The 259011-nt window shown below is 54.6% G+C and overlaps 6 protein-coding genes and 1 long non-coding RNA gene across 18 annotated transcripts in view; 3 read left to right on the top strand and 4 right to left on the bottom strand.

The window, feature by feature from the left end:
- The first annotated feature begins 18279 nt into the window (after window positions 1-18279).
- GJB3 (gap junction protein beta 3) lies at window positions 18280-30376 on the top strand. The gene is made up of 2 exons (XM_073317802.2): window positions 18280-18472; window positions 25859-30376. Exon 2 carries the CDS (start codon window positions 25890-25892, stop codon window positions 26694-26696), a length of 807 nt encoding a protein of 268 aa, XP_073173903.1. The 5' UTR covers window positions 18280-18472; window positions 25859-25889; the 3' UTR covers window positions 26697-30376.
- Window positions 30377-37259: 6883 nt separating this feature from the next.
- Window positions 37260-43616, top strand: GJA4 (gap junction protein alpha 4). Of its 2 annotated transcripts, none has more exons than XM_073317547.2 (2): window positions 37260-37435; window positions 40312-43616. In XM_073317547.2, the coding sequence occupies exon 2, from the start codon at window positions 40330-40332 to the stop codon at window positions 41332-41334; it is 1005 nt and encodes a 334-aa protein (XP_073173648.1). In that variant the 5' UTR covers window positions 37260-37435; window positions 40312-40329; the 3' UTR covers window positions 41335-43616. The 2 variants fall into 2 exon arrangements, with proteins under 2 accessions (XP_073173648.1, XP_073173649.1); XM_073317548.1 differs by lacking the exon at window positions 37260-37435 and adding an exon at window positions 37462-38062.
- A 3968-nt stretch (window positions 43617-47584) lies between these two features.
- LOC140900367 (uncharacterized) lies at window positions 47585-48872 on the top strand. The gene is made up of 2 exons (XR_012155612.2): window positions 47585-48017; window positions 48432-48872. It is a non-coding gene; the product is annotated as an uncharacterized LOC140900367 (long non-coding RNA).
- Window positions 48873-62752: 13880 nt separating this feature from the next.
- SMIM12 (small integral membrane protein 12) lies at window positions 62753-66224 on the bottom strand. 6 transcript variants are annotated; one of them, XM_073317306.2, is made up of 3 exons: window positions 66142-66214; window positions 64313-64478; window positions 62753-63986 (listed from the first exon to the last, which is right to left on the bottom strand). In XM_073317306.2, exons 2-3 carry the CDS (start codon window positions 64339-64341, stop codon window positions 63677-63679), a joined length of 339 nt encoding a protein of 112 aa, XP_073173407.1. In that variant the 5' UTR covers window positions 64342-64478; window positions 66142-66214; the 3' UTR covers window positions 62753-63676. The 6 variants fall into 6 exon arrangements, with proteins under 6 accessions (XP_073173407.1, XP_073173408.1, XP_073173410.1 ...); XM_073317307.2 differs by lacking the exon at window positions 66142-66214 and adding an exon at window positions 65894-66108; XM_073317309.1 differs by lacking the exon at window positions 64313-64478 and having other exon boundaries at window positions 66142-66224.
- A 1363-nt stretch (window positions 66225-67587) lies between these two features.
- On the bottom strand, window positions 67588-217127 carry DLGAP3 (DLG associated protein 3). 6 transcript variants are annotated; one of them, XR_012155604.2, is made up of 12 exons: window positions 208814-208906; window positions 99307-100369; window positions 85823-86028; window positions 83752-83866; window positions 81535-81769; window positions 79981-80321; window positions 79308-79393; window positions 76862-77289; window positions 76493-76584; window positions 75806-75949; window positions 71099-72922; window positions 67588-68012 (listed from the first exon to the last, which is right to left on the bottom strand). XR_012155604.2 is itself a non-coding variant. In XM_073317303.2 (11 exons), exons 2-11 carry the CDS (start codon window positions 100309-100311, stop codon window positions 72704-72706), a joined length of 2871 nt encoding a protein of 956 aa, XP_073173404.1. In that variant the 5' UTR covers window positions 100312-100369; window positions 217038-217127; the 3' UTR covers window positions 68175-72703. The 6 variants fall into 6 exon arrangements, 3 of the variants coding, with proteins under 3 accessions (XP_073173404.1, XP_073173403.1, XP_073173405.1); XR_012155606.2 differs by having other exon boundaries at window positions 71726-72922; XR_012155605.2 differs by lacking the exon at window positions 67588-68012 and having other exon boundaries at window positions 68175-71178; window positions 71726-72922.
- Window positions 217128-233782: 16655 nt separating this feature from the next.
- Window positions 233783-238386, bottom strand: LOC140900578 (platelet-activating factor receptor). The gene is made up of 2 exons (XM_073318084.2): window positions 238274-238386; window positions 233783-234803 (listed from the first exon to the last, which is right to left on the bottom strand). Exons 1-2 carry the CDS (start codon window positions 238384-238386, stop codon window positions 233783-233785), a joined length of 1134 nt encoding a protein of 377 aa, XP_073174185.1.
- Window positions 238387-251994: 13608 nt separating this feature from the next.
- TMEM35B (transmembrane protein 35B) overlaps window positions 251995-259011 on the bottom strand; it is a 7019-nt gene continuing 2 nt past the window's right edge. Inside the window, exons 1-3 of the mRNA XM_073317683.2 lie at window positions 258674-259011; window positions 255298-255478; window positions 251995-252743 (exon numbers count right to left, since the gene is read on the bottom strand). The exon at window positions 258674-259011 is cut by the window's right edge and continues 2 nt beyond it. Of these exons, the coding sequence (XP_073173784.1) occupies window positions 252613-252743; window positions 255298-255478; window positions 258674-258781 (420 nt within the window). The 5' untranslated portion in view covers window positions 258782-259011 and the 3' untranslated portion in view covers window positions 251995-252612. The remainder of the gene's footprint in view (window positions 252744-255297; window positions 255479-258673) is intronic.

Below are 259011 nucleotides of genomic sequence, written 5' to 3'. Positions count from 1 at the left end.
GTTAAACCTTGATGATACTATATTCACATAGAAGCACCTTAAACAAAAGGCTGGCTCCTACCCAGGAAAACTGGGCTATCCAGGGAGAGGTCACCTGGTTACAAAGTCATCTGGTAGGGGTCTGTGCTCACCTGTTGAGGCTGATCAGGAGGTCACCTGACAGAGGTTATAAAAGGGCAGAAACTGCGCTAGTCTGACTCTTCAGCCATTTCCAACAGCTGAAAATGAGGGGAGTGGCTGCCAGAACTTGATGAAGTAGTGGAGAGCCCTGCCCACCTGAACGCAGATGGACCCCCAAGGGAAGGGTGAGCCGGAGTGAGGAGCATTGCATTCAGGAGGGGGGTTGTTTTCTCAATGATATGTGCTCTCTTGTGCTTTTGCTCTTTACTTAAGAGGCACTGAGTTACAAACCTTTTGCTACACCTGTGTCCATTTGCTTCTGCTGTCATGCAACCCTGCAGGGGGCTCTGGGAACATGCAAGAGCTGCTGGGGAGGCATGGTGTAGATGGCATTAGTCTCAGGGCCCAGGCACTTGGACTGCAGGGGCCTCAGTGCTCAAAGGGGTGTCAGGTATGAGATCAGCACCTGGAGTGTGGGCCTAAAGATCCAAAGCCAGGAACGGTGTGTAACCTCTGCCATCCCCAGCAAGCTAAGGGCATATGGGATTCAGCATTTGGATCCCCCTCACAGCAGTCTGGGGAGTGTGCAGCGAAGGGAGCTCAACCAGGTCTGTGACACTGTCTTCAATGGGGCACTGGGTTGGGCCCAGAGACCTAATCTGTTTTATGCACCTTTCAACACAACACCTGCCAGATGGTTGTAATAGATCAGAGCCTGCTAATCAATCTCTGTGCATCTGCCACTCATAGATTGTGTGAGATTCTCTGTATGCCGTGGCCGAGCCATGGGATTGGAAGTTACTTCGTGCACTGACAATGTGCAAAGATGCGGAGGGAGAGGGGAACAGGGAGAGCTGGTAGGTGGAGATAGGACCTAGTGGAACAAGGGTAGGACGTTAATTGCATGAAGACCATGAGACTGATACCCCAGCAACACGGCATGAAGGTGATTGGATGGCAAGATCAGTTTTAAGTGGGTCAGGTCGCCTTGCTCAGCTCGTCCCCTGGGTGGAGGGTGTGATCAGTTTTCCAGGGAGCCATATTCACGTTTCTGAGTCTGAAATTTGCTTTCTCCAAGTAGCCAAACCCTCAGCTGGTGATAATCAGCATAGCTCCATTGGCTTCAAGGGACAATTGAAACCAGTCAAGAATCTGGCCCATAAGCACTAATACATTCTTTCCATGGCCGTTCCTGCTAGTACAGCTCGTTTGCTAGAGCAGTCGTGGAAGGGGAATTAGCAGAGTGGGATTTGCTACCTCAGGTACTTATCTGGCTCTTAGCATCTCAGCTTCTCACAATCTTTTTAGTGTACTTATCCTCAGAATACTCCTGGGAGGCAGGGTGGTTCTGTTATCCCCATTGTACAGATGGGCAACTGAGACTAAGACCCTTTGAGGATCTGGCCCTAAGGGACTTGCCCAAGGTCCCACAGCGAAAGCTGTAGCAGAGAAGAGACTTGAATCCTGGTTTGTCAGGTTCTAGGCTACTTCGCTAACCATTGGACCATCCTTCCTCTCGTGGAAACTGGGTCTCCAAATCCCTTAGGCAGCTTTTAAAATCTCAAGTGTTCCTATTCAAGCGAATATCATGGAAACATTGCTAATGTGCTAGCCCATGTCTAATAGATGCTCAGTATATACAGTCCAGCTGAGCATCATCTGGAAATGTGATCTCCTTAAAGGCAACTCCTTTAAATATCAGCTGACACAAGTCACTCTCTAAATCAGCTTTATTGTAACTACAGCTACAGCTCACTTCACCGGATGCAGGGAAGTAGTTCACAAAGGATGGATGATATTAAAATGCACAAAATCTACAAGGCCAGAAATAACAAACCCATGAATTATCACACCAGTGCTGAATTATTCTGAGCTCTGTAATACTATACAGTGCATTTCCTTCTCTCTCCTGTTTCCAAATCACAATTGTGGAGATGCTGGGAAGAGGAAGCATGTTAATATAATGTGCCTGCATCCATATAGAGCCAAATCTTAGAGTTGCAACTCATCCCTGTATAAAGAGGCAACCATTGCACTGCCTATGGAAAGCCCATACAGTATTTTAAAGATGATGATGATGCAAACCAGGTGTGACTCTTTTTCCCTGAGGGTTAAAGTGGTGCAGACCCTCTGCGCATGGTGAATTACTTGACTCCTGAGTCATTACTTTCCCATGGAAGTTAACAGTAGTTGTGTTTAGTGATTTGCCCATGGTTCCCATGGGGGTGGGAATAGAAACTAGGATCCCTGACACCACTTTTGCTCTTATAACCACTAGACAACTCTCCCTGTTTCTTCGTACCAGGCAATAAGGAGAAGTTCAGGCGGAAGCTGAGAGCAAACTAAAGAATACAGATCTGCCAATGTCTCCTTGGAAAAAGTCCGGTTTGGCTTCATGCTGTTTATGCAGCATTTCTTTCCTGTGTTTCTTACCCCCTTGTTCCCAGTGGAAAAGGCCAATTAGCATCAACATTAGATCAGGAATCCCTCTGCTGCCATCGCTTATTGGTCTGCTAATCAGCAGGCAGGACCAGCGTGTTTCTGCTGTGGGAGGGCATGGTAGCACAGCAGTGTATCTTTTAGTTTAGAGCAAGGTTGGGCATCTTTCTAAAAGGCTCTAAGGGGTAGAGAATTTAGCACATCCCTTGGTAAGCCGTTCGGATGGTTAGTTACTTTGGCTTGAGCTACTTCCGGCCAAGAGCAAATTCCAAAGTTAATCTGGAACATGCTACCACGTTCCCATGTGGGCTCCATTTCAAGTGCTTTGTTGATCTCCACTGAAGTATGGGAAGACAGGCTGTTGCATTGTTTGCACTGTAGCAAGGCTTCCAGATGGAATGTTTGGGGTTGTTGTTTTTCAGAGCGTCCCCATGAAACATTCGCTCTCTCCTTCTTGGCTAACATCCAGCTTTGTAGCAGTTTAATATCTGATACTGGTACATCTTCTGTCTGGGGATTTGTGAGGGGATGATTCCGTGATCTAACGGGGCTTTTCCACTGTGGGCTATAGGATCCCGTCGGCCAAAAAAGCTGGGGGTGGGGGGGTTGGAGTGCACTGGCTAGCTCTCAACCAGCAGAGACTCCTAGAACGTAGAGGTGGAAAAGTCTCATTAGGACCCTCAGACCAGCTCCCTACCAATGCAGGATTGTTCCCTACAGCTCATTGAATGGGGTCTGCTTTGGGCTCGTCCTGGTTTCACCACTGCAGCTCTGCAAGAAACTAAGGGCAACGTCCTCTTAGCTCGCCCACCCTGTCCCCCAGAGACACAGCTCTGTCGTGGGGCCGGCACGGGTGCTTAGAACGTCCACTGAAATCAGTAGACGTTTTGCTGGTGGAACAAGAATCCCGTGTCCCTTGCAGAGGAGGCCGTGCTCAGCTAAAGGGGGCACCATGCAGATCAGAGAGGAGAATCCTGCGTTCTGACTATAGAACATTCTGTCCTCTTTCACATGCCTTTTCCCCACGGGTATTGTTTTTAGTTTGCTCCCAGGTGTCATGGCTTGTTATTTGTCTCCCTTTTGTTTGTCTTCTCCGGTAGTCGTTTTGTAATTCTTTGTTTGCTGGCTTCGGACCAGTGCTCATACCGTTCTCCTTCACTTCTTAAATCTTGCCAAGAATGTCCCCTTCGAAAGCGTGCTGATCTCCCGGGCTCAACTTGGCTACCCCACGTAAAGCTTCATAAACCAGTGCTCCAGTTCCTTTGTCCCTCCTGGGTGGAAATCAACCAATATTAAGAGACCTAGTACTTGATTACAGCATGCTGATGTGGCTAAGAACTCATTGTTGTTATAACTATAGTTGAGTCAGTGAGGGAGGGTTGGTTACAAGATACTTGGCCTTCAGCCCAGTTCCAAGACCATGCGGACTTAGTTGCAAATTAAAAGTGATCATGGCATTTTTCCAGTTTACTGTCACAGCTGCATTAATACCCATGAGTCTATTGTAATCAATGTTATTCCAGCGCTAGGAATGAACGCCTATCTGCTGCATAGTTTAAATTGAAGTTCTGCACCATTATGTTCAGATAAAGCATCTGTGCTGGGCACACCTCAGAAGAGGGAAAGCTTGGCTGCATCCTTAATGGGACACAATGTGCCTGTAATTTAATCTCTTCTGGTTTCAGCTGGCGGGGGGGGGGGAAGCTAAGGCCATGCGGTGGGTAATGGGACTCCAGCAATTTGGTAAAAGAAAAGGAGGGGGATGGGAGGAACAGTTGTGGAGCCCATCAGCAGTCCACTGAAATCCAGAGATGAATAGGAACATTGGAAGTGCCTTACCTGAGAGGCAGTGCTGCCTGGTGGATAAGCTAGGGGCTTGTCTACCCTGGCACTTTACAGTGTGAATACAGTGCCCCAGCACTGGGAGCTGCGCCCCAACTTTAAGGTTGCCAGTGAAGACGTGCCCTAGGAGTCAGGAATAGAAGCTACGTTTCTGAGCTGTGTCGGCAACCTGCTGTGTGATCATGGACAATCCTCTTCCCCTCTCTGTGCCTCTGTTTCCCCTCTCATGCTTTGTCTGTCTGGTCTATTTAGATTGGAAGCTCTTTGGGGCAGGGACTGTCTCTCACTTTGAGTATATACAGTGCCCAGCATGACGGGACCCTGGTCTCCGCTGCAGCATCTAGGCGCTATCGTAATACAAATGATAATAATAGATCAGGTCAGTCTAGGCCAGTATCCTGTCTCTGAGAGCGGTCAGCACCAGCTGCTCCAGAGGAAAGTGCAAGAATCCCTGGAGTCCATAGTTATGGGATAACTTGCCCCCCAAAGACTTTTTTTCTCTAAATCTCAGTAGATCACTCATCCCCAAATTGTGGGGTGCGTCCCCTCAGGGGCGCATAGAGGAACATTTGGGGTTGCAGTGGGCCCAGGCCAGCCCCCACGGTGGGCAGGAAGGGAGCAACACCCAGCTGCAGCCCCGGCCCTGTTCTGACCCAGCTACGGCCCCAACTCCCAGCCCTTGCCCAGCCTTGGCCCCTGGCTGTGGCTCCGTTCCTGGCCCCAGACCAGACCTGCCGCCGCTGTGGCCCCAGTCTCGGCCCCCTTACTCCTGTCCACATCTCCCCCTGAGCTGCAGCCCCACTCCCGGGGCGGGGCTGAAGGTGGGGTAAGGAGGGGCAGGGCATGATCCTGACAAGCTTGGGCAGCACTGCAGTAGATAGAGGTTGGCCTATGCTTTGAAGCAGCACAGTTTAGACCCAGTCTAAAACTCTCAGTATCTTTGAACCCTCATTGTTAGAACTCTGGATCTTGTTATCCACAGACATGCTTCAATCCCTTTTTGAATGCTCCCAAGCTCTTGGCCTCAGTGATATCTTGTGACAAGGAGTTCCACTGGGCTAACTAGGACAAAGTTTTTTCTGTTCACAGTGATTCACTCAGGTTGCCCAGGGAGGGAGACCAAAAGGGTTTTCAAGAATGGAGGAAGCTCATAATATATTCTCATGTTATTTATGTATATTATATCCTAGCAACAAGCTGAAACAAGTCACAGCTCTTGCATGCAAGCACTGCACCCTTGTTCTTTCATGTCCAGTTAGCAGTTCTTTCATGTCCAGTTAGCACCTCTTCCCTTGGGCAGAGAGATTTGTAAATTTCACGAAGGGATGAGAGAGAGCCAGTGGGACAGAGCCAAAAGTCATGGAGATGCAGGCCCCAGTTGGTATTTATTATTCCCAGGGCATTAATACGGGCATTGCATGGAATCACAGCCCTCGCGATGTGTTAAATTTATTTTTAATGTCATTAAAAGAAATGTTCTTGCCATGTCCCAGGAGCTGTTTGGACGTTAGACGGGGGCAGTACAGGGCCCCTCTGCTGTCTCCAGCACTCATGTTTTATGCATTAAAGAGAGCAAGTGAATTTCTCTGAGTGCGACATTTAGGGTGAATAATGAGCCACGGGGGGATGTTAGTTTCACAATCGCTGGCGCAGCAGCTGGGACAGAGGGATGGGACTGCTGAAGTGTAAAGGGAATGTGCAGTACTGGCTCATGCAAGGAGCCCTTCCTTTATCTACTTCTCTGGCTCTTGCTGCTTAGTGGACAGAGCGGTGGGCTGGCTCTTAGGAGACCTGGGTGCTTTTTCTGACTCTGCCACTGGCCTGTTGGTTGACCTTGAGCAAGGCTCTGTGCCTCAGTTTCCCCATCTCTAAAATGGGGATAACTATAGAGACCGTCTTTGTAAAGCACTTGTAGATCTACTGCTGAAAAGCGCTAAATGGGACCTAGATTTTCTTACGTTATCTGAGCATCTCCCAATTGCCGAAGGAGTTGAGCTTCACAGAATCCCTGCATCGTGCTATCCTTGTTTTACAGCTGGGGAACTGATGCACAGGGCAGATCAAGTGGCTTGCCCAAGGATATGTAGGGAGTCTGTGGCAGACATGATAACTGAACCCATATCTCCTGCATTTTGGTTCCACACTCTACCCCTTGCCTGAGCTTTCTACCTGCAAACAGTCCCCCTGTCTTCCAGGAGATGGCCCACCCAGGGCCTGAGCCAAGTCCATTTGTGCTCAGTGGGAACCAGGTTTTCCAAAGGGATTAGCGAGGAAGGATGGCCTAGTGGGTTTGCCCCTCTGTAACAGCAGCACTGCCCTGCCTCAGAAGTGCACTGAGGATGAATGCATTAAAGACTCTGAGGTGCTTAGATCCTACAGTGATGAGGGAGCCCAATCTGAGACGCCTTAAAGGGACATGGCTTCCTAAAAGCAACTGAGCCCCCCCATGTCTGAAGACCAGGCCCCTGTAAGGCATTGTAAGATGAGCTCCCCGCGCCCACTCACCCACCCCCCCCGGCACCCCCATGAAAACTGAGGGTTCACTTGCAAACCGTGAGTCATTCCACTGGCTGTAATGAGAGCTGGGTCTGGCTCATAAGCACCAGGCGAGTCCAAAGCAGTGGCAGGACTTGGGCCCTTTCCTGTGAGATCTGGGGAGGAGGGTTACTGCATAGTCCCCCAAACTAAAAAGCAGTAAATTCAACACAGAAAAAAAGGAAACATCCCTTGGAATTCATTGCCACAAGATAGCAGGGGCACTAAGTGCTTAGCAGGCTTCAGAAAAGAGACTGGACACTTGTATGGATTATGAGAACATGCAGAGTTAGAACGGTGAGGATGAATCAAACAGCCAAGAGGTTTGGACCAGATCTAAACCCTCTTACTTCATAAACTAGCCTCTAACGCACGAGGAGTCAAGCAGAAACTTCCCCTGAGGGCAGGTTATCCCGTAACTGGAGGGTTTCTTGCACCTTTCTCTGAAGCAGCTGGGGCTGGTCACTGTCTTAGAAAGGAGACTGGATAAGATGGACCCTGGTCTGGTTCTTTATGTCAGTTCTTGTGTTCCTATTAGCACCCTTCCTTCCTGGAAATCTCCACTCTCCTTGAACTTTCTGTGGATGAATTTAAGATGACGTGCGGAGGTTAGATGGATGTGGTATCATGCAGTTACGTGAACGTGGTATAAACCATTGCACTGAATGTGTGTTTTTTAAAAATGTCCTTTCATCACTTGAGTGTATTTAACTCCTGTTCAGAAACATTGATTTGTTCCAGCCTGTTGACGTTGTACAAAGAGCTAACGCTCTGCTCAACTGCCCTGGCCTAACCTGTTTGGGGGATTAAATGCAGAGTTTCACCAGCTCCTACCTTCAAGAGGGTGCAGAAAGTCGGATAGGGCTTGGTCGAGCCATTTAAAAAGCTGATTAAATTAGGGAATCTGCCTGCTCTCATTCCCTCAGACACACAAACATGCCCAGCCATTCACCTTTTGGGGGTGGAGGGGAAGAACCCAACCCCAGTCAACCATGGGCTAATGGGGATTATCTGTAACGAACCAACATTAACAGCTGGGGTGGTGCACATATACCAGTGACCCAGGCACTGCCAATGCCGGGAAACTTTTGCAGAGTGCCCCACTGGATTTACAAGGGGAAGGCAGCATGGGTTGAGTGGTTAGAGCATGGGAGGGGTGGGCTGGGAGTCAGGATGCCTGGGTTCTATTCCTGGCTCTGCCACCAATTCACTGTGTGAATTTAGGCCCATGCTTCCTCTCCACAGGTTCCAGTTCCCTAATAAAGTAATTCCATACGTTCTTTTACCAGATTTCTTTCTTTATGCCCAAAGACATGGACAGTAAAAGCTAGTGATGGGCAAACCTCAGAGGCTGAGTGGGGATATAAACAGCTGAAGCCTGAGTGGGTGTCTGAACCCTTGGCAGGGAGTCAGTGAGGGAATCCACGTTCTCCCGAAGCGGGGTAGTGATTGGGAGGCCTAGGAGTCTATAGTGGAGGGGACTCTGCCTAGGGGGTAGGGGAGGAAGAACGAGGAGGGACGCTTCCAGGAAGGAGGAGGGATAGCTCAGTGGTTTGAGCATTGCCCCTGCTAAACCCAGGGTTGTAAGTCCAATCCTTGAGGGGACCATTTAGGAATCTGGGGCAAAAATTGGGGACTGGTCCTGCTTTGAGCAGGGGGTTGGACGAGATGACCTCCTGAGGTCCCTTCCAACCCTGATATTCTATGATTCTATGAAGGGTCTGTATGGGATGCCTGAGGTTTTTGGTGCTGTCATTAGCGAGGGGCCTGAGCAGGAACCCCAGACCCAAATTGAACCCGCCATCTTTGGGAATGTTCCGGGCCAAATTTCACAGCTTAGACCCATCCCCAGTTCACGTGGGAAACAGGAACAATAAGCTGGGCCAGATCCTCAGCTGCTGTCAATCGGCACAGATCCACTGAACATGAGTGTAGCTACACTGCGGTACCCCAGTGGAGAACCTGGCCTGCTCTTGTTGGCCGGCTTGGCTGTGGGGGAATGTGTTCAAGAATGAAATCCTAGGTCTTTCCCTTTCGCTGCTCGTTTCCAGAAGGCGCATAGGGGCTGGAACGAGGGGTGCGGAGGTGCTGTCGTACCCCTTGGCTTGAAGTGGTTTCCATTATATACAGGGTTTACAGTTTGATTCAATGACTCTCAGCACCCCCACTATACAAATTGTCCCAGCACCCCTGAGACGAGGGCAGGGATCCGATGAGGTAACAACTTGACTCAGCACTGAAAGACGTGGAGTGACACTGCCAGAGATTCTGGTTCCCCAAAGGCACCATCTTTCTCCCAGGAGCAATGATTTCTGACAGGAGCAATGCTGAGTTCATTGAGAACTCTCTGCTGGTAAGGAACAGGGAAGCGCTGTGGTCTCTTTCCCTTTCCTGTCGTTCTGAATCTGCAGCTGGGTCTTTGCAAGTGCTGAGCTGTCACAGGAGTGACCATTGCCACCCGCTCTGCTGACTGGCTTTACCCGCTCCTCATGTTCTCTCTCCAGGTAGCTTGGATCAAAGCAGAATGAGACTCGAGAGTTTTATTACTGGAGGGGGAAAACGATGGAGGTAATTACTGCTCCAATAAGGAATAAAACCTGTTATTTCAGCTGGGTATTTCGCAGTCCAGCACCACACATCTGTCTTTCACATCTAAGGTCACAGCCCTAGTTTAAACTCATCTCAGCACTTAGCTCTTGCTCTTGTGTAAAAAGGTTGTCCTGCCTCTCTCAAAAATCACTGAAATTCCTGGTTTCTCTGCTATAGTCAGAAGGAATGTACAAAAACAACTCCTCCACACCCGGGGGAAGATTGCTCTCCAACTATAAATACTATGTGCCAGACAGACAGACAGACAGACACACACGCACACACACCCCTTGCCAGGTAAAACGTTGACCATTGCAAGAGACTGTTTCTGGTGAGATACAATCCAGATTCTGTTGTGACAGTGAAAAGAGCACAGGTAATTTCTATCAAGCCATCTCATTCATTCTCACAAACCAGCAGATGGGTCGGGGCAGTAGGGAGAACATGTGTCCCCAGAGGGGATGTGTGAGATTTACAGAGATTTCTGTTTCAGTGGAAATCTGCAAAGTTGCCTCTCAGCTTCCACCAGTGGAAATGAGATCAGAATCTGGTCTGTGTAGTTTTATATCATTCTCCACCAGTACAAAATGTGTGTCCATCCAGATGAAAGCGAACTCTGACAAGTGGTTATATCTGTTCCTGTATCTGGCCACCAGTTAGACTCAATAAGATGCAATATTTTCCCCTTGTTTTCTCAAGAAGTGGGATTAGAAGGTGAGGGAGCAACTTCTGTGATTTCCGATGTTACCGTTGTCGTCTTCCTCCAAGCAGAGTCCTCTGGCTCCGAGAGTTCTGTTGCCTGTTTCAAACACAGATCTGAACATCCAAAACAAGTAATGATCGGATACATGAACAATGAATAAATATCTGGGGCCAGATCCTCAGCTGGTGTAAATGAGTGTAACTCTGAGTTCAGTTTACACCAGCTGAGGCTCTAGCCCCTGAATTTGCAGGAGTTCATTAAACTGGTCACATGGTTGTCTGTTACAGGAACGATGTATTTAAATACACATGAAACCATTTTTAAAGTCAAACTTTAATTACACCAGTGTAAATCTGGAGCAGCTCTGGAGACGCTAACTGCGTTACTCTGGAGTCACACTGGATAGAAACTGGCCCAGAGGCCTTTCCCTGTGGGATGCAACAGTTGGCTATGGAGCCCAGTCTACAGGAGTCAGTATGGTCAGAAATAATTACCCTGGTCAGAGCATTGCTTTACTGGGGAAATGGCACTCAGCTTTTCCTTCCCTCTTGCACATCTTCACGCCAGCGTCCATGCAGACTTCACTTCATTATTGACACGGTAGCATGTAGAGCTCCCACCAGAGATTGTGCTTCTGCTGGGCACTGTGTATTCACAGGGTGAGGGACAGCGCCTGCCCCAAAAAGCTGACAATCTAACTGGGACTGGAGTTGCCCAGTATTGCACCGCAGGTTAGCAGCAGAACTGAGGACCAAGCCTAGGTCTCCGAAGTTGAGGTGTAGCCACTGCACTGTACTACCTCTCCGGTAGCATTGTAGCATTGGACAGAGCCGTCATCGCTTCAGGTGAGGGGAGAGGGAGGAGGAGGGGCACCGAATTTCCTTTTTCTGACAGCTTTCTCAGGATCGCAGCTCTCAAGCTGGAAGCGGAAACGTGGGCTTTTATACCTCGGTGACAGGCCCAGGTCCAATCAGCGCCCCCAGTTCACGGGGGGAGGGGGAGGGGAGGAGATGCAGCGTTTGGACTGGGCCCCAGCTTTGCTCTGGATAACAGATTTTAGAAATCCACTTTCCTTTCAAGCATTCTCTTTTGCCAGCGCAGCTCTGTTAATTCTTGATCACTCACCGTGAGTCACCTGGCGCGCCCAAACTGCCAGACCACCTTACAGGCAATTGGTTGCAGTGTGAAGGGTACAGTTAGGATCCCCCACACCAAGGTATTGACAATTTCCTGCCGATACACGTTTGCTGCTCTGGCTTCTTTACTGTGTGGTTGGGTTAGTGACAAGGGAATTTAAAAATATTCCGGGCTGAATCGGGTTGTAGTTCCTTTGACTAATCCAGGAACCAGATGGTGCTGTGGCATGTAGTTTACCAGCACTTTTCCTGAGCATCTGAACACTGGTCAGTCTTGGAGAACATGCTGTATTGTTGTTAGATTTGATGGGATGTTCCTTTTGAGGGGAGCTGTTGCAACGAGTGAGGGAGTTTACTTTCTGCCTTTAATCACTCTAACTGGAGTCAATTCTTGGGGCAGAATTGCTCCCTGGGAACCAGTCATAGGTGTTGGGCAAAGGTTTCTGAAAGAGGAGACTTTCTGCATGCTGGTTATGACCACCATGTTCCAGGACTGGTGCAATACACTATAGATAAAAAAAGGTGTGCTAAGAATATATTCAGACGCCACATTACTGAGTTTTCCTACAATGGGAAAACAACCTGCAGGACCCAGAGGTACCAGCCCCAGAGGTAAGGCGTACATCTGATCTGCCTCATATGGACACACACCAGCTCCTTTGCTGGTGCCATCTTGCGCCTCACGTGAGTCCTGCAATATTTCCATTTCTCTCATTTCATCACATTTCTTCTGGCAATGAAGCTCTTCTCCATCTCTGCACTCTTCCCCTCCTTCGCCCACTCCTTGGGCTGCTTGCTCAGTGCTACTCCTCACTCCCTCCTCGCCCTGCCCTGCCCTGCCCTGCCCTGCCACCGGTACTTTAAAGTTTAATGGTTTACAGCTTGAGTGTGTACAAAGCTGTGATTGAAAGGACAGGAATGCACTGTGCCTCAGACCTCAGCATAGTTCCTCCTGGTTCACACCACTGTTAACTGAGAGCAGAATCAGGACTCTTGTATTGAAACTCTTGGGGCCAGGTCTTCAGTGCAGCAACCTCAGTTTGCATCAGCTGAAGGCAACAGATGATCTACCCCAGCAGAGGGTCAGGCCCTTAGACCTCAAAAACACTTCTCCTGCTCTACATGGGAAATGAAGTTCTCCCCCACTGGCTAGCCCCACTCCAAAGCCAGGAGAGCTGAGGCTCAGCTGGTTAGGAGAGTAAGCTCTGCTGTGTGTGCCCCTGCCCTGTGCCTGCACCAGTGACCTTCTCCTCCCCAGACACACCAGCACTGAGGCTGTTGTTCCCCCTTTGCATGCTGATTGGCTCCAAGAGCTTTTCTTCCATGGCTCCAAATGTTTTTGTGAGCTGCAAAGCGAGGGTGAGATCCAAGCATATAACCAAAGGGGGGAGAAGCCCATGTTCCACCGAGGAAAGGAAGGTGCATCAGTAGCGATGGTTAGTGAGATTCCCTTGGGAGCTGGCATCACTCACGTCATTGAAGGTGTTTCAGGGGTCTGCGAGATCTCGGTTTCCACACCACTGGGAGACCAAAAGCATTGAGCCCACACTGGGTAGATCATAAAGCCAAATTCTTCCTTCTGACCAGGCCGGGGCACTGTGGGGTTTACAGCAGGGATAAAATCTAGCTCCTGACCAGTTGTGGACATCAAAGATCCCATGCTGGTTTTGTTAAGACCAATGGTGGTCATGCCAGGGTCCTGCCCCAATTTTAACCTAGGCAGGCATGTTTGGCTGACCTGTTTCCCCATGCATTTTCAAGTGGACACAGTTTTCTTCGTCACTTTCTTTCCTAGTGTAGGGCTGATGGCTCAGAATGATGGCGGTGCCCCACCCCAGTGCTGGCTGCATGTTAGAGGTGGCAAAGGAATGATCCCTCTATGTACTTGCAAAGTGCTTTGAGGCCCTGCATGAAAGGTACCATAGAAGGTATCATAGGGCCAGATGTTTCTGTCTGAGGCATTGGGAGAATAGGGCCCCGTATGTTTTCTTGCAATTTGGGGGCATTGGATGAGACCTGGGTGTCATGTTTGTGTCTGAACATGGCCAGATGCTAAGTTCGGGGTTGGGTCCCTTTGCCCGTCTCTATTCAATGATTCTACTTCTTGGCTCTCAGGAATCTGCTATTGTGTCTCCCTTCTTCTCTCTTTTCTGCACGTTCCCCTTTACCTGACCCTTAAGCACGAGTCCCCACAGAACTCTTTATAATGCTTGGCACCCATTCAGGTAGCTCCTTTCCTACACTCCCCCACTGTGAATTCCTGCCACAAAAAACTCTCTGAAGAACCTGTCACGCATGTGTGGGAGGGGGCAAATTCTGTGCCTGCCCCAGGCTTGCAGTTTGGGGGGCAATGCCCCTCCTGCCGCCCCCCCAAACTACGCCCATGGCATGCACACACAAAATATCCCTAGTTTGGTCAATTTCTGCAGCAGGACAAAAAAAGCCAAGCTGAACTGAGAAGACTGGCCATCGAAGTGCAGCAAGAGGTGGCCTGCGTCCAGGGAAAACAAGTTGCAGTGGGGGAGGTTTAGATTGGATATTAGGAAAAACTTTTTCACTAATAGGGTGGTGAAACACTGGAATGCGTTACCTAGGGAGGTGGTAGAATCTCCTTCCTTAGAGGTTTTTAAGGTCAGGCTTGACAAAGCCCTGGCTGGGATGATTTAACTGGGAATTGGTCCTGCTTCGAGCAGGGGGTTGGACTAGATGACCTTCTGGGGTCCCTTCCAACCCTGATATTCTATGATTCTATGAAAACACCCTGCGTTTCTAAGGAGAGGCTCACCCCCATTGCATGTTAGAACAAGGAATCCTGGGCACGTGTGGGAGGCCCCGCTCCTGCTTCTTTGAGGGGTGTTTCTGAGTGTCAAGGTAAACATGCAGGTAAACTGTGAGGGATCCCCACCCCCAACCTGTGTCTGTTCAGATATGCACGTTGCTCGCTGCTCCAGTGCAAAGCACGCTTGAGAAGCTCCAGGCTGAGAGCCGCCCCACTCAGAAATGAATCAGCCCCATGCGGGGGAAGTTGTTTCTTCCTGGAGAGGAACTCAAGATTCTTCATGAGAGCTGTTTTTTTTAAAGGGGTGGCAGGATGGAGACATCGTCTGTCTGTGAATAAAAATTCTTCCCGCAAAGAAATGGCGGGTGGGGTATTGGACAACAGCCCGGCACGTACAACACGCACACAACCGCACCGTGCACACCCTTGCCACCACACACACAGGCACTCACAACTGTCCGTCCCATGGGCACGCAAAGCCATGCTGTCCACACGCACAAAGCAAGCTGCTGAGAAACATGCCCTCGGATGCAATGTCATAATGTGATGGAGGGTATCTAGGCCCCGGCATAACAGACGCTCGTTAGAACCAGGTCACTTTCTTAAGGCTCATCTGGGACCAGGTCCAACTCCCATTGAAACAAAGGGGAGCCTTTTCATTGACTTCACTGAGAACTGGACCGGACCTCTGCTCATCTAGCTGCAAACAGCAAGGACGGAAGTTGCTATTGAAAGTCCTGCAGTTCCAGGACGACCCTCATCCATTGTCTCTGCTGCATCCTGGTCTGAATCCAGATTTCTAAAACACGGGTGTGCCGTTTGCTTCCCTGTGCACTGCTGACCAGTGCCATTGGGTGTGCATGACCCCAGGCTGTCTACGTGGCGGTCCAAGGAGGTGGAGGAAGGAATTGGTTCTGCTCAGAAATGGACCCTGTTTAAGTGACTTCCACTTGATCATATTTTTAGCCACCCCTCTACACCCTCCAGTGGCCATTTTCCAGCATTCATGGAAAGGTGTCTGAAATGAAATGGCAAAGATTTGGTGGAGGGAACAGTGTTTCCCCCATCTCGCACACATGTACTCAGCCTGTTGTGGGTTTGGGGGAGGAGGTTGTTTTGTTTAATTTGAGGAAAAGGAGACACTGCATTGTGATTGGGCGTGGGAACGTCATTTCAGGACAAAGTTACCAGTGATGGCTAGAGCAGGCTGAATGTATCTGGTGCTGGTGCTGCTGCGGCTGCACCCCTTTCGCCCAGGCGTTGGTGCATTCATCGGGGATGTGGGAGACCCACGTTTGAATCCCCGCCCTAGAGCAGACCCAGACCGGACTCTTTCAATTCACTGAAAATTCTGGAAAGCTTCAGCTGAGTTTCGACCCTCATGGAATTTTTGTTTCAGTTTTTTTCTGAACCAAAAAATCAGCTCCGCGCCCAGCTCTAGTGAGGAGACCAGTGAAGGCATCAGATTCCCTGCAGGAAAATCTCTTTCTGAATCAGGCTGGAGTGGGCAGCAGCTTCACAGCCAACCCACCCCCTGCAGTGGCAAAGAGTTCTTCACTGCTTTGCCCCCCAGGGCATTCTGAACAGCGCAAGTCCAAGGCGAATGACGAAACCAGTCAGTAGTGAGTCATCACCATTGTTTCCTAGAGCACCTGCGTTCACCATCCCAGCCGAACGTGTCAGAACTGATATGGTGATATGGCTGCAGAGACACATGGGTTGCCTGAGGGCTTTGGAGGGTTTCCTAGCTGACAATGTTTCAATGTTAGGGTTTCCTAAACAGCAGCCACACTACCGACAATAATTGTGCAGTGCTGGATGGGGTGTGCAAAAACAAAAGCAGGGCATTCCCATTCATTGTTGTGGTTAAGACCTCAGATCTCCGTAGGAAAAAAGTCATTAACAAGAGGCCCAACCCTTCATAGTACGGAGTATCATCGACTCCTGTTGAAACTAATGGTACCAACATCTTCCTTTAGCTGTTACTTTTGTTTCCTCAAGACCCTTCTCCCAGGATGCGTTTAGAAGCTCATGGATGTGGAGAGAGATGCTGATTAGCTACAATTGTCCACTAACATGGGCCATTCCATTCCCTTCCAGACATTTCCGCAAGGCTGCTCACTGACTCTTGTTAAATAAAAGAGGCCTTATAAAATGAGTTCCCCTGCCAGAATAACTAGTTATCATTAGAGATGGGATCTGGATCCAGCTTTAAACCTCCCCAGTCAACAGGCTTATTTGAATCTGGGTCAGGAGCCAATGTGCAGGCATGTTTAGGGCCAGAGTGTTGGTTCTGGACCATCTCTACTTATAAGATATTAATGCATGGAATTTGTGGCTCCCAAGTTGAGGCTGTTCACAGAGAGACTCTTACTCCTGGGACTGAGTATCCTCAGAAATCCAGCCTCCCCAGGAGGGATACCCAGGCATCACTGGGATCAGAATCTGCCCCAGCCAATCCAGCTACAAGAGTTCTACCCACCTTTATTCTTCAGCATTTAAAACACACCCACCGCAAGATCTGGGCATACAAACAAGACACCGCCCGTAATGAAACCGATGTGCTAAGTAGACTCACCCAGTAAATAAGAGCATAAGCAAACCGCCGCTCCACGCCTATAGCAAAAGCCTGACCACAGAGAGGACACGATACCTACGGGGCAACAAACCCAGGCCCAAGGAAGAAGAGATTTCCAGAGCCAAGGGCTCTCCACTGAACAGGCCTCCTGATGCTGAACACTAGGGGCAGTTGGCTGTAATGCATCGGCTAATGGGGAGAGGTCTTGCTCCGGTAGCATGGACTGGAACCATATGGGGCAGTAGAGATTTAATACTGGTGGGGCATGGCCAAGCCCGCTGTGCAATCAAGCTGCCTCCTTGTGCACCAGCTGCTTTCAGGTGCTCCGCAGGGTGACGCTGAGTGGCAGAGACATGCCCGGTTGCTTTGGGCATGATCGCTCTGGGGCCTTGACAAGCTGCATGCGATAACTCTACCAGGAGTGGCAGCTTCCTTCCCAGCTGAGGCCTCCACTGGATTTGCAATGAACTGTAGCTGCACACAGGATACAGCCATGCTACAAGCTCGGGGTGTGATTCCCCTGCTCACGCACACGTGCGTACGCTCGCCCTCAGCACGCTCACGCTAGTGTAACTAGCAGGGAGCCGCAGCAGAGATACGGCTGAGCGGGGCCGAGTACACACCCGTGGGTTTGCACTCCGCATGGCCCAGTCGCGGCTCTGTTGCTGCGACCACAGCTCTTTATACTCTGGCTGGCTCAAATCTGGGCCAGGGCAATTAGTAGTGTAGACAGAGCCACGGGCAGGTGTTGCAATCGTCAGTGGGGATCAAATCTCCTGTGTTGAAAACAGGACGCCTGCCAATTGCACGCCGCGGAATTCCCTTGGCTGGCAGTAAGAGGCAGGCTCTGTAGCTGCCGGGGCCTGATGCTAAGGGGAGATATGACCCAGGGCAGCGTGTTACCTTCGCCTCCCATGCAGGCTTTGTCCCTGGCCCGTCTGTGGGCCGCACGCAGCCCAGCGCATAGAATAGTTGGGCGCTAGTGCAACTGAAGTGAATTGCTGGGCTCAGCCCCCCGCCGCGCTGAGCAGCGGCAAGTCCCCAGCTTCTTGGCCCATCCCCTGCTTCCCCCCTCTCCAGCGCACAGGGGGCAGAGGGGTGGGTCCAAGGAGACATAGGTTGAAGGGCAATCCTCATCTGGCAGTTGAGGGGGCTCAGCTCTGGGCTCCCTTCCTAGGGCCCTCTGCTCTGGAGCCGGAGCAACCTGGCTGCCTCGGTGCCAGATCAAGCCCTCCATCCTACTTGTCCCGCTGGATGTTGTGTGGCTAGGCACAGCAATCCGGGCCTGCACTGGGCAGAATCCGGGACACAGGACCAAGAACACGCTGCCGATTTGGCACATTGGCATCAGTGAGGGTGCTGTCCCCTGGTCCGGAGGTGTTACAGCCTTTTGCTTGATGGAAGCTAGCTCCCTGCTCCTAGCTGCACAGCCGTCCTGGCTCCTGGTGAAGCTCCGGGAAAGTTAGGCCCTGCCCTTGCTCCCCCTGGCTTCTTATACTGGTTCACCAGCCTAAGAAGAATTCTTTTCTCTTTGCACACTTCCTGCAGGCCCACACCTTCCGTGCTGGGCAGAAAATAAGGGAGGTTGTTGCGTGGAGATGAGCTGGAGACCTCATGCTGCCTTTCTCTCCCTGTCTTCCTTCTGCAGGGAAGGTCGTTCAACGGCATAGCCTTTAAACAGGGCTGCTTTGGGGGAGCTGACTGCTTTTTCATTAAGCAGGAAATATCGGGACAGACAGAGAGCTGTGCAGGTGAGTGCAATTTACCTTCAGTTTCTCTGGAGTATTGAATACAGGACTCTAAGCTGGGTGCCAAAGAATAGCACTAGGAAATGGTTCTGACCTGAGTAGACAATTTCCCCCTCCCTTTCAAAGTAGAGTTATACACATCTGTGAAGGAACTCTGTATTTATTTCACATTTTCCTTTAAGTCATTTTGATCAGCCAGGCTGCTGGGTTTTAGATTTGGAGAACAGAAGAGAATGTAAGGGTCTGGGGGAACTGGAAGGGGAAATGAGGCTGGATTTTTTCACATTGTTTCATGCAAGATTTATATTGTGTGGGCTATAAAAAAATAAATAACCTGTCCCGGATCACTAGAAGGTCCGACATAAAGTGTCTGAAAGGTTCCTATCTCCAGAGTGAAGTGGTGAACTGTCCAATAATCAGAGAGAAAGAAGGGCACATGAGAAAGTCTCTCAGAAATGTTGCTAGGATATAGAAAGAAAACTGCACTTAGGGCCCAATCCAAAGTCAGTTGGCTTCCGATCAGGCTGTTATTTTCTGAAAGCCTATGTGTCTCAATGTTAGAAGGCGTGGGGGGCATTGTCCTCCATCTGGTGGGGTTCATGCCCCTCTTTGGATGCTGCTAAATTATCCAAGCCCAGGAACTGATGGTTCCTACCCCTGGCTCATAAAGATTCTCCTGGAAACCAAAATGTCTTTGCCACTGGAGGGTACCAACTTGCTCTGAACTGCCTCTAATTCCCTATAATGCCCCAGCATCCCCCCATTGGGCTATGTTCTCTACCCAGCCCCGTCTCTCTTTGCATACAGGCCTGTCCTCGCCTCTCACTCCACCTGTAACCGTCATCTGAACACTGCACAGAAGCAAACAACCCTCGGGCCTCCGTTTGCATGGGCAATTTCTCTACCAGAGGGATGGGTGGGTCTCCTTGCTATCAGTAGAAAGCAGAAGAGCCTTCAGCCTCATGGTATCAATCTACTGAGGGAGACTACATCCATGTGTGCATTACAGTGATGTGAGTCAGGGGATCCAGGCAAAGCACTCTTGTCCCCCAACACGCTTACAGCAAGACCGCACTGTGCCATGGAGATGGGGCTTCAATCATGTCCCTGAAATGTTCTAAATCCTGGAGGACATGGATAAGGTCCCATGCCCAGGAGCCATGTCCCATTGAATAGCTTGGGGGCCTTCTAGCGGGACTTTCTGTCTTCTGTTGCAGAAGCCACCAGAATCTAACATATCTGTGAATCAGTCCTTCTACCATTCAGCCAGCTCTCACATTCACTAACTTCCTTTACAGTGGCTTAAACTTAATGTTCTTTCTTGGCTCTGATCCAAAGCCCATTGAAGTCAATGGGAGTCATTCCAATGGGCTTTCAGTCAAGGCCTTTGTGTCTTCTATAAAATACACCTGATATCGTCCAGAACCAGCTCGTCCAGTCCAGGGAAACTTTATTCCTTCCCACGATTCATTTCATGACCATGGGCACATTCTTTCCGCATGAATAGTGCAAACACGCAGTGATCCAACGTCTAAAGAGCAATCAGGGCTTTTGGTTACGGAACTTGCTGCTACCTCAGGAAAGGGATTGAAGCGCAGAAGCTGTTGTTTGTCTCTGTTCTGGTTAGCAGCCTCTGAAAAAGATGGAGCATTTGCCCATGAATTTTGGGCAATAGTGGCTTTGAAGTTTTATTCCAGCACATTCCACAGCCGGGCAACATCATCATTTTTGTAAAAAGGCCAATTTTGCTGGGAAAGATTTTGAGCATTTGCCCTTTTGCAGGTTTCAATATTAAAAAAATAATTATCCAAATGAAAATTTGCAAAATATAGAGGTGTGTGCTCAAAATCTGTACAATTTTTCAAGACAAGTGGAAGCATGTTGACTCAAAAACAGTCCTGCAATTTGAACCAAGCGAGGCAAACGTCACAAAACCCTCCTCGGAAATTCAGAATGAAATGCAGAAGATCTCTGCTGAGGGTTTCCAGTGTCATGCTGTATTGCATGCACGGCCCTCTCTGTGATTTTTTGCCCGCTGCTATTTTCAAAGGGTGAAATTCACCCCCGTCAAGAGCGCCAGTAAAAGGCCTCTGTGCCACTTAACTCCCTCGCTAGCCTGCTTCAGTGATGCATGGGCTTTTTGCTGACCAACTGCACAGTGACTGCATAAAAATTACGGGGGGGGCTACCCTCTCGGTGCTTTCTCAAAGAATCCCATCTCCAAAGAGACACATTTACACCTGTAAAGGTCATTTTGCTTACTTCCCATTACGTAAAGTCAAGGGAGGGTTTTGAAAATGCAATTGTATCCTTTCTACCTCTAACAGCTCTGCCACCAGAAATAGGCTCTGTGATGAAAATCTAGCTGACAATTGTCTTGATGAAATAAGAAGCACAATAGACTCCAGCTCACGCTCCCTATAGGTGCATTTCTCCCCACCCCCACCTCCCGGGCTATAATCACAGCAGAAAACCACTTGCCTTTTGTCAGTACAGTGAACAGCTCTGATTCAGTGACATGGGCCTGCATGCTCAAAAGTCGGGACTGCTTTTGCGTGCTCAACTTGAGACGTGTTAAAGGGTTGTGATATTCAGAAAGTGCTCAGCACACCGCTGGGTGGGAAACGGTTTTTGTGTCTGATGAACGTTTTCACAACATTGAAACATTTTCCTGTCGCAAATTAGGATGGAAAATCAAAATTGCAAAAATGATCACAAACCGGGAGGAAAAAATCTCAGATCGGGTCAACGGAAACATTTCACTTGGAGAATTTCTACAGGTGTCATTTCGATTTTGACCTGTTTTTACTAATTTCTTTACGATAAGTAGCTTAAATTTTGAAATGAAAAGTCGATTTGAACTACACCAGAATTTTTCATTTTGAAAACATGGAAATGAAGTGTTTTGACAGTTTCAAAGCTTCCCCCCCCCGCCCCAAATCTTTCAAGTAAAGAAAAGTTGTCAGAACTGCCCCTTGCCTGTAGAAAGTGTGCGTTTTGCTGACTTAGCATTTTCCAGGACGAAAATGGTTCCTTCACCATTTCCTAACCAGCTCTACTGAGCACCCACTGCCTGACAATCAGCCCCTTTAGGGTGTCTTGTGTTGAGCACCCGATCAGTGAGGCACCCCAAATTACTAGTCCATTGTGAAAACGTAGGGAACAGCTATTGGGCACTACGAAAGGGACACTCTGTAGTCACTTTTGCTATAGCTACCCCTTAAGGATCAAATTCTGCTCTCAGTTATACTAGTGTAACTTAGGGTGCTACCGAAATTGGCTGAGCTGTCTAGATAGCCAGGTGGTGTAGCTGAGAATATAACAACACCTAGCTCTGGTATAGCAGTTTCATCAGCGGATCTCAAAGCACTTCACAACGGAGGTCAGTGTCATTATCCACATTTTACAGATGGGGAAACTGGGGCACAGAGAGGGGAAGTAACTTGCCCGAGCTCACCCAGCCAACCAAAGGCAGAGCCAGGAATTGAACCCAGCTCTCCTGAGTTCCAGTCCAGTGCCCTAGCCACAATCTGGCCCTTATACCTGAAAACTTCTCTATAGGCACCTAGATCAAGTGTGTCTTTTCTTTGATATTATAGAGAGAGAACAATACTAAAAACTCGACTGGAATTAAACCACCCACAAAATGATCTTTCCTAGACCTCTGACTTGAGCCTACAGCAGGCAGGGCGTGCAGGGTTAAGGCTGCAAGGGAACCCACCCTGTCTGTTTTGTGTGGCCCAGATGACAGGGAGATTCATTGTTGTAGTTAGGAAGGCATTTAGCTCCCGTGCTGGCCAGCTTTCTGAAACTAACTAGACTGGTTAATAAAGCATCCTGAGGCGGCGTGCAGGTCAAACCCGAGCTGGACTGTCAGGGAGCAGGTTGTTCCAAAGTTGGGGTGGGGGGAGGCGGCACAGAGGAGGCCTAGTTCTGGGAGTTCATGCTACACAGTGCGAGCTATGCAGTCAACTGGGCATGGCCCGGAAGTCCCAGGAGTGAGCCCCAGCAGAACTGCAAATGAATCCACTGAGGACTCTACCGGTGCTGTCTCCTGGGGGTCTCAGTTCACTCCCTGCCTGGGCAGTGTATTGTCTTCTGGGAAGAGTATCCCTCCTTCGTCCCACAGAATCACAAACTGCATCCAGCTGCCGCTGGAGTAGAGGGCAGCAGACAGAGCACATAACACTGGGAGAAGGGGCTGCTGCAGCAAAGAGTCCTGGGGAAAACCCCTTCCACAGCCCCACTTGTAAGAACATTGCCATGAGGTCTTTTATGGCCAGGCAGAGCAGTCAGGGCTTTGGAATTTTGGGAGGGGCTTTAAAGGCAAGGTGGTGGGATATGGGCAGGAGCTGACTGTAAAGGGAGAGATGTCAAATAGTGTGGCGCTTTCTGAGTCAGAGATTTGCAGACTGATTGTAGCAGGCAATCCCAGGAGGAGCAGCCAAAGAGTTCTTCGTAAGGCTGGTCATAAATTTTCCATCTAAATTATTTTTTGATGGAAAATTGGGGGTTTGATTAAACCAGTTTTTGATGAAAAATGTCTGCTTTCTGCAGATTTTTTTTTTTTTTTTTTTTGGTATACTCCAAACACTGAATGGCCAGAAAACTACAATATTTCAATTTTGAAAGACTGCTGCAATGCCTCTTGGGAGTTGTAGTTCCAGTGCCTCCTGCTCCCATTCTCCTCTACAGGCCGGGCTCCCCAGCTGGACTTCATCTCCCATGGTGCACTGCAGCCAATCAATTGCCATGCGACACGGCCCCCTAGCATTATGGCAGATGTAGTCCAACCAGGGAGCCTGGTTTATAGAGGTGAACATGGACATGAGGCAGCTAAACTACAATTCCCATGAGGCACCACAGAAGCATTTCAGAATTGAAATATCTCAGGATTTGGCCAAAATATTTTGGGTTTCAATTTTTTATTTTTTGCTGAAAATGACACCTTGAGGGGGGGAAACCCATACGCTGAATAGCTCTAGTTATTAAATTAAGAAAATCACATTGGATTAGAATTTGGACCTACTAACTTTTCCACCGGATGTTTCAGAGACCTTCTCCTCAGCATTGTCCATGGGCCTCCCACCCCGATCACGGCAGTAATGGGGATCGACCTAGCACAATTACTCACCCGCTTCGCTTGGGCCAGGAGTCAGCGTGTTGCTGTGCTTTATGCATCATCCTACAAAGTGTGGGCTGCAGCAGATACAATTAGTGATGATTATTATGTATCTAGGGGTGCTTTGCATGCTACGTCCCTGTGCAGAGGGCTAACCCAGGCCATTAGGAGATATGAGGCAATCATTTAGGAATGGGAAAGTGCAGAGTGGAAGTTTTTCCACCAGCTCTGCTTCCAGGTTGGGTAGTATTTTGATTCTCACACCTGCTCTGTAGTGATCAATCACCTTTATGAGCATTGTTACTATCATTACGATTTATGTGTGTTATCATAGCACCTAGTCAAGGACCAAGACTTCATTGTGCTGGGGGCTGTACAAACAGAACCAAAAGACCTTGGATCTGGCTCTTCTGGGAATGGTCACACATTAGCACATGTTGCAAGATCCACACCCCAATATCAGCAAAGGGTTAATACATTTCTGACCCTCTAGACTATGATCCCCTCCTCTTGTTTCCAGTTGTTAATCGAGAGGAGTAAAATCCTATTATATAAATTAGTTGTTTTATATCCAACCTGCAAAATATTCCACCAAGTTTTTGGTTTCCGGCAATCAGTTTCATGTGGCTCCTGTTTTGTTCTCTTACTGGGGTAAGGTGAAGGCTGACCCTGCATAGCTTGTATATTGGGGAATTGCCCCAAACGCCCCTGAAAGCTTGCCTTTGGGACTTTGCATTTCTTTTGCTGAAATCTACCTCCACAGTGTTCAGTGCATTGAAACACAGGAGTCCTACCCTATGTCTGAATCTCAGGGCCTGATCTTCCACTCACTTTTACCAGCTGACTTCAGTAAAGTCATCCCTGATTTACGCCAGTGTAAATGAGCGAAGAATCAGGCAGCTAATTGTCCAGTGCTTTGGTTTGCAGGTAGGTACCTTGCCCAATTCGTCATCTCTTACTAATAAGCCTTTGTCAAGGCGATGAGCAATACAGATGAGTCACTCCGCAATTCAGCTGTGACCCAGCAGGCTAAATGAAAACATTCAGCACTGCATGGGTTAATGACGCCAGCTGACCTAGATGTAGCCCGGATTCAGGTGGGACGGCTCCCCTTGGCTCTGACATGGGCTGTGTTAGCCTCATCCCCAGGCTGACTTTGGTGCTGAGTGGCCTAAGGAATTAGACGCCCAAATCCCATTGAATTGCAGTGAGAGTTGGAGGCCTAAATCCCTTTGGAAATCCCAGCCTTGGTCACTAGGGAACGGGGTCTGGATTGGACTGATGATCTGTCTGTACCAAGAGGGAGGGAGGGAGGAAGAATGTATCGGGTGCCAGATCTAGGATCTACTTCACCTCTCGCCTGGTAAAACCCATAAGCCAACACGAGCTGCTCCCTCCTGAGCCCAGGTGCAAGGCCCTAATGGCACTTAGCAAAGCCTCAGCCTCATTCCTGCTCCCAGCTGTGGAAGAGAGCATGCCAACTGGTTTCCAGATTCCCCAAAGAGATGCTCTGTAGGCAGTTCTGGAGCTGGGCAGCCACACGGGGCCATTCTGGAGCTCCTGGACTCCAAGCCACCGGTTTTCCCGTCACCAGAGCCCCTGCAGCCACATCGGTCATGGGGGAGAGACTACACTCACAGTGGCTGCAATTCACCCCGTGCAGAGGGCTATCACAACGACTCTGCCGGCTAAATCCCACTCCCAGCCAGAGCTCTGCCCCGAGGGCTTCGGGGTACGTCTACACACTGCAATAAAAAACCAGCCAAACCCATGACAGCAAGTCGCAGAGCCTGGGTCGATGGTCATGGTGGGGGACTCGGGCTATGGGACTAAAAATAGCAATGCAGACGTTCCCGCTCGGGCTGGAGCCTGGGCTCCGAATCCCAGGGGAGGGGCCTTCTGCAGATGGATGAATTTCCCCAGCCAGAGCTCTGCTCCCCATAGTCTTTGCCCTCTTGCTGGGAACTTTTCCGCTTCAAGCGGTTGAAGTTACAGATCCCTTCTTAAAGGGGTGCCCCCTGGTGTGTTTGCTCCAAGGACAGGGGCAGCCTGGTGTGAGGATCAAGGTATTGAAATGTGAGTTCTTTCAAAACCAAGAGAATCACTGAGCAAAACTGCTTGGACCAGCTCCCAGCTGGGGTGCATCAGTGAAGCTCTGCTTACTTCAGCTGAGCTGCGTTGATTTATACCAGCTGGGGATCTGGCCATTTGATATTTCCCATTGAGTTCCCTTCATCTGTTATTTCTCTTGCTTTTCTCTGACTTAGGTGAGTCTGGCTTCCCCCGAGGCCCGTCACCATGGATTGGAAGATGCTGCAGGGCCTGCTGAGCGGGGTGAACAAGTACTCCACGGCCTTTGGGCGCATCTGGCTCTCCGTGGTCTTCGTCTTCCGGGTGCTGGTCTACGTGGTGGCGGCGGAGCGCGTGTGGGGGGACGAGCAGAAGGACTTTGACTGCAACACCAAGCAGCCCGGCTGCACCAACGTCTGCTACGACCACTACTTCCCCATCTCCCACATCCGCCTCTGGGCCCTGCAGCTCATCTTCGTCACCTGCCCCTCCCTGCTGGTGATCATGCACGTGGCCTACCGGGAGGACCGGGAGAAGAAAAACCGGGAGAAGAATGGTGAGGACTGCCCCAAGCTCTATCGCAACCCGGGCAAGAAACACGGCGGGCTGTGGTGGACCTACCTGCTGACCCTCTTCTTCAAGCTGACCATCGAGATCAGCTTCCTCTACCTCCTCCACAAGATGTGGGATAGCTTTGACCTGCCGCGCCTGGTCAAGTGCGCCAACCTGGACCCCTGCCCCAACATCGTGGACTGCTACATTGCCCGGCCCACTGAGAAAAAGGTCTTCACCTACTTCATGGTGGGGGCCTCCGCCCTCTGCATTGTCCTCACCGTCTGCGAGATCTTCTACCTCATCTTCAAGCGGGCTGTCCGGAGCCTACACAAGTGGAAGAAGAACTCCAAGCACTTGGTCAACTACAACCAGGCTTCCACCTGCCAGTGCCACCTTAAGCTGGAGCAGCAGGATGGCAAGGCCAAGAACAAGCCTTTGGATGCCCTCCAGGCCTCCTCTCCCAACTTGACTGTGATCTGACAGGGCGTGTCGGGGGAGGGAAAAGCCCTGATGTTGGCCAGGGACAACTGGCTTCCAAGATGGCTGCCTGCCATGCCTCAAGTATTACTGGAATATTTCAATGAGACCTCAGTGGCTATGACATATCAAGGGAGAGGAGGCGCATCGCCAAGGCAGGATCTCTCCCCGTTCGGCGTGGCTGACTGAGTTGTGCATTTTGTCGGGGCCGGGCGGAAAGGACAAGGCCCTGGCAGTAGGTTTATATGCTGCAGCTGCTCTTAACATGCAGGGCACAGGTGGGTGGTTTGCCTAGCCAAGGAGGATGTGTGAATCCAAAAGTCTATGCTTTTCATTATTTACATGGTATCAAGCCGCTCCATGCAATCCTGCAGGTTGGAGCTTCCCTCCTACGTGCTCAGACAGGCCACAAGGGAAGGGAGGAGACGGCTGGCTTTTAAATCTTCGGAGAAATGACTAATGTAAAGTTGCCAAGGACAATATTTGTCTGCTGTTCTCTCCCCCCTCTGCTAGACTCGCAGCTGCCAGGCCCCAAGCGCCAGCTCCCTTCGCAGACTCCATCACGTTGCATAGAGAGGTGCTTGGGCTCAGTACCTCAGCGGATGGTTCATTAACTAGGACGTTGATGGAAGGGGCTTTATTCTGATACAGAAGCAGTGAGCAAATCCTGGCCTTTCCCGTGAACCGTGACCTTACCAAAGAACCAAGTCCATGGGGTCTAGCAATTCTGTGGGAATAAAGTCATAGGCACAGAGTGGGATTGTGGGTGTCTCTCTTGGGAGAGTCTCTGTAGTTTGCATCTATCTCAGAAACTTCAACCTCTCTCCAAAAGCACTCAGATCAGAGAGCAAAGAAGCCCCCGCACTGTGCCTTCGGGTGCCTAGGGAGGGCATTAAACTTTGCCTGGAAGAGTTTAGTCAGTAAAACATCCTAGATCAAAACCTTGAGTTAATGCACTAGCTATAACAGTGATTCCACAGCCCAGCTTCTCCGTTCTGAACTGAGTGGCAGGAGTAACAGTGACTCTGCGGGGGAAAGAGTTTTGTATATTTTCAAGAAGCAGCGGAACAGCCCAGTGGAGTTTGGGGGTTTGTGACCTGTTCTGGGCCACATCTCAGGTGACATAAACGGAGCGAGGCCAGTTTCCACCAGCCGAGACTCTGGCCTTACAATTTTTGGTTTAAGTTGTTTTCTGTTGTAATGTTCAACATTTTCCCTAACTCTGTAAACCCCCATTACCAAGTAGCTTCTGGCTGAAACCCAATGAGTTCTCCCATTCCTGGTTGAAAATGGGATCGGGATGCAAAATTCAAATTAAACGTGTCAAATTCATCCCTGGGGTAACACCAGTCAAATCCAGTTGAGGTATCAGTCCAAATACACCAGACATGACTCTGTCCCAGTGAGTTTATTATTAACCATGGTTGGAAATCCATACCCATGCACCCCAGTAACTGATGTTGCATGGCTGGCTAGGACAGGACATAAGTCCATAAGATCTGAGGAATCTGAATGTATATGTATTTGCAGGAAGTTCTTGTTCTTTGGATTTTTTTTAGTACTTCACCAAGATGTTTCTGACTAAAATAGAGTCCTGGGTAGCTGATGGTGCACATGCTTGTGTATATTGGGAAACGTTGGCCCATCCCACAAGAATTTTTGAGACTTCAAAAAAAATTCCCATCCTGAATCAGGACAAAAAGTCAAAACCATGAAAATTTTCATGAACCGAGAATCCAAAAGGAATTTCCGATCTGGTCAAATGAGAGACTTCCTTTTGGTAATTTCCAAACCTTTTGTTTTGATGTTGAACTTTTTTATACTTAAATTATTTTTACATAATTTAACTTAAATTTTGAAACAAAAAGTCATTTTGACCCCAAAACCAGCACTTTTTTGTTTAGGAACAGGTAAGTAACAAGTGTCTCGGATTTTGCTGGCACGAATTCAGGCTGTCCTAAAGGCAAACATTGGCTTCTGTTGGGACCTTAAGCTCTGTCGATTGCCAGGCTGATATTTATTTATTGGTCAATATCAGGCCATAGGGACCAATGTCATCCTTGAAGGATCTGCATGGAGAAGGTCAGTCTGTTTGCTCATACTATTGTGCCCTAATGGCCACACAGCTCCTTTAGAAATCCCAGGAAAACATTTCCCTGCAGCGAGAGGACGAGATTAAAAGAGATTCAGAGGTGCACCCTGTTTAGAAGTGCTGTTTTATTTCTCATTAGCTCAGCAGCTGACCCGCCTGGACTGCAAAACAAAAGTCCCAGATCCTCATTCACACACACCGCTCCACCTGTCTCCCTTTATACGCCCAGAGCAGTGTAAAATGGCCTGCATGTAAATGAGAAGCAGGCCCACTCTGATGCGCCGTGTTTTGGTTAACAACCAGCCAGGCCTCTAAACCCAGCTTCTGCTGCCCTGCATGTTGGGCCCAATTCTCTGTTGCCCTTGTAACATTCTGTACCCACTTGGCACCAGTGTGAATGCAGGAGAACACAGCCTTTTGGGCCAGCTGTTTACAGCTGTGTAAAAAGGGCAGCTACTTCTGATCTGCCAGCACTTTGCACTCACTGTGCAGCAGACTGCAGCAAGCGCATGGTAATGGCGAATCAAGCCCCTGATATTAATAACTCCCCCATCCTCCTCCCCTGAAAATGAATGCCAGGTCGCCACTCACGGGCTATATCTACACTCCAGAACCTGCGTAGCTATGCCAGTATTGCCCTCTAGTGTAGACACAGCGTACTCCAACAGAAGGAGTTTTTCTGCCTGTGTAAAAGCACCACCTCCCTATGCCGACAGAGGTCTTCTTCTGTCAGCACAGCTGCATCTGCACTGGGGGGCTTGTCAGCATGACTTTGTCTCTAGCGTCTGGGCTCCACTCAGATTGCCCTAGCTGTGTTGCTCAGGGCTGTGAAACCACGGCCTAACCCCCGGTGAAGGCGTGGCAAAGTCGACAGACGAATTCTTCCATCCACAAAGCTACCACCGCCCAGAGGGTGGATTAACGACATAGACAGAAAAACCCCTTCTGTCTCTGTAGCACCATAGCTGGGCAGCTGTTGTGTGGACATACCCTATGAGTGAGGGCTTTTTTCACACCCCTGCCCGACATCGCTAGACCTGTATAAGTTTTAAGCGCAGAGCAGGCCAGCCCTCGCTCCATTTTGCCGAGTGGCTGCAGCCTCCAGGGAGTTCTCTCTCAGGCAATGCACAGCTCAGAAAACGTTATAGACAAGAAACATTTAGCAGCTACTTGTCAAACATGTTTGCTGGGTCGAAGTCATGTTGGGACGAGCTCCTAAGCTGGTAAGAACCGGCAAAGCCTGTTTCCACCAGCTGAGGATCTATCCCGTTGGGTTTTGATTTGTCAATCCCAGTCAACTTCATTCGTTTTCTTTTTTGTAAATGTGCCCCTCCCACACTCCTCCTGTCTGGGACGCTCCAAAAAACGCTTCACAGCAACGCAACTAGTATTTTGTATTTTACAGCTTTCCTGCTGGACTGGGGGACGCATGTCCCACCCCCGGAGGCCAAACAAACATTTGATTTGTGTAATCAACCAGGTAATGGAATGGCCAAATAAATGCTACATTGTTTATCTACAGCTACATGCCTGCTTTCTCTGAGGGATGTATACGATGGGGCATGGCCTCTGCTGGGGACCATTTGCCTATTTCAGCACGGGACCACTGTATCTCATTTAGGAATGTTGCTCCCATTATTAGGGACTTATTGTGGTAGGTGCTGTATGTACATACTTGTCCCATAGAGCTTACAGTCTAAATGAACAGGGTGAAATGGGAAACTGAGGTACGGAGCGGGGAAGCGACTTGCCCAAGATCACCCAACAGGTCAGTGGCAGAGTCAGGAATAGAACCCAGGTCTCCTGAGGTCCTGACCACTGGACCACGCTGTCCCTGCTCGAGATTGCCCACAGACATTGAGCTGGATTTAAGTTTGCTAAACACAAAGTGCCCCAGGATTGAAATGGAGACCAAAGGGAGTCAGCAGCTCAGTATCGCTTTACCCCCTTGCAGCTTGAAGAGGATCAGTGCAACTGTGATCAGGTGTGGTTAGAAGCATTTCCACGGACAATTGCTGCCAAATCTGGAGAAAAGAGGGGATTGTCTCTGATATGTTGAAAGGAAAACTCTTTTCTGCCTCTGGTTAGTGAAGCAGTGGATGGCTGAGATACGGTAGGGATGGGACAGAGAGAGGAGGGGAGAAGGGTAAGTGCAGAGATAGAAAGAGGCGCAGCTGAGGATGGATGGATGCATGAACCCAAGCCAACAAGTTCACCTGTTTGGCTTCAAGGGTTAGGGTTAGGGTTAGCAGAGTTAGGCCCTAACCAGGAAGGGGGGCTGTAGGCGTGGCCTTGCTCCTGGCCCACTGGTGCTCAGCCCTGGTATTCCATCAGCCCAGGCCTGTCGCCGGGACGTGCGTTGCCCACTTTGCAGCCTGCCACTTCGCCGCATGTCATTAAACTTTAATTCAATATAAGCAGGCTCCATCCCCCCAGGAAATCAAGAAGGGATCAGCCCCAATTATTCACTAACCCTTGATAAATATTACAGTAAATAGGGATGATTTCCATTTAATCTATTCTTAAACAGCCCCGGCTCTATGCAAAGGGCCTGTCAACACTCACTCCAGCTGGGGCTTCAAACACCGACTCGCCTTGCTGGGCCCCACCTCCCATTAGGCTTTCCTATTAACCCTTTCGTGGCACCATTCCAGGCCCTAGCGCTCCGCGGAGGTCAGTGGGATGTGGCTCCCAAATGTACCGGCGGTTCAGAAATTCCTTTCTACCGGGCTGCACCTGTAGCATCTACCCCTGCTGATCCATCGCCCACTGAAATCAATGGGAAAACTCCCCTGGACTTTGGCTCAGGTTCTAAGACAAGGAGGGAGAGAAATCCCAGACTCCTTGGACTTTAGCTGCATACAAATTCCCTGCTTCGAGCAGCACTGGTCTCTGTCATTCTTTCCCCCTGGCCTCTGGGAGACTCCAGCACGCCTAGAAAACCCAGCATTGACCTTGCCAGCACTGTCATGGCTCAGGCATTCTGGCAGATGTACTGGAGAGGCCATCCAGAGACCTCCAGCCCTGGGGGAAAGGTAGACAGTGACCTCGTCACCAACGAGTATCAGAATCCTCTTTGCTTTGGTGATTTTGTCCCGTGCTTTCACTGCTGACACGTGATGACGCTTCTGGGGCGCATCTGCAAAGATGAAGCATTTCCTAGATCCCCATGCCAATGAGTCCCAGGAAACAGCCAGGCCTGTGCAGAGAAGAGCATGTGTCCACGTTCCCTGCACCCGCTCAAAGCACAGAGTGAAATATAGCGAAGGGAACGTCAGTCGCTGGAAAAACAGAAACTCGCAGAAAGACCAAACATCCGGGGAAGAAAACAGGCCAGAGACGAGCTTCAATGCAGCTGGAACGGAGGAATTTTATATTCTCAATCAGAAAACTTTGCTAGGAGCAGCTAAGGCTGCAAAGAGTGGCAGTGGGCCTGATTCTGCGCTTACACCAGCGCAAATCAGGAGTAACTGCTTTGAAGTCAGTGGTCCCGATCATCAGCTCTGATGTAAGGCAGCCAAGCACCACTTCTCCAGTGACAGCAGTAACCACTTTAAACCCAATGAAACTGCATTGTTGTACACCCCAATGGTGTAGGACTGATGTAAAAAAGGAGAGGAGGATCTGGCCCAGAGGCTACTAATCAGAGTTGTTTGAATATGGGGTAAACTATGCTAGGGCATGACAATACATCAGATAAAGGAACCACACCATCCCTTGCTTTGTGTTTGTACAGGGCCCAGCACATCAGGGGTGCTACCAGAAACAGTATTATTTATTATTGAGGCCTATTATTATTAGCAGCAATGCTGAGGTTCCTGCCCCACCCTTCACGCTGCCCCTCCACCCTAGTTAATGTGCCTCTTCCCAGGGGCGAATCCCACTAGTTGCTATTTGAAACTAACCTGTTCCCTTTGGTTGACATGACTTGCCCTAGGATTGTCTGTGTTTGCATGGCCACAGATCCTGACCCCTATTGGCCCAGCCCAGGCAGAGGGCATTGGGAATCTGTGGCCCATATGCACCCGGCCGATAGGGATGTGCCGTGGCTGAGGATAAAGAGATTAGTGTGTGGGTTATCCGGCCCTTGGTGTCTATTTTATGACACAGCAGGGCCTCCTGAAAGAGACCCCCTGCTAAAGAGCCTGAGCTGAGTGCAACAAGATTATTTGTAACCCAATGAGCAGCTCCCTGCCCTGCAGCTCAACCCCCTGCACATTAAACACGTCAGCTGCAGTATGGATGGGTCTGTCACAAGCGCTCAGCACCGGCCTAACTCGGCTCCCCTGGAAGCCAATGGGACTTAAGCATGTGAAAAGAATTAAGCACATGCTTCACTGCTTTGCTTAATCAGGGCCTATATTCTAAGGGCCACATTCTGATCCCCTGGCTCACGCTGAGTTACATCCCATGCCATGCCTAATCTCCATCAACGCCATTCAAAAGGATTTAGGAAGGTGAAATTGAACCCCACCTGATCAGATCCTTGGAACCAAACTCTGTCTGTTGCCCTACTCATGAGAAGCTCCTCTCTGAGAGCTTGTTGCCTTCTTCAGAACATCTAGAATCATGCCTTTCTAAAGACACAGGGCCATATACCCCATGGGCATTTCAGCAGAAATCCCTGGTTATTCCAGTGCAGGAGTTCTGCTTAAAATCTGATGGCATGTTATGGCCCCTGATTGTTTAATTAAGCTCATCCCATTAGATCAGCGTGTGCCTTTAACCAAGGGAAAGGTTTATTTATGAGAGAGACGATGCTGTTTTTAAGAACAGTAGAACCGCAGAGTTCCGAACGCCTCGGGAATGGAGGTGGTTTGTAACTCTGAAACGTTCAGGACTCTGAACAAAACATCATGGTTGTTCTTTCAAACATTTACAGCTGAACACTGACTTAATACAGCTTTGAAACTTCATGATGCAGAAGGAAAAATGCTGCTTTTATGCAGCGTAATTTAAATGAAACAAGCACGGAAACAGTTTCCTGATCTCATCAAATCTTTTTTTTTCAACTTTCCCTTTTTGTTGGTCGTTCACGTTTATCACAGCACTGTGCTGTATTTGCTTTTGTTTGTCTCTGCTGCCACCTGATTGCCTCCTTCTGGTCCCAAATGAGGTGTGTGGGTGACTGGTCAGTTCGTAACTTGGGTGTTTGTAACTCTGAGGTTCCTCTTTTGAACCAGTGGTTTTGTGGGAATCCTCCGTCGGTCCAGTGCCACCCAAGGATCAATCTGGTGAAGAATCCCCCACTGGGGAAAACACAACCCCTGTCCAAGGGCTCTGATTCTGCACCATCTCAGCACCCTCCCCGCCCACTGAGTGCCGTGTGCCAGGCGGAGCAGGAAAGGCTGGTGGCTGAGTCTGCCTGCTGCTAAAAGCACGGTCCTGTAAGCAATTCCTTGGCGGACTCCGTTGCACCCAGTGGGTGCTGGCCGTTCCACAGCAAACGTCAGCTCCTTGCACTGCCATCAGACACGCCGGCTCCCCCTGCAGGTTTGGGTGGGGACATCAGTCCTGCCGATTTTACTGCCACGAGACTGGCCACGCCCCTCATCCCCAGAATGGCGGATACTCCGCTGCTACCAGGCAAGATCACGCTCAGGGGGATGCCATTTTGAGGTGCACACCACCCTGCCCCGCTGGCATAATCTTGCACGCTCTTCAAAATGGTGCCCCCTCCCTCCCCGTCCGATACGGGACAAAACCACGTCTGGGTTTTTCTCAGTACCAGACAGGGGAGAAACTTTAGAAAAGCAGGATCGTCTGGCCTAAAACCAGACCAATAGCCTACCGAATTGCCACATCTGTCTAACGTAGCTATGTGGCCCCCGTGGCCATGGTATCTGAGCACCTCCTAATCTTTGAAGGTATTTATTCTCCCAAACCACCGCAGTGAGGCAGGCCAGGGCTGTCACGTCCATTGTACAGATGGGAACTGAGGCCCAGAGAGATCCTGGGGGACATTTTCAAAAGTGTCCAAGGAGCCTAAGACACACGCGCTATTGGAAATGGAAATAAACCTAGATCTTGGGGGGGCGGGGGAGGATGGCCCAGTCATTAGGGTGTTGGCCTGGGTGCATTTCCCTTCACTGCCACAGACCCCCTGCATGATCTTGGGTCACTTTATGCCTCAGTTTCCCCATCTATACAATGGGGATAACAGCACTTCCTTACCTCACAGGGCGTTGTGAGGATAAACACATTACAGACCGTGAGGTGCTCAGAGACTACGGTGAGTGGGGCTGGATAAGTACCTTATATGGAGAGAGGCTTTGAACCTGATCTGCTGGAAATCACCCACATTTCAGACAGGCCTGAGAATTCAGTGTCTTTCCTCTCAGAATCCAACCAATTTGCCCAACAGGGAGTTCAAGAAGCAGTGCAGGAAAATGGAGGCACCTGGCTAGTGAAAAATTGCTGAGAGTAGCCACATAGCCTGAAGGAGTCACCAGCACCACTGCTGAGCCAGGGACCTGTGGCCTCTCGGTACCTCTGGGAATAAAGCCACTTTCATCTAGTAGCCTAAATATGGATTTAGGAGCTGAACTTTAGGGACCCAGGTTGGAAAACAGCAGCCCAAAAGTATCACCTCTGTTTGGGAGAGGGCAGAGAGCGAGGAGAGGGGGAGGGATGGTGGCTTATTTGGGTGGATGAGAATAAACTGGAGGGGGGGAAAGTCTTTTCATTCTTTTAAAACCCTGTATGATCCGAATTCCTCTTGCTCGTGCCTTTCTCGTTCTGTCCAAAGGGTGGTGCTACTCGCTAACAACCAAGTACCTGGGCAGTTAGGAATGCAACAGACCAGAGGGGACGGGGAATATACTGGCAGAAGCACCTTTATACTGGTACAGCTGCCCCCAGAATTAGGGCTTGTGCCAATACAATTGTATGGGGGGGGGGAAATCACCCCCCTAAACCAACACGTTGCTCTGGTACAAAATGTGTGTGCAGGGCAGGTTATAGCCAGAGAGCGAGATTATGGGTTTGGCTGTGCCTCGCCTCACAGCGCGTGCAGGGTGCTGTCATGTACCCTTGTGCAAAGAGAGTGTAACGTGGGTGTGGAATGCTGCCCTACGAGGGGTGCATGTGTGTGTGTGTACACGTGTGTGCGTGAGAGAGATTCGGAGTGCGGCAGAGAGAACAGCCCTGTCTAGATTAGGGAAATCCTACGGCTCATTCTAAAAGGAGTTACCAACCCAGATTTAATTAACCTGTTTTTAAACCCCAGGGCTCCTAGGGTGGTCAGGGCTTTACCACCTGTGGTCATGGTCAGCCTCTAACCCTGGGAGTCAGAACCCTCTAACCCTGGTCCTCAGCCTTTACTAGCCACCTCTGGGCCAGTTCCCCTGCAATAATCAACCTCGTGCCCCCTTGCCATGGAACCTGCAAGTGCCCCCCTCCCTTTTGGCTGCAGCCACCCCTCCATCCCCTCTGCCTGCAGCTCTCAACTCGCTCAGCCCTTCCCTGGGAGCCAGTCACCTCCTCCCTCACCTCCCTGAGCGTGTGATTGAGTCTGCACCCCTCACTGCCGTCACACAGCCCTCAGCCAGGTGACTAGTCCCTGCCGAAACCCATGGGGCTTCCCAGGTAAGTGCTGCTCAGTGCGAGCGAGGGTGGAAGGATCAGGCCCTTTATGGTGGATCAGGCCCAGCTGGGAGCAGTCTGACCTGCTTCTGAACTCAGAGCGTCCCAAACCCTTGCGTATGTCACCAGCCCCAGCAGCAGCCCAGAGAGAGCTGTTCAATTTCACCCCCCTGCTAGCTGCAAGCTCAACCCCCCAAGCAGAGTCCCATGTGAGCTCTGGGCCAGGGCCTTACCCCTTAGGACAAGGGGGAGCTAGACGAGGGGGGACGGACCCTTGGCAAAGCATCTGAGCGGGGCACTTCCTAGGCTCCCGGCTCCCATAGCCCCCAGCCTAAGTCACTTGTGCACCGGCGCATTGGTTCAAATGCCAGAGGTCTTCCCTGGCTTCAGGGGAAGACGGCCCCGAAAACAGAGCTGAATCAGGGGCGATGCCCCCACAGAGGCCTGGTTGTCACCAGACTCTCATAGCTCAGGTCCCTGGCCCGGGATCTTCCCAGCAGCCCTTCACCGTGTTAGTTTTGGCTCCACGGGAGAGGCCCTGCCCTGGCCTGATAGGAGTATTATTTCAGCCCTGTCTGGCTTGTTTTCCTCCATTTCCTATTTCCAGGCTGCCCTGGCCCCGTCTGCGACTCCCTGTGAAAGAGGGAGCCCAGCAGGGCCACTCTCCCCCGGTCCCCGCAGCCGCTTCCCCCCGCCCGCCGTTCTGCTCTTCCCCCAGTATTGCGCTGATTTCACATTGAATCCGCGGCCAGGAAAAGAATAAAGTCCCCCCGCACACCTGCCAAAGCAGCTGCCCCTTTAAAGGAGGGCTCTGCAGCCAAACTATTAACTTTACCAACCCCCAGTTTCCTGCAGCTCCTCCCCCCGCCCCCCTGTGTAACTCTATCCAGGGTCAGTTTCCTCCTTCTCTCTAACAGTCTCAGGGATTTGGTGGGAGCAACAGCCTCCTGCATAAAGAGCCACAGGTTGTAACCCCCTTGCCCCACCTGGGGCAGAGCATTTGATTCCCAGCCTGTGGGCCAGCAGGGAGCCTGGGCCTGAAGTCACCCAGTTGTGCCTGGCTTCGGTGAGTAAACACCAGACTCCAGCTGGCTGCTGGGTCCCTCTGCCAAGCAGCCCCTCTGCTCTGGGGCATGGCTGGGCTGGCCAAGGTGCTGGGACTGGGGACAGGGGCTCAGCCCAGATGCTGCAAACCAGAGGGTTGCTGCAGGGAAGGGGATGGGGGAATGCAAAGGGGGTCTGTGTCCTAGCCCCCTGCATGCACCTTTGAGCTCAGGTGATGCATGCCTTAGCCCTTAGCTTCGCACCAGGCTGCCTCAGTTTAACCCTTTCATGACTGCATCTGGCCCCATCAACCCATCTCCATTGTGAGTCCTTGCTTTAAAGAGCCAACAGACCCCTTAATTGGTTAATTGATAGGTGTTCCTTACAAATGAGCTTTCTAGGCTAGGGGCATGGTGCTGCAGGAGCCCCTGTCCCGTGCGGGTGGCTACTGTGCTTAGCTCTGAAGTGCCCTTGGAAAGTGAGTGAGACCCTGGGAAGGAATTGAGTGAGTGAATCTCCCCTTCGGGCAGTTAATTGGGGCTGAAATGCCTTGTCTCTCTATTGCTGCCTTGACTTTCCTGGGTGATTAACATCAGAGTCTGTTTCTGCTGAGTTGAGCTCTGAGTAACTAAACTCTGCACCCCAAAGGGTAAGAAAGCGGTAAAGTGTGTGTGTGTGGGGGGGTCTCTGCTTTGTCTGCTGCTGTGACCCTGGGGAGAAGGATAGCGCACCTGGAGCTTTCAAATCGTGCTCTTCTTCTCCCCCCCCCCACTTTCTCGCCCAGACAGGGGTGCTGCCTGGAAGGCTGGGCTCCTGTCCAAGAGGGCTGCTTAAGCCCCAGTGCTTTTGTGTCTCTAACGAGCTCCTCAGTAAGGCTGTCAGAAGGGGGGCACACAGCTGTCTATGCCCAGCCTCCAGCTCGTCTGCAGGGGAGGCTTCTAAAGAGAAGGGGGACTGGTCCATCTCTAACCTCTTACACCCAGATGTGGGCTGCTGCCCTATGCCCTTGCTCAGGGACAGATGACCCACTGGGCACCTGGATGCCTTGGCACAAACCTGCCCTGTGGCACCAACCCAGCTCTTACAAGAAGCCAAGGGACCGCTAAAGTCTATGTCCTGCCTCAGTGGCTTCTCGGCTGGACACCCTTTGGCTGGAGCTGTTGCCAAGGGCTGGTGGGAGAAAGGCTGTGCTAAGCCCCTAAATTCCAGGGGCACCCATGCTTCGCAGTGCTAAGAGGGCAGTGCTGGTGGCTGGCCAGGAAGGTGAGGGCTGCCCTTAACTGGCCCTGCACCTTTAACTAAAAACAGCCTGCTCCCAGCTGTAAGGTGCTGCTTTCTGATGGACCCTTGTTACAGCTGCACTTATCTATTCATCTAATCAGGCTTATCAGCACCCTGCAATCACCAGGTGAGAGGGGGTGTCCCATTCCCCCCCCCCCTTGCTTCAGTGGCTAATGCTATCTAGCTAGTGTAGCTTTCTCTGCCGGATATTTGTGGTCTCCCAGTGTGGGGGCTTGAGTCTCTGGAAGGCTGACACAGTTCAATCTCTGAGGGGGGGAAAAAAAATTGGGAATTGTGCCTGCTTTGAGCAGGGGGTTGGACCAGATGATCTCCTGAGGTCCCTTCCAACTCTGATATTCTATGATTCTATGATCTTGCTGCAGCCCTAGTATTTTGGCAGAGATGGTAGCCGCTTACATCCCCAGTGATCAGCTTTAAGGTCCCATAACTAGCCCAGGGCTCCCAGGAGGGAGTAGCCCTCCCTATGCTCTGATGGCATGGCTAAGCCAGCATAGCAAACTCCTGCCCGGGCTTCAGCTGGGAACAAAATGTCTTGTGCTCCACTGAGGCCTGACTAGGGTTGCCAGGCGTCCGGTTTGTGACCGGAATGCCTGGTCGAAAAGGGACCCTGGTGGCTCTGGTGGGCAGGGCTAAGGCAGGCTCCCTGCCTGCCCCAGCTCCGTGCGGTGCCCGGAAGCGGCCACCAGCACCTCGTGGCCCCGGGACGCATGGGCGGCCAGGGAGGCTCCACGCGCTGCCCCCACCCCGAGTGCTGGCTCCGCAGCTCCCTTTGGCCAGGAACCCCAACCAGTGGGAGCTGCGGTTTGAGGGCAGTGCATGGAGCTTCCCTGGCTGCCCATGCGCCTAGGGGCTGCCACGACGTGGCTTCTGGGAGCTGCAGTAAGCACAGCTGGGACCCTGACCCCCCTCCTGCACCCCTGCCCCACCCAGAGTCCTCTCCCGCATCCAAACTCCCTCCCAGAGCCTGCATGCCCCAATCCCAGCCCAGAGCCCCCTCTTGCACCCCAAACCCTTCATCCCCAGCCCCACCCTAGAGCCTGCACCCCCAGCTGGAGCCCACACCCGCCTCCTGCACCCCAACTCCCTGCCCCAGCCTGGTGAATGGAGGGAGGGGGGATAGAGCAGGGAGGGGGGATAGAGCAAGGAGGGGTAGGGCCTCGGGGAAGGGGTGTTTGGTTTCGTGCGATTAGAAAGCTGGCAACCCTAAGCCCAACCTCACCAGCCAGTTAGCACCTAACACGAGGTGCCCATCTGAGTCCTTCCTCTCCTGCAGAGCTACCTGGTCCTCAAAGCGATAGCACACGCAGCGTTAAACGTAGCTCCGTAGAACCCAAGAACTGCATGCGGAGCTGGCTAAAACCCAGCGTCCCAGCTCAGGCTGGGGGTGGGCAGGCTGTGGTGTCCCTCTGGCCCTTGTCTGGGTTCCTAGTCGAACGGCGCACTAGCCATGGAGCAGAGTGGTGGGGAGTGCTGCCAGGCCATGTGGCAATCTGGGAAGCCCTGTGTGTCTCCTACCTCTGGCTTTCACGGAAACAAGGGCTGAAAGGTCAAACTGTCAGGTTGACTTAACTCTTGTTCTCTCTCTGCCATCAATAGCACAAGACCCCCTAGAAGATGGGGGACTGGGGCTTCCTGGAGAAGCTGCTGGACCAGGTCCAGGAGCACTCAACAGTGATTGGGAAGATCTGGCTGACCGTGCTGTTCATCTTCAGGATCCTTATCCTGGGCCTGGCTGGGGAATCAGTATGGGGGGACGAGCAGTCGGATTTCCTGTGCAACACCAAGCAGCCGGGCTGTGTCAACGTGTGCTACGACAAGGCCTTCCCCATCTCCCACATCCGCTACTGGGTGCTGCAGTTCCTCTTCGTCAGCACCCCCACCCTGGTCTACCTGGGCCACGTCATCTACCTCTCAGGGCGGGAGGAGAAGCTGAAGCAGCGGGAGAGCGAGCTCCGGGCGGCGCAGATCAAAGACTTGAAGGTGGAGCAGGCTCTGGTGGTGGTGCAGAAGAAGATGTCCAAGATCTGCGTGGCGGAGGACGGCCACATCAAGATCCGTGGCTCCCTGATGTGGACCTATGTCATCAGCGTGATCTGCAAGAGCATCTTCGAGGCCGGCTTCCTCTTAGGCCAGTGGTACCTGTATGGTTTCTTCATGCCACCCATCTTCGTGTGTGAGAGGGCCCCCTGCCCCCACAAGGTGGACTGCTTTGTCTCCCGCCCCACTGAGAAGACTATCTTCATCATCTTCATGATGGTGGTGGGCATGATCTCCCTGGGCCTCAACCTCCTGGAACTCTTCCACCTCTGCTGCAAGAACCTGCTCAGCAGTGTGAGGAAGGCCTCCTCCTCTCCCAGCCCAGCTGTGGACATAGACTCCTTCCCAGACAGCAAGCAATGCCATTACCTCCCCCTGAGCGAGAGCCACTCCCCTCCCTACCTGGCCTACAACAAGCTGTCGAGCGAGCAGAACTGGGCCAACTTCAACACCGAGGAGAACCTGGCTCTGCGCAGTGGCAACAAGCCCTCCCCTGAGTCCTACGCCCCAGGAGCCCAGCCCCTGCAGGAGAGGCAGGCCAGCCGGCCTGGCAGCTCTGCTTCCAAGAAACAGTACGTCTAGGAGAGCACTGAAACCAAGCTGCTGTGTCTCGGGGGTATCCTTTGGCCATTGAACGAGGGGACACTCTGGTTCTTGGGCATCTTGGCCATAGGACCTGTTTGCTATAGAGGCTTTAAAAACAAAACCAAACCCAAAAGCTCCTGTTGGCGACCCACTTTGGTTAACTAGCAGGCACCTCCTGCTCTCCACTGTTCATTGTGTGTCTGTGTATTTAAAGTGTGGGTGCCGTAGATGTGCTTTCAGGTATGTGCACCTCTCTGCAGACTGGTCTTGCCATAGGACGTGCACGTGGCTCAATTGCATGTTGCATTGTAGCCAGCTGGCTGAAGTTTACAGGGTGTGAGGACCCTTCCTACCATTCTGCTGGCAAAACGTACCTCAGGCTCCCTTGGGGAGGGTTATTCTCTGGTGCCTTTGTCTGTACAAAAGACCCTAAGTAACCGATGTCATGTGATACCAATACATTCGCCTTTCTCCAGCTGCAGTCCCGGGAGAGCTGTTGCTTTCTTTTTTTAAACTGTGTAGACATGGAAACCAAACAAAATCCCTTCTTCAGCTACAGAAGCATCTTCAGTGGAAAGCTGCCTGGGATATTATGCAGCTTGCGTTCAAATCCAAGGTGCTTTGCCTTGGGGTGGACCAGCGACTGCGTCTTTGGGGCAATATGTGGGGAAATATCCTTACTATAACTAGGGGAGATTTCCCTTTCCTGCTCAATGGTTTCCATCAGCTCTGATCAGAGCTGTGCTTTGTAACCTAAACTCTAAATCTCTCTAGCCAAGACCTTTAATTCCGAACCGGTGGAGTTAATCTGGCTCAGCCTAGGTCAACAATTTGTCCTTCTAAAGGAGGCAGTGGGGGAAGCCTATTTGCCTCTGAGATCTTAGCAGCTGCAAGCATTTGGCACCAGCCTAGAAATTCCATTGGGCAGCTTGCTGTAAGAATTAATGTGGGGTTGGGGGCACTGGAGTGCCAATCAAAGCAGCTGGTCCTGCTCATAAACCAAACATCTCTTCTTCTGGGTCACCTGACAAAATAATCCCGACATCTAGATCTTGCCACACCAAGTTGAATGACTCAGTAGCTTATCCGTCCAAGCTGAGGTGCCTGCCCAGGGTGAGGAAACTCTGATGCACTAAGGAAAGGACGTATCACAGGACTTAACGCCTACTCCCCTGAGTTCTGTTGCCCCAGAGCAAAGTTATAAGCACTGTTCCCCATGTATGTTCAGAGTAACTTGCTGTCCATGTATTTATAGGTGTAAGGGATCCCCATGGGTAGCTCCAGTAACAGCCCTGGTCCTCTGCCCCAGGTGGCCTCATTTCTGAGGCACAGATTTCCATTGGTTAATTTTTATTTTTATTTTTAACCTGCTGGTCTGACTTTAAAACGACTGCAGCTTCAAAGCCCAGTATTTGCCACTGGCTCTGTTAAGCTGTCAGTTGGCTCGTGCTAAGTGCGAGTGTTCGCTTCCCAGCTGCTTTACAGGGATCCCACTGTGTGCTCAATTCTCCTGGGAATGAGGGCCTTCACGTGTGGAGTGTGAGCACAGGGCCTCTGCCGGAATGGGGCTGCCCACAGATTCAGCCAGGGTGGAGGGGAACCTGGTTGTTGTAAGTGAATTGCCCCATTCAGAGACCTAGAACCACTGACGGGGGGCAGGGGTTTAAGGCTGATCACGCTCTTCCTAGGTTCCCTTGCCTCGGGCTCCCCGATAGGGACTGATTGCACCAGTCAACAGAACGGGCAACTCCTGGCCGGCAGAGATCTGATGCTGGAGTAGCTGTGGGGGTGGCGGGGGTTGAGGTATGGAGCTGCCTGGCAGAGTATTCATGCGCACTGTTTAGGCTGTTGATTATTTCACTTTAATGAGCACCCAAGTCACCCCCAAAACATCTTAATTTTAAAAAGGGGTAAGAAAAAAAATCCAGTAACTTTGTTTGTTTGCACCAATGTCCTCTCCTGCTGGGGTGTGACATGCTGGGAGGGTGGTGGGCGAAGGGAAACCTGCTGTCCCTCCTCAAGAGAGCAGGCTCCAGTGAATTGTGCCTGAATAATCCCAAAGCTGTGAAACCAAAAGGGTCTAGCCTTATGTCCTTCTGACTGTTTGTTCCATTTTTAATGTAAGCCAAACCACCACAGATGCCTGCTCAGTCTGTATTCTTATCTCACCAAAGTGCACACGCTCCAGGCTGAGAGAGGAGCAGATGGAAGTTGGTCTTCAGCTCTTTCTGGCAGACTTAATGTTACATTTTTGTCAAATAAAACTTTGACATAAACTACCTCCTGCCGTGTCTGTTTGGTGCTTTCTCACAGATCTAGTGTAACGCGTCTAGTCCGGTGGTTCTCAGTCTAATGCTCCCAGCTTTTTACTGTGAAATGCTGGGTTACTTGGCTTGCCTTCTTTGTCACTATCAGCGGCGCACTTCAAATGAAGTTTTTGCCTGACGCTATAAATTAACCTGGGGTCTAGTAAATGTGGTGATCTCATCATGCACGACTTGGGCTGAAATGGTCTTGTTTGAACTTCAACTCCAGGTGCTGACCAGACATATGAAGAATGGGAATGACCTCAATTCCCTCCATACGGGTGTACCCCAGCTATAGCTCCCTGCCTTAACCCCCCGTATCATGGCTCAGCAGCCTTTCTTCAGCCCTTCCTCACAAGCAGCCTCCCTATGTAGCCCTTAGTCACAGTGAAATCAATCTGCCAGTGATAAAGTTAAGGGGGGCGGGGTTTCACATGCCGTAAAAACTGAGGGCGTGGTAACTAATGAAGAGGACAGATCACTGATTCAGTGCTAGCTGGATGGCTTGGTAAACTGAGCCCTGTGTGTTAATAGGGCTAAATGTATACATCTAAGAACAAAGGAGGCCCTACTCCTAGTGTGGGGATCTCTAGCCTGGGAAGCAGGGAACTGAAAAAGATTTGGGGGGGTTGTGGTGGCCGATCAGCTGAACATGAGCTCCCAGTGTGACTCTGTGGCCTAAGGCAATCCTGGGACCTATAAGCAGAGGTATCTCAAGGAGCAGTAGAGAGGTTATTTCCTCTCTATTTTTGGCAGTGATGTGGCCCCTGCTGGAGTGCTGTGTGGAGAACTGGTCCCCACCATTCAAGAAGGATGTTGATGGATTGGAGAGGGTTCAGAGAAGTGCCATGGGAATGATTGAAGGATTCGAAACCCTGCCTTAGTGACTGAGTTCTTTGAGTCTGTTTCGCTTAACCAAGAGAAGGTTAAGGGGTGACTTGGTTACAGTACCTACATGGGGAGAAAAAAATTGGATCATGGTATGCTTTTCTCTGCTAGATTGAAGAACCCATTCTCCAATGTGTGAAACGAGAGCTAGACACATTCAGACTGGCAAGGTGTACATTTTTAACACTGAGAGTAATTAACCACAGGCCCAACTCACCCAGGGTGGGGGGGGATTCCCTGTCCCTGACCGTTTTAAAATCGAGGCTGGATGTTTTTCTAAGAGGTCTGCTCTGGGAGTTATTGGGGGGGGTGTTCTCAGGCATCTGCGATACAGGGCGTCAGACGAGATGATCACAATAGTCCCTTCTGGCTTTGGGGTCTATGAATCTTAGAGTGACTATATTCCTGGCTTCACACAGCCTGTGCCGGGGAGGAACTCTGACTAATAGTTCAGACTCTTGAGTGGAGACTGTCCTAGGGCTGTTTCGCAGGGGACTGGCCTGGGGGGTAGGCCAGCCTTACCATCCTTGCCTCTCTTGTATTGTTCGTGTGCTCTCCAAGGTACAGTGGTGAAGTGGAATTCAGGCCGTGGACTCACCCGTTCTCACATAATAGGTGGAAATGGGCTCTAGATAAGCTAAAACTCCTATATTGTTTTCTGCTTCTATAACCACAGGGCTTAAAATACACCAGATCAGGCCATTCTCTCTGGCAAACTGCTGTGTAAAAAGGGTTTCAAAAATAACTCTGAACCACGCACTTTCCTCCCCCCCCCCCCTCCAGCTGTGAGCTGAATTCATGTGCTGGATGAGCAAATGGGAACAGTAGCACTGCAGTCAGCTGTGGAAGGAAATAGAGTGAGGCCATAGATGCCCTATGCCTGTAAAAATGGCACTGAGCTCCTGTGTTTATCCGCTTGGTTTCACATTGAATGTGCTCAGGGTACAGGCAGAAGGGTCTCTTTTCTCTCAAACTGCCTGCCAGCCCTGCCTGCTCCACTGGGGCACCTGAGAGTCGAGCTCTGGGTCCTTTCTTGTGCATTATTGCAACTAACACAGATGCTGATGCCCTCAGTGGCACTGATGCAGCCTTGTTGCTTACTTGGAAACTGTAGTAAACAACTCTCTTGATAGGTTTCAGAGTAACAGCCGTGTTAGTCTGTATTCGCAAAAAGAAAAGGAGTACTTGTGGCACCTTAGAGACTAACCAATTTATTTGAGCATGAGCTTTCGTGAGCTACAGTTCACTTCATCGGATGCATGCCGTGGAAACTGCAGCAGACTTTATTTATACACAGAGAATATGAAAAAAATTTTCATATTCTCTGTGTATAAATAAAGTCTGCTGCAGTTTCCACGGCATGCATCCGATGAAGTGAGCTGTAGCTCACGAAAGCTCATGCTCAAATAAATTGGTTAGTCTCTAAGGTGCCACAAGTACTCCAACTCTCTTGATGTGGGGGGAGCGAATAGACTGCTAGATTGAAGAACCCAGGCTTAGCAACAGGGAGCAGACCCCTTCCTCTACTAGGAAGGTTGCCTTTTTCATTCCCACCCTAGCTCTCTCCTGCTAGGATTCCTAGTTTGTTCAAGTGCCAGTGATGCTCTCTCCTCTATAAATCTCACAGCTGTGGCAAGTGACTCTAGTGATAGGGCTTGGGGCTGGGCTGCAGAAGACCTGGTTTGTCTGGGCCATCTTTCTAGTTCTGCCACAGATGCGCCACCTGACCTGGAACAAGTCTTCGTGCCTTGGTTTCCCCATCTGCTAGGTAAGGCTAACGCTTATCTACATTGTGTGCTTCAGGCGTGAGGCTACATACAGCCTGAGTACAAGATACTGGCTATTAGTAGGGATGGCAGAAGAGTGTGTGGGGAGGTGCTGGTGGCTTTGCCCTTCCAAAGAGAGGTGGGCTAGTCGTGAGTTTCAGGTGCTAGTCTGTGACTTGGGAGAGCTGGGTTCAATCCCCAGCTCTGCCACAAACTCCCTGTTTGATCTTGGCTGAGTAGCTTAGTCTCTCTGGGCCTCAGTTCCCTACCTGTAAAATGGATAATAGCCTACTACACTATCACTAAGCTCACTAGGAATCCCTAGAGTTACACGAGTGCGAGTGAGACACCAGTTAGGCCCTGCATCCTTCGCAGGGTGCTACTGTGAGGTACCATCATGCATGACACACACGGATATGCAGAAATGTCTGTCAGGGAGGAGAAGTAGATGCTTTTCCGGAGGGATTCCCCCTGGAGCCAGTCCTGGGTTGGGGGAGAATTTCTATCCTGTCAGTGAACTATTTTGTAAACATTTTGAAAACGTCCCCATGCTCTGCCTCAGTTTCCCCATGTATAATACTAGGTGCTATCGTAATACTGACGATAACCCCCTCCACACACACACACACACTTGGCTCTCCAAAGAGAGGAGCCCTGAGCGTGCGAAGGGAGAGGAAATGCCTGTGTGAAAGGTAACTGTACAGATGCCTCTGACACCCCTGGTCAACAACAGCCCGAGTGCTTAGTCTGCTGTTTATTTGTATTGCTCTCTGTTTTTGCTCCCTCTCCTGGCCTGGAGTGAATATTTTCATTGGCACAGCCGGGGCTTCAGGCTTTTCCCACTGCTCCAGCAAGGTGAAAAACAAGACAGCCGCGAGTCCCCTTGTCTGAAACCTGCAGCCACCCCTGCCCTAGCCTCTGAGCTCCCAGTGCCAGCTCTGGCTGTGAGGTGAGCTAGAATAATAATGCTGTCGGGCATGCTATTGTTTTGTGTTATGATGAGGCTGGCCCTGGCTGCCCTAGTGACCCGAAGTGCTGGCCAGGGGCTCGCACAGCTGTGGGAAGCTGCCTTCATTGCACTCCAAGAACAACAGAGAGGAGTTAATTTTCACAGCGAGCCATTTCCAGGGGCCAGCCAGGGCAGGCTTGGGAGCCGAGGAGACAACCAGGCCCTGCTTCTGTCCATGTGCCTGGAGTGACACCAACACGGCCTGTTTCCCTAGAAGGAGGGCAGTCAGCCCTTGTGCAAATAAAAGGTTGCAGCTGATAAGGGTGGTGAATGGAAATGAACCACTTGCTCTCCCCTCTGCACAGGCCTGGCGGGGAGATAATACACTTCAGCACCGAGGCCTCTGCTCCCTCTGTGCAGCAGCCAAGGGGAGAGCGGGGCCGCAGGGCAGTGAGCTGGCCCGTGGTACTGATGAACTGGGCCGTGAGCGGAGCTGGTTGGCACCGTGGCATCACTGGGTCTGGGTTGATGAGCTAGATGCCGCGTTGTGATTTAAACCCCAGAGGAGCATGGTGCTGTGCTCGGGGCCCCAGTATGCTTGGTGCTGAATGGACACATCCTAAGAAACAGTCCCTGCCCCACAGAGATTGCAATGGAAATTGGGAAACAGGAGGGAGGACGCTGAACATCACACGGCAGCTCGGTAACACCACCTGACCCCCAGCCCAGCCCCATACCGCCTCCTGTGGGGTGTAAGCATGCTGCTTGGTGGTAAGTGCTTTCAGGCTGAGACCCATAGGCAATGCAATGAGTGGAACATCCCTTTCACCCTGAGGGCTCTGCGTTGGCTGGAAAGCCACATTATTCCTCCACCTCTGCCGTGCCAGCATCCTGGCTGGGGGGACGACTGAACTCCGTTCCGGTGCACCTTTCATGGTTTCCACGGCCGTGTGGCACACACAACTGCACCAGGCTGGGCAGAAATGTCTGCCGGTGAGGGGCAGTAGATGCTTTTTCGGCGGGATTCCCGAAGGAGCCAGCTTGGCTCTGTGGGAGCCTTTCTTGCCTCTTCCAAATGGCCATAGAACAGTTCAACGACAGCCTGCCCCAAGCTGTGCCGCTGTTTCCCCATCTGTAAAACGGGGATAATGATACTTAACATGCTTAAGTGAATAATCTTTCTAGGATGGAGTCAAAGGGCAACTAAGCATCAGAGGGAGTGTCCTGTGCAGAAGAGGAGCGATGTGATTGGATCCCAGCACATCCATAATTCGGGGATGCACGGGGTGCTGATGGGAGAAGTCCAGCCCAGGACTGGCTGACACGCTCGTGTTGTCTCCTGGTAACAGATTCTGTTGCCAAGTTATGTTTTTGTCCTTGGAGTTTGCAAACTGGATGGTCCCACTTTTCCTGCCATACAAAGTTGACGGCAGGGCTGCGGCTGCCTTTGTGTGATAGCGTGGGGCGGGTCCGGCCAGTCGATCCCGCCCGTTCTTTTCAGAGCTCAGGAAACAGCTTCTTGATAACACCCACAGAGCAACACCAAACAAAGCACAGTCTGGACCTGGGGATGTGCAGACACGTCAGCTCAGATGCTGTAGCCTAAAAAAAAGCCCAGGCACTTAACCATGCTCCTGCCTAGCTAAGTGTTTACAATCGCGTGGCTGGGACTCAGGAGGGCTAGGATCTATTTCTAGCTCTGCACTAGCCTCTTGTGTGGCCTTGGGCAAGGAATATCGCTTCTCTGTGCCTCAGTTTCCCCATCTGTAAAGTCAGATGAATGATCCTGAGCTACCTACATCCCAAGGCCTGTAAAGCGCTGTAGGTAACAGTCTGTGCTGTCCCAAACTTGCAGCCCATGGGAAGTGGGGGGGGCTAAGGTGGCTTTACGCCATCCCCAGCCTCAGCTGCTCCGGAGCCTGGTGTGATCCCCGAGGTAACGCAGCCAGCCCTGGGGCCTGTCTAACTTACGGCAGCCTCCCTGGTTACAGAGCAGCCTGGAATCTCCACTAGTCTGCTGCTGAACACACCCTGTGCTAGTCATTGCAAGGGACTCCTGAGAGGGCACCTTATGGATGCCTGGCACAGGGCCAGTGCCAGGGCCCGCCTCACCAGGCTGGACCTGGGGTTTGAGGGCCCCTTTTACACCACGCCAGCCCTTTCACCTAGCATAAAAGGGCTGGAACAGGGGAGTTCTTTCTGCTGTAACCTCCTGTGGTCTCTCCTATTCGCGTGTAAGTTCTTTGGGCAGGGACTCTCTTTTTGTCCGGGTTGTACAGCACCTGGCACAATGCGTCTGTGGCCACTAGGCACGACCGTAATACAGCTACTGAACAGTCACCGTGCAGGAGGGTTTTAGTGAGAGCGGGAAACAAGACCCCCCCACCCCCGGCCAGGGGCTGTCTCGAAACACCCTGCGTCTCATTGGTTCTCTCGATGGGCAGGGCTGCTGTCCCCACGGCCTCATACAGGCCACCTTGCACTCAGTGCTCCCATGCCAAACCCACATGCATCATGTATGTAAATACATGTGAACCCCCCCTCCACACACACACACATATGGGCATGCGGTTAAAGCACTGAACTGGGAATGCCCCGCTCTGCCACAGGCACCTCGCTTAGTCTGGCTGTTCCTCGGGGCCCCGGCTGCAAAAAGGAGCTAAGGATACAGTACTGCCCTTCTCCCAGCCCGTGTTGGTCTGGCCCAGACTGTTAGCATTTCGGGGCAGGCCTGGCTCTTACTGATACTCAGCGCCTCTTGCCAGAGCCACGTCATAATCTCCTCCTCCTCCATGCCTTTATGGCAGAGTCCCATTGACCGATCATTTTCCTAGCGCGGTTGCAACCCAGCCTAGAGACAAGTGCACCAGGCTTTAGAAAGGGGCTCGCGCTCCGTTCGGGTCTAGCGGCATGTCTCTAGCACCCCCGATACATTTCTGTAAGACCCTCGGCTCCATCCCTAGGAAACTCTATCGGTGGTCTCCATAGGGAAACCTTCCATTCCTCAGCCACCAGCCCCCGGGCTCATGTCTAACTATAGGTACAGTGTGTAAAAGTGCGTCTCCACCCCTCCCGTCCTGCCAGGTCTCTTCCCCCGTCACCCCTCGTTGCTATAAAGGCTGGTGTGACCCGCTCGGGGGCGTTCGCGATTTCCTATGCCCACCCTATCGCTCCCAGCAGTGCTAGCGGGAGACTATTTTCTGATGCTACATAAACAGATAAGAAGGGCTATTTCAGCGGTCGCAGTTCCTGGAACGCACAGCGACTCCCAGGCCCCAGGACAAGTGGTCACCAGGGGATTCAAAAGGGCTGAGTCGCAGAAAGAAACTCTCCATGCAAATTTTGTACCTAGGGGGTGGGAGCCCTTACCCGAGGGGGGGAGAGAGAGAGAGAGAGAGAGAGACAGCCTCATGGGAACAGATGCAAGGGGCAGCAGAGGACCTAGTGGGGGGCCTAGCCCCAGCAAGCAGCTGGTAGTCCTAGCAAGTTAAAGGGAACCGGGGGCTAGCAAAGGCTGCTGGGAACGTGCAGGGCTCCATTGACAGGGAGGAGGGAGCAGCAGCCAAGGGGGAGTTGTCAGAAGGAATTTGAAAAATAACCTAAGTTGGGACGTGGTCAAGAGTTCTGCATCTGTGTGTGTGTGATTGGCTGTGTGTGTGTGTGTGTATATTTGTGTGTGGACTGTATGTCTCCTTCTGTGTGTGTGAGTGTGTGTGACTGTACATCTCCCTGTTGTGTGTGTGTATGTGTGACTGTAGGTCTCCTTCTGTGTGTGTGTGTGATTGTGTGTGACTGTACATCTCCCTCTGTATGTGTGTCTCTCCGTGTGTGTGATTGTCTGTGTGTATGTGTGTCTTTTTGTGAGACTGTACGTCTCCTTCTGTGTGTGTGATTGTGTCTCCATGTGTGTGTGGGTTTTCTCTCCCTCTCTGTGTGTGGGGGAGGATGGAGGGGAGTGAGAGAGTGTCCCTCCATCTGTATATGTGACTGTACCTCTCCCTTTGTGTGGGTGTGTGTGCATGTGATTGTGTGTGAGAGAGACTGTACCTTTTCCTCTGTATGTGTGTGATTGTCTCTCCAGCGGGGGGGAGGGGGTGTCTGAGAGAGAGCGACAGACCGACTGACTAACTGTACCTCCTCCTCTGTGTGTGTGTGAGATTCTCTCTGTCTGTAGGTGTGTGACTGTACCGCTCCGTGTGTGTGTGTGTGTGTGTGTGTGTGTGATTATACTTCTGTGTCTGTGTGTGTGTCACTCTGTGAGTCCCTCTTTCTCTCTGTTTCGCCCAGTCCAGTTCCTCCGTAGTCAGTTGAAGTCGATGAAGTTGCAGCAGGGAGGAATTTGTTGCTTGATTAATGACCTGTCTGAATAGGGAAAGGGGAGGTGGGAGGGCGCACTGTCATTTCAACTGTCACCACCCCCATCCCCCCGCGGGCCTTGCCGGATGGAGCCGATAGCAGACGCCGCACTTCCTCTGCAGCCCTAGGGACACCCCCAGCCTGCACCTTCTCAGAAGAAGGGCCGCGCAAATCCTCGTGCCTGGGCCTGCACCAGGCCACAGGGCACTGGTGTTGGGGGGCATGGGTTCCCTGAAGGATGCCCTGGGGGAGGGTGGGTGGGATGGCGCTGGGGCGGTCTCCTGGGCCTGCCCAGGCTGTATGTGCTCTGCAGGGAAGAGAGGCCACAGGGCCAATTCCCAACTGCCCCAGGGCACCCCACTGGGGCAAAGTGGCTATAAATGCCCCCTGCGGGGGTCCTTTGCAGGCCCCACTCCATTATCACCACCCCAGTCCCCCGCCCCCAGCAGAGCCTCGGAGCCTGGCCCCTCTAGGTCCCAGCAGGGGGGCCCGAGGGGAGGCCTGTGACCCAGGGAGTGAAGGGGGGCTTTGCGCCATGTCATCTGAGCGCATCGCCCGGAGCTCAGAAGCCAGAGCTGCAGGGGAGGGGAAGCCGAGGGCAAATGGACCACACCCAAGAGGGCGCCTCACGGCGCGGCAGGTGAGCGGCATCCCCACCCACTCTGGAAGGCAGTGCTGAGCAGCGCCAGGGAGGGGGTGTGTGTGTGTGTGTGTGTGTGTGTGTGTGGTGTGTGTGTCTATTTTTAAACTTTCCCAGTATAAGAAAAAGAAAACGCTCCCAGAGCAGATTCCCTCGCCGGAAACCGAGGACAGAAGCAGCAAGCCAAGAGCTGCTGCGGGGCGGGGGACTTGAATTGCCCCGCTGGGAAACAATCTCACTGGCTGGGAGGAGAATGGGTGCCTCTTCCACAGGCCCCTCGGGAGCTATCACCCCCCACCCCGCATGCCAGCTCTGTGCCAGGCCAGTGTCCCGGGAGAGGAGTGTATTGTTGGGAGGTACCCTGAGACCTGGCTGCTTCTGGAGCCAAGGGTGGCCAGCTCTGCTTGGCACGCGGTGACCCTGCTGGGCACTGGGCGGCAAGCAGCCCAGGGGCCTCGGGACACACAGACAGCGCCCCCTGGAGGGACACTTGCAAACGGGTCCCCACCAAGGCCAGCCGCTGCTGTCCTGAGGGGCGGTGCAGCAGGTCAGCTGAGGCTTCCTTTCGCTCCCGCTCCGGCTCCGCTGGGCTTTGGAACAAGCCGAGTGGCTCATTTCCTCTTCCTCTATTGCTGAAATCCCTGCCGTGCTGGGGCAGGTGGTGTGGCCCCACGGGAGAGCTGGGGGCTGGGCCTACCCAGGCCTGCATGTCGTGTCCCCGGGCTGGCGCTCACTCGCTGCACTGACGACGCCAGGCCGCCTGGGTGCCCTACAACCTTTAAAGCCCTTGTGGACCCCCCCCTCCACCCCGGGCTGTCTTTACTATGGAGCCCTGGCCAGCATGGCCCAGAGACCCAGCACACAGCACGCATCTCTACCGCCGGCGAGCCCAGCCACACGCACGATTTAACGCCGCCGCCCAGCCGGTGGGTCAGCGCCCATTTTAACAGGGAGCTAACCCGCGGCACAAGAGGGTTTAAGTGACTTGCTTACGGCCAGCAAGCGACTCAGAAATAAAACCCAGGCACCCTGGCAACCAAGCCCTGCTCTACCCACTAGACCTCACTGTCCCCTTAGAGCTAGGAATGAAATCCAGGCAGCCTGGCTCCCAATTCCCCTGCTCTAACCACCAGGCCACATTGTCCTTGCAGAGCGCCTGTAACCGGCCAGGGCACTGTGCCATTGACATGCGACTGAACTGCTGGCTAAGTTACACCCTTAAGGTGGCGATGTCTTAGCCTGCTTTTTCCCGTCCCAGTTACAATGGCAGCCTCCAGCGAGACGCCAGCACCTGCCCCTGCGGACACAAACACTGCACCCAAGTCCCTGGGCCTCCCATTGTGCCGCGAGCAATAACAAACCTCAGTCACCCGCGCCTGGTGCCAACAATTCACAATAAGGGACCACAAGCCCCAAACAATTCCCCCCCACCCCACCCCGTCCCAGCCATGGGAGCGGGGTTATATATAGTGTGCCTCTCACAGGGGCTGTGTCAGACAATGCTGAGCCCCGGCAGAACCCGGCCCGCCTGACAGATGTGTGAGAACCACGATGCTGGAGGAAGCGGCTCTCAATAGCGTCCACGACTTCCCGTATCCTGACATTGTCAGTCCCCTCCAACCGCACTTCCGCAAGCGTCTTCCCAGATGGGGGTGCTGGCTTCTCTTTGGGGGGGCCATGGCTCACATGCACACACCCCCCCGCCAGTGCACCCTTGAAACCATCCCCCACCCAGCACGCCATGGCACCCACAGTATGCTGGGGCAGCACATTGAAGGCTTGGCTGGTGGCTACAGCTGAGTGGGGGGGGGGGGGGTGTGACTGGGAGACAGGACACCTGGGTTCTCTTCCTGGCGCTGGGAGGGCCATGGGGCCTGTGAAGTAGGCCTTACACATATTGCTCTTGGCTCTGAGCATTGGGGGGCGGGGGGCAGATGGGTTAAGCCAGCGGCAAGCGCATGCTTGGGGTCAATTCCTAGCTCAGGGACGTGTGTGGGCTAGTGGGTAGAGCAAGGGACTGGACGCCAGGCCTTCTGGGTGCCCGACCAGGGACTCAGCCAGGCAAGGAGCCTGGTTCTTGGTGTGCTAGGCTGTGTGCATGGGCAAGAAAGCAAACGAGCGCCCCCCCCCCCCCCCCCCGGGCTACTGACACTTCACCATGGCCAAGGTAAACCCATCCTGAGCTAGCCGTTGTACCCCCTGAGACGCAAGGGAATGGTCCCCTTATCTGGCTAAATAAACAGGCAGGAAATAATGCACCAGCCCAAAGATTTCTGGGAGAGGACAACAAAGTCTATGGGACCCCCACCGCAGATCTACTCTCCCCCGCCCCCGCGCACCCAAATGACATGATTGCTGAGTTACTGGGTTCTGCAAACCCCACGGCCATACCCACCGCACGCCCCATCCTGAGTCCCTGGGCTTGTTGTTCGCTCTCTCACACACACGTTTATCCCAGTTCCCATACGCTAACCCAAACTAAACCCAGCTTAAATTGTACTCGGAGCAACCACACAGCTTGTGGCACCAGTTTAACTGAACAGGTTTAAAAGCCCCCTGCACACAAAGCCCCTCGTTCAGCCTCTGACACTGTTTCACCCAGTGATGTTTCAGCCCCCTTTGCTGTCGGCACCTGCTCTAACTACGCCAGGCTGCAACGAGAGCTCTGGGCATTGGGTTTCAGTGGCCAGAAAAATGAGCAGGGCAGTGCAGGGCATTGGATGGGGGTGAGAGGGTATCAGGGCATCACCCCACTTGGCCTCTCCAGCTCTCGGCCCACATTACAGTGTAAACACAGATCGGCTCCTCTGAACAACCAAGTGCTTTGGCTGTGCCTGGTTGCTGGGGAAGAAGATGCAGCTGGAGTCGGCAGCTCCAGGGCCGTGGAGACCACGCCAGGAAGTGGGTCACCCCGCGAGAGGCTGAGACAAGATTCCCACAAGCTCATGGAAAAAGGGCAGAAAGGGAGCCTGGGAAACAGGCCAGAGCAGCCATTGAAGGGACGGGGCAAGCAGCAGACAGTTCCCCTGGGGATTTCCACGGGATCGGCTGCTTTGTTTTCATTGCCTGGCCCTGGCTCGGCTCCGGGGGCTTAGGTGCTCGTCAGTTTTCCAGCCTAGGTTCCCATGCATTGGGCCACAGCTGGGTGTGCAGCATTGCCCAGACACTGCCCAACCCGACACCAGCAGCTTGCTGGGTGTGGCTTCAGTGTCAGGGCGAGCGGGTGCAGTTACCCCAATCCCATGCTTGGGGCAGGGATGGAACGGGCATGAAGATGGCTTCACCACTCCTCTGTGTCCCTGACAGCTTGGGCCATGCAGGGCCCTATCTAGCTCCCAGTGTAACTTAGAGCAGTCTCGGGGCTGCTCTAATGCAGCGTTCCCATGGGCCCTGGGTAGCAGAGCCTAACCATAGTATGATGTACTCCAACCACAGTCCTCCCCCTCCCCAAATGCCAGAGGCTAGTGCAGAGCTCTTACACCAGCACCACACTCAGGGGGGCAGTCCCCTGTGCACGGGGTGGGGGGGGGCTCTCAGGGAGCCCTCCTCCCACCCCCCCGGGCAGGGCTCTTCATGCTGCCATTGAGCAGTAATGAAGCCTGAGAATAGACCCCTGGAGTTCTAGCCCCATACAACATATGCACAGCCAGCTGCATAGCAGAGCCCCACCAAAACACCCCGCAACCCTGATGGGGTCGCGAGCTAGGCCTGGATGGAAGGGAAGGGTCATATGGCCCCCAGCCCCTATCATTGTACCTCTTCCACTCTCCTTTTCATTTCACACTGCAGCTTTCCCCCTTTCCATGCTGAGTTACTGCCATGTCAGCCCCCGCGGCTCCCCGCAACTGTAATTTGCATGTTCACTCTGCAAAGAGCTTTGGGCCACTGTTTGCATGAACAATGCTGCATCGCTACCAAGCCACCCGCTGGTCTACCCAGCCTTCGTGCAAGGTCAGATGAAGCTCATCTGTATCCAGGCTGGATGGTGGGGAGAGCGGGGGGGCACTCTAGTCTTGCAGGAGGCCAATATCCTTGCAATGAGCTAATAGGACTTCCCCCAAGTTGCGTGCTGTGATCCTAGACCAGCCTGGTGGTGATGCAGGCCAGAGCCGCCCAGATGTGCATGATGAGGAGCTGGGAGTCCTGGGCTGTGCCGAGTGGACAGCAAGGGGGTTTTGTGGACGCTGGCCTCTCCAGTAAGGGAGGGGGGGTGGCCTGAGTCCGCAGCCCTGAGCAGCTGACGCCGCTGGATACTCCCCCACACTAGTGCCATCAGCCTAGCCTTTTGCACCCCTCCAGCCTGACCCCGGAAGCAGCCCCCTTCCCCTCCCCCAGCTCCTTGAATGAGCTGGTGTCAGTAATGCCCCCGCTGACAAGCTGCCCACGTCCCAGCCGAGCCAGCACCAAATTCAGGTCAGCAAACAAGGGCGCACACAGGCCAAGCAGGCGCTGCGGGGACAGGGGCAGGCAGGAGGGGGGGCATAGCACAAAGCAAGCAAGCTCCCTATTAAACAACCCTGCAGCCTGTTTAAGCCCCTCCTAGAAGCCCAGCTCACCCTGGCCCTGCTGCAGGGCATGGGGCAGTTGCGAAGGGGCCTTCCAACCCAGCAGGGCAGGCGGTGACGAAGAGCTCTCCCCCCCGCCATGGTACTGATGCTGCGGGGGACAGATTAGGGATCCAGCGTGCCTGAGATGGATTTCAGCCAGGCTCCCACGGGACGGACACCCCCTCGCCTTGGGAGACAAGCCTATGGGGGCTTTAATGGTAAAGACATCAGCGCATCCACAGCATGGCTAGTGCCACATGGGGGCAGAGAATTACACACGCCAGGGCCGTTCACACCTCCTCCCTTACTGTCCACATGCACCACGGCAACGTGTCCAGCGTGCCAGGAGACGAGTGCTTAGGCTTTGTCCTCACTGGTGCAAACCCCAAGGATAGACAGGCAAAGCCTTTCTACGAGCTGGCTTGCACTGGGGGTGCTTAGCTCCCTTACACACCTGAGGTTAGCTGCACAATTGCGAACAGCAGCTAACGGCGCCGTTGCCTGCCTGAAGCTGGGGTTTGTAACCAGGTCAAATCCCCCTTGCTGACAAGGCTTTAGTGAAGGCCCTTCACACGCACCCACTGGGGACTACACCATGCATTGGTTGGTCACCGGGGAACCTACTGGAAATGTTTACTGATCCCCTACCACAAGGCCCTCGCAGCACGTCAGCTACATCCCAGCTGGATTGATGCAGCCTCATGATAGCAGCCTGGGAGCTGATTTGTTCCTTGAATGGTCCTGTGTAAGAGCTGGGAAGTAGCGTGTAGCAAGCCTGATTATTCAACACAAGTCACCATGAATAGTCCTGCCCCCCGTGACTTTATTTGCTACATATTTCAGGGAATAATCCTTGCCTGGTGGATTGTTCACAAGCAGCGCATTGCTGAGATTTATTGGGACTCTTTGAACCGGGACTCGGGAGCTTTGGGGTCAATGCCCAGCTCTGCCATAGGCTGCTTGTGTGACATCATAGCTCTGTGCCTCAGTTTACCCATCTGTAAAATGAGGCTAACAGTCCCTAGCTGCCGGTGAGGGGGAAGAGAATAACACAATTGATGGGTGTTGGGTGTGTGCTGAACATGGAATAAGCTAAGAATCCTGAGATGTGAGAACTTTATGAACACTGGATGGGGCCCAGGCAGTGAGGTGAAGTGATTGAATATTGGGTTTGAAGACTTTCCTGGATGAATGTATTGTTCTAGTTTAACAGGAGGCGACTGGAAGCAACACAATGGAACCAGCTAAGCAACTTCTAAACAAACACTTGGGGGGCAATTAAAAGACAATGGAGGAAACTATTAGCTTCCAGGCTCCGAGATCCTTTCACCAATGCTGGGAAATGACAGCTCAGAGCTAAAAAAGTGACTTGGTCTCTGGGTAGCAGGGTGATCAAAAGAACTGGGCAGCTTTTACAGAAGTCACTCCCTGCAGCAGGGGGGCAAGTGTGGTTTGGGAGTTAGGGAAATGGATTACGCCACCCACAGCCCTCCCCAGCACTTTCAGGGGGGCTGTAGGAATCACAGACCTACCAGGATCCTGCTGTTGAAGATGATTAGATACCTGGTAAACTATGGCCAGGAACTATAAGAGGGTGCTCAGACATAATGCTGCAAAGGGCCAGGTAAATTAGCTACTTAATCTGAATATGGGACCTGATCCTCACCTGGTGTAAATCAGCATCGCTTCATCCACTGTGCTGGAGTTACACTGATTTACACCAGCTAAGGAGCTGGCCACTAGCTGTGCTGGGCTCCTGCTCCTTGCTTGCGTCAGTGAGGTTACTGATGCAGAAGGCTCACCTTTGAAAATGCAAAAATGGGTTTCCCTGCAAATGTTCTGCATTAGTGGGCAGTGACCTCTGGGTGGCAGCAGATGGCCCCCCTGGGTGAGACAAGGCCCGCAGCGAGGGGTGAGGCTCCCTTGCTGAGGTACTGGATTCCAGGTGGCAGGGATCCTGTGGCACAAGGACTCAGGTCCTTAGCACAGCAGGGACCCAACGGGATGGTCTGGTCGAGGCAGCTCCATGAGAACCTTCCCAGCTCCACAGAAAGCTGGTAGGGCCAGGCAAGGAAAAGGTGCAGGCTTCTGACCTGTCGCTGGCCTGCTGGGTGATCTGGGCCAACTCCCGGCTCCTCACCTTCCCCCCACCCCTCCCCCGGTTCCCATGGGGATAATAAACTCTGGAGGGCTCCTCAGTGCCTGCTAGTGAGGAGTCAGGGATTCCTGGCTGGAAGGACAGCAGGAAAGAGGGTTATTATTACAGCCCGACTTGGGAGCAAGTGCAGGAGATAAACACAGACGGCAAGTGGTGCTAATAAAGCTGTCAGCTAGGGGATCAAGGAGCCAGCGCAAAGCTGGCTGCTAATTCAGCGATTACCACCCATAACATCTGTGGGAAATAGGGAGACCTTTAACCCCAGAGTGCTCGAGGAAACGGGGCCATAGCGATACAAAGTGCTGAACAGACTGCTGACATCAGGGATTCATCAGCGGATTGATCGCCTTCGGCAGTGGAAGGACAGGCTGGTGCAGAGAGCGAAGGCTCTGAGAAAGAAAGGGGGGGGACCCCAAGAATCAGGAATGTTTTAGCAGCCCCGTCACAGCCAGATCCTGCCGCCGAATGCTGAGCGGGCCAGCTGGGGACTCTACACCGCAGCGTCATTCAACTGAGGGCACCAGAATGAGTCGGGATAGTTCAGGCATTTCAAGCCCTGGCATTGTTAGTGACAGTGGAATTAATGAATAATTGTAGTTTACTTAGGTCCTAGCCGCTGGCATGCAAGGCCTCAAGCAACATGAACTAGCTATGGGCAGCATGTGCCTGGCAGGGATGGAAATACTATACCGCTGCTCTCATTTTGTAGACGGGGAAACCGAGGCACAGAAAGGGCAAGGACCATGGCCAGGGTGAGTCTGTGGCAGAGTCAGATGAGAGCCCAGTGTAGAGGCTATTCCTGCTATGAGGTCCATTGTGTTCCTCCTGGGATATTTGGGCCAAACTCACACCTGGTGAAAGCCGCTGACGTCCAGGGGGTTACAGTGGGACTGGAGGAGGCTCATCATGATTGACAATATTCCCTAGAATCCTTTGCTGGGTGCTCTCCCAAAGGGTCAGCTTCGCTCTGCTTCCCCTCTCCTGGCAGAGCTGAGATCACTGCAAACTGCATCTGTACACACACACCGCAAATGTGTACACACACACACACACGTACACCTGAGCCACAAGCAAACACTCAGCACCCACCCACCCAGTGTCCAGAGATGCTCAGCCCTGAACCCGCCCCCCCACTGACTTCAGAGGGAGCTGCAGGTTCTCAGCTCCCTTGGAATGAGGTCAGGTCCCTTCTCAGGTGACATTAGCCAAGCTCTGTGCCTTGGGCTGGTGCAGGGCCCTTTTAGCTGAGACCTTAAGGAAGAAAGTGTATCTATTCTGCGCAGACATTGCAGAGCCCAGGGAAGACCGGGAGGTTCACTACAGTGTCCTTGGCTGAAAAGTGTCTCCTCTCTGCTGCTGTGCACATGCCCTTGGTGTGCAGAGCAGGGGCCAGCGCCCCTCACCCAGCTGCCTAGCGGGTTTGGGGAGGACTGAGTGGCTCAGTAGGGACCTCAGAAGGAGCTGGGTCGGTTGGCAGTTCCAGGGTCACACTGAAGGAGGGCGGCACCCCACACTCGCTCCTCCCTAACCCCCCGGTTTTGGGCTTTTTTCTACCTCTTTAGGAGCAAAGCCAGGTTGAAGCAGCACGGGTGCCAATGCACCTCACTGCCACTTGGGGGCGCACCGCCTCGTGGTACAGCCAGGCCCCCAGAGAGCAGGGAAAGTGCCAGGGGATTTCAGGCATTTGCGCTGCTCAGATTTGGGTTTATTTGGGCCACGCTCCCCTACCACCATGGAGAGTCAGCTCTACCGGCCGGCAAAGCTTGTCTGCTCCCAGCACTGCAGGGGCTGCACCAGCTGGAGACCACCAGAGTTTTTTTCCAGGCCCAGGTGCTAGTCAAACAAGCCCCTGGACGATGGAAATGCCGAGGTGCCAGATTTCATTGAATGCTCCTCCTGGCCTCATGCAGCTCCCTGCTCAGCCCTGACAGCCAAGAACCAGGATCGCCCAGCCGAAGCCCAGGGGGCTGCTTGGATCACACCAGCCAATTCATCGCCACCCGCAGCCAATTATCTCCTGAACTCACCCCATCCAAGGCACGCAGCAAGACACAGGGCCAGCCCCTGCAGCAGAGCATGCCAGAGGGGCCAGCGCCCTACCTGGATTCAATTCAAACTGTGCGTCCAGTGGCTTTGAGAGCAACCACAGCCACTGCAGGGGGAGGCCCTCACTGCAGCAGCCGGACCTGTGCCAGATCCCCACTCCTCCCCCTCGCTGCACATGCCAGCCACTGGCCTCCGGTCCAACCCCCTCGTCCTGTCTCCTCGTCACTAGTATGGCTACTCTCCGGGGGCACCCGCCCTCCAGCCAGCTCCCCTCCCTGCGGCCCCGGGGAGGTGCTGAGCCCACCCCCTGCCAGTGCACGAGGGATCACGACACGGATACATGCTGAAGTCAATGGCAGCGCTCCCAGCAGAAGCGGGCAGGAGGGTCAGGGCCTGAGGGGTCAAGAAAACGTTAGTCGGGATTGGTGGGCAGGTGAAGGGGAAGGCGACTTTCCATCCCCACCCCCATCGTTTAGCAGCAATGATTGACAGGCAGAGCGCTGCGCAGGGCAGGTTTCTGGCCCTCTCCCGAAGACAGCCACGCAGATGGCTACGAACCCAGGCTGACAGGCCAGCTTGCAAGAAGGGTCAGGCTCTTGTGAAAGCGTTTGTACTCATCTTGAAAAAGCCCCTTTAAAGCAAAACAAACCCAACCCTTGCCCCCTCCCCCCCACCCCCGGAAAGGGGTGGGCGGGCAGCGATCAGTCACGAAGGTCTAATGCCTTCTCCTGCTAATGCACATTTCAGCCCTTGGCACACACCGGCTCTTCCCAGCTACCCTTGTTACGATGAAGGAACAGCAGCCCGCTGCTCAAAATAAGTCCCTCTCCCTTTAAAAGGGGGCAGATTTGGACCTGGATAAAGCTTTGTGGGTGTTCACCCTCCAAGTGGCAGCTGATTGGGGGTGCCCAGTTTCTCTCTATCACACTGATCTGAGCCCCTCCCAATCTTTAGTGTTTACTCTCACAACAGTGCTCTTAGCCCCATTTTACAGATGGGGAACCGAGGCACAAGAGGACTAAGTGACTTCCCAGGGCCCACCCATGGTGGCCAAGCAGGAATTGAATCCAGGTCTTCCCCCACAGCCCAGGCTAGTGCTCCGACCATTGGACGAACCTTCCTCAAGACCCCTTAAAGGCACCAGTTTCTTAGAAAGTAAAAAGTACCCACAGCACCTCCTGCATTGTGCCTTTGCAACCCCTTAGAACTGGGCCCCATTAAGGGGGTCACCAGTCGTCCCCTCCCCATCCCTTGGCCGCTAGCAAACACAAAGGCTTGTCACGGTCATGTCTGGAATATTCGGGGTGGGGGGGAGGTTTACCAGAGAATTTGTAACAGGGGCTTTGCTCTGGATTAGTGGGGAGTGTCAGGCCCAGGTCCCATGTACGAGAGGTGCGGCTAGGACCCAGCAGGACAGGGTGGAGACTGGAGGATGGGAGCTCTGCATTTCCAAGCCCCTCTAGAAGAGGGGAGTCTCACATCAGCTCCAGGCAGGCTGCCTCCCCGAGGAAACCCAGCCTCGGCTTGTGCACAGAGGCCCTTGCTGGCAGCACTCCCCACCCCACCTGGGCTGCTGGGGAAGAGACGCAGCCACCCCTCCCGCTGCGCCAGAGCCAAGCAGGACCCACGAGCTTCACACCGCTGAGGCGGGATCTTTCCCTAGAACGTCCCGCTTGGCTGCTGGGTGTCAGGCAGGGGGACGGGGTGGTACCAACTGGGAGCCAAAACACTCAAGAGGGAAAGAAGAAAATGGAGGCTCTGAGTTCTCAGGCTGGTTTAATCTGGCTTCGTTCTACACAACTGCAAGGTCATTTCATTTCCCAAACCTTGGCCCCACAGCAATGCGCCCAGAGCTCCCTGCCAAGGCTCCCAGGGCAGGAGGGTGAAATGGCTTCCAGCTCCCCACATGAGTCTCTGGCCTGCCAGGCAATTACAGCTTCCCTCACACTCTGTGCTAGCTGCCAGTCCGACGCCAGGGGCACCCACCACAGCAAAGGGGGCTGGAGCCCTCAGGCTGGGGAGGGGCTGTGCCTGCTAGCGAGGGTGAATCTGGCGGTCCTGAGAAGCGAGGGGGAATCCCAGCCAGGAACAGGGAGGCGAGCAGTGTGCAAGCCTCCTTGCCCCACTCTGACCCCATGCCATTCAGCTCCCAGGACACACACACCCCGGCCTCTGGGCAGAGGCAGCCACGCTCCACCACCTGGGCAGGACGCAAGTCTTGGCTGTTTCCATGCAAAGGAAGCCTGCAGAATCCAGGGAGATCCAGAGGATCCGGGACAGGGCGGGCCGAGCGTCGAGGGCCTGGTTCACCCTGGGAGTGGAGCCGTCTCCTCCAGGAATTGGAGCGTCATCCCTCTCCCTAGCTGTGTGACTGGGTGCGCCAGGGACTCGGGCAGCAATGGCCAAGGCTGCCCAGCTCTGCTTCCTTGGCCATGCCGCCTCCTCCACCTCCATCCACAGGTGGGAAACTCCAACAAGCAGCCACCTCACAAGATAGTCATTGTGAGCGATGGGGGTGGACGCCCAGCACGAGCCAGATATTGGTGGATTGGGGTTGAAAACACATGGGTGAGATGGGACAGACTCCAAGAGCCCGGCTAAGGGACCCAGGGTCCTGACCTGCAGCCAGATGGACTGGGTGCTCAGCTCCAACCCAAAGGAAAGGGGGAACCGGGCAGCCTGGTTAACTCTTCTCTGGACGGTTCCTGTTCAGCACAGCCCTGGGGGTGAACTCCAGCTTCTCCTTGAGGCTCACCACCTCAGTCAGGTCCTTGCCCACAATCTCCTGCAGCTTCCTGTCCTCCCGCCGCTCTGAGATGCTCTTCTCCTCCTCAGCTGGCTGCGGGGAGTCACCACGGATGAACCACTCCAGGTGGTAGCCCACTGCCCCCACCACAAAGGCCACAGGGAAGGTGACGTAAGGGGCGTAGGTCCGCACAGTCATCCACAGCAAGGGCCACATGGCGTCGCCAGGAGAGAGCGCCAGATGTGTTCTGGAGAGGGGGGCAGAATCAGTGTCACAGCTGCATGGACCCACCTCCCTCCTAGCTCCCCACCCAAGGGAGAGTCGCCCCCCTCCTTCCCCGCTCCCCAGACAAACCTCCAAGATCCCAAACCATCATCATCCCCCACATGACCTACCCTGCACCTCCCTCCACCCCAGGGGGGCCCCAAAATCACCACTCACACTTGACCGTGCCCCTTGGCCCAGATACACCCAGCTCCAAAGGAACCCGGAACTCCAGGCAAGTCACCCCCATGCTGGCACCCCCCAGATGGCTAGATATCTCAGCTACACGTGTCCCCCCCAAACACCCACCTACGTGGCCATGACCCGCCTCGGCGCATGGGTGTTACACAGGTGGCACTGGTCAAACTCCCACCTGGGGTAGCTCGGCAACCAGGCTGCAGGGTTCCAGGGCAGTTAGGGGGCTGAACCCGCTATGCCAGCCACCTCCTCCCAATCCTGACAGCTTCTGGGGTGCCTAGGGGAAGGCAAGGGGCAGTGAGCCTCTCCAGAGTCTCCTGCTCCAACAGAGCCCAATCCCTAAGAGAAAGGGCAGAACAGCACCCCCCACACACCCCATTCATCTCCCAGCGCCCAGGACACAGCTGCTGGGAGCCTGCCCCGTGCTTTGTGTTATGCTTGGAAAGCAAGGTATAAACAGGAGCCCGCTCCTGATCCCACCACCCGAGGGGATAATCAAAGCAACGGCTGGTTAGTCTGGGGCAGAGAGAGGAAAGGAATTTAGTTCTGGTGGACTCTGAACAGTAACAGCGGCCATACAGTGCATACACAGCTCTGCCGACGAGGGACACACCCCAATCTTTGATCCATGGGCCCCCCGCTATCCCAGCCTCGGGCTCCCCACGCACCCAGCTCAGCCCAGGCCCCCCAATCCTGATCCATAGGTCCCCCGCTATCCCAGCCCCGGGCTCCCCATGCACACAGCTCAGCCCAGGCCCCCCGATTCTGATCCATAGGTCCCCCCATCCCAGCCCCAGTCTCCCCACGCACACAGCTCAGCCCAGGCCCCCCAATCCTGATCCATAGCCCCCCCATCCCAGCCCCGGGCTCCCCACACACACAGCTCAGCCCAGGCCCCCCCAATCCTGATCCATAGCCCCCCCATCCCAGCCCCGGGCTCCCCACACACACAGCTCAGCCCAGGCCCCCCGATCCTGATCCATAGGTCCCCCCATCCCAGCCCCGGGCTCCCCACGCACACAGCTCAGCCCAGGCCCCCCGATCCTGATCCATAGCCCCCCCATCCCAGCCCCGGGCTCCCCACACACACAGCTCAGCCCAGGCCCCCCCAATCCTGATCCATAGCCCCCCCATCCCAGCCCCGGGCTCCCCACACACACAGCTCAGCCCAGGCCCCCCGATCCTGATCCATAGGTCCCCCCATCCCAGCCCCGGGCTCCCCACGCACACAGCTCAGCCCAGGCCCCCCGATCCTGATCCATAGGTCCCCCCATCCCAGCCCCGGGCTCCCCACGCACACAGCTCAGCCCAGGCCCCCCCAATCCTGATCCATAGCCCCCCCATCCCAGCCCCGGGCTCCCCACACACACAGCTCAGCCCAGGCCCCCCGATCCTGATCCATAGGTCCCCCCATCCCAGCCCCGGGCTCCCCACGCACACAGCTCAGCCCAGGCCCCCGATCCTGATCCATAGGTCCCCCGCTATCCCAGCCCCGGGCTCCCCACACACACAGCTCAGCCCAGGCCCCCCAATCCTGATCCATAGGTCCCCCGCTATCCCAGCCCCGGGCTCCCCCCCAGCTCCCCCCAGGCCCCCCGATCCTGATCCATAGCCCCCCCATCCCAGCCCCGGGCTCCCCCCCAGCTCCCCCCAGGCCCCCCGATCCCGGGCAGGGTCCCTCTCCCAGGCTACTCGGCCTCTGCCGCGCCGGGCCCACGAGTCCCGCCGAGTCCCGGGGGCAGGAACACGAGGGCGGAGGCTCCTTCCCGCAGTGACCCAGGCGGAGGGCTCGGCCTGCCGCCCCCCCACCTCCCCCGGCCCCGCAGACGGCGGGGGTCCAGGCCGCCCCCCAGCCCAGCCCAGCCCAGGGGGGTCCAGAGCGCGGCGGGGACGGGGCGGCCCCAGGCCGGATCCCCGCAGCGGGCCCGGCCCCCTCTCACCTCTGCCGCCCGGCCCGGCCCGGCCCCTCTCCCCGCCGCCGGCTTCCGGGCCAGGCCGCGCCGCCTCCGCCTCCCGCCCTCCATGGGCGGCCGCGGAGGCAGGGCCGGAGCCCGGGCCGGCCCCTGCTGGAGAGCGCGGGGCCGGGCCGGGCCGGGCCGGGCGCTGAGGCGGCCCCCAACGTCCCTACCCCGGGCAGCGTCCGGCCTGGGGCTTGATTTCCAGCAGGGCCCCCCCGGGGAGCCACCCCCCCCCCCGTGGGCCGCCCCCTGGGGCCCTTGTGGGCTCGGCGGTGCCCGTTCGCCCCGACCCGGCTGGACTTCGGGGCTCAGGGGCAAAAGAGCCCCGCTCCGTCAAACTCGTCCCTCTCCGAGGCTGGCGGAGCCCTGGGCCCCTCCGGGCTGGGATTCAGCCCCGGGGCCTCTGCCTGGGAGCCAGGCTGCCAAGGGGCCCGCGGTGGCCCCGGCCCCGGGGTTGCCAGGCCCCTGGATGCGGCTGGGGCCAAGCCTCGCTGGGGACCCCCTCCTGCCAGGCACCAGAGCCAGGCGCTGCCTGTGGACATTTCACCCAGGCTCTGCCTCGCTTGGGACCAGGGCAGGAGGGTGTCTGTCCGTCCATGCCCGGGGCACTGGGGAGGTGGCCGGCGGGGATGGTTCCTGCAGGAAGCTGGGATGAGGTGGGACGCCCTGGCCAGCTGGCTTGGGGCTTCTCCTCCGCCTTCATTGCCAGGGCCGGTTCTTAGACTCCAGCCAAGGCCGTCTCCAGCGCTGGCCCCCTGCCCTTTCACCTCGCTCCCTGGTCACTTCGGGTGGGTCTAATCCTGGAGCCTCTCCCTCACCCACCTGGGAGCGGTGTTTGCTGACACGGAGTGAACCTCGGGGCTACACAAACACCCGGTTTGCCCGAGGATGTAGCCCTTGGGTTGGAGACAGTCCCTCAAAACCACCCGAACAGCTTGGGAGTGACGAGCAGGCTGGGCCAAGCCCCTCAGTTCAGACCCAGAGCCCCCCACAGTGGTTCCAGCCCTGGGTTCCCCGATTCACAGATCTGCTGCCCCCTCTCAGTACAGAGCTCTGCACAGCTCCTGGGGGCTCAGGCAGGAGGCACTCGCTGTACCTCAACTGGTAAAGCTGCTCCCTGCAGACGCTGTTAGGAGCCCCCTTCCAGTCTCAGCCGTGGTAACATGCAGGGCCCAGCCCAGCTGCTGCAGGGAGCCCTCTGCTAATAAAGTCTGTTCCAGTGGCCCCTTGCAGCAGACTTGGCAAGCCACCTGGCAGCGTAGTGAGTTGTGCAGGAGAGATGCGGTCAGCTCTGCATCTTCCCCAGCATCGTGACAAGCCACCTACCTCCTGCTCCCAGAGAAGAGCAGCAAGTCCCCACCATGGTAAGCTGACTCCAGACTCAGCCCTCCCCTTCCCTTAAACCAGACAAGAAAGTGAGACATAGGACACGAAGGGTCAAAGGTGAGACTAGCACCGGCTGGGAGAATGGTGCCAGGCCCAGAGTAATCAAAGAGTTGTCTTTATTACAGTACGGCTAAGTTTGTTACAATAAAAATGAAACCACATATCACAGTCACTGTACAGTATTGTTTGTCTTACAGAACTTACAAGTGGAAGGGCTTCCTCTTCCAGGCACATTGCTAAGAACTAAAGTGTGGACGGAGGCAGAGAACAGGTGAATCGAGCTGATGGTTGCTTTCCTGGCCGGGACAGTAACAGCAGCGTATTGGAGAGTGTTGGATGCTGAGCAAGGAGTCTCCTGCCTTTCCCCTCCTCCAGCTGGGCCAGATCTCACGCTGCTGGGAATTTTTTTCATGATTCTGTGTTCCAGGATATGCTGGTTGGATTCCCCCCTCCTTCCCTTTAAACATCTATTTTAATGTAAAAAGAAAAGGAGGACTTGTGGCATCTTAGAGACTAACAAATTTATTTGAGCATAAGCTTTCGTGAGCTACAGCTCACTTCACCGGATGCATCCAATGAAGTGAGCTGTAGCTCACGAAAGCTTATGCTCAAATAAATTGGTTAGTCTCTAAGGTGCCACAAGTCCTCCTTTTCTTTTTGCGAATACAGACTAACACGGCTGCTACTCTGAAACCTGTTGTTTTAATGTAGTAACCCGAGGCCATGATATGATTCTTTCAAACCCTCCCAACTGGACAGGCACATAACAGAGGCTGGGGGAGGGTTTAGCACCAGGTCATGGTATGGATCCCATCCAAGGGGGGGATGTAAAGGCCCCAGGGGTTAATGGTGCATTGCTCTTGGTAGAATTAAGCTCTCCTCCGTCCACCTGCCCAAGCCAGTATGGTTGTGGAATCTCCCATCTCTCAGTACATCCTACCTGTCCCAGGTGCTACAGGGAGGAATCCTAGCATGCACCAGGCAGGATGTCCCCTTGGGCTGAAATTTACTATTGGCACCTGAGGGACCCAGTCAGGGATCAGGGACTCCATAGTGCTAGGTGCTGTATGCTCATGAAAAAGACAGTCCCTGCCCTAGAGATCTGGCCGCCTGGGCTGTGGCTGGTGTCACTGCTCCTTGCCTTGCTGCTCCTTTAGCCACTCTTCTTGGGATCTTTCCTCCCCTCTTCGTGTCTGAAGCAGGGCGTCTCCAAGATAGCTGAGTGGGCAGGGAGCAGGAGCTGGTACAATCATAGGGTGGCGAGAAGACGGGGGGGGTCCCCCTTGAAGGGTTTCACAGTGCAGGGGGCTCCCCAGTTGGAAGGAGGGACAATGTGAGAAGGCAGCACTGAGTTTTTTCCTTGACCTCTCAGAGTGGGTGGCTTGGCAACCCCGTTTTCCCAGGGCAGGACACCTGGCTCAGTGGGTGAACTCTCTGCTCCCCAGCCTTACAGACATCAGGGCAGATGGAACAGACTGTACTTCGGGGGGGGGGGGAAGGAGGGGTCTGCACGGCTGGGGAGCAGAAGGAGTGAAAAGGAGAGGAAAGACAACTCAGGACAACCAGCAGGGGAGAACTTGGACCGTCTGATCTCCAAGATCCTGGCGGGTACCCACCCTACAGGGCCCCTCTGTTTATGCCCTATCCCCCTACCGCCTCACCTGAGAGGGCCTAGCCTGGTCTGAAATCACCCCCTCCATTCGGCACGCTCAGGACTACAGCCTGGTGGAGAAGGAGCCCACGATGGGTAATATGAGGAGTGTGGAGCCCAACCTTTGGCTTGTGTACAGGTAACGATGCGCAGAGGGGGCGGTGGACAGCAGGCTCCCCAGGCATTTCATCTATATGCTGTTAGGAGTGATGGCTTCCTGCTATAGGGGGGTCACCCCATGAGCCCTGAAGAAAGCTACCATGGCAGCCATGCCAGGAAGAGGAGGGCATCCCCTTTACGGCTTCACAAAAGAGAGGGCACCTCCTCTAGTGTAGCATGAGTGTGAGGGCATTCCTCATGATACCCGGGAGGACAGGGCACTGCTAATGCCATACCATGGAGGATGGGATGCCCATGGAGGAGGGGGTTCTTGTAATGCGATATCCTATCTGCCACTCTCACAAGCAGGAACTCAGCTTGGGGAAGGGCAGACCCACATTCACGTCTTGGGTCGGTCTCCAGTGACAGACTGGAGCTTTGGAGTCGTGCCTCTGGGCCCCCTGTGCCTCCATTTCCCCATCTACTAAGGAGAGCGGCACTTACCCTGCCTCCCAGGGGGGCTGGCGGCTAGGGAGCCGGTGCAGCTGCTGGAGGTTATCGTCACTGAGGTGGTCTGAACAGAGCAGGGTCCCAATCCTCCATCGCCCCCCCGGGCCCATCTTTTACACCAGTGCAAAGCGGGGGTAGGCACCACCCAACGGCCGCATTTCACACTCGCTTTGCTGCGAGGTAAAGGACTGCATGAGGCGCAGGGTGATGACCCACGAGCCAGAGCCCCGCCACCATGGCAACCTCCAGTTCCACTTGCCCTTCCCTGCCAGGGCTTTGCTTTTCCAAGTCACTTTCCCAGCTGGCGTTAGTGACAGTGACTGACCGGGGAGGGCGGTTCCTGGAACGCAACAACCAGGAGCTGCTGTCCCTGGGCACTATTGGCCAGATAGAGACTGAAGACTAATGCCAGCTGGCCTGCCCCAGTCCTTACTCAGGCTGAACCTCCAGGCCTTGGCCCTGCCGGACTCTCTTTGTGGCCTAACCCGGCTGCCAGCAGTGAGGGCCGCTGCCTTGCTCGGTAGGGCACCATGCTGGGAAGGAGGGGCCCTGTCCTGGCGTCTGTGAGCCCAGATGGGTCCCTGGGATGGGAGCAGCAGGTGACATCGAAAGCTGCTCCTCAGCAGAGGAGAACGTAGGCTGCACCACTGGGCGGCAGGAGCCAAATGGAGGCTTTGGCAAAGCCAGAGGGCTTGGGTAGCCCCCCGCAGGGCAGCTGCAGGGCAGGGAGAGGGGCTGGGGAGCGTTTGTGTTGGAGGGAGAAGGGCCAAGAGGCAGTGGGCCTGGCTGGGATTGGCATGGCTCGCTCCTGAGTGCCTCCCGCTCCCGCTGGTTTGCACTGTCGGGGAAGGGCTTCTCTATGGGCTGGGCAGCCAGGGCCGGCACGGCAAGCCCCATCGCAGCCCGGTGGGAATAAAACCTCCCGCTCCAATGCTCAAGGGTCCACATGGTGAATGCAGCGTCACCTGTGCCAGGGCTGCTATTGCACAGGCGTTCTCAAGCTTTTCCGTACCAGAACCCACTCCCACCTGGCTGAGATCCCCACCCCATTCAGCACCAGGGGTTTGTGACCCTTGGGTTGAGAAGCCCTGAAACAGAGGCTCTGGAATCATCCTATAGAACAGACGTGGCAAGTAACAACGAACCCGCATTTCACCTCACAGGCGGCCCCCGAATCCCCCTCTCCCCTCGACATTCAGACAGGCCAGCTCTCTCCACAGAAACGTCGTTCCCAAGTACCCTCGCCTGCTGGAGCTCCGTCTGTGCGGTTAACAGCTCCAAGGGTTTTCTCACCTTCCTTAACACTGGTAAATACAACGCAAGGAGCCGGCCCAGCAACACCCTGGGGACGCAACAGCAGGTTCCTCTTCCTCCTAAGGCAAGATGGGTTGTCAATGGCACGTTTGCCATTCCCTGCCATCTGCTCTGGCCTGGCCCCTGGGGACAGCCGTGTCTTTAAACCAGATGCAGATGGGTCAGAACAGTGCCCTGCACTTGGCTCAGCACCAATACCCTGCATGGTGGATTGGTCACTTGAAAGGCCAGGCTTGTTTCTATGCCCTGTCTAAAGGGAGAGGGGACAGCAGCAAGGGAAACCCGAAACCAACCCCAAAGACCTCAGTTTCTGCCAGCCCTTGCCATTGCTAGACAGAAACCAAACGCTGCTCCAAAGACACCAGCTCCTCCCGCCGCCCAACCTCACCCTCGAATTTCACTCCCAGGGTAAACTAGTCAGACCAGCAGCTGGTGGGGAAATCAAAGAGGGATGGAAAATAAAGTGACCATCCAAGTTTTGACCTTCTCCTAGCCTTCCGTGGCGAGCGGACGCACGCCAGCGCAGGCCCAGGATTCACGCTTGCAGGAAGGGAAAGAAAGAGAGAAAGGAAGAAAGAAAGAAGAGAAATCATAGCATATTCTTACTGACGATGTAAGTGTAGGGAAAGCAGGGGCTGGTTTTGCGGCTGCCATGGATTTCCTGATGATCTGATCCCAGTCTCACCAGCAGGAACACAGCTGTGGTCATGTGTAGTTTTTGTTTTATTCCTTCGGTTATATGTATATATGTATAGAAGTCTATGACCATGGATTCCCCGAGGTGCCCAAGCGAGAGGCAGGGATGGGACTGAACCATGGTGGGGGTGCAGGGAGGGACTGCCCCTCATGCCTGCCACGGCCCGAAGCCTCATGCCAGCAAGGGAAGCTGGCTCGCCGGGCTGCCAGGAATGGTGATTTTGGCACAGGTTCCCCCTCTGGTGCAGCATGGAGCTCGGCGGCGTTTTCCCCCCGCAAGACGCTTTGTTTGCATTGAATTGAGGAAATGGGAGAAGTTAAAGGTGGCACGACCGTGAGGGGGAGGACACACGGAGGTGCGGGGGTGGGCCTGCCTGCCCCCCAATCAGCTGAGCGGGGGGGGGGGGCCCTCCCTCTCCCATATAAGGGGAAAAGCAGGAGAAGAGGGGGGACATGAGGAGAGGGGGACACAAAGGGGGGGAGGGCTGCAAGGAGCAAGGTACAAAGAGATGTGAAAGGAGGGTACAGGGAAGGGGAGATGGGCTTGGAAGGGGACAGGGCTGCAAGAAGGAGGGGAGATGGAGGGCAGAAAAGGCTTCAGGGCAGACAGGGGGCTCAGGGAGAGGGCAATGGGGAAAGGCCAGGAAGGGGCTTGTGGGCAGGCAGGGTCAGGGAGAGCCCTGCCCCACGGGGAGGAGCATGAGGGCAAGACAGAACCAGGCTCGTGTTCATTCGCCGTCGGATCTATGAATCATAGATGATAAAAAGTCGAGAAGCTGTGAGTGGGCCGAGAGCTGCCCCCGGGGGTCCCTGCGGCTCGGGCCCTGGCCATCACAGTGAGCTATGTACTCTCTCTGTACGGTGTGGGTAGAAAAGCCAGGGCTCCGTTCACAGCCTGGTCTGGGCCTCGGGGATGTAGATCTCGATACTGTCTGCGCTCTCGGTGGCTGAGTTCTGGCGGAAGGAGGCAGCTCTCTTGGCCGCCAGGAGCCTTTTCCTGGCTTCCTGCCTCTGCCGGTCGACGGAGTCCAGGGAGCGCTCCTTCACCGGGTGCACCTTGGAGCGCGGCGGCTTCTTTGGTATCGGGGGAGGGATCTTCTTCTCTTCCTGTGCAGACAGACAGACAGACAGAGCAGGGCTTAGAGGGGGTTCCGGGAGGCGCTGGACGTGCCGTGTTAGACAGCATGTGCCAGGGGTGCGCACCTGTGTGTGAGTGTCTGTGTTCATCTGGGTGTGTGGGAGGGATGTACGCACAGCTGCATGATTGTGCGTGAGACCATGCAAGGGTGCACACAGTGGGCATGTATGCACACCCAAATGTGTGTGTGTATCCGTGTGTGCATATTCGTATGTGTGTCCATCTGTCTGTGTGTGAGACCATGCAAGAGAACACACATTTGAGTGGGTGCCTGTCTATACACTCTGATGTCTACAAGAATCCATACGTGTATGTGCAGCTATAAACAGATGTGTGCTTGCACATCTGTATGCATCTGCGTGCATCTGCGTATGTGCACGCATCCCAGTGTTTGTGCGTACGTCTGCATCCATATCGGAGTGCATGTGTCCGCGAGCAGATACCCCCAGGTGTGTACCTATCTCTATACAGAACAAATGGGTCAAATTCTGTGCTGACTGACACTCTGTTCAATTCCACCAGTCCCTGGGGCTGAGCGCAGTCCCTGGGGTTGAAAGTCAGCACAGGATCTAGCCCAGTGCCTGCGTACATGCTTCTTGTGTGCTGTGTTCACACAAGGCCAACGAGGGCTGCATTTTCTGCCTGCGACACAGGCTGGTGATTGTGCTTGACCTTGGGAGCATTCCACCAGGGTTTGAATCAGTGTGATGGATGGCAGGGCTGCCAGGGGGTGAGACGACTGGAATTGCTTTGGTTTGTCCTACGTGGTGCGTGTGTGCACACAGGATATCTGTACCTTTGAAGATAACATCAAACAGAGGACACGCCGTAGCTGTATGTGAAAAACACAGGAGAGAAAAGGGCTCTGTTTGTTCGGGTTCTTTTTTTTTTTTTTTAAAGTGTTAACTAAAGATGCCTGTTGATTTTGCCTGGCACAGTTCAGAAGTGCCAGCTCAGGAGCAGAAGTGTGCATGGAAAAGGAAGAAGGTAGCTGTGATCATAGATCTCTCGCGTCCCCGACGTTTCCCCCAGGAAGTCCCTGAGACACAAGCCAGGACGGGATCTGCATAGCAGTGACTTCGAGCTGAACTCAGCCGAGCTCCCACGAGCTCTGCCAAGGGGGAGTCTACACTTTCGGCGGTGTGCAGAGTACAGGGAATGGCACCGGCAGCAGGGAGGCAGCGGGACACTAAGTGGTAAAAATAGCCGTGTAGACGCGCAAGGCTCTGCTTGGGCACGTAGAGAGCCGGACAGGGTATAGACCCCGGGGGTTCAGGTGCGTGGGGCACTCTGCTCTACCCACCTACGCTGTCCCTCATTGTCTACACTGCTGTTTACACCCACGCTAGCTGGGCATGCAGTATCTTCACTCTCCACCTACCCTGACCAGAGTCGCTCCCCGTGACTCACAAAGGCTCCATCTGCAGGCAGGGTCTGAGACAGATGGGCTAGGGATTTGCTAACTGGTCCTGGCCACGCTCACAATCTGGCAGGGCTCCCACCAGCTCGCCCCTCTCTGTCCCACTGCTGCAGTAGCCCAGTCCTGGTCATCCCCCACCCCAGCCCCACGAACCAATGAAAGGGGAAGAGAGAGTTAATCTCTACTAAGACGTGTGATGGAGCCCAAGGTTCATCTGTTTCCTGGCCTGCCCCTTCTCCCCGCAAAAGGGGGCTGAGGACAGTATCAGGGATGCAATGCAAGGAGACACTCCATAATCCACACACACACTGGAGACGCCAAGGACCACAGCTTTCGCCTGGAGCTGGGAAACAGCTGGAGTGCCGCAAGACAGAGTGCTCCTTCTCAGCGCTTCCCTGGTTCCAGCCAGACCCACTTCTACCCATGGCGGCTGGGACCCAACTCCTCTTTTTCTCCATTCTTTTTGCGTGATGGTGCTCGAATGCTTTGGGGAACACACCCGACATACACAATAGATCCGATTATGTCCCCTCCCACTCTCCCCCAACAAACCCTCTGCTCTTCTGTGAAGCCATGAATACACTTGCTAACAATGCCCCACATGTAACAACATAAGAGCTGCCATTCTGAGTCAGACCATGGTCCACCTTGCCCAGTATCCTGTCTCCAACAGTGGCCCACACTAGAGCTTCAGGAGGAGTGTACAAAACAGGGCAATTATGGAGTGATCCACTCCCGTCTTCCACCCCCAGCTTCAGGCAGTCAGAAGTCTAGGGTCATCCAAAATATGGGGTTGCATCCCTGACCATCTTGGCTAATAGCCATTGATGGACTCATCCTCCATGAACTTTTCCAGTTCTTTTTTTAATCTAGTTATATTTTTGGCCTTCACAACATCCCCTGGCAGTGAGTTCCATAGGTTAGTTGTGCATTGTGTGAAAAAGTACTTCCTTAGGTTTGTTTTAAACCTGCTGCCTCTTAATTTCATTGAGTAACCCCGGATTTTTGTACTGTGTGAAAGGATCAAACACTTCTCTACTTTTTACATGCCATTCATGATTTTAGAGACCTCTAGCATATCCCGCCTTAGTCATCTCTTTTCTAAACTGAAGGACCCTAATCTTTTTGGTCTCTCCTCATAAGGAAGTCATTTCACATCCTTGATCATCTTTGTTGCCCTTCTCTGAACCATTTCCAGTTCTACTATATGCTTTTTGCAATGGGGCAAACAGAACTGAACACCATATTCAAGGTATGAGTGCACCATGGATTCATATAGTAGCATTATGACATATGCGGTTTTCGTTCTCCAGCTGGAGGCCAACAAAAGCTGATTTTGTGCACTGTGAAGTGACAGCTACCCCACCCCCACACCCGAGCTGCACCCCCCACCCTTCTCAGCCAATTGGCAGAGATGGTCTTATCCTCCTACCTTGGGCTCGATGAGTTTCCATCCGTTGGCCTTGAGCTGCTGAAGCTCTGCAAACTTCAAGCTGACGTCCTCGATGGACAGCTGCAGGAGGTCCCAGAATCCAGCCAGGTCTTGAAAGGTGGGCATGGGGAATGCATTAGGGTCCTTCCAAAGAGGGAGAAGACAAGGCTGGTTAGCTCCTTACATACCATGGGGTGCAGAGGACTCCAGGTCTTCCATCACTTCCCTGCTCAAGCTGATGAGGAGCAGAGCTGGGCTGTCTGGACCTTATTGGATTAAAAATGTGTCCCTTAGCAGGGCTGGGACAAAATGCTGCAGGGAAATAAGAACCAGGCTGGGCTTTCAGCCCAGAGGCCGAATCAGCTCCCGACGTGGGAGAAGGCTGGGAATTGTTATAACTGTTTAATTAAAAGGCTGGTGCAGCTGTTGCTTTCAGCCAGAGATGAAATAACCAAATCGCCAGAAGAAGGTGCCATTTATTCTCTACAGTACCTTGGTCCCAGCCTTAAGAGGGTCGGGGTGAGCCTCCAACCCTTCAGGTAGCACCTCCAAACGGAACCATCGCCAGCTGTGCAGAGTGCCATGCACCTGTTTCAGTCTCCAGGGGACCTGCTGCCGCCTCCGCCCAGTTGCCCATCACGCAGAACACATCCCTGGGAAACCCATAAGGAAGGAGGAGGCGCTCACCATGTTCTGCTGGCAGAGTCGGAAAAACTGCTGCACTTTCTGGGACATCAGGAGCTGGGTGCTGCCCACGGCGCTCCGGATCTTCTCCAGAACTGGCAAGGCACACAGGAAAAACCAATGCGTGAGGAATTTGCTAACGACATGCGGGCTTGATTACCTCCCCCCGTGCCCTCCCGGCTCCAGAGATCACGAGCCCTGGAGAGTATTTCTTGCCACTAATGTGCAGGGCAACCACTGGCTCAGGTTCCAGAGGGAATATACCCCATATCCGTTACTCAGGGCTGCACAACTCCAGTCCCCGCCAAGCCCTACGTGAATCCTGGGGTGCCCTGCACCCCCCTTCCAGTCTCACAGCCCTGGCTGACTCACTCTCCTCCGGCAGGTCGTAGTCCTCAGCCTCCCGCTCCATCTGCTGGCACCAGCCTTCCATCTTCTCCACCTCAGCCTGCAATAGCTTAATGAACCACTCCCCGTCTCGGTGGCAGGGAGAGGCCCTGCCGGAGTCGGGGAGGCTGCGGGAGCCCCTTTCAATCCAGGAGTCCCGCCGGGGCACCTCCACAGTGTCATACTGCATCTGGTAATCCTCCCGGTAGGCCCACTGGCCCTGCGTGTGCACCGTCTTGAACACCGAGTACTGTCGGCTGGACGCGTCTGGCTCCGAGGAGTGCCGCTGGAAGGGCCGTCCGAACTGCAAGGCCTTGTCCTCTGTGGCCACCGACAGGCCCGTGAAGCCTTCCAGCTCCAGGTCGGCCTGCACGCCAGCCGTCACGCTGTTTGAGCGTTTGAACCGGGCCCGCCTCGGGACAGGGAGATAAAGGGGTTATGGGGACGGACTCCCGTTCCCACAGCAGGGGCAGCAACCGCATTGCAAAGCATTCAAACCACAACAGCGGGGCATCAGCACAGCTGCAGGAGCTCCAGGACTGGAATAACGGGGAGCTGTGGGTTGGGACTGAGGGGCAGCGGCAGAGCTGGGGGGCTGGAATAACGGGGAGCTGTGGGTTGGGACTGAGGGGCAGCGGCAGAGCTCGGGGGCTGGAATAACGGGGAGCTGTGGGTCAGGATTGGAGGGCATCGGTAGAGCTGCAGGAGCTCCAGAACTGGAATAATGGTGGCGGGGAGGTTGTGAGGCGGAGGGATTGAGGGACAGCAGCAGGGGCTCCGGGCCTGGGATAACAGGGGGCTGCGGGTCAGGATCGAAGGGCATCAGCACAGCTGTGTGTGGGACCTGGAGCTGGAGTAGTGTGTGTGTGTGGTGGGGGGTCTAAGGAAACCCACCCAGTTGGAGTGTAATCCCTAGTTCAGAGCTCACTGACTGTAAACCCCATGCACTGGGGCTGTGCTGCCCGTCCCCACCCTGCCCAGCCGGGACACCTCTCCCCGTGCACGAGCAGAGCAAGGGGCCAGCCGGCTCCCGGGACGGGGAAGCTGCGCTGGGAGGCTCACAAGCTGTTGAGCTCTTGGCTGTCCGTGGGGACAGCCCGCTAACAGCCGCTTCCTCGTGTTCCCTCATTTCAATGCCTTCTCTCCTGCTTGCGCACGCTAGCCTGTTTCTATGGTAACAGGCCCTGGATGGATGCTGAAGGACGGGGACGGGAACACGCGCTCAGGCCCCTTGTTAAGCAAAGAGAAGGAACACTGTAGAGTTCCCCATAGATGCCTCGTCCTCAGTGACTCAGCTATGGGCCGGAAGGAGTGGGGGAGGCAGGGAGGGTGAACAAGCAGGTCCAGAATAGCCCAGCCTCTGAGGGGCTTGGGTCAGAGCTGGACAAGCCCCAGTGGGCCACGTGAAGGGCCCCTTTGATGGCCATCTCTAGGGGTTTCAGCCGGATTCCACTTGGCATCTCAGCTTCTTTGTCTGAACAGCTGAGTCATAGCCATGCCTCGTACCCAGCCTTGCTCAGCTGCAGGTCCAGGTACTGATGGTCTCAGACAGACCCTACAGAACCGTGCTTCCAGTTCTGGATCAGAACCAGAGGCCTCTATGAGGGGCAGATCCAAACCCCCAGAACCGAACCCCAGATCTGGATCAGAACCGAAACCCAGATCTGGATCAGAACCACGGGCAGATAGAAGCTGCTGATCTCCAGGCACGAACACATCCCATAGGGATCAATCCTAGAGTCACTGCTCACACCTGCAGCAAGAGGAAATCCAGACAGCCTCAAATCCCTCAATACCCGCCCAGTGCGTAGGTTAACACATGCTTTGTGACGGCTGGTGTTCTGGCATATCAATCAGGGCCCCAGGGTAACAAACGTGCTGATAAAACAGGAAGGGGCCGTAACAAGGTACCAGAGCCTCTGGCCTCTTGGGTGCAGATCTGAATCTATTAGCAGTGAGCAAAAGTTGTGATGACTTCAGAGCCACCTGCTGACCTGAGTGACGTGAGTTTGCTGGGCCTCAATTCATTTTGCAGCGGACGAGTGCCCACAGTACAACCTTCCTGCTCATCACAATCAGCGGCTTCTTTGACAGCTGACCAACCACGCAGCTTAATGGTCCAGAGACTGACCTACCTACCCATCCCTAGGATGACATCAGGTCAGGGATGAGGCATGTTGCGCAGGGAAGCTTGCCCAGCTGCTGCCTGCATTGCCCATTGATTTATGAGCTAGCGAGGAAACACAGCTGTACTTAGCAGTCAGCATCAGAAGCTGCCAAGCTCTTGGGATGCTCAGGAGAAGACGCGCACGTTATGAATGTTTAGTTTGGGGGAGGCATTGTGTGAAAACAATCAAGCCGGCACGGCAGCTGCACTAAGCCCTGCTCCTGGAGGGATGGAGCGATAAAAGCTGCATTTAACCAGCCGTACCTTTTGTCTTCTTCCACTTGCACCCCGATGGAGTGGAATTCCCTCTGGCTCCTGCTTTCTGTGTCGGAATCAGATATAGTCTCAACCTGCGGTGGTGATCAGAGGGAGAGCATGTCGGGGAAGAATCGCTGCACAGCCTCGGGCGCAAAAGACTCATGTTTTTTCATTTCCCCCAGCAGGTGCAGCGGCAGTGGGAAAGCCAGAGAAACAAAGGGCTGACGAAAGCCATGGCCAGGCAGCTCCAGGAGCATCCAGCACAGAGATGAAGGGCCATGGAGACTGGAGTCCCCTCTCGCCTTGTTGGTCAAGGATGAGGTATGGGTGGGGGGCCATGGCAGGAAGGACCCTTGGGCTGCCACTGCCTGTTGGCAAGACCATTTCATGCCAACATGATGCCGCTTGCAACAGGCCTTGGCAACGGCTGCAAAGCCAGGTCGTGGTGGTGAGACCTTGGTCTGGAGCAGCCCAAGATTCACTGCGGTAAGAGAAGGGAGGGCTGAATGGGAGGCGAGTCACCATGCATTGGGACCCTGCACGGGGCCCCAGTGGCCAAGCCTACAAGTGCCGGTGCTGGGGCTCCTAGGAAGCCCGGAGTCATAGCATTGGCAGCTGGATTCACATGGGCTTAGGCCCCGGTTCAACACTGGGAGGCTCTGGGAAGAGTGACACATACCTGAACTCCGATGGATGGGCGCCATTTCCTCTGCCGTGCCAAGCTCCTCAGCTCTTCCCGGCCTGGGATGGCCTTGATGATGAGTGTGGATGGCTTGGGAGAGCCCCGGGGCTGGATGGGAGGCAAATCCAAGGAGATGGCTGTCACCTTGGAGTTCTCCAAGCTCTCTGTGGAGTTGCAGCGAGCCACGGCGTCTTTGGACCACGAGGGGCTCCGGGCGACCTCGCTGGGGAGGTAGCTCTCGTGGGTGGACTCAGTGCTGCTCTGTGCCGTGACTGAGATGAGGGGCTTGGCTTTGATTCCTGGAGGGAGGGGCGGTGGTGCTTTTCGGTAACTGAAGGCTGTTGTGGGAGAGACACACGATAAAAAGTCACATGAGAAAGAGACACGTTCTCATTTCCTAACGCGAACACCGGCCAGTCCCACCTCTTCCTCCTGCATCCCCATGGGGTGCCAGGCCTAGTGGTCAGATCCCTGGCTGCTGTGAAGCTGAGCGACCCTACTGAAGTCAGGCCCGTTTACACCAGCCAAGGAATTGGCCCTACACTGCCGCACCACCAAAGGTTGCACCACCCCACATGCCCTGCCGGTTAACTGTGAGCTTGTGGCAAAGGGACATAAAAGCTTCATTTGCTTTTGGACCGGCTGCTTGGCCAATTCATCCACCAAACCCGAAGGGACCAGACGACCCTCAAATGAGGGGGAAGATCAGTGTGCTCTTGTGTGGCACAAGTCATGAGGCAGGCAGAAAAAGGGAGAGAGAAATGAGAGAAGGAGGAAGACAGAAAGACAGGAAGAGAGGAGGGGAAACCCGAAATAAATGCAGAGAGGAAGGTGGAGACCAGGCAGGAGGATTGATGGACAGACAGACAGATAGGGCTGTTGGCTGGCTGGAGCGATGCCCAGTCGGACACACTTAGCATCCCCCAGGGCCAGCCACACGAGCTGCCACCTCAGTGAGGCCGATGTTTCCAGCCGGCCAGAGAACTGCCCTGGGGCTGGCAGCACCCACAGCCTCACGGCGGGTGAGCCCACGGGCAGCTGAGCCCGGCCCTTGGAGGGCATCCCAGAAAGCCGTTCAAGATGGCAGCAAAGTGCGGCAGTGGGAAGCTGGAGTGGTGAGCCCACTGGGTGCCATCTATGGGAAGGGGGAGGTAGGTGGGCAGGTCCCTCTACGGGGAGGTGGGGGAAGTCCCTCTATGGGAAGGGGTTGGCAGGGGGGTCCCTATGTGGGAAGAGGCAGGAGTTGATGGGGGTCCTTCTGTGGGAAGGGGAGGGATTGGTGTGGGGGGTCCCAACGTGAGACGGGGGAGAGTATGAAGGGGGTCCCGCATGGGAAGGGGGAGGGGCTGGTGGGGGGTCTCTGTGGAAAGGGGGAGGGGCTGGCAGAAGGTGTGGGAAGGGGAGAGGCGCTCCGGGGGGGTCCCTCTGTGGGAAGGGGCTGGGGTGGGTGTGAGGACCCTCTGGGTCCCGGCAGGATTGCCCACCCCGCCCACCCCTGCACGAGTGAAGGGCCCCTGGGAGCAGCGCCATGGGGCAGGGGCTGGGGCTCACAGGTGCTGGGCTTCAGGATGCTGCTGGTGATGGCCGGCCTGGGCGGGACGGACATGGAGAAGAGCGAGAGGCAGTCGTCGTCCTGCGAGCAGCCCGCCTGGATGGCTCGCAGGTAGCTGTGGCTCCGCATGCGGAAGCAGCCCGGCAGGTCCAGCGCCTCCACGGCCTGGGACTCCACCTCGCCAAAGACGGACTCGCAGACCGCCTCAAACTGGTGGTTCAGCTCCTCGTTGATCTGAGGGGAGAGTGGGGCAGATGAGGGGCCTGGGCAGCTCTGACAGGGTCCAGTGCCCCCCACTCCATCCTCCATGGAGATACCAGAGGGGCTACAGGGAACGACTCGCCCTGGCCCCCGCTGGTGGCTCAAGGACTAGAGATGATACTGATATATCGGCCGGCACAGCGAGGGCCCTGCATCCACCCCTCCCTAGTCACCCAGGCCCTTGGACTCCAGCCAGCCAGTTCCCTCCCCCTGGCTGGATTCGACCCAGCAACCTAGAGAGGAAAGTCTGCCAGTCCCATTGCCAGGCTCCCGCCAACTGCCAGGGCCTCTCCCCTCTGCTGCAGCTCTTGAGCCCTGGTACCAGGCAGCTACTTCCTCTGGTGCACGAGAATCTGCCATGAGGGAAAGGCCCGACTGATCGTGCCGGGCTTTATTTCAGCGCAGGTGCTGCCTGGAGCCCAGCCGTGACCCACTGCGGGGGAGGCGACTCCCAGTCAGGGTTTCCATCCATTGCAGCATGTCCCTGGCGCACCTAGAAGGTCTCTCTCTACCTCTGCTCTTGACAGAGAGCAGGCAGACATCACTGCCCAAAACCTGGTGCCGGGCCCAGGAGTTAGCACTGTGACAGCAGGGAGCCCTGGGGTTTGCTGGGGAAAAGCGGCACTGAGACAGTCATCCAAATTCAAACCCATTTTTGAGGGGAGGCGAAGTCTGTCCGGGCAGCACTGAGAGAAGCAGCACCGGGATTACGGGAGAGACAAGCTCTTCCCTAGATGTTACTAGCCAGGCCTGGCATAACCAAGAGGTTCAGAGAAGCTTCCGAACCTTTGGGGAAGCTTATCCAAACCAACTCCGAATTATCACAGCACTACACTCCAGTTACTCTTTGGTGCTGGATGGCTCAGGGAGACGGTAATAGGGGCCAGGGGAGCCTTGCGCTACTAGGTCGTTGGTTTGAATCCAGTTCAAGTCATGAGTGTCCTCCAAAATCATTAGCACCTGGTGCTTGTTTGATGCCTTCTATGAGATGTATCAGTGGGAGAGAAAACCTCGGCTGGCGAAAAATGTGGAGCTCAGCTTGGCAGAGAGGCTAACAGGTGAAAGGGCCCCGGAGGCTGATATCCCCTCACCTCTTCTGCAGGGACTCAAGATTGTAGTGCTTTGGAAGGGCAGCCTGGGGCAGCTTACCTGGCCACTGTCCGGGCTGCACTCTTCCTACAGACGCATCAGTTGGGTACCGGTCCCTGGGGCTAACATGCATGCAGAAGGAGGGGCAGATAAACAGCCTATGCTGGGAGCAGAGAGGAGGGGCCGAGAAGAGAGCCGCCTGAACACAGGGGCCTCTTGTGGCTAGTCAAGCCCCTGGGAAGACATGAAAGCACTCTGCATCGCCACCAGTGGGAGGGTCCTGGCCGGCCCAGGCAGGGCTGCGGAGGAAAGGCCGGTAGCATGCAGACAGCGCTCTGCATTACTGTATGAGCAGAGAAAGGACAGCGCTGGCCGGACAGGGAGGACACACAGGCAGCATGTCTGGAGGGGAGCAGAAGCCAAGCCATTGCGGGGAAGGGGCAGAGCCTCGCTGGTGCATGCAGGGAAGCCTGCCGCCTCCCCAAGAATCAGCGTCCCCGTGCTGCAGATTAGCACATGCAATGCAGGGGTGGGGGGGACTAGCCCCCCGGGGTGGGGGGGTCAGGTCTCCATGTGGCACAGAAGGGTCAGTGGAGAGCGGCCAGGCCTGTCCCGCCTCTCGGACACTGCTGCCACTTGGGAACCTTGAGTCCCATGCCCAGCTCCGGATGGCTCCACTCGGCTCCTTGCATGCAGAGCTCTCCTCAGCTCTAGCCACTCATTCAGAAAATCCAGCCCCATGGAGGGTACTGAGTCCGCCCAAACACCAACCGCCCCCGCACCGAGCATATGAACTCCAGCAACTGAGGGCACAGGACAGTCAGGGCATGAGAGCCAGGCACAGCAACGGGCACGACCCACCTTACCTGGCCGGTGGTGAAAGAGCGTCCGTAGCCCTGTCCCCGAGGGTGCATTCTGGGCGGGGTGCAGCAGCTGGGACAGTTACAGATATATGAATCAGAATAGTGCCTACTTGCAAACCTAATGAGAGACAGTGGGGGAAAAAGGATTCGGACCAAAAGCAACACGTTCAAGCGGAGCATTTGGAAACAGCCCAGTGACTGGGCTCCTGTCCGCAGCTGCCTCTGCCCCCTGAACCTGGCAGACCATTGTCCCGCCCCCTACCCGCCCGCCATCCCAATGTGAGCGCCCCACCACCTCTACAATCTCCTCAAGCAGCCCCGGAGCAAGGAGGGGATTCCCGGAGCCCTCCAGTTCTGGTTAGGCTGGGCTCACAGAACATCACCCACACCCACAGCACAGGAAGGTGTCGATAAGCAGGGCAGGAGGCAGACCCATGGTGGCAGTGTGGGGCTGGCAAAGAGGCAAGGCCACTGAGAGGGACAGAGCAGGTTAACCAGCAGGTGTGTCCTTACCTGGGCCACCAACACCTGAGAGCACTACAGCCTTGTCGACACAGGGACTGGTGTGATCCCCTAACACAGCACAATGAACACCAGCCCGGTGCACTCTGAAACAGTGCAAACTCCTACTGCAGGCCTGATTTACACCACTCTAGTGCAATGGTGCAAACCTCTAATTTAAACACAATTTGCACCAGTCCAGCATAATTGACACCTAATGTGGACATAATTGACACCAGTCCAGCATAATCGACACTAGTGCAAACTCTTAATACAAACACTGTTTTCACCAGTGCACAACGATTTACGCCAGTGCAAACCCCTAGTCTAAACACTGCAGCGTAATTTGCACTATTGCAGCTGACCCCAGTAACCCTCCTCTTTTCCCTGCCCCATTCCCGCAACAGAGATAAACTGCACCAATGTGAAATCCCCCTGTGCTGGTGCAAACGGTGTTTGCATCCCTCTTAGCCAGGGATTTTCAGCTGTGGCTAAAATCCCAGCATAGACAAGACCCAACCCTGAGAGAGTCAAACAGTTCAAACTTTCTCTGAACTCCAATACAGTTTATTTTACCTTTGGGGTTTCACTCACTGTCCTGGTTTCGCAGATCTGCATGCACAAAAATGCCCAGACACTTGTGCACCCCAAGCCCCGATCCTGCAATCAGATCCCCTCATGTGCACCCTGCACCCACAAAGAACCTTCCAGAACTCAGTCTGCGCCCACTGATCCAAGCACAGGATCGGGCCCTTATATGCAAATGCAGCTGCAGTAACTGCACATGCCAATGTCCACATAAGCTGGGTATCATCTGTGCGCACATTTAGCAGAGCCACCCAAAAAAAACCCACAGGCGTTTTGAACAAGCGTTTCTGAACATCTGGATCCTCTGAATATAGACTGAACATCTGCATTTCTTGTTTATGGCAGCCCTGCAAAACTGATCATCTCCCAGTGCAAAATCTACTCACTAGCACTCATGGAAGACAAAGAAAATTGAAAGATTTTAATTGCCTGGAAATTCTCCCCCACGCCCCGCTCTCCCAGACCGAAAGATCTACGGGGCAGGGACTTTCTCCTTTGATGCGTATGTGCAGCGCCTAGCACAATGGCGTGCAATCACGATCAGGGTCTTTGGGCACTACCTTAGTACACATAATAAAGAATAAATACAGCGAGCGAGTCGAATTTTTCAGTTTCATACTCAAATGTCCCAGCACTAACCTGAGCCTAGGATGTTGAAGTTGCCAATCTGCAGGGGGGTGGGATGCGTGGGAAGGTTGCTGAAATCCATGGTTCTATGGAGTTTCACTTTTTAAAAAATAAGCTGTGTATTTTAGCCTGGATTCCCTGCCAGAGAACCCTTCTCTCACTAAAGCCTAACTAAAGCAACACCCAAGTCCCTGCACCCACCGTCCCAACATCCTTCCCCGACCGTCCCTCCCCAACCCTGCATCCACCGCCCCAGCATCCTCTCCCCAAGCCCCACCTCCCTGCCCCCTGCCCCTCTCCAAGCCTGCATCCCCAAAGGAGGTTCATAGCAGGCCTGGCGCCTCAGGCCCTCTCTTACTTGGTCCTGGCCTGGTCTACACTGGAGGAGCGGCGGTAGCCATCTCGCCGGGACAAGCCCTTGGGAGACACCTTGGCGCTGGCCTCCGAGTCACCGCTGTCATCGTCCCCCATGGCCTTGATGTAGCTGCCGCTCCGCATCCGCCGGCAGGGGATCTCGCCGTCCTTCCCCATTGCTGGGTAGCTGCTCCACTCGTCCTGCGGCACCTGCAGCGAGGACAGCCCCATGAAGAGGGGTCAGGTCAGGGAGCCCAGGGCCGTGGAGCGTGCATGGGGGCAGAGATGACACATAACGGCTGATAGTGGTGGAGGGACACAATTTAAAGGTTCTGGTTGTGTGCAGTGGGGGTTCCTGGTAGAAATCGGGGGGGGGGTGACCCCATGTAACCCACCCACGCGTCGTCTCTCCGTGGTGGTGGAGCAGACTCAGACATCCACCCCATGGGGACACTGGGGAGACGTGACACTAGGACAGAGACACTAGAGAGCCCGAAGGACCCACAGGGTCTGTCTGTGTCCAACAGCTTGACAAGAATCCTCTTTATAGCCATTACAGACAGGGCCTCTCTCCCCTGCTGGCTGCAGGGTCCACTCCCCATTAGCCACTGGGAGCACCACACTAGGGAGGGGCAAACCATCCTGTCCCCAAGAGGAACCATCCCTTTCCCCATTCCTCCCAGCAGCCCACAGCTCAGACCCGAGCCCCGAAGTCTAGGGCACCAGATCTGAACTCCAAAGCCCAGGGCTCCTGGCCTTGCAGGATTTGATTCAGCCTGTCTCTGCCCCAAACCGGGTCAGCAGAGTTTGGTTCACTCCCCTCCCCGCTTCCTCTGCTTTCCAGTGGGGCCGCGTTCCAGAGGGGACAAGATTGTGTGAAATGGGCTGTTCTCCTGCTGATGAACCACAAATTTCCTGCTCTGATGGCTGCTCCAGCCTGGCTTGGGCTCTGCTCAGGGGTTCCTGGAGCTGGCAGAAGCATCTGATTTTCTGGGCGCCCGTGAGCCTTCTGCGGCTCAGCCCCCACCACCCCGCCTTTCCCTTTGCAAAGGGAAAGTGGATTCGGCATCCCCATGTCTGCCAGGCTGGGGTTCCTTTCGCTGTCAGGTGCCGCTCACAACGACAGGAGCTGACGACCCAGCACGGCACGGCTGGGGTGCTGTTTGGGCTCAGAACCTGCCCCAAACTCCCAAACAAAGGCCAGCTGGCCTGGACAAGCTCAGTGCCCTCAGAGAGAGAGCCTTGTTTCTCTCCTTACCCCGACAGCCTCTGCGCTCAGCGCCTCTCAGCCCCCTGGGTGTGGCCCACCCCAGTCTGTTCACCGCCCCCCCCCAATCTGCCAACCCCACCCCACCCTTGTCCCTTTGCACAGGCTCTCTGGACACAGGCTGCAGGGAGACCAGCTGGCAGGGGCCTCTCAACTAAGGAACTCCCCACGTGATGCTCAGAACTCCCACCTCACAGCGCCCCCAACAGGCGAGGCTGGGCCAAATCCCACCCATTGCCGGCGCAACCCTGGCCAGTCTCTTTGCCAAGGCACCGTCACAATGGTGCCGGCACCCCGGCGTCCTTACCAGGTTCTGGTATGCCCCGGGCTATGAATCACAGAATATCAGGGTTGGAAGGGACCTCAGGAGGTCAACTAGTTCAACACCCTGCTCAAAGCAAGACCTAATCCCCCAGCTAAATCATCCCAGCCAGCGCTTTGTCAAGCCTGACCTTAAAAACCTCTAAGGAAGGAGATTCCACCACCTCCCTAGGGAACCCATTCCAGTGCTTCACCACCCTCCTATGAGCACAAGAGCAAAGCAGCTGGAAGGGAACCAGAGACCCGAACAGACAGAGGTGCCTCTCCGGCCACTCAGAGGGAACATGGGAATGAGAGCGGGTCCATTTACCGCATCTCTCGCTCTCCTGCCACATCCCCACTCAGGTAGCCAGGGCTGGGAAGGCGAGCGAGTGGGGAGGGGGCCAGGAGAACCTGGCCATCCCCTCCCGCAGCCTGGGTGAATGATCATTTTGTTGTCATTCACAGTTTCCTTCCCCTGGGAAAGAAGAAGGGCTAATTAGCTTTTAATTGGTAAAGGGTGACCTATCGTGGAACCCAGGCAGCGGGGCTGGCCGCCGGCACTAATCCAGGCATTAAATGGTTAAACACCCATGGCCGCCACTTGGGAAGGGAGCTGGCAAAAGCCTGTGGGTCAGGGAGAGAGGGGTGTTTGCACCCTCCCAGCCAGAGGGGCTGGGAGCCTGGCACCATCTTGTATTGCGCACACACCAAGGAACTGGAATCGGGGCTGGCACCGGGTTTGATCCAAAATCCAGGGGGGACGATGGGAGATGGGTGAGGCTGGGAGTGGTGCAAAACTTCTAGACTGGGCTGGCCTGGAGCCAGGTGCCATGATGACCAGAGCCCAACGATTGGAGCCGGGAGGGCTTTGGATAAATGGGGCTGGGTTTAGCCCATCTCTGCTTAGTTAATTCTTCGGTGGGTGGGTGAGACTGTGCATAGGCAAGTGAGTGTGAGTGCACCCGAGTGTGTGTACCTGAGTGTGTATGTACCTAAGCATGCATGTTTGTGTGTGTTTGCGTGCAAGTGTACCTGAGCACGAATGTAGGTGTATCTGAGTGTGCGTGTATCTGAGCGTGAGTGTATCTGCATGTGAGTGTGTGTGTACTTGAATGTGTGTGTACCTGAGCACGAATGTAGGTGTATCTGAGTGTGCATGTATCTGAGTGTGCGTGTATCTGAGCGTGCGTGTATCTGTGTGCAAGTGTGGAGCAGTTTGGGATGTCCCATTGCACAGGAGCAGTTTCATTGTGGGGCTGTTTCCGGCGCTGGAGATTTCTTTGGGCTGGGCCGGTCTGGGTTCTGGAGATATGTGGGAATATGGACGTTTTGTGGGGGGAGGCGTGTCAATGCATCCATGGAGACCTTCTGGCAGGAGACGAGCAGAGGGCGGCTCTGGGGCTGTCCTGGGGCGACTGGCCCTACTGTTGGCTTTGTTTGTTTCCAAGAAGCACAATTCTGCCTCATGCTGCTGGGGCTTCTTAGCCGAAACCTCAGAGCCTCCAGTGCTCCTGGGGCGGGGGCTTCTTCTGCAGAGCAGAGCAGTCCAGGAGAGGGCTGCTCCGGTCAGAGCCGTAGGGACAGGTGCCCAGACAGCATTCGGGAAGCAGACAGCCCAAGGGGTGCGTCAGCCAGCTGAGACAGGCCGCAATCAATTGCTCAAGGCTGGGCCAGGGAAGAGCTGATGAGCCAATGTTGGCGAATCCCTTCGTTCCTCTCGGTCCAGCCGACGAGTGAGCTGCAGGTCGTGCAGATGGGCCGGAGACGGGGAGTGACAGCTGAGCTAACCAGCATGGAAACCGGCCAGCAGCCCTGCATAGGCTTCGGCGCCGGCCATGCGACTCCCCGTTCCTGGGGGCCGCGGCAGAGCCAGGGGAATCCCTGGCCAGAGCGGCTCAGCCCAAAGAGATCGAACCTGAGGCAGGGCCAAGGAAGCGCCTGGGAATTTCGTTTTCCCACAGTCCTCTCTGCTGCCTCCCCTGCCTGGAACCCAGCTGGCCACCACCACGGGAAGAGGGGGCAGCTCCAGCCGCCAGAAGCCTTCAATACTGGTTATGACAGAGCCATGCCCCAACAGGAAGGCGGGAACTTTCGTGCCCGGCATGCCCGGACCACCCCGGTCACATGCGTACCCGTGAGCAAAACACACCGTCAACGAACCCGAGCTGAGCACAACCTCGGAGGCTGCTATAGCACCCCTCATCCCCAAGGCTGCCAGGCGCTGCTGAAATGCAGCCACTGGGGCTGGGGCCTGGAAGAGTGAGACCCACTGCCCCATTGCATCGTGGGAGAGCAGCTCTGCACCCTCCTACACCAGCCTGAAACTGGAGTGGCCCCACTGAAGCCCAGTGGAGACGCCCCGGATTTACAGCAGCACGAGAACCGAACATGGCCCTTCCCGGCCCCACAGATCAGCCAGGGCATCCGTTTCCCACACCACAGCATGGAGTGGTGCGCACAGGCTAACTCACGGGTGTAAATCCAGTGTAGCTCAGCTAAAGCCAGTGGAGTTGCTATGGATTTACACCAGCATAACTGAGGGCAAGATTTGGCCCGAAGTATCTCCTGTCCCTTGGAATGACACCAGGGTGGGGCAACCCTGCTGGGATTCCCCAGAGCGCTGGGCAGGCTCCTGACCGGCTTCCTTTCAGACTCAGAACAGCAGAAAGGGACCGGCACGGGGACAGGGTCTGGCCCCAGAGATCTCACACGCACAGGTGCCAACGTGCACAGGCCCACTCCCACCCTCTCCCCCCTCCCCATCCCCTTGGCAGCGTGGGCCAGGCGCCTCTACCATGGAGAGGCTGGAGCTGGGCCCACGGCAGGAGGGGAGGCCCGGCGCTGATGGGCTGGTTAGGAAGGCAGATCATTTACATTTTTCCAATCTGTGCTAAGCGGTGTGGAACAAACAGCAGCGTTGCTCGGCTAAGAGCCGGGAAGCCAGGCCCCGCGAGGGGTGCGGGACACGCGCGCCCACAGGCCTGATTTTTCAATCACAGCTCCTCAGGCCGCAGCAGGTGAAGACTCCTGGATCTGGCCCAGGAGCCATGTGTGAGCTGAGGGCAGAGCCTCAGTTTCCCCTTCAGACTGGGAGGCCTCAGACCAGGGCGACTTCTGCTCTGCCTCTGGGACGGCAACACTGGCTGTCCAACAGGCACATGTGGGCAGGGCAGGAGAGGGCGGAGGGGGTGCGGTGGCAGGGCTGGAGCTGGGGAACGCAGGCCCTGGGGGTTGCACTTTGGGAGCCAGGGAGCTCTGTGAGGGCCTGTGAGGTGCACGCTACAGTGCAGGCCTGGGGAGGACTCCTGACGGGCTGCACTGGGACTCCAAGGCTGGAGGTAGCCCAGGGCCTGGACGGAGCTGTAAGCCCTGGCCAGGTCATGTCACCAGCTGCAGGCCCAGGCAAGGTGGGGTGCACGGGTGAGGTGGGTGCTTTGGGATTCGGAGAGCCCCTGCCCTGTTAAGCTGCATGCCTGCAGCATGCCACTGGGGCCTGGGAGCAGAGCCAGCTCACTCCCCATGTGCTCTCTGCACACGGGATGGGACAGGAGCCATGGCCTCAGAGTAGCCTGGCCATCTGACAGTGAGCGATTGATAGAGCCAGGGAGAGCACGGGCCGGCGCTAGGCAAGTTTCCCTTCAGCTCTGCCACTGCATCTCAATCCTGACCCACAGCCCGTCTCCCACCCAGCTCTGCCGATGCCCCTCAATCCTTATCCGCCACCTCCTCTCTATCCCGGTCCTTGGCACAGCTGGACAATGAAAGATGTGGGGTGGGGTCCTGGCGCTGGAGTGGCAGGACACGCAGCAGGCCAGGATTGAGGGTCAAGGCTGCCTGCAGGAAGGCAACACTCAATCCCTGCCCATGGCATGCCAGGCTCCTAGTCAGCTCCATCTGCCGCCTGCCCAACCCACCCAGAAACATAAGCATGGTGAGGAAGAAAACAGAGACTGAGCCCACCTGCAGTGGAAGGGAGGGGGTCTGCCTGCCCTGCCAGCTCCCCGTGGATCACGGCATGGGAAAACCACGCAGCGAAATCCAGCCTACTCCATGGAGAACCCTGACTGGCAAATCCCCTCCATGCCCAGCCACTCCGAGACCCTGGGGAGGAAGCGGTTACCAGTGTAAATGCTCCCACGGGCCGGCTGCCTCCTTCGTGGTCCTGCAGCTACAGCAGTAAGGTTTCAATGGTAGAGATGACTCCATCTCCACTCCACTCTGCGCTCTCCCTGCTATTTCTCAGCTGCCAGGCAGCACGGGGTCCTAGTCACCCACAGAACAGGGTCACTGGAGTGAGGCCACAAACCTCCTTTCGCTCAGCTGCCCTCAGACGGGAGCAACGTTCAGTTCCTGAGTGGATGGTTTTCAGTGGCTCTGATTATTCCTGGCATTACTGTAGAGCAGCAGTTGTCAAACTATGGGGCAGGCTTCCCCAGGGGGGGCAGGTGAACGTGTCAAGGGAGGCCCAAGCCGTGTGCTTTTTTTGAAGAGCTCCGGGTGGCTGGGGCTCGTGCAGAAGGGCTGTGCGGGGATTAAGGGGACAGCTGGAACCCCACCGCTCCAGGGCTGACAGCCGGAGCCCCGCCACCCAGGCTCGGGCTCTCCTTCAGCCTCCCCCAATCCCTCACCCGGATGCGGCAGGGCTCCAGCCGTCAGCCCCAGGGGGGCAGCTGTGACACAGAAGTAAGGGTGGCAATGGGGCACTAAGTCGGCTGTGAAACGTGATATTGACAAATGTCACTTTTCACATTGCCACCCTTACTTCTGCGCAGCTGCTGGTAGGGTGCTGCCTTCAGAGCTGGTTGCCCTGGCCAGCAGCCGCTGCTCTCCGCTCTGCCCTCAGAGCTGGGTGGCGATATATGGACTTATAGGTGGGGGCCTAACGACTACAGACAAAAAGAAGAGGAGCCTGATCGAATAAGTTTGAGAACCAGTCATAGAACCCAAGGGAGATCGGAGCTCCGTTGTGCTAGGCGCTGTACATACACGTGGTAAACACCTATTTCTAAATAAAGAAACCCAGGGCCTGATTCTGCACAGAGTCATCCCGGTCTCATGCCAGGCAACGCCACTGAGTCCCACATAGGCCTGCAGGGAACCAGATCGGGAGCCTCTTCAGAACCTGTGTACCTGCAAAGCAGGTTAGATGGGTCATGGTTCCAACAGCAGCAGGGTTTCAATGGTCCATGTGGGCCCAATCCCCCCCTTGCCCAGGTGCCACTCCATTGTAGTTACTTCAGATTTACACCAGTAGGAGAACAGAATCTGTCCCCAGTTTGGGCACTCTCTAGTCAGGGGCTGCAGGACATTAGCAGGGAGAGGTGGGGAGTCAGGTGGAAATCTTGAGCTGCTGCTCCCTATGCCTTAGATGTATGGGTCCCGTTGAGCGCGAGCACATGCTCCAGGGCTCTCAGAAGAAGCATGGCTTTGTGGACAAGGCACCAAACTGGGAAGCAGGTGATTGGGACGCCACAAGCTTTGTGTATGCCCTTGGGTGAGTCTCTCTGCACCCCTGTTCCATAGGGAGAGAATGGTGACCCTCCCCTCCCCCAAAGGGGCCCATGAATGTGGGTGAGGTGCTGGGCCCTATACGGAGACAGAGAGATCCAGCAAAGGATGCTGTGAAGAAGGATTAAGATGCATTTTCACAAACCACCTCTCTCCTGGCCATCCCCGTTGCTCTGTTTTCTCCTCGTTAGAGCTGGGAGCTCATTGATTGGGCCTTTGGAGCTTTGTCTTCCTCGGAGAGCCAAGGACCACGGCTTCTTCTCATTGTTTGTTAGGTTGTGATTAGCAGGAGCACCGGGACTGGGATGTGCAGAGCTGGGGGCCTCGGCGCCGTGGAAGCCGGCTGCACCAGCTGGCATAATCCTGTCCCCTTTTTAAATAAAAGCCTTTTGCTTTGTGCCTTTGGAGGACAAGGCTATTACAGCCCGACTCTCCTCTAATCACAAACATCAAGGTGCTGGACCGCCAGGCACTGTGGGAACACTGGGGAGAGCAAAGCCAACGGGGAACAAAGCTGCAGGAAAGAGCCACTTCAGCCTCGCGCTGGTCCAGAGAAGAGTAACATATAGCTTCCAGCTGGGCTCGCTCTCGGCTGAGTCCTCGTGCCTGACAATGGCCCCCTCTGAGGGTGCATCCACACTGCATTGTGAACCTGGGTCTGTGGGTCCCAGCCTGGGAACTCGGAGCGTCCACACTGCATTGTGAACCTGGGTCTGTGGGGCCCGGCCTGGGGACTCGGAGCATCCACATTGCATTGTGAACCTGGTTTTACAATTGCAGGACCTGGGTCTCAGACCTGCTGACGTGTACATACTGCACTGCCCAGACTTTCTGACTCGGCTGTGGCTTGAGCTGCATCCATACTGCAAAACGACAGTTGGACCAAGTCTCAGCGGGCCTCAGACTCGGACTCACCCCCTACCAGGATCCAAGGACCCAGGTCCCGAGTGCTGGCTAACCCAGGTCAGACTGATTTGTGTGTGGACGGAAGGGGGGCTGTGGCTCAAACCCGAGTCAGCCCGGGCTCACTGTGCAGGGTAGACATACCCTCAAGGGCCTACAAAGCTCACTGCTTGCCCTTTCCCAGCCACAGGGGAGCTGCTATCAAAGAGCCAGTCCTGTTCCCAGAAGCACAGCGACCCCCAGCACCACCCCTCCCATGAGTTAACCCATGGGTGGATGGTGCCGGCTAGAGCCCCGGCTGAAGCAGGAGAGCAGGCTGGGTGATTCCCAGCACCCAGCCAGCGACTGATAGTGCTGTTCCGAGCCCCTGCTGCAGGGAAGACTCAGGCAGATGCAGAAAGAGTTGCTGGGGGTTCAGCAAGAGGAGGGGCTTCCCTCTGTCGCTGCACGGAGCCAGCTCCCCAGCGTGGCACTAGGGGGCGCTATGCCATCAGCCTTCACGCCATCAGCAGGTCATGGGAAACCCAGGGCTTCAACTTCTGTCCTCAGTATTTAACTCCCATCCCCAAGGGCATCGTCTGGTGATGTCCTCAAGTCCCCTTCTCTATGCCCCCCTCCTACAATCGACTAGGGGAGGGGACGTAATGCTGAGCATCTCCTCCCCCTAGCAGGGGCTGAAAGGTGCACACCTAGATCCTGCTCTGGGGAGGTCCACGGGAGCGTAAGGCCATGTGCAGGAACTGAACCTGTGATCCTCCCAGGGCTTTACCAGACCAGCCATCTCAACTTTTTAAACACATGGCACGAGGCATGGCCCTGTCACCAAGCTGCCACTAGTAACTCCCTGTAGCCGCTGAAAGGTCCCAAACACTAAGTTGCCAGCCCATCACCCTGGTCTTGGGGCTCCCATAGCACAGAGCAGAGCAAGCAGCTCCACCCTGCCCCTCTGTGCCTTGCCGCTGAGCAGCTCTCAGGAACTGGGGCGGGCTGGGGGATCACTCAGAGGAGCATGAGGCAGAAGCACTGAAGAGCGGAGCTTCCATAAGGGAGCTGGGTCAGGACCCTATGCACATTTGTAACACACCGGACCCGATTCTGCCACCATGGAGAGGGAAACAGGGGGCAGGCTAGGAGGAGCAGGAAGCTGGGAACCAAGCCAGGTCCTGGATCCCATCCCACTCAACCCAAACCCAGAGGAGAGGAGCTCAGTCCCAGGGGATGGTAGACAGCCATGGAGCTACATGCCCAGCTCTCACCACCCGTCACACACGCGGGGTAAGGGCTAGCCCTGGCTCATCACCAAGCTATCTATGCCCCCGCCCCCCTCCCGTAGAGCTATATCTAGCTAGACATGCAGACCGACTGCCCTTCTGTGGGCAGACACATGCCTATCCACATGCTGTATCTGCCCTTGCTCTGCCCTGGTTCTAGACTCACATTTAAAGGAAGCCGGGGGGGGTGACTCTCTGAACCAGCCATAGGAAAGGCATCCTTTGAAAGCAGCACGACCTGATCCGGACCTCCCGCTCCAGCTGCCAGAGCCGGAGGGAGAGGTGGTTTGGCAGAGATAAGCTCTCGGGAAGACATATTAGGAGGAGGGGAGCTTTCTTTGGAAAGGCGAGCGCTCATTAAAAGCAGCCAACGCCGGCCAGCTGTCAGGGTGCGTGGGTGAAGATGAGCGTTGATCCCACCACTAAGAAGAAGGGCAGAAAACCTCTGTGCCCTTCTCAGCCGGCTCATTCAATCACCCCCTGTCCCTACCCTCTCTGCCTCCCACCTGGTCTCTGTGAGCCCCCCGGCACTAGGGGGCGCTGTGCCGCTGGCCACTTGTGGTCACTGAGGGTCGGCCCCATCACCCTTTTTCCCCTAGTGCTGGGCCGTCCCGTGCAATCCCCTTTCACCTTCCTAAAATCTCCAATGCTGGCGTTAGTGGGATGCCATATTCCTCGCTTCCTGCCCTACACTCCAACGGCAGCGAGATTGCTACGTGCTATCAGTATGGCAGTACTGCTTAGAGGGAGGGTGACCAGGTGTCTGGTTTTGGACCGGAACACCCAGTCGAAAAGGGACCCTGGCGACGCCGGTCAGCACCGCCAATTGGGCTGTTAAAAGTCCAGTCAGCGGTGCTGCGGCACTAAGGCAGGCTAGTCCCCACCTGTCCCGGCACCGCACTGCGCTCCGGAAGCGGCCAGCGGGTCTGGCTCCTAGGCAGGGGAGCCATGGGGCTCCGTGCGCTGTCCCACCCCGAGCATCAGCTCCGCACTCCCATTGTCTGGGAACCGGCCAATGGGAGCTGGGGGGGCGATGCCTGCGGGCAAGAGCAGCGCATGGAGCCTCCTGCCCCCCACACCCTTGCCTAGGACCCGGACCTGCTGGCTGCTTCCAGGGCATATGCAGCGCAGTGCCAGGACAGGCAGGCAGGCAGCCTGCCTTAGCCCCCGCCCCCACTGTGCCGCTGACCAGGAGTAGCTCGAGGTAAGCCCACACCCCAAGCCTGAGCCTCAACCCCAAGCCCCAACCCCCTGCCCCAGCTCTGAGCCCCCACAAACCAGAGCACCCTCCTGCACCCCATATCCCTCATCCCCAGCCCCACCCCAGAGTCCGCACCCCCAGCCGGAGCCCCCTCCTGCACCCTGAACCCCTCATTTCTGGACCCACACCAGAGCCTGAACCCCCAGTTAGAGCCCTTACTCCCTCCCACACCCCAACCCCCTACCCCAGCCCTGTGAAAGTGAGTGAGGGTGGGGGAGAGCGAGCCACCAACGGAGGGGGAATGTAGTGAGCATGGGGCGGGGCCTCAGGGAAGGGGCGGGGTAGGGTGTTCAATTTTATACTTAGAGGCTGCAACCAAACTCAGGGCCCCAGCGTGCCAGGTGCTGTACAGACCCATAGAGAGAGACAGTCCCTGCCCTACAATCTGAATAGACCAGGGGTGGGAAAGCGGAGGCAGTATCACCCCCCTTTCACACCAGGGGAACTGAGGCACAGAGAGGCTAAGCGACATGACCACGGTCACACTGGATGCCTAGGGCAGAGGAGGGAGTTGAACTCCCATTTTCTGACCCCAGCTCAAGCCCTGAAGCACAAGCCCACCCCCCACCTCCCCCAGCCACCTGCTACCCCGAGAACTGTAGCTGCAGGGACAGCCCGGGAGGGAGCCGGGGACACGGACGCCAGACTGGCAAGAGGCTGGGAATATGCTAAGTGCTCTGGAGCTCACCACAGGCCCAGTCCAGATCAATAAATAATAATAATTCAGCAGGGGAGCGGGGGACAGAAGCGAGCTGCGCTTGCGGTTAGCAGGAGAGGCAGACAAGACACCCCTGGAAGTGTGATAAGCCACGGGAGCGGTGGTGGCACATGCCTGCTTGGCAGTGACCTTCCCAAAGTCAGACCCATTTCACCGGGGAACGGCGCTGGACAAACGCGTGCTTTGCAGGGGAAGCAGTGAAGCCTGGTCTTCAGACCAGGAGAACAGGAGTCAGGACTCCTGGGTTCTATTCCTGCCGCTGGCTCTCTGTAGGCCGTACTGTTGTAGCCGGGTTGGTCACAGATATGAGAGAGACAAGGTGGGTGAGGTAATGTCTTTCCTTGGACCAGCTTCTGTGGGTGAGAGAGAGAAGCTTTTGAGCTACACACAGCTCTTCCTCAGATCTCTCTGAGTGACCTTGGAAAAGTCCCTTTTCCGCTCTGTGCCTCAGTTTCCCAGGGTCCAGCACCACCTACCAAAGCATACCAGGTGTGAGGATTCGCATGGTGCCCTGGCATCCTGGGATGAAACAATGCCAGGATTTGCACATGGTATCACCTTGCAGTGCCCTCACACTAATCTCATCACCCCATGATACCTGGAGGGACCCAGTCATCTCAGGCCCCTTAAATACCCTATGGTCTAGAACAGGGAGATCCCCCCACTGAAACTGGGAGGAGCCAAGACTGATGACCCTAAGTCAGTGCCAGGTCCAGACTGTTTGCCCTTTGCACCACATGGTCACGTGTGGAACAATCCACAGGCCCAATGCAGAGGAAATGTGGGGGAGGCATCACCCCACCACTGATCGCCCTGCAGGCCCTGAGGCTGGGGGAGGAGAAGCAGAGAAGGCTGGCACTGGCTGGGTGTGGTCCTTTCCCTGACAGAAGCACTCCACCCCCACCCCTTGGCAAACCAACGCCCCAGCCAAGTGGGTCAAAGCAGGGTGGGAGGAGGGGTCGGATTCTGGAGAGCAGGCAGGAAAGAGACTGCCCGCTGCCCACATGGCTGTAGGTGGGGCCACACCAAAACCAAGACTGAGCGGCGGGATTGGCACCCAGAGCAAAGTCTTCCAAAGTGTGGGGCACTGGGTGTGTGCGGGGCAGGGGGTTGGCAAGGGTGGGCTATGGGGGTGTGGAAGGCAGTGGGAGTGGGGTTGGGTCCAGCCCTGCATAGGGATGGGGAGCGGATAGTTCAGGCCATTGTTCGGAGTTTGGCTCAGGACCTGGTTCCAGTCTCACCGGTTATGTCGCTGGGAAGCGGGTGACCCTCAGCTGGGGCTTCCTTGTTCCAGCCCAGGAGGGAGCTGGAGGCCAGGACCATCCCGTTTGGACCCACAACCCCAAGCTTCTCTGCATCCCATCCCGGCCTCCCGCCCCGTTCACTCCCGGGCTCTACGTGCTACCACGGACTCTAGCCCATAGGTGGCAGCAGCCCACTGGACCTGCAGCTCCGAGAGCCCTGAGTCCTGGGTGTCAGCCACACAGGGACATTCTCCAGCTTTCCACGGTTCACCGCAGCCTAGCGCAGTGAGTCCAGCGCTGTCCACACGCCCCACCACACAGCTCCCCTGCTGCCACAATGCAGGGCAGGGAGCTTGCCCCTGGGCATCCCATCACAGGCTGGCACAGCAGCCACTGACCACAGCCCGGGGGCATCGTGCTTCTGTGCAACAGCGCACGGCGCTTCAGAGACAACTCCTGGGTTAGGGCCACAGCAACCTGCCCGGCCGGCAGCCCAGCCCAGCACACGGCTGCAGGCTCATAGCAGAGGTTGCAATTCACCATTGCTGAAAGCTGCCTGTGTGCATGGGGGGTCGTTTGCGCGGAGGGGAGAGACGTGTGCGGCGGGGCATCCAGGCCAAAGGAACTGGATTCGTAAGAAGTTCATCCCCAGAACTCCAGCCCAAAAAGAAGAGCCCATGGGTTGGCTCGGCAGAGCAGGGAAGGCCCCTGACAAAGGTCAAGGAGCATCCAGAGACTTGTCTGCGCTGGGGTGTTTTTACCAGGCGTTCCCATTGCTGCAAGCCCTAGTGTAGAAGGGACACCTGCTCTCAGCGCTGCATCTGGCTAGCTCTCTGCAGGGCTGGGAGACGCAGCGCTGATGATGACCGCCCTCTGCGCTAGTGCAGAGTGACTTCCAGACACTGCAACCAGGCTGGATGGGAACCAGCAATCGACTCCTGCAGACTTGACCGCCCTCCCTTCCCGCCCCGCCCCGCCCACCAAGCCAGCCCTCCCCCCAGCGCACACCTCACCTGAAGGTAATGGTAGCCTCTGTCTTTGGCTTTTGCCTCCTGCAGTACCAAGGCTTTCTCCTGGCTGCCTCCCGAGCTGGGATATGCCTCCCGGGCTTGGCTGACTGTCATGGTGTGCCAGGCGCTCCTCTTCAGTGTCTGGCCGTCCAGCGACATGGACATGCCGGCGCAGGCCAGGCACTTGCCCTCCCCCCCACTCTTTAGACTCTTCAAGGTCAAGTCTCTGAAGGCACTTTCGGGAGCATCCACGCAGTACTGGGTGCCCTGGTCCACGGCGTGCCGGCCGGACACCAGGTAGCTGCTGTCGCTGTCCAGGTTGTCGTCAGAGCTCCACCAGCCCATCATCTTGGGCCGGTGCCGGGAGTCCAGCTTGCGGTCTTTGCTCTTGCTCCGCTTGCCGTGCCGGGACTGGTGGTGATGGTGGTACCCATCCCCCCGGCCCTCCATCTTGGTGCCGTTGTACTCCCGCTTGGCCGGGGCCTCCAGGGAGTGGGACTTGGCGAAGAGCTTCTGGACGGAGTGGACCAGGTGGCGAATGCGGCTGGGGCTCTCGCTGCGCTGCTCCGTGGTGCCGGCCCGCTGGTACTGGAGCGTGTGGAAGCCGTCGTGGTGCAGCGGCAGCTGCTTCTCAAACTGGTCCAGCAGGGTGGGGGGCAGGCGGTTGATCTTGCTGGAGGGGTGGGTGGCCGCCATGCACTCGTCGCAGGAGTCATACTGCTGCTGGGTGTGGTGCATCCTGGGGAAGGTGCTGCTGCTGCTGGCAGAGAGCGGCTCGGTCAGGCTCATGGGCCCGGCTGGGCACTCGGCAGGGACCCCCGGGCTCCGAGAGGGGCAGTAGCGGTGATCCAAAGAACAAGGCTCACTGGGGCTGAAGAGGTACGACTGCCTGGATTCCTGGCCGCGGCGGATGTAGTCCAGGGGCTGGTCACAGTCCTCTGGGATGCAGGGACACGGGCGCCCTGTGGAGCTCTGTGATTGGCTGCGCTCCCCATGGTAGCCCTTCATGGTGTCAGAACCTTGCGTGGAACGTCCTCATTCTGCCGGATGATCCCTGCGGGGTCCCCTGCGGAGACAGGACAGACACATTAGCCATCTCCCATCCCTCTGGCACCTGGGCAGGTTTCCGAGCCCCGCGTCTCTTTCCACCTTCAACCTGCCCATGTGGAGAAGGGTCAGTGGCGTCTCTGTACCCACCTTTCTATGTGGGCAGAATGTATGAGCCCGCCCGTCAGCTGGTGTAAGTCAGCACGGCTCCTCTGACTTTGATGGAGCTGCACCCAGCTACACCAGCCAAAGGCCTGGCCCACCGAGTCTAAAAACCCGACCGCACCCGCCAGTCACATCTGAAAGGACGGCGAAGTTATGGGTGCTGAAAAGTGAGCTCCAAGTAAGGCAGGTCTGTGAGCCCAGCCCAAAGTTGTGCTCCCGTGCAGAGCCAGCACAGGACAGACGTTCCATTTCACACAGAAAAGAGATATTAGAATTGGAAAAGGTGCAGAGAAGGGATGGAACAGCTTCGATATGAGGAGAGATTAAAAAGACAGGGACTGCTCAGCTTGAAAGGGACGACCGAGGGGGATATGAGAGAGGCCTATAAAATCAGGAATGGTGTGGAGAAAAAGAGCTATTTACCCCTTCCCGTAACACACGAACCAGAGGTCACCCAATGAAATTAACAGGCAGCAGGTTGAAAACAAACAAAAGGAAGTATTTCTTCACACAACGCACAGTCAACCTGTGGAACTCCTTGCCAGGTGATGTTGTGGAGGCCAAAAGTCTAACCAGGCTCAAAGAAGAATTAGATAAATTCACAGAAGATAGGTCAAGATAGAGACACAACCCTGGGTGTCCCTATGCCTCTGACTGCTAGAAGCTGGGACGGGACAACGGCGGGATGGATCACTCAATAAATTGTCCTGTTCTGTTCATTCCCACTGAAGCACTGGAAGACAGGACACTTGTCTAGATGGAGTAAGTCTGACCCAGTATGCCGGTTCTTATAATCGAAAGGATTTTGAGATTTCAAAATCTAGCTTCACTCCCAATCAGAACAAACCCCCAAAATTTCAAAGGTCTCCACAAAAGAAATTGTTTTTAAAAAACAAATGCGTTTTGGATCAATTGAAACATTTCACTGTGATTGTGGTCAGTGTTCTACTATAATACATACTAGAACACAGAATAAAAAACGATCAAAATGAAAAGTCATTCCAAAATGAAAAATCTAAAGATTTCAGTTCAACATGTCAAAACGGGACATTTCAACATTGTCAGAACATTTTACACACACACACACACACACACACACCCCCTCCCTCCCTCCCTGGTTTTCCTCTGAGATGAAATGTTAATCCTAAGCGTTTTGATGTAATCACAACTGCACCGGCTGGTGGAAAATGGTTCTGCATTTTTCCAACCAGCTCTACTCACGTGGCATATAATGTGCTGAAATAAGGAGTCAGAGAGAGAGGGCCCACTGTGATATGAAATCTCAATCCATCCTCATTCTACCTGCAGATCTTCAATCAAGCCGTCCAAATGGCACTTCTGCCGTGTTCCAGTGGAGGTTACAGAGGTATTTATAGAAGCTACCTTGAAACCTCAGGAACCTATCAGTCCATTTATCAAAGTGCCTGCAGTTCCCCATTCAAAGCAGGCGAACAACAAGAAGAAAGAAACTGAGCAAAGAAAGTTAAACTGTACCCAGGGCTTTTTATTCAACACAAGGCTCAAACCAAACGGCCTGGCTCCTCTAACAGGCTGTCTCATGGGCTCTGAGCCATGAACTGAACAGTCTCCCGGGGATTGAGGAGGCCCTGGCATTTCTCTCACATTTCTTTTATTATTATTATTTCCTTAGACGTGGGTGAGGGACGGGCATGAGTCGGCACGGGCTGGGGCGAGGCAACGTGCTCACCTGACTCAAAGCTGTTACCCCAGCATTGCGTCCAGTTCTCAGACACGGCTGCAGGGAACAGCTGTTCCATGCCACACCCAGTGGTTACCAATGAGAACGCGCAGAAGCAATGGGAGTCCTAATAGCAATCTATGCAGCCTGCAGCGATGCGGCTTTAAGCTGTGATGTTTCCATCTCTCCCACCCTTACCCGGGGTGGGCCAGACCAGTACGTGTCTGGAAGACCCTGATGGAAAAGCCATGGTGTTATAGGGCATGATGATGAGTCACTAGGGGACGCTGTACCCTCTTGAATCCATATTGAGTCCAATGCCCCAGCAGTCCTGCTAACAATAATAGTCCAGCATACTGCCCAAACCACTGCACTCCTGCAGTAGCACCCCTGGAAGACGTCGCGGTGCTCTGGGTAACTCTTTCATTCGGGTTGGGTTTTGGCTGAGATGTAAAACCAAGCTCTTGACCCCTTGTTGCCACTAAGGATCCCAGGGCACTTTTCCCAGCAGCAGAGGGCGTTGACCCCAATGTCCTGGCCAAACTGAATCACTGTAGTCTAACTCCTGCCATTCTCCTTGCAGTTCCAAGCGGATTTGGGATCTTTCTTCACTTCCTATCCTAAACCAATGAGTAATGTTGCAGAGTGCTGTTAAACAGCTGCCACGCTCCATCCTGGAGGTGGCTGCATTTCCATGGGGTGAAAGGCAGGACCCGTAGGGATACCTTGTAAAGCGTTTGGGATGAAAGGTGTTGTGTGTCTGTATCTTTATACCCTGCCTCTCGACCTGAAGGATCCCAAAGCACTTTTCAAATCACTCACATCAGTTTGTTAAACAGGACACGGCATCTGCTTAATAATAATAATAATACCCAGCTTTCATATAGCAATTTTCATCAATAGATCTCAAAGCAGTTGATCCCCAAAGTATCATGATCCCCATTGTACAAATGAGGAAACTGAGGCATAGGGGAGGGGGGAGTAATTTATGCAAAGTGACCCAGCAGGCAAGTGGCAGAGACAGGGATAGAACTCAGGCCTGAATGCCAAGGCACACTCTAGTCACTAGGCAATACTGCCTCCCTATAGTACACAGGAGTTTAGGCATGTGCAGTTTCTTGAGAGCCAGTGTGGTCTGGAGGGATAGAAATCCACAGGCCCTCTGTTCTAATGCTGGACTTGGGCAAGACTCACCACCTTTCTGCCTCAGTTTTCCCCATCTCATCTTGAGAACAGTGATGCTCCTTCACAGGAGTTCATAGAATCATAGAATATCAGAGTTGGAAGGGACCTCAGGAGATCATCTAGTCCAACCCCCTGTTCAAAGCAGGACCAATCCCCAATTTTTTCCCCAGATCCCTAAATGGCCCCCTCAAGGATTGAACTCACAACCCTGGGTTTAGCAGTTAATGGAGGTCTAATGCTTTGAAGTACACAGTGCTCTATATGTATCATTAGGAGTAGAGGTGGAGAATACCCCTTACAAGGGGCATTTAAGGAAGCAGAATGCAATTACCCCCATTGGAATCTGGGCAAGGCATAAGATTACGTTAACCCTATCACTGCATGGGCTCTTTAATGACCACAAGCAGGGAGAGTTTGCTTTTGCGTCCCATTCCCCTCTTATACCAAACTAGGGCTCTGTGCTCAAACGGATCCTGCTGATCCAGCAGGGCTTGGAGGCCTCCTATCCAAACACCAACCCAGCCTGAAACCACTCAGCCGGTAGTTACTGAACCAGATCAGAAGGGAAGCACGGTGCAAGATCGAGTAGTGGGGCTAGGTACTGCCAGCAAAGTAGAAGGGAAGGCAGAAATTTCCCAAAGCAGGAAAACAGTGAGGAAATATGGTCTTATGGCTCAGTCCCTGAACTGGGCTTCAGTCCCCAGCTCTGCTACAGGCTCCTTGGACAAGTCACATCATCTCTCTGCGCTCATGGGTCTTGTGAATTTCACCCATGGGGAGGGGTATTTTTCCTCACCCTGAAATATTTCCCAGTAGCAACTGAGGGAGGGGAACTGGCTTAGTAAATCTTGTCAACCTCATTGCTTCTTTTCTCCCCTTCACCCTTTTTTAATGATTAGTTCGAGCAGCTCATGAAAAAATAAAAGCACCATCTCCAGAAGAAACAAGGTCACCTTATTCCCCTAGCAGATCTTTCAGGGCTTGGTTCGTGTGGAAGCCTACAGAACACAAATCATAATAATTAATAATAATTATTATTATTATTAATAAATATTAAGCCACCCATATTAAAGGGGAAGAAAAGCCACATGGCAACACATCTTCTCGGCAGACAGACAGACGGACGGACACCAGCCTCCCCCGGAATGGGCTGACAGCTGGACTGCAGTGGCAATAGCTTACGGATACGCCACTCGACAGCTAGGAGCACCATAAAGCACGAGTTGGACGAATCCATTCAGATGCCACAAGAACATTTTTTTTACAATGGCTTTTGAAAGCTGCCGGAAGTGTCTTGACTCAGCTGTTTTGCGTGGCTATAAAAGTCAAATGCAAAGTGCCCCATACCCAGGTCTGCTGATGGCCTTCAGCACTGACCCACAACCCCACCTGTTGTTCCAGTCCCGCGCTCCCCACACACAGCTGTGCCAATGCCCCTCCCTCCTGACCCACTTCAGCCCCTGCTGTTTTAGCCATGGACTCCCACACACTCTCCCACACACTCTCTGCCAATGCCCCTTCACCTGACCTGCAACTCCTCTTGCTATTCCAGCCTTGGCCTCCCCATACAGCTTTGCCAATACCCTTCAATCCTGCAAAGTCCCGCTCTCTATCGGCTCGATCCGCTCCCTGTCCTAACAGCAGCTACCCAGAGACTGAAAGCTACAGGGAGCAAGCAGGACAGGCCCCGTCTGACCAGTACACCTGGCCACTCAGCTGACTTGTTAATATGAAGAGCTTCGGAGTGAGATTTTAAAAGCCATTAATTCCAAAGGGGACCAGCTCCGCCTATGAGCCTAGTTGCTGAGCTGAGGAGCCAAAGAGGTCTCGGGGCATCCAAGGTTGAAACCCGGACCCTGGGACCATCACCAGCTCGGCTGGCTCGGAGGCCAGACATTCACGCTTCTGAAAGGATACTGACAAATCAGAGAGAGTTCAGAAAAGAGCTAAGAGAAACCCTGCCTCCCTGCGAGAGACGTGAGAAGCGCCATCTCTTTAGCATGTCCAAGAGAAGGGTTAAGAGGTGACTTGATCACAGTCTACAAGTTCCTAGATCTCGGATAGCTGCTGGCTCTTTAATTTAGCAGCAAAAGGCAGAATGAGACCCAGTGGCCAAAAGCAGAAGCCAGAGAAATAAGACCGAGTTTTCTAACGGTGAGGGCTAATTAGCCATTGGGCCAACTTCCTGAGGGATGCGGTGGAGCCTCCGTCACTTGAAGTCTTTAAATCCAGCGATATGCTCTAGCTCCACCAACGCTGCAGACTCGATGCAGGAATTACTGGGTGAGGGTCCATGACTTGGGTCATAGAGGAGGTCAGCCTAAGTGCTCATAACGATCCCTTCTGGCTTGAAAATCTATACCTCTACCAACTGGAGCTGCCGGGAGACAGCACAGGGAAGACGCTTAAAACAGCTAACAACAAGGAAAATGCAGAAGGAGGCGTTCAAAAACTAAGCAGCAATGATGGGGGAGTGAGGCGAACCCAGAATGTCTGCCAGCCCCACTGTTTTGGGTCCAGCTTCTCCCCTTGAAGGTGCTGAGAGAGCAGCTCTGCACTGGAGAGCGTGAGATTCACGTGGTCTCCTTCGATCACGCAGCAACAGCCTGCATCCCAGACACTGAGAACGCACGATGGGGTCTGCATGGGGGATTGCATGTGTATTTTTTACCTCATTAGAACCCGTCAGAGGGCTGGCTTTGTTATGACTATAAATGAGGAAATTACTTATTCTCCAGCGTAGCTTGGCTAATTAACAGGCGTCATTAGCGCTCTTGTTAGCATATTTAGCGAGGGCGCCTAGGGCAACCTGTCTTCAAATCATACGTTAGGAAAGGTAGACTGTACTTGAGACAAAGGTAATTGCAAAAGAGGTGGCTTTTCCTAGAGAGCGAGGGGGAGGATTGAAAGCCGGCGTCTTCCCTTGTTAGCTGCAGCCACCTTCCTCAGCCGCTTAGATCTCATTCGCGGTAACTTGTGGTGGGAGTTGAGTCTGATGCAGATCAAGGGCGTAACATGAAGGGAGGAGCCCGTTCACACTGCAGTTGTTTACAGAGATTCAGAGCCTGTCACGAAGTCCCCGGGCGATGCTCTGGAACTGCTCCCTATGAAGCCAGTCAGGACTCTGGTGAAGTCTCCTCTCTGGGAGCAGACTGTCTGCAGGGCAAGAAGCTCACACAGCTTCCACCTTCCTGGGTCTGACCTTGGAGCATTCAGCATCCTCTGCCCCTCCGTGCGCTTCCCACAGTGAGTCCGCACAGGCGGGGTCCTGGGGAAGCCAGATTGTTCTGCCCCCCAACTTCGTAGTCAGACATGACTCTCAGCCAGTCAGTAAAACAGAGGTTTATTAGATGACAGGAACATGGTCTAACACACAGTTTGTAGGTACAGAGAACAGGACCCCTCAGCCGGGTCCATTTTGGGGGGCAGTGAGCCAGACAACCACATCTGCACTTCACTCCACGTCCCCAGCCAGCCCCCAACTGACTCACTCTCCACCCCCTCCTCCTCTGGGCTTAGTCCCTTTCCCGGGCCAGGAAGTCACCGGATTCCTTTGTTCTCCAACCCTTTAGCTCTCACCTTGCAGGGGGGAAGGGCCCAGGCCATCAGTTGCCAGGAGACACAGTGTCGGCCATTTATGTACACTGGCCCTTTGCTCTGCAACAATTACACCCCCTTATCCCACCCCCTAGAGACTTAAGAAATGCACAGGGGAAACCAAGGCACCCCTACAGTATTCAGAGGAAACATTAAGAACAGTCCCACTTCATCACAGAGCCACACTGTGGTTCTGAGCCAAGCATGGCTTGACACTAGGAGTGGGCAAATGGGATCAGAAAATTGATTCCTAATCTTCAGGCAAAATCCAAGAGGAGGGATCCTCAGCTGATGCAAATCGGTCCAGGTCCACTACCTCCACTGCTATTTACACCCGCTGAGGGGCTGGCCCAACACGGGGTGGGACTGAGGTGCATCGGCAGAGCTGTACCTAGGCGGCCCCAGGCTGGGTTTGCAGGGAGGGCTGCAGATCAGGAGCGAGGTGCCTTGGCAGAGCTGTGTGCCCATGTGCCCAGGCTATGCCAAGCTCTAGCCAAGCTACTTCTCTCACTTTCCCAAGCGCTGAATTTTCTCTTTGAACGACTCCCCAGTTCACACGACTTCTCAGGCCAGGGATTCACTACAGGGACTCAGCTCCGCCTTCGGGCTCTGGGAGAAACTGCCACTTGCCACGAGGGGGGCTGGCAGAACAACGGGAGGGCTGTGGGTGCAATGCGAGGAGAGGGACGCTCATGGCTCCAGGCTCCCCTGGGATCTCTCTGACTCCTGGCCCCTAGGAGTGAGGTCTCTTGATGACAGAGGGTGATGGAACAGGCCTCGAGAGGGACAGGACCACAAGAAGCACAGGGGGCTGAGAATGAAACCGCCTTGGAACACAGCTCCTCTAATAAGCTTTTCCACTCGCCTTTCCGCCATCCTCATGACTGGATCACTCGGTCCCGCTTCCCTCCCTCCCAGTCTGACTCCTGCACTAACGAGGCTCCCTAATTGCTCCATCTGAAGCTCCCTAGCTGCAGCCTGTTAAAAGAAAAGGCAGCTGTCCTCCCAGGGAGATGTCGCATGGCAGGCCTCCTGGCACATCCATTCCCAAGTTGCCCCACGGAGGTTGCCAGGGGCTCCGAGAGGAGGATCGGGCCCGGAGGACTCCCACAGACATGAGTGTCGTGTAAAGCGAGAGGAGGATCAGGCCCATCCTCTTGCCTTAATGAATCCTCATTCTTTATTTATTAAAACGGCTGCTGCTTCCAACACCCCCCACCCGGCGTGAGCGAGCAGCGAGGGCGCACCGTACCGCAGGGAAGGAGCATGCCATGAGAAGCAGAGCACTACGCAGCAAGGCTTCGAGCCGCATGCCGACGCGGCTGCCCTGCTCGGCTACGTTTACAGGAGAGGCTCCGGCCCAGAACCGCCCCCAGATCTGGGGGGAGCTCAGATCTGCCCTCAGATGCAGCAGCTGGCCTCGATCGCCTGGGTGCAAGTGTAATACAGCGGCTTAGTGCATGTGATCCATGTCTCCCCTAGCAGCAGCTCCCAGCAATGGCAGGAGCCGGCTACTCAAGAGACACAGGAGTTACTCCGTTAGCTCAGCCCGCAGGGACGCAGTGCGGTTAGGGCTCCGGAGACTCTGCCAGTGACCTGCTGGGTAACCTGGTTCAGGGCAGGGTTTGTCTCCCGTCGTGCTTCTGTACAGCACCTAGCACAATGGGGCCTCCAAAGATCCTCACTAACTAGCATGGTTTGCATGGAGCTGTGGTTCATTCCCCAGACTCCTAGGACATTTGGGTCCAGATTTCGAGGCTCAGCTCTAACTCCAGTTCAAAGCAAAAAACCCAGAGGAGATTCCATAGCATGGTCTATGGGCTGGGTTCTCTAACTTCTTAACAGCACCGGCAATTACAGGTGGCCAATAGGGCAGTGAAATCTCATGCTCCAGAGCATAGGCTGATCCCTGCAAGGGTCAGGAAGGAACCCACCACAGCACAGAGGACTATGCCCACCTCAAAGGAATCAGCCAAAGGCAGGATGAGGGACCAGTAGTCCAGCTGGCTGTGGCATATGGTTATCCCAGCCCAGGGGACTCCAGTGTCTCTGAACCCAGGCTAAAAACCAATGGGGAAAAAGACTGAGATGAAAATCCAAGTTCTCCCATCTGGAGATCCGTAGTGAGTGTTGAGGGGCACGAGGGTTCCTGGGCTAGGCACGGGAGGGCGTGGTGTCTTCATTAGGGACAGCTGAGCCGAGTGGCTAGCCGACAGGAGAGCACAGGATGGATTTCACTGCTGCTGCCTTGAGACCCTCAGAGGGGACGTCTAAGCCTCCCAGCCCGCCCCCCTGGAATGCCCACTCCCCACTGCCGGGAAGACACACCCAGAGAATGAACAGCTCCTGCCTGGATGGGGCTCAGAGGGACTCCCGGATGCAACCCCTGGAATAAGGGCCTCCAACGCAGCTTCCAGATGGGGACTCTGCTCCGAGCACCGGAGCCCCTTCCCCAGCGGCGCAAGCTTCAGAGCTGCACGTTGAACAGCCCACTCAGCGGAAACATGAGCCACGGCGTCCAAAGGCCACCAGGCGAGCAGGGCTCTGGGGCCATGGTTTCCTGACTGCCCCAGTCTGACCTCCTCCACCTCGGGGTGCAGGGCCGGGCTTTTAGCCCAGAAGAACCAGATGGGCTCTGGAGATGGAATTCCTCGCACTCCTCCAGGCCTGCTGGGCCTGTTCTGTAAACAGGAAGAAGCCTCCAATCGCTGGGGCTGTCCTCTCGGACCACTTATGTCCCTTCTGTACGGATTGACGATGCTGTCCACAGTTAGGGAAGAGGGGCAGTGAAGCATCCCAGCCTAGTAGCTAGAGCAGGAAACTGGAAGCCAGGATACCTGCATTCTTCTAGTTCTTTCTCTGTACGAGGAAAGCCACGGACTCACTCCAGTTTGGTGACTTGTAGAATGAGGACAATATCAATCGGCCAACTCAGCGCCTTTCCCGAGTACTGAACTCGGGTGGGAAATGTTGGAATTTAAGGGTCCGTCAGCAGGGGAGACTCCTATAGCCAAAGTTTATCACAAAACATGAGGTTTCCATTAAAACAAACTGCTGCCCTCTTCTGGATGGAATCACAACTGTTCCCGTGTGCATCATAAGCCCTGCACTGCCGACAACTAATGGAGATTCTCTGTGAGTTCAAGTGGTCAGGGTCTGGAGCAGAGTAGATAGCCAATGTGTGCCGCACAGGGGCAGTGGTTAGGTCTTCGGGGCACTGATCAACTTGGAGGTGAAAAGGCAATTCAGACAGGAGAGGGAGCGCTCACGGAGGAGGAGGAGAGCTGGTGGGGTGCAGGGGGTCCTCCAAACCAGAGCAAGGAAGGGGAGCTCCTCTCTGCTTTTAGCAAAGGCACCGTCATTCTGGTCCGTGTTTGTACAGGGCCTTGCACAGTGGGGCCCTGCTCCACAGCTGAGCTTCCTAGGTGCTCTTGCAATCCGGATGATGACTGAGAATAGAAAGCTGTGCTCCCCTCAGGATTCCACTGATTCCACTGAAGAATCAGGCCACGGATTTATTGTGATCTCCTGCAGTGCCCTGACTGAGCTGGGGGGCTGGGGCAGGAGGAAGCCGAGGCAGGGGGGAGCAGAAGCATCATCTCCTAGCACTAAAGGAAGCGAGCAAATCGTCTTACCGACATGTTTGCAATATTTAAATCGGAGTCAAAATAGCAGAGGAGCCCCAGTTATTATGCACCGCGCGGGCTTTCATGCCGGGGAATTAGCTGAATGAAGCAAAGCAAGGCCTGGCCTTTGCGAGACAGCTCTGTAATTTTCTCGTAAAGAGTTGCCGGCAGCTGGGAAGAGGAGCCCTGAGCAAGAACATTCGCCCTAGCCTGTAATGAATCCAGGCTGCGGGGGGGTCGGGGGGGGGGGTGTCCTGCACCTTCACCCTCATGGGGACTGCAGAAGGAGAGGTCCCCCCGTCCCCCCCAACCCTGTCACAATTGGAAGGGGCCATGGGGTTCAACTGCTCCAGTGGACGGGGCAGCTTTGGGACTTGAGGGGACAAAGGCCTGGAGAGCAGACTGGCCAAAGGCAGGGGCTTGGCAGGATGGGGCCGATTCCTCAGTGCCCTGACCCTGATGGCCATGGTCTTTCATTTCCCCAGGAATGAGGCAGGCTGGGGGGGCTTTGCAAGACCGATTATAGCTGGCTATGCCCCCTTGCAGCTCCCTATACACCCCAGCCCCGCATCGAATCTCCCTTGCTCCAGCGCAAAGCCAGGGGAACCCACTCCCTGGGGAGGGAGACCAGAATCACCCTCCATGTAACCCTGCTCCCGGCCCACCCTCCTGGCATTTCATGCGCCAGCCTTCCAGCTCCCACGCCCTGGGTCTCCCGTGTGTCCCTTTGTCCAGTGCTCTTAGCTGGATTGCTGGGAGCGGAGCGCCCTGATGCACTGCCCCGAGATGCCCCAATTCCCACCGGCCGGGGACATGCTCTGAGCCCCCCAGGTCGCGGCAGGGGGCGCAGATGGGCACCTGCACCTTGCACCACCCCCGGAAAACCGGTGGAAGCGGGTAGGGAGCTCAGGTGGCTGCGTCCCCAGTGGGAGGCCAGTACTGCTCCCGTGTGGATTCCACTCCGGGCTCCTGCTCTTCGCCCCGCAGCTTGAAATGCTGCCTCCGACCCCCAACCAGCTCAGATCCGGACCCCATGGTTCACTGGAGCAGCGTGGGGGTTGACCCTGAACTCGCCCCCTTACAGCCCTGCCCAGGGCCGCACCCCCCACCCATGGGGCAGAATCCCTTTTTAACCCCCGACACCCGCACCTCCGAGGGAGTGCGGAAACGGCTGGTGCGTTCAGTGGTCAACGGGGGGATGTTTGAGCATTTGAGTGTGAGCTGGTTGTTTCAGAACTGGCTGGGTTACCTTACTGTGCCCCCTTTCAGGCTGGAGCCGTGCTAGGGATGGGAAAAGGGGCATAGCTGCAGCGGGCAGGGTCCGATGCCAGCAGAGCCTGGTGGGCCCCGGCGTGTGCACATTGGGCGAGTTTGGGGTTTGGATACAAACTTTGATCCAACCCCCGTTTTCAGACAGGCCCTGCTCAGGGACAGTCACAGGGCCCAGAAAACAGGCCGTTTCCCTCCCGCTTGCCTGCCTGGGTATCCAGGGTGAAGCTAGAGAATCAGCCCCCCTGTGCTGCACCTTCCTGGGAGGGGGAGATGAGGGTCACTAGGGCTTTGAGCAGAACCCGGCCCTGCACATGGGAAGTCGCTGACAAGTGCACGCAGGTGCTGGTAAGGTGAGGATCGGGTGCCCCCCGGCAGCGCAGCCATGGCCTCCAGTGACAAGCTTTCCTGCCCCCGCTCCCGAGCCAAGCATGTCAAGCCCAGCCCTGCCTCTCAACACCACGCTCATCCCTCCCAGGCACGGGTGCCACATGGAGCCTGCCACTGGTGGGGATGGAGAGCAGCTGCATTCGTGCAGCCTAGCAGGCAATAAGAAACCCAGCTCCAAGCAGGACGGTGGCTATGCATAAGCCAAGGAGAGACCCGCCCTGAGCTGAGCGCCGTGGAGAGCTGCATCCAAATCCGCCAGGGGCGTGGGGATGTCTCATTGAGCTTCTCTGGGACAGAGGAGCAGCTTTGATGGATGATATGAGAGTGCCTGGGAGATCCATGCGGGCAGAGCTAAAAAAAGAAGTGAGGAGTGGACCCCAGTGACACAACCAGCCCTCCTGGGCTAGTAACTGGAAGTTGGGTACTTCACCTGAGTCCTAGAAATGTAGGGCTGGAAGGAACCTCAAGAGTCTGGGATCAGCCCTACAAACTGAAGTGCTTTTCTGAACCCCTTCACCTATGCAATGCAGGCCGAGAGGCCCCACGAAGTCAGCTCATCACAGACACCTGATTATTCTGCACGTGGCATTTCCAGAGCAGCACAGCCCATGACCTAGGAGGGCGTCGGTTCTAATCCCAGCTCTGCCGCTAGCCCCCATTGTTGGGTAGATCACTTACCTACCCTAGTTTTGTGATGTCTAAAAGAGGGGGACCCCTTGTTTCTCCCCCCCCCCACCCGTACCCACACGAGGGCTGTTATGAGGCTTGGCTATTGAGTGCTAACCAGATTTGTTCCAGAGGCAAGGGGAAGAAATGAGGAAGCTAAACAAGATTTTCTGAAGCTCGAAAGGTTGGAGAAAGGTCCCGGGCAATTGCTTCACCCTCGGGAACCCAGAAACATTGCCAGTGCCTGCCTATGGTTCACTGAGCAGACTAGGTCTCCTCTCACCTGTGCCTTACACCGCGCTGACTCACTCTGGCTAAGTGCTGCTGACATGCTCAATCGGCATTTTCTTGATTCTGAAGAGGCCCCCGCTCAGGTCACCAGCTGAGAACTTGCTTGACAGGCAGCATCTGCATTTGTTTCCCCGTGCCATGCCATGGGGGAACTAGGTGTGAGCACAACTCCAGCTGTCAGGTCTTGTAACCTTGTCCTCCAACTCATCACGGAGCAGATCTAGGTCAGTTCACTTGAAAGGTTTTGAAAAGGTAGCGAGAAGGGCTGCCTCCGCAGAGATCATGAGGGAAGGACATCCACACACAAGCCAGCCACACGGACCCAGACTGCTGGGTAAGCTGGGCGCAAGCAAACAATATGCATTTTGCGGTGGCTGAATGTAAAACGTGTACGCCTAGGGTCAGAGAATGCAGGCCCAATCTACAGGATGGGGGACTCTATCCTGGGAAGCAATGACTCTGAAAGGATGTGGGGGTCGTGGAGTACAATCAGCTGAACATGAGTTGCCAGTGGCCAAATGGGCTAACACGATCCTGGGATTCATAAACAGGGGAATACTGAGTAGGAGTCGGGAGGTTATTTTACCTCTGTACCTCGACTGCGGCAGGAATCCTGCATCCAGTTCTGGCGCCCACCACTCAGGAAGGATGTTGATAAACTGGAGCAGGTTCAGAGAAGAGCCAGGAGAATGATTCAAGGATTAGACACCTGCCTGAGAGTGATCGACTCAAGGAGCTCAATCTATTTAACGGAAAGGTAAGAGTAAGGGGTGACTTGATCACAGGTTATAAGTAGCTACCACAGGGAACAACAATTTGATAATTGTCTGCTGGCCTGAAGAGCCCACGGTCTAACAAGAGCCAACGGCTGGAAGTTAAAGCTTGACAAATTCAGAGTGGAAATACGGTGCAGTGAGGGTAAATAGCCACTGGAACAGCTCCTCATGGGCTGGGGTGGGCTCTCCCTCACTGGCACCTATTAACTCAAGATGGGAAGTTTTTCTAAAAGAAATTCTCTGGTTCAAGCAGGAATCAGTTCAGGGCAGGTCTCGGGCCTGTGCTACAAAGTGATCCTTCTTGCCTTAGAATCCATGAATCCAGAAGGGTGGAAGACAGCAAGGACGACGCCTTTGCCGACAGCCTCCAGGAAAGTGCAGTGGGTTGTGGGCAAATTACAACCCTGCTCAGCCCACCTGAAAGGGAATCAAGCAGAAGGGAGGAGGGTTGGCCCTAGGAGGAGTATGGGGTGAAGGGCTGCTGGGTTAGGCCTGCTTAATGCTCATTTCTCTAGACGTTATAGGAGGATGTAAATGTCTGGCCATTGTCAGAGACAGGTGAGTGGATTAGAAGAAGCAATGGGCTGGGTTGGTCGAGCGATTCTAACCTTCCTAGCGGAGGAAAAGGTCCAAATCTCAAACCTAAGGAGAGCAGATGGGGGCGGGGGGAAGCAGAGGCTGCAGAAGGATAGTACGAAGATTCCCAAGGCAGAATGGAAAGGAGGAGTGGGGACCAGGCTGAAATTCACTCCTCAGTAAATGGTTCCCCCCAACAGACTGGAAATGGGGGTTACTAAAGCAGGATCTTGGCTTGTCAGCTGTTGATAAGAATGGAATTTGTTACCGTAAACTACAACAACAAAGAAGAAGAAAGAAAAAAATACGTCTTAATATTGTGCCATTTCGCACCAGGGTAATTACCACCAGTGGGAACCTGACGCCCACACAATTATGTGCTAGGATAAACTGGAAGAGCGTAATTACCATTACAAATAACTCACTTCTTGCCTTTATTGCATCTTATGCCAGGAGAAGCTCCCATCAGCAATTCCCCCACCACCAAGTTAGTTGCATACTTTTGCTTCTGCAGCATCTTTCCCCACTGGAGAGGGTAAGGCAGAATGCAAACTGGGATTCGTAACCACAGGGCACTGGGACTTGGGCAGGCAAATATATGGCCCATATGCCAAGAGCGGACAACTTTAATTTCCCTGGGGGGCCACAGACCTTATGGTGCTATGCAGAGGGGGATTCTGTTCTTTACGAGTGCCTTGGCTAAATTGCTCTGTCTAGCGTCGTGCGCTGTGACAGCGACCGCCTGGTGTTCAATGGAGCATCTACCACGGGATGCAGTGGGGCAAGGAGAGGGAAACAAAGCAATGAAGCAACAGCACAGATTTCAAGTGGATAATGAACTTGGAATCACGGCCCACGGAAAAGTTTGGTTAACTTGTTTTCCTCCACTGCTTTTCATTTACACCATCTCTCTCCGGGACCGGACGAGCCAGACACTGGGGCAGAGCTCCCGACGCCTTTGAGGGTGGAGTTCAGATCCACCCAGAACTATCAGAAAAATCAAATTTCCAGCCCAGATTCACACTCTGGAAAGTTTGGTACATGGCTAAATTCCCTCCCTGGTTACAGCTGGGATCAGGGTTTGTCTCAGCAATGCTTGCTTGGCACGCTCCTGCTTCCCCACAGAGTCTATGTGGGTTGGAGATCAAAGCAGCAGAGGCATCAGCTCCGGGGAACAGCGCAAAAGGATGTACAGCTCTGCACTGGGGTAACGTGTTGGCAAAGCATGTGCTGTGTCTCCTGACAGTAGCTGTTCCATTGGAGGGTAGCAACCGGCTACTGCTACCAGCTAATGACATGACTCCTTTAACTCAAGAGCTGGAGGCTCCAGGTTCAATCGCACCTGCTTACCCTTATTACACGGGCAGCAGGGGTCTGAGAAGCCAGTGCAAGAGGCAGCAAGGCCCAGCCTCCGAAGAACCATAGACGGCGTCTTTGCATGTCCTGTTACTACCGTTGGCAGGAAGCGTAGAGTGGTCAGTTGGGTGAGTAATGGGGACGAGCTGCTTCCAGCTTTCACCTGCAGAAGCTTCCCATAGATTTATTGCCCTTTGAGTGGGAGGGCTGGAGAAGCGGTTGCTCTGGGAGCAGAGGGGGGCCCTGTCTAACTCCGGTGGCTCTGCAGAACATACTTCAGAGACAAGCAGGATCATTTTCCCCCATTTCTACAGATGGGAGAAACGGAGTCCCAGGGGCGGTGTGACTGGCCCAGCGACAGACACCGAGTCAGTGGCAGAGCTGGCAAAAGCACCCAGGAGTCCTGGCTCCCAGTTTCCTGCTCTAACCACTAGACGCCCGTCCATCCCTTTGAATAGAAATATACTCCGTTGTCTGACTGGGGGGAAAGGACAGCGCAAGATGATTTGTCAATCCCAGGTGCAGGGCAGACACACAATGGCCTTATCCCTCTCCCAGGCCATGTTTTCTGAGCGCTAGATTCCAGTCATGGATGCAATGGTCCTGGGAGGGTTCCCTTGGCACATGAGCTGGGGTCAGCATACGTAGCCCTATTCCCCCTTCTGTGCAGCCCTCAGTGCAGGAGCATGCCAGGACGAGGGGGTGGGGCTGGAGCACTCTGGTAAGTCTGGTAAATGACAGCAGTCTCCCAGACTGCCCTGATTTACGCCCCTCCAGCTCTGGAGCAGCTCAGCAGCTGTGAGGCACAAAGACAGCTTCCTGGGCTGTCTCTCGAGAGCTACAGCCCAGCTGCTGGCCCGTGACTCCTCGCTGCATTGTCTGTGCATTGGCTGCAGCACCTCAAATGAGGTGGCTAATAATTCCACGCACGCAGCAGACACCAAAGCATGCAGGTGCGGCTAAGGCCAAGCTGCTGCAGAGGCAGGTTTATTGCAGTCAGTCCGTCCAGGTTGCTAGGGGAATTCAGCGCCTCTCTTTGGAGACAGGACAGGTGCAAACTTCCCCGCAAAGCCTCGGCAAGGGGACTCAGCCCTGCCCAGCTCTGTTTCCACAGCCCATTCAGTCCTTGGCCCCTCTACCAAGGCTCCCAGCTAGTGCCGGGCCCAGGGGTGGTTGTGTGGTGCAGACCCCTGTCCAGCCCAAAGAGGACTGGATTCCCCCACGAGCAGACAGCCATCATGGGTTCAGTTTCAAACCCGACCCCAGGTTATTTTATCTGAACCAGTTTGAGAGGCCTTAAATTGCAACACAGCTGCAATTCGCCTTTGATTAAAGTGTTTAAGCACAGCCTAGCCAGGACATCTGGGTTCTATTTTCAGCTGGTCCAGAAATGAGAACACAGTGCTACGAGCCAAGACTCCTGGATTTCTTCCCAGCTCTGACACGGTCTGTGTGACCCAGAAACTCAGAGACTAGGCCAAGCTGACCCTAAGCCACCCCAGCCTGAGTGGCTGGCGTCTCATCATCACAGGCCTCCGTCTCAGAGATGGGCAATGCAGGGCTGGCTCCTCGTATCTTCCAGGGAAGGTTTCCACATGGCCCTAGCCCGACTCTCAGTTGTCCATAGCCTCTTCGCTCCCAGCTGTCCTTTCCAAACACAGGGGACCCAGTCACCGCACTGCTATCTCCGACTCGGCAGCCAAATCAACTAACAGAGAGCTCAGTGGAGGATTTATGACCCAGGCCTTAAGTATCAGAGCGAATCAACAAGGACGCTCTAAGAGAATTTGCTGCTGGGAGGGGGTGCTGGGAAGGCAGGACTCCTGGGTTTGGTTCCTGGCTCTGCCACTGTCTCCCTGGGCGAGCCACATCCCTGCTCTGTGCCTCGGTTTCACCGTGTCGAGGAGAAACAAGGGTAGGGAAAACTGGCCCCAGTGCCTGCAGGGGTTTCCCTCACCAGCGGCAGCACAAGATTCTTCCCATCTCCGCCAGCCCATCTTCAGCAAACGCCCAGGAAACGCTTCCACTTCATGCCCGGCCCGTGAAGCTCCATCCCTCCCCTGGCACACCCATCCTCTCCTGCCCCGAGTAACCAATACAGCCGTGAAATGCCAGCAGGGCTCGGTGAGGAGAAAGAAAAAACAGTGTCAAACTCCATTAGAGACTCATCGTGGAAGGGGGCCACGTATATTGTGGGCGTGGGGAGCTTGCGCTGCCATCTTCTTCCCGTTGGCCTCTCGTCTCGATGGCTCCCTGAGCTGGAAAGGACCTGGGTCCCTTCCGCAGAGCCTCCAGCAATGGCCAGTGATGGAGACGAGCGAAAAGCTGGCCCATCTGTAAGAACGCGGCAGCGTCACTGGCCTTTTGATCAGGTCTGTGGGGACTTTTTACTATTGCAGCCCTGGTCCCCCAGAACTTCCCCAACTCGGCACCAAAGCCAGAGGCCAGATTTTCCAAAGCGCCCGCGTTTCTCTTCCCATCAGTCTCCAACCTTGCTGGTTTCCTGCCACAGTCTCCTTGGCCGCAGAGGCCGAGGGCTGAGTTCACTGCGGATGAGGGCAGGGTAATGACACCTAGCTCTTACATAGCGCTTCTCATCGGGTGATCCCAGCCTGTCACACCCCGGAGTTCAGGGGATTGCCACTCTGCTTCACCTTTGGCGTCGCTGCACTAACCCCCTGCCCATAAGCCAGCACGGCATAAAATCACCGCTCAGTGGCCGGATGGGAGCCCTGTAAACCCAGATGACACCATTCAGGTTCTGGCCCGACTAAAGGTCCCAAAGCAGCATTAGCAAGAGTTGAGTATCCACCCCGTGTCCTGGACAGACTGCAACTCAGCTAATCAGCAACTTCCTCCTCCGTTCCCTAGGAATAGGGTACCCTCCTTCACTTCCCAACCTAACCCACTAGGAGACGCTTCGTTGTTACAAGTTACGCAGGAAGCCAGTTGTGCTGAAATGCACCGTTAAACATCTGCCAAGTTCCACCCCAGAGACAGCTGCATTTCAGTGATAGGGGAAGAGAGTCCCATACAAACACCTGACCTACCTCAGAGAGCAGTGAGGCTTTGTGAGCTAATGCTGGCAAAGTGCAGAGCCCTAGGGTGCCAGGGGAGATAGGCATGTACAGAGGATCAATGCAAGTGCTTTTACTGATTTATGCCACATCTGTGTTCTCAGTTGCCTTTTCATTCCCTCCCCTCCCCAACCTTTATCAGCAAAATCCCCTGCTGGTGATCTCCACTCACACACATGCCCACGCAGCCCCTAAAACGTATCCTGCTGTCTGTTCTCTGCTGTGCTTTGGCACTTCTATCCGAGAGCATTTCTGACCTCAGGGCTCATTACCACACTTGGCGCTCCACAATAATCTCGCATGAGCCACTTCTCAGCCCTGTCGTTTGGCCGGATCGTTTTCAATGAGCTCGCCCGAACTGTCTGCTCCGGGTCCCTCTCCAGTGGGTGAGGCCCCAAGCGGGCCCAAGGAAACGAGTTGCAGAGAAGGAAAACGGCTCCCAGCTCTTAGACTGCTCGTAGCCTCATGGTCCCAGGCGTCTCGATCACTCACTTCCAGGGAGTTTCCTCCCTCGGGCGACAAGGTGCCACCATTCTGGAGGGACGGAGGGCAGGGAGAGCATGAGAACTGCAGGGAATGGTGTGGGGACGCTCTCCTCAGGAAGGTCTTGTCACAGAGCCCAAAGCAACCGGGCTCCACGTAGCAAAGACGGGGGCAAGCCCACGTGCGCCGACACACACGAAAGGAAGGGGGAAAGCCACCCCTCCTCCCCTGGCAGGCAAGCGACAGAGAGTTAGCTGGCCGGGGCTGACAGCTGGGCTTGGAACCTAGGCAAACGTCCTCATGGGGAAGGAGGGACAAGGCCACGGCGCTTCCTGCTGAGTTTGCTGGGGGAGAGAACTGCCCCTGTGCTGAGCTTGCAGGGGGCGATAGGCTGTTTTGAAACCCTGGAGGGTGGGGGGCCCTCTGCCCCAGCTGTCTGAATCCAAGTCATACAGAGCCCCATCCAAAAGGTCGCATGGTGGGAAGCCCCTATAGAGCCTCATGGGGCTTTTCTATACGTATACGGCCTATTGGTGCTGGGGCCTAGCGGATCATGACAGGCAGAGGTTTCCTTCCATGGGCACGTGCCACCATTTCCCCCCTCGGGATCCCACCACCCCACCCTGCAGGCACGTACCACCCCCGAATGCCAACACAGAGCTCGCGGGGACTTTACGCACCCCAAACGGCAAATCAGCCCCTCAGTCGCGGGGCCACAGACGCCCTTCTCCTCAGCGCTAACCTGAGCTGCCCTCAGCCTCCCCTGGCTGCAGCCCTGCCCACCTGCCCCTCTCCCACTCAGTAATCGCGCTGCGCCAGGCTGACCTGCCAATCAACAGTGACCCGAAACCTTAGCAGAACGGCCTTCTCTACAGCATCCTGGCTTTCCTTCTTGGTCTTCCCTAACTGGCCTGGCTTCCCTGAGGATCTGTCCTTGGTGCTGAACCTTGCACGACACTCCAACCACGCCACAGACATTATCCGTGAGGCCATCGGCTCAGATCTCCTCTGTCCCCTTTAACAGGTAGAAGGCAGCGTGGCCTCATTGTCTGCAGGCCCAGCTAGGCACCAGAAACCTCTGGGTTCCAGTCCTGGGTCTGCCACATGTTCCTTGGAAGTCACTGTGCCTTGACTTCCTCACCTGCAAGACATGGCTAATGCGGCTGATTTGGCTCGAAGGGCCTGTTATGGAGAGTAGCCAGTTTTTAATGAGGTGCTCTGGGATTAAAAAGACTAACTATTAGTGTAAAAAGAAAAGGAGTACTTGTGGCACCTTAGAGACTAACCAATTTATTTGAGCATGAGCTTTCGTGAGCTACAGCTCACATCTGATGAAGTGAGCTGTAGCTCACGAAAGCTCATGCTCAAATAAATTGGTTAGTCTCTAAGGTGCCACAAGTACTCCTTTTCTTTTTGCGAATACAGACTAACACGGCTGTTCCTCTGAAACCTGTTATTAGTGTAAAGAATTCCAACATTTGGAGCCTCATTCTAAGCTGGCGGAAATCCGCCCCGTTCCACTGATTTCCAAGGGGCTACACTGATTGACACTAGTGGAGGATGCAGCCTGGGGGATTATTTTTAACCCATTGTAATTTAAACAGCTGATGCTGTTTGCTGCTGTGGCTCTTTTCCCCCTACCACTTCTGCAATGTATAAACAAGTTGAAGTTTATTGGACAGATACATTTCTGCCCATTACAGAAGGAACGATCTGTTGCAGCTGGATAGAACATTAATTTCAGAGTCAGAGGGACCAGATTTTCAGCTGGAGTGCAGCTACCCTGACTTCCAGCAGCTGGGAACAGGCCCAGGGAAGTTGGCTATGCTTGCTTTTGTATATTTTAAGGCAGTGCCTAACAGGGTTTTTAAAAAGCCATTTTAAACACAGATCAAACTTTACTTGTGAGGGGAGAGAGTTTTTGAAAAAAATTCTATTAAAAATAATACCCAGCTGTTATAGAGCACTTCTCATCTGTAGCTCTCAAAGTGCTTCACAATCTTCAATGTATTTCCTTCTGCACACCCCTGTGAGGGAGGGAAACAGCGTTATTCCCATTGTACACATGGGGAAACTGAGGCATGGAGAGGCTAAGAGACTGTCTCAAGGTCACAGAGGAAGCCCGTGGTAGAGCAGGCAACTAGACCTGGCTCTCCCAAGTCTTAGTCTAGTGCTATAACCATTAGAGAAGCCTGCCTCACCAAGAGCACACATCACCTAACAAGGGAGTGATTTCAGGATCTGGGGCGGCTATGGCCGGATTTTTTTATAAAGGAACGGATGCTGATGGCAGGCGGAAGGGTGCCACTGTAGTGTGAGACGCGTTATGCTCAAAGAGGTGGTGGGCTATATTCCAAAACCCACTGATGACAAGGTGAGGCTTTCCATTGACTTCAAGGGGCAGCAGACTTCTGGAGACTAACAGTGCCGAGCACATTTGCCCTGATCCTCCAGGCAGTTAATGGTAAGCATGCAAGCTCCTAGTTGAGTCCATGGAACTATTCACATGGCTCAACCTCAGCACGTGCTTCGGTGCTTTGCTGGATCAGGATCCAAGTGACATGGATGTGAGAAAGGCCCCATCTCACCCAATGTGCCTTCAATGGATGTTGGATCAAGACCCGTGTAAATCTTTCCAGCTACTTCAACTTGCTTTGGATCAGGCCCTATGCTCCCTGCCCATTCTTCAAGTCATCTCTGCTTACCATAGCAACAAAAGTGAGCTTTCACAGCCCTGGGCCCTGAAGAGACAATACACAGCTATGGGAGACCATGCCAGAGTCCATTCTGTCTTGCGAATGCCAAAGGAGTTCCTATTGTGGGATCTTTATGGCTGGCGATGAAAGAGACAAAACAAGCTCACAGCTTCAATTCCCAATACTGGGTTAACGCTATAGCAGCAGCAGGTAGAAAAATGGTCTTTCCACTCATGAACTGAGCAAATTTGATCTACAATCATCAGAAGAAAATAAATATGGAATCCCACCAGGTCATTCTCACTGCACTTTTAATCTATTTACTTTTTTTTTTATAATGAGTCATAAGTGAAAAGAATTATAGGAAGCAAATATTTTAAATTATAACCAGTTACAGTGGTATTTTATTAGACTGTGTATTGGTAAAATTTACTCAATCTAAAAAAAACCCTGAGTTTAGTAAAGAATCACCTAATTTAGCACATAATTTTATATAGTGTAATTATTTTCTTAAAACTTGAATTAGCTGAAAGAAGGTCATGGATATTTCATTAGTCCTTTCGCACAGGAAAGTGATCGTGTAATTAGTTAGAAATCTGTCATTCCTGTAAGTAATTACTTTACAAACAAATGTGTAAAATACTGCGCCAATGTATTACTGTGGAGGAGGGGGAAATACAAGAGAAACAAAGGGCCTGATTCAAAGCCCACTGAAGTCAATGGAAACAGGCCCACTGGTTTCAGTGGGCTGTGGATCAGGCTCTCATGTAGGGGATTTCCCCCTCAAAATAAATTTGCTTGCAGTGGAAGGAAAGGGACAGAATCCCCCTCTTCCCCAGCTATTCCTGCAAATCGCTGATATGGTGCATCACTTCTTTATAGTCGGACGTTTGAATAAGGCATGTGCCAGTCAACCTCCGAGAACAGGGCTAGGAGGCAGGTGCCAGGGCTCCTCTGCCACCGAGGGTCACTCGCTGCCCTTCAGTTTACCTCATGGCCCCTTCTGCTCTCCTTCATTTTACTCCTCAGGAAAGACAGGCGTATTTGGGCAGGCACTAGCATCCGGTGCGGGGGGCGGGGAACGATGTTCTGTTCATTCAGGGCCAGAGATCCCTGTGAAAGGCGCCACTGACATTATATAACATACACAGGGGGAGATTTTGTCTACATGCAGACTGAGTGATTCACTTCACAGTCAGGGGCATGTTGCATTTCACTCTGGCTAGGAGAACGGCCAGTAAGTGCCTGGGTCCTTTGGCCAATCAAGCCCCAGCCCTGGGGGTTTGCATGCGAGTCTCTTGGCTTCCTTTTTTTCTCCTGACTGCAGAAACCCTAAGGACACCAGGGTGGAGGAAGAAGATTTTTTTTTCTTTTAAGGCCAAGTCTTCAGAGCAGGGAAATAAATGTTGCACTCACAAAATAGAGCAGCACCACCCACCGCACCCCCCTCCTGGTGCTAGACATGCCCAGGATGTGACGGGCACCTTCTCAATACAGAGTAGATTTCATATCTAGCCCTCTATTAGTGTAGTAACTGAGCATCTCCCAACCTTTAATGGGTTTATCCTCCTCACCCCTGTGGGAGATGAAAGTTCTATTACCCCCATCTTACAGGGGTGGTACCAAGCCCCAGAGAGCTTAAGTGACTTGCCCAAGGTTGCACAGAAAGCCTCTGGCAGAACAAGGCATTGAACGCAGGTCTCCCAAGTACCAATGGATGTCCCCCAACCACTGGGCCATCCTTCCTCTCCACTGCCCAGGGAAGATTTGTCTCAGAGGTGCTCTCAGTCTAAGAGAGGCCTGAGAAGTGGAAGAACAAGAGACTTCAGAACTGCAAAGTGCTCAGTGTCGGGGGCCTTGAGGATGAACTAGGAGATCCAACCATAAATGGAGGAGTGCCCACCCAACCCCCTCTGCACACAAAAATGTATGACTGCCCCCGCTGCACAGTCATGCACCACACGCCACACAAGGGCGTGCAACTAACCCCCTCTGTACATGTAAGTGACCGTTTTGCACACTCAGATCTGCAGTCGGGTGCATCTTGCAGAACAAGTGTCACATGCACATTGGAAAACTGGGTCCAAGGTTTGTCCACGGCTATCAAACGCTCCCATTTAAACCCCCGCCAAGCGTCTTCCACATCCACTGGCTCCTCTTGGGTGGGCGAGCTGAGGGGGTGCATGACTGGCTCCGCTGTCCAGCCCCCAGGCTTAGGGAACGTGGCCCGTGGCAAGCGGAGCCCCCCGCTGCATGCCCGCTGACACACAAAGTCATGCAAAGTCATTGCACTCTCAGCAAATTTGCGGATGATACTAAACTGGGAGGAGTGGTAGATACGCTGGAGGGGAGGGATAGGATACAGAAGGACCTAGACAAATTGGAGGATTGGGCCAAAAGGAATCTGATGAGGTTCAATAAGGATAAGTGCAGGGTCCTGCACTTAGGACGGAAGAACCCAATGCACAGCTACAGACTAGGGACCGAATGGCTAGGCAGCAGTTCTGCGGAAAAGGACCTAGGGGTGACAGTGGACGAGAAGCTGGATATGAGTCAGCAGTGTGCCCTTGTTGCCAAGAAGGCCAATGGCATTTTGGGATGTATAAGTAGGGGCATAGCGAGCAGATCGAGGGACGTGATCGTTCCCCTCTATTCGACATTGGTGAGGCCTCATCTGGAGTACTGTGTCCAGTTTTGGGCCCCACACTTCAAGAAGGATGTGGATAAATTGGAGAGAGTCCAGCGAAGGGCAACAAAAATGATTAGGGGACTGGAACACATGAGTTATGAGGAGAGGCTGAGGGAGCTGGGATTGTTTAGCCTGCAGAAGAGAAGAATGAGGGGGGATTTGATAGCTGCTTTCAACTACCTGAAAGGGGGTTCCAAAGAGGATGGCTCTAGACTGTTCTCAATGGTAGCAGATGACAGAACGAGGAGTAATGGTCTCAAGTTGCAGTGGGGGAGGTTTAGATTGGATATTAGGAAAAACTTTTTCACTAAGAGGGTGGTGAAACACTGGAATGCGTTACCTAGGGAGGTGGTAGAATCTCCTTCCTTAGAGGTTTTTAAGGTCAGGCTTGACAAAGCCCTGGCTGGGATGATTTAACTGGGAATTGGTCCTGCTTTGAGCAGGGAGTTGGACTAGATGACCTTCTGGGGTCCCTTCCAACCCTGATATTCTATGATTCTATGATTCTATGCAAGGACTGGCACCATGGCATTCAGTTGCAGCTCCTCTGACAGACGAACATTTTCTAGCTCATTGAAGAAGATTATTTGTGCGCTTACCGCACTGCAAGGAAATGATCCTAAACCTTGTTTCTCCTCAGATGAACGGAGCCCTTTAACATGGGTGAAGGAAGCCGTCCAAGGACACCCCAAGAGAGCCAGGGGCTGCCTCTCGCTCCTCCGTGAGAACACAGGGAAGGCTGGCCTCGCCTCAGAAGACCTTGAAACGCCAGTTCCCTTGAGATGAGAGAGAAGGGTCACCACGATCCCTGAGGACAATGGGGGTGCTGTATGGCCCCAGCTCTGAGAGAGGCCTTAGGGCTTCACAAGGGGCGCTTACACTGGAGAAGGTGAAGAAAACTGAACACAGAAGGGGGGGGTAGAAGTTCAAGGCCATGGGGTTTTCCCTTGTGCCCATACTCAGGACAGTCTGTGAATTGATTTTCCACTGTGGCTGATGGTACTTGGACTGCCATGCTGCCTTCCATCTGGAGCTCCCAAAGCAGTAACACTCCCCCTACCGCACTCCAGAGGACTAGAGAAGTATCATCACCATGCGACAGATGGGGAAACTGAGGCACATGAGCCCGTGACTTTGTTAGGTGAGAAAAGCTAAATAGGAGGCAAAGTTATGCCAACTGAACCAAAGTCAGGCTAAAAGAGGCTGCTGGGAAAGTCTCTGAAAGTAGAATGAAGGAATATTTGTTTAAGTTACAGAGAGTGAGAAAAAAGGGGAGGCCTGCGTTCCTGCATTTTTGTACCAGATGTGCTGGGTACAGTCCTTGAGATACAGAGGGCTGTTTTCCCACTCCCTGCTCTTGTGTTATGTCTGTTTTAACTCCTCGTTTCCTGGTTGACACCCATACCGATAAGAAAGTTAGTGAAGCACTACGATTTGCTAAAAGTTATCTGCAATAAGGGGGGTAGATGTGCATGCATATAGAGAAAGAGGATTTTAACTAATATAGGGGAGGGGTGGGCTGCTTTATGAATAAATCTGTGACGCGACAGGACTGTCTATAAAAACCTATGAGTTTTACTTAGAGGCTGGCTGGTTCTCTTTGGAGACGGGCTGCTCTCTGTTGCTGTGTGCACTCTTCAATAAAGAGCTTTGAGTTCGGACCTTGCTGGTGTTGCCTGTCTCTCTCCAGTCAGACAACGAACTGTGCCGTCTGGGGTTCAAGTCCTCGACAATTTGGCGACTCCACCGGGACTCAAACCCGGAACCTCTGACAGCAGCGTATGAGAGCTAGACTAAGAACCCGGGTCTCCTACTCTAACCACTAGGCCACAGTGGCAGAAAAAACTTACAGAGGAGGTAATTCAATGCTCCCTAATTCAAGTGCCGCCTCTTTGGAAAGCCCAGCAGTTTGCCCTTGGGTCCCTTCCAAACACCATATTTTAACCTCCATCTCCAGTACTGCGAGTCCCCCTGCCCCAAAGCTAGGACCAGCCCAGGCAGGGGTTAGCTTTATCTGGCACAAGGACCACGTTGCTTCTGGAGAAGGAGCCTGTGGAAGCTGCTTGTGTCTGAGCACCAGGAGGCCCGGGCCAGACCCGGCTGGCTGAGGGATGCTGCTAGGGTGAGTTATTCAGGGACATTGCACGCTGAACCATCCTGGCCTCAGGCCGCTGGGGGAGGAAAGCCCAGCATGCCCTAAAGCCTCGATGGAAACATGGAGATTAGCCAGCAGTGTCCCCCATGGCACAAGTCTCCCAGCAAGGCTCAGGGAATGGCCACCCCGGCCCTTGGAGCCACTCCTGCCGTGACAGACAATTTCCTCCCTCGATCCTGGCGTCTCCAGTAGGGCTCGGCCCCCTCCTCTCCCAAGGGCACTGGTGCCCCAGCAGGTGCCTCAATGCACCCCAAGAAAGCGTCTAGTGGAAAGGGACAGTGAGGGGCGGTTGGAAGAGGGTCTGGGGAGGGATGGAGAAGGGGGGTGAGCAGTGGGACTGCAAGTGGCCTAAGGCAATGTGATGGGGCACACACTGGGGCGGGGGGGGGTGTGAATCTCTGCCCCTCTGTCTAAGTCTTAGGCTTGTTTGAGCCCACATGCTGCCAGCATCTCCCCGCGGGCACAGCCCTCTGGTGGGGCCTGCAGCCAGCTAGAAGCCACAGTATAGCGACAAGGTGGGGAGGGCTTGACCTAGATAAAGCAGTTTTTGGTTCCCCATCTGCCCCCACCCCGCAGCGTTTCCCGGGCTAGAGCACCCCACACTGCCCAGTGGATCAGGCCCCTGAATATGACATGGGGGGTGGGGGTGGGGGTGGTCAACAGCTTAATCCAGGCCCCGCCAGTGGCTGTAGCCCTGCCTGCTCCCGCCCCACTGATGGGCTCTGATCCCCCTCCATGCTGGGACAGACCCTCCCATCCTCCACCTGAGGGGAGACACCTCCCATTAGAGCTGGTCAGAGAAGAAACTGAATGTTGTGTTTGACCAAAAAAGTCATTTATCCAAATCATATTTGGTCCCCCCCCAGCCTCGCAGTGCCACCTACCCTGTGCATCTCACATGGGTCTTGCGTCAGGCAGGGCCCATAAAACCTGGGGCCGGCTCTGGTGTGACAGAGAAAGGTCACTCCAAGGAACAGGTGAGGTCAGGGCCCCTTGGGTGCCCGCTGTAGCTGCTGTGTTGTTTTCCCACGGGCGGAGGCAGAGCCCCGCACGGGGGATTAGCCCCTCGGTGCTGCCAGCTCGACGCTCTTGCAGAGCGAAGTCGCACCCCTGTGCCAGCCCTCGTGCGGGGGGCACGTCCTCTGCACGGAGAAGCACAATTGCCCATCGCTGCTGCTGCTGCCCACTGCAGCGTGGTCGAGATTTGCCAGGCCGAACAGGCTGGGATTGTGCTTTCAAATCGCCCACCAAGCAGGCCGGGACAGCCCAGAGCGAGCGGCGGAAGGGGGAGTACTGAAGTGGCTGGGAAGAGCCTGCAAGGGAACAATGGGCAAGATCCTCAGCTGTAGCCAAAAGTCACTGGCTGAGGTGGGGGCATTTGCTAAGCTGGCTTCAAGCCCCTTCTGACCCCAGGGCTGATGCCTGGTGCGTGGCCCACAGGCCTGTGCTGGGCTAGGGCAGCTCCAATGGACGGAGAACTGCAAAGGCCATGAAGGGCTGAAAAGCCAGCTGAGGACTGGTATGACAAGGGGGCATCCTGACTGCACCCCTTCCCCCTGCAGCACCATCAGTGGGATGTAAGAGCCCCGCATGGGCCCTTTGCCACTGGAGGATCATCCCCAGTCTGCCTGGCCATTCCTGGGATGGTTAACACCTAGCTAGACCAAGGGGAGTTTTGCCCACTGGTCTGTTTTCTATCCAGTACGTGATCAATGCAGAAGCTGCTGCCAGATTTTAAATCTCACCTCCATCAAGTAGCATTATCCCAGTTTTAGAGATGGGGAAACCGAGGCACGTGGCAGTGAAGGGCCTTGCCCAAGGTCGCCCAGCGAGTCAGCAGAGCCAGGATGAGACTCTGGGATTTCCCAACTCCTGTGCTGTGCTCAGATCTTCAGATGGTGTAAATCAGCGAGGGGGCAACACCGATTTAGCCCAGCTGAGGATCTGGCCCTCACCGTGGAACACGGCTCATTGTTCCAAAAGGCCCCCCATGCAGTATGGAGCTCCAAGAAGCCAACAGCAGGGGGTGGGGTCCAGTTAAGCAACAACTTCCCCTCTCTGCACTGCATTTCCCTGGCCTCGCCCTCAGCTCCTCAGAGCACAAAGCAGGAGGGATTCTTGGGTACTTTAATATAAAGCACTTTCCTCTAAATCTCCCTTCAGTAGGATAAAGTGGCCTGGAAATTTGCTTAGCATTGCTCCTTGATGGTTTTAAACACACACCCACTGTTATCTTATTGCTTGGTACATTGACCTACATAATGGTTCATTCCTGTTTGCTGATTTCTTTTTCCCTCCCTGTTTCCCTGACAGATGTTTTGCTGCGGCTGGTATTACTGAATCACATAAAATGTCACAGAGGCCCAGAGCCAACTCAGAACCTATCACTGATAGAACAAGAGACATGTCTATCTCCAAGCCTCCAAGTGAAGCGGACAGGCGGATATCCTGCAGCTCTGCAGCCTCTCTGAAGCCAGAGGTGCTGTATCAAAACTCCAGCGCAAAATGACCTGCACAGCTGTGCTGCCTACATCTTCTTTAGCTACTGACTGGGCATTTTATACCGGTCCTCGATGCACATCTGACCTGACTTCCCTCTCATACTGCTATAGATCAGGAATAAAGCTGTTAAATCAACGGCCAGTTAGCCTCCGTCACGGAGTCCCTGGGCGATGCTCTGGAACTGCTCCCCATGAAGCCAGTCAGGACTCTGGGGCAGTTGCCTTTCTGTGAGCAGCCTGTCATCAGGACACACAGCTCACACAGCTTCCACCTTCCTGGGCCTGACCTCGGAGCATTCAGCATCCTCTGCCCCTCCGTGCGCTTCCCCCAGCGAGTCCGCTCAGGCGGGGTCCTGGGGAAGCCAGAGGGTCCTGCCCCCCAACTCAGCAGTCAGACGTGACTCTCAGCCAGTCAGTAAAACAGAGGTTTATTAGATGACAGGAACATGGTTTAAAACAGAGCTTGTAGGTGCAGAAAACGGGACCCCTCAGCTGGGTCCTTTTTGGGGGGCAGTGAGCCAGACAACCATGTCTGCCCTTCACTCTATGTCCCAGCCAGCCCCAAACTGAAACTCCCTCCAGCCCCTCCTCCTCTGGGCTTTGTTCCTTTCCGGGGCCAGGAGGTCACCTGATTCCTTTGTTCTCCAACCCTTTAGCTCTCACCTTGCAGGGGGTAAGGGCCCAGGCCATCAGTAGCCAGGAAACAGGGTGTCAGCCATCCTCTGTGTTCAGACTCCTGCACACACATGCCCTCTAGGGCTCTGCAGTGATTATACACCCTTACCCACCACCTAGAGACTTAAGAACTGCATAGGGGAAACTGAGGCACCCCCACAATATTCAGAGGAAACATTAAGAACAGTTCCACTTCGTCACAGCCTCCCTCCCTCAGATGGTCCCAAACCCCCTGCAAACAATGCAGAAACCCCCACATCATGCCTAAGAGGTGGGCAATGAATTATCCCCTTTTTAAAGATGGGGAAACTGAGGCACAAGGCCTGAAGTGGCTTATTTGCAGTGTCGCATTGCAAGACAGTGGCAGAGTCAGGACTAGAACCCAGGAGTCCTAACGCATAGTCATATATTTTAGCCACAAGACCATCTTCTCCCTCTATAGAAACCCAGCTGGGTTTCAAGCTGTACAAATTAACTCCTTCACCGCTGGTATTCTCTGCAGCTGTTGTGGAGTTACATTCCCAAAGCAGGGCCGTTTCACTGGAATTTCCATTCGGATGAAAGAAGCAACCTAAACATTCACTTCCCCGCTCTGTGCCTGAGTTTCTCCCACCTGTAAAGTGGGGGAGGATACCAAATACCTCAAAGGGATGCTGTGAGGCTTAGTTAGTTAAAGTTTGCACAGGGTTTTGAATGTGTAAAGTGCCAAGTTTTATTAAGAAGGCAGATGGAGCTGTGCAGCAGTAACATGCACATACATGGGTGGGAATGTTCTGAGATCTTATTTTTGTTAAATATTTATAATCTGGTAGCACATATGTAGTAATAATGGACTGAGATGATGTGATTAATGGTCTAGAGGAGGGAGATCAGGAGCTTCTGTTCTCCCTGTCTCAAACGAGCAAGAGGACCTTCAATGCAACTAAAAAGGTGGCAAATTCAGAACTGATTGAAGGATAACATATCATTAGACTGTGGAACTCATGGTCACAGGATGTCATTAAGACCAAGAAATCAGCGAGATTCTGAATAAAAATCTAAATTTTACACAGATAAGATCAGAGTTATGAGAGTTACTAACAAACATTTGGAAGGGATATTAACGAATTTGGGACAGGGTTATGGGACGGAGTTGCCTGCAATAGCAGTGGCCTGGACTCCATGACCTAGGTGGTCCCTTCCAGTCCTGTGTGCTGGGGTTGGGGGGGAAGGGATAGCTCAGTGGTTTGAGCATTGGCCTGCTAAACCCAGGATTGAGAGTTCAATTCTTGAGGGGGCCGCTTAGGGATCTGGGCCAAAAATTGGGAATTGGTCCTGCTTTGAGCAGGGGGTTGGACTAGATGACCTCCTGAGGTCCCTTCTCACCCTGATATTCTATGATATGATTCTATGCCTCACGCTCCTGAGTTAAAGCCAGCCTCTAAGTAGATGCCACTAGGATGAGATCTAATATGGGGGCAGATTCTCCTGCATCTGCCTATGCCTGCTCCTTACACCTTCCTCTGAAGCAGTCGCTGCTGAATGGACTGATGGCAACTCCCCTGGGGTCCTCTGAAGTCAATGGCCAAATTCCCATTGATTTAGCCCCAGGCAACCCAGCTGGGTTTCAAGGATTAACTCTGAGCCAAAGCAGATAAAAATCCAGAGAGAAAGAAAACTGGGGCCACACTAAGTTAGCAGGGCACAAAGATCACTGCAAACACCTTTGATGTAACCAGGAAATCAGAACCAGCTACCATTCACTAAACAAAAATGACAGGACTTCAGACAGGCCACTGCTCGGGAGAGGGGCAGAAACAAACCACAAGGCAGCTATAAATAAAGGACGAGGCAAGATTTTGAAAGTCATGAAGGACAAATATCAACCAAGGAATTGCAAATGCAAGCTAAACCAGTAGTAATTTATAGTGAGGAGAGGGGGCTGTGCTGGCAAAGGGGCCCTCCAAGAGCCTGGTGACGAGAGAGAGGTGAAAAGGAAAAAGGCTCGAAAGTGCGAGAGAGGCAGGTGCTCGAATAGGGAGTGAGAGCGAGGACATGCTAAAAGACAGAGGCCATCAGGTTTTTTTTTGGGGGGGGGGGGTGATATTTGTATTAGAGGAGCGAACGAGATCAGGGCCCTGTTGCGCTAGGTGTTGCAAGGACACACAGCGAAACAGTCTCTGCCAGGAAGGGCTTACAGGCTGAACAGACAAGAGACAAAGGGGAGAAGGGAAACAGAGGCACAAAGAGAGGTGCCGTGCCCAGGGACACCCCGCAGGTCAGTGACAGAGCCAGGAATGGAATCCCCGAGGCTCAGCCCTGCACCGGACCCTCCAGGACCACGCTGCCCACAGCAGGGCTGCCAGACGCAGCACCGCGCCTTCTGAGCCAGCCAATCATTTCCAGAGGCAAGGCCGCTGCCACTTGGTTAGGCCATGCGAGGCTCTCCCACCCGCCTACCCCCAGGCTTGCTGCCCGCAGCACTCAGACACCGGCACGACCCCCAGGCTGGGCCGGTTATTCATGCCCCGTCAGCAAGAGGTGCTGGAGACCGGAAGCCTCTTGGAAGTGACAGATCTGCCTTCTAACGAGCCAGGGCACCCACATGCCTGCAGCCTCGCTGGGCTCCCGATACATGGGGGAGGGTTGAGAGCACAGGAGAGATTCTCCACCGCTCATTAAGGGCGTTCTCTCCTCTATTATCTGGCTGGAGGTCGCACTTCTGTTGGATCAGCAATGACATCGCTTCCCCTGCCCCCTCATGAGTCCCTCTCCCTTGAGCCTAAAGCCACTTCCCAGGGCACCAACCCTGCCCAGACAGGCTGAGGAGTTCATTGCAATTCGCTGGCTGAGTCTCACCCTAAAGGTGCCATATCGTCCATCAAGGCAGCTAATTAAATCTGTTTTCACAAACGCCGGAGCCTGGCTATTTATCATTCCGCCTGCCCTGTCCCCCGCTCTGCAGTTGGCACATAAAACACTGATCTATCATGCCACAGCACAGGGTGATGTACTCACACTCCACGGGGCAGCCATGTGGAGGGAGAAGTATCAAACCAGCATAGCCCACTAGTGACTGGTGCACAGAGAACAACAGCAATGGGAGACTTTGGATTAGAAGAGATTCTCTCGAGGATAGGAGGACTTGTGGCACCTTAGAGACTAACCAATTTATTAGAGCATAAGCTTTATGCAGACTACAGAATACAGACTAACACGGCTGTTACTCTGAAATCTCTCGAGGATGGGAGTGGAAACTTCTGTACCCACAAGCAAGGGCACTTAGGTGGTGACTTCCCATGCTATCCTCTGACCTGGAGTCTTTCCAGGACAGGTTGCAGGATGTTAGGATCCCAGTGGCTGGGAGAGGCTTCAGCCAGGCCTGACTAAAAGAAGATAAACTATTTGCCATGAAAAAAAATTAAAAAGAATCAAGTTTGCTTTAAAAAAAACAAAACAACCACCTTGAAGTCTTCCGCATGCACAATTCTGATTTTGTCAGAATAGAAGGAAGCATTTGGAATCCATTCAAAATTGACAAGTGCAGGTCCCGCTCTTCCCTGCCACCCGCTGAGGAAGGGTTTGGATTTAAAAAAAAAAAAAAAGTTTCAGACATGACTATTGTACCATCCCCAAACCCCAAGAGATGGGCCAGTTGTAATCTCAGCACCTCCAGTCCACGCAGGGGCACGTCAGTAGCTTGCCGGCCTTGGATTTGGATCTAAGTCACGCAGCCTTCCCTTCGCCCTCCTCCCCGCAGGTTGCTCAGGCCGAGTTCAACTCTCCAGCCTTCCCAAGTCAGCAAACCCAGGCGGGAGGTCTCCCAAGCAACAGCCCTGCTCAGACCACACCCTGCTCCCCGGGGTGCCACAAGAACGGTCTCGGAGAGCACTCATACCATTTCTACTTCCAGCCCTGGAGTTGCAGGGTTGGAACATGCAAGGTCTTCACAGATGTAGGGGACTTGCCGCCACCCAGGAATGCCCCCAACTTTGGAGTAACCCAGCTTTCAGCCCCACTCTTTGTGCCTCCTTCCCCAGAGCCAGCTCTGGCTCCGTACGGCCTGCCGGCTGGGTCCACACTGCCCAAACGCCCCCAAACTGACGAGGTCTTTCCACAGCAATTGGAACAGCCTGACAGCAATAGCTGCCCTGGTTAGTATTAAACACTCCTTCCCGAGTGCTGCCACCCAGCTCCCGTCAGCTGGCGGGGACCGCCATTGAGGAGGGACGGTTTGATGGACAATTTCTCAGCCCACCCAGCCCGGACGCTGTAGGGAACGACGAGGCCAACCCATTCAGACATCGGCCTCTAGTTTCAGGAGTCTCCCTTGCTGGGTGTCCGATTTGAGGCACCTGAAAATCAGGCCTCAAGAGAGGCCTGCTGCTCTCCGGTCCCACTGAATGCAGTGAGCGCTACACATGGCCAGCCCCTCTGGAAAAGAACATGAAGGCCAGAGTGGGCATCCAGAGACCCCAACTCAGCAGCCACTTCTGAAACTCAAGAGCCTACAGCAGGACATTCTTCAAAGGCGCAAACAAGGGGGAGGCTGCACCCCCAAGTCCCTGCCACCTTCAAGAAGAGCTGGGCTCCTAACTGCCCCGTGCACCCTGGAAAAGCTCCCACATGCTCACAAGAGATGTGGCTAGCGGGTCTCTCCTACCCAGAAAGGAGACCCAGCCTGAGGCATTGGGCACGACTTGCCCTCCATCCCCCTGCCCCGTGCAGCTAGTCACCCAGGGTGCAGAGCAGAACGGCAGCTTCCTTTACATTGATTCCTAGGCATTAATGCCAGAAGGGACCATTCGATCATCTAGCCTGGCCTCCTGCATGACACACGCCAGAGAATTGCACCCCATCACCCCTGGACTGAGCCGAATAATTCTGGGGTAAGTGACCGCACAGGGTGCAGGCAGCCAGGCCCAGGTGCCAGACTTGATGGATTCGGGAGGTTCCTTCCCTAGACAGGCACAGCTACAGCGTAGGGCTGCAGCATCTGAATCGTTCGTATTTGCATTGTGCCCTTCGTTCCAAGAGCCGCAATCCAGCTCCGCTACTCGAGAATTGGCCTTTCTGGCTCGTAAATTCTTAGCCAGGCGTCCGCCCCCGAAAGGATCAGACGTTTGCGTTGGATTGGACCCAGGCTGTGGAGTTTGGCTCCGGAGCCTCCCATCAGCAAGTGGGGATGGAGGGAGTCAGAACCCCATCTCCAATTCTATCCTGTTGGGCCAGGGAAAGTGAAGGATCTAATTCTGGGGAGGAGACGAGATCTGAGGGTTTCTTTATGACGCCCACTGCACCTCGCTCACTTCTCCCCCAGAGGACTCTGCGGATGGGTTGTTGGGCATGAGGGGTAGTTTATTAAGCACATGGTTAATTCTGGCACAGACCCTGGGCTCCCTGACAGATCCTTCGCCAGGGATTGGGGGGAGAGAGGTGCGATCTCTGCTGATGCAGCGGTGGGTCGTGCGATCTCTGCTGATGCAGCGGTCGGTCGGTGGGATGAAAAATCCTGCAATGCAGCACTGCTTCTTAACGAGCCATTTGTCTGAGTCTTCTTGACTCATTAACATTCCAGGGGAGGGATGGGAGTTGCCCCACGTGCCCATCTGAGCAATTATTCCTAGAGCAGAGCGAGGAAATACTGGCGTGACAGTGACACACACTCGAGCCTCTAGGAATCCTTGGGCGTCATGGAGAATCAGGCAGGACCCTCCACCTTGGAGCCACGCACCTGTAAATGGGACACTACTCCTCCGTCACCTTGCTACTCTCAGGCCTTGCGCTGCACTATGCTAGAGCCGTGCAACAGGCCCAGCTGCATTCACCATCCCCCCTGCACCAGTTACACTAGTGCAAAGCAGGAACGGAGCATTCACCAGAAGGGCAGCACTGCGCACTGGTGTAAGCAACAATATGAAGTGCAGAGCAACAGAATCAGGCCCTAAAGCTCTAGCGATTCCTCTAGATAAAGAATTGAGTCAAATCCTGGACGTACCAATGCAAATCCTCAGTAACTCCTGGTGCATGCAATACTGGTTAGGTCCCATCTCATCTCTTTGACATCACCTAAACAAAATCAGAATCCAGCCCTTCCGGAGGCTGTAAAATGCTTTGGGACCACTCCAGAGACTCTGCAGGACCCCATCTTACCCTGAAGGATGGAATTCAGAGCTCCCGCTTTAAATTAGGCAATGGCGCTAACTGGCAGCACCCCAAGGTGCAGAAAATACAAGCAAAATCCCCAAGCAATGAGACTTTTGGTTAAGACACCGCACTGAGCTCTATTCCCAGCTCTGCAGCTGATTCACTGTGTGACCTTGGGCATGTTGCTTGCTGAGTCTCAGCCCGCCCCAGAGAGACGATACTTCTTTACCTTCCATGGGCGTACGTTTAGGGCTTCATTTTCACCAGGACAGAGCACGATCAACTCCTGAAGCAGCCCCTGGGAGCCATAGCCCCCACTAGCATCAGCATTTGTGAACAGCTTCCTGTTCAAGATCTCAAAGCACTGCAGCAGTATGTCCCCCATGAACAGAACGCCCAGTCACTAGAGCGTCCAAGAAGGTCAGTCACCCCAAGAGCCAGGCAGAGGAGCCAGCATCAGATTATGGCTTTATTACTATGGATCATGAATTAAGGAGATAGAAGAGGGTGGATCTTGAAAGGCATCAGATCCCATGATGCAGAGTTGGAAGCTCAGAGACAGCAAGCTGCCCCCGGACACCTGCAGCACCCCGTCTAGCCAACTGACAGGTGCCACTCAATGAGGAGCTCAGCTCTCAAAGATTGCCAGGCTCCGTTTGAAGATGTCAGCTCAGGAACGCGGCGAGGAAGAGATTCTGCCAAGGATTTCACAGCGATTACAGCCACAGGGCCAGCTCCGCAGCTTGCATAAAGTGGCATACCTCCGCTGAAGTCGAGGGCGCAAGGCTGAATTACACCGGCTGAGCATCTGGCCCACAAGAGCCAGGGCTGCCGCAACAGCCCGGCAGGGGTTGGTTTTTTTTGCTTTTCCAATTAACGTGCTAAGAAAAAAGAAAACGGCAGGAGCAAAAATGAAAAGGAAGGGAGAACACAAAACGGAGGTTCTGAAGCTGGCTCGAGAAGTGACAGAGGTGGGATTGCTGCCCCTTTGAGAAAGATGCAGCCTGACCGGTTTGATCATGCAGCCAGTTCAGAACAGAGACAGAAGGGACATTGTGGGGCGAGGGTCTGGCAGGCATCAAGCAATCAGATAAGAGAGGTGCCATTCTCTGACAGAGGATGGAGAGAGATTGATGTAACCCCAAAGCTAGTCTCCTCCTGGTGCGGCCATGGGATGCTAGTACGGGCACTGCCATGTGCTACTCCGGAGAAAGCAGTCAGGGGCTTCAGGAACCAGGAGACTTTATTCTCCTGAAGGGTGGGAACATCAGGGGGCAGCAGATCCTTCAAAGCAGCTGGGCATTGAGACTTCTGCAGGCCACCCAGAAAATGGTCCAGATGGGCCCTTGCATTCCTCCGTCTGCCTAGGCAGAGCGCTGGGTGATTGGTTATCAGAGCTGCTCGAGGTTCTGACACCCAGTGGGCGGCCACAGCTTCACCCCCACCCCAGGTCCCACATGGGCGGCCTGGCAATGGCCTGTGTGCCACATGCATGGGAACACGGGGGACCCAGGTTTCCGCAGCGCCATGAAGCAGAATCCCCCAGCCAGTTGGCAGTGAAGCCCTCATGCAGGCAGGGTAAGAAATTTCAACCCCCCTCCCAGGCGTCCCAGTGCACAAGGAACAGCAGGCTTACATGGCCACGTTAGGATTATCTTAATTGTCCAGGCAGGAGCCACTGTCCGTATCAGTTAGCATGATTGGCTGGACGGGGCCTGCGGCTCGGTGGCCCGTGGAAGAAGTCGTCTCTTGGCAGCCCCAATGACAGCCAGATGCTGGACCGTAGCATGGAGGAGACCCGGCAGGAAGGGACAGGATGACAGGCAGCATCCCCTTCCTGTCCCCACATGGCTCAGCGAGCAGGTCTGCTGCTTGCAAAGGTGCCCCAAAGAGAATCCTCCCGGCCAGGGGAGGGGAAGCAGCTTCCGCTCACGGCCCCTCACTGTGAAGCCAGGCTTGGGGCTGGGAAAGCCAGCCCGGAGGCTGCTTCTGCCAGCCTGATTCTGAACAGTCAGCCTGTCCTCCGAGCCGGGGAGCGCCATCGGGAACGGGCCTTCCCCAGCCGCTTTAAAAGAGGAGTGCACAGCTCCAGCTAGCCAGGCGCCCAGCGGCCTGCCCTTTACCCATTCCCTCAGCTGTCTGCCTGGAAGAGCCATGCAGCCCCTCTTTGGGGCTTGGTTTGGAGAGGCCTTTAATCCCCCCTGCCACAACGGGGGTCAAATCCAACACAGGCCCTTCGTCACCCCCTTCCAACAGTGGAGGAAAGCCCAGCCATCTAGAGACAAAGCGGGGAGGAGAGGAGTCAAGACGGAGCGCTCAGCTCCATGGGCCAGAGACCCCGGCGCAGGCAGAGTCCTGCTCAGAAGCCGTGAGGGGAGAAAGTCCGTCTTCTCCCACTCCACGCCTCCTGCAGCTCATGCGACGGGCTCCAGACAGGGCCACGACACGTCCATCCCATCCCAGGTGGAGGGAAAGCTGCAGTGACAGGGAGGAAAAACAACAGTACCACGTGGGAAGGGGGTGCCCTGTGGCCAAACCCACCCTACACCCAGCCACTGCAACCTTCCTACTCCCCCAGAAGAGGAATTTTTCTCCCCCCTGGAAATCACAGAGCGGCCCGGGAGAGGGGATCTGACCCAGATCTATGGCTTGGGGTTCGAGTTCAATGAGGAATCCGAGCTGGGACTGATGAAGTGGTTGAATATTCCTCATTTTAACAAGGCTCGGACAGGCTTTCGCTTGGCTCAGCTGCCAGCCTGGAGAGCATCTCAATAGCCCCGTTCTTCACAAGGGAAAAAAGGACCGAGCTGCCAGTTCGGGAGCCAACAAAGAAGTGGGCTTGGAAGCAAAAGGCAGGCAGACAAAGGGACAGGGAGCAGTAAAGGGGAAATGCTTCGTCATGAGGACGAACAGAGAGATCAAGGCGCGTGCACACACACTGATCACGTACAGCCTCGCAGGCAACGGGAAGGCGGCTGAGCTCAGCCTAACAGGCTCAGGGAGATAAAGAAGAGCTCATTATGGGCTTTGAAGTGTCTTTAGCTCATACGCACACGGATCTGCATGCCCCATGAAATTCAAGCAGGAGGCAGCAGGGGAGAGCCAGAAGCCAGAGACGTAGAAGGGGGGAAAGAAGTAGGGCAGAATGATCTAGGAACTAGCTTTGGCAGAGGGAGCCCCTCGCCTCTAGGCTGGTAAATCCAGCCCAGTTCAAAAGCTGTTGCTGCCACTTGCCGGGTCCCACTCCAGTTCCTATTGGTACTATGGTAGCCCCCATGGATCTCCAGTCATGGACCGGGACCCCAGCGCGCTAGGAGCTGTACAGTCCCCTGCCCAGAGCGCTCACAGTTTAAGTCCCTAGTGCCTCTGCCACCACTGCGAACTGCCACGGAGGCCACCTCAGCAGAGAGGAGAGGGACAAAGGCTGCCGTCCAGCCGCGTCTTTAATCGTGGGATTGTTGTGAAGCCCGTGGGCCTGGAGCCCAAACTCCCCGATCACGCCTCCCGAATGGAGCTGGAGACACCAGGGGGGCGAGATGGCACCCGGGGCGCCTGCCCGATGACAGGCGCTCACATGCCACGTTCTGGGGATACAGCCTGAACTCCAGCACTCCCAGCCACAAGAGCCAGAGTCACCCCAGTGGAAAGGACACCCCTTTTCTCAGCAAGGCGGAGCGGATCGCAGGAAGACAGGGATTGCAAGGGTCTGAAGCCGGAGGCCAGGCCACAGCACTTGTGAAGCCTGCAAGAGACACGCTGGTGACGGCAAGACACAAGCAGGCTTGTTGCTTTGCACCCCACCCTACTCCAGCCAGGGGCAGCCTCACCCCATTCCTCACCAGGGCGATACCCACTCACCCCGCAAACATACCAGAGCAAGAGAGACACAACCAGCTTTAAGGGCAGCACATTCCCACAGCCCTGGCTCCAGCTCTCCTCATTCAGCACTCCCCAATCAACAGCTGAGCCCAAAGATCAGGGAGCAGCTGCCTTTTATACCCCACAACGATGGCCATCTGACCCCTTTGCTCAAAGCTGTAACCCCACAATAAAGAGAAAAGGACACCACTTTGCCTGAGGGGACAGTAGACAGTTCATTCCTAACATGAGGGTGATCAAACCCTTCTTGGGCTCTTCTATAGGGAGCTGTTTCGCTAGAGAACGTCTGTAACACCCAGAGAAGAAATGCATAAAAATGCCAGTGTCTAGACAGAGCAGGCATCTTACAGGCCTCATGCTGAGCTCAGTGTTATCAACAGCATCCATCCACCCATCCCCAGACACGCCCTTCTATCCATCCATCCATCCGTCTGCCCGTCTGTCCATCCCCAGACACGCCCTTCTATCCGTCTGCCCGTCCGTCCATCCCCAGACATGCCCTTCTATCCGTCTGCCCGTCCGTCCATCCCCAGACACGCCCTTCTATCCGTCTGCCCGTCCGTCCATCCCCAGACACGCCCTTCTATCCGTCTGCCCGTCCGTCCATCCCCAGACACGCCCTTCTGTCCGTCCGTCCGTCCGTCCATCCATCCATCCCCAGACGCCCTTCAATCCGTCTGTCCATCCACCTGGACCCTTCTTGGAGGTCTCCCATCCCCACACCAACCCCACGCCCCCGCCCTGCTTAGGCTATAAGATCTGGCACGGACACAGCCCGAGGGGTTGTGGCTGCAGCCCACAGTGCCCCTGCAGCTTGCAAACGGGCATCCTGCTGCACTTCTGCTAGTTAACTCATTGTGCTAGTATCCGGTGCCAAGCATACAACAGCCAAGCAGGGGCATCTTCGTTTGATGCTGGGGAATCCCTAGGGCTGTTAAGGGGTGGACTGGGCCTTGGGTCTGGCTCCTGGTTCCATTGTCACCCCACCCCCAGGGCAGGTGAGGTAGGATACATTTCCAGAAATCTCAAGGATTGGAACCTCTGTGGGATGGTTCAACAGCACAGGTGTCCTTCGGGTACCAAGACGAGTGACCAATTAGGCACATTAGCTTGCAGGGAGTAAATGTGTCTGTACGCAGATGTAACGTTTTCACAGCCCTCTCCTTAGCAACCCACCCACCTTCTATCCCACCCTCCTCTCCCTCAGCAACACCCCTCCAGCCCCCACACATGCTCCCTCCCTTTGCAGTGCTACATAGGTTACGAGACCAATACGCCCCACAGTCATCAGCTGAGCCCTTGTCTACAGGAGGAAATTGGGCTGATTTAACTAAATTGACTTAAAATCATATCCTTAAATTAAGCCACTGCAGCTCTGTGAAGGCCCCAGCCTTTAGATAAATCAGGATCATTTTCTGCTGTAGACAAGGCCTGACAACACGTCTGTCAAGTAAGGGAGGCAACATTATCAGCCCCAGGTTACAGATGGGGAAACTGAGGCAGAAGGTGAAGTAACTTGCCCAAGGCATGTGGCCGAACCGAGATCAGAACTCAGACCACCTGACTCTGAGACCTTTGGGTGTCCCTCCAAGCCAGGCCACCCTCAGCCGCTCCCCTACCTATGCCTAGCCCAAGACACCCTTTTCCTCCATCACTCACAGACCCACATGCTCCCTCTTCAACCCCGTGCCTCTTGCACACAAATCCCCCTCCGCTAACACCACCTGCCCACACACCACCCTCCTCCCTGACCCACAGACAACTCTGCACCAAACTGCCTGGCCCATCACCCACCCCAAGGGCTGGGCTTTTGGAAAGGGGCCTCGCACAGTCAGTCCTGGGGAGGCCTTTAAAAAAAGAGGGTTTAGGAGACACACAGTGCAGAAGGGAGAGGAGCCCAGAGCTGCAGGGAAGTGTCCCTGAGTTACCCCCTGCCAGGAGCGCACGCACGAGATCGAGGAGAGAAGCACACACCCTGTGTCATTGCTCAGTGCTGGATGGAGACCAAAGAGCCTCCAAGTCATTGCTGGCCTGCCAGGCAGAATGCAGACTCCAGCCCAGGCTAATTAACCCACCCACCCCCTCTGGCCTGGGAACGACCCAGGAAAAGGCAGTGGGGTTTGGGACCACACAATTCATCCAGCACCTGGCACATCTCAGCAAGACAGAGGGGGCTGCTATTTGCTCTGATTCTCGCTCACTCTTTCTTTCTGCTCTGCTCCCCAGCTGGGGCAAATCTGCCACAGCTCCACTGGACTGAATGGGGCCAGACCCCCCAGCTGGTGCAAACCCGCACAGCAACAGTGACTTCAGCTATACCTGCTGCAGATCGGACCCATTTTCGTCCCTTCAAGTCCGTGTTGGCCAAACCTGACATTCCCCTTCTCTCTGTTTCTAACTAAAAACTCAAAGGGAAGCTCGGAGCATCCACTGAGGAGCTTCGTTTACACGCCTTTGATTCAAAGTTTGCACGGTTTTGACACAGGGTTTGCCCGAGTTTTGCTGCAAAGGTTGCACGAGTTTTGCATGCGTCTGACGCAAGGTCTGGTCACGTTTTGCACAATGTCGACACAACGCTGCACGTGGGTTTGTTGCAAAGTTTGTACAAGTTTTGCCTGGTTTTGGTGTTAGATTTGCGTGGCCTCAGAGCAAGGTTTGCACGAATCGTTCAGCGGTCTGATGCAAGTCAGCAGGAGGTTTGTATGGTTTTGATGCAATCTCAACCCCAGGGTTTCTTGAGACCATGTTTGATCACCAGTAAAAATGGGCCAAGCTGCAAAGTCTGGTGTGGCTCCTGATCGGACTCTGAACGTTTTCCAAAGCTGGGAAGTGCAAACAAACCGGAGACTGCTTTAAAGTCCCAGTTCATCAAGAAATGTGAAATCAGGAGAGTGTCATGCAGTCCAGTTTCCTTGTAAACATTCCCTACATCTCCCATCACAGCCCATCAATCCTCCCTCCTCCTGCTTGCAAGCGTCCAAATCACCAGCAAACATTTAACTAGCAACCCTGCGAGTTGCCAAAGCAACAGGCGCTTCTGGGGCTCTCAGCTGCCAGGGGTAGGAGCGTTTCCATTACTGACAGGAGAACAGCCTCAGTGTGTTCATGCCACTGGAAGTGCTGCAGACATTCCTGGCGCTAGGCTTCCATTGCACCCATGCAGCACTGGGCTCAAGATGAGGGGCAGTGGGCCGGACGCAGCGAGACAACAAATCAGAGACCCACACGCCTCTCCCTGATGAGCCACGGTTAGTTACAGTGACAGCCCTGCATCCTGTCCCACCCGCCCTGAGCAATGGAGGAACTTTGGAAACTTCAGAGAGTCAGTACACCTGGGTCTGGGCTGCTCTCCCCCTTTATCACAGCTACTTGGGGCTGCAGAATTGAGTCAGGAACTGCTGGAGAACAGAGCCTGGCTGGTGGAGGTCTCACTTGAGCTGGGCTGGAAATATTGCAAGGGGACGGGCTGTCTTCTATCCCAGCAGTTCTCCTCCTGGACAGATCTAGGACGTGCAGAAGCAGAGCTGCAAAAAAAAGTTATCCAAACTGTACTGAACCCCTTCCTGCACAATCGGGTCCTTATCTGGGGCTTGGTGCTGCTTCCATTGAAATCAAAGGGAGTTTTGCCTTTCAATGTAAGATGAGCCTGAGTCCCTCTCGGATGCAAAGCTCAGAGTTATGTTCTGTACCCTGCCTTCCCTCTGATTGAAGCTTTTATCAGTGAAGGACCATCTAATATCATCACCATTATTGCTTAGGTAACAAAAAGAAGTGGGTGCAAAGAAGAGGAAATCGATGGGCCCCTATCATGCTGGACAGTCATTACGGTGCGGAGAATTCATGACTGCAATAAAACAGGGCTGTCGCATTGGGGAGAAGCAGCTCGCCAAGCAACACTGTAAATTATATCCTCATCCCCTTCAGTGTGTTCAGATCCTCCCAGTCTCTGCATGCGAGTCTCCTCTTGGTGCAAATCGGGAGGAACGACATGGGCACAAGCAGGGCAAGAAGAAGCAGGATCAGGCCCTGCTGCTTCCAGGCAGCGGGGGAGCAGGGCTGAGGGCAGCCCATACCGGGAGATCCAGGAGAACCACAAAACCAAACACCAATGCGAGGGGGAGGAGAGAGGGGGGAGTGAGCAGCATTGTCAAGTCACCACACAAAGCCAGGGCGGAGGCTGGGAACAATCTGGGCAGAGCTGTTGGAATTCCTGTCTGGGACCGGGTACGGCATATAGGACGTAAAGGGTAGGGTGGAGAGATGTGTGTGACAACAGGGGCGATTCTGCTGCTGGGGAGGGAAGGGAAAGACAGTCGGCCTGACACTGCACTCACACTGGTGTAAATCAGGAGTCACCCCATGCAAGGCAAAGGCGTTCCAGTGTGAAACACGCTAGTGAAGAGAGAACCCGGCCCACAGAGAGGTGGAGACAGAGATATGAAGAGACACAGAGAGGCAAACAGCCTCATTTCAATCCCACTCACACCAGCATAAATCCAGAGTGACACCAGAAACTTCCAGATGGTTACTCCAGATTCACACCCATGTAACAGAGATCGAATCTGATCCGGACACACACAGGACCAGATTTTCCAAAGAGCTCAATGGCGATTCCCCCCAATCCCGCCCCTTAAGAACAATGGAGAAACACCTCTCCCCCTCCATGCAACTTTACCCCCCATTGAGAACAATAGGAGCACTGGGAGCTGAGCCCCTGGCAAACTGTGGTCAGCAGAGAGCAAGACACAGAGGAGGTCTGCATTTCGCCCTCACTTTCAGCTCCATTAAACACACAGGAGGGGGAAAGAGAGAATTAACATTTGCCAGGCAGAAAAGGACAAACATTGGTCAGGAAATAAATGGAATATTAAAGCTTCTAACGGGGAAAGAACCGAGAGTGAATACAGAGGTAGAGTTTTAGGAACGGTTCCAAAGCAGCTGCCAAGGTCCCGGGAAAAGAGCCACAACGTGCCACCGACTGACCACAAACAGGAGCAAAGTCCTGCAGCGGCTGCCCCTCTCCCTGGGCACTAGAGATCCGCACAATCAGCTGGGCAACGCCACCAAGAAGGAGGAGGGTCGTGTGGTCACGACTTGGGGCTCAGTTCCGCTCTCTGGCGCAGACCCCACCCCAGCCAGGGGGCAAGTCTCTGAATTGCTCTGTTCCCCCCTCTGCATAACAGGGGTCATAATGCCCCCTCTGCCTGTTTGGTCTATGCAGACTGGAAGCTCTTTGGGACAGGAGCGGTCTCGCTGTGTGCCCATGCAGAAACTGGCACAATGCCTCCACGGTAATATAATAAATAACCAGGTGGATCTGATTTGCAGCCTTGGCCTTTTCGTTTTGTCCTGACACTCCTGTGGCTTGTTTCTATTCCCCTCCCCCCCCAAATGTCACTTTAACTTCAGGTTCAAATAGACCCAACTCAGTTCCAAACACGTCCTGCCCGGTGCCCAGGTTTGGATCAAAACCCAGGAACCCTTCATGCTTGCCATGCAAACTCATTGGCTAGCCCCAGCACATAGGTACGGGAACTAGGGGGGCAGCAGAACCCCCAGCCCACACCAAGGGCTCTGCTTCAGGCCCTGGCTGCTGGCCCCAGACAGGGGTAAGGCGCGAGGTAAAAAGTTTGGGGAACACTGCTTTGCAGTTTCCTTAGCTGGCTTTCAGCACCCCCCACTATAAAACGTGACCCAGCGCCACTGCCCCAGAGTGTAGCTGGGATGGGGTCTGAGCTCCCAGGAGAGGCCCGTGGGCGTTCAGCATCTCTTCTGATGAACGAGGGCTGGAGCCTGTTTGCAATTGTGGCTGGAGCCTGGGGAGACGTGGGTGGCATAGGGTTTTCCCAGGGAGGCTGGCAGGCGGGGAATATTCTTTGCAGGTCTCTGTCACGGCAGTAAAACCAGCACCAAGAGCCCAATGCTGCAGGGTGCTGAGCACCCTCTGACTTCAATGGGCCTCTCAGCACCATGCAGAATTTGTCCAAAGCAACCCTCTTCCTCCTTGGCCCAACGGGAGGATTTGAACCCTGGCCCCTCAGCACCAAAGGCGTGAGCTTCCACCACTGGACCTAAAGGACGTAGCTCATTAGGTGATGGGTCTGTGGCAGCCCCATCAATCTGTGCCATGGACCAGCCACTAATGGCATCAGAGCCCCTCACGGAGCTAGCGTGAGTGATATCAGCCTCAAACAGGGTGAGGTCCAAACCGCCCCAGCCAAGATAAAACTGGTCCAATGGCTGCTGCTGGGGAGGGATTCTCTGCACCCCCGTGAAAACAGTGCCGTGGGAGCGAGAAGAAATGCCAGCCAGGTGCGGCTCAGTCGGAGCACCGCGGTCTGATTACCCAGCGAGGCACGGATTAATCAGGACTCATCAGAGCTCGGAGACGCGGCCTAGCAAGAGGAGGGAGGGAGGCGAGGGTCTAATTAGCAGCCCCGTTAAAGCCACTTGCAAATTGTGCTATCGACACCACAATTATGCCGAGTCAAGAGCCTGAGCCGACGTCTTGTGCGACTGACACCGAGATCCCGGTGACGGCCAGGATAGGTACCCACGGGCCAGGTCCTCAGCTAGCGTAAATCAGTGTAGCCCCATTCGTTCCAATGGAGCGATGCCGATTTACGCTAGCGGGGGATCTGGCCCAATATAAAGCTCTCTCCGTGTGGACAGTGCGGCTCGGGCTGGGGCTCAGGCCCACCCAACCCCCTAGACTTGAGAGTCTGAGCTCCAGCCCGAGCTGAACCCTCCCTCAGGGAATGGCCCACCCTGCAATAAAACACCCGCCGCTGGCCGGAGACATGATGTTACAGGCCTTTGCCATCACTGGCTACTAGGGGACAAATTCTGGGGACTCCACCCCCGGGCTGGCTGGCAGGGTTGCAAAGGATGGAGGTTTCCTACAGAGCCTTGACATCTGCTCTGCGGACTTGGGCCCCATCCCTGAGCTGGCGCAAATGGAAGCGGGTCCGTTATAGCCAGCACGTGACGCCCATCTGCAGCCGCTGAAGCCCGGGGGCGGTATGCAAACCTCTCCGAGGTTTCCCGGCTCACGCAGGAGATGCAGGAGAGTTAGCCAGATGCCCAGCCCACGTGTACTCAGCCTCCAGCGAAACACATCTCTCCACCTTGATCCTGGGTGCCAGCTGGAGCAAAGCGAATCGCACGTACCAGGACGAATTACGAGCATCACATCGCAGGTTATTTCCATGGACGGATTCCTTCCGATGGATGCTCTAAACATCTGTTCTGCCTGCTAACTGTACCGGAGAACAGCAATCATGTCCCACAGGCTAATGAGCAGGAAGGGATGTAGGGGACATGGATATAGGACTCCTAGGCAGAGTTATTCCTACAGCTCAAAATAAATACTGGAGGCTAGATCCTTAGCTGGCGTAAAGTGGTGTAACTCCATTGACATGCCTGACTGGTGTGAAATCGGTCCAACAGTCGAGGACCCTGCCCATGGTTCACTAAACTTTCTGTGAACGCAAGTGCCTCATTCAGGTCGGTCTGACCAGTGGGGCCATAATCCGCTATGGGCAATATTCTCACACACACACACAGGGTGGGGCGGGGGGTATAACAAGCCTGAGGAATCACCGACATCCCACATTAACACACAACACAAAGAGTTCAACAGCAAAGGGATGAAAACTCAAAGATACCAATTCCTGGCCAACCCATAGGCCTGATCCTCCTCACACCCTCGTAGCGATAGGGCTTCCATGGCGTTACTCCCGATTTCCACGTCAGTGTAAATGAAAGGTGAATCAGGCTAACTGACATCATGGAGTCGCTCCTGATTTACATACCGGTGTAACGGAAGAGAATCGGGCCCCGCCATCTGAAAATTATTCCTCCAACGCTACGGCCAAATAGCGAACAGGCCCACGGGAAACACGGGAACTATTTGCTCATTACAAATGGGGCTCAGCTGGTACCCACTGGTTCTCCCAGCCACACCTCTGAGCCCTATGCCTGGCACAGCTGCCGTGTCTCCGGCTCCCACCTCTCCTGAGTTTGCGGCCGTTTCCTGGTGACATTTGTTTAGCAGCAAGGTCAGCAGGAGATCATCTCATCCGGGTTTGTCAAGGGGTTTCGTCCCATCTTTAATAAAAGCTTTCTCAGCTCCTGACACCCCTCTGCTAACAGGTTGGGTCCAACCCAGAGCAGAGGGTGCATCGGGGGAGTCTGAATTTGTCTGAACAGGAGATTCCAGCTCCATCAGGAACTAACTGAGCCGGGGAGCAGAGTCAGCTGTGGGGAGACTAAATCATACCAAAGCACTGATACAACCAGCGCTCAGGAAAGCCCGGAGCCAGGTTCTGGGCCAGCCCAGGGCTAGCGATTGCACTGCCAAGCAGGGGAGTGACCCAGAGTTCAGGTTCCTGAACTGGATTCCCAGGGTTTTGTGTTAGTGGCTGGGAAGCGCAATCCCCTAGGCACCCCAGAGCAGCGCGTAGGGCTGCTGACTTCCTCCACACCAGCCGGGGCCCCAGCCTGGGGTGCGCACAGATCTGCCTGAGAGCCCCTCTGAGCAGCACGGGTGGCCGTTAAACCAAAATGCACATGGCTCAAGAACTGCAGTGCAGCCTTGTTAGGGTGCCCAGCCTGTGTGTGAAACGGACACTAGTTGTTAGACTCCACACACAGCCAGCAGCCAAGCGGTCACTTACCCCGCTCCTGGTAGGTACCGCCCCCATGGTGACGAGAAGACACAGCACAGAGAGGCAAAGATCCACTTCACACCACCCGCACACCCCTCGCAGAGACGCAACACACGGCAGTCACAAACTCTCTGCATACTGAGCCAGTGAGCCACTGCTGGACGGAACCTGAACCGCTCTGCTGTGGGTCATAGGCTCTACAGTGCTCACATCCCATGGAGATTCCCTCTCCTTCTGCTCTTGTGGCAGGGGCCTCTGCTCCAGACTGAAGTTCCCAAAACTTATTGGGCCAACCGCTGAATCCAGACTCAGATCCAGGCCCCCGTCCCTCATATTGGCTTTGATGGGAGCTGGGAGCCTTCGGCATCACTCCGGGTCCAGAATCCCCTTCCCTGCCCCTGTGCCACTCCCAGAACTGGGTCCCACTGGCCAGTCCCAGAGAACCCCAGAGATATGAGCCAGGATGGAGCCCCAAGGCTAGGGTGCCTCGCGGAGAGACATGGAGGGTACAGGGGCAGCAGACCCCAGCCCCAGGTCAGCAGATCTCCAGGAAGCTCCCATGCCCTGTTGCCCCCTGGCCTTTCTCACTAGAGACTGACCAGGCCGGGGTTTATTGCATCCTGACTTCACAAGGGGCTGAACCCCTTCCCCTCCACCCGCCAATCTCCACGGGAGCTGCAGGGCAGCGAGCTCCTCCCCAAATCACCCCTGGTGTGGGTCATGCCAGGTCCTCTCGCTGGACCCTCTGCCAACACATGCCCAGCTGCTTTTGCAGCTGGTGGAGACAGCTGCAGAGAGAGGGGGAGATGGGAGAGAGACAGGAACCCCCATGGGCCAACCGGCCCGCCAGGCTGGTTTGAAACGTGCGCTCAGGCAACGCAGCCCCCGACAGCAAGGTTGTTGGGCTAAGCCGCGCACAACCCACGGGCACACGCTGGTACGGATACATGCATACAGAGAACCACACAGAGCAACACAAACGCCCACGCGTCAACTCACATTGAACATTCTGACATGACGCGTAAATTACATTCTTCAGCACCTGATGCTACCCAAATGCAACAAGTGCCCCAATCTATCCATCTAGGTGCTCACCTGACCCACCTCACCGTACTGCCTGAGCACCTCACAGGCTTGATGTGGTGAGCCTCACAACACTGCTCTAAGGCAGTGCCACTGTCCCCATTGTACAGATGGGAAACTGAGGCATACAAAGAGTAAGGTCCAGAACCTCAAAGACTTTTAATTTCTATGGACCTAAGTGGCTTGCCCAAGGTCTCACAGAAGGTCAGTGGAAGAGTCAGGAATAAAAACCTGATCTAAAGGTCTGTGCTCTCTCACGCATAGATCTGAGATTTGGGGGGCACTTTAAAGCATGTTCTTCCTGGAGGGGCCTGGCTTCTGGGCAAGGTCCTTAATCCAGGTTTAGCTGCAGAGCAACAGACAACTCCTTCCCTTTCCTCTGGGGCAGGGGGGGTCAGTCAGCATCCCAGAGACCCGAGCAGGGATTGGCCAAGCAGGAAATTTGGGCCAAGCACTCGGGCAGAGACGGGCTGCACAATGGCAGGACTCGGCCTTATTGCTATTAGCCTTGTGCATATTGTGCCAGCAGCCCCCAGACGTGCATCCCCCTCTCCCCAGCCAAAGCAAGCTCTCCTGTGCCCCCATCTCTTTCGCTGCCTGCTGTTTAGATCAGGCCAAGAAGACGAGGATCCTGCTGACAGCCAGCCGGAATGGAGGAGCCAAATTCAAATTCCTCCGCGTTTTAGCCTCTCCTTCGTTCCTCTGCGATGATGGAGCTCAGAGTTCGCAGCCAAGCATCTGCCAACTCCAGACTAGGTCAGGGGAAATCCGAGAGAATGAGACAAGGATGAAAGACAATGAACAGGATACAAGAGTCAGAAAATCTGAAAGAGAGAGGGGGGAAGACGCCATGCCCCGTGGCATCATAGATAGGGTGGAAATAATTCTGGCCAGCCCCGAGGATCCCAAAGCACATAACAGAGACAGTTTGACAGCATCATCTCCATTGTACAAATGGGAAACTGAGGCACGGAGCAGGGACTTGACTCGCCCAACATCCCCCAGGAGAAGCAGGAGCAGTGTCAGAAAGAGAACCTCCCCCAGTGCTGACTTCCAGCTCACTGAGACCCAGCTACACACACACCCACACACAGTTTCACAACGGCCTTTTAAATGGTAAGAGCCTGAACCACTGTAAAGAACAGGAGAGATGGAGCCCTCTGGCGACCGATCTCACAGCTCTGCTGTTTCCCCCCTCCACTCCCGACCCACAGACCCCTGCTACCCTACCCCTGGGCTCCTCACACACGGACCAACCAACTCCCCCCACTCCCGACCCACAGACCCCTGCTACCCTACCCCAAGGCTCCTTGCACAGGTCCCTCCCAACTCCCTGCACTAGTCCAATCCTGGGTTGCTGTGAAGCTCTGCCAACAGCCCCCCCTCCTCATCCACAGCTCCACCTTGCTATCTTCCATTGCACCAAGGTCTGCCTGAGTTTTACTGCTGAGACCAGCAGAGTCACTGAAGTTTCGTTCTCAGCTGGGAAGTCAGGCAGGGAACCTCGAGGCACATGCCTTGTGCACCAGCCAGGCCTCCTCCAAATGCTCATTATGATGGTTAAAGCTTGGGGAGACTCAGCGCCCCTGTCAGAAGCAGCAACTCAGACCCTCCCCAGCTGCTTTCAGCTCTGCTGCAGTGACCCCTCCCACAGCATCTGAGGACTCGGGGGCCAGCAGCTAATGCCAGAGAGAAAGACCATTCTCCTTGGGAGCATCTCACGCCTGCCCAGGGCAAGAGAGGAAATGGCCGTTCAGAGCCTCTGAAGGTGTGGGGAGCGGAATGGAGATTGATTTAGCAAGCAAAGCCCTGGCAAGACTGGAGAGGGAGGATGAGGGGAGGGAAAGCAGCAGGGGCTAAGCGAGACGCGGGAGCAGGGGAGAGAAGGTTGTGTCCTGCCCTCATTTACACACACACCCTGAGGGGAGCTGAGATGGGTGTGACTCAGGTCAGGACGCAGCCCATGCAGGGTCAGTCCTCACCCCTGCCCATCTGCGGGGGCACCAGGCAGAAGCTACCGGGGCTGGCAGGAAATCGAGGCAGGGTTGGGTTTTTGCTGTGAAGAACTCATGAGCTGTAGGCCACTCACTTGGGGAGCGATCAGCCATTTCTCTGAGCAGGAACGGCATCTGGCCGGGCTAACAGCTACAGCCTCATGCTTCTGGGCACGAGCTGGCCCCAGCCCCGAGGATCAAGAAGAGATGGAGTATTGCCTAGTTAGATGCATTAACGACAAGGGCGGGGGGGTTGCACCTTCCCCTGCAGCCTCCAGCACGGGACACTGGCGGAGATGGGAAACAAGACCATCATGGAGCTGCAGGTCCCCTCTCTGAGCAGGCCTGGGTGACCAAATCTAATGTGCCCTGCCTCGCATCATTAGCTCTGGGGCAGGGACTGGCAGCCATGTTACGTGTCTGTACAGCACCTAGCACTCTGGGGCACTGACTGGGTTCCGATGCACGACAGCAATAGAAACAGTCAGAGGTGGAAAAGCACAAGCCGGTCGGGCTCCATCCAGCCCACTCCAGCATCTGGCTGACTCAGGATTGTCCCGTACAGTGGCTCCTATGGTCCATTTGACCCCTGGGCCTCCCAACCTCTGGGCTGAGGCCCGATGCTTCCTTAAACTCAGCACATCCTCTGCCCTGGCTGCAGCCCCCATCTGCCCCAGGGCTTGGAGACAATGGTCCACTCTCAGACACACACACACACCCCAGCCCCTGTGAGCCACACTGCCATCTGGCCTGGGGCGGCCATGAGAAAAGGGTGCATTCCCATCTCTCTGGAGACACCCCCTGCAGCTTCCTTTTTAATAGATCTTCCCCGGTGTCAGCTCCACCGGCAGGGCTGACAAACATTTCCTCTCCAGCCAGCCCCACAGGGACGCATCCATCACCCTGGCCGCTAGCGAAGCTGGGAGCATGACAGGCGGGGATGAGGCATTGCTCCCTGATCTCGCTGGGGAGGAGGATGGAGCAGGGCAGAGACAAACCTACAGCTCTGAGGTCTCTCACCCTGGCCTTATGCAGCTGCCAGGATCAACAGACATTACTCAGCATGCCCCACCGCTGCTGTAACCAGCTCCGCTCTGGACACCAATGGGCTTCACCCGCGCTGCACGAAAGCTGTTCTAACTCGGTAGCATTTCACGCCCTCTTTGCCCTGGTGCTGATGACTGCACCAGGGGTCCGTCACTGGAGAATGGGGCCCAGCGGGCACACCCCCGAGCCATGGGATCTGGCCCATTCTCTTTGCTGACCCTGCTTATTACCTAGATAGCTCAGGTGTGAAGCACAGGCCCCGACACCTGACAATCAGTCCTATCAGCCTTTTCGTAATTTCACAGCACAGCAGGTTAGACAGAAGCGAAGCGAGGGACAGGACTGTTTCCTTAGCCCCTCCAGGGTATGGTTTGCAGGGGTTCACACCAACCTGCCTTTGCTTTTGGTTCCTGGAGGGTTTGTGCCCTCTGGGGTTTTGCCTGGAGTTTTCCATCCTTTGCAAAGCACTTTGAGATCCTGCAATGGAAACTGCTCCAGAAAAGCTAAGAGCTAGTTGCTTGCAGGGCAATAAATTATTTTTTGTCAAGGGCCAGATTTCTTGGTCAAGGTATAGTCAAGGGCCAGACTCCAGAGAAAATAATACAAAACCAACAACAATAATGAGAATCATAAGTAAATAAAAAGATTTCACGGTCCATTCAAAAGCATCCGGCAGCCCGGATTTGGCTCATAGTCCGCCTGTTGATTACCCCTCCATTACTGATAAAGGACTATATTTACAGATGAACTTTAGGAACACAGGGATCAGACCTGCCCATCCAGCCCAGTGCCCTGCCTTTGACTGTGGCCAGCACCAGCTGCCTCAGGGGAAGATGTAAGAAATGCTGCAGTTATGGAAGAATCAGCCCCTAGGGAGAGCTTCTTCCTGACCCCCACATGCTGGAGGTTGGTTTATATCCTGGAGCAGGAAAGTTTATAGCCCATCCAAAACTCTGGAGGGTTTTTCATCCTTACGATTCTAACTCAATGTTCTCAGTATCCATAAAAACATCCACTCCATTTTGATCAGTTTATAGGAAAAACTGAAACAAAAATCCAAGCACTTACCTCTCTGGCTGAGAGAGCCTTCACTCGGTAAATGCCCGGCACAAGGATGGCTGTTTCCAGCCCGTGGACCTGAGCCCACTGGTGCTGGACTCCAGGGTAAAGCATCCCTTGATTTCAGCGGTAGCAGGGTGTTAGACTCGGTATCTCTGCCCCTGCTCCCTCATGCCAGCTTTTAGATCTCACCCTCCGGGTCTGCAGCTCAACTTCCCACTTCGTACAATAAAAAAAAAGGCTTAAGAAGCCAGATATCTCCCCCGCCACATGGTGTAATGACTTAAGACTCATGTCACTTTAAAGCTCCTATTGTGCGCTACCCACTGACACTGAGCGTAAGCCGCAATGCCAAGTGGTTGTGGGGATCCCTGACATTCCACCCGCCAGCTCCTTCAGCATTTTCCAGCACCCCAGCGGCTGGGGAACCTGAACCAACTCGTTGCTTAAAGAAATACTTGATGTCAGGTCCCCTTGACGCTGCATTTTCAGGGGCGTGCGCACTTCGCTAAGACCCTTGATATACTTCCACATGCCAAAGGGCTTTACCATGGAGGTCAGATGTCAGCACTGCATAGGAATTGCCAGACTGGAGCAGTATCCCATCTCCGCCAGTACCAGTGGCTTTTCTATTGAATGGCTAATCACAAAAGTTTGGGTCTAAACTACAAGCCTGAAGGAGAATCATAGGATGTTACTGGAAGGGGGCGTGGCTTCCCAACGAGCATGAACTGGGATAAGGGGTGGATACAAACAGCACTTATTCATTAGCCATCAAGGCTCTTCCCACCCGTGGCAGAGACGCTTAGCGACAAACCCGACTGTATCGGTTCCAAGAGGCTACGCAATGTGGGTGGGAGGCGGGGTTTCTTTGTGAGATGGGGGAGGGGCACTGGCAGTGCTGGGGGGGCACAGAAGATTGCATTTCGACTGAGCTTGCAAAAGATAAGCACAATGCAAAGAGCGGGACTTTAAAAAAAAATTTAGGTTTAATTTGCAATGCTGGTGAAAATCTAAATATGTCAATGCCCGACGGCTCTTAGCACGAATCCAGTAAAGGGAAAGGAGGGCACGGAAGAGGGAAAGAATTACCCCCGGAGAAGAAGATCGGCAGAATTACGATAGCACGAAGCCTGCTCCGCTGCTTTTCAACATCTCCGGCAGCGAAGGAGCAAGGAGCCGTCAGGAATTCGACCCCTGGCTGCTCGGGAGTGAGCTCAGATTCTCTTCCCCAGAGGGGCAGCACGAGAAGGCGGAAACCCTGAGCTCAGGCGCAGCTGGGCACACGTGGGGATGCCAGGAGCAGCACACACTGCAGCGGGGAAGGCGGAGCTGTGATCCCATTGAGGAACTCACTGACAGCGGGAAAAGGGAAGAGACGGTTTGAGCTGAGGCTTTGCTGTTACGGCCCCGTTTGCAGCACAGGATTCTCTCACCTTGGTTCTTCCCAGCTCCAGAGAACAGGCCTGTCTGGTGCATTAGCTGAGCCTCAGTTAATGTCTGTCCTGAGAGTCAACCATGAAGAGAGGATGGTCCAGTGGTTCAGACACTTACTCAGCAGGGCTTGGGAGACCTGGGCTCAAGTCCCTGCTCCCTGTCTGATCTTGGGCCACTTGCTTAGGGTATGTCTATGCCACACACGCAGGCTTGATTGTAGCACACGTGAGTCCTAGCTCGGAGGTGGTGATGTGGCCGCATGGGCGAGTCACTCCAGCACAAGCCTGCAGGGGACCCTGGGCGTGTACACGGGTGGCTGGCCCATGCTGGGGTCCCTGCCGCTGTGTCTTCAGTTACCTGCACTAACTCAATTAAAGCTACCAGGGGTACACCCTCCTGCGTGACCCTGACACCTTAACTTGGGGTGCAGGCGTGCCTTACGGCTTTGGTGTCCGTTGTAGAATGAGGAACAATAGCACATCCCTGCTGTAGGGGAAGTTCGTTAAAGACTGTGAGGCACTCAAATGCTACCAGTAATGGGCGCCAGCTAGTACTTACAGATAAGATAGACGGGGAAGGGCAGACGCTTGTGGCCTCTTAACAAAGGAAAAGACCCCGGTAGACCCCAAGCAGCCCATCTCTCCTGGCTGACACCAGACCAGCCCCCTACAGAAAATTCTCCTGCTACTTGCCAAGACTGCCTTGAAAGGCCTCCACAGCTGGGGCCTCTTCCACAGCCAAAGGGACTTCATGCCCTTCCTTCATTGCATCCCATCACACCACATTGTACCCCTCAAATTCCTCTCCCTCCTTGGGGTTCCCCAAAGACCCTATTCCTGTCCCTCAATTCCCTCTACATTAGTTGTCACTTTGCTGAGCTCCAAAGGTGAAATGCCAGCTTCACTGCAGCCAATGGGAGCTGGGCCAGGATTTCACCCCATACGCTGAGCAGAGCTGGTCGAACAGCATCAAAACCTGCTCAGAAGCTGGTGACTGATTCAACCTGTGCCCATCCCATTATCATTCACTCTTCAAGAGCCTTCGTACGACCCAATGCCGGGAACACGGGACATAGGGACCTCCTGGGTCACTGAGTCCAGTCCCCTGCTCTTGGAGACAACTCTGTCATACAATTCCATTCATAAACTTATCCATAAACTTACCAAGCTCCTCCTCAAAGCTAGCTGGGTGTTGCCTACTCCTCCTACAGGGAGGGCATTCCAGAACCTCCCTCCTCCCATATTTAGAAACCTTCTTCACATTTCCAGCCTAATTTTATTCATGTTTATTTTGTCTGCATGACTGTGAATGGCCAATTTCAACCCTGCCACTAAGACTCATCTAAATCAAGGAAGTAAAATACAAAGAATCCACAAGGAAGCAGTTTATAAAGCTTAGGCCACCCAATCAGAATAGCAGGAAAGCCGTGTGACATTAGCTAACCAGTTATAAAGCTCAATAGGCAAATCCCAAGTCACAGTCTGAGAAGCAGCCACCAGCTCAGACGTGTTTGTGGAAAAAACACTGGCAAAACATTTCAACCACCAAACAAAGTTGGTAGGGTCATGGTGGGTTTGAGAGCAAGACATGGTCAGGGTGGAGAAGGAGATAATTCGTCAAATAAATCACAGCTTGAGTGGCCAGTAATAGCTGGTGCTTTTAACACTTCCTCACCAACAAACCCTTCTCTAAACGACAGTCACCAGGAGATTTCACAGGGCTCTGGGCGTGCACACACATGGACGCTGGCACTGGCTGGCAAAATTTGCACCAAAACAGTTTTTCTGTCAGGGAAAAAAAAAAAAAAAAAAAAAGCCATTTCGACCAAACTGAAATTTTTGCAAACTTGTATCGATTTTGACAAAATTTTGTTTAAAAAAAAAATCAAAAACGCGGAAACATTTTCAGAGGGGAAGTTTTAACTTTTTGTTTCAAAATGTTTTATATAAACAAAATTTAAAATGGTCACAATCAAACCTTTTGAATTTATCAAAACATTTCAACTGACCTGACATTACCATTTCTTCCATTTTTTTGCAAAAATGTTTGAAATTTTCATCCCAATTTGGGACCAGTTTTTATTTTCCAAATCTCGGCAATTTTCCAGAGGATGGAAAATCCATTTTCTGATCACCTCCGCTGTGTGTGCACGCTGGAAGCCCGGCATACTCAGATGTGGGTGTGTCTCACACACACGTACGCGTAAAGAGGAAATTCAGAGATGGGATCCAGGGTGCACTGGGGATCAGGGCTCCAGAGGATCAGAACTGAAAATCATTTCCAAAAATGCATTAAGCAAAAAAGGAGGGGCAGCCCCTCCCTTTCTGCCACCCCGCCTCCCTTCTCTGAGCTCTGAAGGATGGTACAGGACAGCCTGGCTTTCATGAAGCCATCTCAGGATGCGGGACCCACTTCCCTTCAGGTTCTGTCTTCTCTAAGTAAATGACCACAGACAGAGCAGCAGCAGCAGCTTCCCTGCAGGCTCTCATGTGATTGCCTTTTCACATTGGCTTCACTTTGCTGAGCGGTTAACTCCACAAGTCCCTTCTGGAATCCAGCAGCCGCACCGGCTCACCCGCTGCCTGGGCCAGTGGAACTCCCCACTGACCACCGCCCCGCTGGGGCGCCCTGCAGGAGGACTGCAGGGAAGTGGAGAGCTAGCCCTGCCTCTGAGGAAGATCTTGGCCTCTTGCTTTGGGGAGGAGGACAGCTGCATCTAATAGAATGGGCAATAGGTGAGCGTGCTCCCTCCTCTGCAGAATAGCAAGGCTTTGTCCAGGGCTCTCCAGCCATAGACACCCAGGAAGCCTGCAAAGGAGGTCAGTACATCAGTTCCCATTTTTAGCAATGAGGAAACTGAGGCACAAGAACATACGTGCGGCCCTACTGGGTAAGACCAATGGCTCATCTAGACCAGTATCCGGTCTTCTGACAGTGGCTGATGTCAGATACTTGGGAGTGAATGAACAGAACAGGGCAATTATTGAGTGATCCATCCCTTATTGTCCAATTCCAGCTTCTGGCAGACAGAGGCTGAGAGACATCTGAGCATGGGGTTGCGTCCCTGACCAGCTTGGCTAATAGCCATGGATGGACCTATGCTCCAGGAACTTATCTAATTCCTTTTTGAACCCTGTTATAGTTTTGGCCTTCATAACATCCCCTGGCAAGGAGTTCCACAGGCTAACAGTGAAGATGTACGTTGTGTTAAACCCACTGCCTGTTACTTTCACCGGGTGACCCCTTGTTCTTGTGTTATGTGGTGGAGTAAATAACACTCCCTAGTCACTTTCTCCACACCAGTCATGTGTGGCAAAGAGAGGGGAAATGACTGGCTCAGATCTGAGACCTCGTGGGTTGTTACTAGACAGTGCACCCAGGACTTCCAGCACTAAATGCATGAACATCAGCCATTTGAACTAGAGGGGTTACCACAGCTGGCAGTTAAGGTGGTTGACTCGCATCCTCCAGGGACCACTCACTACAGGGAGAAGAGTAACACACACCGGACAGCAAGTCACACAAGATCATGCCATGACTCGGTGGCAGGAATTGAACTCAGCTGTCCAGACTCCCAGCCCTTCACTCTGGCCACTAGATCACAGGTGCCCCGGAGCATGCCCCTCCCAAACTCCCATTCTCTGCACAATCCTCCTGCTTATTTCCCCACCTACGAACAACCTGTTACCTTCTAAATGGCTCCCCTATCCCCAACCCCTGGCCCTTGCCCTCTGGATGAGCTCTCCTCCAATCCGACAGTTTCTCCCCTTCCCCTCCGGACTGTTCCCCAGCTGCCTTGCACCCACGCTGGGCCTTTGCTTTTCATCTGCAGCCAGCAGAGAGAAGGAGGTGGTCATGCCCACCAGGGACTCTGCCAGTGTCAGGGAGTCCTTGGCCCAAAAGAACCTCAGCTGGGAAGACTCTTGGCCCATCTGTTTTCATGCATTTTCTGAGCTACTGTAGGCAGAGCCACCAAGCTCCTGGCAGGGCTTAGGGTACCAAGCGTGGCTGTCATCCTCCCTTCATTCACTGGCCATCTAAATACCACCAGAGCTGCATTACTGGCTCAGCGAATGGAGGTTTTACAGGAGGGCTGAGAGCTGGAGCATCTGCCCACAGGGATTTCCTTTAGTGTCTCTAATCAGCATAGCAACATGGCACCAACTAAACGCCAATAACTGGAACAAAACTGAGCAGTGCCAATAGGGGGAGGGAACCTCCCAAAAGACCCCCAAGGCCATGAGCAGAGCAGGTGACTTCCCCTCAACCCCTTCCCCACCCCATCACAGGGGGCAGCTCACGGTGGTTTTTACCGGCAAGGGTAATTAACCACTGGAACCGCCGGCCGAGGGGCAGGGTGGATTCTCCATCCCATGGAGGCTTTAGATGAAAACTGGGCTATTTTGCTAAAAGATACACACTGGCTCCCTCCAGTTGTTGGATGTGAGGCTGGAAATTCTCTGGCCTGTCTTCGGAAGCAGGTTGGACTGGAAGATCAGAGCGGTCCCTTCTGGCTTGTGATGTTACTTCTTATCACAGCAATCTCATTTGGAAGGGCCTGACGTTCAGAAATCCCTAGCGCTCCCCGCTCCAGCTAAGGTCCATGGGAACAGTCAGAGCTCAGTATTTCTGAAAATCTGGCTCTGAACTCATTTGATTCTAGGCCATTTTGTGGCTCAAAAGTTGTGCTCAGGTGGGCCGGGGTTTAAAATATTACATAAAAAGCAGTTTCTGCATCATGGATACAATAATCAGACAAGCAGCACCTGGGAACCAAGAGAAATGAGGGGAGGTATTTCCAGTAGAGATAGGGAAGTGGTCTTACCATTGTACAAGGCACTAGTGAGACCTCATCTGGAATTCTGTGTGCAGTTCTGATCCAGATGAATTCAAATGGCAACAGGTGCCGAGAAAGGCTACTAGGATGATCAGAGGACACTTATGGAGATTGGCTTGTTTAGCCTAACCAAACAAAGAGCAAGGGGAGATATGATCGCTCTCTATAAATACACCAGAGGGATAACCACCAGGCAGAGAGAGAGGTTATCGAAATGAAGGGCCAACGTTGGCACAGGAACAAATTTTGTAAACTGGCCATCAACAAATTTAGGCTTGAAATTCAAGGAAGGTTTCTACCCATCAGAGGGGTGAAGTCCTGGAACAGCCTTCCAAGGGGAGCAGAGGGGGGGGAAAAAACCTATCTTCCTTTCAAGACTGAGTCTGATAAATGTATGGAGGAAATGATACAACGAGATTGCCTACAATGGCATACAGTGCATCTGCAACTGCTATTAGCAAATATCTCCAAGGGCCAGAGACCGGACACTAGATGGGGAGGGGTCTGAGTAATTAGACTGAATTCTTTCCTTGGTGTCTGGCTCTGGGCCTTTCCACATGGTCAGAGTCTAACTGATCGCCATATTTGAGGTTAAGAAGGAATTTTCCCCCAATCAGATTGGCAGAGGCCCTGGGTGTGGGGCATGGGTCACTTGCTGGTTTGAACTAGAGTAAATGGTGGATGCTCTGTAATTTGACATCTTTAAATCAATATTTGAGGCCTTCAGTAGCTCAGCCAGAGGTTCCGGGCCTATTGCAGCAGTGGGAGGGCGAGGTTCTGTGGCTTGCCATGTGTAAGCGGTTGCACTAATTGATCATGAAGGGCCCTTCTGGCCTAAAGTCTGAGAGACTAATTCAATATAGGGTCCAGATCCTCAGCAGTGGTGTAAAGCAGTGTAACCCCCATTGAAGCTAGTGAAGCTGTGCTAATTTACACCAACTAAGGAGCTGGTCCTATGGATTTCTCTCTTCTCGCTCAGACACACGAACTCCCTCAAGGCTCCATTTTCTGTCTTATAGTTCCCTAAATCACCACTCCCCCTTCCAGATTTGATCTCGGCAATTGACACTTGAGCCCCTAAACACCTGCTTAAGGCAACTGAGTTCCCTAATTCAGGAGCCCAACTTTATGATTATCTCAAATAATCTAATCTGAGCTTCAATTGAGTTTATAATTAAGATTAGATAAGAACAGAATAGGAGAGAGAGAGAGAGAAAAACAAAAACAAAAAAAACCCTGGTCTTTCAGCCAGTGCTAACTTTATTGTGTTAGAAGAAAATAACTTGTGATTTTTGCAGCTTTTTCCTACCAGTCAGGTCAGAGAAGAGTCTAGTTATTAAAGCCAGGGGGGAGTCAGGACGCCTGGGTTCTAGTCCCAGTTCTACCCCTGACTCACTTGGGATTTCTACCCATATTAAAACACTTGCCTCCATCCTGGGGGGCCAGAGAAGAAGTTTGCAAAGTCCTTCGAGGAATGCGAAGTAATGTCGCTACCAGCACACAGAGTCGTCTTTAGAGAGGAAGGCATTAAAGAGCTTGCCAGATGTGGAGCTGAGGCCATATTAGTGATGTGGCATGTTCAGCGAGCGAGCGGGGAGCAGGCAGACAAGTGAGAAATGCCCTCGCACGTGTTCCATGAGCCCTCTTCCCAAGCAGCCCGTCAGAGGGGTCCGCTTGCCGACTGAGGCTTAAGCAAGCACCGCAAACGTCCATGTTCACTCACCTACTGGCCCTGCAGCACCACCTCTCCTTTCCCTTCCTGCGCCGTTGCAGGCCAACGCGCATTCAGCCTGCAAGCCAGTCTCAATAGTTTCACCGATAAGAATCATTAAATGTCCCTCGGCTTTTGCTCTCTAATTTGCCACTTTCCCAAGTGGCTCTGAAAAGCACCATGCGTGGAATGAGTAACAGCCAACGAACAATCCCTGCTGTAAGTCTCCCAGCCTCCACCCCCACACCTGCCATTTCCAGTTTGGGGCTCGCAATGGGTTTGAGGTCATGGTGACATCTGAGGATCAGGGGACCTGCAGAGCCAGGGGGCAGGCAAGCTTTAGAAGGACTATACATTTTCTAAAGGCGATAAACTTTCATGCTTCAAGGCACCAGCCAACCACTAACTACTTGTGGTCAGGAAGAAATTTCCTCCGTACACGTTATTGTGTAACTGTCCATTACCTGGGGCTTGGACCTTTGTCTGAAGCCGATGATACTGGCCACTGAGCCCCAGGGACAGGAGACTGCACTAGACAGATCCAGCCTAGCGATTCCTCAGTTGCTCCATGCGTGTGTATGTTGAAGCCAATTGACACCAGCTGAGGATCTGGCTCATCGTATCTAGTGCTTCCAAAGCGCAGGTCCAGCACCTGTCTAGATCTGTTAATGGAGCCCTCGCCGTCAGCGGGCATGGAGCAAGGGAGGGTTTGCAAGGTTCTGATGTTACCATTGCACCGAAGGCCAGCCAATAACAGGAGGGGAGGCTGTTTCTTTAAGGCTCAGAGTTGCCCTCCAGCACCAGGTAGCTCAGAGCCAGCATTGGAAGCCTGGTTGTCACTCACCCTCTTGTCTCTAGGTATCGCAGCCCATATGTTCTGGAGGACTGAATCCAGTTCCCAAAGCCTCTGCTGCAGGACAGTATTGCGCGTTGCAATAGCCCGGCCAGGTACAGTGGGGCGGGCTAGCGAGAACACAGCATTTACCCGGCATGTCCTGAGTTTGAAGGCAGATGACTCAGTCCTGTTTTCAGGTGCTTTGAAACAGGAAGGAGACCAAAGCCTTGTACTTTTCCACAGGGGAGGGAACCACTCCCACCTCTCTGGCCTTTGGAAACCTGCTCAAGAGAACCTCTTTAGAGTGAGCACGTAGCAAAGGTGGGGACATATCCTGGCCTTTCCAGCCATCTGCTCTGCTGCTGCCCTGGCTCTCCGCCTCATCTCAGTTAAAGGCAGCTGGGATTATTCCTTTAATCCTCATGAAGGCAGTGCTGGAAAGGTGCTGGACTGAGCCCTGCAGATCCACAGAACGGGCACAGCCCAGAGCAAGCTTCTGCCACTACCATTATCGGAACAGCACCGCAAGGCCATAGTGGAGACCTCGGCCTGTCCCCATAGTGAGAGACGGTCCCTGCCTCAGAGAGTTTACAAGGCAAAGGGAGGGTTATTACTATTGCTAGCTAGGAGGCTAGCGGGGCAGTGGTTTTCTCCAATGCAAACATCTGTCCTCCAGGAAAGCGCACTGAGACCCAACAAACTCGTTCCACCAAAAAGCCATCAGAACCCCTTGCACCGCCAGGCGGGATCCATCGCTGGGCCCTTCTAAGGAGAGGCTGTAGGGCTCCTGATACCCCATCCTGCACCCTGGGATCTGAGCTCCTGCCCCCAGGCCTGTGCCTAATGCTCCCAACCCTTCCCAGTCGGATGGCAGCTGCAAAGCCAGCAAGCGAGGAGTCGGGGGGAGGTGTGGATGCAAGGTAAGAAACACTAATCACAGAACGGGGGTAGGGTGGAAGCCCTCGGCAGAGTTTACACAAGTGATATTCCCGCTACAACAGCTTAGAGAGAAAGAGGGTTATAGGATTTACAGATTGACAATACAAATTGAATATTTAATTTTAGCTACACTATGACAGGCCAGAAGGTGAGCGCCCTCAGCAATCCGGGGGCTCAGAGGGGTGCTCAGCACCTGGCAGGATTGGGGTATGAAAGGTAGCAGGCTATGCCCTGTTCCTCACTCCCCTTCCCCCCGCCCCCATTATTCATCAATCTTGTCTGAAATACATGGCATTGGGGGAGGGTGGGCTGAGAAGTGTGTGTTCCAATTAAAATGGGGGGATGTCACACCACAAACTCTGATACTCACCTTCCCCCTACCCCTCAGATCACCCCAATCTGTATTGCAACCCAGGGCTTCCTTTGGGGTCATCACCCCACTTAAATATAAAGCGTGAGCCCCACAACTCAAAGCCTCAACGCCTTTTTATTTTGGGGCACGAACACCATCGGCGGAGCCCGGCTAAGCAGAGCCGGCTAATTGCAATTGCTGGAGGTTCCCCTCCCTGGCTCTCCTCTGACACATCTCTCGTTCATTACACATCAGAAGGCTCCTGAATACACTCGGCTGGGTCTCGGGGACAGGAATCCGCCTAATGAGATGGAAGCAAATATCTTGCTTCCTTCTCTTCTCAGTTTTCATCTCCTTCCCCGTGAAAGGATTTATTTCCCAGAGCCATCACGATCCCAGGGAGGGGGAGGCTGCGGTGAGGTGGGTGGACAATAGGCGAGAGATGGGGTGATTTCAGGGTGGGCTGAAGGCAAGCAGCTTCCAGGGAGATAGAAAAACACTGAGCGTCTAGGCAACTGCTCCTCTGTGCTGAGCGAGCAGGGGACCGTTTGAGAGGTGGGGCACAAAGAAATCTCAGGTCTCAAGTGACCTCTTGCAACCAGACTCATGCTCCTGGGGCTCCTCATCTCTCCATAGCTGCACCCATCCTGGTTTTGGGAACTGGAATGACGGATTCCAGCAGCTCCTAAGCCTGGACATTCGCTCCAGTTCGTGGCTTATTGTCCCCCCTTTGGGCTTTGTCCTTCTGGGATCAAGTCATCAGGCAAAGTTCCCCGCTGGTGTAACACAAGAAAGCCAGAGGAGACAGCCCCTGGGTGAATTTGGCCAAGAGAGGTGCCAATGCATGGAGGCTGAGCTAGGATCAGCTGTCAGCCACCCTGAGCCCAGACTTGTCTGAGCTCCCGGCTCAAAGACTGAGCCAAAAAACTTGCAAGAGCATCTTTCCTGGACCGGACAGTCTCCAAGGGGCTTGTGTTCTCCAAGGGCCGCGTGCTTGTTGGAGTGGGGAAGCTATTGCCTCAGAGCTTAGAGAAGAAGCAGTCCCCTAAGAGTACAGCCCCCTGGCCAGGACAGGCCTTTGTCCCATCTTGTCTGAAATGTCCCACACCAAGGGCCATCCACCTCTTCCCTTCTCTTAACAATCCCTCCGCTCCGAATCCCTGCCCCAGCCCCCTTGGGCCCACCCCTTTCTAAGCACCCACAAGGCCTGATTCTCCTCTCACCTACCCCAGCATCACCCCATTGGCCCGGCAGAGTCACAGCTGATTGACATCTGGGCACAGCATCACAACCGCCATCATTCACCGCCCCTTGGCCAGGCCTTGCCTGCTCCCACATGGCCCTCACTTTCCAGCCAGCCCTTGAGGAAGGTGCCTGCCACTTTCGTTCCTAGACAGGTCTTTCCGAGTGTTTTTATTTATGAAGCTCGTTTGTCCAAATCGGTTGCTGGCTCTGAGCAAAGACTGAATGGCTGAGCCAGTGGGAAACACAGCCAGCTGGCACCGATGCCAGGGTTGGATGCGGGGGAGGAGCTCCATTTCTCTTCCACTAGCAACTTCTCTCCGTTATTTGTTAATTAACCTCTTCAGTGCACTGGGCTGCACCATGAATGGCCTGGCCCCGCGGACCCAGCCGCCCTTCCTGATACGACCACACGAGTGGGCTTTGAAGAGGGAGGTGGTGTGAGGATGCCCACTGGGACCGGGCAGGAGGGCATGGTCCCTTCATGCAGCTGACCAGCCTCCATCGGAGGAGGGGACCCATACACATTGCAGACTGCGGGAGAGCACCCTCATGGCTAGGGGCAATGGCCCAGCTTCCAGGGGGAGGCTCAGGGAGCAGACATGCAGGGCCCCTGCAGAGACGAACCTGCTCCCCTGGTTCAAACTTCTCTGCTTCCTTTTGTCTGCGCCCAGTGGCCCCCTTCCCTTCACACACCTCCCCATCTGCACCCTGTACTGTCTCCCGCTCACCACTCCATGCCCCAGACAAGCGGGCAGAGTCTGCAGCCGGCTCTGCTCCTTCGCGGGCTCTACAGTGGGATTGGTGGGCAACACATGGCAGGTGCCAATACATCCCCCTCTGGGAAAGGCAGCTTCACGGCCCTCCGCATCCTCTGCCCCCGGACAGGCGAAGCTCTAGCGAGGCCTCCACCAAAGCTGAGGTCTGGCTGGTCCCAAGCTCTGGCTGGTCCAGATCCCCTCCAGAACTCTCATCCCTCCCTGCCCCAGGAGGATGCGGTGGGGAGGAATTGGTCCATCCCCAGATGGTAGGGAAAGGTCACCAGGAGCCCCACAGCACCAATCAGGGGGCCCCACAGCCAGACCCATAGAAGATGTTGCCTGCACCAGGACTAGAACTAGGGACCTGTTTGGAACACTCCCCCTGACGCTAAATAAGAGCATGTGCCTTGTGCAGACACCAGCCCGGCTCCCGCTGAGCCAGGTGTCCCCATGCAGAGGCAGATGGCTCGTGGGGCCAGGTCACTCCATGCCGGCCCCTGCTGCGGGTGGCAGCCCAGGAGCAGGAGGCCGGAGACCCCAGGAGCAGCTAGCACCAGGGGTCCATAACAGCTGGTTGAAGGGGAAAGAGGAGGCTGCGGTTTAAAGCTGGGCAGCGAGGCTGCTGCATCCCACAGGACAAGGGCTCCCTGCACAGGGAGGGGGCGGGGGAGGAAGGAGCAAGATGAATGGGGGAGGGAGAGGCTCGCGTTCTTGTCTGGAAAGTAGGTCGTGTGCCGAGCAAAGAGATATTTATATCAAGGCTCGTCCCCCACAGCCCTAGCAGGAACAGGCCAGGACACAGGAATTATTACCCCAAACGCACATTCCAACGTCTCAGGCCTGATCTTCACACCCTTCCCCCGCACACGCACCCACCAGCCCAGGCCTTGGCTCCCCATGCACTGAGCTCTGCGGATGCCTCTCAGGTCTGACCCACCGCCGCCCTTGCTATGGCAGTCCTGGGATCCCCACATACAGCTCTGCGGGTGCCCCTCCGTCACAGCTTGCAACCAGACTCGGGTTAGCCTCCCTCCCCACCCCCCACACCCCGCCGGCTAGTTCCAGCCTTGGGCTAGCCTCCCCTTCCCCAGTTCTCCTGGTGCACCTCAGGGTTGTCCTGTCCTGCCATTCCAGACCTGGCCCTCTCTTTCGCACAGAGTGCCAGTCAACTAAAACATGGGCAGGCATTATGTTGATGCAGAGAAATGCCACCCTGGACCAACTCAACTCACCCAGCCTGCAGAGCCCAGGTCTGCAGCACCTTTGGGTTCTCCATGCTGCACACCCTCCCTGCGTTTGAAAGGACACGTGCAGGGTACTTGTGACCTAGCGGGGAGCGAGGCTGGCTCTCCTGCTGATGAGGCTAGTGGCTTTGGGGAGACCGTGTGATGGATGGTGGTGAGTTGTGACCTTTGCCAAAAGGTAGTATTCCCTGGCATGGCCCCCGGAGGGGTAGCACAACCCACCAGCTCTAAGGAAATAATACTAGATCTCACCTGGTAGAAACTCTGCTCCACTCCCCGATGCATGGTTTTCTAATGACTAAAGCAAGAGGCGGGAGGTGAGGGGCTCAGAGCAACGTATGGTGCAAGCACTAGAGAAGACACCTTCTTCCACTCCAGCAGACACCCTCACCAACCTGGGCCTGCCCCACAGCCACCAGGTTGCTCGATCCTTTTGGATTCCAGGCTCTCCTCTTTCCAGAGGGATGGGGCCTCATTCACCACCGTGCTGCAGCCCCTTTGCACCAGTGAGGTGGGCACAAAGGTGCCACAGGGCTGGCACAAGCTCCCTCTGGTCACTATCCCTATGCCTGGGCACACAGCCAGCTCTGGACCACTTCTGCAGCAGCCCTGGGTGCCAGAGGCATTCTGGGAGTGGAGCAGGGCTGGATGGAGGCATGGCTGAGCAGGGATTCAGCACCCCTGTACGGGGCAGCGAGGCTCAACTTGAGGAAGCCCCGAGGGAGCGAAGAAAGAGAAAACGAATGGGCGGGCTGACGATGCGGGGGATGGGAGATGAGCCCTCAGCTCTGATGGGGAAGTAGCCAGATGCCCGTGTAAGGCAGTTTGCTCTGAAGGGGAACGACACCCCTCAAACCGAAGGCTCCGGGTGCAAAGGCTGAAAGTAAGAAGAGTCATTTTGCATCTCGCTGTGGTTGGGAGTTTAATGTTACAGTTGAAAGTTGGGGGTTAGGGAAACTATCCTGGGTGCGTTGAGTCATTTAAAAGGCGACTCTGTGGGCTAGCGGTTAGAGCAGAGGACCTCGGCCCCAGCTCTGGGAGGGCGCATGGTCTAACAGTTACAGCAAGGCATTGGGAATCAGGACTCCCAGGTTCTAGCCTTTGCTGAGTTCCTGACTTGCTACGAGGTAGGCGATTCATGCTTCCAAAGAACCCCCCACCCGGCCACTAAAACAAACCAAGCCTGGAATGCGGCTGAGCCGGGCTAGTGCCCCCAGACAGCACTGCCCAGCCAAAGCCTGAAGGCCTAACTAGCCCATGCCCGGGCTCTGAAATCCTCGGGTTAGCTTGGTACCAAGAAACCACCCACTCCTGCCAGAGACCAAAGGAGAGCCACGCTCCAAGCAGGTGTCTCCAATCAGCACCCTGGACAGTGCCCTGCGGCCGCTCTCTGCCCTCCCCAGATCAGGCCTTGAGCCCCAGGAATGGCTCTGACCGGGTAGTGTGGGCCTGCCAATGGGTCCCCACTGCTGGAGCTAGCAGGGCACTTCCGGGGGACAGCCACAACTCCGCCCCTGCAACAGCCCACCCACAGCGGGGAGGGCGAGCAGTTGAGCACATCACATTGGTGGGGGGGGAGGGGAAAATCAGACAGATGCCAGCTACAACCCCCAGCCCCATGCTGTCCTGCCCCTGATGCCACCCCCCACCCCCAGAAATCCTGGACTATTGGCTACTCACTGGCTTCCCTGGGCCATAAACATGCCAAACAGATGTGCCCCCTCTCCTGCTGTGCCCACCTCCCCAGTGCCACCCCTGTCCTTCAGCTGGCACCCTGGAGCACCTCCCTACCATAGCCTGAGCATGGGTCAATGTACGAGATGGTACCAGCTCCTGGCCAAATGCCTGGCTCCATCCAGCCTTTCATCTCTGCAGCCCCCGCCGGCCTTAGCAGATCCAATGACAAACTGACACGGGCTCCATTTGCCCCAGGATTAGACCTGGATTGGCCTCAGTGGGTCAGATCCCCTTTATTTCCCAGCCACTGAGCCCCCGCTGGTACTGGCTGCTCCTGCTCTGCCCTGGCAGGTTTCATTTTCTCAGGCATGTGGGTCTATTTCTTCTCTCTTTCATTTCGAGTGGTGTCCCTCTATCTCCTGGAGAGGCAGCAATGAGATATTTCCCAACCCCGAGTGGTGTCTCTCTCAGTCCCTGCCCAGAGTACGTGACATGGAGTCTCCTGTATCTTCCTATTTCCCCAGCAATCTGCGTTTGTGTCATTACGCTGTGGAGTGGTTGCTTGCAGGGATTAAGTGCAAACACAAGCTCCGCCAGGACACGGTTCTGCTGAGGCACCTCAGTACGGACCCTCGGCACACATCCCTGTTATTGCAGCCTCAGACCCTAAACCCCCTAGCTCTGCCAACGCACCTCAGTCCTAACCTGCAGCCCACCCCCCATTATCCCAATTGTGAGCCCCCCTGTGCACAGTTTCACTGATGCCCCCAAATGCTGACCCACATACCCTTCTCCCCTGTTATTCCAGTCCTGGGCTCCCTCCATAAACCCACAGCCTCACCCTGCCACTCCAACCCTGGGCTCCCAACACACATCCGCACTGAATCCCCCCAATCCCCACCCCAGCCACCCACCGCTCTGCACGGAGGCAGCACAAAGGGGGGGGGGACCCTCTTCCTCACGCTGCCTCATCCCTCCCTGCATCTTAATCCACATCTGCAGCTATGTTGCCATCGCGCTACTCTGGGTCCGGTGGAGCCAGCCTTAGCAGTCCTCGGGCTTAGGGAGCCGTGGGGCACGTCGTGGTCTCATTGACTGAGTTACGCTGAAGCTGCCCACGACAAGGAGAGGGGAAGGAGGTGGACGGAGAGGCAGAGACAAAGAACCGCACCCAGGGTGCTCTCTGGGTGTGAATCTAATCGCTCGCCCGCTCCAAGCAGGTGCACCTAGACCCAGGGACTCGGTGGAGCTGGATGTAGCGTTTTTAAAACATGGTTCCTTGTAACTCCATTATTTGAGTGACTTCAGCTGGGAGCCTTTTCTCCTCCAACACACACAGGCAGGCCACCCACGGCAGCCCAGGAAACTCCACTGGAAAGGAATCACAGCACACACCTACAGAGCCATATGGCAGACACACACGCCGCTGGAACCGAGCCAGTCGCAGCCTTGCCCCGGGCCCCTTGATTGGGGAGCCCAGGAATCAAGTGGCAGCTGGTTTGGGCCACAGTCTGGGAGCCCTGAGCCTGCAACTCTTTTACTGCCTTTGGTAGGAGCCAGCCTGGGGACCCAGGGCCACGCGGGCATCATCTAACTCAGCAATACTCAGACCTCAGTGGTTCTGGAGCCAAGCGGAGATCAACAGTCCCCAAAAGAGCCATGGTCCTGCCAATTCATTGTTGCGTTTCTTATCGATATTCTCACAGCAAAGTGACTGACCAAGTATTCTAGAATTGGTTCATAACCTAGTAAAGATCCTGATTGGTTAATAATTAAATCACACGCTGTTGAAATATCACATACTGCAAAGAGCCACAGAAGACACAGTGAAGAGCCACTTGCGGTTCCCGAGCCTCAGTTTGAGTCTCACGGGTCTAACCGTATGGGGGGCCTAGATGACGTGGGGGGTGGGGACGGCAGGAGAAGGTGGAGGAAATATTTGGGGAGTGGGGTTTGCATGAATGACCCTGCTCAGGCAAAAACAAAACAAAAAAAAAACAACCTGACTTCAATGGGAGCAGGAGCATTCCAGCTATGCCAGCATCCACACAGGGGATTAGGTCATTTTAACCACCGCCCTCGGGATGCGAGCAGCAGAGCGAAGCCCATCCAGGTGTTTAGTGTCAACCAGGCCTCAGTGATCTGTCCAAGGTCACACAGGGGAGCTGCAGCAGAGATGGGAACTGACCCCAGGCCCAGACCGTCACCCCAACCTTGGCTGTTTCTCTTCTCTCCTATTCTGGCTCCCTGATGTTGCCATTATAGGCCCATGGTGGCAGTTCTCTGCCTGCCACGCCCAGCTGCTTAGACCCAAACCCTCCAATCTATAGCCTATCCCCTGAGCCACAAAGCCAGGCCGAAAGAGCAGGGGAGAGATCCAGGGGCAAAGGGGTCCCTCTGGTGCCTTTCCCCCTGCAGACACCCCCCCCTTCACAAAGCCACTCCCACAGCCCGGGGGCTGCAGCATAGGATTTGCTGGCAGCCGCAGGAGGCTCCTCAAAGCAAGCTCCGGCACTGTTCACGGGAACAAGCTCCAGTTCCCGTCATTTACATTTTACTGCTTCTCATAAGAGCTGAGGAATCAGCCCAGCGAACCCAGCCCGAGCCAATTTTTGCTGGAGACGGATTTTTCTCCTTCCCCCCACCCAGATATCGCTCTTTGCCATAGCCACAGACGAGCGAGCCCCCAGCTGCCTTCTTGTTCCAGGAAAAGGAGGCGGGGGAGGCCCATCAAGACCCTTCCCCTGCTCTCCATCACTGGCTTTCTGAACCCATGCACTGAACAATAGCTCCTGGAAAGGAGGGGAGTGGAGAGATGCAGCAGCTGCTGCCATTTCAGCCTCACAGCTGGTGAAAAGGTGGCCAGTTACAAATAATACAGTGGGCCAGCTTCTCAGCTGGCGTAAAGCAGCCGAGCTCCACTGACATCAATGGGGCTGATTTACACTAGCGAGGGGTCTGGCCCATCAGCTTTAAACTTGCTGATTCAATTTCAATTGAGAGGCAATGGGGTCTAGTGGGTAGAGCCAAGGACTGGGACGCAGAAGATCTATGTTCTATTCCCAGCTATCCTGCATGACCCTTGGGCAAGTCACCTTGCCTTTGTGTGCCTCAGTTTACACACACACATACCCCACGCACACCACTTGTCTGCCTGGAGAGTCTGTCTTTGACTCTGCGTGTATGCAGACCACCCCCTCCCAGTGGGGCCCTGACCTCAGTTGAGTGCTACCATAACCACGTACTACTTCATTGCATCTCCTACCCGGCCACCTTACCACCCTCCCCTCTCTGACACCGTCGGAGCCATTACAGGGAATAATGGGTCAACAGATTAAAGGAGGAGAGGGAGCAAAGGTCAACCACTCCATATGCACACAACTGCCCCACTCCATCTCACATCCCCCTGCAGGTACAACTGCCACCCGCAGCACCCCTGCGCGGCACATTAAATAAAGACACACATGGAGAGGGAGCCAGGCCAGCCTGCCTGCAGGAATGCAAGGGGTTGCACGTTCAGGTAGTGTTACCAGCTCTCACAATTGTATCACAAGACTCTCAGTATTGGGTGTTATTCTTACACACAATGCCCACGTGTGTGTGTGGGCATCAAGTGACTACAGGAAAATCTCAGCTTTCATTTCTTTGAACACCCAAAGCTTCTAGCCCTGCTGGCTGTGCATAAAAGCTTGGAAACATGAAACGAGAGTGCCCTAAAAGTTCACGAGGCAGAAGGCAAAGAAAACGAGCCCCATGTTTATTACTTTGTAAAATCTCCTGCTTTTCTTAAGCCAGTCGTGTGATTTTGGGTGGATCGGACTCTTTCATCTGGAATATTTGGGGTGAGGGATACTGCATCTGTGCATTTCTCTCCTCACCTGTAAAGGGCAGATATTGTTACTTCCCTGCTTCTGTAGAGAGCTGGGCAGCTCAGGGTGGGGATGTTTGCAAAGCACTATCAGACGGAGGGCAACAGAAAAGGGCCACGTGCTGTTATGACACCAATGCTCTGTGTGTGCACACACAAGCATGCCTGTATGGGCGTGCATGCATGTGCACACTTATTCCTCGTGTGCACACGCACAAGGGTGAGACTGCATCAATGCCCCATTGTGTGTATGTGTACCAGTAGCATGTGCATTTGTGGGCATGCATATATGTCCTGTTATGTGGGTATGCTGGGCCCATGTGCACACAAGCAGCCATGCCGCAGTACCACAAAAATGCAAAATATTCCTCTCTCCATCCTGTCTAGGCTCCCATGTTCCCACACCCACACCAGCAGGGGGAGCAAGCGTCAGCTTTATGGTTACTGGTGCCCTGAGCAATCTGGTACTGGACAACATCCACCCCAAGGGGTCCTTCCCACCCCTAGGTTCTAGGCAGCTGCCTGCCAGGGTAGGGAAGCTGCAAATGGGATTAAAACACTTTGCACTGAGTGTTTCCTCCAGCATTTCACCTTGTGGATTTGGTAGATACAGGAGGCAATAATAATGAGCAGGGAAAAGGCACGCAGCCCATTATTCTGAACGCTGCAGCTGCTCGACAATAGCCATGCATTGTGTGAGCTGAGTCATGCATGCGGATTACATTACAGGGCAGAGGACAGTGCCACCCCAAACGGAGCGCATTGCCCGTAACACAGCAGATAGCCGACGTTAGAGGAATACAGTGTACGTGGCAGAAATCCAGCCTGGGAACCTACAGACACAGCACTAGCTCCTCAGCGGGTGTAAAATGCCATAGCCCCACTAGAGTCAATGCATCCATGCTGATTTGCATCAGCTGAGGGTCTGGCCCACAGCGCGAGCAAGACAATGTAATTTCCATCACCCCAAGGGCTGTGGCAGCTGGACCCTCGAAATGCAGAGGGTGACCAGAACTTTTGAGACTTCGTCCTAGCACTGCCCGACTCATTGTGTGACTCTGGGCAAGTCACTCCCCATCGGTAAAGTGAGGCTAATGATACAGATATGCCTTTGATCTGAGATCTGTGGATGAAAAGACCGCTACATATGATAATGCTAATTACTACTGGTTATTTATATTACATGAACCTAGGGCCAGACTTGCAGTTACTGATAACACCCAGCTCTTATTTTAGCACTTTTTACCCATAGATCGTAAAGCACTTTATAAAGGAGGTCAGAATCGTTAGCCCCATTTTTTGAAGAGATAGGGAAACTGAGGCACGGAGCAGGGCCGTGACTTGCCCAACACCACCCAGGAAACCAGTAGCAGAGCTGGGAATAGAATCCAGATTTCCTGAGGCCCAGTCCGGATCCAGCCACTAGGGCCACACTGCCTCCCCTCCCCAGTGCAGCCTCTGTTTCTGGAGGTGCTATTTTGTACATTTATAAATCATTTTTCTTGCATTTCTGTGCCCACAATAACTTATGACCCCAGCCAGGACTCAGATGTCTAACTGACAGGTGATTTGTTGGCATTACCAGGAGGTCGGGCACCTAACTACAGAGACCTGCCTCTGCAATTCTTTCCAGGGGCAAATTTGTGGGTGTAAAACTGCAAGGCACTGCTGGGGGGAAAAAAAAATCAAATCTGTGACCCACAAATTCACAGCAGTAAAAACTCAGAACAAAACAAGATTGTACCGAGTTTCCTTTAGCTATACAGTATGGCAAACACATCAGTGACATGAAGGGCCAAAATTCATCTGGCATCGTTCTCCTGAGATCAAAACAGCTAGGCTGATTTATACAAGCTCAGGATCCGGCCCCAAATATCGATTTATAGTCTATGAAATACCTAGGGCCTGATCCTCAGTTGATGTAAATGAGAGCTCCATTGACTGGAATGGAGAGAGCTGGTGTAAATCAGTGTAAGAATTTGGCCCCTATCATTGCAATAAACTCACTGTAACAACTTGAACCAGCAATAAAACAAGGTTAATTGTAAATTGCAGAGCTTTCAACTTTGGGAGAAAATACCCAGGTAGGGAAAATAAAATAACTGTCAAATGTTTGCATGAATAAATACCAGCCTTTTGTCAGTGGAGACTGCGGCCTGATCTTCATCTGATGTAAATCAGCATAGTTCTATGACTTCAATGGAACTACCCTATTACTCCTGCAGAGGATCCGGCCCTCAGGAGCCAGAGGGCATGCACGGAGGGGGACATCCTGAAAGCAGGTGCTGCCAACTAGGAAAGCTCGGCCATAGGTCAAACACAATGGCCAGTTCTCACTTGGCCAAGGAGGTTACCGTCCAACATTTTCCTCCCCGACGTGCGGTGCTCCCGACCTGGATATACAGAACTATAGCAAGCTCAGCACCCACCCGGGGCAGAGGGAGCCTGGGAATGTCACCCATACCGGCGTCCTGACCTGCAGTGGGCTGGGTGGCCCTTCTGACGTAAACCAACATGGAAATGCCAGGAGACGGTATAGCTGGATCAAGATGGAGCACTGCCTGCTGAGATCAGTAGTTTCCATGGGCCTCACCTCTGCTTGGACCAAGATGCAGCATGGCACGATGGGACCAGTAGGCTGCAGCTTCACAGTAAAATATTTGCTGCCCAAAGACCGTGTCTGCCTGCATCCCCCCTGACCCCTTGGATCTGGGCTCTGCAAACTGGTGCACAACGTGGAATTGCCCCCACCCTGAAATCTCCCGTCCCTTTGCTTTCTAAATGCCCATCCGCCCAGCAGGGAACACAAACTTCTATCCAGCGCTCCCCCGCGCACCCAGGTTTGATCTACACTGCTGCTTATCCCCTTCGCCGATCTCGCCAGACCTCCAGAGGCAGATTTATTCCCCTGTACAAATGCTCTGATCCGAAGTTATTTTTGTTTACTAGCAACAAGGTACTGTAAATACAGCCTTCCTGATAATTACAGAGTCTGTGCGCGCGCCTTAATCTCCATAAAATAACAGATGCTTCAATTTGCCTGATTTAATGAGATTGGAGGTTGATAAGCTGCTGAGGTAAGCTGCAAAAATTGGGGAAAATGATTGCAAATGCATTAAAATTTATCTAAAGCCTTCTCCTGCCCTTCCTTCCCACCACCCACCTTCATCCTGGCTCTGCTGAACGCTCCCCCTTCCAGGCAGGCTAATGTATCCTGTGGCTGCAGCTACATGCAGTGAGATGAAATTCTTAACTGCTTCTCCCAGGCTTTCAAAGCCACATAGCGAAGGTGGGACCAGCAAATGGGCGAGGCCATTAAATATTGAGACGAGAGTTGTTCCTCTAAAAGATGGGGACTTGCCCTTGTTGGAGAGGTGTTCATGCAGCATTAGGCATTTAGGACAAACGCGGCTTTTTATAAGATCTACCTCATTAAAACTCAAAAAGCTCAGAGAAGTCTCTAAAACATTTAGGCCGCGCCAAGCCTACCTGCAGATAAAGGTCTCACTGTGTCTGCGAGTCCCGCAACATGGGGCCCGGTCGACGCAGCTGGCCTGGGAGGTCATCAGTGAGCATATGTGTAAGTGTGTTACAGTGCGTATAGCTAGGTGTCAGGTAGGGGGGTAGGAGTGCAACAACGTGTGTGTTATAAGTGCATGCTTGTAGGGGGTGTGCATGTGTGTATGATGTGTACATGCTTGTGCATAGGTTGTGTATGTGCATGGACATCTGTTTACACGGGAGACTTACATGCATGGGCGTAAGCTGCTAGTGCGCACGTGTGTTCAATTGTGTGGTGCATCTATGTGCTCAAACAGGGAGCATGTGCACAGGCAGGTACACACGTGTGTTGTGTATGTGGCATGTATATGGTGTGTACAAGCGAGAGCAATCGTGCACGACGTGTGTGTATTTGCATAATTGGGAGTCAAGCCTTGTGGTGTGTACATGGAGCAGCGAACATATGGTGTGCGCACACACAGAGGGCCTATGTAAGAATGCAGGCTGCACCCACGTGAGTGCAGTGTCCAAGTATCCATGCACACAGGATACGGTATGTGTGAGACTGTGTGTGCGAGAGAATACAAGTGCAGTGTGTGGCATGCACATGTCTGCAGCGGGTGGGAAGGTGGGGGTACACGGAGTGCTGCGCGGGCAGGGGGCAGCCAGCATGGGTGTGTTAGTGTATATTCTTCCTATTGAAATAACCCAAGCTGCCTGTGATCCGCTCTCCAACCCCCGGTGCCAGATATCCTGGGCCACATGCACTAGTGACAGAACCTGGAGGAACAAGCCGGCTACGACACAGGGAAAGGGATGGGAGAGGAAAAACCAAAGGGGGAGGGGACACAGCCCACTTCACCCCCAACATCATCGCCTCTCGGGAGAAGATGGAAACAAGCCAAATGCAGGCTGCAAATGGGGATTTACAGTGTCGCATAGCTAGGCCAAATCTGAATGGATTTTCCTGGAGAGAACAAAAGGCACCTCCCTGACCCCAGGGCTCTGCCCCTGACAAATTCGGAGTCACTGCTGCAAGGCCCGGAGGAGTTGGAGGACTTCAAAACAGTGGCTAGGGAGCAACTGATAATAGGAAGGCAAAATATAGGAGCCGTGGTCCACGAGCCTGCTGCATGGAGCTCAGCTTGTTATCTGCAGCACCTAAAGTCTCTAAGGGACACCCCAGCCCCATTGTGTTAGGTGCTGCACAAAAGACAGCTGCTACCCTGAACGGCTTACAGTCTAAATAGATACGGGTCAGGAGGACAGCTGAAGCATAGAGACAGGGAAGTAACTTGCCCAAGGTCACACAGCAGCAGAGAAGCCTGGTCTCCTAAGTCCCAGCGTAGAGCCCTAACCACTGGGCCACACAGCCTGCCTGAAAGTCAGCCCTGAGCGTATAGCCTGAACCTGGTGTTTTATACCTCCTGACCATACAGCTGTAACAATGGGGCTCGCTCGCTGGCAAAGACAGCGTCACACCGAGCACGCTGCGCTGCAGCCCATGCGGGGGCTCCGGCTTGGTGCTCCGAGAGACACACCAGCCCGAGAGTGCAGAGATCCGCGGAGAGCCTCACAAGGGGTTTTGGCAGGGCTGGTGGATCAAGCTGCATTTGGATCAGTTGGGGAGGGGGGGAAAGGAGGGTGACAATTTGAGCTCACTGGGCCTTTTCCCCCCTACCGCCAGCACAGGGTTCAGACTTATGAAGTGCCAACTACCCCAGCCCTTCCCTTAGGAGCCTTGCACTCTCCCAACTGTTCTGCACGATGACATGTCCCTCCTGTTTCTACCCCCTACACCAACCACCCTGGAATAACTCTGCTCCCTCTTACAGCCTCCTTCGCAATGTCTCCAGCCTCCCACCTTGCACGTGGAGGGGACTGGAGTGGCCCCACGGGTGCAGCATCTGGACCCAGGCCACGTGCCAGCCCCTGGAGCCAGGGGCTTTCCAAGGGCCCAGCTCCCTGCCTGGCCCTGATCCTGCTCCCCAGGGCTGAGGGCACGGGCCCTCCATGGAACCCGGCCATCCAGCATGTGGTACATTGGCCCCCACAGCACCGCCCTATCCCCTCTGCTCTGGTCTCAGTGGGGCGCCCCCATCACTAAACAGCAAACACACAATAGTGGGGGGGGGGGGGGACACCCTGCCTGCCAGCTGGAAAGTTCTTCTCAGCATGCTGAATGCCACCATTGCCATAGTAACCTTAAAGGCACAGCCGCTCACCTTGACTGCAACATGCTCGTACTGCCCCAGTCTTTTATTTAATGCAAAGCCCCTTCCTGCCCCGTTCACAGCCTCCCTCCTCCCCCTAGTCAGTTCTCCCTTCCATCTGACCCGGGCAGCTCAGCACAACTAAAACCCTGAGCCATGTTTAAAATCGCTACCGTATGCTCCAGCAGCGGCCCAGATCTCTGCGCCTGCCCTAGGGATGATGGGGGAGGCTCGGGGAAGATTTTCACAGGCACGAAGGACAGTTAGGAGCCCTTTGGAAGGGGTGGCAGTTGAACGCTGAATTCCCATTCTGCCTTGGACTGCACCTGTGCCTTTAGTTTTAATGGATGCATTTGTCTTAGTTCTTAATTTGTGCCCTCGGCATGTGCAAGCCTGTCTCTGAATCGTGTCAATCCCTACATCGGAAGCCACATGCCAGTCAGCCAATCATGCAGCCACTGTGCACGTCACTTACGCAGTTTTCACGCACAGATGCGGTTGTTTTGCACACGCATGCTCATCAGCACAGGAAGCCCTTTGAAAAATCTGGACCCAAAATCATTTATAGGGTGAAATGGAGGAGCCAGCACAAAACCCAGGCTTCGTTTTACTCTCACTGAAGTCTGATTTTGAGTGATCACATGTTGCATAATACTTTTGGTGAATTTCACCCATAAAGAATAACTTAAGTGGAACTGACACATGCTAAATATACCTTGGTAGCATCCCAAACTTTGTGTAAAGCCAGGGTCAATCTACAAAAGTCAAGCTGATGGGTTCATTAATTTTTGCCTTCCTCGGTCTGTTATCAGACGGAATAAGACATCACCTGAGACTGGTAATTAGGCTAATTATTCCAGTTTCAGAGTTTGAATAATTAGTTACTGTTGTCTCCAGCCTTATCCTAACCTTAAAAAAAGTCAAATAATTTTAATGATTGTAAAATAAGCGAGACCTAGAAACCTGCAGACAGAAGGATTCTGTTTATACATCTGGCCGCGGACCAGTTATTCCATTTCAGAGAAAATGCCACGATTTCAAAAATGTTCTGTTCTGAAATGGAACAAAAAGAAAATCAAAAATCTCCTGCAAAACAAACCTCTGAGAAATTTCTCTTCTCAGAACATTTTGTTTCACTAAAATTGACATTTTGTTCCAATTTTGACCTTTTTAAAAAACTTTTTAAAGATGTTTTGAATCTAAAAACAATTCCTTTCATTTGGAAAAGTCATTTCCAAATGAAAAATCAAAATGTGCCAGTCTGCAAAGGCTGAAGCAGGACCAGACATGGGGGCTTCTGCATCTGTCACAGAGCGTGAGCTCCTGCAGCTGGTCTTTCAGAACCACTTCTTGTTTCAAACTGGAGACCTCTGGATCTGATACCCTCAGACAAGCTACCGGGGGGTGGCGGAAGGTTACCGTTTGACATCCACGGAAAGAAAATGCAAGAGACTGATGCCTCTGTTATGGACACCGGTGCAACTCCTGATTTACACCTTGGTGTAAGGAAGAGAGAACCAGAGCCATTGGGAGCTGTTAGCCCAGGAGCCCAGGGAGGGCACCGCATACAAGAACTTGGAGGGATGGTGACATTAGCTCCTTACCCCTAGGGAAAGCCTTTCTATAGCAGGAGCATAGTGCAGTTCGCCTTCAGAGCTTCCCATGGGGCCTGATCCACAATCAATGAGAGTGTTTCCCACTGACTTCAATGAGCTTTGGTCCAGGCCTTTAGCCTGTTTCTCAGGGTCAGGGCCCAGCTGGCTTCTCTCCTCATACATCTTGTCCAGAAATAAAACATACAAACAGCACAAAAGACTCTGGGGTGAAATCACAGCTGGGCCCGGACCCCAGGGTGAGCAGAATTTGGCCCATTGTTCACGGCTGTTTGAGAACTCCCAGGGCTGTAGCCCTTGTGGTAGAAGGGGATAAAGGGCTTGGAGAGGCCCCACATGGCAATGCTAAAGGGCCACTCAACAGCCCAATGGGCTCCATGCCTCCCTCCTTCTGCTGAATGCCAGCCAAGTCGGGGGTGGGTTTAATTCTCTCACTGGTAACCGACCTCCTGTTTCTAGGAAAGCTCATTGGAGAGGCAGTGAAAGAGATGGAAGGAAACCAGGACAGGAGGAGGGAGGGGAGGAGAAGACAGTCACGAGTGCGAGGGAAAGATCAGAGGGAAGGCACACGCCCCCATCAGCCCCTTTCTCCAAATGAATTGTTGGGGTCTGTCAGATTAGAGCGGGCTACAAGCAGCACGGCAAAGCGGAGCGATGGGAAGGCAAGTCTGTGCAATCCATGTGCCACCAGGTTATCGCTCTCCAGCAAAGAGCTGGTGTTCCCCCCACACACACATTTTTGTGCAGTGATAACTGGTTAACAGATTCCTATTAAAAAACAAAGGCAATGGGAGCATTAAGCTTTTGACCTTCATTAGCAGGGCTGCAGTCATGGGCCACCACAGCGCCGCACGGCGAGGCTCCATTCCTCCCTTCCCCCGTGCCACACGCGTTCGCAGAGCAGAGTAAAAGGCTGAAGCACAAGGATGAGAGCTGGGCCACTCGGCGCTTGTGCTTTCTGCTGTGACTGGGGCCCAGTTTCCATCTCCAGGCCACAGTGGAGCCCAAGAGCCCACTTTAGACGCCCAGCGTGCCCACTGGCTGAAACAGAGATGTAACAGAGCTCGTGGATTCTAACCAACCGTCATTCTAAATAGTTACAGTCTGGGTCGGGGGGGAATAGTTAATATCAAATGATAAGGCCACATTTTCAAAGAGTGTAGGCATGCAATTGCGTAAGTAAAATGCAATTTGGAACCCTAATCCCTGTTCATTTTAAATGCAAATCCGTCAGGTTACAATCTCAGCCCTTAAATTTTGGAAAATCTGGCTCTTACGGGGGTGGGGTCTCTGTTTTTTCAATTTCTACACCCACCTTTTTTGTAGGATACACAAACAACATGTTTTAGCTCCCCGCACAGGCTAAACAGCAGCCCGGGGCTGAGAAGTTCTGCTCCCGTGACTGCTGCTGACACTTGCTATGAAGCTGGTGCTTCACCAAGGAAAGAAGATGCAATGCCAATGAAATACCCATCAGCACTACTTCCAGATTCAGGATGCTAGAATCATGGCTCCAGCACCCTGGGGTGCCCCCCAACTCTGGCTCTAGAGAACAAACCTGGGGGTTGAAAGGTCAGAGACCAACTGATCTCCAAAGAGATGGCCCTTGTATGTCTAGAGTCTGCATGTTCACTGTATGGCAGCAGTAATGGGACACACGACATATGTGCCATGCTGGTGTCCCATACGCACATGGCATGCACAAAGCAATGTCCATATCTCTTCACTGACTTTCTACCTCCCCACCTTAGCCCCACTTTCAAAGAAAGCCACTTGAGTTCACGCAGCCACGTTCACAACTATTAATAGCCCGCAAGCCTCCCCAGGATCCCATTTGCATATTTGATTGCACTCCAAGGAGGAGCGTGGCCCTATAATCTGACACTCTCCTGCAGCCTCGTTTGCATGCTTGGCATTTCATTGCCAGGAACCAAAAGTGCAAAGATGCAAAGTGCAAAGATAAAACAAGAAACTGTGAAGTCAACATGGCTCTCCCAGGGAGGGGGCAAGTGTTGGGAGTGGAGGTAGGTGAGCAGGTAACTTTCCAGGGGGTTCACATTGTCTGAGCCTGCCACAGAGTCCGAGACCAACACTAGCAAAATGGGGAGGGAAAGAGCTCGGATCCCTCTTGGCCATGAAGTTTTTAGCACCTCTGGGAAGCAAATTCACCCACCCACCCATCTCTCCAGTCTCCCTTCTCGGCCCTTTGCCATCCCTCACGTTCTTCAAATCCTCTCTGCACTGGGCGCAGTCGCGGTGATGTGGCTACACCAATGCCAACCCCTAGCGTAGACGGACCAACACCTTCAGACCAGAGACGGAACCAACACACAAAGTAGAACCGAGACTCTCGCCCACCTCTGGACAACCCCAAAAACTCTTCACCCACGCATCTGAGCCCGTCTTCTTCCACAGCACCCTACAGAATCTCTGCTCCCTAGCCTGTCTGTCCACTGCTCTGCTCCTCTTCACGCATGCACCTGAGCCCGTCTTCTTCCTCAGCTGCCCCTCTGCTCTGGGCATCGAACCCTCCCGTAAGTGGAGAAGGCTTCCCTGGTAATGGGCCCCCATGAAGGCTCCTGAGGGTCTTGCAGACCGGCAGCTTCTCCACCCGTCCATCAATACTTTTGTCTCCTGCTGACCGTGTCTCTGCGCTGCCTCTCACACTTATTCGGCTCACACTCTGTGGTGAGTCACGCTGTGTTGCTCCTTCTCCCTGTCAGACCCATCGAATCAGGTAATTAACAGCACAGACCTGAGCCAGACACACTAATACATATGGCCAGGCAGGCAGGCAGGCAGTTTGATCTTAGCCTGTTTTAAAGGTTAGCTGCCCTCCCTGTCAACCAGGCCTGGAGCTGCAGCACATCCACGGGGCTTAAGCTGCCGTGAGGTGGCAGTTGGAGGAGTGGGGTACATTGCTCACTGCACACAGCTGGCAGGGCCCTGAGCAACTGAAACGCTCGTGCCGCCCCCTGTAGCCACGAAGGGACCTCCAGCTATGGGTGTGCAAGGAGGAGTAATGCTAAGCATCCCTAGCTCTCCTTGGGTCCTCGCTGCCCTCTCTCAGGTGTAGCCTGCTGGGGAAACATCTGAAACGGGACTGGACCAGGAGTCGGGGAGTCAGGACTCCTGGGTTCTTCCCCTGGTTTGGCCAACGATTCCCCTGTGAGATCTCGACAGATCTCAACCTCTTAGTACCTCAGTCTACCCAGCTGTAAAAGGGGGACAATAATCATTATCTGCACCATGGAAAGAGACTTAATGAATGGCTGCAAAGTGCTTTGAGAGCCACAGATGAAAGGTGCTCAGAGAAAGGCCGAGCACCAGGAGCTAAAGCCTGGGGCAGTCTTGCAATTGACTTCAGTGGGCTTTGGATCATTTGCTGCAGCCAAGGAGAAACTGACCAGTAAAAGATATTGCCTCACCCACCTTGTCTCTCCAACAGGAAGAGAGACCTGCAAGCAGGTCCCTCCATTCTGCACCCCGGACAGCTCCCAGCGGCCATAGTAATGGGGGTAGGCTGATCTCTAAAAGCCCAATCCCAAGTCCCCATGCTCATGTGCGTGTCTCACCCTCCAATCCCTGGTCCCAGCCCCGTACACCACTCCCCACAGCAATGCAACCCATACGTCCCTTGCTGGTGAAGGCGCAAAGGTGCCCATTCTATTCCAGGGGGAGGTGTGCACAGCTTGAAAGTCCCAGCGAAGGTGCAATGAAGAACCATGGCTTCAAAGCCTCTGCTAGGAGCTTAGCCTTACCCTAGGATGGCTTTCCTCAGAGGCAGGCACACAGATGCTTCTTAGTGGAAGTGGGGCACAACGTGTGGGTCACTCTCATTTTACAAGAGGAAGGGCTGCCTTGGGGCTGAGGCACTGCCTGGGTCTCTGAACACCTGGGTTCAATTCCCAGCACTGCCAGAAGTAGGGTGACCTTGGGCAGTTGCTTCCATCCCTGTGCCTCAGTGTCCCCATCTGCAAAATCAAGGATACTGACTTGCCTCATGAAGGGGAGAGGTTGTGAGGGCAAGTCCATTCATGCAGGTGAGCCAGTCAGATATGAGTGATGGGAATCAGGGAGCACCAAATAGGCTATAACTAAACCCTATAGACTGCAAGCATGATGGCTGCCATCTTGGTCAACACTGGGAATCAAACCGGAGACCTCCAGAGCTGGCAGCATGAGTCTCTACACTTTGAGCTTAGGATCCAAGCTTCACAGCTGGTGTGATAACAGACCGATAGCCTACTTGGACTGGGGACCAGTGACAGGTGCTGACCAGTAGGTCACATGAGGGCCCTGCTTTGCTGTTTCAGGAGCCCCAATAGGCCTCAAGAGAGAGAGTTGAAGAACAAGGCCCCCCTCCCCCGACCGGGGTGTGCATCCGTGCACCCCTTGTTAGCTCGCCATGCTGCTGAGAGGAGCACGGCCCATCTGCCCCAGGCCTCCAAGGACAAAGCAGCAAAATCTGCTCACTGCACAGAGGCATTGCATCAGGAGCCATTGGCCAAGGCAACAGGCAGACCCACAAAGGCCACACGCACCCCAGAACGTGTTCCCAGCGTGAGCCGTTCCCCTCCTCCTCATACACAAACACAAGCACACGCCAGCTCACACTCGTGCACCATTGACGGTGCTGCACACCATAGACATTTCCTGTCACTTACAATTGTGCACACCCAAAAACTGGCTGTCTTTCTAAAAATAGCCATATTTTCCCCCACACATGCACCCCCTTGCTCTTGCCCGATCCCGTTTGGGCGTGTTTCTCTCCAAAGCCATTTCCTTCTCTCGCACGCCCAAGATTACGCTTGTACACACAGTGCCGTGAACTGGACACTGCTGCCCGCAGCTTACTTTGGGGTCAGACGTTGATTCTGGAAGGAAACCTCACAGCTGCTCATCAGCCCCTCCCTGATGCTTCGTCGCTGTCCTCTTACCCTTGCCTCCTCCTCAGCTCATCGGCCAGCTTGGCCCGAGACTCAGTTTTGGAGCCTTCTCTGGGTCAAAGTCCTACCAAGGGGACGTGCTGTGGGTTGAATGAGCAATGGGATCCCCGTCCTCCCCCTCACCCAGCGTATTCACCAGGTGTATCGCTTCGCCAGAGGTCCCAGGCTGCATCCGTGCCCTGGCACAACGTACATGGTCACAGGAGGACCCTTCCGTTTGGAGCTGCCAGCTGGGGTCTGGCCCTGGCATAGCGAGGGGCAAGCACCTGAGCTTGTGCACGTGAGCACTGGCCAGCAGCAGCAGCCCGGGGTGTCCCCAGGGCTACAAGAGAAGACGGAGCAGCTGCTGGGAAAGGGTGCTCTTCACTCTCAGGGGCTGGGCATGAAAGGGTTAAGACCAAATCCTGCCGTAGAGGCTGGCTGGCTCGGAGAGTCGTACAGGGCAGTGAAGTCCTGCACAGTCGAATCACTGGTTCAAATCCAGCCCAGGTCAGCAGCGACCAGGGGTCCCCTGCATGTAGTGGACTCATTGGAATAAGTCAACGGCCTGTCGGCCAGGTGTCCACGGCGCATAAAAGACAATCCAGGGGGCAGTGGGGCCGACGACTGCCTGCGCCATGGAGACAGGATGCCCCTGGGAAGGGGGTCTGGCTTGAGGCCTGCTGGCGAGGGGCACGGAGTGTGCTCTGCAGCTACCCAATGCCACACCCTCCCATCCACAGAGCCCTGTGGTACATTGCTCACCCAGGCCCACATGCGGAGCTCCAGGCCCCCTACGCTAGCACGCCGGCGGGTCTCAACTCACTCTGAATTTGCCACCGAGCCATAAAGTTGGTCGTCTCCGCTCGGCAGGAGAAGGAGGACGGCGGAAGCAGCGAGGAGAGAGAATTAGCTTTCTTCCTGTGGAACCCCCCTGGGCTTTCCATGCCGAGAGCGAAGCTGAGCGATGCAAACGGCAGGCACTGCCAATTTATCCGCTGGACAGCGGCAGGGGGAGGACAGACCTCGGGCTGCGTGGGGGGAGGGGAATCCCGCAGGGCCTAATGCAGAACACGAGACAGGATCAAAGGGAACAAGCTACCTGAATGGTTCCCGCATACCCGGTCCGAGATCTTCATCACCCAGCTCGCCCAGCCACTTCTCCACACCACCTCGCTGACACACCCACCCACCCAGACAGATCTTCACACAGAATCACACCCACACGCTGGATCACACCCACTCTCGGGACTGTCACACCTACACACTAGTACACGCACAGACACGCACGTGGAATCACGCACATCTTCACCCCCACCCCCGTAGTCAGAACTCACACAATCAAACCTTCACCCATCACTGCAGGGAAATTCACACACAGCCCTGTGTATACTGGAGCACACGCAGACAGGGACACACACGCACACACAGACATACACCATCCCAGGAGCACACACGCACGCGCACAAATGGACGTGTGCACACAGTCACACACACAATCCCACTCAGACGCACACACATACAACACAAACACAGCAGGCATGTGTGTGTCTGCACACAGAGAAATGGAGGTGTGCACACACTCACGGCCACACACAATTCCATGCACGCACACACAGAGAGAAATGGAGACAGGCGCACACGCTCACAGACACACACACAAACATGCTGATCGCACAAGTACACCCATCACAGTGCCCTGCCAAGGCAGATGTTGCTTGCTTTCCCTAACCCAGGGAGCCCAGCCCGTGTTAATATTCTCACCAGGGGAAATGAAGAGCCGGGAGCACTGAAAAAAATGCGTATTTTGTTAAGAAATGCCAAGACCTTTCCTTTTAATCTGCAGTAATAAAGCCTGTGCAGCCCCGCCAGGTGGGGAGGTGACGGCAGCCTGAACTGCCAGTCACGCTTTCTATGACCAAGAGCACATACAAATGTAAGAACACAAGAATATAAAATCACGACTGGTGTGAAGAAAGTGAATAAGGAAGCGTTATTTACTCCTTCTTGTAACACAAGAACTAGGGGTCACCAAATGAAATTAATAGGCAGCAGGTTTAAAATAAATAAAAGGAAGTATTTCTTCACACAATGCACAGTCAACCTGTGGAACTCCTTGCCAGAGGATGCCCAAACTAGATTAAAAAAAGAACTAGATAAGTTCATGGAGAATAGGTCCATCAATGGCTATTAGCTAGGATGGGCAGGGATGGTGTCCCTAGCCTCTGTTCGCCAGAAGCTTGGAATGGGCGACAGGGGATGGATCACTTGATGACGACCTGTTCTGTTCATTCCCTCTGGGGCACCTGGCATTGGCCACTGTCAGAAGAGAGGATACTGGGCTAGATGGACCTTTGGTCTGACCCAGTAGGGCTGTTATGAATCCTGCTGGGAACTACAGATCCCCTTGCAGAAGCAAGGACTCCCAGGGCTATGGAGCAGACGAGCCAGAAGGGAGCCCAGTGCCAGCTGCTTCAGAGGAAGGTGCTTGACACCCTGCATGGACAACAGCCTGCACAGAGGAGCTGTTTCTTCCTAACACCCCCACCTCCTACCCCCAAAATCAATTTCAGGCTGGCTTATGCCCTGGCGCGTCACGAGGCCCTAAAGCCAGCCTACCATAGAATCCTGGGAGCCTAAATTTATCACTGACAGCCTGGCCTTTAAAGGGGAGAAATGCATAGATTCCAAGACCTTCTCGTCTGACCTTCTGCGCCGCACAGGCCCAAAAAAGCCAAGCTTTTACAAAAACACCGGGCTCTGATTTAACAGCTGGCAGTGATGGAGACTCCACCCCGTCTCTGGGTGAATTGTTCCAATGGTTGATTACTCTTGGCGTTAAAAATTGACACCCTATTTCCAGTCTGAATTCATCTAGCTTCAACCTCCGGCCATTGGATGGTGTTAGACCTTTCGCTGCCAGACTGAAGAGCCCGTTATTAAGTATTTATTCCCCATTTAGGTGCTTAAAGGCTAATCAAGCCACTCCTCAACCCGCCCTGTTGAGCTCTGAGTCTATCGCTGTAAGGCAGGTTTTTCAAACCCTTCAATCATTCTCGAAACTCGTCTGACCCCTCTCCAATCTATTTACGTCCTTCTTGAACTGTGGGCACCAAACGGTTCGCAGCATTCCAGAAGCAGTCAAAAGAACCTCTCCACCCCGACTCGGGAGTCCGATTTATACATCCAACCATCGCAGCAGACCCTTGAGCCACAGCATCACCCGGGGAGCGCATGTTCAGCTGATTGTCCACCAGGACTCCCCAATTTTTTTCAGAGTCCCCACTCCTCAAGATGTACTCATTTACATGGCCCCGTGCAACTGCTGCAATAAATCTGAGAAACAGGAAATGACCCCAAACTAAACCCACTCGTGTGCCGAACTCCCAGCTTATCTGGCACGTCCCCTGGCTGGAGGGGACGTGGTGTAGAGAGGTGCAGAAGAGAGGAGAAGGAGCGGGAGTTCTTTTTAATTTAATTCTCTTTTTGTGTCTAGGTCTGCCTGCAGCCCTTCCTGCCAGAGCGGGGTCTGTTAAATAATTTAACCCAGGCAAAGGGAGAGCAGGAGAACAGCAGAGGGGCGGATGGAATTAACATCACAGGACTCCTTGGTGGCTTATCGGCATCACCTGGACTGCATCTCGCTTGGCTCTTCATACTCTGGGTCTACTAGTGAGTGCCCCAGTACAGTCAGACAGGTCTCGGCAGGCGTGCACATGTACGTCTACAGATTTGTTTGCTTGTGCATCTGTGTGGGTCTAAACATACGTGGCACTTCTAGAGAGATTTACAAAACGTTTAGGACCAAATTGTGTCCCCATTTAGCCCAGGATAAGAAGCACGGTTTGGCCACACCAAGTTAAACCCCAGAAGAGCGTTGCCAGTAGGCAACCACCATTGGGTAAACTGAGGCACAAAGGTTAGGTAAGTGACTTGCCCCAGAGCACAGCAGCAGAGCCAGGAATGGACCCCTGATATCCCAAACTTCCAGCCCTGTACTTTTACCACAAGACCATCTAACACCACACCCTCACACATGGGGTGACAGTCACAGCTGCAGGCAGTCCCAGTTCCATCGCTGAGCTGTGACCATGCCGGCCTCTCGCTCCGTAGCCACCCTGCCTTCCAGAGGGAGGGGCGAGTGGCAGCAGCCCAATGATTTACCAGGCGAGACTGCATCCCCAGCACTGAGCCCGCCAGCTCCCCCTCAGCAGCCATCGGAGTCAGGGTCCTGGCCCCACGCTGCACAGACATGCCTCCTTTCCTTCCCAGCAAGCACAGAGAAGGATTCAACAAAAGGGAAGCTCTGAGGAATGTGTAACAGGAGGGGCGGGGAAGCACTCGCAGCGCACAGCATGCAAAGGAAGAGCTGCAGCTGTGGCAACTTTAGAGACTGGATCCTACCCTCTCACCCCGCAAGCCAACCTATACGCCCAAAAAGCACAGTCAAATGAAGGCACAGGCCCGCACGAATAGGCCCAGGTCCCAGAGTCCCCTGCTGGTATCAGGACCTCAACTACCGTTTTTAAAAATAGAGGTTTCTTTGCGACGGTGAGGGTTAGAAACGCCTGAAAGCATGACCCAAGCAAAAGGGGACTCTGCCTGAGTCTGCAGGGGCTGAGAACCTGAAACGGCTACTCAGAGAGGGGGCGGGCCCTGAACGCAACTGACGCAGAGATGTCAGAAGCCTCCCGCAGAGGCAGCAGCGGGGGCTGCTAGAGAGCAAATGATCCGGCCCCACCCTCACCACGGAGCAGGCCAGGCCACCTGAGCTGGGGCTGGCGCTCTGGGGGGACCACCCTAAAATTACCGATGCAGGACAACCTGCTGGGGCGGTTGCCATGGCTCCCCCGCATGGGGTGTGCCTACCGCCCTGCCTCTATCCCCACGCAGAAGCGGCCCGTCATCATGTCGCTCGTACGGAGCGGTTGGCTGCAGAAGCGCACCCCTTCCCCTTCAGCCTGGAGAGGAAGGGGGCTGAGTGGGGAGCTCTCTTCACACTAATTCTTCTCTGGCCCCCAAGCCAGCAAAAAGCAGGTGGCCTTGAATTTGGGGGCCAAGAAACCCACTGCCCCTCCTGCAATCGTACCGCTCAGAGCGGAGAGAGATCTAGTGGAACAGCTAGCCCATCCCCCTCCCAGGGGTAGGTCTGTCCATCGTCTACATCCTCACACCGTGCTCAACCCCACGGGATGCTCCCGCTGCTGCAGGCTGCACAACGGCTGGGCCCCAGGGGCTGCTCTCCCCAGGATCTCGCTCTTAGGGACTGTAGTGATGGGGCTCCTGCCTTTCCCAGAGCCGCACGATCCTGTCCCCACTTACCTCCAGCAAGCCCCTCAGCGCCCCATCCTTTCCCTCCTAGACTGCGGCCGCAACTGCTTCTCATGGCCCTCCTTAGTCTCAGCCCCCTGCATCTCTCCTCCTCCAGCCCCTTTTCACCATGCCCCGCTGCTCTTTCCTGATGACATTCAAAATACATCAGCATCTACCTGGCACCCAGGTGCCCAGACCACCACAGAGCATGGAGAATACCCCCATGCCCCCGTCCATCCACACTGAAATCCACAGCCCCTGTCCCAAAGAAACCTGATGATCTCACATAAGCTCAATAACGCCACGCCACGGAGGTGAGTCAATGAAGCACCATTACAAAGGAGAGCCGTAAATCTCCTTAAGTAATTCAGGGCTGTGCCACCAAGGAGGCAAACGCTCCAAGTGCAGGCTCTGAGGCGGTTCCAGGGACTTCATCTGCCAGTCCCCAGGGGTGAAGAGACTTAATTGGAAACAGACCCCAGATCACAGCCTCAAGGCGATGGTTTTCTGTGTGTCACTATGGCACTTGTCAAACCTTTTAATAAGGCAAACTAGGGAGGTCCTGGCATGCACCTCTGGAGCACAGAGTTCGGGATTGCTAGCTCTGAGACATGCAAGATTTTCCCCCAGAACAAAGACAGAGAGACAACGTTAACACCTTCAGACTAATGGGTTTTGACTTGCTTGTCAGCTTACCTGGAAATGCCCAATCACCTTTCACATTTAAAAAAAAATAAATAAGTTGGATCTGGAAGCACAAAATAAGGACCCCCTTTGTGACTTCGCTCCTGCTCGCTGCACATGCAGGGCTAGTTATGTATTGTTTGTATCACAGAAGCACTTCCCGGCCCCAGCAGATATCAGGGCCCCCTTGTGCTGGTTGCTGTGCAGACAGAGTTTATAATCTGCCCAGACCTGACAGGCAAGGGAAGGAATATTATCTCCACTGCACAGGTGGGGAAGGAGGCCCAGAGACTGCATGACTTGCCCAGGGTCATAGAGCGTGTCTGTGGCAGAACTGGGCACTGAACCCAGATCTCCTGGGTCCCAGTCCAATGCCTTATCCACAAAATAACCCTTTCCCTTGCCAGTGCTCCTGCCTTCCATCAATGCCCAAAGAGCCATGGTTTCAAGGGCTATACCCCAGCCTGTTCTATGGCATGGGGTGGGGATACAAAACAACCTCCCTTTGTGGGGGGGAGGGGGCTTAGAGAACCAACCCCCAACACCTCAGAGCACCAGGGGTTGGGAGCCCCATGAGTGCAGGATACCACAGACTCCTGCTCTTACAAGAGCTTTCAGTCAAGAGCCAGTAAGAGCCGCTCCCAGATGGAGAAATCTCTATTCACAGCTATATTCACAAGTATACATACACACAGCAACTTCCAAATGGAGACACTCAGAGCCAATTGCCACCCAGTTTGGATGAGTTCCCTACACCACACTGCCCAGATTTTATACCCACATGTATTGTTAGACAGATGGACGGACACATGCCCAGCATGGCACAGCTGGAAAAGTTTCCCAGGGAGCTGTAATTTACAAGACTGTATATTTTAAATACGTGACAGTGGAATATTGAAATTTGTGCTACAACACAGCAGATCCTCGGGCCCCCCTTCCCCCCAGCCCATGAATTAGGTCAGTGGCTCACTGGCAATGCATCAGCTCCGGCCCCACAGGCTCCCTCCTGACATTTGGAATTTCATTAGCTAGCTAAGGGTTCGCCTCCGGCGCCGCGCAGGGAGCAGCCCAGGGGAGGGGAGTTATTTTAAGATCCTTTGTAGATGGGAGATCCAGCTGTCACTTTGTTAAAAGCTACCCTCTTTTTTATGGGCTGGGGACTCCAAGCCAGAGTCCTTTATGTCATCACAGTCCTGGGCACCTCCCCCCCCACCCCGCAACTCCCTGACAAACTGGGGTCTCCATCATGATTCTAAAGGCTTTATTCCACAGCACTCGTAGCCGCCGTAAGCAGGCAGTGGGCCATTCAGCCACACAGCTTCTTCCATTGCTACCCGGCTTCTACCCTTCTCTGGAATCAGAGCACAGCCAGCATCCGTGCACAGTGAGACCAGAACTCAGCTCCTCCTGCTCCAAAAGCATTCGCCCCGCCTCTTGAGCAGAAGGAGAATCTCTGAGCAGTACAGGGCCCATGATGCACAGTGGAGCAGTTCTGATTCCATCCAGCAGAGGGCAGTGATGCCCAAATGGGCCCACACATGAGTTCTCGGCACTCTATCTCCTACAGCTCTTGCTCCAGATGTCTGCCCTCTTTATCACGTGAGGCTCCAGGAGCCCCTTCTCAGCACCTCCTTGCTTAGCTTTGTTTTCTCCTACAATCCAACCTTGCAGCTGGAGCTATAGGCTTTACCGCTCTGCCAGGATGCCACCGCCTTCCCTGAACACACCAGGTGGCTGGAAAGGGAGGGGGGCGCTTGGCAGAGTTCCCATCCATTCCCAGCCCCTGGCTTCCTCCACCCTGCAGTCTCACAAACCACCTCTTCCACGTGGCTAAGCAGAGCCTCTGTCATTAAACCAGGCTCCCCGTCCTCCTGCTGCGTGGCACAGGCTGATCGCCAGCCATTATTCCCACCTGCTCTCGTGGGGATGCCTTGCACCTTTGGGAGCACAGGGGGGGTTGCACAGCTTGGAAGCACCAACTGCACCAGAGGCAGGACCCCTGGTCTGGCACCACAAAGATGGGCAGGTGACAGTCCTGAGCGAACAAGGTTAATACCCTCCATTCCTGGATGTGACTGGTCAAAAAATTACAGCGAGGGCTGTACACAAACCCAGGGCTGCCAGCTCTCAGGCGTCTCTTGTTAAACTTGCCATCTTTGATGCGTTTCCTAAAGCCCCAGCTGCTGGAGTCCCGTGGTGCTATGAGAATCCCAGCTTAAGTGTGTTTCTGTCTCTCCCGGTTCTGACTACCACCCCAGAAGGCAAACAAACAGAGCCCCAGTATTATGCCTTGCTTTAAAAAGCTCACGATTCTGGAGGCCCAGCTCCTGATCTCTGAACCTTTGGAGTTGACAAAGCCACAAATCCCAGCATCAGAAAGAGACACAGCTCACATCCCTGCAGGGCAAGGGGAGGGACCGCAGGGCAAGGGGGAGGGACTGCAGGGCCCCCCACACACACACACGGCGGGATCCCACCACCAAACTGCCCATTTCTTTGTTCACAGTGGCTCAGAGGCAGAGGACGAAGCGGACTCTGCAGCTGCTTTCCATGTGCAGGGCCCGTGAGCGCTCTCAGGCGAATTCATTAAGCACGATAGCCCTGATTTCCCGAATGCCTCAGCCCTGCCACTTACCCAGCCGCTCCCTTCAGTGGCGGACTGGGCATTAGTTAACAGCCAGAAGCCGGGCAGCGCTCGCATTGGCTGCTGCCCCATCAGAGGGATCCACACTAATCTCCCTGAACCGCTGTGGGTGGCGGCTGTTTGGTGATTACAGTACACAGAAGCCCACTTAGCGCGCTGGCTGCAAGGGAGACAGATCTGCTAAGCGACAAGCACTTCTGCTGCAGCAAAAGGAAGCCGGCGCTGTTTACAGCTGGCTGCCTGACAGTAGAGCCCCAATTCCCGACCTTGGCACCTCTGGAAAAGGGGATGTGCTCACCACCGATTCCATGGGAGCCAGTGGGAGAATCAGGCACTCAGCAGTTGGGGGGGTGAGGGGGGGAACACAAGGCCACTTATTTTAGGTGTCTAAACAACACTCTAGGAGCCTGGCTTTAGGTTGGGGGGAAAAACTGGTCTCCACTTCCAGGTGGGAGAGGCAGCATAGGCTAGTGGACAGAGTTGTGGCCTGAGACTCAGAAGACCCAAGATCTATTCCTAGCCCTGGCACTGACCTTCTGTGTGATCTTGGGCAAGTCATTTCACTCTCTGTGTCTCAGTTTCCCCTCCACTCTGCCTTGGCTGTTTAGCTTGTAAGCTGTTTGGCACAGGGACTGCCTCGTATTCCAGGGGTGTCTCAGTCAGGGCCCCCCCAAACGCTACCATAATGCTAACAGCAATTACGCCAATCGAAACCCAGATCTTGACCCGAGTCCAGTGCCAAGTCCTCTGTCTATGAAGGTTGTATTCTGCGCCCCCTTACGCCCCTCCATGGACGTGAGCAGAGCAGCAGGGTGTCAGTGACAGCTGGTGCCTTTGCCAGACACTCTGAAGTGCCGAGAAGTTCAGATTTGGATCTGGATTTCAGACCCTCAGCTGGGGGACTGGAGCAGCCTTTTAGACAGAGCTGGAGGTTGGCTCCAGATGGATGTCTTGAGGGTCAGCTCAGGTTCATGCCAACGCTTCCAGTACAGCAATGAGACAAATCCCACAGAACACTGACCCAACAGCCGTACTCCCTGTACAGACCAAACCAGTAACTGCACTTCGAGCTTAGGCCCTAAGGGCCACAAAATGGGTTATTACCTTTATTAATTAGGCCCTGCAAAACCCCTTCACAAGCCAGGTCAGTCCTAACACTCCCTTTGTACAAGTGGGGAAACTGAGGCATGGCCTTGCCACCACCACCACCACCCCCCCGCCACCACCACCACATCACCCATTGGCAGAGCTAGGAATACAACACAGGAGTCCTGACTGACTGACTGCCCCTTTCTCTAACCAATAGGCAACAATCTCACTCTGAAGTATAAGCTTTATTTTCCCCCTCTTTGGGTCTTTGTGAACTTGATCTGTTGTAAAACTGAATTCACACTCCTAAAGTGAATGGACACTTAGACTGTAAGCTCTTCAGGGCAGGTACTCTCTCTTTGTTATACATTTGTGCAGCACCTAGCACAACAGGGTGCTACTGCACTACAAATACTACTAGTAATTTCAAATAGCCTGCCTCGCAGGTTCAGTCCATGATTTCCTGCTGCAGCAAGTTCCACAGGTTAACTATGTCTCATTTAAAAACAGTACTTTCCCTTCACAGTGAATACAGGACCCTTCCCATGAGAAAAGTCAGACAAGGTCAGCCAAAACCCCAGAGGACAGAAGTTGGGAAAGAGCAGTTTCTTAAAGCCATGGTGTTAAAACAAAAAGAAAAGGAGGACTTGTGGCACCTTAGAGACTAACCAATTTATTTGAGCATAAGCTTTCGTGAGCTACAGCTCACTTCATCGGATGCATACTGTGGAAAATACAGAAGATGTTTTTATACACACAGACCATGAAAAAATGGGTGTTTATCACTACAAAAGGTTTTCTCTCCCCCCACCCCACTCTCCTGCTGGTAATAGCTTATCTAAAGTGATCACTCTCCTTACAATGTGTATGATAATCAAGGTGGGCCATTTCCAGCACAAATCCAGGTTTTTTCCCAACCCCCCAACCCCACTCTCCTGTTGGTAATAGCTTATCTAAATAAATATTTAAATGTCCCCTGCTAGGAGAGTGGGGTGGTGGGAGAGAAAACCTTTTGTAGTGATAAACACCCATTTTTTCATGGTCTGTGTGTATAAAAACATCTTCTGTATTTTCCACAGTATGCATCCGATGAAGTGAGCTGTAGCTCACGAAAGCTTATGCTCAAATAAATTGGTTAATCTCTAAGGTGCCACCAGTCCTCCTTTTCTTTTTGCGAATACAGACTAACACGGCTGCTACTCTGAAACCCGGTGTTAAAACAGCCACCAATTCGTAGCTGTATGCTAAAACTCAACATGCTGCCACCGGTTTTAATTCGTTTATGTGCGCGTGCACCCACATGGTATTCCACTGTCAGTTGATGTATCTTAACACGGACTGCAAAGCCTTAGTGCTCAAAAACAATGAGACTGGCTTTAAAACCATGAGATTTATTTAAATAAAAATGGCGGGGACCGTTCTTCACTTCCTGCTTTTCGAACCATTAAGTTGCATACCAGTCACACTTTCAAGCTTCTTTCGACAACGACGAGGAGTAGAGACTTACTTTAAAAAAAAAAAAAGACACCGGAGACTTTCACGTAATCACTTGTCTGCAGGGGTTTTAAGAAAACCGCAGGAGTTTTAAGAAAAAGCACCAAATACCAAGAGGCTCGCAATAAAATTGCAAGAGTGGGCAACACCACAAACATTTGCTATTCTACTGATGTCCCGACTCACAGGTGGTCAGCATTCAGAAATGTTGGCATCCACCAGCACTGGCCACAGCTGCCATCTGAAGAGGTTTCGGTCCCAGAGAAAAAATAAAACGTCATCGTGACATGTACAGAAGTGCCTGCTTAGAGCAAAGATACAGCTAGCAAAACTTGCTTTCTTATTGGCCCAAATTGTTCAAGCACTTGTGTAAGCCACACCCACTCCGTTAGCACACTGTCCCCTACAAGCGGTGAGCAGTCTGGGACACAGAGGGCAATTTCCTGCAATACCCTTGAAAAAACCTTACTGAATGAAGTTTAAGTTTCTTTGGAGTCCACAGTATTAAATGCACAGGTTCTGTATTGTTGTGGGTCTGGATGATCAAAGGATTGTATTAAACAATGCAGCAGACACAAATGATCTTTTAGGACAGTATTTCTTGGGTAATTTCTAGGGATGAATGCAAATTCCTCCTCTGGTTATTCAAAAACCCACCCTTCTGAAGCTATGCCCTAAGCAGAGACACATTGTCAGCTGATTACACGTTCAGACCTAAGGCTGTTATAAAGGTGTAATCACAAGAAAGCCTCTTGGTGGGGTTTGAAGAACTGACTCCTACCAGAACCCCTGCTAGAGGTAATACCTGGTGAGATAACTGACATGGGTGTAGGTTCTTTTATTGTTTTCTCTGTAATGCTTTTGCCCTGAGAATAAATGTGCTTGCTTAGAAAGAGCTGTGCGGTAACATAACTCCCAGCAGTTATGCTGCTCATACGCCTTCAAAGAGAAAGCAAAACACAGGTGCTTTGCAAGCTGTTTGGGACAGGGACTGTCTCTTATTCCACGTGGCCAGTGTTGGCAGGGAACTGTGCAGCCTGGAAAAACACCTCGGTAAGGAGGGAGAGCCACAGCAGTCTGGGCAAGAAAGGTGGTGGCCGAGGAGCCTAGGGTGGGTCCCCTTGCCCAATCACAGAGGGGAAATACAGGTGCAATTGCCCAGAACTGTGACACAGCCAACATAGAGGCTGATGAGCTTCTACAGTCTTTGGCTAATGGAGCCAGATCTTTAAGCTCAGGCAGAAAAGTCTCGTGTCTTTCAATCCAGAGCTCTCCAGGCTCAATCCCCACTGCTGACAATGCGCCGCGGATCACCCCAGCTAAAGTGGATTTGCACTGACAGAGTTAAATTCCTTCCTGTGCAGAAGGCTTAAGTGGGACTTTTATCATTATTGTCCTTTAACATTTCTCCTGTGGTAGCCCTGATAGGTCGGCCCTCCCCCAACACGCTCAACCAGGCACCTTCACAAAGCTCAGGCAGTTCATATGGCTGCCCACACAGAGCCATGCCAGCAGGATTAATGTTACCCCCATCACAGGCTTCCTTGATGGCAATTCCAGGCTACCCCTCTGAAATGCTGCACCAGTCACCTCGGTGCCAAGTCACACATTACGGGTTGTGTCAGGAAAAAGAGGCCATCCACCACTGAGGCCGTTTGTCAGTGTATCTGTCCGGGCGTGTGCATCGACCTGCATGCCAGATGACCCTGGGCACCCACCTGTAAATGCTTTTTCAAGTGCAACTCAACAGCTGTGAATGATACATAAATCACACGCTACCAATAAAGCTTTGTACCTCTACAGCAGCCCTCAAAGAGGCTGACAAGCATCAGTTGCACCTCGCGTTGCCCCTGGTATCCTTCTAGCCTTGTCAAGAGGGATAAACGGAGGCTCAGAAGGTCAAGTGGCCTGATTTCCAGCCCTCCCGAGCAGCGGCACTCCCACTGGCTTCAGTGCCTCTTAATATCACACTCCTATAAAACTCACCAGGGTCCCAGAGTAAGTCAGTGACTGCCAGGAAGAGACCCCCAAAGGTCTGACCCCCCCCACCCTTACTGTAGTGTTGCTCAGGAGTGCTCAGCTGCCTTCCACTGCTTTGTTACTGTAGGACTTCCCCAGGATTATTGCCAGAGGTGCAGGGAGCCGTGAAGTGTACGCGTGCGGTAAGCAAGGTTTGAAAAGGGAGAATTACAAAGAGAGCCCTCTTTGCTTGGGCAGCACCAGCCAAAAAGGCCCTGAGACGCGTCTCTCTGAACTGTACCAGAGCTGAGGGAAATAGGAATTCTGCAGCTGATGAGAAATCACGTCATTACTTGTTCCAATTCCAGTCTTTGGGGGGGTGGGAGTAAAAATGGGACAAGTCTAATTAGGATTTATAGAAGGTTTTAGGGGAGTTTAAATAGAAAGATGTCAAAGTTCATCCGCAGATACTCCGCCCTTTATCCCTGGTGTGGGAGAGACACACAGATCTTGCCTGTCTTTATAAAAATGTATAATTGTACCAATTAATTCTCCTTAGGCCCATGTGCATTTGCTCTCCCATCACATGCCTCTCCATGTACCCCACTGAGCTGACATACCTGCCAGAACAGGTAGTTTGATCAGACCCTGCACACGCACACAGACAGTACCGGCCTGGGATTGATTAAGTCATTTCTTTCCCCTCGCAGTAGTATCTCCCTCCAAGTGCCAGGTCACCCTAACCGGAACAGCAATCCGTACACCAAAATGCAGTGAAACAATCCATCAGTTGCATTCTGCTTCAAAGGAGGCTGGTGAAAGCAGAGATCCCCAGGAGCTAGTGTCCCTGACAGAAGGGGAGCAGCTGGGAAAGAAGATGGGAGAAAGCACAGATTTCCTGCCCTGTGTGCTCTCTCGCTTGTTGCTTCTTGGCTCGCTCCGAGTGGAAGGGGGTGTGCAGAGCCTGAGTGGGAGCCTAGATCCAGGCGAGCTACGAGCTCAGCTCAGAGCCAGCACCTTCTGCAAGCAAGTTCTTTCTTCTCCATTGTATTGCACTCTGGGGGAGAGCTCATCTTCTGGGAGGGGGTGCAGATGGGACATATTGCAGAGCAGGTGAACAGGGGAGGGGGAAGGGGAACGGAGTAGGGGGAAGACGTGTGACGTTGAGAGGGGGCAGGAGAGAACACAGGGGGAAAGGAGGAGTGCCGGGAGCAGGGGGAGGACAGAGGTGACCTGGAGGTGCAGCATTCCATCCCACCTTGCAAAGCACAGGTCACCCCGGGGCTGCACCTGTCCCTCTGAGGCTAGCCCAGCCCTACCTAAGGAGGACTACCTACAAGCTCGCCATGGCCAACGCTTTATGGCAGCAGCACCGGCCTGCAACACGGCCCTAGGCCTGCCTCAGGTCCTGGTCCTGGCTGCCAGCACTCAGCCTGAGCTGTCCTAAGGGACCCCGGCAGCAGAGAAATCCCTAGGAAGCCATGGGAGGAAGCCACGAACTAGACACTTACGTCTGTTTCAGTCGCACGGATTTTACAGTGTGGATCTCAAGGATTCCTCTAGGATTGCCAAGCAAAACAGCCAGGTAGCCTTTCAAATAAGGTGACTCATCTGTATTGTCAAATCTCTCAGCCTTGGTGTTAAAGAGAGAGAGAGACAGACAGACACCACTGCCCTCTGATGGATGGCATCAGTACCCAGCTGTGTCCCAGAGGCCCTACACGGCTCAGAGCTAATGGGGATTTTCTTTTCATTCGAGTGGGAGGGGCAAGTGCTTCTGCAGAAGGAAGATTCACTCTATTTATTGTTTGCATTAAGGTTGTGCCTGAGGGTAGGTCTATATTACACGCAAAGCCCAGGTCTGTGGGGCCTGGGCTTGCGGACAGTTCATTGTTGCCAAGCCCACGTTTGAGCGTCCACACTGCATTGTAAACCTGGCTCTTGCAGCCTTGCTAACGAGCCCATACTGCACTGCACAGACCTTCTGAGTCGGGTTTGCAGCGTGACCTGCAACCACACTGCAAAGTGACAGGGCTTGAATGCGAGTCACAGTGGGACTCGGGCTCTGACCCACCCCCTAGCAAGGTCTGAGGACCTGGCTCCGGAGAGCTGGCTGACCCCCGTCAGACTGATTTGTGCGTGGATAGTAGGGGGACTTGGGCTCAAACCTGACTCAGAGCCCGGACTTAGTGTGCAGCATAGATGTGCCCTAAGGGCCCCAACTGGGATCAGGGCTGCACTGTGCTAGGTGCTGCAGACACACCTTGTGGGACAGTCCTTGCCTCAAAGAGTTTACCAACGAGCTAAAAAATATGGGAGAGGAAACTGATGCACTGAGAGGTGAAGTGACTTGCCCAAGGTCACACCCAGGTCAGTAGCAGAGTCAGGAAGAGCACTCAGATCTCCTGAGCCCCAGTCCAGCCAAACCCCAGTGCCCCTCTGTGACGCAGCAGGGAGTGGGGCAGATTTGACCTGGGAGCGTTGGATTTGACCTGGGAGCGTTGCCGGGAAGGTTCACTGGGACTGTCTGCCTTGGCGATGGGAGACTTCCCCTGAAGGAAGATACCTGAGGCTGTAACATGAGCCAGGAGGAGGGCTGGGAAAGCTGACACCTTTGCCTGGGAAACTGGACAAAGGCTAGAGGAGGAGCTGGGGGAAGGGGGAGAGAGCCCGCTGGAGAGGTTTTTGGTTTCAGTTTGGAGCAGTGTGGTGAAACGTATGGAACCCCAAGGCTGGGGTCTACGTTCTCTGCCCCCCAGAAGGACTTGACTGAGGGGTCCGGTTGTACCTATAAGTATTCCTGTCGTCCAATAAACCTTCCATTTTACTGGCTGGCTGAGAGTCACGGTGAATCCCAGGAAGAGGGGTGAGGGTCCTGACTCCCCCGCACTCCATGACACCCTCCGTAGCCCATGGGGAGCAGCAGAGACATAGCCACGAAGCCCTAGCTCGCCACAGAATTTTGCATATTCTATGAATAGGCCAGATGAGGCAGGGTGGTAGCAAGGCTGCATCCGTACAAGCTTCAGATGGTCATGTTGTTCCCAGGGGGCTAGGAGGTGATGAGGAAACCCGGCCTGAGCGCCACGCACTGGGAAACAATTCACAGGCGAGGAGATGAGCACAGCAAGGAGAAGCAACTTGGCCCAGGTCCCCCAGGGAGTCTGGCAGAGCTGGGAACTGAACCTAGCTCTCCAGTGCTTTACACACATGCCCAGCGAGAGACCAGGGACAGAGACCCAACCGTGCCTTCACCACGAAATACAAACTTTTTAAGGCAGCCCATCCAGACGTGGGCAGCAACTTAATCCTCCAGCTGGGTCAAGGCCATTCCCCATCCAGGTGAGTGTGTAAATCTCACACCCCTAAGCTGGGTTTTGGTTCCAGCTTCATTGCCATTTAATTCATATTTTGCTCAATGAAACAGCCCGGGCTCTGGGGTCCTTTCCCTTGTGGGGGATGGGGCATTTGCAATTTTAATAGTGAAAGGTTTCAGAGTAACAGCCGTGTTAGTCTGTATTCGCAAAAAGAAAAGGAGGACTTGTGGCACCTTAGAGACTAACCAATTTATTTGAGCATAAGCTTTCGTGAGCTACAGCTCACTTCATCGGATGCATACTGTGGAAAGTGTAGAAGATCTTTTTATACACACAAAGCATGAAAAAATGGGTGTTTTCCAGCACAAATCCAGGTTTTCTCCCCCCACCTTGATTATCATACACACTGTAAGGAGAGTGATCACTTTAGATAAGCTATTACCAGCAGGAGAGTGGGGTGGGGGGAGAGAAAACCCTTTGTAGTGGTAAACACCCATTTTTTCATGCTTTGTGTGTATAAAAAGATCTTCTACACTTTCCACAGTATGCATCCGATGAAGTGAGCTGTAGCTCACGAAAGCTTATGCTCAAATAAATTGGTTAGTCTCTAAGGTGCCACAAGTCCTCCTTTTCTTTTTAATAGTGAAGGTATTTTTAAAACTGAGTTACTTCACCCTGGAAACAGACCGACAAGCCTGCATCCGAGAGGCCATTGCATCCTTTCCACACTACACCACACGGCTTGTCAAGAGCCAACCGGGGAAAGTTCTCCTTGAGCCACCATCAGGATGAATGGGGGCAAGGTGATCTATTTATACACCTCCCTGGTGTAACTGGGAAAACCTTCCCCAGCCGCTCCTGATAAGATTGATCCACTTGAGATTCATTCCTATTTGCCATGCAGCTTGCAGAAGGGAATTGCTCCACCTGTATGCAAGCTCCCTAATCTGCCTTTCAAGGAGCAATTCTATGGCCTTTTCACAGTGCAGCAGCCCACTGTTTGACGATTAACCCAGCTGCACATTGTAGGAAGGAAGAAACCAGGATATCAAGGTGAGACAGGTTATGAAGAAGAGAAACCAGCCGACTATTCGTGATTTCAATGGAGCTATGCCAATTTATACCAATGGGGGATCTGACCCAAACAGCATAGGGCCTTAATGCAAGCTCACTCTGGCCTCTCAGCATTTTGAAAGAGAAATCAGGAGTGTATTCTTAGCACTCTGTATCCTTCCAGGCAACGTAACTTTATTTATTCATTCATTGCCAAAGTCCTGGAGCAAGCATCCAGGACTGCAATGGGAATCTCCATGCTCTCTGTGTTCAGTCAATAACCTTTCTGGCCTAATATTCAGTCCTTTATTGGGTTTGGCCCTTTGAGAGCTTTTGTGGGGAATCCTGTTGTTGTGTGGAGAGTGATGGGCTTAAGTCACCCGATCTGGATCTGTGTCTAAATTCCTCACTTTGTTTGGCTCCAGGGCTTTGGTTCCGCCTATTATGGTAATAAGGGCCAAGAGCAACATTTGGCTCCAGATCCACACACACACAAATAAATAAATAAATCAGGGTAGGCTGGATCCAGGTTTTTCGTTCAGCTTATTATTAGAGAGCTAAGGGCCATGTGCAAAACCTGGATCTGGATCTAAAATGGCCAGCTGCTCAGGCTTATGATGGAAATCAAAGCCAAGTGCAAAATTTAGATCTGGATCCAAACTTCCTGGCTGTTCAGATCCAGGGTTCAGTGCAGCTCATTACAGATCTTAGCTGTAAGTGCAATATTTGGACCCGAAATACTTGAAACTGGATGTTATTCTGTGCCAGTGATATTCCATCCCATATCTCCCCCCCACAAAACTCTTGATGGGCCCAAATAAAAATTCTCGATGCAGGCACTGGGAAAAGTTTAGCCCCCGATAAAACCTGTGCAAAATGTGGATCAGTTAAACTTTAGGAATTTGTATTTGGAGGGGGGAGAGGGGCTCTGGCTCGCTGCTGCAGGAGAGCACGGCCATACCACCAGAAAGAGTAGGACTTTTAGACTCAGCCTTAGGTTTAAGATTCTCCACTTCTACCCTTCAGACCATGAGACTAGACCATAATAAAACCCATGGTGTGGAGGGGAAGGGCGTTACTCATAATGACCCCCTTCCATCACAGATGTATCTTGTGGTATGAGACTCATGTTCCCAGCATGGGTACCAAGGGCCCAAAACTTGCACTCCTTTTATAGCACAACCTTCCCGTGCCCCAGTATTCCCCCCACCCCCAATAGCAAGTATTAATTAATATCCCAGGACTCTGGATCACTTGCATTCACAGCCCTGGCAATGACCCACATGCTGGCTAATGGCCATGCCTTATCTACCTGCAGAGCAGTGCATCTAGGAGTTTAGTGCTGATGAAAGATCGTAAGTGGTGATTTAAGTCCTTTGATTATCCGCAGAGTCGGTGCAGCAGCAGGGCAAGCTTCCCACATGCCACTGTCCCAACAATGAGCCTCAGCCCCTGGCTGGAAAGAGCCTCCCTGTAAAGCTGGGGTAGGATCCCCATGGTCCATCAAGACCTCGACCTCTCTCAGCAACAAGGGAACGGGTTGTAGTGGTGGTTTTACCACCTGGACAGCGGCCCACTAGCGCTAGACTTGAGACCACCTTCGGCAATGCAAACTCCCCTCCTAACTCCAGTCCACCACTGCACCAGTGGGGACCCACTCTTTCTGTGGAAGCTGGGCAGCCTATGGCAGCTGCCTTATTGCCACGCTGGAATCAAAGGGGTGGCTGCCCTCTAGGGATGATCTAGATCAAGGGTGGGCAAACTTTTTGGCCTGAGGCCCACGTCTGGGTATGGAAATTGTATGGCAGGCCATGAGTGAAGAGCTGTGACAGCAATGTGTTTTTTTAAATCAGACAAGACACACTGTGCCGGGGCATAGCCACGGGTGGCCCACTCACTTATCCTCCAGCGCAGGCCCACCCCATCACTTGCCCCACTCCGCCACCTGGTGCTCCAGCCAAGGAGCAAGGTCAGGGCGCCGGAGCAGGGCAAGTCCCCAACCCCGCTCCTGGCCGGAGCAAGGCAGTGGAACTCGAGGGCCAGATTAAAGGCTCTGACGGGCCAGATGCAAGGCTCTGACAGGCCAGACGCGGGCTGTAGTTTGCCCACCCCTGATCTACCCGACACCTGGGTCTCTCCTGTTCTCTGCCTCAGGCACACCCCCATTTGGCCTCCCAAAGACTGAAATGCTTTAGTCAAATGCAAATTATTGGGCTCTAGTGGATGAAAGCTTACGGCCTTTGATATACAGGAAGACCAATTAAATGATCTAATAATGCTAGGGTGTGGACTAAGCCACACAGAGGTCACCAAGCAGCCATGAGATGGTCATGCTTCATTGTGGCCCTGCTCAAAGCCCAGAACTTGTCTGTACGGAAAGCTCCAAGCTGGGACTAAGGCCTGAAGATGCTAACCAAGGGCATTAACTATTACAAGATGCAGTTCACGAAGAGTCTACCCAACTGAGCTCTACCCTGATGCGCTGACCCGCTCTGTGCCATCTTGCCACGGGTACAAGCCCTAACGGTGCCAGCCCCATGCCAGCTTCCCATTCCAGGTACTCAAATGGCTCTGTGGCTATGTTGGTGGTTATTTCTCGTGTTGACACTCCTGCTGAAACGGGAGCCGCGGGCACTTTGATAAATGCATTGAAAGGGCTGATCCTCTGCCAACCCCTCCTCTCAGTGCATCATTGATGCTATCGTGTGCTGCTCCTCACGGCAAGATCCCCTCCCTCAGTCAAAGGAAAGATTCCTCAGCCGCCTACGGAGGAGCGTCCTCGAGGACTCCGGCAGGGCAGCTGGGGAACACACAGAAATGTTTACAGGAGCACACTTAAAAGCACTTGGTTGGGATGAAAAGGAGAGCAGGAGAGTCAGGAAATGACATCTCTTCCCTAAGGGAATCTAAACTTTACCAGCAAGCTCCTGCTCTCATTTACATGACAGTAACTGTTCTGGAATCACTCCAGATTCACACCAGCAGAATCCAGCCCTCTTTTGGGTTCCAGGACCATCATATGTGGGCTTGGCATTATAAATGACCATCCGCCCAGCTGTGTTTTCATCCCACCAGTTCTGAGCCTCATGCTCAGGGACTAGATGACAGGCGTAAACCCGCCAATGGATGTAACCCCTGAGAATACATCTACACTGCAAAAAACACCTGCAGGCAGCAAGTCTCAGAGCTGGGGCTACAGGCTCAAGTTCGCAGGCCTAGCATAGCCTGCAGCCATTTGAACTCAGGCTCTGAAACCCACCCTGGAGGGACCTACTGGGGGCAGCAGATGTTCCCAGGTGGGTCTGTCACCAGCAGGGTCCCTCCTCACCCCCACCACTCCAGGTGCTGTACATATCATACCCAGGTTATACATATCCCCGATCCTTGCAGTCTTCATGCGAGATTCCAGGCAAGACTAACAGAAGACAGGGAGGCCCACTAGACAACTCCCAAACTATTTAAAGGTGTACTACCGAATTCCTATACACTACAGAAACTAGGCTCTAGTAACGTACACAGACCCAGGACCTACAATAAGTGACAACCTCACCCCTACCACACTGGGGTCTCCAATGCTGTTGCTAAGAAAGACCAGTCCCCTGCAACCTTGGGGTTTTGCAGCCAGTGAGAATAGTGCTTGGGACATGGCAAACCTAGACTTTCACAGGGCCACTGACAGCACAAGCAGGCATGCTCGGGATGGATGTCCCTCCAGATCACTCCATGCTGGACAGCCTGCAGCTGATTCCAAGAGTGAGCCCAACATGGGAATTAAATCTTCCCACAATTGGTTAAACACATTAGCGCCAGCAAAATGCCCCAAGCCGCTTTGCAAGGTCTGTCAACCCCTGTCCCACAGAATTCCCAACAAGGAACAGCACTGCCCACCAGAGAGCCATCAACAAACAGATGACAGGGAGCTGTCGAGGCATGGATGCCCACAGGATGCCGCCATGAGAACACGTCTAACCCTCATCATCACATTCTGAAGGGAGGAAGGTTTCACCTTATGCCAAATCTCCATGCCTGCCTATGGTGTGTACTTGTGTCCCATCCCCCTTCCAGCTGGCCTGCCAACTCTGGGATAATAGCCCTACTTCTGCTGGTAGCTAATGGAGTTACTCCTAGAGCTCACCTAAAGGAGGTCTGCACTGCAGTGCCAGAAGTCCCTGATTCAAACCCAGTGGATGGCCCAGGCTGCTGGTCATTACAGCATGCTACCTCTTTAGCTGAATCTACATTTAGGGCCTGATCCTGCTCCAATTTAAGTCAACAAAGAAAGAATCCACATCCACCATGGCTGGGATCGGAAACCGAGCTATGCTACTGCCCATCACCAGGCTCCTGGTGGAGAGATTGCTGTTGGATTTCAGGAGGAGAATGAGGCTCAAACCCAACCCTCCCTACTTTCAAACAACAGCTGGAAGCCCAGGGCCCGATTTTGCTCTCCATTGCACTGGTGTGACTCAGCAGAGCTACCCCACTGCAAAGGGAGAGGAAATCAGACCCACAGCGGCCGCTCTTTACCATGCAACCCCTATCCGGTTCGTTGTTCTCTTCAGGATCGGGACGGACACTGTTTCTGTGACTCCACAAGCGGATTGCTGAGCAGGGGGAAGGCCTCTCCAAGCAGCAGCATTTACCCTCAATCAAAGTAGCCACCAAAAAAATAAAGCCAATGAAGGACCAAATCCAGCCCATAAAACCCAGGAGCTCGGAGTTCCTGCCCTCACCCTCTGGTCACAGCAGCCTGCCCTGGGCAATCGGAGCACCCGATCCTGCCCGTTGCTCTGCACAGCGGGGCACAGCAGCTCACAGGATCTGGGCCTTACTTTGGGGACCTCCTCCAGGAATTGCTGGGGTCCAAGCTCAGGCTCCTCAGTGCTTGTGTGTCACCCTCCGTCAGAGGGACTGCAAGCACTGTACAGATGTACTCATTTCGCCTCGCCGCCCACAGGGCAGAGCAGTAGCACCACCCCCGTTTTACAGGTGGGGAAACCGAGGCACAGACCCACATTTTCCGCAAGGGCCTCTCATTCTGCATGCTCCAAGTCTGGAGATACTCTGCAGGGCACCCCCGCTAGGGCACCCCCTCTAGGGCACCCCTAGCTCCAAGACAGTCCAACGGGGGCTCAGCGACCCCAGGATCGGGCAGTCACCTGGGGGAAATGCTGAGTGGCTCAACATCCAGAAACCCCTGGCTGGCAATGAGGAGAATCAGGACCCGATGTAACTATTTATAATCGCTCGGGCAGCGGGAGCGGCTGGTGGCTGCCTGGGGGGGAACTCCCAGCGGACCGGGCCAGGACCCCCCAGCCCAGCGCTAACTCCCCAGGCGTGTCTGCGAGGGAGAGTCACTCCCACACCAGGAAGCCCTGCAAACTTGGAGGGGGGGCCGTTGCCCTGCTCCCTCCGTTTAAATCTCCAGGGGCTGGGGGGGGGGGTCTTACTTTCCTCCCCAGCAGGCAGATGACTGAGCCCAGCAAGTTTCTGCGGCTCGGGGAGACACGCCCCCCACAGGACGCCCCCAAGTCGCCCGCTCCCCCCTACAGCAACTTCCCCTCCCCCCGCTTGCGGGGCGTCTGCACCTCGAACCTGCCCGGGCTCCGCTCGCCCCCAGCCGGCCAGTTTGCAGCCCCGGTAGCCCCCACGGGGCGGGGTGGGGGGGGGGGAAAGGAGCCACCAGCGACCTCCACCAGGAGCCCGGCGAGATTCCGCCCCAGCAGCAGCGAATCGAGAGCGAGCTGCTGAGCAAAAGGTCCCCGGCGGGGCCCGGACGCCCCCCGGGAAAGCGGGGGCGGGGGGGGCCGCAAAGTCCGCCCCCAGCCCACGCCCAGGCAGGGACGAGCCCTTGCAAAGCGGGCGACTAACTGTTGCTCGGTGGCGCGCACTAGCCGCCAGGCTGGGCTCGCTCGCCAGGATCCAGCTGCAGCCTTGTGTGCCCCCCTCCCCCCGCACGGGCGGATGGCAAAGCAGCCGCCCCCCCCCCCCCCAACAGCCAGCAATAGCCCCGGTCCTCTTACCTTGCCGGGGAGCCGCTCCTCGCGGGGCTACATCCTTAGCTCCAGCTTCCTCCAGCGCTTTTGCGTCTCCTCCTTCTCCTCCTCCGGATTTTTTTGCTTCCTGCTGAGGATCCCGCCCCCCCCCTCCTCCTCCTCCTCCTCCTCCTGCACACCCCCGCCCCGGAGAATAAATCAGCCGCGATCTCCCCAGCCAGCCGGCGCCGGAGCCCGGCTGGGCTGGGCAAGGGGATGCGGGAGGGGTCCGGAGACCAGCGGCTTCCTCCCCAGCCCCGCACTGCAGATCTAGGGGGGCTAACGAGACGGACACGCCGGTGTCTCCTTTACTCCCGGAGACCCGGGGAGCGGCGCGGGGGAAGATGTGGAGGTGGATTTCCCCAGGAACCTGCGGGGGGGGGGGGTTGCAGCCTCGCGCAGACACAAAAGCCTCCCCCGTCCCCGCCCCCCTCCCGGGCTCCTTGGGGCTTTGCAGGGAGGATGCAAGATGGTCTCAGCACAGGGGGGCTTTTCGGTGCCCCCCCCCGCCGCCCCAATCCAGGCGGCTCGCTCCCTCGCTCTCCAGCCCGGCTAGGCCCGGCAAGGGGGGGCCCTCCCATGCGCGAGGCCAAGGCGCGCCCCGGGGACCCCAGCTCGGGGCGTGCGGGGACCCAGCCCCTTTCCGCTTCGTGACACAATAGCCGGGGAAACGCCAACGCGCAGCGCGAGAGAGACGCGAGCTCCGGGCGAGCTGCGGCGAGCCCCACGCCCCCGGCTCCGGCCGGGCAGGGCCAGCTGCCCGAGCGCGCCAGGGGCCGGGGGGCGCCGCGGGGGGAGACTCTGGCTCCCCCCCGCAGCGAAGGAGCGATGTCAGCGCCAGGCGTTAACCAGGCCCACGCAGCACACGGCTGTCCTGAGTTTGCCAGGTCTCCTTCCACTGCAGGGAAGCCGGAATGCGCTCCTGGCCTTCCCGGAGGTTTCTAAAGTTTTGCCAATTTTTAATTAGGGCAGGCCTGACCCACAACCCCCAGGCTATCCCTGTCTCTCCCCCAGTGCCCCTTCCTCCTGACCCACAGCCCTGCCCCCTTCCCCTGCGCAGGCACACACAGCTCTTCTGATTCCCCCCCCTCCCTGCATCCCACTCCTGCTACCCAAAGATCATCCCCGGCTGAGTGGGGGTTTTGTGAGCTGGAAAATGTTCTGCCAGGAACAAGGCTGAGGCTCCCAAACTCATCTCACCAATCACTGGAATCTGGCTGTGGCAGGCAGCCTCTAGGGGGACAGTCTGGTGCATAGGAGGCCTCTCTGGGGCTGTGGTTATGGGCCCAGGACAGCAAAGGCAACAGTGCTTAAAATGGGGGAGGCAGGGAGGGAGGAGTTGGCCTTATCTGCATTGGAATGAAGCAGCCATGGGCCAGCAAGGTGCCGGTTGTTGGGTTCTTCCTTTGGGAGCATGGCCCCAGCAGGGCTGAATCTGCCCCACAAAGAGATTCCCTCCAGCCCTGCAGGAGCCAGCTGGTGGGTGCACTGCGGCCTGCGCTGTCTGCTGCATTCTGCTCACCGGGCACCCTTTGCTGGGGGAGACCTTCCCACAGGACGGCGTTGAAAGCAGCATGCGTGTGCACACGTGTGTGGCTGTACCTGAGTGTTTGCACGTGTAGGTGTGACTGTGTCTGAGTGTGTGTGAATGCACGCCAGTGTAGGTGTGACTGTGTCTGAGTGTGTGTGAATGCACGCCAGTGTAGGTGTGACTGTCTGAGTGTGCGCGTGCGCACGTGTGAATGAGTGAGTGCTTGTAGGAGGATGTGTGTAATTGTCTCTGTGTATCTGAGAGGGGAATTTCACATGGGTGCCTGTGACACCTCACCCTCACCACAATGAGCCACCTTCCCCCGGACCCTGCTCCTGGCTCACCAAGTCCCACTGTCACCGATCCATTCCGGCATTTCGGAGCCATCTCCCCAAGGCAGTGGAGAGAGGTGGTCTCCTATCTCCCCTTGCTGACACCCCTCACCCCTCATCAGCGCGGGGTGATGCTGCATGGTGCGATTTCACTGCATTTTCACAGTAAAACTGTAACTAAAGCTGCCAGCTTGGGCTGGACGTATTCCTGGAGGTTTCATCACATGACATAATCTTTAATTAAAGGTTCCTCTTTAACTCCTGGACCATCCTGGAGGGTTGGTGACCTTAGCTGCAACACAGTCATGGATTATTTCCCTGCTTGGCTAAAACGAGTCAAGAGACGCTGGCGTGGGGAGCTGGAGCCTACCTCCCTCAAGAGGTGACCGTAACAGTAGGCCACGTACTGCCACCTGCCAGTGTAACCTCTGGAGCTCGCTGTGTTAAGCGTTATGGAGCCTGCAGTTCTCTAGGCGCTGTCCCTGGTAAAGCAGCTGTGGTTCGCTATGTCACACTGCTCCTGGCTCATGCTAGCAGGGGAGCAATAACGACTCCACGTCTGGGACATATCTCCAGCCTTCTGTAACTCAGGGCTCTCCTAGCGTTTGAGAAAACGATCTGGGACTAGCCCAGGAGCGAGGAGTGTAACTGGCCCTGCCATCGGGTTCTGCAATAACGACTCAGTCTGCCTTCTCCCAGATCAATGCAGAGCCCGTGACACAGCAAGGAGATTCCTTTCTGCCCTTCACACGTCAAAGCCCCGCACCATATGCAGCCTAATTCACTAATCATCATAATTACAGCAAGCACCAGTTAGAAGTGCAATAAAATAATAAACTGGTTCACGCCTCCCTGTGGGCCCAGTGGAGGAAACGCACAGGGATCAGTGCCCGCCCTTCGCCTGGGTTTTTGCTGGCTTCTTGGGTTGCTCTCAGAGCCCTGAAGCCCTATTGCTGTTATAATAATAGGGCAAATTGTGCAGACTCTGGTCCCCCAGGGTAAGCCAAAGAAAATCCCTCTCTATTCAGTGGTGGCTAGATGACTTTAACAGGGGCTCGGCCAGGAAGGGTTCACATCATTTCTCCTTTCATTTGCTGGCGTTTAGAATAAACCATGTGGAAGATTAATGCTGTAATAGGCTGCCTTTGCCTTGGGTTTTGTTGGTTTGTTGTCGTAGGGTCACTGGTGAGGGCTGCATATGTTGGTGTGTTTGTGTAGAGGTTGCTTTGCACACAGGCTGTTATTGTAGGGTCACTGCATGAGTGCTGTGTATATTGGTTTGTTACTTTAGGGCCACTTATAAATAGTGGGCAAGCTGGTTATTGTAGGCTTGCCTGAGAGCGCAGGTATGTTAGTGTAGGGATGCTGTGAAGGCTGGCGTGTTATTGTAGGGTTGCCATTGGTTTGGAGGAAGCATTAACACAGAGACAAGATGATGCGGACTTTGCAAACTGATCAAAAGGTAAAACAGGCAGGGCCACCGTGGGGCCGTTCCAGCCTCCGGTTAGCTTCCATGGCGGGAGGTGGCTGGGTCCCGGCCTATTCGTTTTCCCTCCATCTGCCACTTCCAGCTCAGTGCACATGGCCCTGGCAGTCACCCAGGGACGTGGAGCAGGCCGGAGGGCGGCACGTGAGGCCCTGCACTCTCACATTTCCCCTGTTCTATCGATCTGGATTGCTTCTATAATTCACAGAGTGTCCTGAGACCTCCCACCACTCGGCAGAGCCCAGTGCACAAACTGCGCCCCGAGCAGCGACAGCCCCTTCCCTAACACCCAAACCAGGGCACATCTGGCAGGGACTCCATTGCTTTGCCCTCCCACTGACCCCCTCAGAGGGTCATGATGGTGGATTCCTGTGGCCCCCCTAGGCCCCAGTGGGCCAGCTCCTTAGCTGCTATGAGCAGGGCTGGAGGGGGGGGGGGGAAGGCGGCTCAGCCTTCTGGCCTTTCACCTCCGCAGATGTAAATTCCAAGCTTAAATTAGGTAAACGGAGAAGAGGAGCTTTCTGAGCTCAGCCTAATGCGCGCTGAATGCTTCTCCCAACTCCCTCCCCCGTGCACCAGAGACTCCCCAGGCTGGAGCCCGGAGCCCTTGGCGTAGCTTGGAGAGGGGCAATGCTGGAGAACTACAGGGGCTGGCTGAGGGAGCAAGGGGCACCCCCATGCTGCAGACCGAGCGAGGAGTGCTGGAGTCCGCTGCCGGCCCTCCCTCGCTGTCTGCGGCCCCAGCCTCCGCCCAGAGAGGGGCTGCTTCTCTTTCTCTGTTACAGCATTGACCTCCGCAGCCAAGAGAAATCATTCCAGGAACTGCAGCCAGCCTCCTTCCTCCCTCGCCCCGGCCTCTGCGTGCACAGGGCTCCTGCAATTAGCCAGGTGCCTCGAGGTGGACCTTTTCCCCACCCCCCAAGTGCAGGCAGAGGAGAGCCACCCGCCCCTGCTTATCACCTCACCCCAGCACCGGGGATCCAGCCTTCAGCCCAGGAAGTTCTTGTCAGTGCTGGTTACGAGCACCCAGGTGAGATCAGGCCCCGCTGTGCCACACAGCTGCAAGGAGCGGGCGGTCCAAGGATGATCACTGATGGGGAACTGAGGCCCCAGCTCACACAGGAAGTCTGCGGCAGAGCTGGGATTTGAACCCCGATCTCCTGATCCCAGGCTGGTGACCACAAGGCCACCCCTTGTCTCTACGGGCCTTATAGCCTTTAAAGCTTCCAGTGGCCAAATACGGGAGAGGAAGCCTGGTCTAGCGGTTAAGGACTCCGGACTCCTGCGTTTTAGCTCTGGTGACTGGTTGTGTGACCTGGGGCAAGCCCCCAACCTCCCTGATCTCAGTGGAGCAGCACCAGCCCCTATGTTTGCCATGGAGGCCCAGCCCAGCAGTGAAAGAGTTAAGACCCAAGAGGCAGTGACCCAGCCCTAGGGCAGTGGATCAGGCCCAAGGCTCCACCCAGGGCCAGCAACCACCATCCTGCAGGTCGGTACTGAGCTACCCCTCCACAGGGCTTCCCGACCTTCACAGCCCCTGGATCACCTGCACCCCCTCCCTCGCCACGAGCTGCTGCAGGAACCAAGGCGTGAGGGGGGTTCCCCGAGGAATTATAGGAGCTTGGCCTCTTCAAAAGGACTTTCTCCCAGAAGTCCTTTTGAAATCTCCCCCAATCCACGTCTTCGGGGAGCCGCGCCAGGCACGGGGGGATGGTCCCCAGAGGGCAGGGTTGTGGCTCATGGGCATACCCTGCATAGTCTGTGCAAGCCCACAAGCCCAGGGCATGTGGGACCCATTGCCTTTGCCCACCTGCCTTGGCATCCCTCCCACTTCAGAGCCACAGCAGTGGCAGGCAGGGCAGGTGCCTGGCAGTGCCCTCTCTCTCCGTGTGCCCACATGCCAAGTGCCAAGCCCAGTGCAGAGAAGGCAGGCAGGGCCCAGCGGCTGGCGCTGCCATGTGGCTGCCTGACCTTCCCCGGGCAGCAGAGCTTGAAATGAGAAATCAGATTCCAACTGCGATACGCCTGCCATGACCCAGCAGGGCCAGCAAATTCAGCCCAGCCTCTCTGCTCTGACCCAGCCACCTCCCCCCCGCAAGGGCTGAGCCCCCCACTGCCCCTTTCCAATGCTGCTGTGTGCTCCGTGGGCTCTCGCCCTTATAGACAGGCAAAAGGCTGGAGCCAGCCCCCTCCTGCCCAAGAGCACCCAGCTGTGCTGGGAACAGCCCCCATGCCCGGTATCTCACACACACACCGATCTCTTCCACGCTGCCCCCTAAAGCAAAACAAAACACTCTCACCAGCACCAGGCACATCCAGGGCAGCTTTGATTGGGGATCTCAAAGCACATTAAGAAGAGGAGTTCAGCCAACCAGCCAGCCCCAGTCCCCTGCCCCCTGGGGGTGGAGTAGGTAAATACATTTTCCTGTCCCCATTTCACAGCGGGGGACACTGAGGCACAGAGGGGGAAGTGACTCATTCGCAGCCCTACAGCAAGATGGGGTAGAAGCTGGATGTCCATCGGCGTGCTGACCTCTGCTAGCCACAAAGGAGACAGACAGAGAGCGTGATGCAGTCTGAGCAAAGGCCTGGGAGTCAGGAATTCCTGACTTACAACCCCAGTTCTGACACAGCGCTGAGCAAGCAGCTTTCCTGCCCGGGGCCTCAGTTTCCCCATCTGTACAAGAAGGGGAAAGGGCAGGCAATTGCCAAGTCTTTGCAGTAGTGCAGCAGGGTGACCTGTCTCCTGGCTGTTGGCCGTGCCGTCTGGTTTTATCAGAAAGGAGACTTGCTTTCAGAAGTGAAGGGAAATATCAGCTGCTTGGGAACAGGCAGAGAAGCCAGAGACAAAGAGCCGGCTGGACCCTCCAGCAGCAGAGATGAGAGCCAGCCTATCAGGGTCTGTGATGAGAGTCTGCCCCTGAGCGTCTAACCACCACCTGCTAATCTCAGCAAGCAAATAAATGACAGGGAAATGTGTGCTTCAGGGTCCAGGTGACAGCCCCCTATGCTGCCCTGCTCCCTGTCTCTCCTTCCTCTAGGCTCCCCCAACAAGAATGAGAAGTCCACAGCTATTGTATCATGTTTTGTGTCCAGCTGCATCCCTACCCGGTAATCCCAGGGAATCATCAGGGTGGAGGAAGTTCACAGGAGAGAAGCAGTGGGGGTCTAGTGGTTAGAGCGGGGGTGACTATGAGTCAGGACACCTGGATTCTATTTCTGGCTCTGATCCCCACTGGCTGTATGAGTTACTTCCCATCTCTATGCCTCAGTGTGTGACCCAGGCCCAAGTGTGTGTGGGTGGGTGTGTGATACAGGGGCAAAATGTGTGTTGCATCCGCATCTAGAAGCTGGTCCACTAGAGGATAATAACCTACTACTGCTGCTAAGAGGGTTACTTCTTTAGCTCCAATGGCAGAGGTCTGTGCTGTGGGGCGGAAAGTCCCAGGTTCAGACCCTCCTGGTAATCTGCGATAGGGACAGTTCCTCTTGAGTGCTGCCTGATCTATGCAGGGGTGAGGAAGGAGTCCACCCACACCAGGGGGTTCGTTTCCTGACATCCCATGCAAAGCCCCGCTGAAGGGAGAGAGCCCACAGCACAGCGCAAGGGCCCCTGGCTGGCAAGGAGCGGGGAGCACAGAGCCTGGACAGGCTTCCTGGAGCTTGTTTTTAAGAAAACGTATCCCTGCGTTTTCATGCATTATTAACCACAGGACAGCAGCAGGTAATTTACAGCAACGGCTGCACAAGAGGCCAGGAGATATACACCCACACGGCTCTCCAAGCAAACAAAGCTCACCAGCACGGTGATTTCTTACCGGCTCGGGGCTGTTCTCCCTGCCAAGCCACAAGCTGCAATTCTTTGCAGGGAGACGACACTCCAGCCAGTGCTGGGAGCATCTCCAGTGGTTTCTCACCCAGAGACCGAACAATGGCAGAGTCGAGACCAATCACCGACTGCTCTGTGTTGGCAGCTTGGCATAGCACTCATTGCCAGGAGCCGGCAGTGCACTTCACAAAGGGAATGGGTCATTATCCCCATCTTGACAGACAGGGGAACCGAGGCACAAGGGAGCAGGGACTTGCCCAAGTGAGTCAGTGGGGGAAGCCAGGCCTCACCCCACACGTCCCCTGTCTATTTCCGGGGGCGTTCGCTCCCCTCTCCCCTGTTGGCTGTGTGATGCCCTGGATGCACCTGGACTCTGGGAGGACAGACGGACCGACAGACCAGCCAACCCTGAAGTTTGCTACCATTCAGCGACTGGGCTTTAATTTTCACTCTCCATGTTGCTTGCCAGGGAGGAGGCTGGGGGGCACTGTCCCGATCGAGGCAGAGCTGGCAGCTCCTCCTGTTGCAATAGCTGCCCGACATGTCCCATGAAGTCACTGGGAGTTTTGTCATTCGATCAGGCCTCATAACCACAAGGGTGCTCTGCCTCCCGCATCCCTCCTCTTCCTTCCCTGGCTCTGTCTTCTCTCCCCTCCCCTCCCCATGCAAGCTTTCCCCTTCCCACACACCCCAACTCCACCCCTGGGTTATTTTAAAGGCTCCGTGCCCCCACTGCCCACCTTGCCCAGTCTGCCAGGAGACTGGCTCACTGAGGAAGAGATTCCCCCTCACCCTCCTCCCAGCCTGCGTGCAGCACTCTCCGATAACACGCCTCAGCCTTTAATATTTATTTACTGCTAAATATTTAAACCTGTTAAATAAATCTTTACACACGAGCCGCCTGGCAGAACCGGGTCCCCGCGGAGACCTGGGGCTGCCTTGGCAAAGGAGTGTGGGTGGCTGGAAAGCTGCATCCAACCCTTCTAGCTCATCAGGACGGGCATATGCCTTCTGACCACACGCTGCCAGGTTACCTTGTCATCCTGGTGCCAGCCAGAGCCTGGCCCTGGGCGCGGACCTCCCTGCCCATAACACAATGCACGCAGTCTGGAGCTGGATTCCCCACTGCCCTGTGTTCTGCACAGCCAGTTACAATGGGGCAAAGTCCATTCACGCCCCGTCACCACTGGTTTAAATGAGGCACAAGGGTCAGGGCAACAGGGAATCAGGCCCATGGAGTGTGTGGTGCAGATGTGTCATTTAAACAATAGTCTTCCCTGTCCTCCCTCCAGTTTCCATCACAAAGCACTTTTACAGACATCAGTGATTATTACAGAGATTCTGGTACATTTTCTTCCTGTTTTAAAGGCAGGGAAACCGAGGCACGGAGATTAAGTGACCTTGCCCAGCTTAGCCAGCAAGTCAGTGTCTGAGTCAGCAATGGAACCCAGGAGTCCTGGCACCCAGAACACACCCCCTAACATCCAAGAGACGGGTCGACACCCGGCTCTGCACTGAGCTCACCTCAGCAGAGCCAAAGCCTTGGGCTGGGAGCTGAACTCATTACCCAGAGGCAAGAGTCACGGATACGGTGGAGCAAGGGGATGAGCTCACAGGCACTGAGAGAAAGAAGCTGCAGCTCCTATTCAAGGCAGCGTGGCCCCACGGATAGGGCACTGGGCTGGGACTCAGGAGACCTGGGTTTTATTTCCTGCGCTGATGCCAACCTGCTCTGTGACCTAGGCAAGTCACTTCCCCTCCCCCTGCCTCAGTATCCCCTCCCACCCTAGGACTGGTTCCCTGGCTAGCCCACCTGAGCTGCTTAACCAAGGGCACATCACTGGGGCGGACAGCAAGACTCCTAGCATGAATCCTGTGCTGGATTGGAAGGCGAGCTGCCAAGGGGTCAGGGAGGTTTATTGGGCTCAGCACAACTATGCAGGGTGCCCATGGGCCATGGCTGGGAGCTCCTTTCCCCGGGGAGGCAGTGCGGCCAGCCAACAGGCAACCCACACACAGCCAACTGCAGAGTCACCAGCCAGCTTCTCCCCTAGGGAACCAGCCAGAATGACACCCAGAAAAATATACCCCCCACCCAGCCATGCCTCCTGGGCCACACCTGCCTCTCCCCTGCATCATCTCTACACAAGGGAAGCAGGAAAGAGCTGGAGGGGCAGAGGCAGGGACGGTGGGATGCAGGGGGCTAGTGTAACATCCTGGCACCAGCCAGAGCAGCCCTCACTTGTATCGTTGCCCCCTGGGACTTTGCAGGGGCATAGAACCACGACAGCTGAAGGGCCAGTCCTGAGCTGCTCCCTATCTCATGACACGACGGTGGCCAAGAACCTTCAAACTATGCCCTGGTGTAGAGAGAGCAGGCAGCCTGAAACACAGTGACATCTGCCTCACAGCAGGAAGCCTGAAACAATGATTAACTCCCCCCACCCCCGCTTTTTTTTTTTTACTCAACCAGATGATAACTCTGAAACCTAATGATGTCTCTTTGAATGTGAGCTGTTTTCCTGCTAATCCAAGCACATGAGGAAGAAGAGGGATGATCACATTGCAAAGATCTGCACCAATGGCTGCGAGCAGCATTCTGTTATAGCACCACTAGTGGGCACAGTTTGGTTTGGGGGGCGGGGAGCTTAGCTCTGAGACAAAGGGGCGAGCTGAAAAGGCCAATGTCGCTTCACCCCCTGCCTGACATACATCTCAGAATTAGGAAGGTCTGCCTCTGCTGAAGAGAAGGGATGGAAGGCGAGGAGGGAGAACCGGGTGTGTCCCAGACAAAGCTTAGCAACATAGCGGTTTGCTTTACTGAGCACCAGAAACTGGAGCCACCATGCAGGGCTGCACCTTTATTTAGCTCATGATTTATATTATACCCACAGCACTGCCTACTCTGGTGGTTTTTTGGTGACTCTCTAGTTATTGGGCATTTTCCCAAAAGCCCCAGCTCCTGGAGTCATGGGATTTCATGAGAATCTCAGCTTTCATTTTCTAGTCCTCAGGGGGGAAGAGAAGAGCAGGAAAATGTGGTCCTGGAATGTTGGTTGGTTGGTTTTAAAGGTGAATTTAAAAATAATCCAAAAAAGCTTTTGGTTTGTAAAACCTCCTGATTTTTAAACTGATCTCCTGATTTAGGCAGGGTGGGGGAGACGCCTGGTTTTTGGATACCTGAGGTGAGCAATGCTGGTGTGCGCCTGCATGAAGGTTTAGGCAGGAACCGGATTCCAACCCCCTAGCTGCTTTCCTCTCTCCACTACTTCCCAGCATAGCAACTGTCGCTGGAGGAGTCCCGGTTACCAAGGAGGGGACCGGAGCATCCTCGAGAAGTTACATACATTAGAATTCAATTTTCATGTGTGCATTTAAAAATTAATACACTATTAAGTCAGCTACGTGAGCCGCTTCCGGGCAGCTCTGTTCAAACCTCATTACCAATGGATGGTGCGTCCTGGGGGCCACAGCGTGTTACAGACATTAACCCCTGGGCGTGGCTGGCAGGGAGAGGGTGCTAGGTGGGGACTCTCCATGCTCGGCGAGCCATGGAACGGAGCCGGCTGTGGGATCGGGAGGACGGGGGTTGTCAGAGAAGGCGACGCGATCCAATGGTGGGAGCACGGGGAGGTTAAAGGTCAGCCTGCCCAGGGGCCAGACCCGGAGCCCTGTTACTGTGGGGTAAACCCTGGATCATGCCACTGACTTTGCTGGAGTTTGCAGCACTCGAACTGACAGCTCACTGGCCCTGCAGATCTAGTCCCAGCTCTGACACCGACCTGAGCAGCTCTGGGCAAGGCTCTTAGGGTCAGATTTTTCAGCGAGCCCACCTCCCGTTTAGGCACCAAACTAAGGCTCAGCCTTTCAGTAGCTCCCACTGCAACACCCAGAGCCAGATCGCCCCGAGACCTCAGCCTGCAACATGTTCCCAACACACCCAGCTCCTTGGGCCCGGCTCCCCTCCCACTGGTACAGAGCCAGGTGACTGCTGAAGTCAGCCACTCTCAGTCCCATTTCACCTACCCTGGCTGCATAAAGGGGCCTCAAAGTGGGGTGGAAGCAACCCCCAGGGGCTCCCAAGCTGACGGGTTGTGCGTCAGCTCTGCTCCCAGCCCCTGGTGTAGGGATGGGTCTGGACTGCATTGCATTACAGTTATCCTCTGCTTTCCAGGACCCATGGGGAACAGAGCATAAGCTAGAGCAACTCTGAGGCTGATTGACACTGGGACAGGCAGGGCCCTCCCCCTGGCATAGCCCAGAACACAGGAGACACAAAGACGACTTCAAGTCACCTTAACCTTCACACACCATCCCAGCCCCACATAGAGGATTGGAGTATCTTAGCCTCAGGCCCCATGGAATTAAACTGGGCTAAAGCCAACGTGAATAGGGTGAGAACCAGACTTTCCCGCAGTACCTCCAGCCACAACAGGAGGTAAATCACAGTCACTTACCCAATGGGCATTGCCAGGACACTCACTGTCACACACTGGGAAGGTGCCGCTGCAGGATCCGGTCAGTGTCTGTGTCCCAAGGAGCGTCCCCCTGGCCCTGTGTCTCTCGAGCTACATCTCCCAGGTTAGCCATCCCAGGGAGGCGAAGGAGGGAGGTTTGGTCTGCGGTGCCTCTTCTCCCCCACCCCTCTCCAGTCCCTGCCTGCAGGGTGCAGTGCTGGCCAAGAGGGGCCCACGTGGCTTGGCCTCCACGACATGCATCATTTGCACAAAAAAAGCTCTTCATGGGTGCAACCCCCAGGGCCCACAGGAAAGGCCAGAGGGATGCTGGGGTGGGGAGCCCGGAGCCTGATCTGAGGGAGCACAGCAGGAGAGGATTCTGCTAGCCTGAGCGGGTTTAAATCCCTATTGGTGGCCTCCACTGTACGGCAGGAGAATGAATGTCCTATCCCTTTAAGGGCCAAACCCAGACACAACAGGGCTTCCCTCAGCCACAGGGCTCAGCCATGGGGTAGGGCCTGGGACTCAGATAGGACAAGGGAACTGCCCTCACTTCAGCCTTTCCCAGAGACCCTCCCCCTGGCCCCAGTGCCTGGCTCCCCACCCCCAGCACAGAGCTAGATCCAGGGAGGAGTGAGAGTAATTCATCCACCACAGCTGGCCCAGCCCTGCAAACCCCTGCACCCAGCCAGCAGGAGAGGGTTAACCCCTTCCCTCCTGAACTCTGGATGGGGTCTATACACCCCCATTCCAGGGGGTCTCCCCACACTCTTCATTAATCACCTGGCTCCTCGTCCCTGGTGCAATGCAATCCACCCTGTTGAGCTGGGCTCCCAGGCCGGCCACGCAGAGACCAGCCGCAAAAGGAAACCCAGGGGAGCAACAGGAGATGGAGCTAGTTACTCCAGAGGTGGGGCTGTCCCTCCCCAAATCAGAACTGGGCTAATGCCACAGCATGGCACTAGGGGCACTGTGCTGCTTCTAGGACCGAGCCCTTGGACCCATTAAAGAGCCCACGACTCTTTTTTTTTTTTTTTTTTTTTTGCTAGACTGGAAGATTAGCCTTGGGGTCCTGGCCTAATCTTCACCCAGGTGATTGCATCCTACCTCCCTGCATTCCCCCAGCAGTTTCAACAGGACGCAGGATTCTTCTTCGCTTCCTGTCCCACAGCAAAGCGTTACTGTGTGGCTGCTAAGCAGTGGCCACATTCCACCCCAGAGGTGGCTGCATCTCAGCCGCGGGCGAGGCGATTTGCACATGTCCTTCGTAAAGCACTTGGGGATGCTTCAGCAGACAGGGCTTTTTATGAACTGAGGTGATCACGGTCATTTCGCTGTGCAGCGTTTCCTGAGCTAATTACCTCTTAGCCCAGATTATTTTAACCAGACCACAAGTGGCCCTCACAGGCTACTTGGGCAGGGGCCGGGGGTTAAAACGGAAAACAGGAGAATTACCAGCTCTCTGCCTCTCTGGCATTTACCTTGCCCAGCTGCTCCTGCTGGAGGTAGCTGTGAGATGCAGGGCAGGAGCTTTGCCAATGGGCAAGTGCTACGTGCAGCCCCACACAGACATGCTCTGGCTTTTAACACATCCCGCGAGAGCGCGCCCTTATCAGCCACAAGCAGCACAACCCCCGCAGGGCTCAGAGAGAGAGAGCGCGCCCTGATGATTTGCTAAATTAAAGAGGTTCTGGCTGCCGGGCAGATGAGGTCTTCAATCACCCGAAGTTATGGATCATGCATATTCATCTCCAGTGCACGGAAAGCCTGTCCCTTGCCCCACGGCTCGGCCTTCCCTCTGACAATGGGGCTACCTCTGATGAACCCAAGCCAGGTGCAGCAGCTGTCAAAGGGAAGCCTGGCCCAGTGGGCCATCAATCCTCTTCTTTCACCAGCTCAGTCTGGAAACCCAATCACACCCTCCCGCCCTCAGAGCAGGGGGAATGGGCCGTGCCAGGGAGAGATCAGAGCAGGCCCCCTGCCCTGGCCAGCACAAGGCTACTCAGCGTATCGCCAGGGGATGGCACTTTCCCTGGGTGACTGTGGCCAGTCCAGGGCCCTGGCTACATGGTTGTGGCCATGCCATAATATGGGGAGCATCACGGGATTCACTCACCGCTAGGGCGCCTCCTCCTGGCTGCTCTGGGAATTAGCTCCTTCCAGGTCCAACATCCCCTTCCGTCGCTCACTTGCACACCCCACAGCCTCTCTCTCTGCAACTCGGGGTGCTCTCTCTCCGTGGCTTGGCCCTCTGGCCAGGTCAGTGTGTTTTCCCCCTTCTGGGGTATCAAAGACTCTCCCAGGAGGTCTTCAAATCCAGTGCCCTGACTGTGCCAGTTCCCCAGTGGCTGGCAGGGGAACCCGGGCCCACCCTGTACTCCAGGTTCCAGCTCAGGCACCCTCTAATCAGCAGCCAAGCTCTCAGCAAATTTCTCATGGCCAGTGAACCCCTGGTGGTGTGCCTAGCACCAGGGATTGGACAGGGCATCCTGCTGGATGGCTGCACTGGGCAATTATCCTTCCCCAGCTGGGATGGGAAGCTGAGGTGGGATATGGCTCCTGAGCTGGGTAAAACAGACCCCAGGCCTGTGTGTTTGCTGCACTTAGCTAACACAGCTCCAGACCCAGGCCAGACTGGGTGCAAATTCCCTTTCCCACAGTGGGATCATCCCTTGCAGTGCATGCTGTGCCATGGGGGGGAGAGGACCACGGGCCAGTGCAGCACCAGCCCTTCCCCGACCGGCTCATTTCATGGCACTGGCTGAAATATTTAGCAGACATTAGCAATGCTGCAGCTCAGCAGCCTTTGCAATATCTCCACATCACACTCGATAGCCAGCACACCTCCTAAATCAATTCATGGAGCCTGGACAGATCATAGAGATGGAATAGGTATAAAGCCGCACTGAACCAGCCCAATTTCCACCCCAAACTGGGAATGCACAGGATCTCCCTCTAGTCCCAGAACAAACCCACCTGCCCTTTGAACCCCAGCCACCCAGAGCCAAAGGGAATGTGAACTGCCAACCACTGAGGAAGGGGGCTGGGAGAGCCGGTGCTAGCAGCAGAGAAGGGGGCTGACAGGCTGCTGGGGAGATGGCTGGTTTGATCCATGCAGCACTAGCTAGGGCAGTGCTGGGTTATTGGTACATCTCTGTGTCCCTGCTAGGCCAAAAGGGACTAGTTTTAGTTCATGCTCTTGCTTTTTTTATTAGCCTTCCTCTATTGTATTAAAAATAATCATCACGTTCCACTCAAACCTCAAATGAAGCAAGGAGTTTGGGGTTTTTTTTAAATGGCAGAACGAAATCCTCCATGGGGCGGGCAGAATAAGTCATGACACTTATTAATTAAGACAGCGTTAACAGTCATTCATCTGACACAGCAAGCCTCAAAAGGCCCAAAGTGCAGTACAAGGGAGTTGCTCCTAACTTCCCAGCACCGCTGAAATGCGGCCACCTCTGGGGAAGGGCATAACAGCTGTTTCAACAGCATTCAGCAGCAGTTTAGGAGAAGGGGTGAGGGTGAATTCTGCATGCCAGTGGAGAGCAAGAGGGAAAACAGCAATGGGAACACACTAAACCAAAAGACGAGCAGGTGAAGGAGGCTCCCATAAAAACTCCCTCCACTACCCTGCAACTAGAAGCTATGGTCCAGCTCAGCCACAGGCTCTGGGCTTGAGGCAGGATCCGCCAGCAGAGGGTCTCTGGCCTGTGCTCTGCAGGAGTTCAGAGCAGATGTTCCCATCTGGCTCTGAAATCAACGAGGCCATGAACATCTCCCCTGACTTCAGGGCCTTCACGTGGGAAGCAGCCAGCCTGACAGGGCCGAGCTCTGTAGTCAGAGTCCTTTGGTTCGGCAGCTTGGGAGATCTTGGATTCAACTCGCTGCTCTGCCACAGGCTCAGTGTGTGACCACAGCCTCTCTGTGCCTCAGTTTCCCATCTGTACAAGAGCGAAAAGAGCCAGACCCTGTCTTACGAGGGTCTGAGGATAAATACATTAAAGGCTATGAGGGGCTCAAGTACTGTGATGACGGGGGCCAGATAAGTTCCTTAGACAGCCGGTCATGCGTCCTTCAAACCCCTCCCTGTCTATCTAAGGACGGATGGCTAGTGCTGGGCAGCAGGGTGCCTGTGGTGAGGATAGACAGAGGCGGCATATGGTGAGAGGTGACAGAGAACTCCAGGCAGCTCCACGTTTCTTTCCTTTGTTATTCCTTTTAATTCATTCCGATGCTCCAATTAATTAAGCCCTCCAAAGAGAGCCCCCTCCCCCCAGGGTCAAAGGGCACATGCACGCTCTGAGACAGGAGGTGATGGTGCAAACGAAGGGGCTGACGAAGGCCTGAGATGAAGGCAAGAGCGCTCTGGGGACCTGTGCTGGGTCCCCACTGCTCCTTTGCTGGTGCTGGGCTCCCCAGAAAGCCACCCGTTCCTCTAATTGGCTAATTAGTACCTGCATTTCAAATGGCACATCAGAGATGAGGTTAGGGGGGCACAAGAAATGAGGCAGGATTGTCAAAGTGCCAACTCCTTCTCCACAGACTCAGGCAGCTCTCCACCCCAAGCTCCTTTCACACTGCCAGGGCCAAGTTCCTACGGAAAGACAGGGAGGTCGCCTTTTTACATACCCCAGATCCTCCGAGGTATTTAGATGCCCAACTCCCTTTGATTTCAAGAGGAGTTAGGTCCCTAAAGACCTAGGAGGATCTGGTCCCTAAAAACTCCCTTGGCTCTTTTGGCAATGTTATTATTTACACTAGGGTAGCGTCTAGAGTCCCTAGCTGAGATCAGCAGCCCCACTGCGCCAGGCGCTGCACGGATCCTGACCGAGATCAGCGGCCTGTTGCACCAGGCGCTGTACAGACACATAGTGAGGGAGAGACCCTGCCCTGAACAACTCACAATCCAAGATCCTGTCTAAACATAGTTTTTGTACCCCTTTAACTGTATCCGTTTGAGAGTGGAACAAATCCCTTTGAAACCCCCTAGTGTGGACGCCGGTATACCAGTGCACGCTCCTGCCCTCCTCAGAACACCTTTCCTGGGGCTGGGCCAAGCAGCACCCTCCCTTGGGCTCCTGCCAGGGCTGCTCCAAAGTCAGCCAGGGAGGCGAGTCATTTTGCCTGTTTCCCCCGTGGAGGGTTATGTGGAGGGAGCTGGCTGTGCCCCCTGCTCCCCAGCCCAGGAGCAGAGTACGACAGGCCCAGGGCTCCAATCTGGTGCAGGCTGGAGTGGCTCCCAGGCTGAGTCCTGGCCTTGCCAAGCCATGCAATCAGTGAGCCCTGAGGGGACTCTGCCAGCTCTCAGAGGGAAGAAGATCCACTCCAGGTAGGGGCTCTCTGCTGTGACCACCCGGGGATTTTCATAGCCTGCTTTTCAGGCTCAATAAACCTGAGTGACAAGGACACACTGCATAAACCATAACTGCTTCCTGCCACTGGGCAGGGACCAGACCCAGGGGGAGCCAGCTCCTGTCAGCCAGGGGGGCCAGAGCACACGGGGGTTAGGCACAGGAGCACCAGAGACACCTCCCCTGTGATCCCCATCACCACATGCAGTCCAGAGCTGAACTCTGGGGGTGCTCCTAGATCCTATCCTCCTCTTCCCCACCCCACCTTCTGTCCCTGCACCATAAGTGGCGAGGGGGAGGGGGTCAGACAGGCTCCCCCTGCAGGTCAGCACAGCAAAGGGGCATACGACTGGGCAGGGATAAGGGGATCGTGTCAAGGTGGGTAGGTAAAAACTGCCCTGCCTGGCCAGCAGGGGGCGCACTGGGGGGCCAGCAGGGGGCGCACTCCCTTCCAAGTGACAGCTGAACCCAGGGCCCTAGGCACAGGCAGAACACAAGGGAGGTGAAAGCCAGCGTGCGAGCGTGAGTGGGTGTGAGCAAACGTGTGCGAGTATCCGTGGCATACGGCCCTCCCATGGGCAGCACGTGAGACCAACTCGTGGGTGTGACGGTGTCACCCCCGAGGGGCCGGCGTACGTCACGGCAGCTAAAGGGGAATCTCTGGGGCTCCTAGCGCTGATGACTTCCCAGGACTCCTTGCGTCAGCAGCAGGGGCTGGCATGGACAGAGGTGCACGGAGAGGTGACAGCCAGCGACCGAAAGAGAGAGGGAGAGCCATCGGAGACCCCTGCGGGCGTCCCTGGCTCCCTGCCGCACGTCCCTCCCCTCCTCTCGCTCCAGCAGTCTGCGGGCTGCCCCTCCCAAGTGCTCTGCACCCCCTGTGCCCCAGCCGGCTTTACTACAGGCTCCCCCATAATGCTCTGCTAAGGCCCCCGCAGGCTATTTGAAGAAGACCAGGAAGTGGGAGCATGGGGAGGAGTGCACACTCCACCCTGCCAGGGAGCAGCCAGCTCTCTGGAGCCGCCAACAGCCCTTAGCCAGGGCTAACATAGCACCCGGGTCTCACCCTCTGGGAGGAAACAGGCCTGGCTTCACCTGGCATCCAGCTCTGTCACTGGAGAGGTGTCTACTGGTTACACTGGGGTTACACTGTTCCTGCTCTGGGGGTGGGTTAGAGTGGGGGGGGGGGCTGGCGGTCAGGACTCCTGGGTTCTATTCCTGCTCTGGGGGTGGGTTAGAGCAGGGGGTAGGGGGGCTGGTGGTCAGGACTCCTGGGTTCTATTCCTGCTCTGGGGGTGGGTTAGAGCAGGGGATGGGGGGGCTGGTGGTCAGGACTCCTGGGTTCTATTCCTGCTCTGGGAGAGGTGGGGGCATCTGGTGGTTAGAGCAATTAAAGCCAGAGGCCTAAGAGTCAGGACTCCTGGCCTCAGCAGTGAACAGTGCCCTTCTCCCTGTCTCTGGCTTTCTCTCCCCCTGTCTGGGTTCGTCACTTGACTCTCCGGCGATGTCATTCAGCGCTGGGGGTGGGGGACAGGCTCCGGGCGCAGCATCGATCTATCGTGCTGTGTGCCTGGAATGCTGAGACCAGCCCCTGTCGCTACCTAGCCCAGCCTCTCACCTTCAGCCTGGTGAGCAGAATCCCTGAGCGAGTCCAGCGCCCTCCCGCTGCCGTGACCAGCTGGGCCCAGGCCACGCTGCTGAATTTCTCCCTGGGGCCCTCGGCTCTCCCTGGGTGGTTGAGGCAGCCGGGACCACAGGAGCCGTGAGCGGGGGGCAGCACCCCCTCCTGGCTGGGCTGATGCAGCTGGGCAGGGGCAGGCGTGACACGAGCGTAGGTGGGGCTGGTGTTGGCTGAGGACGGTGGTGGCCGCCAGCTCCAGCAGCAGGGGGCTGGCACCCTGGCCACGCACCTCGGTTGGCTCCCCTTGCTGTGCAGCTCCGTCACCTGGGGAGCAGCCGCGCCTCGTGCGTTATTTATGAATGGATCTCTAGACCTGTCTACGCGTGTGAGCTGCTGCCCTCTGGGGGAGCACAGGTGTATAACAGTCCTCTCTGCGAGCCGCTCACTGCCTGTGTTCTCCAGGGCTCAAGGTCACCTCTCCCACAGCACTGCCAGCCGCACGCGGCCAGAAACCAGGCCCCCCGGCAGCAGGAGTTTTAAAGGACTCACAATCCATGTGGGGTGCTTTGCCTTCTGGTGTCTGAGCCTTTTCTCAAGCTTCTCTACAGTCAACCGGGCTAGAAACTTTGAATGCTGAGATGCTCATGTGACTCCGGGAGCTGGGGCTTTAAGGAAAAACACCAGACTGGCATGAGTCAGACTGCAGGTGGTTGCCCAATGTTGGGGCATCTTATTTCTGTGCAGAGCCAGGATTGTTTCCCCTGCCGCAGGGACTGCCACAGGTGGCTACAGAAGGGAGCTGAGCTTCCTAAAGAGACGCTGCCCTTTCTAGGGGATCTCTGAGCAAGTAAGTGGGAACTGGCATCCTTCCACTGCTCCCGGCCCCCCACCCTCTGCCCCAGCCAGTGCTAACCTCTCCAGAGGCGACAGCCTGAATGATGGAGGCTGGAGGGATTCTATTGTTCTTCCCCCAGCAGCTTGGCTCCCCCTCTTCCATCCCCCATCCCCCGCACCCCCACCAACTCTGCACCAAGTCTCTAAGGGGCCACAAGTCCTCCTTTTCTTTTTGCAGATACAGACTAACAAGGCTGCTACTCTGCACCAAGTCCCATGACTCACTCAGCTCAGTGGGTCTGCACCTGCTGCCCTGCACCAGCACTCCCCCTCCTGGCAGCCAGAGGTACCCGCACAGGAGCAGGCAGGGCAGAGAAGATTCCCCTCCTTCGTGCCTCTGAAAGGGGTCTCTCCCTCCCGCTGCACCCCGCCCAGTGGAATCAGGTGTCTCAGGCATGGCACAGCGGGGGACTGCATGGCCCAGCAGGGCCTCTCCTAGCTCAGCACAGGGGGTCATGGTGCAGGTGTCCTCTCATCTGGGGGCTTTGCAAACAATGCCCCCAGCCTCAGCCCCTGCTAGAGCCCTGGCGGGAGTGGGAGATGCTTAGGTACATTTGTAGTGCCCCACAGGGACCGTACGCCCTGGGGTGGGGACTGGCATTTCTTCATTGGAGTAGGTGCCAAGGCTTGGGGTTAAACAGATTCCAAGCTGGGGCTGCAGGGGAGAGTGACCAGAGGTGCCGATTTCATAGGGACAGTCCTGATATTTGGGGCTTTGTCTGATATAGGCACCTATTACCCCCCACCCCCGTCCTGATTTTTCACACTTGCTATCTAGGCACCCTACTGCAGGGTCCAGGTCCCCGGGCTGCCTACACATCACCAGCCGGTGATATCACCACGGGAACCTCCACAGGGGCTGTGCCAACCCCCAGAGCATAGCAGAGTCGCAGCCTGCTCTCAGGGCGGTAAACAAGCTCATTCACAGGGGCAGGTTAGTGCATCCGGACCTTGTTAGACAGCTGTGACTCAGTGTGGGAGCGAAGGAAGCTGAAATGTTTGCATGACAAGCAGCTCCATTCAGACCAGGAGGAACAGATTCTAACAGTCAGCTCTTCGGCAAAGAAACCACAGCTCTGACTCTCACGCACATGTAAATGCGGATACACACACACAGGGGCCCATTTGATTGCACTCAGCAAGACACACACACCCCTGGGCAGTTGCACACAGCATAGATGTGCATGAAGACACACACGTATGCAACTAGGCACATCAAAAGACACATACACACACAGACCCAACGGCTGGAAGTTGAAGCTAGAACAAATTCAGAGGGGAAGGAAGGCGAGGGTCATTCCCCATTGGAACAACTTCCAAGACTTGTGGTGGAATCTCCATAATGGGCAACTTGTAAAGCAGGACGGGATGTTTTTTCTAAAAGATCTGTGTTAGTTTCACCAGGAATTAATTCAGGTCTGGGTCTGGGTCTGCATCTGCGTCAGACAGGAGGGTAGAAGAGAGGATCACAGTGCTCCCTTTGGGCTTTACAATCTATGCATGCGTGATTGTGCAAATGCACACAGCATAGACATACACTGGGGATGCGCACAAAATTCAGAAACACGCCCATGCACTGCACAGATCCTAGACGCACAGGGACATGTGTGCGCAATTATATGCATCATAGAGAAGCATGCATACGCAATTGCACACAATAGACACATGCACACTGCACACACAATCGTGCAAATTCACACTAACCACACCCGCACACCCAGATAGGAACACATGCAAAAGCACAGATACACAGGTTCACGGGAGTGTCAGACGTAAGACATGGAGGGTAGTTGTCCTGCTCTACTCAGGACTACGAGGCCGCAGCTGGAGGACTGGGTCCAGGTCTGGGCAGCACACTTTAGGAAAGATGGGAACAAATCGGGGAGTCCGGAGGAGAGCAACAAAAATGATTAAAAGGTTTGGAAAACCCGACCTCTGAGGAAAGGTTAAAAAACCTGGGCACCTCTGGGCTTGGCCGGGAGCTGATCACAGCCTTCAGATACGTGAAGGGCCATTCCAGAGGAGAGGGCTCAGTTGTTCTCCCTGTCCCCGGAAGGTAGGATGAGAAGGAATGGGCTTAATCTGCAGCAAAGGAGATTTGGGATTCGATAGCTGGAAACACTTTCTAATGATAAGGGTGGTTAAGCTCTGGAACAGGCTCCCAAGGGAGGTGGTGGAATCCACACTGGAGGTTTTTAAAACAAGTTGGACAAACCCCTGTCCTTCATTCCGCTGATTGTATGATGCCTACCCAGCCCAGCTCATGGGGCTGCAGCGTCTCTCCTGCCTGCCGCTCACACAAGCTGCCTCCTCCCTGACACAGCCAGGCTGGCTACTAGTTTTGCTCTGAAACACACCAGTGACCAAAATGCTCCTAGTTCAGCTACAACAGACTCGAGGCCCATCTCTGCCCAGCATCCCAGCAAGCAGCACCCAGTGGGCAGCAGCCGCCTACCCAGAACTCAAGGCAGACACTGGCTGTCCAAGGGCAAGAGCAGAAACCTCCGAACCTCTCATCAGCAGCATGACGCTCCCTCGCCAGCGGGCACAAGCTCAGTCGCTCAAGAGAGCCACACCCCAGAGGCCACCTGCTCCCAGGTGGGACAAGCCAGGACCCCGCTGGGAACTGCAGCTCTGGAGATGCCTGGTGTGGGCTGGGCTTGTCATCACTCAAACGAGGGGGGTTGGCAGGACGGGATGGGCTGCGAAGCCGGAGTGCCTGGCAGCAGGGCCCGGCCGAACAGGCCACAGAAATGAAGCTCACGGTAGGTGCTGTTAGTCCTGCCAGCAATTATCCAGGCAGCCCCGAGCCAGAGCCAGCCCCACACATGCCAGCGGCGCTGCAGGGTGACAGACGATAGCGCAATGTGCTATCTCAGCGCCTGCAGCCCCTGGGGACCGGTGAACCCTGGCTCCATCCCTCTGCTCCCCTGCAAGAGCCTCTAGGACCCACCGCTGGTGGCACTGACTTCCCAACAGCACCATGTGTTCGCCCCGCTAACGCCAAGCAGAGCCCTTGGCCCCCTTTCATCCCCAAGGCTCCCAAAGCAGCTCACCAACTGCCTGCACATGCCACGCACTGAAATGTGGCTACCTCTGGGGCAGAGGGCAGCAGCCAGGCATACAGCAACACTGCACGCCCCGGGGGAGGGAAACCCCGGCGAGGACTCTGGGGCAGCCCTGCCTGCTCTTCCAAGATGCGCCACAAGGATCTTTAACATGCACCCGGTGCGGACAGGACAGGGCATTGGGAGGTTCTAAGGCTCACTGCGCCAGGCAGAAGCCTGGGGCTGGGGAGACCCTGCTGCTCAGGGGGGCTCGCTGCATGGGGGCTGGGGTGTGAAATTAAGTTCCCAAATAGCCTCATTTAGTATAAAATAATCATGGGGTTGGGGGTCAAACACCCAGCAATTATTAGACACATGTGCAGACGCAGAGCCAGTTAGTAGCCATCCATACATCGAGGGGGCATTATACTTGGAGGGGGCATTGCTATTTCCCAGTGCCCTGCCCTGGATAACCTTCCCCACTGCTGCTACTAAAGTCTCCCCAACGAGTAAGCACCTCCCCATCAGTACAGCAAACCCCCGGGTCACTGCCCCCTCATGATTATGGATCTGCCCTCCTGGAGCAGCTGTGCCCCCTTCCCATTAGTCTGGGGAACTGTTACTAGAGAGTGCCCTACAGATAGCTGTCCCCAGTCACCACAGAGGACCGCATACGACAGTGCCCCACAGGGCCCCTGGCACTAGCTGTCTGGGTTTTTGCTGGGGGAAGATGCATTGGGAGGGACCTTACAGTGACCCTGTAATAAGGCACCCAACCTGAGGTGCATGTGCCTCAGTTTCCCCTCAGCCCAGCCACAAAAAAAGAGCACAGTCTCTCTCACTGTCTGATACAAATGATGCCACCTCTGGGCAGAATTTATTCATGTACACGTGCACTAGTCCGTGGACCCCTCATGGGAAAAACCCTTCTCCCAGTTCCCCTAGTAAAACACACCAATGCATGCTGGTTTTCCACTCCCCTTCCCAGCAACATCACTTCCAGGTCACCCACCCGGGAGCCCAGCAGCACTCGGTCCCCAGTGCCTTTCCACCCTCAGTGCAGGCCCCCACTTGCCCGGCCAGCCACTTGACCTCACGGCTCTTCGACCTGACCACAGCCCCCCAGCTCAGAACCCCCTCAGCGCCCCAGCACTGGCTCTCCAGCTCAGGAAGGCCAGTGGCCAGGCTCCTGCTGGTCTCTGCGCAACCTTTCCCTGCTCCAGGGGACCTGAAGCACCCCGACTCTCCCAGCAGCTCTCAACTGCACCTTCCCTTGCTTGCCCCAGGCAACTCTGATCCCCTAGGGCCCTAATTAAGCCTAAGTGAGGGTCAAGTGCCCAGTCACAGGTGCACAGGCCTCTTCCCTCTTAAAGGGCCAGTGTCACCCTATGACAGACCCCATATCAACGGGCCCTTGGGGAGAGCAGACCCCAGCCAGACGACCCGTCCCTGCTAGGGGCCGGCTGCAGGGCTCCGTTCTGGTCCCGCCGAGCTAGGAGACAAGGAAAAGAACTTTGAAGAGAAAACGCAGTTTATGCACAAATTCACGTGGCCCGTTTCCAAGCAGCCTTGTCTCCAAGCAGGCGGGACCCTCTGTCCTGGCCATGGGCGTTACACCAGGTACAAAGCCATGCATCCCTCCCACCAACTAACAGCCTGTTGTAACCCTCCAGGGCACATCCCCATCAGGAGGGCCAGAAGCTAATTACTGCTAGTGCTCAAGTCCCCACAATGCAGCCGAGAGGTTGGAGACGCTCTGAGGGGGCTGATGGGTGAGTGACATACCCTGAGCAGCGACGGTAGGGGACATCTGCCCAAGCGGGGTTTAACGCGCCAGAGGAGCAGGAAGGCAGGGATGGGGCAGCTCCGTACCCGTGCTGAGCAAAGAAGGGGTTCCAAAACAGGCAGGAGCAGCCCAGGAGAAGCCTCTCTCTCCGGCAGCAACATGAAGGCAACAAGGCCAGCACTGCTGAGGAGAGAGACCTGCCACCGCCATGTCCCTCGAATCTTCAGATCCAGCCAAAGCCCCACGGAGGCCCATGTCCCAGAGGAGCACTGGGGGCTGGACTGCCTGAGGGGTGGCAGAGAGTGAGATCCAGGTGGGCTGGGTGCATCCGGGCAGGTTGGCTCAGACTCGTCAGCAAAGCCGTTCCTGCCAACCTCCTGCCACGGGGCACACTGGCAGGGAGCAGATCCCCAGCTCACATCGGACACTTGGTCACCCTCCAATCAGGCCAGGGAGATGCTGTTACCAGGTGACCCCCCACCCACCCAACTGGAAGAGCCCCGGGAGCAAGTTCAAGATTCTCACAATGAGGCCAAGACACTGGAGGCTGGCGCTATGGTGGACCAGTGCCCTGGAGAGGGAGCCGAGCTAAGCCGTGAGCCATTCTCCCAGCGGCCATGCTAGGAGGAGGTGAAGGAGGAGGAGCGGACATTGGGAATGGATCTCTCCAGTGGGGAGGGGGGCAGTGGGAGGCACCGGACGATCTTGCGCGCAGTCATCCACAGATCAGCCCGGAAGCGCTTGATGGAGAAGCAGTAGATCAGCGGATCGATGCAGCTGTTGAGGCTCAGCAGGGCCACACTCAGGGTGTGCAGGATGTCCAGGGTGGAGGGTGGGCTGCAGCCGGGGGTCTGCGTCCGGCTGGCCACCCAGGGGGCCAGGGTGAGGTGGTAGGGGGCCACACAGACCACGAACACCAACAGCATGCCCAGCACCATGGCCCGGGCCAGCCGGCGGTGGCTACCGTGGGAGGCAGTGGCCGAGAGCGACCTCATGATGGAGGCGTACGCGCCCAGCACCACCAGGAAGGAGGCCACGAAGAAGCCCACCATGGCATAGGCATAGTTCCTGTGCCCTGCAGACTGCTCAAAGCACTTGGTGCCCCGAGAGCCCGCCCAGGTCTGCTGGGCTGCCAGGGAGGGGATGGCGCAGCCCAAACACAGCAGCCAGACCGTCACGCAAGCTGCCATGGCCCCGTGGCGCCGGTTCAGAGCCAGGTCCAGCCTGGCCACGCGGACGGTACAGTAGCGATCGAAGCTGATGAGGGTCATGAAGGTGATGGCACTGTAGGTGGCTATGTAGTAGGCAGCCCCGGCCAGACGGCAGGTGGCATCTGAGAGGACCCAGTGCCCCCCGGCCAAGTAGTAGGGGATCCAGAGGGGCAGGGTGAGGTTGAAGAGGATGTCGGCCAGAGTGAGGTTGATGAGGTAGATGCGGATGGCCTTCCTCACCTGGCCACTCTGCAGAAAGGCCAGCAGGGCCACCAGATTGCCAGGCAGCCCCACACAGAGCACCACGCAGTACACTAGGGGCACCAGGACCAACTGCACGGGGTCACTCAGCTCACACTCCCCGCGGGCAGCACCCAGGGGTGCCTCCGTCGCCTCCAGCCCGGCCGTCCAGTTGTTCATCTCAGCACCGCTGGAAGACAAGAGAGGGCAGGGTTAGAGGGGAGGCCTGGGCTGTGTGCCTGAAAGGGGGTCAGAGTCCTGAGCTGGGGGCACGGGGGACTGACACTGATTAGGAGCCCCTCATAACGCTATGTTGTCAACCTGGGCCCTGCACACCTTGCTGGGTAGGAGGAGCCAACCTGACCCCCTCAAACTCCGGAGAAGTTCTATCTATCCCTATCCCCATCCCCAAGCCTCCACCTATCTCCCCATCCACCCATTGATCTATCCAGCCAGCCAGCTCCATAAATACCCCTCGAGCTCTCTCTCCATCCACACCCCTCCAATGAGCCATACATCCACCCAGACCTCTCCCCCTCTCCATTCAGCCCCTCTCTCCATCCATCTCCACACACACTCCTCTATCCATCCAGCTAAGCATCTAGGCACTGAACTCCCAGTAAAGCCTGAAAGCATAAGACTCAGCGCAAACATGAGCACAGCAGCCACAGGCGGAGTTTGGGGGGGGGGGTCATGGAGGGCTTTGTCCCCCCCCCCCCAAACTGCAAGCCTCAGGCAGGCATCCTGAGTGTGCAATGCAATGAATTCTGCAGAGGAGACAGATGAGCTGCTCCCAGCTTGAGCCCTGAGGCAGGGTCTAGGAGTCAGAATTTTGTTTATAAACACGGTGATTAAGAGAAGAAAGGACTGGTAGGATGTTTCCTAAAGTTAAATGATCTGTTCCAAGTTTGGTGGACTGGGAAAAGTCACCTAAATGATAGAAAGTAATTGGAGATTTTTCTACAATTATTTCAGTTGTTGTATCCCAGAGGCAGTTACAAAGTTACTCATATCTTTCCTTGGAAAGAGAACTGATTTTTTAGACAAAAGAAATGCAGTAGATCTAATCTACCTGGATTTCAGTAAAGTGTTTGATGCAGTTCCACGTGAGCAATTAATTAGTTAAATTGGATAGGAAGGGGATTAATATGAGAACTGAAAGGTGGATAAGGAACTGGTTAAAGGGAAGACTACAACAGGTCATACTGAAAGGTGAATTGTCAGGCTAAAGGGCATTTACCAGTGGAGTTCTTCAGGGATTAGTCTTGGGACCAATCTTAAACTTTTTTTTACTGACCTTGGCATAAAAAGTGGGCGCGTGCTAATAAAATATGCAGAGGACACAAAGTTGGGAGGTATTGCCAATACCGAGGAGGATCAGAATATCGTACAAGAAGATCTGGATGACCTTGTAAACTGGAGTGATAGAAATGGGATGATATTTAATAGGGCAAAGTATAAGGTCGTGTACTTAGAGACTAACAACAAGAATTTTTGCTATGAGCTGGGGGACCTATCAGTTGGAAGTGACAGAGGAGGAGGAGAAAGACCTGGGTCTATTTGTTGTTCACAGGATGAACAAGAACCATCAGTGGTATGCAGCTGTGAAAAAGGCTAATGCGGTCCTGGGGTGTTTCAGGCGAGGTGTTTCCACTAGAGACAGGGAAGTGTTAGTACCATTATATAAGGCACTGGCAAGACCTCATCTGGAATCCTGTGTGCAATTCTGGTCTCCCATGTTTAGGAAAGACTAATTCAAAGTGGAACAGCTGCAGAGAAAGCCTACTAGGATGATCTGAGGAATGGAAAACCTACCTTAGGAAATTCAAAGAGCTTGGCTTGTTTAGCCTAACCAGTAGAAGTCTGAGGGGAGAGATGATTGCCTCCTATAAATACATCAGAGGGACAAATACCAGGGAGGGAGAAGAGTTATTTAAATTAAGCACCAGTGTGGACCCCAGAACAAATGGATAGGAACTGTCCATCACCAAGTTGAAATTAGGTGAAGGTTTCTAACCATCAGAGGAGTGAAGTTCTGGAGCAGCCTCCCAAGGGGAGCAGTGGGGGAAAAAAACCGAACTGGCTTCAAGACTGAGCTTGGGAAGTTTCTAGAGGAGATGGTGTGACAGGACTGCCTACAATGGCATGTGGCCCATCGGCGACTGCCTGTAGTAAAAATCTCCAATGGCTGGAGCGGGACACTAGATGGGGAGGGCTGAGTTACTACAGAGAATTATTCCCAGGTATCTGTATGGTGGATCTTGCCCACATGCTCAGGATCTAACTGATCATCGGATTTGGGGTCAGGAAGGAATTTCCCCCCGGGCTCAAATTGGCAGAGACCTCTGCAGCCTGGGGCATGGGTCATTTGCCGGTGTAAATGGTGGAATCTCTGTAACTTGAAGTCTTTAAACCATGATTTGAGGAGGTCAGTAACTCAGCCAGAGGTTCGGGATCTATCACAGGAGTGGGCTGGGGAGGTTCTGTGGCCTGCAATGTGCTGGAGGTCAGACTAGATGATCATGATGGTCCCTTCTGACTTCAGTAAGAGAATCTGAGTACGACGAGACAGTATGATTTAAACCTCACCACTGTCCCGTAAGTGACTTGCCACAAGAGGTCAGAACATGTTAGTATTAGAGCTGAGCGGGTCTAATATTTATTAAATTTTCTTTCTTGCTATAGGAATGAGACAGAAATTATCTGACAGGAGCATTGTAAGCTATTATCTGCCAAAAAACAAGTGTTTTCAGTTTTCTAAGTAGTCCCTGGAACCATGGTTAAAGTTATGCCCCTCCTCCCCCCGAAGCATCTGAAATGGTGCCCCTGTGGGCAGGCAGGGAATTTGCCCACACACACGCGCCGCCCCGTTGGCCTGACTGGAGCCCAGCCCCCCCACTTATAGAAGTCACACGACACTGATGCTCAGTGCTCCATGTGAACTGGGCAGCCCAGCCCTGTTTGAACAAGGGGAAGAACCTGGCCCTTAACCCAGCGGCTCTCTGCAGAACAGAGCCAGCTGTGTCCTCAATGGGTTTGAAACGCTTTGCAGAAGGAACAAAGTGCTCCAGGCGCGGGGAAATCCCTGCCCGGCCTGCAGCTCCCCTCCCTATCTGGCTGCAGTGCAGGCAAGGGGTGGTGACAGGTGAAGGGAGGTTTCATGTGATCCCTGGGCAGAGCAGACCCCAGCCGGACGCCCCATTCCTGCTGGGAGCTGGGGATGGCAGGGGGGTTGGGTCCTGTCCATCCTTGCTGCCTGTTCCCTCAGCACCTAGAGATCGAGGACACAGACACTAACTGGCCATGGCTGCGGGTGTTGGGCACTCAGCCCCCATCGCTGTCCCCTGGGCCAGCCAGGCCCCAGGACCCAAGGGGACAAAAATGCTCTTCTAACTCCCGCTAACCAGAGAGCTGGATTCTCCTCTGGCCCCCATCCTTCGCCGGCAGGGCGAGCGAGTCATCCCCTCGGCAGCGCCCATTCTTGTCAAACCTGCCGTCCGCCCCCAGCCCCTCTCAGCGGGCAGCGTCTCCGCCTCCCCCTGCAATCCAGCGCCATGACTGCCCGGAGACAAGCCCAGACCCCTGCTCCTCACAGGCCTCAGCAGAGCTGTCTGGGGAGCAGGGCTGGACGAGCAGGGTCTGGAGAGCAACAGCACTTACCCGGTTGCCGCACTGAAGCTCTGAGCCCCAGCTTCCTGTGACGCTGGAGGGAGGCTGGCCCGGGGGGCTGTCAGCCGGCTGCCAAGCCCGAAAGGACCCCGGAGAGGACTCATTCCGTGATGAGCGAGGAGGTTCCTGCATCTGAGCTGGGACACAGTTCACGGGACAGCAGCTCGGGCTCCTTATGCCGTACAGCCCCCGTCAGCATGTAGACCATTGTCTAGGCCTACGGGACTCTCTGCTCATCACTGCACTGTCAGCAGCCACAGGGCTGCAGGGGAATCACCAGAGAACCCTAACCTCAAACCACAGCCCGGCGCCTGACAGCCAGCCAGACAGGTTGGCCGTTAACGTCTCAACCAAGCGAGTGCAGTTCTTCCCGCTGCTCGCCTGAAGGCGGACGGTCGGCGCACCAGAGAGCCCTGTGGGTTAAGGAGGAAGGGACTGTCCGTCTCTGGATCCGTGCTCCCGTCCATCCAGCCATCCCTCAATCCAGCCCTGCACATCTGACTGCCTAGTCATCACGCAGTGCACCCATCCCCGTAGCATCTAGGCCCCAGCCAGAGCAGGCCAAGCCCTGCACCTCCACTACCCAGCCAGAGCCATTGTCCCAGGGGAAATCAGCGCCAGGTTTCACCGGCAGCAGGTTTGGAGGAAGGCACCAGCGGCAGCATTGGGGAGTTGGAGTTTTTTCTTTCCCAGACATGCGATCCAAATGCCTGCTGGTCATCTCCGGGCCAAGCTGATACAGGGGCTGGGACCGCGGCCAGCGCCATCCCCACGCCACCCTCCAGCCAAGCCAACGCCTTGGCTCCTGAAAGGCTGCGGGGCATCAGAGCTGGCTGAAGTCCCTCCCCCAGCACCCCCCCTTCCTGCAGCACCTCCCAGCCTTAGCTCTTTGCCTGGACCATTCAGGAGGCGACTCGGCGGAGCTTTGCTCAGACGGAGCAGGGGCCGGGAGGCTCAGCACTGTGGTTCTCACGAGCAGCCGGGCCGCACATCCTCAATGCAATCCAACTTTTCCATCCCTTTCAATCCAGGGAAACCCCCTGGGACTGCAGCCCAATCGAGACCCCTAGTCCGGCAGTGGCTCTTTGCTCCAAGAGCAGGTGATAGGCAGACATTCACCCAGTGTCAGTAATTTCCCTGCCCCATGACCTGGCCCAGGAGAGGCCTTGAGGCCGAGATGCCAGGGCCAGTGGCCCTGCATTAGAAATACCAGGCCCAGTTGCATGGCTAGAGGTGGAAAGGATAGATAGGCCCTTGCTCCACTGCAGATATTTCCAGCTGCCGCATAGATCCGAGCAGCGAGCTTCAGCCTCTGCCATTCCCTGGGCCAAAGGAAAACCCCGAATGTAGAGGCAAAGGAAGCCAGATTTAGTCTGACTTGATCAGGGCAGCAAGTTATATGGGCCTGTGGTGCCCGGGCTCCAGCAATATTCAGGGCACGGGGGGTCTGGCTCCACCAGTGTTCGGGGCTGGGTGTCTCCCCTGAAGCGTCCCTGCCTGAGCCCTGGGCAGCGGGCGGCTGCCCAAGGGAGCGGTGCCAGCAGCAGGCTGAGGCGATTGGGTGGAAGTTCAGAGGAGTGAATGGGCGACCGCAGCAGCTCAGGAAGCCCCAGGTGGCTGCTTTGGGCTTTTTCTGTCCCTTCCTCTCCTCTGCTTTTCTTTTCTTTTCTTTTGCTAGTTTCCCTTCTGTGTGGCTGTAGCCCTGAGCTGCCCCACACCCCAAATCCCTCATCCCAAGCCCCAGCCAGAGCCCTCACCCCTGACATCCCAAACCCTCTGCCCCACCCTGAACTCCCTCCTGAACCCCTCCTCCCCAGCCCCACCCTGCAGCCCTCCCCCCGCACCCCAACCCTCTGCCCTAGCCCTGAGCCCCTCCCACACCCCAAACCCCTCATCCCCAGCCCCACTCCAGAGCCCTCCGGGCTGTCACAGAGAGAGGGATTTCCTGAGGGATTTACCAAGCTGCCGTGAGTCAGAGGCACAGCTGCATCCAGGGCCACAGGGTCTAAGCCACGGAGAGAAGATCCCGCAGAGATGCTGCCCCAGCTCCAGCTCGCAGCTGCAAGGGCTTAGCACTCCCGCCACAGCCGCGAATGTGCGCCCGTCGGAATGTCCCTGCCTGCGTCCTGCTCCAGCCGGGCAGTGCGGCTCCCCCTCGGCCGAGCCAGGCGCTGGCTTCTCTCTGCCTGGCAGTCGCTGGTTCATCAGCTGTGCACATTCGCCCTGCCCTGCTGCTAGCCACACGCTCCACTCCCACAGCAACGGGCTACGTTCCCACCGGGAAGGAACGAGCATCTCAGATCGGATCAGCAGCTACTGCCCTGCCCCAGAGAGGGGCCAGCTTCCAGCAAAGGCACTCAGCCACTCGTTGAGTGCTGAGACCAGGGGGTTGGACGTTCCTTCCTGACCCCTGCAGGCGATCGGTTTGAGCCCTGAAGCTTGAGGTTGAATCACTGCCCCTGTGACCCTGCCTCAAGCTTGCACAGCTCTAGGACTTACTGACATCCAGAAAGGTTTCCTGTCTCCCCCCATCGCACACTTTTGAAACCACCAACTCACTGGACACTAGCTGGGCCCCTTGTTAGCAGTCTCAGCAATGAAGCCAAGCACACCGAAAGACTGGCTAGCTGGAGCCCTCCCAGGGCGGGAGTGCGGGAAGCTGCTGCTCACACTGTCCCTGCTCTGTGGCTATTCATGGGGGCCATGCAGATCTCTCACTCACTCTCTCACACACACCCAAGGCTGGGCTCAAAGGCAGCAAGGCAAAGCCCCAGAGATGCAGCAAAGAGCCCCCAAAGAGACCGAGTGGTAAGAAAATCAGTTTGGTCCTTACCCACAGACTCTGCCTGACTGACTTGTTCTGCAGCAGCCCTGCTTCAAATGGGCAGATGAGCAGGAGTCGGGGAGAGAGAGAGAGAGGGACAGAGGCTTCCCCAGCCCAGACACATTCTGCTTGCCAGGGATTGGTTGTCACAGTTACAAGGAAGCTGTGGCTTTTTTGGTGCGAGTCATTTCAGCCCCGCGCTGGAAGGCTGAGACACTGCCAGGCGCCCTTAGCTGACAGACAGCCACGAAAGGCTGCAGATTTTCTCAAGAGATTCAAACCACATGAGCTGAGCTTTTCGGCCCAGCCACAGAAACACTACGTGCTACAGAGAAGGGATCTTAAGGCCATCCCAGAGTTCAGGCTGCCTTGACCTTTTCCCATTGACCAGCACCAAAATCATCCCCCCCCTTAAGTGTCAGTATTTACTCACCAAGGCCCTGATCCTCAGAGGTATTTAGGCTCCTAATTTCCACTGACAACAGTTGAGGATCTGCCCCCAGACCCCAAATGTGCTCAATCTTGTCTGATCTTGGCAGCTAAGCCGGGTCAGGCCTGGTTAGTGCTTGTATGGGAGACCTGCCAGGAACACTGGGTGGCCTGATTTCTGGGAGCTCGGCACTCGCAAGCGGGGCTGAGTTCCAAACAAATCGGCACCGGGGGCGGGGAACCTAGCCCCACCGGTTGGTGCAGAGCCCTCGAAAAGCTGGTGCTCTTGTGAATGTCACGATGACACAGCCCATGTTAGACTATTCCGCATATACCAGCTTCGTTTCCAAGCCCACTGGCAGAGCAGTGAGTTCGATAACAAAAAAATATTTGGCCCTCTTAAGCTTTCTCATTAGACTGTTTATTACTAAACAGGAGTGGCACTTAGCTTGGAATATAGATCCTCATAATGCGCCCTGGCTCTTATGTTGTGCTCAATAGCAGTACCTCTCAAAGCCCTCTACAAAGGTGATATAGCAATATCCCTCTTGAATAAATGGGGAAACTGAGGCACAGAGCAGCAAAGTGATGGGCCAAGGAGAGAGAGAGAGAGACTCTTCACACACCCAGGATACAAATTCCAAAGCTCACTCTTACACAGTGCTACCCCACTGGGTTCTGCAGCGCTGATCCAAAAGCGTTGTTTGTCACAGCTGAATGGCAGGCCTGTCCCACATGGCAGAAAAAGGAGCCCAGTGATCTCTAGGACTTTCCCAACTCTAGGAATAACAGGGCTCTACCATTCCAGGCCATTCCATGCTCTGTGGCTGGTGTAGAAACCAGAGCAGCTACAGTGGGGGAGCTAAATGTTTTTTCAAGGAGGGGAAAGCAGCCTGCCCTGCTAAAGCCCCCTAGCCAGTCGGTCCTCTTGGAAGGGGGGGTGGGAAACTGGCTCTGGGCCCTACCCCAGCAAATCACCCCCTTCTTCCGAGAGCCCCATCCAAAGAACTGGCTAGTTCTGAGCACTCCCCTCCAATGAGATGTCGCTGCAAGGGGGATGCTCAGGTTCCTGGCTCCAAGCCGGTCTCTTACCCTGCAAGGCTGGCTTGTGGGTCGGCAGCGTTCCCGTCCCTGCTGCACGTCGCTGTCTGGCTGAGCCAGGTCTCTGGGAGGCTTTAAGGAGCCCGGCCAGGCTGTGTGGCACGTCTGATCTCCACCGCCCCCGAGCGCCGTCTCTCTCTGTCAAGGGTTAATCCGCACGGTGTCGCGGGGTATGGGGCGGCAGCTGGAGGCAGGGCAGGGCAAGGCACCTGTGCATGCTTGTAAAAGGGGACTTCTCGAGGAAAAGCCCTTCTAAGGCTTCCCCAAGCCCGAGGAGGCCAGCAGCACTGCAAGTGGGGCTGTGGGGACGCAGCCCTGGCTCCCACGTCAGCCCCTGGCCCACGTCATGCACATCTGCACGGAGTAGGGTGCAGATGAGAACAATGGGACCTAACAGCTAAGACAGAGAGTCCCGGGCACAAAGCACCGGGGGCCACTCTGTGCGGAGGTGAAGGGGGTTCCTGTTTCCCTGACCCAGTCCTCTTGCCCACACCAGCCTGGAGTGCTTAGCCCAGCAGGAAAGCCTGGTGCCGGCTGGGATGAATCAGCCGTGTGTGACCAGCAGCAATAATGGGCCCTTTCATTCCCTGCTCTCAGGGTCGGACTGACTGAGCAATGTGGCAGCTGAGGGTGCAAGCCAGGGTCTGCGCTGGCATGGACTGCGGTGGGGCTCAGGAATCTAACCACAGAGCACTTGCTGCAGGATCAGGGATGGAAAGGAGGGACAGAACTTGGAGAAATTAACACTTGCAATTCCCCCACCCCTGCCGAGAGCAGGGTGTCGCTAGCCCCGTTTACCAGTGGAGAAACTGAGGCACAGAGTGGGGCAGTGACTCACCCATACGCAGTAGGAGAGTTGAACACAGAACCCAGGTGTCCTGGCCCCCCTTTCTCTCGCAGTTGTGAAGTTTCTTCCTAACCATAGCTGGGATGCGGAACAGCATCACCTGCCCCACCCCTGGTGAGAATTCACCCCCTGGGGACTGGAGCTGGTTACAGCTGTTGGTGGCTAACTACTCAGGCAAGATGCACCACTGTAAGTTACAGGGTGTCGTGTCTTTGCCCAGCTGCACTAGGCTTAGCACCTCTGGCTGGCCCTGGGGCAGTGCCTGACCGCGACTGGTCCTGACCTCAACCCCAGACTCCAGTAGGACAACGCTCACCTTGGGAGATGAGCGACTCCCGTGTGGATTCCTAGATGCAAAGGCCAGGGGAGACCTTCAGATCAGCTTGGCTGACCCCCTGCATAGCACAGACCACGGCCCCTTGCCCAGTTACCCCTGTCCTGAGCCCAGGAACTTGTGTGGGCTAAAGCCTCTTCCCGAAAGGCAGCCAGGCTGGACCATCAGGAGATGGAGACATCGACACTTCTTTTGGCAGCCCGTTCCAACGGCTACTCACCCTCGCAGTTAAAAACATGCACCTCCTTTATGTTCCCACGCGTCTGGCTCCAGCTACCAGCCACCGGTTCTTGTTCGGCCTCTCTCTGCTAGATTAGAGAGCCCTCTCGGGCCTGGTATTTTCTCCCTGGGAAGTTATTTGTGCACAGTAATCAAGTCACCTTGCGAGCTCCTTTTAGATAAACTAACCAGCCGGAGCTCTTTAAATCTCTCACTGCAGGGGATTTTCTCCAGCCCTCAAATAACTTGTGTGGCTTTTCATTGCCCCTTTGCCAATTTTTCAACATCCTTTTTAAAATGTGGAGCCCAGACCTGGATGCAGTATTGGTCTCACCAGTGCAGTATACTGACGTATAATCCCCATCCTGCTCCTGTTGTGAAGGCCAAGACTATAACAGGGTTCAAAAAAGAACTAGATAAGTTCATGGGGGATAGGTCCATCAATGACTATTAGCCAGGATGGGCAGGGATGGTGTCTCTACCCTCTGTTTGCCAGAAGCTTGGAATGGGCTACAGGGGATGGATCACTTGATGACCTGTTCTGTTCATTCCCTCTGGGGCCCCTGGCACTGGCCTCTGTCAGAAGACAGGATACTGGGCTAAATGGACCTTTGGTCTCATTCAGTATTGCCGTTCTTATGTTCCTACTCACTAAGCTCCTGTTTGCACCTTTAACGATCACATTAGCTGAATTATGCGTATCCCACAGGAATGGGGGGAGCAAGGATCATGGCCTGAGGGGTTTGAACCCCCTGGGCTCTGAGCCAAGGGAAACATTAGCAGGAATCCCCGAGAACCGGGCTCCTGCAGAGACCCACAGTGGGAGAGCCCGCGGGACACGAGCCTGCAGAGCATGTATTTGGTGCAGTGCAGCCTGAGGGATGGATGGGGAGCATGACAACTCCATGTGGTCAAGTTTCCACAATTCACCAGCTGTGCTGAACAAGCGGCAAAGGGAGAGCAACGCTGGAGTTTCTGTTCCTTTCAGGTTTTGCTCTTTGTTCATTTCAAAGTGATGTTCAGAATTAACACCCAGAGGTCCCACCAGATCCCTGCGCAGCACTTGATTGGGCTGTGCTCCATCAAAGGCTCCAGCACTGGGACTTCAGGAGACCTGGGTTTTGTTCCGAGACTCACAGCGTGACCTAAGGTACGTGACGTCCCCCTCTCGGTACTTCAGTTTCCTCCCACCTGAGCATCAAGGTTTGCACGGGTTAGTTAGTTAGTTAATGTTTATAACATGCTTTGAGAACCTTGGCTGGAAGGGAAGAAATACATTCTTAGATGGTTTCCTTTTGGAACCTGTGGGCCCCTTCCCAGCTATGGGTGTGTGCGCCCAGAAACCACACAACTGGGCACTGTGCCAATGTATGATCGTAGACCCAATACCGGGCCTGCTGCTCTGTGTTTGTGAGTGGGAAGCATGAGAGGAAATAATTAACTGATCCCCAAGGCCTCCAATACAGCGGAGGTCAGGCTGGAGAGGGAAAAGTAGCCATCCTCTATTCAGGCTCCACCCACACCAAGCTCCACTCACAAACAGCGAGTCACTGACTTCTTGATTAAAAGGATCCGCAATGAAATATGCTGGTGTTTGTTTACATTTGTCATTAGGTTTCAGAGTCAACACGCCATGGTGATCGATGCTCACATCCCTCTTGGAGTTTCAGTCTGTCTACAGACTCAGGCTCACGGCACTGTCTGGGCCACATTTTGCAGGGGTTTCTTTGCAGACATAAGGAGAAGTGATAGCGTAACACACAATATGTTGTACTGGCCAGCACCAGTTCATTAGGACCTCCATTTCCTCCAGCGGTCCAATCTCCAAGCATCCCTGCCACCCTCCCTGTGAGCTGGGAGAATGGAACCCCCGCCAATGGGAGACTCCTGCCCCCTCTGGGGGTCTCTTTGCTGAGACAGGCAGACTATGTGCACCAAGGATCATAGAATATCAGGGTTGGAAGGGACCTCAGGAGGTCATCTAGTCCAACCCCCTGCTCAAAGCAGGACCAATCCCCAACTAAATCATCTTAGCCAGGGCTTTGTCAAGCCTGACCTTGAAAACTTCTAAGGAAGGAGATTCCACCATCTCCCTAGGTAACGCATTCCAGTGTTTCACCACCCTCCTAGTGAAAAAGTTTTTTCCTAATATCCAACCTGAACCTCCCCCATTGCAACTTGAGACCATTAGTCCTCATTCTGTCATCTGCTACCACTGAGAACAGTCTGGATCCATCCTCTTTGGAACCCCCTTTCAGGTAGTTGAAAGCAGCTATCAAATCCCCCCTCATTCTTCTCTTCCGCAGACTAAACAATCCCAGCTCCCTCAGCCTCTCCTCATAAGTCATGTGTTCTAGTCCCCTAATCATTTTTGTTGCCCTCCGCTGGGCATTTTCCAATTTTTTCACATCCTTCTTGTCGTGTGGGGCCCAAAACTGGGCACAGTACTCCAGATGAGGCCTCACCAATGTCGAATAGAGGGGAACGATCACGTCCTTCGATCTGCTGGCAATGCCCCTACTTATACAGCCCAAAATGCCACTGGCCTTCTTGGCAACAAGGGCACACTGTTGACTCATATCCAGCTTCTCGTCCACTGTAACCCCTAGGTCCTTTTCTGCAGAACTGCTGCCGAGCCATTCGGTCCCTAGTCTGTAGCGGTGCATGGGATTCTTCCGTCCTAAGTGCAGGACTCTTCACTTGTCCTTGTTGAACCTCATCAGATTTCTTTTGGCCCAATCCTCTAATATGTCTAGGGCCCTCTGTATCCTATCCCTACCCTCCAGCGTATCTACCTCTCCTCCCAGTTTAGTGTCATCTGCAAACTTGCTGAGGGTGCAATCCACACCATCCTCCAGATCATTTATGAAGATATTGAACAAAACCAGCCCCAGGCCCGACCCTTGAGACACTCCACTTGATACCGGCTGCCAACTAGACATGGAGCCATTGATCACTACCCGTTGAGCCCGACAATCTAGCCAACTTTCTATCCACTTTATAGTCCATTCATCCAGGCCATACTTCTTTAACTTGATGGCAAGAATACTGTGGGAGACCGTGTCAAAAGCTTTGCTAAAGTCAAGGAACAACACGTCCACTGCTTTCCCCTCATCCACAGAGCCAGTAATCTCATCATAGAAGGCAATTAGATTAGTCAGGCATGACTTGCCCTTGGTGAATCCATGCTGACTGTTCCTGATCACTTTTCTCTCCTCTAAGTGCTTCAGAATTGATTCCTTGAGGACCTGCTCCATGATTTTTCCAGGGACTGAGGTGAGGCTGGCTGGCCTGTAGTTCCCAGGATCCTCCTCCTTCCCTTTTTTAAAGATGGGCGCTACATTAGCCTTTTTCCAGTCGTCCGGGACCTCAGATCTTCCTTCCCATGCACTTGACAACTGAATAATCAATGCTAGTAGAAACACACCAAGAAAAGCCTTCCCTGACCATGGATGTGTCATCTCCCAAGGGCTGTTTCTCCTCTGAGGCTGGGGATTTCAGGAGCAGCAAAATGTCCAGAGCTGGGGACCAGTGCCTCTCTCTGGGTCTGGCTGCAATCCCCCAGGGATTCTGGAATAAATGCCTCAGCGAGCCTGTCGAGTGCGTCCCCTCGTGTGTTCCCCCGGTCTCAGAGCCCACCCGGCTGCCTTTTCACCGGGTGGGGGCAGAGGCAACGTGCGAGGCAACCTGGTTCTCAGAGGTTGTCCTGCCCACAACTTTCCCAAAAGTTAATTCTCCATTCTCAGAAACAAAGAGCAAGAGAGTCAGAGGTGCCGATCTGAGACCCTGAGCAGGGCGGGGGCTGGAACAATATGTATAGTAGGGGTGCTGAAAGCCATTGAACCAAACTATATAATAGAAACCACTTCAAGCCAGGGGGTGCGGCAGCCCCCTCCACACTCTTAGTTCCAGCACCTATGCCCCTGAGACTCTCTCGCATGGTCTCCTTCAGGCCCCAGTCACAGATACTCGTCTCAGGCTTGAGAAGGGGGTAAATAATTCTTTTTGATTGTCAGCGAAAACCAGACCAAGAAGCAGTTTGCCAAGCAGCTCACTGGGCTATGATGTGGTGCTGGCAACTCAGACACATTAGCATCAGGGTGAAGCATAGATGACTCTTCTTTTATTTTCAAAATGAACCCAGTGCTTTCTCATGCAGCCCATAATCGAGCTGTGGAACTCCCTGCTGCAGGAGTTCTTTGAGGCAAATGCTGAGGCTGGATCACTAACCCAAGATCAGATCCTGAGCACTCTCAATCCCACTGACTCTAGCAGGCATTTCAGGGGTTCAGTAGGTGGATAGGATTTGGCCCATCCTTTTTATCTCTGCAAGGTAGGATGATGGTGGTAATCAAATCCCAGGCTCCACCATGTAAGCTGTAGGGGTCAGGAAGGAATCTATCCCAGTCAGGGAATCAGGCACATTGCAGGGATTTCCTCCTCCTCTGAGGTCTCAGATGTTATCTAGACACATGCTGTCTGAGCTTGCCTGGCAAATCCTTTGGGCTTGATTCTCCACTGCCCTGCTCCTGGTGTAGCTGTTTCCACTAGTGCAGCAGTTCTCAAACTGTGGGCCGGGAGCCCATTTTAATGGGTTCGCCAGGGCTGGTGTTAGACTTGCTGAAGCCAAAGTCCGAGCCCCACCACCCAGGGCTGAAGTCTTCGAGCTCTGGCACCCCACAGGGAGGCGGGGCTTGGGCTTTGGTCCCCCTTTCCCAGGGCCACGTAGTGATTGTTGTTGTTGTCTGAAGGAGGTCGCGGTGCAATGAAGTTTAAGAAACCTTGCACTAGTGCAAAGCGAGCGCCACTATTCCGAGTTGATTCCCACTCCCAGGCAGGGCAATGGAGAATCGGGGCCTATATTCTCAGTCTGACAGCCCTGACACACACATGCCTCACCACAAAAGCAAGCCCCCAGGGACTCTGGGGCTCTCATGCCCTGGCCCTGTGACAGTTGGTCCAGCACATGTCGGAGAGGCTCCAGCTTGCTGCCTGGCTCCCACCCCCACAGTGGCTCTGCCTCACCTGCCGTCCGCCCACAGGCCGATCGCTCTCTGATCGTCTGCTCCCCGGGGTCTGTCTGCACAGCAAACCACTCCCTATGCTGCAGTGGCTGACGGGAAGGCTCATGCCTGGGTCTAGGAAGCTGTGGGGCCCCCCCAAGACCAATGAGAAGCAGAGACCCACCTGCCAACATGCTGCTACCCTTCCCTGGTAGGGCCAAGCAAGGAGCTCAGTCCTTGGGGCTACACGGCCCTTGGCCTCTGGCTCTGCCAGCAAGGAGGCTAACTGGTTCACCCGAGAGACCAAACCTTGCTCTCAGACCCCAAGCAGAGCCCTGCTCTGGGGCAGAGTGGGGAAGCCTGGTCCGTCTCTGCCCCACACTGAGGGTATCAGCCCCTGGAGTCGTCCTGCTGGACGGCTGGCAAACACCAGACTCGGCAGCAGAGGAAGGAAAGTGAACCCTGCTCCTATAAGAGCAGGAGCCACCGGGGCTGGGGAAAAATGCGGGGAATGTTACAAGTGATGGAGGGGTGGGGAGCCAGCATGAAGCCCTGAGCCTCAGGCGTCCCCCAGGGGCCTGGAGTCCCAGAGAGCCACCCCAGCCCGGCAGCTGCGGCAGGAACAGTCCTCCCCCTTCCCCCAGGATCCTGAGCCAGGGCCACACCTGTCACAGCCAGAATCCCTCACAGCCAGGCTCGGGGGGATGTCAGCGGGTGAAGCTAAGTGCTGCTGGGTGGGGGTGCAGCAGAGGGAGCGAGGCAGGGATTTGTCCCTCCCCGAATTGCCAGCAACTGCCCCCTGATCCCGCGAGCCATGGCCACGCTGCCTGCTCTGGGGATGCCAGCAGCTCACGCGCATGCCCTCGCTTGCTAGACTGAGCTTGTGCAGGAAGCGGTTGTCCCCAAACCAGTCCCTGCTGCATCTTCTCAAGCAACCTAAGGGCTAGGAGCCCCCTTCTGCCCTGCGAGAGCCCCCGGGAGGGGCTGTGGGAGACCTCGTCCTCAAGGCACCAGGAGGCCTGTGCTGTCCCCGGGCACCTGCTGTAGTCGCCAGCTGCCCTCCTGGGAGCCACAGCCCTTTCCAAGCCAGAGTTGCGACCCCACCCCATGGCTGGATCCTCCCCTCCCTGGGTGCAGGGTGAATCAGCCAATGTAGTTACAGGGGCAAGGGAGAGGCCATTGAACCCAGAGCTGACCACTAGTGACCCACTAGGCTCTGCTGCCCACAGAACCACCAACGTCTCTGATACACGGGCACAACTCTTGCCACGATGCTACAGCCTCAGGCTGATGCCAACATAGTCTCAGTTGCACTGAGGAAAGAGAAACGTAACCCACCGTAAGGCGTGTCCATTACAGACCCCGGCCCGAGGCAGCAGGGGATGGCATAGCAGGGCAGGAAAGGCTGGGCTCCCTGCTTGCATGCGACTGTACTAGGCTGCAGGGGCCTTGAGGCACAGCCCACGCCATTGTATTAACTTGGATGGATGCTGCAGGCCCAAAGCACGAACATGATCCTGTCACTGTCCAACATTAAACAGTGTTAAATGCGGAGGGGGGGGGGAGAGGCAGTAGCTGGAGACCTCGGCCGCTCAGTAACTCAGCAAACACTGCAGGAAATTCATGCCAAAGGCTAGAAATTTACTAACTGAATCCCAGGAAAGGAAAAGAATCAAAACAAGGCAAAACTCTGAAACTGAACTTGAGAGATGATGCAACACAAATAATGAAACCTGATCAAAGTCTCTTTCTAGAGAGGGTGATTATGGGTGAGGCTCATTCTGCCAAACAGCCCTCCCAGCTGGGAAAGAAGTGGGTAGTTCCAGTCAATTTTGAGTCAGTAACATCAGTCCCCACATTCGACAAAACACTGAGGCTGAAAGGAGAGGAGAGATAGAATAGCATAGATGGGGGGAAATACAGATTTTGTTGACGGTCGCAGGACACAGGGTGGTTGATCAATTATGAATGGATGCTTTGGGCTGGCAGGCCGGCCATGACAGCTGCTGTTCTGGGCCCTGGCTTGCCTCCCCAATTGGGGACATCACCTGGTTGGTCACAGCAGGTCCTTCTGCTTCATTGCGCTTCCTCAGAGCCGGCTGAGCTGTCTCCTCTTGCCCTGCGGTGCAGCCGATCCGAGGATAGGGTGAAAAACCAAGAGAGGAGAGCAGGATGATCATGGGGGATGGAAAGACACCCAGGGGCTGGGCAGACAGAGCAGGATTTCGCACGTAGCAGGCTGGGGTCCTTGCTGGTGCAGCACAGATGCTCAAGTGTCATCACTGGGGTATCAAGGTCTGAGCGTCGCAGTAAAAATCCTGCCCCGGCCACGGTGGTGGAAGTCCCTTCCTTTCTCCTCAAGCCTCTTTTAAGGGGCCCCAAAAGGGGCGATGGGTGGAATGGTCCCGCCTCTTGCTTTCTGCCTACCCGTTAGGCCTAATTTCCAAAGCACCAATTTTGGTCCATTAATTTCCCCTCCCCTCCTCCTCTTGTTTACCACTCATAATCTTAACCCAGTCCTTGGGGGCAAGCAGCAGACCCCCTCTGTTTACCTTAATTCAGTCTGTCTCCTTCGTACGTCTTTTCTTAAACAGTTCTACAGAACAGGCCCTTGGGACGATTCATGAACCTTCACCATCATTCTGGCCACAGCTACGCACTGGGGCTTTCCCCAGCTCTGACCTCTAGGGCTCTCTGCTGCTTCCCACCCGGTGTGAGTCAGAGCCCAGCCCCACTTCTAGGGGAAAGGGGGGGAGGGGTGTCACAGCTATTAGATGGCCCCTCCACAGGCAAGCTCCACCCAGCTGCCCCCTGGGGCGAGGATGGGGTTAGCACCCCCAGAACCTTTCCCATTCCTCAGCAGCGAGGATTGCACAGTCCATGGCAGCGACCCACCCATTTGCAGCCGCCGCTGGATGCTGAGGCCCAGACCGGGGGCAGAACAGGAGGCAGCCCCGCTGGAAATAGAGGTTTTATTTAAAAATCAGCGCTATGTGGCCCCCCGTACAGAGCGGAGTCGGCACCACCTCCCCCGCCGAGGTCCGGCCAGACAGCTCCATGGGGGCACTGGTGCCATGATACGATTCTTAGCGACAGAGCAAAATAGGCAGAGAGGTGAAGGGCTCGCTAGGCCACGGGAGTTTGACCCCCAGACTCCCCCCAGGTCACGCTGGAGGGTGACCCATTGTGGGAACTCACACAGCTGTTACCCATTTGGGGCACACTCCAGAGCTTCCCCCCCATGAGGTCCCAGCACAATTCACCATGACCCAGCTCCAATTACCCTGCCCCACCTGGCTGCCTTCAAAGCCAGGGCAGAAAGAGAAACTTCCCAGCCTCTGTGCAGAGCTTCCAGCCAGGCAGCTGCTTCCCACGCTCTGCACACACCTGCAGCAGGTACCCCAGGCCCCCCGGATTAATCAGCCTGCTGGTCCCTCCCCAGGAGCTTTAGAGTTTGTACTGCGCATAAGCGGCCAGTTCATTGGCAGGAAGCCATGTCATTGCAACACTTTGTCGGGGGGAATGACATAATTTCCTGCCAATCCAGCACCCCCGCCCCCCATTTCATTCCAGTCACTCAAACTTGGACTTGGCCCTGCCCCCCCTTCCTCGTATGTTGAGCAGCAGCAGGAGACCCAGGCAGATCGTAGCCGGAGCGCACATGGAGAAGGGCTCCTTCAGCACCAGCAGGGTGTAGATGGCACCTGGGAAGAGAGAGAAAAAAACACGCTGGGGAAGTCAGGGGATGGACCAAGGAAAGGTCAGAGTCACTCCTTCACCAGCAGCCCAAAGCACCCAGGTCCAAAAGGGAGCCCCCTGGCCTTGAACCGCAGTCATTACACTTCAGAGTCAACAGACCTCATGAGATGGATGGGGGCAATTCACACCTCTAGGAGCTACGGTCTCAGGCACTCTGCAGTCTCAGGCAGGGTGCAACACCCTGACTCAGGTGCAGAGGGTTTTCTTTGGGGGATAATTTTTGAACTCCACAGATGCTGACCAGGCCCTGAGGTGCCAGGCCCAGCTCCAGTTTGGGCAGACCTCATGTTCCTCTGCCAGAGATTTCTCTCTCAGGGTCTCGGCATTAGCTGCCCGACAGCTAGCTTGGACTGTTCTCTGCACAAGCGCCGCTGGGGCGCCAAACAAACATGAGAGGGAAGCCACCGCAGCTCCCCCTGGAGAACCTCGGGGAAGCGGCCCCGGCTGCCTAAGGACAAGGATGCTGGGAGCAGGGGGTGGAAAGGGGACACGTTCCCAGGCTCAGCTCCCGCTCTGCCATTGTGGCTCCCTGGCCTTGCTCAGGGACTTGGCGGCAGCCAGCAACAGCAAACACCTGCGGCCAGCAGGTCCCGCCCCATCACCAACCACACAAGCCTCCACAGCATTTCTGGGAAGGTCCTTGGCTAGACTAGAGAGTGCGAGGAAACTGCTGCCGGCGCAGATAACGCTCCCCTTGGCAGTCCCCATGCTGTGCCCTGCTGCAGCCTAACGGCAGCTCAGCCGCTGCACAGCCAGTTTAACCAGCCCCTGGGGAATATCCCCAGCATGGGGCGGTGGAGGGGAACGACACGGACAGACACTGGGTGGGATGCTGCCTGCAGAACGGCCCTGCTGGGCTCACCCTGCAGCCCCCAGGGTCATGCTGAGGAGGGGAAGGGGGTTGTTATTCTGGGGCGGTGGAGCTGTCCAAATGGGGCGGTAAATTTAGAGCAGCCTCTGGGGATGCTCTAATTTATGCTGGAGGGGGCAGATCAGGTCCCAGCATCCCCAGAGGGGATGTAAAGCCCCCGTTGCCCCTCCCCACACCAGACCACACCCCTGTGAGCAACACAGCATGGAGTCAGAGTCAAAGGGATGCAAACATGACTCTAAAGTGCTTTCCACTCTCTCTTCCAATTAACCTTGCCACGGAGCTGGTCAAAACAGCAGCAGTAAATCCCCTGCACGGAGCCCTCAGTGCTGGCCACGGGGCTGAGCTAGATGGGGCCCGAGAGGAATCTAACGTCCATCGTCCTGTGACGGGACAGACGAGGCACCACCTGACCTGCACAGCCCCGGGCCTGGCAGACAGGGAGACGCTATTAACATGCTAGATTTGAACCTGATGCATGCCTGCTAGCCCCAGGAGCTTGCAGGGCTAGGTTACTTGAGGTCAGCTCTGTCATTGCAAGCCAAAGGTCCCCAGTTTAACATGTGCAGCTTCGTGATTTGAGCTGCCAGAGTGTGGTGTTTTGGCCTGTAACTGACAGGCCATTTGGGCACATGGTTATCAGCCAGCCCCCAGCTAGGTGAATCCTGCCAGGGACGGGAGATGGACATGGCAGCCTTTCACCCTGGAGAATAGCTTCCCTCTTCAGTTGTATTTCCAGCGAGCAAGGGTGCTTGCACTTGCCTTTAACCCTTAGGTTGCTGGCATGCTGCAAACTGCTGCCCACCTTTCATTGCAACACCCCCATTAACACCGACCCGTTCCAGAGACGCTCTGAGGAGACTTGGTGCGAGAGAGGAGGAGGCGGCTGCCGAGGATTTATACCCGTCAGGGGCTGGTGGGGCGGGGGGTGGCGCATTTAAATGACGGAACATAAAGAGCTCGTTTGGCTGAGCTTGGACAGTGATCATTAAGAGCCAGGGGAGGCTTGAGAGCTAGCCAACAGGTGTGAATAGGAGGGAGATGGAGGGTGGGGGTGGAGGAAGCAGAAAATCTAGGCTGAATATCAGGGCAGAAGGAATTGTTGGAAGTCCCAGTTCCTGCAACCAGACCAAGCCCCTGGGGAACTTCCCGCAGAAAGCAATCCACCTGCCGAGAGCAGAGACCTGACTGACCTTTTCTATCTCTGGCTCAGGACACTGGGTGTCTTTCAGCGGGTCATGTTAGTCACTCGTAGGCTCGGCCACCGCATAGGCATGTAACAGGGCTCAGGCGGGCAGAGCCTGCCATTCAAGGCGCCGTTGCCCCAGTGGCTGGGGATAGTGTGGGGACCCCGCACCCAGCCCCTGGGGAGCCACAGGGCATCGCCCACCAGAGACTGCTCCAAAGAGAATCCTAGCCCCTTACCCGGAGAGCTGGGGGCTGGGCTGGGAGCTCTGGAGGACGGGGTGGCATCACCGCAGAGGAGAAAAGATCAATTTTGGGGCTCCTGCAACAAAAGCCAGGACCCCCTGGTGGGAGGGGAGGAGAGGGGGTAGCTGGGCCGGGGAACTCTCAGTAACAAGCCCCGCTGGCCAGCTCCACCTAGGAGCCCAGCGGCCGACACCTACCGATCATGACAATGGTGAGCACGAAGTTGCTGATCTCCTGCAGAAGCTGCGGCCCAAAGGCCAGCAGCACCCCGGCCACCACCTCGATCCAGCCGACCACCTGCAGGTACTGCTCCGGCTCTGGCTTGTAGCCAAACTCCTTCAGGGGGAAGACGTCAGCAAACTGCACAAACTGGGACTTCTGGAACGGGGAAGGGAGCGTCAGTCAGCGGGTATGGGGCCGCAGCGGTTCCCTTCCCAGGGACAGGGCATTCGGGCCCACGGCACGGGCTCAGCCACAGTGCATGGTCCTTGGGAGAGAGAAGCTGGGCGGCCCCCTTCTACAGCCTGGAGCCCACAGGGGGCTAGGAAAGGAGCAGAGCACCCCTTGCTTTGAGGTATAGAAAGGCAGCTGGGTGGCTCCCAATTAAAGGGCCTGTCTGCAGTAGCACTAGGTGCCCCCAAGGGCAGTCGACGGGGCAACGCGGGCGCAGCACTGCTGGAAATCAGGCCCTAGGCCTAGAAGGGACACATTATTTATTTGTAAAACACCAACAATCTGCCCTGCAGTGTAGTAAACTCTTACCCCACTCTTATCCCCCCTTCTGCCCACCCTCTGACCAGCACCTTCCCATCCCATAGGATCCCACTTTCCCCAACACCTCCGGCCAGGCTTTCTGAAGCACTCAGGGCCCAGCCAGGCTGTGAAACAGGCAGCCGGACCTTTCAATCCAACAGCAAATTCCACCCTGGGGCGGGGGCCCTCTGTGCCTGAAGAAGCTGGTCCCAGCCTAGCAGCCCTGCGCTTGGAACACCATGGTGCACGGCTCCAACCTGCATCTCCAGGCTGCTTTTGGACTAGCTCGAGGTTCCTTCTGTGGGGTGAGAGTGGGGGGTGCAGTTAAAAACCCTTCGCACAACCACTCTAGGGCATTTTAATTATACAGGTTCTTACAGTGCATTGAGTGGGGGGCTTAGGCAGCCAGGATTCCTGGGTTCTCTCCCTAGCTCTGACACTAAATCAGTGGGACACTTGGGCAAATTACTTCCCCTGTGTATAAAAGGGGACCAATGATACTTCTCACCGTGGGTAGCTACATGCTTTTTCAATGGAAGGGGCTATATAAGGACTAAGAATTACTAAGAATTAATTACTTAATATAATTAATATAATTACTAAGAATTACTAACATTACCTGTTAGGTTGATCATTACCTGTTAGGTTCACTCCCTCTGGGGCACTTGGCCACTGTCGGTAGACAGGACACTGGGCTGGACGGACCTTTGGTCTGACCCAGTCTGGCCGTTCTTATGCAAGAAGTCAACACCAGTGCTGCCAGAGAGTATAGGTACTGCGACCCTGATAAATCATCATCAATGCTTCAGGTGAGATTACAGGTGGAATTTTTCAAGGTGGCAGAGAATGCCTTGCTGCTGAGATATGGACAGTTTATTTCCCTGCAGCTCTAGGTGACATTCCAGTGCTAAAACTCTCCTCTTATGAAGTGAGCTGTAGCTCACGAAAGCTCATGCTCAAATAAATTGGTTAGTCTCTAAGGGGTCACAAGTCCTCCTTTTCTTTTCTCCTCTTATGATAATATTGCCAGCTGGCAAAAACTGCCCCTTAGCCACAGAGAACTGGAAACCTCTGCTCTTTGCTCCTCTATTCCCTGTTGGCCTCAGCTTAAATCAAAGTTCATTTATGGTGTGTGCCATATCAGGGAAAGTTCATTGGCAGATTATTTAACTACTTCTTCTCTTGTCAGATTCTGCAAAGCCTCTTGGCAGGGCGCTCCGCAGCGATATTGGCAGTTCCTGAAAAATTGCCATCACAATCCCACACTACTAGCCACAGATATTAAGGGCTGCGAGCCAGATGCTGCATTCACCTGTACAGGTGTAAAACTAGTGTGACTCCGTGGAGATAGTCTTCATTGACACGGGTGGACCTGAGAGCAGAATCAGGCCCCCCCCATTTTCAAGTGCTCAGCACCCACATCTGGGGTCAGATTTTCCAAGCTCAGCACCCAACCTGCTGCTCTCTGGACAGTCCGTGCTTAAGTGACTCTGGAAAGCGCTTACTCTCCCGATAACTGCACTGGTTGAGGCTCAACAACCCTTACGTGGAAAGTAACGTAGAATCAGTTTATCGTAGCCCCGGCACTTCCCAAGCTGTGGTTTATAACCAATCCTTGTGCCTACTGGGGGTGCTGAATGCGGTTGCCCTGCAGCCAGGGATGGCACTAGATTTTCCAGATTGCTCAGCATCCAACACGTAGTCCATACGCAGAGCTCCTCTGAAAATCTGCATGCCCATGCCGTGCCCAGTTCACATGGTTGGGGCTGAGATGTTTTGGAAAATCCAACCCCAGTGACAGAGATGAGAAATAGAACCCAGTTCGCCTGACCCCTCGCCACTGGACCACCCCACCTGAAGCCAGTAACAGCCCGTTCAGATGCCACCTCTGGCCTGAGGCCCCCACCAGTTGTGGGTTTGCAAATACGTCTTTTGTTTTCTTTTGTTTTTTGCTTTGCTTTCCCCTGCTGCTGTGAGAAAGCCACACAACCAACAGTGGGAAAACTTACTGACTGGACAAGGGAACAGGGCAAGTGACTACAGGCAAAATGCTGTTAGACAAACAAACAAACTTGCTGGAAGCAAAGATAATTTCTCCAGTCCCTGCCAGTTCTGCCGTCGTAGGGTTTAATGCGTACCTAGCGAAGGTAACCAGAGCCCAGTGTTAGGCCGTGAGGTTTAGATCTCTTTTGATACGTGTTTGTAAGCTGTGCCAACTATTTCACTCTGTGGCCCTGATCCTACTCCAGCCCCTCGCACCCCGGGGTGCTGCCCCATGACTTGAGCTCTCCCACAACGCACAGCACCAACAACAATCTGGGGAAGAGCCCTTGGCCTGCATCTGCGATGCACTTTCATTTGCCTGGATTGTGGGGAACCGCCCCACAATCCAGGGGGTGCAGTGGGGTGCGGGGGGGTTTAAACGCACGGTGCCAGTGGGAAAGGTGGAAATACCCCCAGAGCCTCGCTTGTGGCGGGGGGAGGACTTGCCAGCCCGGCTGCCCAGAGTCCCAGCGAGAGCCAGGGAGCGGTCCAGGGGTCGGGGCTCGCCACCCGCGCCGCTTTGGACCGGGGTTAGACTCACGGGGAGCCGCTCGGAGGCTGCAGGGCCGGGCGAGCCCCGCTTGCCGAGCCCGCTTCCCGCCCAGGTAGGGAAACGAAACCGACCCCCTCGGCCCCAGCCCGAGCCCGACCTGCTGCTTGCAAGGACCTGGAACAAACAACACCCCGCCCCCGAGCCGAGCCCGAGCCCGAGCCGCGGCGGCTTTGCAAGGCGAGCCCCGATTCCCCGGCCGGAGCCGCTGCGAGCCCCGCACTCACCAGCTGCTGGTAGAGCTCGGCCGAGATCTGGTCCGTCAGCTTCACGGCCCCGGTGAGCAGGAAGAAGAGGCCGAGCAGCACCCGGATGGCGGGGAAGACGAGCGCCATGGCCCCGGGCTGGGCTCCGGCGGCTGCTCCCCGGCCAGGTCCCGGGGAAAGGCAGCGCGCGCGCGGCGGGTGAACGCGGGACCCGCCCCCGAGCTCGCCCCGCGCCGGCGAGGAGGCGGCAGCTGGTCCCTGGCGCTGCGGGCACGTCGCCCTCCCGGGGGCGGGGGGGGGCCGAGGTGTGGGGCCAAGCGCCGGCCTGCCGTACGCCTACGGCGTGTGTCTCTACCTGG

Source organism: Lepidochelys kempii, chromosome 19 (assembly GCF_965140285.1).
Source record: "Lepidochelys kempii isolate rLepKem1 chromosome 19, rLepKem1.hap1, whole genome shotgun sequence".
Taxonomy (NCBI): Eukaryota; Metazoa; Chordata; order Testudines; family Cheloniidae; genus Lepidochelys; species Lepidochelys kempii.
This window is presented reverse-complemented; position numbering and strand designations above follow the sequence as displayed.

Coding starts and splice junctions, on each gene's coding strand:
- DLGAP3 (XM_073317303.2), bottom strand. CDS start 100,311: ATGAAGGGCTACCATGGGGAGCGCAGCCAATCACAGAGCTCCACAGGG. Junction 77,290..79,307: donor CAAGTGGAAGAAGACAAAAG/GTACGGCTGGTT, acceptor CCCTGTCCCGAG/GCGGGCCCGGTTCAAACGCT. Junction 75,950..76,492: donor GACTCTGCCAGCAGAACATG/GTGAGCGCCTCC, acceptor CCTCTTTGGAAG/GACCCTAATGCATTCCCCAT.
- GJB3 (XM_073317802.2), top strand. CDS start 25,890: ATGGATTGGAAGATGCTGCAGGGCCTGCTGAGCGGGGTGAACAAGTAC.
- SMIM12 (XM_073317306.2), bottom strand. CDS start 64,341: ATGCGCCGAGGCGGGTCATGGCCACGTAG. Junction 63,987..64,312: donor GGCGGGTCATGGCCACGTAG/GTGGGTGTTTGG, acceptor CCCCCTCTCCAG/AACACATCTGGCGCTCTCTC.
- LOC140900578 (XM_073318084.2), bottom strand. CDS start 238,386: ATGAGTCCTCTCCGGGGTCCTTTCGGGCTTGGCAGCCGGCTGACAGCC. Junction 234,804..238,273: donor AGCTTCAGTGCGGCAACCGG/GTAAGTGCTGTT, acceptor CTTGTCTTCCAG/CGGTGCTGAGATGAACAACT.
- GJA4 (XM_073317547.2), top strand. CDS start 40,330: ATGGGGGACTGGGGCTTCCTGGAGAAGCTGCTGGACCAGGTCCAGGAG.